The sequence below is a fragment of the Anabrus simplex genome, chromosome 1, assembly GCF_040414725.1.
Source record: "Anabrus simplex isolate iqAnaSimp1 chromosome 1, ASM4041472v1, whole genome shotgun sequence".
Classification (NCBI taxonomy): domain Eukaryota; kingdom Metazoa; phylum Arthropoda; class Insecta; order Orthoptera; family Tettigoniidae; genus Anabrus; species Anabrus simplex.
This window is the reverse complement of record NC_090265.1, coordinates 1,090,814,066-1,091,048,920: the sequence shown is the minus strand read 5'-3', so window position 1 is coordinate 1,091,048,920 and position 234,855 is coordinate 1,090,814,066. Positions and strand designations below refer to the sequence as shown.

The window sequence follows — 234,855 nt, the reverse complement described above, 5'->3', positions numbered from 1 at the left end:
AGACATAATTGTAAGCCATGTGTGAACCAGACCAGTCTTTGATTAAACATAAAAAAGGAAAACCACTAACGAGTAGCAAGAAAACGTGTGTTAAATGTTTTTTCCAAATTTCGTGAAGAGAATTCTGGAAGTACTCATGATGAAGTAACACGTGTAGTGGCTTATGTAACAGTCTAAGGCGAGCATTTACTGTGCTAGGAAATAACATAAAGTTGATAGGAAACTGGTTACACGTGAAGTGACAAAGCTGAGTGAAAAATACAACAGTTTTACAAAAGGCATTATCCATACAAAACTTAGACTTCTTTTTTAAGATATGAAATACCAACTCTGAATAAAATATTAGCTCCAGTTAATAGTGACGATTCATTACCTACCTTTTCTCGTGCATCTCTTCACAGACTTTATAAAAAAATTATGGATGAAGATATTAATTTTAGCATTAAGAAAGTGTGAGAACTATTGATTGAAGTCTTGATATGGTCACTGCTGACCACTGGAATTCATGTATTCAGTATGGTTATCAATCTGGAAGAAGATATAATGTGGAAGCTGGATGGCATGCAAAGGAAGTACTTGAACGCTTTATTATTGATAACACACATACCGATGAAAGCACCGCCATGGAAGAAATTGAACTACTGCAGGACAACGATTAAATTGCGAGTTTTATTGCTACCCATTAGTGCATGATCAATTTTTAAAAAATTTGATTTGTTGTTCTATTATGTTTCCGTTCAGACAGGCAGTTGTTATTCCAGTGAGTTTGTATATCTAATCAGGTGCACTGTGGCTGGAGTGATACTTGTATATGGCTAAACAATAGCTTGCGCCCTTGCCTTCAGTCCCTCTGCTACAAACCTCATAGCGGAAAATTGAATTGTTCTAACTCCTCGGTGATTAAAAAAAAAGTTATTGCTCAAGTGAAACAGTCTAATGCAGGGCCTCTCAAACGCCCAAAATCTCACACGTGCAGATCGAGGCGCAAGAGCTCCGTGCACTGTGCATCGGTGCCACTCGGCTTGGCTCGGACCAACGCTTCGTTTCTGGGCTACTCGGCTAAGCTCGGCTCTACTCGGCTATACTTGGCTCAACTCAGCTCGGATTTGGAGCGCTACGGAGCAAGTTGGGTAGAGGGAGACAGGGGGAGAGAGCGAGACAGGCGTGAGGAAAGAGAGAGTAAGCGCTGTTGCTCCAAATCGAGGAGTGGGGGTTCTGCACTCTGGTCAACCAAGCCAAGTCGTCTTTTGCACCGTGCACAGTGCATGTACCACGCGCATGCACTCTGAGAGGCCCTGGTACAATGAATGAAAGAGAAATGTTTTGGAGCAGGTAGTATTTCAGTGCTTGCGATTGCTTTCTTCGACTCTCAAACACGGTGAGACAGACTGTAGAACCATCCTTCAAATCCATGTAGAAAGGCCTGATCTGGCTGGGAACGAAACGCAGAACCTCTCTGGTTGAAAGGCAAGTGATCACGGGGCCAACTTCAAACATTAATTAAAGGAGTTAAAAATCTTGATACTTGACATTTGGTTTTACCGGGGAAACTTCGTCCCTTTCCCATGAAAGCTTCTTTTAGGTTAGCAACTTTAGCCAAGCTCATTGAAACATCTAATAAATAAAGCCAAGCCAAACAACAATCGCTCACAAGTAGTTTTTAATTTTGTAATCTCGTAAAATAAAGCACATCTGATACGAAAGCGCCCAACATAGACTTTTCAAGGTTATGTTGAACTCGAGAATATGGTTTAGAAACTAAGTATCGATTCTCAAAAGTTCTCAAATGCATTATATTCAATTCTGCCCGTCCCTAATCACAAGCAAGTTGGAAAGAGGAAGAAAATCATCAAAATTCCAGAAATTTCGGTATATTCGTGACCTTGAGTTCAGCTGGAAAGCACGTTGACACTCGCGGCTACAGTGACTATGTACTCGCAGCATAAGCCAGTACAAGTGGGAAATGATACAGACTTTTTAAATTTTATGCTGTGCACATAAAAAGTCCCAGTCTTACATTAGGACCAAAACAGTAATAGGCAATCCCATACTTCTAGTGACTTAAGTTTGGTATGTGACATGCAAGACCTGTTCTAATCGTATCCCATCATATTAGATACCTGCCAACCCTTCGGATTTACCCGGAAACTTTCCATTTTTGACTCGGTCTTCCGATTTTCCAATTTATTTTTAGTTCTTCCTATTTTTGACCAATATAACCTCTAGTACAGTCAATACTCTTCCCTTAGGGTAAAGGATAAGTTCTTATGTGCTTGTGTAATTTACCCAATCTCATTTTCAAGCATTTTTATTTGATGCTTTATTTCGCGAGTGTATCGTCCGTCACCTTCGTGTATCGTGTTTCCTGCTCGCTACAGCAGCATGTGCGCTTTACGGCTAGGGATTCGGGGCGGCAATCGTCATACAAGCGAGAGAGGGTAGTGAGTGCTAGCGACTCATTTAATCGGGACGATAAAATGAGTTTCTTATAGTGTGGTTTGTGCACTATTAACACCTTTTCCTGTGCATAATTTTGTTGGAGTTGTATGCCACGTGTTTTTTCTAGCGGTTCTGTGCTTTTCCCCGTCTCAAAGCCGTATGTTATAATGAATGAAACATACCCTACCGGTCTGTTTTGTATGTGGTAGTTTCACTGTATTTCAGTGCGTTTTTGTTTTTTCTTACTGCATAATGTAAATGAGTTGAATGTATTTCAGGGAGTTGTGTCGGTGACAGTTTCTGGTATTTTCTCTTCTTGTTATGGCCAAAAAACATAACAAACGTTATCTCCAAGTGTTCAGAGATACCTATAAAATTAAATTTCCGTTCATTTTACAGTCTAATGAAGGATAATGTTATGCGAATCAGCTCGGGAGATAAATTTTATTTTGAGTTATCGAAATTTGAGCATATATAGCACATAATTGAATCATATGTTTCTATGGGCTTTTACTGAATACATAATGTTTAATGGTACTGGTACTTAAAAATTTACAAAGAAACTCTATTTTATGGCATCACTTTAATTATAATACTTATTATAGAAACTTTTTAGAAGACAGGATGCAGTACATACAGTAGTGAAACAAGAAACATAGCTCCGTTAACACGTTGGGAAAAAAATCAGGTAGTCTCTTCTCTGTTTGTTGCGGTTAACCTTTCCTCCCTTCACGTTGAAACTTCTCGTCAATAACACGCAGCCGAGTTTCATAAATGGAGCTTGTCATCTGCGACTTCTGGTCTTGCTTTCGTATGAGACCGGTAACTGACACTAGAAGAATAGGACAAACGGCCAGAAAATCATCTAAGGTAGTTCGAGATACTGAAAATTTGAGTAATGGAGGTTTGAGTGTGCGTGCGCGCGCCCATATACTGGAGAAGAGAAAGGACTGTTGTCCGTACAGCAAAGACTAATTACTAAACTTTATGTGCATTTTCCTTGTTAATTAATAAGAAGGCATGGAAAATATGGTGCATCCAATATTTTGCTAAAGGCTGAAAATAGTACACCTATCAGAATATTCAAGATTTGGAGTTTACTTTCATGTTTTATTGCAGATGATTAATGGAACAATCAATAAATAAGACACTCGAATGACAGTGGCAATTCTGACTGCTACAAAACTATTTTTAATGACTAGTGATTCATTCAAGACTCTGAAATACTGTTTGAGTTCTTGAATGTGCAATCGCTCAATAAATGAATGAGTGCATATTATTATATAAGTTCCTCGCAGGTACACTTTCCTCAGAAGTAAATTAACCTATAGATATGTTTCTTGTGGGCATCTGCAGGTGAAGGGGATTTGGATAAGTTTGAACCAAAAATCCCTTAGGGTATAGAAAGGAAGATCCATCAGGTAAGAAATAATTAGTGGATAATAGGATGAAAAAGCTTAATGGATTGTTGGAACCACTGATATAACAAATTTTACAATTTATTAACCCTTTAACCGCCAATGTCCGATTGATCAGACATTCGAAGTTCAGTCTAAAAACTCCAACAATTATTTTCCAAGTTATTTATTCATTTTAATAATTCATAATACATGTTTTGGACTAGTATTGGATTAAATAAGACTGAATACAAGAAGCTTTTAAGTTGGTAGCACTGATAACCTTGTAGCAGCTGGTGTTTTGTTGTAGTTGGTGAGAGTGAGTCTGCTGCCAGGTGCTAGCACATGTTGAGCTTCAGGCTTCTCCTACTGCTTCCTGGCAAACCCTGCTGTCTTTCTCTCGGTTCACTATTTGTATTTTGTTGCTGTCAGTGCGTTATTCCTTTCCTGTGTGTGAAGCGAGTCATTCGCCGTCAAGTGAAAATACTATTCAACATCTCGTTGCAGGTGATGATTGTCATAATGATAGTGAGTTTGACAAATTGCAAAGCAGTTTGCCTTCAGAAGTTAGTGAAAATGGTGTGTTAACACCTGCTGGTAGTGTATGTCTGGCTGGAGAGCAAGTAGGTTTTCATCGCTCCAGTAAATTACAGTAAGAAGAACATATCGACACTCATTCCAGGGGCATGGCGGGATTGTTTGTTCTGCTCTGTTTATATATGGCCAAGCATCATCATTGGATGAGTCTGTACAACTAAATTACAGTTCAAGGGAAAACTTATTGTAAATAGATCATATGAGGTAGAAAGAAATTTGGTGGAGGATAAGATTGTCAGATGGATTTTTAACAGCAAGCAAGACCAAGATGTTTTATTTTGTGTTAACCCAGAGATCAAGAATGGTTTTTAATAGACATTTTCAAATCACTTCCTCATCAGTGAGGACAAATACAACTACTATTAATGCTGTTTAGATAAGCATTATTAAGGAAAAGTTTTAGAGGGAGAGTGTGTGTGTGTTCAAAAACATGTACAAGTAATAATTACATAAACTTACAGATTTTGATAGTAAATATTGACAGGGAGGGGCCAACAACTAACCGTGGCATTTTTCTATTACTATATTACTCTACAATAATGGAACAGATTAGTGAAACAATATTGAGAGAAATATTAGAACATCAGTTTGAAAAATGATTTAATTTCACAATCACCAGATGAACAATAGATTTTCTTCGGACACTGACAGATAACTGAAGAAAATAGGAAAATAAAGGGAAAGACTGGTGTAAGGGTTGTGGAATTGAAGAAAAGATATTTGATACTGCAGGCTAATAATACAGTATCTGGGAGTGCTTAGAAAAAGAAGTCCTCAACTCGGTATTTAAGAGTTCAGATGTATGTGAGAACAATAAGCAAGTGGAAGATAGGAAATCAGTAAGGTTTAGAACAAAGAGAGGTACAGCAATATAGTTCTCTTTTTCCATTTCTCTTCATTACACTCGTGGAGAGATCAGTGAAATAAAAACTGAAGATCATAGTGTCTTTCTTTCTAATGATACTGCTACCGGGTGAGTTGGCCATGCGCGTAGAGGCGCGCGGCTGTGAGCTTGCATCCGGGAGATAGTAGGTTTGAATCCCACTATCGGCAGCCCTGAAGATGGTTTTCCGTGGTTTCCCACTTTCACACCAGGCAAATGCTGCGGCTGTACCTTAATTAAGGCCACGGCCGCTTCCTTCCAACTCCTTGGCGTTTGCTATCCCATCGTCGCCATAAGACCTATCTGTGTCGATGCGACGTAGAGCCCCTAGCAAAAAAAAAAAAAAAAAAAAAAAACTGCTATCTGGAGATAAACTGAGATGGATGTTTTAATGGGACTATAATAATAGTGTGTGGCCTCCGAAGAAGAGGCCTGGTGCAGATCTTTTCAAGTCTGCGTCTGTGAGAAATTCTAATGCTGGAAACGGTGCGCACACACCCATCCTCCGAGCTGTTGGAATTATCCAATGAAAGTTAGTCTCTAACCCGGTCAGGAATCGAATCCAGGGTCCCCTGGACCAAAGGTCGGCACGCAAACCATTTAGCCATCAATCAATCAATACTGATCTGCATATAGGGCAGTTGCCCAGGTGGCAGATTCCCTATCTGTTGTTGTCCTAGCCTTTTCCTAATGATTTCAAAGAAATTGGAAATTTATTGAACGTCTCCCTTGGTAAGTTATTCCAATCCCTAACTCCAATTCCTATAAATTAATATTTGCCCCAATTTGTCCTCTTGATTTCCAACTTTATCTTCATATTGTGATCTTTCCTACTTTTATAAACACCACTCAAACTTATTCGTCTACTAATGTCATTCCACGCCATCTCGCCGCTGACAGTTCGGAACATACCACTTATAATACCAATATAAATTGTCCGTTATTGGACATTATAAATTTTCCAGCTAACTCATTCTTGGTTGCCAGCGTTTCGCCCCCGTGTGCTAGGCTGGGCTCATCAGTTGGTACCTAGCACACCTACGAAGACGCTGGACAGTGCATACCGTGGAGACTACTGTGTAGGCTAATTGTAGCCACTGGCAGTGCCAATGCACTATGAAAGACATTGTCTCATAATCAAAAATTGTTGGCTGCTTGGCCATCAGATGATGTAGATGTTGATTCCCATAGGGAATCAGAAATAATTGTTCTGAATGAGTAAATTTATAATACCAATATAAATGGTCCGTTATTGGACATTATAAATTTTCCAGCTAACTCATTCCTGGTTGCCAGCGTGTCACCCCCGTGTGCTAGGCTGGGCTCATCAGTTGGTACCTAGCACACCTACCAAGACGCTGGACAGTGCATACCGTGGAGCCCACCCAAAACAAATCGAGCTGCTTTTCTTTGGATTTTTTCCAGTTCTTGAATCAGGTAATCCTGGTGAGGGTCCCATACACTGGAACCATACTCTAGTTGCCTTCTCCTTTACATCCTTAGTACAACCCCTAAACACCCTCATAACCATGTGCAGAGATCTGTACCCTTTATTTACAATCCAATTTATGTGATTACCCCAATGAAGATCTTTCCTTATATTAACACCTAGATACTTACAATGATCCCCAAAAGGAACTTTCACCCCATCAACGCAGTAATTAAAACTGAGAGGACTTTTCCTATTTGTGAAACTCACAACCTGACTTTTAACCCTGTTTATCAACATACCATTGCCTGCTGTCCATCTCACAACATTTTCGAGGTCACGCTGCTGTTGCTCACAATCTTGTAACTTATTTATTACTCTATAGAGAATAACATCATCCGCAAGAAGCCTTACGTCCGATTCCACTCCTTTACTCACGTCATTTATATATGTAAGAAAACATAAAGGTCCGATAATACTGCCTTGAGGAATTCCCCTCTTAATTATTACAGGGTCAGATAAAGATTCACCTACTCTAATTCTCAGAGATCTATTTTCTAGAAATATAGCAGCCCATTCAGTCGCTCTTTTGTCTAGTCCAATTGCACTCATTTTTGCCAGTAGTCTCCCATGATCCATCCTATCAAATGCTTTAGACAGGTCAATCGCGATACAGTCCATGGAACTGGACCAGAGGGGGACTGGATCACTGGAACACCAAGTTTGAAGATTTGAAATTAATTGTGAGCAATGCAGTGCCAATGAAAATGAGCAGAACACTGACTGCTTGTAAACTCATGCTAGAGGGAAAGAAGATTAAGTGTTTGAATAGTTTTAAATATTGGGTTAATTGGATATCAAGTGATAAATTTGGATCCTAGTTTGGGACAAGTGATTTTCTCTAAGAGCTGAGCAACCCATCATTACATTTAGTCTGGAGAGCTACATTATGAAAAAAATATGCAGGTCAGCTTCACACTTGTAAAATGAGACATTCAGAAACGAATATACTGTATAAGGAGAGACCTTCAATTGAAATTCACCTTAGAGGAAGGGGTGATATTCAAATTTTACTGCTTGTTATTTTGCACAGCTCAAGAAATGCAAAATATTGCAGTCCTATTCTGCATGGTCACATGGTTTCGACGAATGTTGTTGAGGCTTTCCTATAATTCTGGTTCATTTTCATAGGACAGTGAAATATGAGCATACAGCAGAATTTCTTTGATTATGCTATATGCTTCAGAAAGTTCTACTGCAGCAGTAGTCAGTTCATAATGTTTATAGCCATGAATCATGAGTGTAGACAAGTAATACACTGGCTTGATTCAACATGATTTAGCAACAAATCCTGGCTGTAGAAAGATCATCTAAACACATTATATCCATAATTCTTGTGTACCTTCCTTAAATTTACAAGTATTTTATCATCACTGGATTCTGCTAGGAGCTATGTATCACTATCAAAGGGTAGAGAAGGGTCCACCTATTCAATACTATAAGCTTGTATATTGTGTTATAAAACTGGGACTAGTTTCGACCCTGGGATATATTGGGCCATCTTCAGCCACACCACAGTTGGAAGACGTATGCATACATATAACCAATAATAAATTAAACACTTTGGTATGCTACAATTTACAATCTTAATTTAGAACAGTGATGAAGTTTGAACAACACATCCAAACTTGAAGCTAAGTGACACATTAAAACTGCTGTGGTTGATGCTGAACTATGTCGTCGCTCCTACAGTAGTCATATGTTCCTGAGTTGATCTGGGAGTTGCCAGTCATGTCCGATAGATGGGGTTACTGCTGTATACCGAGTATGTTTTTTTTTATTTGCTTTACGTTGCACTGACACATAAGTATTATAAATACAAAGTATGTTACAAGTGTTATTATTTTTTATATCCACCTATTCAATACAAAGAGATCTTTTTAGAAATTAAATATTATTATAAAATGTTAAGAAGCACAAGTGTCAGGCATTCAACGCTACCATAGCAACTGCATAACAGTCAAAGAAATAAATGAACCTATACATAACGTTATTTTTCAACTAACCTTTCCATAACTAATTTACATATGTACAGACGAAAGGGTAAGTGTTTTATACATTTTCCATGTTTTATTTTTTAAACCCACATTCTCTTCAAAAATACCTTCCTAAGCATTCACTCTCTTGTTACAGACTCTATCAGCGTTGGAAAGCCTTCGACTTTCGCTCCTTCAAACAAGATAAATACATCTATAGACAACCGAATGCTTTTTCCTTACTCCTATCAATTACTTAAGGAAGACAGTTATCTTATCATAACGCATTCGACTTTCACTCCTTCAGCCAGTTAAATAGACTATAGGCAGCTGAACAGCCACTTAACAAGGCTGTTGTCTTTTCACAACATACGAAATTGGCATCTGTGACAGTTTATCAGCTTTGCTTTTTCTGATCCTCTAACAGGAGTATTCAAGGAGGCACATTTCTGTTTCATTATAAAGACTGAGCTGTTTATTACTCTACCCCAACAAGTTTTTCAATGCTCCAGAAAGTATAATTGTGTGAACTTTTGACATGCAGCTTGATACTTCAATTTTAGCCAAGGACATTCTAACAATTTGTATGTTTGGACAGACACCTACAATGATATCATCTTTTTATGACTTGTAAGAGCAATCAGGATCCTGATTTTTCACCATACAGGTTTGAGTTTGAGGCTGATGATGCCCTTAATATGGGCGAAACATGTCCCTTAACATTTTGTAATAATATTTAATTTCTAAAAAGATCTCTTTGTATTGAATAGGTGGATATAAAAAATAATAACACTTGTAACATACTTTGTATTTACGTTCAATTCAATACGGACCTAACATGAGAATTATAACGTGTAACATAAGTATTATGGCGACGATGGGATAGAAAAGGGCTGGGAGTGGAAAGGAAGCGGCCCTGGCATCAATTACGGTACAGCCCCAGCATTTGCCCGGTGTGTAAATGTGAGACCATGGAAAACCATCTTCAGGGCTTTCGACAGTGGGTTTCGAACCCACTACCTCCCGGATGCAAGCTCACAGCTGCGTGCTCCTAACCGCACGGCCAACTCGCCCTGTCGTACCGAGTATAACAGCCTGCCTGAATATTGGTGGGAAGTAGCTGGGGAGTTAAATAACTTTCTTCATTAGCATGCCATTCCTCTGGTTCATAAATTTTCTTATACTACTGGTACGTATCAAACTGCTTCATCATAGCATTCGAGCTATTCAGTCCCTGTACTCTGAGGCACTGATTGGAATGAGCAGTAGGTATATTTAACGGAGTAATGGCTGAGGAGTGTTTTACTGCTGTCTGTGGCCTGGTCATTTCAACAGTGGAAATTCGGACTGTCAGATTGGCATCGTAGTACTGTTTGTTAAAAGTGAGAAAATGTGCAGTTTTTCATTTGAGCGAGTACTTTTTATGATAACATTGCTTTTAATCGCTCTATTCCTACTATCATTTTTGTAATGGCCCAAGTTAACTGCAGTTAGGAAAACCACAAAGACAGTCTTTCCGAGAATCCCGTTGCGAAGCTAGTATGTGCGTATGTCTTTCAATTGTAGTGTGGTTGAAGATGACCCAATATATAGTCCTAGTTTTATAAGACAGTATAGAAGCTTATAGTATTGAATAGGTGGACGCTTCTCTACCCTTTGATAGTGATCAGTTGTCAATACAGACCAAAAATGAAACTCATAAAGTATGTATAAACGAAATACTATTTTTACTGATACACATTGTTACAATATTTAACGCATGTTAATTTTTAATTATTCTTTTAAGTTATACACTCCTTACATCCACAGTTAGTTTCAAGGCCTATGTCAGAGCATGTCTCCATTTAATTGGGCAAGATTGCTAACAGTCTGAATACTGGCATCCATGTAACAATTATTAAAAACCAGGTTGAATAGTAAACAGTGAATATAGGAATAAATACTGGTAAATAAATTTAAATATATTCATGGTGTAAAACTACATTCAGAATATATGGAAGGAAATGTATTGTTTCATATCAGTCCAGTTCTTAATTCATTCTCATTTATTACAAAGTTGCATATTATTCTTAGCACCATACAATTAAATACAGTACTGTATAAAACAAGTCTAGTAGGGATACATTGACCTCTGTTTTACCTTGTATTATTTCCATCATATCCTAAGAATATGCAGCCTTTCTCAAAATGTAGAGATATATTCACCACTTAAATAGTAATTATTCTAAAGAACTTGTGTCTAGAAAATTAAATACAAAGGTTAGAATAACCATGTGTGGAACTTCTTCTGCTGTCAATAACCACTGGTAAAGATTTGCAATTAATAGTGAAATCTCTCTTAAAATGCCTGTATAATCACTTCACATGTCATAATTTGCCAATCAGTCAATAGCTTTTATGTGTTTGAAAATGATCTGTTTTAAATACACTGAGATCTAAATGTAAAAGCACGATTTGTTTGGAGGAAAATCATTTCTGACATGTTCTCCTGGAAGGTAACTTCAAAATGTTGTTGGGCATCTCTGGAAGTTCATGTGAAATGCAAGTGTTTTGGAATGAGGGCAGTTTTTTGTATAAGCCTCTGCAATCTCTTTCAAACACATGTCGTAATACATTGTCATGCTGCACTGATATTTTGAATAGCAGAAATATACATTTCATCTTGCTTTTTAAAATAAATTCTTTATTACAGATGTACGATCTTGTTTCCATAAATCGTTTTAGAGTGTAATTGGGCTAAATGACTCATTACAACGGGTAGAAATTTGTCAAAATATTATGCTATTTTTTTGGTCTATTTTTATGGCATTGACCCTGCATTTATAAAAATATGTTAGCCATTCATCTTCAGTAATAAGAGATTCTTGTTTTCCTTCAAAATGGTGAAAAATTATCAACAAGTTCTCTATTTTCAAATATTAAGTTCCAGAAGAGAACCATAATCTTACTTCACTGATGGGAAATGTTTAGGCCTTTTTTTTTTCCAATTGAAATTGAAGTTGCTAGCTTTTGACTCCAGTGTGGCAGCGGGCTCATCAGTTGGATTGCCACACCTTTGCAAAGTGCTAGTGGCTAGTGCACTGTCAAGGCACCACTGCAAACCACCTTTTTAGGACATTGTAGTAACAGTGCACTAGCGGAGATATGAACCTCCACTTGTGTAGATGCCTGCCTCTGTCTTTTATATAAAAAATTGTCACGCTAGCCACCAGCATCATGGAAAGGTGTGGCAATCCAACTGACGAGCCTGTTGCCACAGTGGGACAAAACACTGGTCATTTCATAGTTGAAAAATTCACCTATTTCTTGTTGTTTAGAGTAGTAACAATGGAATGGTTGAAGAATAGTCCAACTTTTATGATATCTGTATAATTCAGCTCTTATCATGCTAAGGTAGTCACGAACCATTTTCACTGTAACATGCTACTGGATTTTATATACTCTTCAGCTGTGGTTTCAATGTGCAAAGAGCACAGTATTCACTGACTGTGATAATGATATCCATTGTTATGCTCTCCATGCAGTCAGATCTAGGCTGGGAATAGAGGAACATGGCATCAGTGGATTTCTGAAACAAACCATAGAATGTACATTGTATAGTTTTGTCTTTTATTAACAAACAGAGAATTTGTAGATGGGATTCCAAACAATGAGAGACATGTTGGTGTGTGATATTTTTCATCCTTGATCACTGACATTTCAATCCTGATTAACACATGAATTAGTGTAAACCATCAGGCAGTGGCGGCCAGTGGTTTTCTGGAAATGTAGTGGTGCATAATGGATCTCAAAGGGTGAAGAGTACTTCAAACAAGAAAACTTTGTACCCAAGGACTTACACAGATCTCACTGAAATACAGGGTGTGGCAGAAATAGCTGACGAATTTCAAATGTAAATAACTCGGCAACGCAACAAGCCATTCACAAATTTATTGTGCAGTTTAAAAGAGTAGTGTTAGCCATATATGTCACATGCATGCTAGATTTTGAAAATGATGTCATCCAAATGCCGACCGTCCTTTTCTATGCACCTCTGAAGCCTCTTCCTGAAGTTCCGCACAACTCTCTTCAACATGTCTTGTGGTATTGCCTCGATTTCTTCACGGATGGCAACTTTCAGGTCATGTAATGTTCGTGGCTTACGCCAGAAGACGTGATCATTCAGGTATCCCTAGAGAAGGAAATCACAAGGGGCGAGGTTAGGGAAACGGGCTGGCCACGGAATGTCACCCCCGTAAGGAGATCAAACATCCTGGAAACGTTTCTCTGAGGAAACCCATCGATGCCCTGGCTGTGTGTGCAGTGTAGTGATGGGCAACGCTCTCGCTCGAGACTCTCGAGACTGACGTCGCAGATCTCGAGACTCTCGCGAGAATCCCGAGACCGATCCTCCTGTAGCGCAAGCTGTGCGACGTACCAGTAACTACGACTGTAAACTTGATAGTATATCATTGGCAGTTATTGCGTGATATAACGTTCTGTTATGAATACGTGTGAGCCAATACATTTTGTCAAAAACCTGGAAAAGTACTGCATGTTCAACTATGAACCCCTTAATACCATTAACTAAAGTGGAAACAGAATGTCAGTATCTTAAACTGTTTGGGGTGGACATCTTAGGTGAATAACAATGCATAATTTGTGAATAACTGTAGATAGGATGCACACCTACTTCGATACTAGAGGCGTGCATTATTCGAACCTGAGACGGGGAAGATGTGCTTTGCTACATACTCAACCCCCATTACACATGAGTGGAACGTGTATCAGGGGTGACGGGCAACGCTCTCGAGACCGATTCTCGTGTGCTGCGAGCTGTGAGACGTCCCAGTAACTACGAATGTAAGCTTGATAGTTATCATCAGCAGTTCTCACATGGAAAGGTGTGCGACGATAAATTTTGTCAAAATCCTATGAAAGCACTGCATGTTGAACTATGAGCTCCTTGCCATTAACGATAGTGAATACAGAATGCCAGTATCTTAAACTGTTCACGAGTTATGTCAGGTGGACTTCTTAGCTGAATAACCCGTACAATTTATTAATAATTGTTATTAGGATGTAATCCTACCTGGATGCCTCACAATCGTCGGCAGGATAGTTTCTTGTGATTCAGATCGGGCCGGAGGTGTTCTGTGACGATTCCTCTTCATTGATATGCGTTTGTAAGTGCCGGATCATCCCAGAAGTATTTCTGCCGATGTATTTTACTTCTTTTGAATAAGCAACACAGTGGGTTGTGCTATGTGACATCTCTTAAAAATAACCGACATCCACGACTTACGTTGCGTTTCGGACATCATCTTCAAGTTGTCGGGTACAATTCGACACAGTTCACATTGCACTGTCATAATTATATGAAGTACGGTATCTACCTGATTATGACGTGAATACTCTCTAGCAATTTAGATTCCAGATTCCACTCATGCGTAATGGTGGTTGCATATGCAGCAAGGCACATTTTGCCTCGTCTCAAGTTCGAATAATGCACGCCACTGGTATCCAGTTACGGGTGCCTACAGTAGCCGTCGTGTTCTGTACTTAAACCACTCATTCGTGTACCTACCAGTGCATACAATGCCCATATGCGTATCCTTTATAATTATGTTATACTGCGTCAAAATAGACCTCGGTATAAATGAACTCCTTAGTCGCTTGTTGACACGTATTTACGAAAATGAGATGACCCGTGGTTGGCTATTCGCATATTCGGAACAAAGAACATTCAGCTCCGACTACCTTCAGGCCTACGACACGGTGCTCGCCGCACATTGTGGGGACAATGCTCTCGAGATTTCTCAAAATTTCTCGCGTGAAATAATGTCTGCGCTAGTCTCGAGAAATCTCGAGACCTCGTCTCAGACTGCCCATCACTAGTGCAGTGGCACCATCTTGTTGGAACCACACACCGGGATTCCCTAAGTCAGTGGTTCCCAACCCTTGCCAGCTGACGCCCCCCTTTTCGGATACGGGTGGACATCCCCCCTCCCCCCGTCGCTTCTATAACCTCTCCGATAAACTGACGTGAAGGATATAGACCTTACCTAATGACACTACATAATTAATTAATTCAATTATTTATGAAAAAAATATTATGAAGTATGCGCTTTATATCTATGACATACTGTGCCCTTTTCACTTGCATAATGGGTGCAATACTAACTTCATTTTAGCACAATACAAAGAACACACTTTTACAATAAATCCTTAAATTAGTCAACAAATGTCAGTGACACTGTTTTCTCTTGGTAGTTTTCGATATGTTTGGTTTGATATTTGACAGAGCACAGCGGTGATCACTTGCAACATCAAGCCGACATCGCTGCTTTGTTTTTATGACACTCAGCGTTGAAAATGCTGACTCGCATAAATATGTCGTTGAAAATGGGATAATGACACGCAATGCTACTTTGGCTATTTCAGGATATACTGCAAGACAGTTTATGCAAAAGTCGCCCAGTCCTAATATTTTGTTATCATCTTTTAGCTTTAAATCACACTTCAAACCTGTGGCTTCTTCTTGAAGTTGTGCTGGCAGTGCTTCAATGTAAATGGCAAACGGATTTCTTGTTAACATCCATGACCATTCATCTGACGAGATATCAGGAAAGTAGAAATTGAATTCTTATTCCAGAGAACCCAAATGCGAATGAATTTGCACGTTAAGTTTATTAGGATCACGTTCATTTTCCGAAAAAATTTCATTAAGGCGGTGAAAGGATGAGAAATTCATGTGAAGCCGGCGTTTCCATAACTCTGTTTTTTCCAGGAAAGCTCTGATGGCATCATAAGTAAGCATAATATTGGAGTTTTTGCCTTGGAGCTTTAAATTCAAACTGTTCAAATTTTCAAAATAATCGCAAAGATATGCCAATGAGACGATAAGATTGGCATCAGTAAACACTTCGTACAGAAGAAAAATTTCAACTTATGACTTTAATTCAAACAGCCGAGCCAGCATGTTCCCTTTTGATAGCCAGCGAACCTCTGTGTGGGAAAGGAGAGTTTTGTGATCGGCTTGAAGGTCAACACAAACGGCTTCAAACAATCTTGTCTGTAAAGAACTTGTCTTCACATAGTTCACAATTCTTATAGTGACTTTTAGAGTGTTATTAAAATCTTGGGGAAAGGGTTTGGCCACCAAAGCCTGCCTGTGAATTATACAGTGGGTTCCCATGATGTTTGGATTTTTATCTTTGGCCAATTTGAGAAACCCAGAACGTGACCCAATCATAGCAGGTGCACCATCTGTACATAGACCCACTACATTTTCCCAAGAAAGTCCATGTTCTTGGAAAAAACTCTTGATGGCAGAAAACACATCGCAAGCTTTCGAAGTTATTTTCAAACATTGGGAGAATAACATTTCTTCTCTTAAAATTCCACTGTCGACAAATCGACAATATACAATCAGTTGACAACAATGGGCCACATCGGTTGTTTCATCACACTGAATTGAAAACGCTGAAGATGCTTTCACCTTCTCCAAAGTTTGCATTTTAATGTCTTCTGAGAGTCCTTGAAGTCTGAACTTCACTGTGTTATCAGAAAGAGGAATTTTAGACAATTTCTGCCGACTCCCTTAACCCAAAACTATATTTTCGGCTAATAACATACATGGCTTTACTGATGTTTCCCCAATTGTGTGTGCTTTTTTGTCTTTGGCAATCAGAAGAGCTAGTTCATATGATGCTTCCACTGCGTTCTCATTTTCTTGCTTAAAAGTACCCGATAAATCTAATTTCATACGTTTTAGTGAGTTGAGTTTAGTTGCAAAAATTGTGTGGGTTTGTCTTTTAAGCCTGAATGATTCGTATTTAAATATCTCTCCAAACGCACAAGCCTCATCGTATCGTCACTGAGAACACAGTGGCAGATTACGCATTGAGGCTGTTGTATTCCGTTCCGTTCAACGATTGTGAAGCCATATTTAATGTAGTCATCATTCTACAGTCTCTTCTTGGATATCGTTATCAATTTTTTTAAAGTCACAATATTAAGTAACACAATTCAAACAGTCGCACTGTTACAGTGAAGCATACACAACACTCACAATAAACAACTTGACAGACAAGTCCACTGCGAAAGTATACGAGGCACAGAATCAACAGTCGAAGGGCCTGCCCACTGATGGTACATCGTGTTGTCATGGCCATTACTACGCATCTCTGATGGGACGGTTGTACTATGTAGCTCTCGCCAATATGACTGCAAGAGAAGAATAAGTATGTGTAGGGCTGGGAACAGAGCATTCAAGGACGAGCTACCCACAAAGCGAGTCTATATGCTGCAGAGTGAGAGGGAAGGAGGAACTTCCACTTCATTTGTTGCTTCTGAAACTCCAATATTCTTTGTTCTTCAGAGCTAATGTCGACTCCGGACTGTAGTAACTTACTGCCAGTTAAGATCTTTGGTGAGAAAATGTCACTGTTTCATTAATTGCTGTGGTTAAACATTAATTAGTTGTAGCCCAAAATACCAGTGGGCCTACATAGAATTTCACGCTAGCCGTGAAAGCCTAACATGTTATATGAAATAAATTATAATTTAGCCTACTATTATTGTCTTATCTCCTGTTCTCGCTACTAGATCAATTTTTTATAATACCGACATTTGTACGAGTACCTCCTTCATGTAATATATTTTGTTTATGAGAAAAACCTTGTACAGTATGTAACAATAATATTGGAAAATGAAAGCAACTATGACATCGTTGATGAGTTGAAACATGTCGCGTATGTTCATAGTTTACTTTCACGCAAGTAGGTCCGCAAAGTGTGCAATTAAACGTTCGTTGAGTGGTCTTGGTCCCGCACCTGCTGTCAGGCTTTATTTTGCTCCTCAGAACAAAGCAAATTCCTAATTTCACTTCCAAACTCGCGGCTCCGCAGAGGTTTGTGCCGACAGTTGGCAATTACCAGTGCTTTGGAACGATTGACTTGGCGCGACGATCACTTGGAGAGATTCGAAAAATGTTTATTAACAAAATTGTAATATTCGAGTTTTAAAAAATTAATTTGGAAATCACTTCACGCCCCCCCCCCCCCCTACAGGGGCGCGCTCCCCGGTTGGGAACTCCTGCCCTAAGTTGTCGAGTGTCTGCTACAGGAAGTTGCATATTGTACGTAACAATCAAATGTTACTGTCACAATTCTGTCCTCTTAAAAAAGTAATGGCCTACAATTTCGAATCAACAACAGCGCACCAAACAGTAACACATTCGCTGTGAGAGGTCGCTCATGGATCTGTCGAGGATTGTTTGCGGACCAGTACCAAACATTTTGTTCATTAACTTAGCTTGACAAATTACAGTGTTTCATCACTTGCCAGGACACTGGTGTCAGTAGCCACTGCTTCCAGGATAGTCTCTTAAGACACTCCGCAGTTGGCTCAACCACGTTCACTGAGTTTCTGAACACCCACCATTTTTTATGGATGGAACTTCATCTCTGCTTGTAAAATCCTCCTTTCGGTGTGATCCAAGAGTGCCTTAGCTCTTGCATGCCTACAGACTGAATGTTGAGGAGATTACATAATGGCATATCTCACTGCATGGACGGTCTCTGGTATTCAGACACTGAGGCCTACCGGGCGGCTTCGTTTTAACACTCTAACCACTTTTCCTCTAACTATTCACCCATAACAATGGTATTCCTGCTTGGAACTTTCCCATGTCGACCTAACCCAGAGTGTCTATGAAATAAACTCTTGTGTTATGCTAACAGAGTCTGCATTTTTAAAATAAGTCTCAATCATGAAACTTAGATGCTCACCACTCCACACCATGCTAGCAACTGACTGACTAGCCTGGACGAGACGCTGCATGTGTTCTCCAAGTTCAAGGCTGCACGCGCACCGTGACAATAACGCCTGCTGAAGAACTGTGGCCAATAGGGGTGTTAGTTTACTCCAATCTATTGTATGTGACATAAACGGCAAACACTGTTCTTTTATACTGCACAATACATTTGTGAATGGCTTGTTGCGTTGCTGAGTTATTTACAGTACGTTTGAAATTTGTCGGCTATTTCTGCCGCACCCTCTACAATTTAGTATATAAAACGGCTAAGTACAAGCATATCTATAGAAAGTCATCCATCTTTCAAATGAGAAACCAAATCATGCATATTCACTTTACAGCAAGAAAATGTTTGGAATCATTGTCGCAAGAGCTCAAACTGAAATGTAACATTGCTGATCTGTCAAGAGGCAAGGAAGATAGTAGCATAATGGGTGCTGCTATCATCTCTCGACAGTTTCAACGAAAGAGATGACTTCCAGCACGGCCGATTTCATACGTTGCTCTGACTAGCTCCTTACCGGCCTTGACAATCGTGTCCAAGCACTGTAATCGGAGTAGTTTCATAGCTCGACATGTGGTGCTGGTGGCCTAAGGTTTTGCGGTAGAAATGCATACTCCTGTGTGGAAAAGATACTGGCTTTGATTGCGATTTATCTTTTGTATCTTTTATATGGGGAATGTTACATAGGTTGATACTGCAGCCTTTTGTTTTCTTTTTCTTTCTCGTCGGATGTTCTTGAGCGAGTAGCCATTTCTGCTGAGGGTTCCTGTGAGGTGCTCCTTCTCTTCTTCGAAGTGTTCTGCGTCCGATATCGCTATGACCCTTTTAATCAGTGATGTTAGAACAGCCTGCTTTTGTGATGGGTGGTGATGAGAAGAGGTGTGAAGGTACCTGTCTGTGTGTGCGTGTGGGCTTTCTGTATACTGCGCGAACTCGGAGTCCCATTGATGTTGCGTCTTACTAGGACATCCAGGAACGGTAGTTTTCCGTTTACCTTGATTTCCATGGTGGACTGAATATTTACGTGAATAGAGTTGAGATGGTCGAGAAATAACTGCAGGTTATTGCTCTCGCGAGGCCAGATCACGAACGTGTCATCCACATAATGGAGATAACATTTCAGTTTCAGCGTAGGTGTGGCTAAGACTTTCTGTTACCGGGCGAGTTGGCCGTGCGCGTAGAGGCGCGCGGCTGTGAGCTTGCATCCGAGAGATAGTAGGTTCGAATCCCACTATCGGCAGCTCTGAAGATGGTTTTCCGTGGTTTTCCATTTTCACACCAGGCAAATGCTGGGGCTGTACCTTAATTAAGGCCACGGCCGTTTCCTTCCAACTCCTAGGCCTTTCCTATCCCATCGTCGCCATAAGACCTATCTGTGTCGGTGCGACGTAAAGCCCCTAGCAAAAAAAAAGACTTTCTGTCCGAAATGTTCCGTATACATGTTTGCTATTATTGGAGAGCGGAGATCCCATCGCGGCCCCTTCTGTCTGTTTGTAGAACTCCCCATTAAAGTAGAAGTATGTTGCATTAAGGCCAGTGGCGGCTCGTGAAAAAATCGTGCTACGTGCTACAAAAAACAAGCTAAATACGCTGTTTTAAATCTGCATATTGCCATGATGAACAACGCATACTTCAAACTTGGTAATAATAATAATAATAATAATAATAATAATAATAATAATAATAATAATAATACAACTTTTCTCACAATTTATAGCTCAGAACAAACAAAAACAACATTAATTTGGAAGCAGATGAATTCTTCGACAACTGTCTACGAGATAAATAAATCATTGGAGAAATATTGTTTTTACTAACCTAATGGCGCAACTTACATCAGTGCAAATAGAATCGTGGGAATATAGATCCCCACTAAGAACACTAATTTAATTTCACTTTATATACACTGCAGTGGATAAATAATTTGATAAATTTTCCTATAAACTTTAGCACTAACACAATGACAGAAAAAACACGCACCAGTAATATAACCGCGAGAAAACAGCTAATGACGGAACTGAATTAGAGTGAAAAAGGAAGCAAAAGAGAATTATATGAATGGCATGCTTCAAGAGGGTAATGACCACAAAGGGAAATGGAAAAAGCTGTATTCATATATCAGGAATCAAAACCGCACAAAGCAACTGAAAGAGCTACCAACTGATTCATTGAGACCTCCCCTATTACCAGAGTAAATGTCCGGCTCCATGGCTAAATGGTTAGCGCGCTGGCCTTTGGTCACAGGGATCCCGGGTTCGATTCCCGGCAGGGTCTGGAATTTTAACCATCATTGGGTGTACGTGTTGTCTTCATCATCATTTCATCCTCATCACGACTCGCAGGTCGCCTACGGGAATCAAATCAAAAGATCTGCATCTGGCGAGTCGAACATGTCCTCGGATACTTCCGACACTAAAAGCCATACGCTATTTCATTTCACCAGAGTAAATTACATTGTAATGCGGGATAACATTTAGGGTCAGTCAAAGATGCTTTGACTCACCTACGAATTCCTTATTTTTGACACGAAGATGGATATTTTAATAAGCATGTGTGAGATAGATTGCCTCCACTTACGCTTTACTTTCGAGCCCAGACGATGCTACTCTCTAGTGGCAGATTCGCTTACCACGTTCAACATAAGCACGGCCGACTGGATCCTTCGCTGCGCTCCAAGGAGCTAGCTAGAGCGACGCATCAAGTCGGCCGTGAACATAAGGGTAGCAGGAGACATCGAGTAACTCTACCCCCTTGCGGGAGAGGAAGTAACTATAAACGGGATCAGTGAAAGTTGATCCCGGTTTACGGTATACTCCGCCGGCTAGGGGGAGTGTTGCAAGCTTGGCTGCGCCTGCGTATTGCTTCCTTCAGGCTACAGGCCGGGGCTCACTTCACATGAGCACGAGCCTTGTTCCCCGGGAGAACGGCGTGAGGTGTTCGACAGATCTCGTCCTGATTTTCACAAAACACAAATTCATATCGTATTCAAAACAACGAAAAGGCACCAGGATAATTGTACTGTACATAAATAATATTCCTTACAGTTCCAAGCTACGTGCTGGAGCCCGGTAGCACGTACTGACCGGCCGCCACTGATTAAGGCATTCTTTAGCTAGTGTTGACAGGTCTTCTGAAAGTTTCTGGTCGTATAGCAGAAATACTTCTGTTAGCGGCACCCTGGCGAAAAGTGACGTGACGTCAAAACTTGCTAATAAGACCGTATTTTCGATTAATTGGTCCTTAAGGGTCTGGATGAAATATCGGAATCCTTCACATAGGTTTCAGTGTGTCCTGTATGTGGCTGAAGCAGTCCGGCTAGGTAGTGGGTGGTATCGTGCGTCGGAGATCCTAAAGCGCTCACGGTAGGTCGCAGAGGTATGCCTTCTTTATGGGTTTTTGGGAGGCCATACAATTTAGGAAGTATTGAGTCTGAGGAAATCAGTTTCTTCTGTATTTCGGCTGGAATACTGGAATTTTTTACTAGTTTGTGGAGTTTGTTCTTAATGCAGTTGGTAGGGTTTCTTATTTTCCTCTATGTAGAATCGGTGAGTAATTGTTCTATTTTCAGCGTGTAGTCGGTGTGTGTCATTAACACCGTAGCGTTGCTTTTATCTGCAGGTAGGATTATTGTTTCCGTATCTTGACGTAGTTTTTTGGGGGGATGAATTTCTTCTTTGGTGAAATTGGATGGCGGTGGCTTTGCGGTTCTCAGTAGACATGATATATCCTGTCTGATCTCTTCTGCAGATTTGGTAGGGAGGTGTCAGATTGCAGTTTCAACTTCGTTAATTATTTCTTCCACCGGTATCCTATTAGGAACTACTGCGTAGTTGAGTCCTTTTTTTCAAGGCCGAAATAGTAGGTTCACTGAGTGGCTTATCTGTGAGATTAACTATTACATTCTTCTGTAATGAATCAGATGGTTTCAGTTTCTGTTTGAGTAGGAGGCAGTGGAATTTCTTGTTTTGTTTGGCAGTTTCTAGTTCCAGTGTACACTGAGATTGTGTGTTGATAATGCTGTCTAACGTGGTCCAGTCATTCAGAGACAAAGTGCTGGCAAGTTCCAAGTGGAAGTGAAATAATTTACTGTTGAGGTGGTCCAGAGTCTGGCTGGTGTCGCTGATCCGTTCCCTGAGAAGTTTAATGCTGGTTTTTTGTGTGAAGAATACGGTCTGTCCTTCGATTCTTGGTGTGATATTTCAGTTTCACACATACTGGTATAATGCTGTTGTCCCTGCAGCAGTTCAGAAAGGCGAGTCGAGCCAGGTAGTTACTCATCTTCTTTCGAAGGTTGTCGAACTGCCTAGTAGCTTTGAGAATATCCTCCCCGCAAAGGTTTCGTATCTTAGAAGTGAAACTTCCACGGTGTGTAGAATTATTTAGTTCTTTTTCTGGGTTGAACCGTGTCGTTGTTTTCTGTACATTCCATAAAGTTTGCCAGCGTTTCAAATTCATTGCAGTATTCTTTGTGAACGTGCTATGTCGGTGAAACGAAATGTGTGATCTCGACCTCCTAAAAGAACGCATCTGTCACACCAAGAACCAAAACACAGATATTTCAGATGTAGCCAAGCATTCCTACGAAACAAAAGACAAAATATTGTTTGACAAGGCCAAGATCCTAGCAGCTATGCCTTGGAATCTGTAGAGGAAAATCCTGAGGCTATGGAAATCAAGAAACACCCAAACAATATGAATTTAGAAGGAGGATACAAAATCAGCAATTCTTGGATGCCTATCATACATAGATTAAGACATACAGACCTCAACATAAACACGCAGGACAAATCTCTAATTACATTAACAGCGCGGGCAAGTCCCATTATCTGGCTGTGACACATACTTTCCGGAATTCTCACGAGACACCCAAGGGGCTTACGTCAGCCAGTAAGGCTAGGATAAGACCAAGGTCAGGAACCAGTCTCGTAGTGGGAATGCTGCCTGGGAGACTGATTACCTCGGATCGGGTAAGGGTATTTCAGTCGCCTTGACAAAGAATACTGCAATGTATTTGAAACGTCTGTAAACTGTACGGAATGTACAGGAAACAACAACACAGTTCAACTCGGAAATAGAACTAAATAATTCTACACACCGTGGAAAAAAATTCTTAATCCTAAAAGCTTCTTTCATTGATATTTGCCAAAATAATGTCGTGAAATGAACCTGCAGAGAGATAAAGTAGTCCAGCTGACATTCCTTAACTGTGAGGAATAGTAGATAATCACTTTTATTAACCATAGCATTTAGATGCATAGTAGAACTTCCTACAAGAATACTGTTCAATAATCTTGTTTTCTGATTTTAATCTTTGGATTAAGTGTCAATTGTTCAATTAGAGTTTTAAAATGCTTCAAGTGCTGCTGTCAGGGATGGGATGTGGTCAAAACATAAAATACTTATATTTGTTTCTACTGAATTATTTGAGGAATGGATAACAGAAATATGTTGGCTCAAACATGTTTAAATTTTAATTTCATATATAGTTTCAGATTACGTATCATTCATACTTTGCAACAGCTTTTAACGAAAATTCACCGAGAGAAAAGTATTTAGAGTAAATATTTGGTAAACTGTTCATTGCACAAATAACACCTAGCTCAATACGTTGGCCATACTGTCATAACAGTAACGGTTCCTACTTGTCTGTGTTTAAATGTTGAATTTCAGGTTATCTTGGATAAAAATGTGTTGTGTTGCTGTCATGTTACTCTGCCTGAAGGATTAGTCAATAAAAGAAAGTTTAGGGATAATAAACACCCGAAAATAGAAACTGAAAACTAAGATGGAAGTGCAATTTTAAGGGTGGTGGTAGGGAGCTATGTCCGCCTCTGTGGCGTAATTGTTAGTGTATGAAATGGCGTATGGCTTTTTTAGTGCTGGGATGTGTCCGAGGACTTCGGCTCGCCAGGTGCAGGTCTTTTTATTTGACACCCGTAGGCGACCTGCGCGTCTAGATGAGGATGAAATAATGAAGACAACGACACATTCACCCAGTCCGTGTGCCAGGGAATTAACCAATTATGGTTAAAATTCCCGACCCTGCCGGTAATCGAACCCGGGACTCCTGTGACCAAAGGCCAGCACGCTAACCATTTAGCCATGGAGCCGGACATTGTTAGTGTGATTAGCTGCCACCCCCGGAGACTCGAGTTCGATTCCCAGCTCTGCCGCAAGACTTGAAACATGGTACAAGGACTGAAACGGGGTCCACTCAGACTCTGGAGGTCAACTGAGTAGAGGGCATTCGATTCCCAGCTCTGCCAGCCTCGAAGTGGTTTTCTTTGGTTCTCCACTTCTGCTCGAGGCAAATGCCGGGATGGTACTTAACATAAGTCCACGGCTGCTTCCTTCCCTCTTCCTTGGTATCCCTCCCAATTTTCCCATCCCCCACAAAGGCCGTGTTCAGCATAGCAGGCGAGGCCATCTGCGTGAGGTACTGGTCCTTCTCCCCAGTTTTATCCCTGACCCAATGTCTCATGCTTCAGGACAATGCCCTTGAGGTGGTAGAGGTGGGATCCCTTGCTTAGTCCGGGGGAAAAGCCATCTCTGGACAGTAAACGGATAAAGAAGGAAAGGAAGTAGGGAGCCATAATACGCACTTAAGAGTTCCAATTATCCTTGTGCTTTTAATGTAATTTCTGCTTCAGGCATATCTTCACCTGGTATAGTTGTTCTACAGTGAATGTGCCATTTGAAAATGAAATCGTAAGTAAATCTCAACAATATTGGAACTCATCAGATTATGTTTTCATAGATTTCAACTTAGTGTTCTCAGATTTTTGTCATCTTGTTATTTGTAATGGGAGGCAAGTAATAAAAATGATTTCTGAAAAATGCAGAAAATGGATTTCCTGAAAGATTACAAATATTACAACCTAATATCATTATTTCAGAAGTTAGTGACCACAGAAAAGAAGAAATTCAGAGCACATGTGAATAACACATCTACTTATCTCTCCTACAGTATTATTTTAGTAAGTTTTCTTCTGGGACTCTTGATGCTAGTCACCTTATAACTATAATAGTTAGGAAATGCTCATGGTACAGAACCTTTCTGTAATACTTTCCTACTTTTGCCTACAAATGAATAGTCATGTTCTTTGAAATGAAGCTACAGACAAGAGAAGCAGAATTAGTGTTCGGGACAAAGTTATTGTGAGAATTGCTTTGAGCCACTCCTGAGTTATGTCCTGATCTACAGGAAATTTGTGAAATGATAGTGTCCCTTTGCTCCTTTTCCTGTACAAAAAGACAAACAGCAGTATGATATATTTGGACATTTGCAAACACAGTTAAAGGAAAACAAATCAGTACACTACAACACATTTAAATAAAGTGAATTAGCGCATACAGGAGAATTCATATTTAGGACTAAGTTACGGTGAGAAATCACTTCGAGCCACTCATTACATTTGTTCTTGTTTGCAGGAAATTTCTGTTCAGAGTACAGAAAGGTACACAACAATATCACATATTCCAAGATTTGTAAACAATTTTAAAAATTCACTATACCACACAAAAAAGAACTACTGGTAATTCGTGCATAACTATCAACTCTCAATAACAAACAAACAAACAAACATTTCATTATGCACCTACTGTATTACCAACACTTACAACTGTAAAACAATACAAATGATACTGGAAATAATCATTTGTGGTACACAGCTTCCTGCCAGTGCCTTAGGAGACCAGCATTCCAGCGTCATTATGAAAAAAAGTTTCCAATTACAGCTTTATGCTGCGCTTCACAAGCGATTGTCAAGGCCGGTGCGAGGAGCTCAGAGAGAGATCCAGTGGGCCGTGCTTCCATAATGACAGCGCTTTGGTACTTATATGTGATCTTAATTAGTGTGTGAGTGTGTGTTTTTCCTTTTATGCAAAATATGTGACAATGTATACTGATAGAGATAGTTCAAGGGGATTTCAATGCCAAAATTGGTGACACCGTTAATGATAACCATCTCTGACAATTCATTGGTCGTCACGGATTAAGTACAAGAAATAATAGAGGTGACCATCCATTACAGTCTGAGTCGGCAATGATATATTTGTAGCCAACAGTCAGTTCCAAAATCATCCCAGATGTCTATACATGTGGATATTGCCTGGTGATTGCGTTTGGAACCAGAGAGACTATATTTTAATGAAAAGACGATGGAAATCCCCAACACTGAACTGCTAGACCTATCCTGGAGCTGATTGTGGATCTGACCATGTACTCCTCTTCATTCATATATGCCTTAAACTAAGAGTAATAAACATTCCATTAATAGCTTTGGTAAAGAAATCCACAAAAAATACAATATTTATTTCCACCAGTAATCGTGGGTCTGCAGAAGAAACCTGGAATATCTTGGAAACTAATATTACTAGCACAATTGATGTTTTCACCACACCTGCTACAAACAGAAAACCTTGGTTGACAAAGAAAACTCTGAAGTTGATTGAAAAAAAAAGAAAGAAACTGAAACCTAAAGCTACTCAGACTGAATAGAACAGATTGAAATACGGTTGATTAAATTATGAAATACAAAAGAAATGCAGACAAGATTGATTGCAGCAAATCCATCAAATATGCAATCAGAGTGAAAGTCACCAGTTCCAGAATGAACCCTGCGGGCTGTAAAAAGTGGCGATGGAGCTCTTCTGAGTGAAAAAGAACAAGTCACTGAAAGATTGAAGGAGTACTGTATGCATGTGTATTCTGATGACAGCCAAGATGATAACTGTCGTCCAGATGCTCCACTATTGATCATGCGCCACCAATCCTGGAAAGCGAGGTGGAACAGGCAGTTCAACATCTGAAGAATCATAAAACTGTTGGCAGTGATGATACAACTGGTGAGATGATTAAAAATATGGGTGAACAGGGTATTTCTGTGCTCCATTCAATCTGCAGTAAAGTGTGGAATACAGGATATGGCCTCAACTGGGTTTCTTCTATATTCATACCTTTACACCATACCCTTACTGCAGTAACTATCGAATTATTGCTTTGGTCTCACATGTCAGCAAAGTTCTGTTACATATTATACACTAGCACTTAAGGCCATTTCCTCAGAGAACGCTTCATCCAGAACAGGCAGGTTTTGTTCAAGCTCGAGGTACAAGGGAGCAGATATTTAAATGCGATAAGCTCATTGAAAAGATGTGTGAATTCAAGATACCAATGTGATTTACTTTTTAGATTAAGGAAAGCATTTGATTGTGTTCGTTGGTGCAAGCTTTGGGAAGTATTGTATGAAATCGGCATTCTTCCTCATGTTACTGCTTTGATAAAAGCTTACATGAAAATAATACCACCCAAGTGAAGCTGTACTGTGGCATGGTGGAGTGTCGGTTGGAGGAAGGATATTACAGAATCTGCATTTTGCTGATGATGATATTCTATTGGCAAGCAGTGAAGATAAACTTGCTGAATTATTGCAGTGGGTAGCAAATGAAAGTCTTCAGCTTGGATTGGAAGTGAATAGCAGAAAAACCAAGGTGATGGTTGTTGACAGAGGAAAGAAGCTACAATTTAATGGTCTTCTGGTAAGCCTAGATGTTGTTAATGAATTTGTTTATCTTGGCTCCTTGCTGAACAACATTGGCAGCTGCGATAAAGAAATCAGAAGAAGAATTTCTCTTGGTAAAGTTGCTGTGGATAAGCTCCCAACATTTTGGCTTGACCGAGCAATCAGTAAAAACACAAAGAAATGTCTTGTTTGTGTCTTAGTATTTTTAGTCTTCTTCTATGGCTATGAATCATGGACTATGAAGGCCAAGGACATAAAGCACATCAATGCATTTGAAATGTGGTGCTGGCAGAGGATGATACAAATACCTTCGACGGAGAAAATATCTAACTCATCCATAATCAAAGAGCTTAGTATCCTAAAATGACTTTCAACTCTTGTTAGACAAAGAGAGAACCATGCAGTTCTTTGGGCATGTATTAAGGAGATAAAATAGCCTTGAAAAACTAGGTGTGCAAGAGAAAGTAAATGGAGTCAGGCCACATTCAAGAGCTCCCAGGAAATGGATAGACTAGATCGAAGACTCAACTCACGCACCTCTTCGAGTGACAGTCCGGAAAGCAGATGACTGTAGACAAAGGTGACTACTAACGGACTCCGTTGAATAGTAAAGTAAGCATGAGTTATCAGACATGATTTACGCGACTGAGAAGAGAGATACGTTGATGAGCAATCAAATTAGATACAGTTAATGTTTCTGTAAAATAGTGCTGAGACCAAGTCAGTGAATATAACAGTACTGCTCGGCACATGCCTGTGAGTCATGTAACAGTTGAGCGAAGGATGAATAAGACACGAGATCTCGGTGCATTTGATCGCAGATATATTGTCAGTGCAAGGCATATGAGCCATTCCATCTCTGAAGTATTGTAAGCACCAGGCTTTCCACGGGCTACCAAGTGAAACTTCCATCACCAGGATCAACTGCTATGGTGGCAAAGGAACACCACCACTGGACTTTCGAAGCATGGGAAAAGGTTGCCTGGACAGATGAGTCATGGAACCAGCTGGTATACACCTCTGACTGGATAAGAGTGTATGTATCCCCAAGAAAGCGAGGCAATGGATACTTGTTGCCAGCAGGGTACAGTTCAGGTCTATGGGGGTGTTCATCATATATGGGGATTGTTCACATGAGATGAAATGGAACCTCTGGTACATATCCGATGTCCCCTTTTTTTTTTTGCTAGGGGCTTTACGTCGCACCGACACAGATAGGTCTTATGGCGACGACCGATGTCCCTTACTGGCGAATGATACAGAAACCTATTGTCAGATCATGTCTACCCATTTGTTACCCTCCAGAACTCTGCAGGGGTCCTGGAAGACAATGCACCAGTTTATCGCTCCTGAATTGTAGCCGATTGGTGCAATAAACTCTCCACTACCATGAGAATGCTTCCTGGCCAGAGTGTTATCTGACCTCACTCCTACTATGAGCATCTGGGATACTGTTGAGAGGGATGAGCCACCCTAAATTCTACTCTGACTCATCTCGTGCATTACGTGATACTGCGCAGTGGCCATGTATCATTATCCCCCAACGTTTCCTTGGTCATATGGAGTTTATGCACTGCCAGATCACTGCCGTCGTCAGGGCGGAAGGGTGCTGCATACAACTAGCTATCTTTAATTTGATTGCTCATCAACGTACTGTACAAGACACATAAAATCATATCACTTTGAACAAAAGCCTACTTGAAACAAACTTTCCTGATGTTCCTTTAGTTTCTTCTTCAAATTTGTCAGCACCCATGTCAGGAAGTTTGACGAACCTACAAGCGAAAGACGAACCAAGCAAACTACACATCTGGCTCCCCTGCCCTCACACATGCCGAAATCCTATATGAACTAAACCTTCATAGGTTTGGAACTTGCCCGCATATATACTGCAAATATGAAAACTCCTAGCCTTTTACAGGCATTCAGAAGATGATAATAAATAATGTTATTGGATTTACATCCCACTAACTACTTTTTTTATGGTTTTTGAAGATGCTGAGGCGCCGGAATTTACTCCTGCAGGAGTTTTATGTGCCAGTAAATATACTGACACGAGGCTGCCGTATTTGAGCACTTTCAAATTAGTGATGGGCAACGCTCTCGCTCGAGACTCTCGAGACTGACGTCACCGATCTCGAGACTCTTACGAGAATCTCGAGACCGATCCTCCTGTAGTGCAAGCTGTGCGACGTACCAGTAACTAAGACTGTAAACTTGATAGTACAGTATATCATTGGCAGTTATTGCGTGAAATGACGTTCTCATATGAAAACGTGTGAGCCAATACATTTTGTCAAAAGTCTGGAAAAGTACTGCATGTTGAACTATGAGCTCCTTAATACCATTAACGAAAGTGAAGACATAATGCCAGTATTTTAAACTGTTCACGACATATTTGGGGTAGACATCTTAGCTGAAAAACCCTCCATATTTGTGAATAACTGTAGGTAGAATGTACACGTACTTGGATACTAGAGGCGTGCATTATGCGAACTTGAGACAGGGAAGATGTGCTTTGCTACATATGCAACCCCCATTACATATGAGTGGAACGTGTAATCTAAAATGCTCGACTTTGCTCCAATTCTTTCAGAAGGGGTGATGGGCAACGCTCTCGAGACCAATTCTTGTGTGCTGCGAGCTGCGCGACGCATGACGTCCCAATAACTACGAGTGTAAGCTTGATATTTATCACCAGCAGTTCTCATATGGAAACGTATGTGACGATAAATTTTGTCAAAAGCCTAGGAAAGCACTACATGTTGAACTATGAGCTCCTTAATACCATTAACGAAAGTGAAGACATAATGCCAGTATCTTAAACAGTTCACGATTTATTTCAGGTGGACGTCTTAGCTGAATAACCCATATAATTGGTTAATAACTGTTATTAGAATGTAAACCTACCTGGATGCCTCACAGTCGTTGTCGGCAGGGTAGCTTCTTGTGATTCAGACCGGGCCGGAGGTGTTCTCGACTATTCCTCTTCATTTATATTATGTGTTTTTAAGTGTCGGATCATCCCAGTATTTCTGCCGACGTATTTTACTTCTTTTGAACAAACAGAACAGCGGTATGTGCTATGTGGCATCTCTTCAATAAAACCGACAACCACGACTTACGTTGCATTTGGGACATCGTCTTCAAGTTGTCGCGTACAACTAGACGCAATTACACATTACACTGTCATATACCGAAGTACCTAATTATGACGGGAATACTCTATAACATTGTAAGGAATTATTTCCTTCGTCACTAAAATATCGGCAAACACAAGCAGTGGTCATATGTTATTGAATGTGGGATCTGATAACGCTGTACACCTACCAGTCGAAATAATTGGAGCAAACTGAAGCATTTTAGATTACACATTCCACTCATGCGTAATGGTGGTTTCATATGCAGCAAGGCGCATCTTGCCTCGTCTCGAATTCGAATAATTTACGCCTCTAGTATCCAGGTACGTGTACCTACAGTAGTCGTCAGGTTTTGTACTTAAACCACTCATTCGTGTACCTACTGCCAGAATGCGCATCCTTTATACTTATGTTATACTGCGTCAAAATAGACCTCGGTAGAAATGAACGCCCTAGTCGCTTGTTGACACAAATTTACGAAATGGAGAAGGCCCGTGGTTGGCTATTCGCATACTCGGCACAGACAACATTCAGCTCCGACTACCTGTAGGCCTACGACGCTGCTCTCCGCACAATGAGCGGACAACGCTCTCGAGATCTCTCGAAATTTCTCGCGAGAAATAGTGCCTGCGCTAGTCTCGAGAAATCTCGAGACCTAGTCTCAGACTGCCCATCACTACTTCAAATACCGCTAGACTGGGCCAGGATGGTACCTGCCAAATTGGGGTTAGAAAGCCACGCCTCAACCGTCGGAGCCTCTCAGCCCGGCGACATACAGAAGACGACACCCGCTACAGACAGACGTGAATGAAGACTGTAAAATAATGGTCTAATAAGATACTTGGGAATTCAAGGAAATGACTATTGTTTGCACAAGCCTGCGTACAACACCTTTGAGAAACACCGCTGCTGTCAGGTTCCTTCTGTAGGCAGTAAGAAGTAACAGTTAAGCAGGGGCATTCCGTCTACGTTGCCGGTGGTGTTGCTGCCGGCAACATACATAGAAATTAGATATATTCCTTACTATATGATTTGTATTTTCTATCGACAATCTAAATCCACCAGATTCCCAGAAGACATGTCAGAAAAGATATGATTGCAATCCAGCACCAAAGAATAGCACTGATACAGAGTCTTCTTTTTCCACCGCTTTTCCCACACCTGTGGGGTCGCGGGTGTGAACTGTGTTTCACATGTGGATTTGGCCATGTTTTACGGCCGGATGACCTTCCTGACTCCAAACCTATATGGAGGAATGTCATCACTATTGCGTGTTTCTGTGGTGGTTGGTAGTGTGTTGTGTTGTATGAATATGAAGAGGAAAGTGTTCGGACAAACACAAACACCTAGTCCCCAAGCCAGAGTAATTAATCAGAGGCGATTAAAATCCCTGACCTGGCCGGTAATCTAACCCGGGACCCTCTGAACCGAAGGCCTCAATGCTGACCATTCAGCTAATGAGTCGGACAGCACTGATACAGAGTATGTACACAACACATCTTGAATGTTTTCGATTTATGCCACATGTTGCCTGTAGCACGTCAACAACAAACTCACCCAGGCTGGGTTTCGGTGACCTTCAGTGGCATGGTGAGAGATTATCCTGCTCGGTATTATTATTTGCTGGTTAAATACAAAAGCAAATTGTAATTTTTTTCTTCCTTCTCCTACACTCCCCAAGCATGGCTTCTAAATTGACTGGTAAACTAGTCTCCTATGATTGTGACTGTGTTATTTAAACCATTCTTTAGGATCACATACAGTGACTCACAATGAAAGTGGTACACCTAGTACAAACTGACATTTCACTGGAAATAAATATTCCCTGCAAATGAAAATTACTGGTAACCCTGGTTATTTACATGGCAGCTTTTAGGGACCATAAAAGTACATGTCGTTTCTATGCTTATATCTGTATAAAATGGAAAACACTAAAACAACTGCAAGTTGAACGCCGCCGTGTAAGTGGCACACTGCACCTTAAATGCCCCCCACTCGACTAGCAGGCATGCTATGTCTGGCTCCCACATTCTGAACCATGCGGACCTTGTGCATTCAAATAAGCCTTCGTAGATCAACATGGGAAGTGAAAGAATTCAGATGGCTGTAACACTGAGAAAACTGGTACCGTAATTTTGCATTTAAAAAAGTAGTATATCTTTGCCTGAGATTGGCAAAATTGTGAATCGCACTTATTCTACTGTGCAAAATATTGTTAGTAGCTTTCGTCAGTACAGTTCAATAGAGAAAAAAGACCAGCGCATTTCAAGAAAAACATTCACTGCATAAAACGAGCGATGGATTCCATGTTAAATAAAGAATAATCCCACGTTAAGTGCACAAAAACTTGCCAAGGAAGCAGAAGTCGTATTGAAGAAAACAGCCTACCCATAAACCGTGAGGGGTGGTCCTTCGTAGAGAGGATTTGAGTGATCGAGTAGCACGCAATAAATCATACATCAGCATGAACAACAAACGTCTCAAATTCCAGTTTGCCACAGATCACGCTGATAAATCTTTTGACTACTGGAAAACAGTAATATTTACGAATGAACTAAATTCAATGTGCTTGCATCAGGTGAGAAGGTCAGTATATGGTGAAAGTCAAACATGGAACTTACAGGGAAAAATCTTCAGCCGAAGGTGAAACACGGGTGTGGGTCCCTGATGGCGTTGTATGGCGACTTAAGGTGTGGGGAAACTCCATTTCATAGATAGTACTTCGGATCAAGATGTGTATTTGGATATATTAAAGAAAGAATTGACACAGAGTGCAAAGAAATTAGGTTTGCGGGATTGTTTCATGTTCTACTAGGACAACGACCCGAAACGTAAGACCCATAAGATACGCTTGTGGTTATTCTGTAATTGTCCTCATATACTCGATACCCCTCTACAGTCTCCAGAAATCAATGCCATTTAAAATTTGTGGAGTTTGTTAAAAGAAACCATCTGCAAACTTCCCATACATCATTAGAATGTCCTCAAGACGGAATGGGATAAGATTTAATCCTCTTATTGTGAAGGATTGGTTTGATCTATGTCAGATAGGCTTAAGGATATGAAAAAGGAAGTTGGACGTCACACTAGGTAATAACTGTTCACACTTGTCCTTCAACGATGGAAAATATACAAACACTACCATTTTCATTGTGGTGTAAAACTTGATCTAGGGATGTTTATCCTTTTGTTGTAAATCTAAATATGATTTTGTGAATATAATTTATTGCTTTATCTGTTGTAGTAAATAAATTTATTCATACATACATTCCAATTTCATATCCCAGACCCTTTGAGTGGATTTTACGAAAAAAAAGGAACTTGTTTCTTTATTTTTAAAGGAGATTCCAAGAACCAATTTTCACAGTTTTTGACCAATCAGTCACTACTGATCTGCATTTAGGGCAGTCGCCCTGGTGGCAGATTCCCTATCTGTTGTTTTCCTAACCTTTTCTTAAATGATTGCAAAGAGATCGGAAATTTATTGAACATCTCCCTTCGTAAGTTATTCCAATCCCGAACTCCCCTTCCTATAAACAAATATTTGCCCCAATTTGTCCTCTTGAATTCCAACTTTATCTTCATATTGTGATCTTTCGTACTTTTAAAGACACCACTGAAACTTATTCGTCTACTGATGTCCTCCCACGCCATCTCTCTACTGATAGCTCGGAACATACCACTTAGTCGAGCAACTCGTCTCCTTTCTCCCAAGTCTTCCCAGCCCAAACTTTGCAACATTTTTGTAACGCTACCCTTTCATCGGAAATTGCCCAGAACAAATCGAACTGCTTTTCTTTGGGTTTTTTCCAGTTCTTGAATCAAGTAATGCTGGTGAGGGTCCCATACACTGGAACCATACTCTGGTTGGGGTCTCACCAGAGACAAATATGCTCTCTCCTTTACATCCTTACTACAACCCCTAAATACCCTCATATCCATGTGCAGAGATCTGTACTCTTTATTCATAATCATATTTATGTGATTACCCCAATGAAGATCTTTTCTTATATTAATACCTAAGTATTTACAATGATCCCCAAAGGGAACTTTCACCCCATCAATTCAGTAATTAAAACTGAGAGGACTTTGCCTATTTGTGAAACTCATAACCTGACTTTCATCCCCGTTTATCATCATACCATTGCCTACTGTCCATCTCACAACATTATCGAGGTCATTTTGCGGTTGCTCACAATCTTGCAACTTATTTATTACTCTGTACAGAATAACATTATCTGCAAACAGCCTTATCTCTGATTCCATTTCTTTACACATATAACTGATATATATATATATACATATCATTGATATATATAAGAAAACAAAGGTCCAACAATACTGCCTTGAGGAATTCCACTCTTAATTAATACAGGGAGAGATAAAGCTTCACCTACTCTAATTCCCCGAGTTCTATTTTCATGTCTGTAACATATTAAGTTTTTGAGATATATTGTGGGTATACTCATTTTAAAAATTCACCCTTCTTTTTCATTCTTTACACCCCTTCTTAAGTGAATTTTCCAAAAACAAAACAGAAGTTTCTTTATTTTTAAAGGAGATTTCTTGTACCAATTTTAACACCTGTAACATCTTTAGTTTTTTTAGATAAATGTATCCTCATAAACCCCTTTTATCCCACTTCTTTTTATCACTGGGCTGAGTGGCTCAGACGGTTGAGGTACTGGCCTTCTGACCCCAACTTGGCAGTTTCGAACCTGGCTCAGTTTGGTGGTATTTGATGGTGCTCAAATATGTCAGCCTTGTGTCAGTAGATCTACTAGCACATGAAAGAACACTTGCGGGACTAAATTCTGGCACCTCAGCGTCTCGGAAAACCATAAAGAGTAGTTAGTTGACGTAAAGCAAATAACATTATTATTACTTCATTTTACCCCCCTTACGTTGATATTCCGAAGGAAAAAAGTACTTCTTTCTTTTTAAAGGAGACTCCAAATGCCAATTTTCACATGTGTAAATGGTTCAAAATTTTTGACATATAGATGTACTCATTTAATCAATTCACCACCTTTTCACCCTCTTAGTGACAGATTATCCAAGAATCATTCCTGAGTGAGGACCTACACTGTAATATAAATGTATCCCCAAAACTGAATTGCTTTATGTCCAGTAGTTTTGGCCCAGCGATAATAAATCCGTCAGGATATGTTATTTTATGGATAGATTTCTATTTTTCTGTATGTTGCCAGTGGCAACATGAATGAAAACTGTAAAATAATGATCTAATAAGAGAATTGATAATTTGGGAAAATAACTGGGGTTTGTGCAAACCTGCAACCCCTTTTGAGAAACCCATGTATACAAAATATTCACTATGGACTGTTTTGCCTTTCAGCATTCAATCTGCAAGCTTATATGAATTGACTAAACACCTCCATAATCCTCTATTTCAACCAGCTCTGTTGCCTCATTTATTTCCACACCTTTTAAATAATTAAAAACTGAGGCTAATCATTGTTGTTTTAATCTCCCTCTACTTCTTTTGCCCACCATGGTCGAGACCACTATTTTCCTAGGTTACCTGTCCTCCTCCATCCATCTTGCATGATCCTACCACTGAAGCCAGTTTATGCGTACAGCTTCATACACTGAGCTTATTCCTTACTTAGCCGTTATCTCCTCATTCTGAATATCCTCATCGTTAGTTTGTTTTCTAACTTATGAACAAGATATCCAGAATTAATTCAGCATTCACTCCCGAACAACAAAGTTGGTGTGAAAATAAACCGGTGTAAAGAGAATTTTATCCGGCAGCTTTGTTCAAGGATACCGTTGGTGCACTTGCGAGCTCACTGCATTAGCTTTCCTACATCTTTATTCAGTCTCGCTTAGTTAGTTACTTACTTACAAATCACTTCAGTTCCTAGATATTAGATTGCAGGCTTTCAGCACTGTCTACCAATAAGACCAAGTGGTCGGCATAGACCAAACTGTTTACTACATTTCCACCCAACTGAATTCTTCCCTGCTATTTTGTACTTTGCAGTAAATGATCCATGTAAACTTTGAACGAAAAAGGTGAAATATTACAGCTTTGTCTAATCCCTGTAACTGTGCTGTGCTAATAACTCATTGTTCCATCAATGCTTACTGCAGCACAATTGTGAACATACAGGTCTTGGATAGCCTGTAATAACCTACCCCTAATCTGATGATCCCTTGGTACTACGTCAAATGTCTTCTCTAGATCTACGATACATAACCATAACTGTATATTCCTCTTTTAGCATTTTTTAGTTACTTGGTGCATTCTGAATATCTGGTCCTGTAGTTTGAAACCACACTAGTTTTCAGCTAATTTACTTTCAACCATTGATTGCACCAGTTGCAGACCCTCAAGCGGCACCCTTCCGCTAAAGGAAATAAAGAAAATGAACTTCCAATGTGGAATTAAATATGAAAGCATTCCTTCATACTACCTTGTTCGACCCATAAGAAGTGAAATGTTTTTGCAACGCCTGACACACTTGTTGGAGGCTTATTTCCAGTTCAGGCTCTACTTCGGACTCTGGTCTCTTCATCCTAGATTTGAGCGGTTCCAGGTAAGATTCGGCTTAGTGAGTGAAAGGGGGGGGGGGGTGCATGGGTGTGTGTGCGAGTGTTAGAGTCGTATAGAAGTTATAACCAGTGGGCACCTATTCAATTAAATGGGGAGGGAGATGTTTGGGCAAAGTCCAAATCATCTTGACTCGTTTACTGACTAGGTCATTTAGATCTTGGGGGTTGTACGAAAGGTGAAGTTATAGCTAGCAGACTCATCACAGTGAGACAGCATCCCATTGGCTCAATCGTTGTGCCGAAAGAGGATTTTATGATATCTCAATTTTTGAGCTCTCTTGTGTGATGTTAGTGTAACGCTTAATTATGGTATGTATTGGATTTCACACTAGTACTTTTATTTATGTATGTATGTATGTATGTATGTATGTATGTATGTATTTATGTATGTATGTATTGTACCAGTAAAAGAGCCCGACTCTCAGATTAAATTTTAAAGTAGCATGAATATAGTTCTCAGGGCGAAAAACTGGATTAATTGTAGCTAGGGCTCGGTACAGGAGGTAGGGTCCTATCTACAGAAAAACTTTGACTCTGATTGCACAAGAGTTTATTCAAATAAGTCATGAATTTGCACATCACCTCTAAGTAGAAATGGATTGTCTTCCTCGTATTCCAATAGTATGGCTCGGGTTCTCCAGCTCACCAAGCCAAGCTGGTTGAAGCACATTCCAGAAGACTCCAGGGATTCCAGGGACTCCAGATACTCCAGACAGAGGCAGCTGGACTGTCTGGATTGACGGCAAGTAGAGATGTCTCGAACTCTGAGGCCCGGGTTGAACCCCGGTGATCCAGGCGATGTTGTAGATAGTCATGTACAACCTCAGCCCAATGAGACTGAGAGGATTGATGTTCCCAAGGTCACTAGTAGCACTGAGTCCATGAAAACCTTGGATGACCAACTTATAAGCAGAGTTCTTGATAATTGTACATCAAGACTTCCAACACTCCTAAAACTATATGAGTGGTATTAATAATTTTAGAGTTCATCACTAGGAAAATCCTCGTCCCTGAATAACTTTTGGCAACGAAAAATACAAGTCCCTTCTTGTGAAATTATAGTTAAACTCAAAGTTCATTACTGGCGAAGGTGCAAGTCTTTGCCTAAACTCGAATGAAAAACACAAGTCCATTCACTTGGAAGTTTGAATATATTTAAAGTTAATCACTGGTGAAATTCATAAAGTCTTTGAGTGACCACTGACGGAAACACAAGTCCTTCCACATAAGTAAATTCACTGACGAAATTTATAAGTCTTTTAAACCAACACTGGCAAATGTACAAGTCTTTGAGTAAATGTAAGTGAAATCCTAACTTCGTTTAAAGCCGTTGGAAAGTTAAAGTTCATCACTAGCAATGTTAATCAATCACTGGCTATTAGAAGGATGAGTTCCTCAACAGTCGCAAATATTCCACGTAAATAATACAAGTCCATTTCACGAACACTTAGAAAAATTCCAATCTCGAATACTCGTAAATAATACAAGTCCATTCAATGATCACGTAGAAAAGTTCTGGTCTCGAACACATGAAAATAATACAAGTCCATTTAGTGAACACTTAGAAGAATTCGGGTCTCGAACCCATGTAAATAATACAAGTCCATTTCACAAACACTTAGAAAAATTCCAGCTTCGAAGACACGTAAATAATACAAGTCCAAACACTTAGAAAAGTTTCAGTCTCGAAGGCACGTAAATAATACAAGTCCATTCAATTAACACTTGTAAATATTCTAAGTTCAATTACGAAGACTTAGAAAATTTTCTACAACACTCGTAGTCTTATGAGTCCACTTTATAGTACTTGGAAGAATCGTCTTCCCACACTTGTACAATGACAGAGTTCCACGATGATAGAGTGTCCCCGCTGACTACTCAGCTGAGACTGTGTGAATAGGCTACAGTAGGTCCTCCTTTTATTCAATCCGGGATGTCTACGTCATAATACGGTTTGATTGAATATCTCCCGAATCCCTCGATGGATTTGCTTGAAACTCGAGCATTATGACGTTTAGGTGATCCCAAACAAGATGACATATCGCTCGATTCGCTAGCATCATTATTATAGAAATTTCAAAATTTTCTCCATCGAACTCTCTAGAACAAGTGACGTGGAATCTAGAAAATACCAGTCAAGGCTGGTAACACGTGTTGAGACGAGCGGGCGGTCTAGCTAGCCCCTGTGGCTACGTCACAGCTCACAGTCGTCATACACTCGCTAGCTGGTCTTCGCTGCTGGTAAACAAACCAGGCGCTCTCGGAACATTACGCGTGGTAAATAAACGTAACTTATGCTCAAAAAATACTTATGTACAGGTCGTAACCGGTACAGTATGTATGTATGTATGTATGTATGTATGTATGTATTTATATATTTATTTATACTTCCTACAATGATAGGCTGCCTAAATCTGACAACATATACCATTGGATGCATGTTTAACCATGAAGAGTTTTCTGGAGTTAATCCTTCTTGTGTGCAGTACTATAGAGGTGATTTCTAACAATTTGATCAGTGTCTGTAATGGCAAAGTTGGATAAATAACAATATCAATTCTTAGGAATGAACACACTTTTGAAAAACAACTAAGAGTTTTGATATGGTTTCTCTTGCTCTAATACCTTTATACGGAAGGTATGGTGTGATTCTTCGAAGTAGCTGATAGTTGGTTCATAGACGTTTTCTTCTCCGCGTCTACCTTCAGAATATATGCAAAGTCCTTTTCTCTGTCGGTTGCGATTATATAAATTCTCCGGTTGTTTCTACCGTCAGCAACACATGCCACCTCTTCATGTACCTCGTAACCTTTCTGGGAGACTGCTGCTGCGATTCTATATCTTATTCAGTTGTGCCCAACATTCCTAACCAAGTCCGAGCCCCCTTCCCCCCCCCCCCGGCACCAAAGGATTAGAATCAAGAACATGAGCTACGGTTTCAGGCTCACTGCAGTGTCTGCAGTGGACTCTACCCCAGCTACGTCCAGGGAGGGCCTGTACAGGAATCATGTTTTATTACATTTTCAGTGCATCTTTCCACTTTGATCCGGAGAATCTATTTAGGGGGTCGATCCATCGGTTAGCTGGTATGAAATGAAATGTAATGTCGTATGGCTTTTAGTGCCGGGATATCCCAGACCGGGTTCGGCTCGCCAGGTGCAGGTCTTTCTATTTGACTCCCGTAGGCGACCTGCGCGCCATGATGAGGATGAAATGATGATGAAGACAACACACACACACCCAGCCCCCGTGCCATTGGAATTAACCAATTAAGGTTAAAATCCCCGACCCTGCCGGGAATCGAACCCGGGGCCCTCTGAACCGAAGGCCAGTACGCTGACCGTTCAGTCAACGAGTCGGATTCCTCGTATGGAATGAAATGTAATGTCGTATGGCTTTTAGTGCCGGGATATCCCAGACTGGGTATACATGTATACATTGAAGAAGTTACATAAATATATTTTGAAATTATTATTATAAAATATATGTAAATAGTTTTGGCATAACACACCTGGCCACTCCACGATGCCTTCATTTAGTGTATCCACTTTTTAGTGTAATTGCAATGTTGCAGTAGGTGTTGTGTAATTTGTGAAATTGGTACAATATGTATTCAGGGCGTTTCTATTAGATCTATCAATCACTACTGATCTTCAGTTAGGGCAGTTACCCAGATGACAGATTCCCTATCTGTTGTTTTCCTAGCCTTTTCTTAAATGATTGCAAAGAACTTGGACATTTATTGAACATCTTCATTGGTAAGTTACTCCAATCCCTAATCAGAAGGATTTACATTTATACTGAGAAGATTTCAAAATATTCCTTCCATCTGTTGAGTGATTAACTGGGATGTACAGTGAGTCCGTTTGATTTACTCCAGTTTTACTCCAGTTTTTCTCTCTTTCTTTATTGTTTTTACAGCCCAGAAAGATTTCTCTGCCGCATGATCAAACCTTCCAAATTTTTACCAAAACTTCCTACATTTTTCATAGACTCTAAAATGAATGCTCTACATCAGTTTATGTTTGGAGCCATTTTAGATACACCATCACTTTTACATTTACAAGTTGTCCTGACTTCATCATTCCACCAAGATGTTTGCTGTCTCCCATCTTTATACATAATTGTTTCTAAGCATTCCCTTGCCACTTCTACTACAGTATCCTTGTCTGTCACCCATTCCCTCCCTATAACATGTATATTGTCCGGCTCCATGGCTAAATGGTTAGCGTGCTGCCCTTTGGTCACAGGGGTCCCGGATTCGATTCCTGGCAGGGTCGGGAATTTTAACCATCATTGGCACGGGGGCTGGGTGTATGCGTTGTCTTCATCATCATTTCATCCTCATCACGACGCGCAGATCGCCTACGGCCGTCAAATCGAAAGACCTGCACCTGGCGAGCTAAACCCGCCCTGGGATCTCCCGGCACTAAAAGCCATACGCCATTTCATTTTCCTATGTATTACTATTGATAGTGTTACAAAAATGTTGCCAACTTTGGGCTGGGAATAACTGGTTGTAAGGAGACAAATAGCTCGACTAAGTGAAATATTTCAAGCTATCAGTGGAGAGGTGGTTTTGAAGGAAATTAGTAGATGGATAAGTTTGACTGTAGTTCTTAAATGTAGGAAAGATCTAACATAAAGTTTGAATTCAAGAGAAAATATCGCGGAAAATACTTGTTTATGTACCGAGGGAGATCTTTGATAAATTTCCAACTTTGATATCATATGAGGAAATACTAGGTAAACAAACGATAGGGAATCTGCTTAGTGGGCCACAAACCTAAATGCAGATCGGTGGTGAATGACTGAATTCTTATTTCTGTCACTAGTTTAATCTCGAAAAGAAGTTAATGGGTTCACTTGATGTCAGGGAATATACAGTAGCACTTACCTTTTGTCTGAAATCTTTTCGAATGCTCTGGGTTGCATTTTTGTTATGTTATTTCCATAGTGGCAAACAAGGCTCGAGAAAGTCACTTGACGGATACTGTTCAGTTGGGCTGTAAAAATATGAAATAACAAATGAACAGATGTTAATTGACACCAGCCAGTTTTATAAATGAAGGCAAGACAAACTACAATATCTGACATTGAAATTGGTCTGCATTAAAATATATATATTGTGGCATGAGACACAGACAATTATATCGGGTGATACAGCTACCCCTATTTTTTGCCAAACATATGCAACCAGCTAAGAATTAAATGTCGCTTAGTCATATCTTGCACAACATCTTACAGCAATTTTATGTGCAGTTAGTCCGATAAAGACTTCCTCACACAATGCAAAAACGGTACAAGGGGCAGTATGTGAGACCTATCTGACTATTTTATGTAGAACAGCGTTCAATACTACAGGCATTTTTTATGAAATGTTACTGTACAAACCATAGCCACTCCTTTAGCTGTCGGTAGAGAATTGCGCACCTGATTGTTTTTAAACTTTGTTGCCCTTTTTTAATCTAGAACTTTCTTTTAAATGTAATACTTGATATATGTTCTTGTACCATGTGTGTGTATATTGTCGTATTTATTTTGTCTTGCTCGCTTTATCAGATTGGCTGATGATGACATTAAGAAAGTGTCAAAATCGGTACCGTAATAAATATGTTGTGACATAATTTAGCGCAACAGAATTGTATTGTATTGAAATGTTGGAACCTTTAAACTTAGTATATTTCATTGTGATTCTCAGTTCAGTACGGAACAAACACGAAGTTTTTAACTTTGAACATGAGCACTGACGATGGACAAATTCATTGTGAATACCACCTGAAACATAATGCTGGACTAATTTAACCAAGTAATAGGTATATATCCTACTCAAAGGCACGCCCTGATTTCAAGTAGTTAGCGCCCTAGGCAAACAATATTTAGCCGCTCCCCCCCCCCTCCCCGTCGCTCGATTTTCTGTTTCTCTAAAACAATAATTACAGTTTTCAATATTATGAGTTTTAAAACAGCACGTTAAAGACATAAAGTTAATTCTCATAATTAAATTTATCAAGCCAAATAAAGGTAACAGCCAAATAAGAATGAGGCTGTTTTTATTTTTATTTAAAAAGCCGTTAGTCCAGTTTGATAGTTTGTGTGTAAGTAATTAATTTTAGAAATAAGACACATATAAATTATCATTTATTTATTGTAATTTATTTGGATCACATTTGAAAATACAAGTTTTGTTTATAGTCTACTAGCAAATGTACCCGTGCTTCGCTACGGCATTCTACAATGTATACGGATATCGAAGTAAATTGCTGTACATTAAGTGAAAAAAAGTTTTCTAATTGCATGTCTCTTGGCATTATCCGACAAAAAGCATAGGGAGGTCCGCAGACGTTGTTTCCAATGTGAAGTGCGAGTTGCAGAGTTGTGATGATAACGACAGGTCCACTTGTCTGCCCCAATTCACTATGCGTAACGTCAGTCACATTTTGATGGGTAAATTTGTTTATAATCGGGGGCACCTATACCTAATGATAAAGAGAATCAGGTAAAAGAGTTTAAAAAAATTCACGCTCCCTTGCCTTCTGCAAGTCAAATCAAGAAGGGAATTACGCATTACAATGGTACACAGGCGTTGGAGAACTACCCCATTCCTATTGCTAGTTAAAGTCGATGTGGGGAGTATTGATTACAACAGCAGACGCCCTCCTGCTGAGAGTCACTATTGATTTGTAAAGTATTAATTACAATGTAAGACACACCCCTTTCTAGATCGCAACAAATCGACTTAAATTAATAAATGTAGATCGACATACGGAAGTATATGCATGTTCACCTTCATTTACAGAATAACAGCTGCTAAATGGTGCATTCATATTGAAAAACGGATTGTATAAAAAGACGACTCTGGCCTCATTTAGGTATCTAAATGGCTGGCCCTATGATATTTCCTCGTATCTCATCTATTTAAAGGTAAGATTATTTTAGAAACGTTGAATAGGGTGAAATTTGTGTAAGGTTTTCACACAGTGAATTACTTTTCAGATACTTATGCGACAGCTTCAAACATAGAATTTGGCTGGGTGGGCCAATATTCGTGTAGAATTTGATGATCCCATCTTTCCTATAAGTGAATCAAACCATCAATTATACGTGTACAAAGTGGAAAATTTAGTTAAATCCAGAAAAAAGAGCCAAATTTAACATAAGGGATAGAAATACGACAAAAAGTCATAGGACCAAAGTTGTAGATCACTCCAAATTGAACGGAGATTGCGCCATCCGTTTTGTGATACGACTTACCGTTTAGCCAACAAATACCTCGAAAGGAAGGTCTGCACCGTCATTAAAATTGCCTCCATATTTCGATGTTTTGGGGGGGGAGGGGGTAAAAATACATTTTTTGAACATCTCGTATTCCATCGGTTACAGGCAAACAGCTATAATTTTGCCAAATTTCTATTTTCTAACTCGTCTGGGAGATTGTGCTGCCATCTTGATATGGGGAGGGGGTTAAAAATTAGGACTTTCAGGAAACGTTTAAGCCCATGAAACCTATAGGTTATCGTTCAGGATAAATATCACCGACTGTGTTCTTGTGCAGATTTGAAACTTCCAACGTGTTCCTCTCAGAGAATTTTGAGAATTTTAGTTTTTTCTAGGGATCCTGAAGTCATCAGGTTGTCTGGTACTATCAAAGCTTCAAGTTTCTAGGATGCCTATAATGGTCTCATTCATTCACGCCTGTTTTCATTTTTATGCCTTAATTTATATATGTATAGTACAGTATATATAGATCGCGCCAAACTGACTTCTATTTATTAATAATGATTATATATTTCACCCGCTTCCGAAGTGGTTCTAGGAGCGTCTTACTCCCACAGTATATTTTTGTCAGATAGTAAGTCATACTTGAAAGTCATACTGGAACATACACACGTCTACTACCTTGGGCATTCGTGACAATTTATTTTTTCACCCTTTCTCACCCTCTATGCCAAAGGGGGGCATTTTTGACAATTTATTATTTCACACTTTCTCACCCTCTATGCCAAAGGGGGCTGAAGCTGGACTTTAAAAATCCGGAATGTTACTATTCATCTCAGCGACCCTAAAAACTATGGATTAGGCAGTATATTCGATTATTATTATATCTCACTTCCCCTCCCCCCAAAGGGGGTTAAACTTTGAGTTTTAAAAATCGGGAGTGTTACTATTCATCTCAGCGACCCCGAAAACTATGGCTTCGACACTATTTTCGATTATTTTAAAATCTGAATTCCCCTCACCCCCCACCAGAAAGGGGGATGAACTTGAACTTGTAACTTAAAATATCCGGAGTCTCGCTATTCAACTCAGCGACCCCGACAACTATAGATTCGACATTCTTTTCGATTATTTTCATATATCATTCTCCCATCGCCCCCTACCACGAAGGGGGCTGAATTTGGACAAAAAATTTCGGAGTGTGACTATTAATCTCAGCGACCACGAAAGATATGGATTCAACACTACTTTTGATGATTTTTGTATCTGAGCCCCCTTGCCCCCTGCCCCTAAGGTTTTTTAGGGTGTATTACCCCCACGTGGTTTGTCTCCTGATACTAAAAATCCGGAGTGTCACTATTCAACCAGCGACCCCGAAAAGGGGGCTGAACTTGGACTTTAAAAAACCCGAAGTGTCACTATTCATCTCAGCGACCCCGAAAAGTATGGATTCGACACTATTTTCGTAAATCAGTATATCTGACCCCCTTGCTCCCCCTAAGGTTTCCTGGGCTGTCTTATCCCCACGTGGTTTGTCTCCTGATACTAAAAATCCGGAGTTAACAATTCACCTCGACGACCCCGAAAACTATGTATTCGACACTATTTTCGTTTAATTTTATATATCAGTCCCCCTCGCCCCCACCCGAAGAGGAGCACAAATTTGACTTTTAAAAAATCGGGAGTGTCACTATTCACCTCAGCGACCCCAAAAACTATGGATTCGACACTATTTTCGATTATTTTTTACCTGACCCCCCTAACCCCCACCCCTAAGGGGGGTAAAGGTGGCTTACCCCTACAGTGCTCGTTTCCAGATAGCAAAGAATAAGTTTCAAAATTTGACTGAAATTGCTCCAGTGGTTTAGGAGGACATGTGTCATTTACACACATACATCCATCATCAGTCTCCCCCTCGCCCCCCACCCAAATGGGAGCAGAAATTTGACTTTTAAAAAATCGGGAGTGCCACTACTCACCTCAGCGACCCCCAAAACTATGGATTCGACACTATTTTCGATTATGTTTTTACCTGAACACCCTAACCCCACCCCTAAGAGGGCTAGTGGTGGCTTACCCCCACAGTACTCGTCTTCAGATAGCAAATAATATGTGTTCAAAATTTGATTGAAATTGCAGTAGTGGTTTAGGAGGAGATGTGTCATTTACACACATACATCCATCATCAGTCCCACCTCGCCCCCCACCCAAATGGGAGCAGAAATTTGACTTTAAAAAATCGGAAGTGTCACTATTCACCTCAGCGACGCCAAAACTACGGATTCGACACTATTTTCGATTATTTTTTTACCTGAACCCCCTAACCCCCACTCCTAAGGGGGCTAGAGGTGGCTTACCCCCACAGTGCTCGTTTCCAGATAGCAAATAATAAGTGTTCAAAATTTGATTGAAATTGCTCCAGTGGTTTAGGAGGAGATGTGTCATTTACACACACACACATACATACATCCATTTCCGTTAATTTTTATATATCACTCCCCCTCATGAGGAAAGCAACGGGAAACTACCTCACTTCTCATTTCCCTAGTACGCCTTTTCAGTGATGCCTAAGCCATCTATGACAGCTGATGGCAGAGCTGTTGAGGATCCCACCAGCGGAATCGCTGACGGACTGAACATACATACATACTCCCCTCACACCCTCCCAAAGGAGGCTGAACTTGGACTTTAAAAAACCCGGAGTGTCACTATTCATCTCAGCGACCACGAATAGTATGGATTCGACACTATTTTCGTTAATTTGTATATCTGACCCCGTTCCCCCCCCCCTAAGGTTTCCTGGGCTGTCTTACCCCCACGTGGTTTTGTGTCCTGATACTAAAAATCCGGAGTGTACAATTCACCTCGACGACCCCGATAACTATGTACTCGACACTATTTTCGTTTAATTTTATATATCAGCCCCCTCGCCCCCCACCCAAATGGGAGCAGAAATTTGACTTTTAAAAATCGGGAGTGTCACTATTCACCTCAGCGAACCCCAAAACTACCGATTCGACACTATTTTCGGTTACTTTTCTACCTGACCCTCTAACCCCCACTCCTAAGGGGGCTAGAGGAGGCTTACCCCCACAGGGCTCGTCTCCGGATAAAAATAATAAGTGTTCAAAATTTGATTGAAATTGCTCCAGTGGTTTAGGAGGAGATGTGTCATTTACATACATACATACATACATCCATTTTCGTTTATTTTTATATATCACTCCCACCTCCCCCCCAAAGGGGGCTGAACTTGGACTTTAAAAAGCCCGGAGTGTCATTATTCATCTCAGCGACCCCAAAAAGTATGGATTCGAGACTATTTTCGTTAATTTGTATATCTGACCCCCTTGCCCCCCGCCCCTAAGGTTTACTGGGCTGTCTTACCCCCACGTGGTTTGTCTCCTGATACTAAAAATCCGAAGTATACAATTCACCTCGACCACCCCGAAAACTATGTACTCGACACCATTTTCGTTTAATTTTATATATCAGTCACCCCTGCCCCCACCCAAATGGGAGCAGAAATTTGACTTTTAAAAAATCGGGAGTGTCACTATTCACCTCAGCGACCCCAAAACTATGGATTCGACACTATTTTCGATTATTTTTTACCTGACCCCCGTAACCCCCACCCCTAAGGGGGCTAGAGATGGCTTACTCTCACAGTGCTCGTCTCCAGATAGCAAAGAATAAGTTTCAAAATTTGACTGAAATTGCTCCAGTGGTTTAGGAGATGTGTCATTTACACACATCCATCCATCAGCAGTCCCCCCTCGCCTCCCACCAAAATGGGAGCAGAAAATTGACTTTTAAAAAATCGGGAGTGCCACTATTCACCTCATCGACCCCAAAAAACCATGGATTCGACACTATTTTCGATTATGTTTTTACCTGAACCCCCTAACCCTCACCCTTAAGGGGGCTAGTGGTGGCTTAGCCCCACAATGCTCGTCTTCAGATAGCAAATAATATGTGTTCAAAATTTGATTGAAATTGCTCCAGTGGTTTAGGAGGAGATGTGTCAATTACAAACATACATCCATCATCAGTCCCCCCTCGCCCCCCACCCAAATGGGAGCAGAAATTTGACTTTAAAAAATCGGGAGTGTCACTATTCACCTCAACGACCCCAAAAACTACGGATTCGACACTATTTTCGATTATTTTTTTACCTGACCCCCTAACCCCCCACTCCTAAGGGGGATAGAGGTGGCTTACCCCCACAGTGCTCGTCTCCGGATAGCAAATAATAAGTGTTCAAAATTTGATTGAAATTGCTCCAGTGGTTTAGGAGATGTGTCATTTACATACATACATACATCCATTTTTATATATAGTAAGATATGATTTGTATATAATACTACTTTACATAAAAGATTATTTCCTTGTTTTTTTCCTAGAAAACTCTTGAACAGTTCCATCAAAGTTGGTTTTCAAAGTTTAATCTTTTTCAGTGCACATAAGGACTAATGAACTGAACTTTTCATTAAGAAAAGTTGCCCTCTCAGCATTTTTTACTCTGCTTAAAACTGAAAAATCCCTTTCTGCAGTACAGTTGGTTATTGGTAAGGTCAAAAACATCCTACTTGCAATTTAAAGGTTGGGAAAAGTACTTGACAAATTGTTTTGCTTACTGTAAGAATACACTTTAGGCAAGTTTTGGGTTCCCTCAAGTTCAAGTGTACACACTCATTTATAAACTTGGCTGATGTCTTCAGCGCACAGCGAACTAAGTTTCAAAGCAGCGTTCTTCACTTCTGATGATTCAGATGAGCACGTCAGTAGTAGAGGTAACACTTGAAATCTGGAAGCTACGACTTCATATGCTTGTTTCCTTCTTGCTAAGTTTCCTATAAGTGTGTCCGTTATTTTAAGGAACGCATTATATTTTAAATTTGTTCTTGCATCTAGGTCTCCTTCATCTGTGTTATCTGCAAATATTTTCCGTTTTCTTACTCTTAAGTAGCTTGGAACATCACATCCACCTATTTTCAAAGCAGATTGCTCATATCTGTCAAACTCATCCCTTTTCGCTTCTGAAGCTCCAGGATACTGCCCTTGAGGCGGTAGAGTCCTCGCTAAGTCCGAGGGAAAAACCGAACCTGGAGGGTAAACAGATGATGATGATGATGATGACTCTGTCGTATGCCTTCTTTAGATCTATGAAAAATGAGTATAATTGTACGGTATATTCATCTCATAGCACTTTTCAGTTCCCTGGCTCATACCGAATATCTGATACTAACAGGCTCTCCATGGTCTGTAACTACATTCGTTTTCATCCAACTTAACTCTCACCCATTGATCACAGCCTCCCATCCAAAATGCCTTGCCTGGTTTACTGATCGTTGGAGTACTTCGATACTTGTTGCGATTCTTCCTGTTCCCTAATAGATAGGTGCAATTACTGCTTTTGTCCAATCAGAAGCTACTTTAATAACATTCCATGCTAATCTTATTACTCTGTGAAGCCATTTTATTCCTGCCTTCCCACCATATTTCACCATTTCAGATCTAATTTCATCTATTCAGGCTGCTTTATGACAATGGAGTTTATTTAGCATCCTTTTCACTTCCTCAAGCATAATTTCACTCATGTCATTGTGCTCCACATGAACTTGGTTGTTTGCAACGTCACCAGACAGATTTCCTTTTACGTTGAGAAAATTTTCTAACAACTTCTTCCACTTGTCCAGTGATTCCCTAGGATCTATTATGAGTTAGTTTGATTTATCCAAAACACTATTCATTTCCCTTTTCCCTAGCTTTTTAAGATTCTTTATTACTCTCCAGAAAGGTTTCTCTGCCACTTGGCCTAGCCTTTCCAGATTATAACAACTTCTTCTTGGATACAACAAGTATTAATTATGCTATGTTTCCTTCACCTACGTATAATTATCTGTCCTCATCTGGAGCAATTTCTTTCGCGTTTACAAGTTCATTTCATTAAAACATATAGGTTATCGGCCCCTCGGTTAAATGATAATCGAACTGAGCTCAGAAGTCAACTTTCGTATATTGTAGGAGAGTACACTTCTCTATGCTCCTGCCGGGCTGAGTGGCTCAGACGGTTAAGGCGCTGGCCTTCTAACCTCAACTTGGCATGTTCGATCCTGGCTCAGTCCGGTGGTATTTGAAGGTGCTCAAATACAACAGCCCCGTGTCGGTAGATTTACTGGCACGTAAAAGAACTCCTGCGGGACTAAATTCCGGCACCTCGGCGTCTCCGAAGACCTTAAAAAGTAGTTAGTGGGACGTAAAGCAAATAACATTATTATTCTCTATGCTCCTTAATTTTCGCTGCATTAATACATGTATTAACACTAATAGTTCACATGAGATGAATATTTTTTGTTATTACATTTCTGGAAAGGATTTCTAACTGAAATCAATGGCCTGCGTGCGCATCTCACAAGCAATTGGTAAGGAAATGTGACCATCCCCTTTGCTTGATGGTTAGACTACAGTAATATTCTGCTGGTCCGCCTCTGTGGTGTAGTGGTTAGTGTTCAGGTTCAATTCTCGGCTCTGCCACGAAATTTGAAAAGTGCTACAAGGACTTGAACGGGATCCACTCAGCCTTGGGAGACCAGCTGAGTAGAGGAGTGTTCGACTCAGCCATCCTCGAATTGGTTTTCCGTAGTTTCCTACTTCTCCTCCAGGCAAATGCTGGGATGATTCTTAACTTAAGGCCACAGCTGCTTCCTTCCCTCTTCCTTGCCTATGCCTTTCAATCTTCCCATCCCCCACAAGGCCCCTGTTCAGCATGGCAGGTGAGGCGGCCTGGGTGAGGTACTACTCCCCGGTTGATCCCCGATCAAATGTCTCACGCCCCAGGACACTGCCCTTGAGGCGGTAGAGGTGGGATGCCCCATTAAGTCTAGGGGGGAAATCAAACCTGGATGGTAAACTTATTAAATAATAATAATAATAATAATAATAATAATAATAATAATAATAATAATAATAATCTGCTGACCGCACTGGTCCAATGTTGGTTTCTACAAAGAATTTAGGTCATACTTTAGTCTGTTACGAAGTTACTCAACTTGTAAACCCAATCCATATTGTATTCGAAATAAACTTCCAGCTTATTTGGTGGAAGGTATGAACAGAAGAAAAATGGCCAACCGTGCACTAGTAGGATCCGAACCCACAACCTTCCGATTTCACGTTGGATACTCTACCATTGAGCTATGGTGTTTTGTTGGAACTGTAGAGGGCGCGCTTGTTGCCCGTCGTGGACCGATTCAATGAATGTTTAATTGTCACTACCGCACTGTACTCAAAATAAACTTTCAACTTATTAATTAGGTCGTGTTCCCGCAGACACATACATATACAGTATATACACTGACTGACAGAGCAAATGCAACACCAAGAAGGAGTGGTCAGAACTTTATGCCAATTGCAGGGTAGACTGACGTCACTGAGGTATGCTCATGATGTGAAATGCGCCGCTGTGCTGCGCACGTAGCGAACGATAAATGGGACACGGCGTTGGCGAATGGCCCACTTCGTACCGTGATTTCTCAGCCGACAGTCATTGTAGAACGTGTTGTCGTGTGCCACAGGACACGTGTATAGCTAAGAATGCCAGGCCGCCGTCAACGGAGGCATTTCCAGCAGACAGACGACTTTACGAGGGGTATGGTGATCGGGCTGAGAAGGGCAGGTTGGTCGCTTCGTCAAATCGCAGCCGATACCCATAGGGATGTGTCCACGGTGCAGCGCCTGTGGCGAAGATGGTTGTCGCAGGGACATGTGGCACGTGCGAGGGGTCCAGGCGCAGCCCGAGTGACGTCAGCACGCGAGGATCGGCGCATCCGCCGCCAAGCAGTGGCAGCCCCGCACGCCACGTCAACCGCCATTCTTCAGCATGTGCAAGACACCCTGGCTGTTCCAATATCGACCAGAACAATTTCCCGTCGATTGGTTGAAGGAGGCCTGCACTCCCGGCGTCCGCTCAGAAGACTACCATTGACTCCACAGCATAGACGTGCACGCCTGGCATGGTGCCGGGCTAGAGCGACTTGGATGAGGGAATGGCGGAACGTCGTGTTCTCCGATGAGTTACGCTTCTGTTCTGTCAGTGATAGTCACCGCAGACGAGTGTGGCGTCGGCGTGGAGAAAGGTCAAATCCGGCAGTAACTGTGGAGCGCCCTACCGCTAGACAACGCGGCATCATGGTTTGGGGCGCTATTGCGTATGATTCCACGTCACCTCTAGTGCGTATTCAAGGCACGTTAAATGCCCACCGCTACGTGCAGCATGTGCTGCGGCCGGTGGCACTCCCGTACCTTCAGGGGCTGCCCAATGCTCTGTTTCAGCAGGATAATGCCCGCCCACACACTGCTCGCATCTCCCAACGGGCTCTACGAGGTGTACAGATGCTTCCGTGGCCAGCGTACTCTCCGGATCTCTCACCAATCGAACACGTGTGGGATCTCATTGGACGCCGTTTGCAAACTCTGCCCCAGCCTCGTACGGACGACCAACTGTGGCAAATGGTTGACAGAGAATGGAGAACCATCCCTCAGGACACCATCCGCACTCTTATTGACTCTGTACCTCGACGTGTTTCTGCGTGCATCGCCGCTCGCGGTGGTCCTACATCCTACTGAGTCGATGCCGTGTGCATTGTGCAACCTGCATATCGGTTTGAAATAAACATCAATTATTCGTCCGTGCCGTCTCTGATTTTTCCCCAACTTTCATCCCTTTCGAACCACTCCTTCTTGGTGTTGCATTTGCTCTGTCAGTCAGTGTATATATTATCAACAAGAAGATTATTGTGGCGAAGGATGAAGATAATTAATTTCTTAAAACCGAAGTTAGCAAGTTACATCATTCATACACAGACAGTAGCCTAATGTATCTTTCGAAAAGTTAACTTCCTATATTTTACTTCCATTTTATATGAATGATAGAGCAATGAACCGTTCCTGGTGCTATATGTTTTATAATTAAATCCCATGAACAGAAGTTAATTTATGGTTCAGTCTCTCAAAAAGAGAATGAGCGCACTCTTCATAACTGTTTTGGCTAAAGTCCCAATGGCGGGTTTACATGAGAGCCTTTATGACAGTGTAAGGGAATATAATTATACAAAATGGTCGAAAACAACATGAATCGGGTATATAAGCGTTAGAGGGTTGATCATGCTGATAAATAATTTGAAAGAAATAATTACCCACCAGGTGCTAAAGTGCTAAAGTTAGCGGGCAAATTCATATGGGCTTTGCGCGGGGCTGTTGCTATATGAATCTGCACGTGACTTTAAAAACGGCTTGAGAGCCATACCGAGAAATCACATACAAACACAAATAAACACACCGTTGGTTTAAGACAGTGTCACCATTGCGTAGTTGCTTTGGCGCGATCCTGTCAGCTCGGAGATCTGTATTCTTGTCTTGTCTTGTCTTGGTTATTTAATGGGCTTCGCTAGGGAGCGGTAAAGATCTGTATTCAACGCCCTCCCCTGGCGTAGTTTTGTTCTTCGACTGGTGCTCTCATGCCAGTCTTAAGTCACGTACAGATTTAGCAACAGTGCCGCGCAAAGCCCATTTGAGTACGCAGCGGTGTGGATAGGACGGACGGCTGCAATCGCCGCGACATCTTGCGGTAAACTTTCTTGGCTTCTGCTGAGTAATACCGGTAACAGAAATGGGCGTTTCTTTGAACAGCTGTTTTCAAGTCGTGTACCTATTAAACTGAGTTCGGAACACTCGATTGTAGAAGATATATTGTTTATACCTTCTTTTTAATTAGTGCACATATTTCGTGTGAGGGGAGATCAGGATAAATTGGATACAACTAATGTTGCTTTCTTTGTACACGCACGCACATTAATGGTGTCCCGACATAAACAATCAACACTGCCCCACTCCAGTACTGAAAAGGAGGGGAGAGAGTAAAGGGATAGTGTTGAAGGCCACTCCAGTACTGAAAAGGCGGGGAAGGGAGTGTGTGTATTCCGGCGTTATACTGTAACATTGTAATAAGATGGCTCCTATCCTATCACAGGTGAATCGAGGGCGTATTATTGGCATGTGGGAGGCTCACATGGTCCCCCAAGCAATAGCACAAGCAATACCACGCAATCTTACGACAGTTTGGAGATGGATAGAAATATGGCAAGAACGAGGTGAAGAAGGATTAGTATACCCGATATAACGCAGCTACAAAATATTCCTAACTAGTATAAAATACCTCCTTTACCTCTTAATATTGTAATTATCAGAGTAGGTTACTTTTTAATTTTTTTATGTTAACATGCTATTTGTTCGGGGCTTCGACCTATAGAGTTCTTTTGCCCCTACTTGCACAATATATGAACCTGCATGTAATTGGAATTGCGGAAGTGTTGAGTGTTGAATGTGAGAAACGTTAAGGACGACACAAATACGCAGTCCCCAGGCCAGGGATATAATCATTTACAATTAAAACCTCCTGACCCGGCCGGGAATCGAACCCGGGGCGGCCGGACGCGTTGCCCCGTACACCGCGGGGCCGGACGAGTAGGTACTTCAAGACATCCGCCACTGTACCCATTTCGATCACAACGAAGTCTTGTAGCGGGCTGTCTGCATGCAGTCCATGCAGCAATGCGTTAAGCGAGAAGGTGAGTCATTGTGCCTTCGGCACTACCCCTTCACTCCCTTCACCCATGTTTTGTACTGGATTGGCCTTCAACACTACCCCTTCACTCTCTCCCCTTCTTTTCAGTACTGGAGTGGGGCAGTGTTGATTGTTTATGTCGGGACACCATTAATGTGCACGTCTGTACCAATAAAGTATTTAATAACATTAATTGAAATCAGCGTACTGTACAGAAAAACGTCAATATAGGCTATATGCAGAGTACCGGTATTTAATAACATTAATTAATAACACTGTACAGAAACACGTCCATATAAGCTTGATGTACAGTATTTAATAATACCATTCATTTAAATAAATAAATAAATAAATAAATAAATAAATAAATAAATGGCATGTGGCCTCCGGAGAGGCCTGGTACATGCCTTTCGATTAAATGCCTGATAGCCGATGTGCGCGTCTGTGAGAATGGAGCGTTACCTATCCTGAATTCTAATGCTCGAGACACACACATCCGGATCCCGAACCATTGGAATAAACCAATGAAGGTTAAAATTCCCAACCCGACCGGGAATGAAACCCGGGACTCCTTGGACAAAAGATAAGCACGCTTACCATTTAGCCATGGAGCCAGACATTAAATGAAATCAGCACACTGTACAGAAACACGTCAATTTAAGCTAGATCTACAGTGTTTAATAACATTCATTGAAATAATCACACTGTGCAGAAAAATACCCCCTGTGGGTAGAGCGGTACAATAAAGATACGTCCACACCAAGATGGTTTTCGTTAACTTTGTTAATAAACACTGTTAATAAACAATGTTCATGAACATTTTTGGATGTTAAGGAGCAAAATAGCGTGTTCATTAACTTTTCGAGCATGTTGATAAACAAAATATCTTTAACTTTTGTGAATGAAACTTTTCATTAACGTTTCGTGTTTTCTTTAACATATCCGTTGGCACATGCGCAAGGACACAATTAGAGCGCGCAGTTTCGTAGCGCGGAATGCGATGCTTTTTGATTTCTTCTAAAAAATGACTATCACATTGTAAGCGAAGTTCTAATATACAGTACTTTTAATTCTGTATGATATTCTTTTAGCTGTGTTCTAATGTAGCTTCATTTCCAGCTTCGCTCCTCGCTGAATAACCTAACCTTCCATAATCCCTTGTTATCATCAAAATAAGATTATCCTAACTAGGTTAAGTGAAGATTTTCTTTATTTCGTACCTTTACTAATTCTTTGAGGTTGTTGTATAAAGCTTCAAACACATCAGACACATTAACTGAAATTGCTTGTTTTGATACTCTAGACAAATATATAAGTGAAATGTCCGAGTCACCAGTTGGTAGGAATCTTAAAGTTATACCTATAAAAAATAACCTGTCGTTAGTGGAGCCGACCTTCCGATAATCTGTATAATTTCTTGCAATTTCACGCCCAATTACTGTCAACAAGAACTGAAAATCATGTAGGGACATTGTCAAGAAAATTTTGCATCATAAATTAAAAGTTCTGACATAAACCATTGCAATATTTTTCTTTGCCACACTTTGTGCCTGCGCTTTCTCTAATTGTACTCGCTAAAATAATGGAAGCTGCAGCTGTAAGCATTTTCTTCTTCCTGACCCTATCCAATGTAACCTCACAAGCAGTTATTTTGTTGTGGACACAATGCTGAAGACGTTTGTTAACAAAAGTTTATTAACATGTTGATAGGCCTAAATATTTTCCTGAACATTGTTTGTTAACTTTTTTCATTAACATTGTTTATTAACTTTTGTGTGGACCAACCATAACACCCACTGTATTCCCCACCTGTCGTAAGAGGCCACTAAAAGGGGAGCCAGTGGCTCTTAACTTGGGAGCCTTAACTTTGCGACCACGGGCCCTTAGCCGAATCCTGGCATTGCTTCCACCCACTTGTTCCATGCTCCTCACTTTCATCTATCGTGTCTTTTTTACACTTTTTTACGTCTCACCGACACAGATAGGTCTTATGGCGACAATGGGATAGGAAAGGGCTAGGGGTGGGAAGCCATGGTATCATTAAATACTGTACATCTAGCTTACATGGACATGTTTCTGTACAGTGTTCTTATTTTAATGAATGTTATTAAATGCCAGTACTCTACATATAGGCCTAGACTATATTGCCGTTTTTCGGTACCGGTACAGTATGCCGATTTTAATTAATGTTATCGAATAGTCTATTGGTACAAAGGAAGTAACATTAGTTGTATCCCATTTATCCTGATCTTCTCCCCTCACACAAAATATGTTCACTAATTAAAAAGAAGGTATAAACAATATATTTTGTAAAATCAAGTGCTCCAAACGTGATTTTTATTTAAGAAAAGGCTAGGAAAACAACAGATAGGGAATCTGCCACCTGGGCGACTGCCCTAAATGCAGATCAGTAGTGATTGATTGATGGTACTAATGATTGATGGAAAACAGCTGTTCAAAGACACGCCCCTTTCCGCCATTACGCAGCAGAGGGCAAAAAGTTAACCGCAAGATGTCATGGTGATCGCAGCCGTCCTGTCTACACCGCTTCGTCTTGAATTCGCCCGCGAGGTCATCTTATTGGCTAACTTCAGCATCTGATAAAATGGCAACGGTGTGATATCGAATTATTTCTTTCATATTATTTACCAGCATGACCAACCCTTTAACGTTGATAATACTCACTTCACGTTGTTTCTGACTACCCTGTATATTACGAGGTTACTCTATTCATTCCTTTGAATTTTGGCCCTGGGTTCGAGAACGAAAATGGACAGAAAGTGAAAAATATGCCCTGAGACAACTCCAGTCTAAAACATAGAGGGGAATACATCAGAAAGAAACGAAGTGAGCCAGGAAGCCGCGTATTAATTGTGCGGATAGAATCATTGGGTCGAATTGACAGTGTGGCAATTAGGAATGGGATGTTCAAATACTCCTAGCAAGCTGTTCTCTTCCAATATCACGTCACTATACTGATTCCTCATTTCTAGGAAAGATGTGAACCTATTCATACACGAATAGTAACATATTTACACTGGGCGAAAAAAGTTTTGCATATTTCAAGATTCTGTATTTCTGGACCAAATATAATACAACGTTGTTTACCTATAATAGTGTACAGTACAAACAAACATAAAACCACTAGAGATAACACGTGAGCCAATGTGCAAAAAAGAATATTTCGTCATACAACAACGTAAACAAAAACTCACGTAATCCTTAAACCACAATTTCTGTGTAATCACCAATCAGTAATGTACGTGGCCTCCATGAGCCCTGCAACATTCTTGGAGGCAGTGTGGCGTGCTCAATACCAGGGTATCCAGTAGGCCTACATCTTGCGGAAGATTGTCCCATTCCTCTATGGCAGCAGGGATAATGTCTTGTAGGGCTCATGGTGGTTGGGGATGGTTGGAAATTGCTGTTTTCGGTAATTTCCACACATGCTCAACGCAACTGAAATCAGGAGACGATCCTTTGAATACCAAGAACCTATTCACTAACTGTGCGCAGTGGGCACGAGCATTGTGGTCCTTTAAGGTTAAATCTACCGGGCAGGTTGGCCGTGCGGTTAGGGGCACGAGGCTGTGAGCTTGCATCCGAGAGATAGTGGGTTCGAATCCCACTGTCGGCAGCCCTGAAGATGGTTTTCCGTGGATTCCCATTTTCACACCAAGCAAATGCTAGAGCTGTACCTTAATTAAGGCCACGGCCAGTCCGATCCAAATCCTAGGCCTTTCCTATCCCATCGTCGCCGTAAGACCTATCTGTGTCGGTGCGACGTAAAGCCACTAGCAAAAAAAAAAAAAGTGAAATCTGCTCCAATTTCAGCTCTAAATCTACGAACAATGGGTTCAAGGACATTGTCCTCATGTTTTTGTGACGTCACACGTCATATTGCCATGGATGTGGACTAGTGGTGAGCAGCTGCCCATCATTATTCATCCCCAGAACAATGCTGAACCACCATCTTGCTGGTAGTGTTCAACAATGAAAGCTTCATTTAAACGTTGACCATTTGCCCTCCAGACATGAATACTTTTGTTATCTGGATGCAACGAAATGCAAACCTCATCTGTAAATAACGTTTGGGACCATTGTTCCCGGATCCAATTTTCGTATTTTCTTACCCATTCTACAGGCTGACGTCTTTGGCGATATTCGAGAACGTAGTCCTACATTGTGGAGTTGATTTCGAACAGTTTGTGTAGACACATTGACTCCTGTATCCACCCGAAGCTTCCTCCGTAAGGTGGTTGCTGTGCTCATATGTTGTCTTCTGGCAGAAATACGGATATATCTCTCTTGAGCAGCAGTTGTTTTGCGTGGTCGACCTGTCCTAGGCTTATCAGCTATGGATTGTGTATGTTGGAATTTCCGCCACAGTCTGGAAAAGTCACTTTGATTGCATCGCACCACTTGAGCGGCTTGTGTCATTTGACCATGTTGCATTAGGGTACGTCCAAGATGCACGCTGGTTTTCTGAGTCAGACAGTCGGCGCTGAATGTCTGACTCCGAGTGGCAGGTGGGATGTGGCCATTATGAAAGCTGGTTGTCAGCGCAGACAGAGCTGCCACAAAAGAAAATATATGAAATACAACTGATCAGTGTAGCATGGAACTAACAAGAGAACAGGCTGCAGCTCTATTGCTGCTAAGTGACAATGTTACAAAACGAATGAGAAGTGATATACATCCAATTAATGAATTAAGATCTATTTACGGGGAGTACAAACACCTTTTTCCACAGTTACTTGTCGACGAAAACAGATTTTTGAATATTTGAGAATGAGTTCGGATACGTTTTGTTTTATTTTGTTAAAATTTGAACACAGGCTTACGAAGAACTGGGCGAATTACCACACTCAACACGAAAATCAATAGCCTGCGCGGCAGGTAGTCTGAAACCAGAATGAACGAATCATTCCGGTAAATATCTCAGTCAGACTACCAGTGCGCAGGCTTCCTGCGCGCAGGTGCATTATGGCCAGTCCCGCTTAAAAACACAGGACATACTTATGTCGACTCGGCGCCGACTGTCTGACTCAGAAAACCAGCGTGCATCTTGGACGTACCCTAAAAGTCACTATTCGAACTCTATCTGCTGCTGAAATCGTGTGCCGTGGCATTGCTGTTACTGTGGTGCAGTAAATTACACAGTAAAACTGTATTTATCAATTCCTTTTCAACTGCACTCCATCAGCTCAACTTCTCAACTGATCCGAATTTCTACCGAGTAGTTAATGTATGAGCACATTGTCAGAAAAGCAAATGGAACGCGTTTCAAAGATTCCACAAAACAAAGATATGCAACATAATTTACTAGACGTGTTCAGAAATACAAAATCTTGCAATATGCAATACTTTTTTGACCAGTGTGTTACGAGTACTTTTCATTCATTCCCTGAAGTTTTGTCCTTTCATTCGAGCACTAAATGGGAAATTAAAAATATGCCTTGAGACTTAACGTCAGTCTCTACAAATCAATCAATCAATCAATCAATCAATCAATCAATCAATCAATCAATCAATCAATCAATCAATCAATCAATCAATCAATCAATCAATCAATCAATCAATCAATCAATCAATCAATCAATCAATCAATCAATCAATCAATCAATCAATCAATCAATCAATCAATCAATCAATCAATCAATCAATCAATCAATCAATCAATCAATCAATCAATCAATCAATCAATCAATCAATCAATCAATCAATCAATCAATCAATCAATCAATCAATCAATCAATCAATCAATCAATCAATCAATCAATCAATCAATCAATCAATCAATCAATCAATCAATCAATCAATCAATCAAATGAATCGGCATATGCAAAAAGGTGATATGTGACATTTCTTCAAAACTGATAGTATTACTGCAATAAACATGCATAACCTGTGTACAAACCGGACATATAATGCGGTTCTTTATGTGCTGAATAGGAGGTACCTATAGTTAAATTTGGGGCCATGAGAGTTGAGTGGCGAAAGCAGTAACTATGAAGTACGTTGCGTCGTCATAGTTACCTCTATCTGCGGCAAATCATACTTTTATACAGACTAAATATTTAATAAAATATGTAGGCCTAACGCACTTCAACAAACTTTGACCCGTTTCTAAGCTCGTGCTAATAATTCCAACATTTATGACAGGACACGTCATTGCCGATAAATATGAGATTTCATAATCACTAAACTGACAATAACCTCAATAAATACACATATTAAATAGAAAATAGAACTGTAGAACTAGCCACTGACTAACTGAAAATAAACTAACAACAAAATAATATTCAGGAAACAAATACGTAAATAATTACATAAACCAGCAACAACTAATACGGCTAACACAGTGCCACTCCGAATAATATCACAAAAGCGACTGAGAGCAAGCCAACCCACGTGGCGGTAGCTTCATTAAATGTGGCATCTTTGTCATCGTTGCCATAGCAACAGACCATTTTCGAGCAGTGTTAGTCAACTTTTTCTCGCCGGTGGCACTAAGCGTCAGACTCCAACTCTTGTGGGCCCAACTATAGTATGAAAGATGCAAAAAGGTGATATGAGCAGTACATATCTCGTTCATGCACAGTTTAAGTTGGCTACCATGTGTTTCACATGGTCAAGATGGCTGGACTGTATTTATGTGGATTAGTTATCAACAATGTCTCCTTCAGGGCCTGAATCCATAGTGAGTGTTAAAAGACGTAAAGATAATAATACCGAAATATACAAAAGGAACATTATTAAGAAGTGAAAGGAGAAGAGCATGTGAATTGGAGTGGTAAGGTTATATACCTGCAAGAGCTACTGGTGATGATTGTAAATGCAAGTTCCTTTGTTTTCCTCAGTTTGAGGATGTTGATCTCACAGAAATAATCGAGCAGTTTAATAACTATGATGGCAAAGACATGCAAGATGTTTATTTACAGTCACTGATCGAGTCAAGAGGTACTGTCCCTAGGAGAAAGCAACAAGACGATAGCAGAGTAGAAGGCATTGCCACGAAAAGAAAGAATAATTTGTATGTCTATCATGTGAAGGTAAGAGGGCATTGCATGTAAGTATGCAAAAAAGCATCTGTAGCTATATTTGAGATAATCCGTAAAAGTGTACATAGAATTTATTCTCTTTTATCTGAAGATAAATCACCAAAAGACCTAAGAGGAAAACAGTCGAGTGTGAATGCTGTTGCCGTTTCAGTGTGTAAGAAAATACATGACTTTGTGGCTGGGCTGGGTGTGAAAGAATCTCACTACGCAGGGAAAGTAAAAAAAATAAATATTTGGATGCTAGATATGTTATAATACTATTTGGCACATTCAAGTCACAAAATCCTGATATTACGGTGTTATATTACTTTTTCGAAATTATTACAATGGCAACTTTGGATATGCTTTTGGAAGTACACAATTTGATGTGCGTGTGACTTATGAGGAACTAGACCAGAAATTACGTAACATCTGCTTAAGTGACGCCAGTAAGCGAGCAATTGCAGCAGACTTAGTGATCCATAGGCGTCGAGCAAACGCATTTTACAACGCAGTGAAAGATATCAAAGGAAAATTACGTGATAAAGAATCTGATTTTTCAAGGAAACATCTAGTTGTATCTTTTGATTACATGCAAAATATGCCTCTCCCAAATATACCGGTGCAGGACATTTTTTATTTGTGTCAGTTGTGGGTGTTCACATTTTGCATTCATAACTTCAACACTAATAAAGCAGAATTATTCGTGTATCCTGAAGGTATGGGACGAAGAACTCCCAATGAGGTATGCTCTTTCCTCCAAGACTATATTAGAAGACGTAGAACTGAAGATACTGAAAATCTCATCATCTTTAGTGACGGCCAGAATAAAAACCATGCAGTGTTGAGAATGCTATTGGCCCTTACTGAACTACAAATGTTCAAGAACATCACTCAGTATTTCCCTATCCGCGGATATTCCTTTTGATCGTGTGATAGAGACTAGCAATTGGTTGGACGAGTGGACAGAATCTACAGTGTAGAACAGTATTGTGAACTAATGCTCAAATCATCAAACACTGACCGATTTTCTGTCGTACCAGTTTCTAGGGCGAGTATAACAAATTTTGCATTATAGTGGCCCAAAAATTATAAGAGAAATTGTCTGTCAGTTGAATCTTATGGCAGACATATCCCAAGAAGTAAAAAAAAAAAATCATTCTAAATAAGTAAATTCAACCATATATTTTATGATACCAGTGTGAAGGAAAACGTTATTACACATATTTTCGTTGATGGCTTAATATCCCATACATTTACATTGACATCTAGTGTTGTACCCATCAGTCTACCAACAGAAGAAGCTTACAGTCAGAGAATTCCAACTGAAAAGAAGAAATTGGCAGACATTACATTACATTATACCTCTATAAGGAACTCTTATTGTGGCCTACACCATCAAACGAGGACAGTGATCAGGAGGTTGAAATAGATGTAAATGAGTAATGCACAAGATCCAAGATGTTTTCAAAGCAAACTGTGTTGTATGCAAGACTTATGTTATACATGTGTATCATTAGTGTTTTATTATGATGTAATGGTTATAATGTCACTATTGTTGTTTATTTTGATATTTTTGGTGTATCGCATATACATTTGATTTTTAAAATGTGATCTAATTATTTTAAAGGAAATACATAATACAGTTCTGCTCAGAAAAATGCAAAATTTGCATAAAGGTAACATATGAGACAAATTAAAATGTATTTTCGAGCCAGAATTACTGGTGAAATGACATTATAAAGAATGCATATGAGAATTAAATAAAGTTGTTTCCATTCTTTATTTGAACCATTAAAATAGATTTATTCAGTTTCTTGTATTTCCTGTAAAATTTTACTTTTGTCACATGCCACCTTTTTGCGTATACTGATTCAAATCAGTATCTGGTCTGCCAACCCTCATGCCCTATGACCGCTCGAAGTAGGTTTGCAGACAGAAACAGTGAGGTTATGAAGAAATCCCTTCTCAAGGGCCAGATTTTCTCAAAGGTTGAGATCCCCTGTCCACAGTTCTTCTTTGAGCTTGGGCGACGACAGCGTTCCTTCTGAGTACTTTTCATTATGCCCTAGGCATTATCAATGGAGTTCACGTCAGTACTATTCGGAAGCCAAGGTATCCCCTCGATCATTGTCTACGAAACATACCTTCGAGGTATGAGCTGGGTAATACTCCTGCTGGAAGCTAACACGCTGTCCTTCGGTATAAATAATGTCCAGTGTGGGAATGAACCAGACACAAAGGCTGTTCGTAAATCTCGGCACCGAGAGTCCCCGCAATTCTCAACAGCATTCTGGCCCCGTGCGAGTTTAACCAACCCCAGCAATGAACGCTAAAACGACCACTTCTGTGAGAGAGGGCAACGAACTTATCATCATCATACCTGGCGTTTGGTTCACGGTATACGCGGATTCGCCCCGCATCTCCAAAGGAAAACGTGATTTGCATCGCAGAAGACTACATCTTCCCAGCTAAATTCAACATTCCCGTCTCTAATATGAGATGATCAATTATTAGGTCCACGGTCAAAACGGACCTTCCTACCTGCGAAGTAATTTTGGATCCCGCATCGCTAATTCGGCCACATGCAGTCTGCACCACATCAGGAAAGGAAGACAAAGACCTCAGTGAAACATCTGAGAGGAAGGGGGCTCTCCTCAAGTGCTTCCAGGAGGCTCTCATTCTTGCTCTCCAGTAGAGATGTGTGGGTGGCGTGGAGAATGCCTCTTTGTTTCTTGAGTATGTCCCCGATAATGCTTGGCTTATCGCGTAGCTGTAGATGCGGGAACGCTTTCCCTACGACCGGCTTCTGTTATAGGAAAACTAGCCTTCACCAGCGCCAACACGACTGGCCTATGGTCCGCAAGTTCCTCTATTACAGAAATGTCGATTGTACTGTAAACGCATCGCAAGAATAAACAAAAAATCGGCTTATGATTCATAACAAACAAATGACTAAAATTATTTAACTTCAAACAAGTTAACTAGCAACGACATCTATGAGAATGGCGAAATGCGTCTTTAAAATCCACAAATGAATAAAAGATATGTCCTGGAAGGGAATCGAAATCGTGATGTTCGGATCTGTCTCTGTCTACCTATGCTTCAGCCGTCTACGTCATCTGACACAGATACGAAACGTCTTGCTGTGCAACTTGCTACTGAACTTTGGTAACGAATAAACCTAATTACAAGATACATGCGCATTTCTTAATTTATGGGATTAATGCTAGCTTATATGAACTTGTTTTCCTTACATTTCATCATTCCATAGTCCGACTCGTTGGCTGAATGATCAGCGTACTGGCCTTCGGTTCAGAGGGTCCCGGGTTCGATTCCCGGCTAGGTCGGGGATTTTAACCTTCATTGGTTAATTCCAATGGCCCGGGGGCTGGGTGTTTGTGCTGTCCCCAACATCCCTGCAACTCACACACCACACATAACACTATCCTCAGCCACAATAACACGCAGTTACCTACACATGGCAGGTGTCGCTCACCCTCATCGGTGGGTCTGCCTTACAAGGGCTGCACCCGGCTAGAAATAGCCACACGAAATTATTATTATCATTCCATAGTCAAGAATAATCGAATAACGTTAGCCATGCAGTCAAATTGTTTTCATGAACGCGTGAACCATAATAGATGGACTCCTCCATGCGGAGATGTTGAGAAACTTCTGCAGTACATGCACTCATTTTTTTAGTGATTGTATGTAGTTTTAAAATTCCTAACACATCGTGAGCCTCAAGTTATTTTATAACGTGGCAAATCATTGCACTAATAGAATTAGAGCGAAATCGACATTCTTTTGAATAAACACCAAATACAGTAGAGACAATACGCGACACTCAGCGAGATATCGAGGGACAGCTATTAGAGCTCTCTCTAGCGGATGGACCTGAGAACTACAGATTCTGTCACAAGAGAACGTGTATTTGTGTGTGAAGTTTTTGGTGTTAGTTATGCGTTTTCAGTGAGTTGGCATAATTAAATAGTAGCGTGTGTCATTCCTTGATATCTCCTCTCAACATGAGGGGAAAGGTATGTGCTGTGTTTGGCTGCAGTAACTATGAAGTAGAGAAGAATGCGCGGTCTTTCTTTCGTTTCCGTCGTGACAAGAAAATGTAAGTAATATTGTGTTTGCATATATATTCATCCAGTGACAAAGAGATTTTTATAGTACTTCATAATCTTCTGACCTGCTCGACCCATATTTTATCTGGCTTAAAATATAATACGCATATTTTATTGTATAGTGTAGCAGTTAACCTTCAATACGGTACCGATGTGTTATAGGTGTGGTCTGTGGGTTTTGAAATGTCACAGAAGTGATTTGGATAAGGTGTACAAGAAAGAAGGGACGTTACGCTTATATAAGAATTATAAGATCTGTTCAGATCATTTCCAGGCTAGCGACTTTAAAAATCCTGAACAAAATATGGGTGACTTAAGAAATGTACACATTTTGTTGAAGCAATATGGTGATGCAAATTTGCTTTACCCTAATGTAATAGCAAGTATTGCTTATAGGGAAGTTTTGAATGTTTTGAGGCTAATTTTATGGATTTTCTTTCCGTTAGTAGGTTTCATGTTAAGAGGAAAATTTTCCAGCTTTAAAATGTTAATTCATTGTATCATGTGTGTAAGGAATGTGCCGATATTTGTATTGACAAGTGTCTTAATGTGAAGATAAAATGTTTTTTAAATGAGGAAAAAGACAAATCTGACCGTAAAAGTTCAGACAGGAATGACAAAGCAAAAAAAGTAATGCATAAATGAAAGATCAAGCCATTTCACAGCAGTCCATTTCACATCTTGTTTATATGTCTAATTTCAGTCTTTGAATAATAACCTTTTAAATAATTCTTCATTCATTTGCTTTAGCAACTTCGAAGTTAATATCTCAATAACACTTATCCATTTTCGTATATGCATTTCCATTGATATTTGAATTTAGCGCTACTTTTCAAGTCAAGTCACTAGGAGCGCCACCGTCGAATTGTCTCCCATTTTAACAAGGCTAAATCCGTAAGTGTCGCGTATTGTCTCTACTGTATCTGTAAACACAAAAAGCAAGTTTCAAAAGATAAAACTCAAGTTAGAAAAGGTGAAATGATTGTAATGAAAAGACTATCTTACATTGAGTAAATCTGCTGGTTGGAAACTCGTAGAAAAAGCGGTCACCAAACTTAGTTCGGTAAAATTGTTCTTTTACGATGCAGTGAAATGTGGGGCCAAATATCGTATCAGGCAGAGGGGTTTCCAAAAAGCCTCCAACGTACAAATCCACGTCATCCACGTCCTTATACAAGCTGGCCATTGTCCTCACACTCTGAAAATAGAAATCAAAACAAATATCAGTGTTACTCTTCAATAATCCTTGGGTTAAATTCCATGGCCATTAATCAGTATTAACGGGACTAGTGGAAGAAAGAAAATGGAATTCGCTGAGTCAGCAAAGAGGATGCGTCTGGATTTGTTAGGAGTTAATGATATTAGGGTAAGGGGAGATAAACGAGGAAGAGAGAGGAGATTGTAAAGGGTTCGTAACAGGTGTTAAAAAGGGAAGGGCTGAGTATGGGACAGGATTGTTCATTAGGAATTTTATTGAACGCAAAGTAGTTTCTGTTAGGCACGTGAATGAGGGAATCATGTGCGTAGATTTAGCGGTTGGAGGAATTAGGACGAGAATTGTCTCAGACTATTCATCATGTTAAGGTGCAAGTTATATATATATATATATATATATATATATATATATATATATATATATATTTTTGCTAGTTGTTTTACGTCGCACCGACACAGATAGGTCTTACGGCGACGATGGGACAGGAAAGGGCTACGAGTGGGAAGGAAGCGGCCGTGGTGTGAAAATGGAAAACCACGGAAAACCATTTTCAGGGCTGCCGACAGTGGGGTTCGAACCTACTATCTCCCGAATACTGGATACTGGCCGCACTTAAGCGACTGCAGCTATCGAGCTCGGTGCAAGTTATATGAAGCATTGAATGACATCGTAATCAGGGTCAAGAGCAAGGATAGGATAGTGCTAACGGGCAATTTCCATGAGAGAGTTGGAAATAGAAGTGAGAGGTACGAGAATGCAATGGGTAAATGTGGAGAAGATATGGAAGCTAATAGGAATGGGAAGTGTTTTTCTAGACTTCTGTGCGAGTATGGCGTTAGCAGTCACGAACACATTCTTCAAGCAAAGGGTAATCACCGCTAAACTTGGGAGGGTAGGGGCACCAGATCCATAATAGACTATATCATAACTTTGAATTCAGGAAATCTACTAGCAATGTGCGGGTATTCTGGAATCGTTTGGTGATACAGACCACCATCTGGCCTGTAGTGAACTAAGTATATCTAGGCCTAGGATAGACAAATTGAAATCTGTATGCACACGAATAAGGGCAGAAAATCTCCAGGGCGAAGAAATTAGACAAAAGTACATGAATTTGATTAGTGAAAAGTTCCAATAATAGACAGATTCAGGATATACAAGGGCTGTAAATAAAGTAGTGGCAATATTGATAGAACGCAATATTTAATTAACTAACAAGTAAGATTGCATTATATTCTTTCAATGTAATCACCCGCAAAGTCTGTCATCTTTTGCCAAATGTCGGGAAGCCGTACGGGACCGCTGGCAAAGCGTTCTCTGTTGATGCCAGTGACGGAGCGTTCTACTGCGCTGAGAACAGATGCCACGTCAAGAAATGGGTGGCCTCGAAGAGGTTTCTTCAACTTCGGAAACAGGTCGAAGTGACAAGGACTCATGTCTGGTGAGTACGGAGGGTGTTCCAAGACCTCCCAATGTCAACGTTCAGAGAAGAGCTTGACATTGTTTGTGACATGACAACGTGCATAGTTATTCAACACGATAGGGCGATCGCCTCGCAATAAACGTGAGCGTTTGCGCCGAATAGCCGGACGTAGATGTCACTCCAGAAATCGGCAATAGTAATAACTGTTTATGGTTTGTCCCTCAGGCACAGCATGCATAAGAATAACACACTCGTAGTCGTATGCCACAATCAGCATATGCTTTATCCGACTGGGTTTCTGTCGAAATGTCTATGGACGTGACGAAGCTGGGTGGCGTCATTCATTCGATTGACGCTTTAATTCAGGCTCATAGGCTCGTGCCTACGTCTCATCACCAGCGACACTACGCTGCAGAAATGCGTCTCCTTCGTTGCGGTACCTGTTCTGGTGGATGCCAGCCAGTGCATACCGGTGCCATTTCTGTACGTCGGTGAGTTGATGTGGAACTCAATGGGACGTAATTTTCCTCATGTCAAGGCATTTCGTCAGTATGTACCACACCGTTTGATGACTGAGCCCAACTTCTACAGATAATTCCTGGACAGGCCATCGATGGTCTACGGAAACGAGACTACTCACGATGCCAATGTGATTTTGAGGAATGGACAGCTGACCTGTGCGGTGCAAATCCGCAGTTTCATTCCGGCCCGCACGAAACACCTTGACCCATCGTGCAACCGTCCTGTACGGTAAAGCATTCTCACCACAGACTTCATGTAATCGTCGATAACATTCTGATGCATTTTTGCCATGGGCAACCTCGATTTTAATCCACAAACGCTGATCACCTTTTGAAAACATGCTTTAGAGTGGTGAAATTGACACTCTTTACTTCAACACCACACAACAACACCCCCAACTGGATGCCTGCCAAATACATACTACACGTCGACAACAGCGCCACTTGACCGCTCCCATATCCTATTTACGCATGCCTGATCTCCGGAGAGTGTCTGAACTACGTTGCCACTACTTTATTTACAACCCTCGTAGAAAGAGAATTGGTGGCATACAGGGATGCTGTAGTAGAAACAGCAAGGGAATGCCCAGGAACAACTGTGTGTAAAGATGGGAAGAGAAACATTTGGGTGGAATGATGAAACGAGGCCAGCTTATAAACATGAAATAAATGGTCCCAAACAAGGACTGATGCAGACAGGGAATTACGCATAGATGAAAGGAACAGAACAAAACATTGTTCAGTCCAAGAAGAAATCAGTTATAACCTGGAAAGGCTAAGTCAAGCGGCAGGGAAACTTTTCTGGCTAGCCTTTCTTCTTTCTATCCAGGGTTGGTTTTTCCCTCGGACTCAGCGAGGGATCCTACCTCTACCGCCTCAAGGGCAATGTCGTGGAGCGTGAGACTTTGGGTCGGGGATATATAACTTGGGAGGAGGACCAGTACTTTGCCCAGGTGGCCTCATCTGCTATGCTGAACAGGGGCCTTGTAGGGGTGGGAAGGTTGGAAGTGATAGACAAGGAAGAGGGAAGTGGCCGTGGCCTTATGTTAGGTACCATCCCAGCATTTGCCTCGAGGACAAGTGGTAAACCACGGAAAACCACATTGAGAATGGCTGAAGTGCGAATCACACCAACCATTACACCACAGAGGCGGACTTTTCTGGTTAGTAAAATTAGAATATTAGAAAGGGAGGGAGAAAGGAAATTGATAGTGTTTTGGGCAAATCTGGTGAACTCATAATAGATCGCGGGGAATCACTGAATAGGTGGAAGGGATATTAAAAAATCTTGCCAACGTAAAAGGAAATGTTTCTGTTGACGTTGTGAACAACCAAGCTCATGGGAAGGACAATGATGTAAGTGAAATTACATATGCGGAAGTTGAAAGAGTAATAATCGATTATAATCCATATAATCCATTATCGTAAAACAGATGGAATTAGACCTGAAATGGTGAAATATAGTGGGACGGCAGGAATGAAATGGCTTCACAGAATAATGAGATTAGCATGATATGTTAGCAAGGTGCCTTCTGACTGGACGAAAGCAGTAATTAATTGTACATATCTATAAGGAAGGGAACCGGAAGGATTGCAGCAAGTATCGAAGTATTTCACGGGTCTTCATCATCATTTTCATCCTCATTACGACGCGCAGGTCGCCTACGGGAGTCAAATAGAAAGACCTGCACCTGGCGAGCCGAACCCGTCCTGGGATATCCCGGCACTAAAAGCCATACGACATTTCATTTCGTCGATCCAGGCAAGGTCTTCACTAGCAGTTTGGAAGGGAGGCTGCGGCCTGCGATCAATGGTTGGATGAAAACCAGTGTGGTTTCAGACCAAAGAGAGGCTGTTAGTATCGGATATTCAGTATGGGCCAGGTAATTGGAAAGTACTTCGAGAGGAATAGGCAGTTATGCCTGTGTTCCAGTGGCGGCGCGTGACCCTTATCAAAGTAATCGAAACCGACTTTCAACCTATTAGGTCGTGTTACGTACATTTAGTACGTGTTGAAGAGAAGTACAGAACAAAAATGGCCAAACGGTCACCAGTGGGATCCGAACCCACAACCTTCAGATTTCGCGTCGGTTGCTCTGCCAATTGAGCTATGGTGGCCTAGGCCATCTTTGTTCTGTTGGAAAGGATATAAGCTACAGGTCTGGCACTACTGCCATCACACTGTAGAGTGCGTTTGAGTCGACCGTTGAGGGCCAAGTCAATGAATATTGAATTTTCACGACCGCATTGTAATCGAAACCGACTTTCAACCTATTAGGTCGTGTTACGTACATTTAATACGTGTTGAAGAGATGTTAAGCACACTAGTTTGTAGACACATGGATAAAAACAATGTATGGGTATTAAAGCTCAAACAGAATCATGCATTTTTAAACATACACGAATCAATCTTCTCCGTACACCTACATATATTACATCTTATAACACAGCTCTATCCGGCGAATTTTGACAGCAAAAATGTCTATAACAGAATCATGGGACCCCGGATTCTTCCTACAGCTTTTGAAGAGGTTCTTATCAATTGAAATTAATGACAATTTTAATCATCTTTCTTGTGCTTGCGTACTTCTTAAATAAGTTTTTAACCCTTTCAGACCTGAAAGAAAACTGGAGGTGTGAATTTTTGTTTGTATGTCAAAAACTTACTAAAATGCTCCTCAATACACATATCGATAGTTTATTTTACAAAATAAAAACCAACATCCGAAAAGCAGGACCCACACAGTTGGGCGTATCAAAATTCAAAACCTCGTTGTATCACATACGATGAAGTATCTGCAAAATTTACGTTCACTAACCAATGTACACACTTCATTGAATATATTCCGGTATTCAGTAAAGCTTCTAGATTAATATACATGCAATAAATAAATACTTAATTTTGGCACTACTGCTTCCCGTCATCTCGCCGATCAACTGTGCTTTTTAAACTCTTCTTCCTTCACCCTGGCGGTCAAGCGCATACTAAAAGCAATTGAAATACACGCCACGAGTCCCGCACAATCACTGCAGTCCGGTCTAGCGCCGAAAAAACATCAACTACGGCCAGGGATAACTAAAATACGAACCCGCACAATTGTGCGTACTCGGTCTGAAAGGGTTATCCGCTTCATTGCCGAGAAAGTTCGTTCGACAGAGGCGCTAGTATCAGAAACAGCCCCTAGTCAAAATTAAAGAACAGAGTTTGGTTACTTCAGGTAATGCCACATTTAATCCTGAGTATTAACAAAGTCTACAGACATTTTGTTTCTTTAGTACATAATAGTGGTTAACATCACAAACTCCCTTTGTTGTCCAAACATTCGTGTCTCTTGAAAAATAAAAGGCAAGGCCAGCAATACAAGGAACATGACTTCTTACAGCCACACAGCCATGTATCATTTGCGAACCAGGAATCATTAAAATTCCTCTTCTTTCTGTTACCGTAGCTGATATACTAGGAGTGGGCCTCTCATTCTCTGTGATTTGTATCTAAGCAGCAAGAATCCGGCTAGAGAATGAACGTCTGCCTCTCGACACCGGCAAACACGTGAGCCTATTATCCAGCATGGTCAGCTTTTTGCAGTGTTTCCGGGTGCATCAAATGGCCAAGCGTGCGCCGTCTGAATTCAAGCTCCTCATGTTTGCCTCAGCAAAACGGCAAACAGAGCGCACAGTCGGCATATCTTTATCATGCGACATATGCGATCTAATTGGTATTTATACGGAAGAGGATTCGGTTTTATGGTTGTTATAATATAGCATACAGTATTAAATAACCACCTTATATGCCATAATATTATGTAGTCATATTCGTTGATCTTTCGTTTTAGATTGTTAGCCCGGCCAACATGGCAAGCATAGACCCGCCGCGCCTATTATGTTGCATATATCTTGAGAAGGCATATGACAGAGTACCGAGGGGAAATATGTTAGCTGTACTGGGGGACTAGGATATTAAGGGTAGGTTATTGAAAGCAATCAAAGAGGTTTATATTGGTAATTGGGATGCAGTGGTAGAATTAGTTCTTGGTTCAAGGAACTGATGGTTAAACAAGACTGTAGTATTTCAATTTTTTATTCATAATTTACGTAGATCATCATCTACTGGAAGGTATAAAGTGGCAGGGAGGGATTCAGATAGGTGGAAATGTAATAAGACGTTAAGCCTATGTTGACGAGTTAGTCTCAATGGCAGGCTGTGCTGAAAGCTTGCAATATATCTTGGAACATGAAAATAGGTGCAACGGGTATGATATGATAATTAGCATTTCTAAAAGTAAAGTGATGTCAGTAGGGAAGAAACCTAAGAGAACTGAATGTCAGGTTGGGAATACAAAATTGGAACAGGTAGATCATTTCAGGTATTTAGGATGTGTGTTCTCCCAGGATGGTAGTATAGTGAGACAATGAAGTTGCAGCAAATCTAATGCAGTGAACTCACAGTTGCGATCAACAGTATCCTGTAAGGGGGGAAAAAGTAGCTCCAGAACGAAACTCTTTACACCGATCTGTTTTCAGACAAACGTTGCTGTACGGGAGTTAAAAGTGGATGGACTCAGAGAGACAGAGATTTATTAAAGAAATAAATCATCCGTCCTCCAATGAGGGTGGCCATTTGGATCCGGAATACAGTTTCAATTTCAATGAATTTTAAAAATATCAAGAAATGAAAATTTAATCGTTAATGCTGTTATCTTCTTTTTTCCCAGGGTTAGTGGGGGAGGAATGCCAATCACGTTCTCAGGTACAGATGGAAATGAATGATTTGCAGAGAGTCCCTCAGTATCTGTATTACTACTTTTTCTAACTCGCAGAATGGAACTTTCAAGTTTAGTAGGAAGTTCGATGTCTGACTAGGGAGGGTGCCTCTTGCTCCGAATAGCAGGCCTCTGACAATCCACCGATCGATAGGTATTTTATACTTAGATGAAAGGTAAGGCAACCATGGAACATAAATAGCTTGCTTTTCTAGGTCCATATCCCGAGCCTGATTAAGGTCTCTTTCAAGCGAATGGTGGGATCTAAGTAACAGACATGAACGTGGCGAGAATGATCGCTGGCACACAGTGGCGTAGATACGACTTTTCCTTGCGGGGGGGAGCTTGATACAGGATTTTGTCATTTTATTTACATTGCAAAGACACAGATAGGACTTAAGGCGATGAGGGGATATGTAAGGGCTACGAATGGGAAGGAAGCGGCCTTAATTAAGTTACACCCCCAGCATTTACGTGGTGTGAAAATGGGAAACCACGGAAAATCGTCTTCAGGGCTGCCGACAGTGGGGTTCGAATCCACTATCTTCTGAATGCAAGCTCACAGCTGCGCGACCCTAAGCGCACGGCCACTCGATCCGTTTTTATTATTATTATTATTATTATTATTATTATTATCTGGCTCCATGACTAAATGGTTAGCGTGCTGGCGTTTGGTCACAGGGGTCCCGGGTTCGATTCCAGGCAGGGTCGGAAATTTTAACCATCATTGGTTAATTTCGCTGGCACGGGGGCTGGATGTATGTGTCGTCTTCATCATCATTTCATCCTCATCACGACGCGCAGGTCGTCTACGGGAGTCAAATCAAAAGACCTGCACCTGGCGAGCCGAACATGCCCTTGGACACTCCCAGCACTAAAATCCATACGCCATTTCCATTATTATTATTATTATTATTATTATTATTATTATTATTATTATTATTATTATTCATTGAATAGGAACAATTTCCACGATGGTACTGCATTGACTTATTATTATTGTAATTGTTATTACATTATTGATTATTTTATTATGGGTTATTTCAGCACATTGTTTATAAGTCAATTCCAATGGATAAGAATAATTTCTCCATGGTATCATATTATTTTATTCAAGGTTTTCTGTTCTGTTATTATTTTCATTCTCTGTAAGGGCCGTAATGCTGAATGTAGCCTATTTAATTTATTTTGTATTCGCTGGAAATATGTTGATTTTCCTTCTTAGTGTAAAATGAAATTACCAAATTGTCACTTTGTGACAAGGGGTACTACTTTGTGACACCTACGCCTTGCACCAACATTTTTAAACCGGGTGGTTCAGAGCAGTTCGGAGTGTAAGTTTGGAGGACCTGTGCACGCAATTAGTTCTGCCATCTGTTAGAAAAACTGGAACGACTAAGGCATTCTTTAAATAGTGGTACTTTGACATTTTGTTTGGTGCTCTTGAAAGCAGTTCAGAGCATTGTGCTGAAACTTTGCTCTGATGTCAAAGAAGCCTACAGAGAAGTATCCTGAAGGTAGGTGGAATTTAAAGTATTGTGTTTTGTGATTTTTCGTGAAAAAAGATAGATATGGAGCATTTACTTAGTTACTTTTTCGTGGAAATACTTCATCCGTGAAGAATCAAGGGACAACATCGTGACAGTAATGGCGCTGTCCTGTAGTGTTCCAGTTTACAATTTTTGTTGTTTTTATTTAAATTTCCAATTATTTTTATATTTTCGGGTTATAAAATGCCTGGTAAGTGCAGAAAGAAAGTTGGCTCACGTTTATACCGCAATTATACTAATGAAACGCTGGCAGAAGCTCTTAATGAAATAAAACGGACTAAATTATCCATACGGAAAGCTGCTGAAAAGTAAGATTCCACAAATTAATGACTTACCCTGAGCTACTACTATTACTAAAATGTATTTTTTCATTGTTTCTAGGTATTGTATTCACAGAAACAAACTATGGATGAAACTTAAGGGGAAACATCCTTCGACTCCAGGACAACCAACAGTTAGTTTTTCATTGTATAACAATGACTGATTATGGGTTACCTGTGATTGGATTCGACCTTAGGTGTATTGTTAAGCCATATATTGACCACGTGGGAAGGACAGTGACGTATTTTAGAAATAATTTCCCAGGAACTGGCTGGCAAAACTCGTTTGTGGTTCGCCATCCCATTCAGACTCAGAGGTTTGCACAGAATATGTCGATTGCTAGGGTAGGAGTTGATGAAAATGTGATCAATAAATATTTTGATCATCTCTGCACTGAACTTGAAGGGGTTCCAAGTTCCAACATTTGGAACTATGATGAGACATACGTTGTACGGTAGATGATCCTGGATCGTGCAAAGTTATTATGAAGAGGGTCACAAAATATCCTAAAAAAATTAGGAACTCCACCAAGGCTTGTACTTCAATTATGTTCTGCGGAAATGCAGATGGCGAACTTGCTCCTGTTTATGTTAACTATAAGTCTAAGCATTTGTGGAGCACATGGACAGAAGGTGGGCATGTAATCTTATGGAGGTTAATTTTGGGCTAAGTTACAAGAGATGAAAAACGCGTTGGTGAATGTGAGTTTCCCGCACTTCCAGAATTTGCACTCTCTGTTTTGTCTGGTTCGACCACAACACATTTGAAGATTTTTTTTATGAAGCTAATGCTTCCTATTCTGAGAAGCACGAAAGGCCAAAAGTACACTTGTTGCAGCCATTAGATGTGGCATTTTTTCGGCCAGTCAAGAGACAATAGAAGACGATCTTGATAGAGTGGAAGGAGTCTACTCTTGGCATCAGGAGTGTACCAATACCTAAATAGGAGTTCCCAGCATTTGTAGAGGAACTTGTTGATAAAGTTGAAGAAAATAACGGAAACAATCTGCGTGGTGAATTTAGGACATGTGGAATTTACCCTACAAACAGAGAAGAGGTCTTAAACAAGTTATGCAATCACATTAATACAGAAGAAAATGAATTGGTACGAAGAAATGTAAGTGACAGCTTCCTAGAACGTCATGTGCAAAAATGTACCGAAGTGACAGAGAGAAAGCAGATCAGAAAGAGGCGAATCAATGTCACATGTGGAAAAAGCATTTCCGCCCTAGATTTTCAGAGTTCCTCAGCCATGTCTGCTCCAGGACCTTCCTCAAGTGACGCAAAGGCACGGGAAATGAAGTCAGCTCGCCCCATCATTGAAAGTTCTGAAGAAAGTGACGAAGACAGTGTTGTGCAGCGTTGCCAACTGTACGATCTGGATCATACATGTACGAAACTTCGATGCTGTGTACTATTGTAAGATCCAACCCGCGGATCGTACGCCTATTGTACGATCCTATGTCGTATCGTAAATTCTGTCTTGTTTTCGCTTAAAATGCATAGATTTTTGTTCCTACTTTTATTCGTGCAAGTTATGTTCTATCATAGATGGCAAGTTGGAAAGAGGAGAGGTTTTTCGAATAATGAGATTCCCAAACGGATTTTACCAAGAATGGGCTCTTTCCTTTCTGAGTTACTTCACGTTCTGGCACCTGTACTGTAACCAGTCGACCAAAGCATTCGCCTTCAGCAAATTGACGATGACTGGAGGAATTTACCCTTCGTCAACATCAATGATGATATCAAACCCTGCTCTTATGGATGTTAATTTTGGGCTAAGTTACAGGAGGTGAAAAACACGTTGGTGAATGTGAGTTTCCCGCACTTCCAGAATTTGCACTCGCTGTTTTGTCACTCCCTCCCTCGAAAGCTGATTGTGAAGGAATATTCAGCAAAATTAATCTCATTAAAGACAAAAACAGGAATAGGCTAATTACTTCTACGGTGAATGGATGCTTTGTTGGCCGGTCAGTGGTACGGAAAAAGATTTCAAACCGTCGGAGAGCATGTTCAGAAGGATGACTAAAGCAGAATTGTATGATCAATCAGCAAGTTCAAGTGCCGTACTTCAGAACCTTCTGCTGTGAATGTGCCTAGACGTTCCATAAAAGAAGATGATCATGATGACTATTTCCAGCTATGATGCAAGTCACTTCAGTGACTTTATATCTCATGTTGACTACTTCTTTACAAATTACCCAATTCTTGACTATTCTAAATAAAAAGTATTTTTGTTTCCTTGATACTGTATCTCACATATTAGCATTATGACTTATATTTATTTTCCATCCTAACCTGTTTAAATGTGGAGTTGCGGCAGTGGGACACCTAGCTATGGTGTTATAGGTAATCCGCGGAACGTACAGTTTTATGTGCGGCCCGAACCAGAGGTACTCGACTTTTCGGAAATTTAATATTAGGCTATTAACCAAGAATCGAACCAGTCAGCTTCTTCAGAAGCAAGCAGCTACGTAAGTGAGCTATTGCGTCTGTAAAGAGACTTAAAAGAAGTGAATATTTATTGGTTATTTTAAGTCGTACGATCCTCTCTTGAAAAAATACGATCATTTTGGGGTTATTGTACGATCCTGAGCATCTCAGAGGTTGGCAACGCTGGTGTTGTGTATGCTGAGTCAGGTGATAGCTGGCTTGCAGGCTCAGACTCTGAATCTGAAGTCAGGGAGGAAATTAAGGTTTTCAAGAAGATAAGGTTGTGGGTATCTATGTAGTGGTAGTATATGAAGGGAAATATTATACATGCACAATAACAATAATTAATAAGGAAGGTGCGCTTGTTAATGTTACGGAGTCGGTGGGGAAACACTGGAGATGGCCTAAAACAAGAGATGAAATCTGGTACGAAGATCTGGACATAATTTGTAAAATAAATGCGCCAAGAAAGAGAGGGAAACGTGAACTTTTTGATGTCCCAGAAATGATTGAGATTTGAAGTCTACTGCTGCTCTATACTATGTTAAACATATCAGTAGGTAATTAAGCATTGTAAGCACTGTGTGTCAATAAAGTGCTGTTTTGCATTGTTTCGCTCCAACCACTGTTTAGTTACTTTATATGACCTTCAGCTGCCTTAAAGAAGCCTTTCACAGGTTCAACTTTGTGACAGATATTAAAAACATAAGCTGTATTAGCAGAACGATAGATGTCACACAGTTGTCTTACATTTAGGTACAACTTTGTGACACCTATTAAGTCAAATTCTGGCTGTCCCAATTAAAATTATTGCTTAAATAATATTAAATTTACTAGATAAGACATAATAGCACCCTAAACCATAAATATTTTTGTTTAAATATACGTCTACATCATTGCATTTTAAAGGAATAGTAAAAATGTGTCACAAAGTTGTTTCTGGTTTGCGGTATGTGTATCTTGTATTTTCAATGCTCTTGTAAAACACCATGCACTTTTGAGTAGAAAGTGTGTAATGTGTAATGATCGTTTCTCCAGCAGCTTATGTCCTTGTTTCGTCACCATGTTAAGTTGTTTTGGTCACTTAAAATATGGTGGATGCGGCAACAAATTTATTCAAATATGGCGGTTCAGTAGCCCCCTATAGACTTCTTTCTAGCTCGTTGAACTGAACAGGGGTGGCATGGAATATGTACACTTACAGAGTGCGCTCGATCTTCTGAGTGTTCCTCAGGTTCATTTAAAAGTTCATTTTTCAGTTTTTGCACTAGAGGCTGCCGATATTCTCCGCTACATTTGTAATATTCATTGGCATAGCATACAGAATAATGGCATTTTGTACTGAATTTTTCATAGTGAAGCACCTTGCTGCAAATCAAATAATTTGCTATTCTTCCATACCCCATAAATATAAATGAGTTTACCTACACAGATATGCTGTAAGTACAGTAGTTCAATATTCAGAGATCATTCTGAAATGCATACGGTACAACAAAAGAACGTGACCTGAAGATACCAAACAATATAATACAATTATTTACGTTGCACCGACACAGATAGGTCCCATGGCGACAATGGGAGAGGAAAGGGATTGGAGTGGGAAATTAATCGACCGTGGCTTTAATTAAGGTACAACTCCAACATTTGTTTGGTGTGAAAGTGGGAAAGCGCGGAAAACCATCTTCAGGGCTGCGGACAGTGGGGCTCCCCACACAGGTATAAACATTATGGGGGAAAAAAGTGAAATGGCGTATGGCTTTTAGTGCCGGGAGTGTCCGAGGACAAGTTCGGCTCGCCAGGTGCAGGTCTTCTGACTTGACTCCCGTAGGCGACCTGCGCGTCATGATGTGGATGAAATGATGATGAAGACGACACATACACCCAGCCCCCGTGCCAGCGAAATTAACCAATGATGGTTAAAATTCCCGACCCTGCCGGGAATCGAACCCGGGACCCCAGTGACCAAAGACCAGCACACTAACCATTTATTCAAAAATTATGGGAGATGATAGTCTTTCACTACTACATTTTCGTATCCCATTTTAATATACTGCCATGGCTCAACCTAACTAGGCCCCCTGTAGTGACGCACTAACCATCACTGCGCCCGTGCGTGTCTGCAGCAATACGACTTCACTGGTTGCACTGTCATGCTCTTTCCAACTGCCTACCTCTTACCTCACAACTGCAGCTTCTGCGGGCCGCTGACATATACGCCTTTACCTATCATCAAGTTCAATACGCTCTGCCACCCATAGACATGTAAGGATATTTATTTTGTAATGCAGCTGAAGTATTAATTAATGATATTTGATAAACGTCCTTCAATTATCGTATATTTTAATCAGAGCAGCAGGATTTTGCCCCACAAGAGTTCTTTAGACGCTCTAGAACCCAGTAACACAGAGTTGTCATATTCAACGTCCTCAATCGGTATCGAATCCTTTTCCTGAGAAGACCCATGGCGGCTAATCGACTACTTCACTGAGATTGGGAGGTCAAGTACATTTAAAGGTCTTAAGTTTCGAGTATTCAGTAGACTACTCTTAGTATTTAAATCTATGTACGATACTGTTGTCCATATTAGTTCCTATTAATTTACCGTACTGAGGTATATGAAGGCGAATTTTAGGGTATAGCATACTGCTTACACCCGAATGTTAACAACTTGTTCATTCCGGCTAATACAAGGCATCAATAACATGTCTTTACTTGCATTAGAGTAGCCAGTTCCTTTCATGATGTAGCAATAGCCAACTGCCGTGACAACCTGCCCAAATATTGCCTATGCCTAGATTTGCTTAACTCGATTACGCTATTAGTTTTCTGAAAATAAAACTTGAATTATGGAACAAAGTTAAAAGAGAAAGAATACGATAGAGAGTGCAATAAGTACAGTGGTTAAATATTCAAAGATCTTTCTGAAATGCATATAACAAAAAAGTCACCTTAAGATACAAAACAATATAGCGAGCTGGTAGGATGTTGCAGGTGGGACTATTGAACATAACTTACACTAATGTCTATGTAGTCAGTGAAGTCCTGGAAGGAGCGCGCTCTCCTTAGACCACACAGCTCTCTGTAGTCGTTGTAACATGGTATACCTCGTTCCCGACCCCGAGCGATGTCCAAGGTGCCGAGGTCCTGGCCCCAACCGTTCCTTTTGAACAAATTGTCCGTCAGCTGAAAAATATCAATACGTTCATATGCTTTCTAAAATGGAAACTATTTCTTTATGATCACTACTATTAAAATTACAAGAACCTTTGGATTTAGATCAGTTAACTTAGCATCGGGCATATTTATAGATATCAAAAAAACTTTTGATACAGTATATTGTGGTACTTTAATAAATAAATTGGAAACAACTGGCATAAGGAGTGTTGCGACAGACTGGTTTATAGACTATATTACAGATAGGGAACGATTTGTGAATTGTACGAATGCCAATAGTAATTACCGAACTGTCTCAGTCGGTGTCCCACAGGGCTCAGGGTTAGGACCGTTACGTTTTCTTAATTTTACTAACGATATTGGTAACTTACATCTTAGCGGTAGATTATCACCTTTGTCGATGACACCAATATATTCTATACAGGTGATAGCATTCAAGAACTTGAAAAAATATGCAGCATGATGCAAATTTAATTGAAATATGGGTCTGTAAAATCGATTTACAATTAATCTGACAAAAATCAATTATATTTTATTTCATAAACCTAAACATAATTATTATTTATATACACAACTGACATTTTTTGGACACCCAGTACATAGAAATAAAGACTGCTAAATTTTCTGAAATAATTATTGATAAATCACTAACGTGGAATAATCATGTCGAATCTATCTGTGACAAACTGGTCCCGGCTATAGGCATTCTAAACAGATTGAAATATTAAGTTTCTCATTACTTATTGAAAAGTGTTTTCCAAGCACGAATTGAGAGCCATATCACTTGTACGATCCATATATGGGCATATTGTACTAAAGAATTATTCAGTAAAGAAGAGCACTGCATAAAAGAGCCCTGAAAATACTTTTTAAATTGCGTCTGCCAACTCCTGCTGAACAATTGTACAGGCTATGGAACGTTCTTTCACTGGATAGTCTACGACAGAAATCTTTACTGGGTATGACGTATAAAATTATTCGTAATTAGACACTGTCATATAAATCATGTAAAACAAATTCAGTAATTCACAATTATAATACAAGGAATGATAATAATATCTACTGCACAGTTGTTGGAAACAATTCATTGTGGCATTATTCTGTTAGTCTCTATAATAAACTGCCAGAAGATATAAAGAACGCCTATTCAATACACATGTTCAAAACGAAGTTAGAGAACTATCTTAATTAAAGTAAAATTGTATAATGAATATATTATTGAAATTAATTCTTACATTTTCTTTCTTGTATATTTAGTTGTTTGTTTGCCTGCCTGGTTGCTATTACAGTGTATCACTATGAAATAAACCAATTATATAAAACAAAACATATACAAATGATTATATTTCTAGGATATCTTAATATTTTATGATACTAACGTATGTGTGATGGACTGATTTGATGTTACAAATATTACTGGCGTGTATTCATTTATCTTATAAATATTCTGTAGCCATGATAATATTAGAACGTATTGCACCACTGTGAGCTTTAGCTCAGGTGCCTTGACAAATAAATAAAAAACGGGTTTTTTCAGTCTCCTGATCATAATCACCCTTGTGTTTACAGTATATACTAACTTATTCACACAGCAACTCATTTACCAATTATTTTCCCCAATCACTCACTCACTCACTCACTCACTCACTCACTCACTCACTCACTCACTCACTCACTCACTCACTCACTCACTCACTCACTCACTCATTTACTCACTCATTATTTCACGATTTCTTTCTATATCTCACTCGCTTACGCAATTATCCCACTTACCCACTCATAACCTCCCATTATTCTACTCATACGCTGTGCCTCTCAACCACCCACTATCCTACTCGTCCACTCACCCACCCGTCGTCTAACTCACTCACTCACTCACTCGCTCACTCACTCACTCACTCACTCACTCACTCACTCATGAGGGAAAGCGAATAAGCACCAGTTCCTGCTCAACTGGACTCCATAGTAATCGCTACGCGTGATCTTGGTACCTTCATTCTTGTGTCTTTGACTGTAATAAGTAGGGGGCGGATGTTGAAATGTCATCTTTTTTCCCTTTGAATTAGAACGTTGCTCAGTAGTATAGAAATACATTCTGCGATATAACAAATGATAATAACATGTTTTTGTTGATTTGGGATTATCAGTCATTATTGCGACGTTCAAGAAGGTTTTAGGTCAATATATAGCATTTTGAAATTATTTAGATCATTTTAAACTATTTTTTAACGAATGCTTGTATTTTTTATTTCAGACTGATAAAAGTCCACAAGTGATAACATAAACAGTTGAAAATTTTTCTTACATATAGTTATAATTTCTAAATATCTTTCGTGATCAAGCAAACTGGCCAGCAGTTGGTGACTAAGAAAAGGATTTAAATAAAACATTTATTGCAGCAAAATAGCTATACATTAGTGAAAGGTGTTATACCAATTTAACACTTGCACCATTGGTCGCATAGTCTCTGATTGATCTAGTCCTCTTGTAGCAGAATTCTAAGTGATATCGTTCACTTAACTGTCCACATAATGTACACTTGCATGAGTTTGACGGTTCGTGGTATGTTGGGTTTTCGCAAATGACATGGTGGAATCCATGTACTGCAAGTCTTGTAAACACGTGCCTCGTCTCAAAATTTGCTGCTGTCCATGTACGATCAATCATGGCCCCAGTTCCATAGAATTCCGTGGGTACTTCTCTTTTCCTTATTAGTGTTCTTAGTAGGTTCTCCGATGCCGTTGTGTTAGGTAGGGGGTACATTGTCCTTAAATCCTCTATGAGGAAAGTTTCCCACGCGAGAAGGTAGACTAATCTGGATCTTGTTATTTTTGCCACTCCGATTGCTCTTTTGATGTATGTTGCTATAACATTTTCCAGTGTTGCTCTTTTCATTCAGGTGTGTCCATATAATTTCAGTCCCATATGTAAGTATTGGAACGATTTTCGATTTGCGGAGCGCCATTGTTGTGTCAAGATTTAGTGTTCTGATGAAGCTTATTTCGTTTATTGCTCTAATTGCTTGTGTCGCTATCTCTATTGTGTGCTTAGTGAAGCATTTTGCAGACGGCTGGAGTGTTATCTCTAGATATTTGTATTCTTTGGTGATATATATTATTTTCCCTTCTAAGGTGATTCTTGTCGATTTTGGTATTTGCCTTCCTGATCTGAACACCATCATTTCCACCTTCTCAGTGTTAATTACGAACTTGCGTTCAATGCACCATTTTCCCACTTCGTCTATAGTGTTCTGCAGTTTCTTTAAGCTTTTTGAGCCAATCACAATATCATCCGCATAGGCGTATGCTGCTACATCTTCACTTTGTGCAATTTCCACAATGTCCTTCGCTGCCAGATTGAACAGCAGAGGGCTTAGTGGGTCCCCTTGGAGTACACCAATTGTTTGAATTATTGGTTCTGAAAGGTCTAGGCTGTCCGAGATCCTTATCTTGTTCCATTCATTTATGGAGTTTCTGATTCTTGTCCAAACGCTGTCTCTTCCCAGAGTGTCCTCGAGTTTCCTTTGTACTAATGCTCGGTCCAGGAGATCAAAAGCTTTTGTGAAGTCTATAAAGATTGTATTCTATTTTTCCTTCCTTTCGATGGCTTCCCATATGTTATTTAGCAGTAGTTCCACCGCTGCGACAGTAGGTCTTCCACTCCTAAACCCGAAACGAGATTCTGGGAGGTGCTCTTCTACTGTGTACCTTATTATTTCTGTGATTAGTTTTGTGAATACCTTAAAAGGATTGTTTTCCAGGGCTATTCCTTTGTATTTATTTGTGTCCTTCGGGTCTCCTTTCCCTTTGAAAATTACCTTTACTATTGATTGTCTCCACTGATCTGGGATTTTGGCTGTTTCTATGCATTTATTATAAAGTTTCGTCCAAATTGCTGCTATTGTACCTGTGAATCTTTTGTTTCCAAGATATGTGCAGGAACACAATACAGAACTCTGATAATTAAGAGAAAGCATTTCCTAACGTGTCTCAAGCACAAGGAATGCACCAGCCTTCGCACCCGCCACTACAGCCAGCCATTTACCCCCGCGTACCTCAAGGCTAAGAATAAATGGAAACGAGAAGGGATTGGAAACAATAGTCTGTTATATTAACTTTCGACTTCAGTGCAGAATTATGCTCCCAAGTAGTCATACGCAACAAAAATGCCAAAACTGAAACCATCACAAAGTGTATTTTCAATTTAGTTAGTGAATGAATTTGGAAACGATGTGTTTTGAACAGATGGGTGTGTTTTATTTTGTAAATCGTGCAGCGTTAAAGTGAGTGTGGAAAGATGATCATAACAACATCACCTTAAACGTGGAAAACATCTGAAAACTGTAACAACTGCGAAAGAAGAAACAAAAAACAAATCAAGTGTTCCCAGGATCACCGGGGACACAATCCCAGCAAATCATTGTGCCCATATTTATATACACTTAGAAGTAAATTAGGATATAAATATTTGTATAAAAACAAGAGAACACGGATATATTATAACACCAATGTTCCACACCCACCAGAATTCAGTTTGGTCAAATATTTTAAAGTCTTTTTGTACTTATTTTATAGCATTTTCCCACAAATTTAAGGGAATTTTATTGATCCTTTTCTGTGATATTTTTTAGGTCATCAACCTCTGCCCCCTACTAATGAGTAACTTCTAAGAACTATAGTAGCTAATGTAAATAATGCACAGTAATTTAGCTCACCTGAGTGGTAGAATATTTGTCTGCTTTTTGGGATGGCTGAGTAACCAATCCCAGCAGCAAGTTGTCGAAGGAGGTGGTAGATTGTTCTATTATGCTCGGTCTAGTGTACCAGTTGCTAAGTGGGGTAGTGCTCAGAGGACACCGAGCTTCGTCTACAAACCTAGACAAACACAAAACATTTTTATGTCAACATAGTTTTTATAGATTGATATTTACGTGGTACACAGTTGGGTTTCTTGGCTGAATGGTCACCATAGTGAACTTCGGTTAAGAAGGCCCCCGGCTCGATTCTTGGCCGGGAATTTTAACCACGTCTAGTTATTTACTCTATCCCGGACGCTCGGTGTTTGTATTTGTGTTAATGTACCTTTTCATTCACACATTACAAACCACCACAGAAACACGCAATAGTAACTACATCACTCCACATACCATCAGGAAGGGCATCTGGCCGTAAATCTGGACTAAATTAATACGAAGTGCCGACCCAAGGTAATTGGGAAACAGCTGAGAATAATAATAATAACAATAATAATAATAATAATAATAATAATAATAATAATAATAATTTTCATAAGGCACACGTTAAATTAGGCAGTGCCTACCTGCATTTTTGATCGTTCAAGGTTTCCATGCCAGCAGTCATGCTACTGCTACAGTTTCTATGCATAACACAGTATTAAACACATCCATGGTTTAGAAATATATATAAGAACAAAAATAAAACTGAAGTAATGGTATGGAGCCAGAAAATTGAAGAAGAAACACTCTGCATTATATCAACCGAAGTTAAATGTAGCCGAATATACTTTCCGTATTTTACATCAAAACTGTTGTCCGACTCGGTGTCTGAATGGTCAGCGTACTGCCCTTCGGTTCAGATTCCCGGCCGGGTCAGGGATTTTAACATTCATTGGTTAGTTCCAATGGCCCGGGGGCTGGGTGTTTGTGCCGTCCCCAACATCCCTACAACTCACACACCACACATAACACTATCCTCCACCACAATAACACGCAGTTACCTACACATGGCAGATGCCGCCCACCCTCATCGGAGGGTCTGCCTTACAAGGGCTGCACTCGGCTAGAAATAGCCACACGAAATTAAATTAAAAATGGAAACTGTTCAATATTCTCTCACATAAATTAAAAGAATATAATGGACATTTCGGAAACCACAAGAAACATACCCAAGATTTTCTCTTTGAGCAGAAAGTAAACATCGATGAAATAATTAACTAATATCTGAAATATAGAGTATAAAGTATGGTAAGGGTGTATTCTGCCCTAAGGCAGGTCCGAACCTCCACAGAGGTGTGCCTGGGCCGGAGTTTACATACGGTAGGGTGGCCAGTTCTCTTCCGCTCCTCCATTCCCTTACCCCCACCAACAGCGCGTGGCAACCCATCCAGATCTTGACCACGCCCAATGCTGCTTAACTTCGGAGATCTCACGGGATCCGGTGTTTCAATAGGGCTACGGCCCTTGACTGTAGAGTATAAACCTTATGAAACATGTATTTCGATGTACTATAAAATCAATGGATAAATTATATTTTCCCTTGAAAATACTCTAAATACGTAATTTATTTTAGCACCCTTAATCAATCAATAGTTTCAATAATATGTTTTTGATTAGATTCTATGCTCATTCACCTTCTTCTTCTTCTTAATCTGCTTACCCTCCAGGATTGGTTTTTCCCTCGGACTCAGTGAGGGATCCCACCTCTACCGCTTCAAGGGCAGTGTCCTAGAGCGTGAGACATAAGGTCGAGGGATACAACTGTGGAGGATGACCAGTACCTCGCCCAGGTGGCCTCACCTGCTACGCTGAACAGGGGCCTTGGTGGGGGATGGGAAGATTGGAAGGGGTAGACATGGAAGAGGGAAGGAAGCGGCCGTGGCCTTAAGTTAGGTACCATACCGGCATTTGCCTGGAGGAGAAGTGGGAAACCACGAAAAACCACTTCTAGGATGGCTGAGGTGGGAATCGAACCCACCTCTACTCAGATGACCTCCCGAGGCTGAGTGGACCCCGTTCCAGCCCTCGTGCCACTTTTCAAATTTCGTGGCAGAGCCGGGAATCGAACCCGGGCCTCCGGGGGTGGCAGCTAATCACACTAACCACTACACCACAGAGGTGGACTGCTCATTCATACATTTCTGTAAATCTTTATATAAAATACGAGTTTTGTCTGTACATTACTCAGAATTAAAATAAGAATAGTATTTCTGCATCGGTTGTATCCGTAGTAGGAAGAAAATACAATGTTTAATTTTCCGTCATCTCTGTCTGTCTGTCTGTCTGTCTGTATGTATGTATGTATGTATGTATGTATGTATGTATGTATCTATGTACGCGCATCACGAGAAAACGATTGTACAGTATATAGTGAAAATCGGTATACACAGTCGGGTAATAAGGCACTACAATCTAGGATATAAATAATTTTAATAACATAGATTGAAATGGCAGCTTAGGGAAGGCCTAAAATTTAATCCTCAAATATCTATGTTATGTGTGGTCCTATCGATAACCACTACACAACAAAAGTTTTAGAAAATACAATTTTCGGTCATTTATGTCAAATGCAGTTTTGTCACCGGCTATGATAACAGAGGTATTCATGAATTTATCTGTTTGTTGCTTAGTCCACATCAACGCCAAGCCACGAGAAAATGGCCGAAAAAGTTAATGAAAAATCAATATATATAAAACTTGCAGTTACCCGCGGCTTCGCTTGCGTGGATTTCGTACTGTGAAAAAATTAATCGTACTTGGTACTGTACTAAGATATTATCTGAAAATCCATAAAGTATAAAAACTCACCGAAAAACTGAGCTCCATTTACCCCAGAAAGTTTTTGTAAACCACGTTTATGGTATTGCCCTCTAGGGCTAAGGTGACCATGCGACATAGAATATTGTACATGTGAGAAACAATACATGTTTATTTATTTTCAAAGGAGATCCCAAATACCTATTTCCACGTCTGTAAGATATTCAGTTATTCAGGTATATGTATCCCAATAAAAAGAATTCAACCCCTTTATCAGCACTTCCGCCACCCCCACCTAAGTGGATTTTTCGAAAAAAATACATGTTACTTTATTTTTAAAGGAGGTTCCAAATACCTATTTTCACGTTAGTAACTTCTTCAGTGTTTTTAGGTATAAGTGTCCTCATAAAAAATAATTCAACTTTTCTTTCACTTCTTTTCACCCACGTTAAGTGCCTTTCCCGAAAAAGTACATGTTCCTGTATTTTTAAAGAAGATTCAAAATACCAACTTTCACGTCTGTGACATCTTCAGTTTGTCTGCCTGTGGTGTAGTGGTTAGCGTGATTAGCTGCCACCTCCGGAGGCCCGGGTTCGATTCCCGGCTCTGCCACGAAATTTGAAAAGTGGTACGAGGGCTGGAACGGGGTTTACTCAGCCTCCGGAGGTCAACTGAGTAGAGGTGGATTCGGTTCCCACCTCAGCCATCCTCGAAGTGGTTTTCCGTGCTTTCCCACTTCTCCTCCAGGCAATTGCCGGGATGGTACCTAAGTTAAGGCCAAGGCCGCTTCCTTCCCTCTTCCTTGCCTGTCCCTTCCATTATTCCCATCCCTCCACAAGGCCCCTGTTCAGCATAGCAGGTGAGGCCGCCTGGGCGAGTTACTGGTCATTCTCCCGAGTTGTATCTCCCGACCCAGAGTCTGAAGCTCCAGGATACTGCCCTTGAGGCGGTAGAGGTGGGATCCTTCGTCGAATTCGAGGGAAAAACCGAACCCTGGAAGGTAAACAGATTAAGAAGAAGAAGAACATCTTCAATTTTTGAGATATAAGTATCCTCATAAACAGAATTTATTACTTATTTTCACCCCCGTTCCTTCCCTAAGTTGATTTTCCGAAAATAAAAAAATACGTGTTTAATTATTTTTAAAGGAGATTCCAAATACCAATTTTCGCGTCTGTAACATCTTTAGTTTTTTAAAATAAGTATCCTCATGCAAATAATTCAAGTAATTTTTCAATTCTTTCACACACCTTTAAGTGGATTTTCCGAAAACTAAAGAATACGTCTTGTTAAGGTAAAGAAATGAATGTGTAACTGGATTAAAGCCACTATATATATTTAATGAAGCCGAGCTTTCAGCCATATTGCATTGGCCTTTATCGGGGCATGTGAATTTCTTCCTCCGACAGTGAGCAAAGAAATTCGAAGAAACGCGGAAGTCATGACCTTACTATCCACGGCCTACCCCACTAATTACAGGCCTTTCCAACTCGAGCACTTAGGGCCAGGGCGCACCAGCGCTGCACTCAGCAGCACCGTTCCCCTCCTTCCCCACCTGTCCCACGCAGTGGTGCATGTGTGCGTAAGAGACAGTACATTCATTCTCATTCTCTCTGTGGGTGTCATTCTCAGTAGAATCTATTCGATACAATGGACAGTAGAGCAGTTGGCTTCACCTTCGTTAAAAATGTTGTTTAATCCTTCATGGGTGGATTCATATTTTGTTCTTAATACCGAAGGGAAAGCTCAGTGTTTGATTTGTCATGACATTTTAAGCGTAAGTCTTCAACCGTGCGACAACACTACCGCAATAAACACGTTTCCACCTATGATGACATTGTTGGCGCTGCAAGAACCGAACAAATTGCTAAGTTAAAATCGGAATTGCTAAGTTCTTCAGAGATACGTAATAACTTACTCATTAAGAACTGTTTTACATGCAATTTAGGAGATTTGTTTTCGTTTTTGGTTCTGTATTACTAAGAACTGTTTAGAATTAGACTTAGATGTGCTGCTAAGAGAACACACCGGGCGAGTTTGGGGTGCGCTTAGGGGCGCTCAGCTGAGCTTGCATCCGGGAGATAGTGAGTTCGAACCCCACTGTCGGCAGCGCTGAAGAGGGTTTTCCGTGGTTTCCCATTTTCAAACCAAGAAAATGCTGGGGCTGTTCCTTAATTAAGGCCACGGCCGCTTTCTTCCCATTCCTAGCCTTTTCCTATCCCATCATCGCCATAAGACTTATTGCAAAAAAGAACCCACAAAGATTATTTTAATTATTTTATCTCCCAGTCCCACAGATACTTGAACCCAACACTTTAGAAGGCGCAGTTCGAGCACGTTATGGGCTATTGTTGCTCTGAAAACTGCAAAAAACAGATGTTTTCAATTCTTAATTTAAATAAATGGAGAACTAGGACTACTCTGTCATGCGGACTTAGAGGCTGTATTTAGAATTTCTACTGCCAAATTGATTGTACCCATTATTAGTAAATCAGTTGTCGCAAAACGATGTCAGCAATCGACTTAAACGCTAAATGTACATTAAGGAAAACGCAAAGTATGTACAGAATAAATTGTGTGTTTATGTGTTCAGAGAACTGTCATAAATAATATTGTTTTTATAAGCTGCGCGCTGAATTGACGACCTGTGGTTCTGCCCCTGCCATTACCCTCCTTCCCCCACCACCTCAGCGGTGCTATAGCACAGCACCAGGGCTGCTGCCAGGGCCGGACGGGGCCGGACGGGGCCGTGGGAGCACCTCAATTGGAATCGCTTGCACTAATAGGTCTCAAGGATCGTCGTGCTGTAATTCACCGCCCTCTGTCGAAGGTTTCGTGAGTGCGTCCCGCTGTGCCATGGTGGTGTTATGCATGTATTTCTGCAGTACAGGTCTCCATGTATTTGATAACTTGAAGCCGTCTTCCCTGTTGATGTTATTTGGGCGCAGCTCTATATCTATAGCTTCCCTCACAAGACGAACATAGAAGTCTTTTACAGGCGCGATGACCTTCGCCTGGTCAAAGAGGATTTCTTGGTCTGTACTGTAGATACGTTCTGCTATGGCAGACTAGCTTATGGCATTCTCCGTGGAGCATGAAAGAGCGACATTCTTTACCAACCTGATGTGTTCTTTCACCCTGTGTTTATAAACCTTTTTGTCATACCAATTTAAGAGCAACCACAACCACATGGAACTTCATTACACGCCTGGTGTTTTAAGATGTAGTTTTTCTTTGAATGGTCGAAACAGGTATTTGAACTTCCGGTCTGTGGTGAAAACTGGAATTATATTGTACTTCCTAAAAATGCGCCCTATTGTGTCAGTTATACCTGCCACGTAAGGAAGGAATACTTTTTAGTGTAGTCCTGTTTGGTACTCTCCCTGTTAGGCTCGTTGATCTTCACACCTCGTGCTACTTCTCCTGGCATATAGCTGATTTTCTTCATGGATGTTGTCAGTTCTCTTAATGCACTTGAGCGGTTATCAGCGTCTGCAACGTTATTCACCCTAGTAAATAACGTTCGAAGTAGAGCTGCTTTTTGGCAGGAGTGGTGATGTGAGGACTTACGAAGGTATCTTTCAGAATATGTAGGTTTTTTGTACATTGCATGGCCTAATGTACCATCATGTACCATCATGTACCACCAAGAAAAGGCAATTTATCTTCATTTTCTACTTCCATTGTGAACTTGATCTTACTGTTAATGGAATTTAGGTGCTCCAAAAATTGATTTAATGTTTACCTTCCATATGGCGAGATCGAAATAAATAAATATATATAGTGGCTTTAATCCAGTTACACATTCATTTCTTTACGTTAATACAATGAGCCACGAAAACCTACGTTCATTACTTAGTAACTTCTGTGGAGGGGATATACACTTGAAGGTTAGAAAGTTCGGTGAACTGAGAAAGAAGATATCTAAATCAATCGCCAGACTAGCCTTCTTGAAGAGATGCTGTGAAAGTGATATGATACCTTCTTGGATCAAGATTAAACATCATCTGCGAACTACTGGGGCCAAGAAGTTTCTGGCGGAAGCCAGAAGACGTTTGCTAAGAAATCAAATTCAAGAGACTAGGAGGGATTTGGATAAGTACGATACAATAATTACACTCAGTCTTTTCATAGAGATTAGAATTAACTTGCATACTGAACATTTGGCCTTGATAGACGGGATAATATATGAGTAGGCCGAACGTGTAAAAGAGTATAGTAGAGCAAATCAAGAAAATAATGTTCAGGAAACGGTCCAACGCAAACCACCGTAATTATATTACAGCAAGGTCATAGGAAATATGCCTGATAAAGTACTAAACCAGAACTCAATATCATTGCTAAAGAAAGGTTTTAACTTCGCTGTGGCGCCGAGAAGAATCCCAGTAGGGAAGACTGTCTGTGGGGTAGAATGTGCCATCAGAGATTTACCGTTAAACAAGGTGGAAGAAATTCGTCAAGATGTATCTTACGTGCTGAAAACAGCGAAGCCACCAAGTCAAAACCTGACCAAAGGTGAACTTAAAGAAGCTAATGAATTTTGCAAAGAAGATAATATAATTGTAATTCCGGATGACAAGGGTAATGTTTCAGTCATGAATACATCTGATTACGAAACAAAAATGAACAACCGGCTAGAAGAAGAAACGTATAAGAAAGTAAGGAATCCCACTAGGAAAATTAATGCATAAGTCACTCGACTAGTGAAGAGCTCAACACTTCCAGAACACTTGCAGAAGACCTTACTAAATTCAGACCCGGTACCTCGAGTCATTTATGGACTCCCAAAAATACACAGTAATAACGTGCCAATCGTGAGTGCTATTGGTTCTGCGCCATATTTCATCACTGTTGCAGCCAGAAACAGGGAAGACAGAACATCACGTTAAAGATTCGAAACTCTTCTTGAAGAAGTTACGGAGCTACGGGTGGACGAAGGTGACATCCTGGTAAGCTTTGATGTTACGTCACTTTTTACTAATGTACCAGTAGAAGAAACGCTTGCTTACATCAGACAATACCTGTCTGAGGACTTGACCATTCTGGCAGCAGTTTGTTTCAAATCTTCTTACCTCTACTACAAAGGGGATTATTACGAACAAACAGAAGGACCAGAAATGGGTTCACCTCTGTCACCAGTGGCTGCTAATATTTTTATGAAACACTTTGAGTCAGCTGCATTAACTACAGCGCCATTGAAACCTAAGTGCTTCTATCGTTATGTGGATGAGACAGTTTAGCTCTGGCCACATGGAAGGGAAACATTAAATGAATTTTTGGAGCACCTAAATTCCATTAACCGTAAGATCAAGTTCACAATGGAAGTAGACAATGAAGATAAATTGCCTTTTCTTGATGTGTTAGTATACAAGAAAAATGATGGTACATTAGGCCATGCAATGTACAAAATACCTACATATTCTGAAAGATACCTTCGTAAGTCCTCACATCACCACTCCTGCCAAAAAGCAGCTCTACTTCGAACGTTATTTACTAGGGTGAATAACGTTGCAGACGCTGATAACCGCTCAAGTGCATTAAGAGAACTGACAACATCCATGAAGAAAACCAGCTATACGCCAGAAGAAGTAGCACGAGCTGTGAAGATCAACGAGCCTAACAGGGAGAGTACCAACCAGGACTACACTAAAAAAAAGTATTCCTTCCTTACGTGGCAGGTATAACTGACACAATAGGGCGCATTTTTAGGAAGTACAATATAATTCCAGTTTTCACCACAGACCGGAAGTTCAAATACCTGTTTCGACCATTCAAAGAAAAACTACATCTTGAAACACCAGGCGTGTATGAAGTTCCATGTGGTTGTGGTTGCTCATATATTGGTATGACAAAAAGGTTTATAAACACAGGGTGAAAGAACACATCAGGTCGGTAAAGAATGTCACTCTTTCATCCTCCACGGAGAATGCCATAAGCCAGTCTGCCATAGCAGAATATTTCTACAGTACAGACCAAGAAATCCTCTTTGACCAGGCGAAGGTCATCGCGCCTGTAAAAGACTTCTATGCTCGACTGGTAAGGGAAGCCATAGACATAGAGCTGCGCCCAAATAACATCAACAGGGAAGACGGCTTCAAGTTATCAAATACATGGAGACCTGTACTGCAGAAATACATGCATAACACCACCATGGCACAGCGGGACGCACTCAAGAAACTGTCGATAGAGGGCGGTGAATCAGTAACTTCCCTCCCAACCACCACAGCCACCACAGCACACTGCGACGATCTTTGAGTCCAATTAGTGTGTTAGGCCATGGATAGTACGGTCATGACTTCCACGTTTCTTCGAATTTCTTTACTCACTGTTGGAGGTAGAACTTCACATGCCCTGATAAAGGCCAATGCAATTTGGCTGAAAGCTCGGCTTCATTAAATATATATATAGTGGCTCTAATCCAGATACACATTCATTTCTTTACTTTAACACGACGTATTCTTTGCAAACATGTCTTATATAATCAGAAAGAATGCTTTCCCAAAGCTTACATACAATGCATGTCAAACTGACTGGCCTGTAATTTTCAGCTTTATGTCTATTACCCTTTCCTTTATATACAGGGGCTACTATAGCAACTCTCCATTCATTTGGTAAAGTTCCTTCATGCAAACAAAAATCAAACAAGTACTTCAGATATGGTACTATATCCCAACCCATTGTCTTTAGTATATCCCCCGAAACCTTATCAATTCCAGCCGCTTTTCCAGTTCTCAACTTTTGTATCTTACTGTAAATGTCATTGCTGTCATAGGTAAATTTTAATACTTCTTTATTATTAGTCACCTCCTCTATCTGGACATTATCCTTGTAACCAACAATCGTTATATTCTGCTGACTGAATACTTCTGCCTTTTGAAGATCCTCGCATACACACTCCCCTTGTTCATTAATTATTCCTGGAATGTCCTTCTTGGAACCTGCTTCTGCCTTAAAGTACCTATACATGCTCTTCCATTTTTTACTAAAATTAGTATGGCTACCAATTATGCTTGCCATCATGTTATCCTTAGCTGACTTCTTTGCTAGATTCAATTTCCTAGTACGTTCCTTTAATTTCTCCTTACTTCCACAGCCATTTCTAACTCTATTTCGTTCCAACCTGCACCTACTTCTTAATCTCTTTACTTCTCTGCTATAATATAGTGGATCTTTACCATTCCTTACCACCTTTAAAGGTACAAACCTATTTTCACATTCCTCAACAATTGCTTTAAACCCATCCCGGAGTCTGTTTACATTTTTATTTACCGTTTTCCACCGATCATAGTTACTTATTAAAAACTCCCTCATGCCTGTTTTATCAGCCATATGGTACTGCCTAATAGTCCTAATTTTAATCTCTTCCTTTCTTTCATATTTATTTTTAATTACCACAAAAACAGCTTCGTGATCACTAATACCATCTATTACTTCGGTTTCTCTATAGAGCTCATCTGGTTTTACCAGCACCACATCCAGAATATTCTTCCCTCTAGTTGGTTCCATCACTTTCTGAATCAGGTGCCCTTGCCATATTAACTTATTTGCCATTTGTTGGTCATGCTTCCTGTCGTTCGCATTACCTTCCCAATTGACATTTGGTAAATTGATTCCACCCGCTACGATCACTTTCCTTTCCTTATCGTTTCCCACATAGCTGATTATCTTATCAAATAATTCTGAATCGGCATCTGCGCTACCCTTTCCTGGTCTGTACATTCCAAAGACATTTAATTGCCTATTATCTTTAGAAATGAGCCTTACCCCTAGAATTTCGTGCTTGTCATCTGTTTTTTCGTAGCTTACAAATTCTTCTTTCACGAGAATGAATACTCCCCCTCCTACCTTTCCTATCCTATCTCTACGATACACCCTCCAGATTCGTGAGAAAATTCCTGCATCCATTATATCATTTCTCAGCCATGATTCAACTCCTATTACAATATCTGGTAAGTATATATCTATTAAAATTATATTTCTTTCTTTACAATACTTCTACAGTTGAGCACTAACAGTTTTATGTCATCCCTACTTGATTTCCAGTTCCCTATTCCCTTAACACCGCTCCCTAGGCCACCCTGTTTCCCTGAATGTACGTCCCTATAACCCTTCTAAACAAATTTCCTAACTTATATGTACCACTGCGGTTTATGTGAAGGCCATATGAGCGCAGATCCCTATCTCCTACCCACCCATTTGGATCTAGAAATTTCACTCCCAGTTTCTCATATACTCACTCCATAATCTCATTTAAATCCCCAATCACCTTCCAGTCAGTATCTCTCCTACACAGTATTCCACTGATAACAATCTCCGCTTCCTTAAACTTACCCGTGCCGCATTTGCCAGATCCCACACTTCCCAACTATGTTAGTACTTATACCTGCTTGTCATACGTTGTTAGTACCAACGTGAAACACTACCACCTTCTCCTTTCCCTCCTCCTTCTCTTCTACTTTCCTCAACATCTGCCTTAACCTAATTCCTGGATAACACTGTACCCTGGTACACTTTCCTCCACACACTTTCCCGACATGTCTAACGATAGAATCCCCCATGATCAGAGCCTCAATCCTACCCACCTCATTTGATCCCCTCCCCTCCTGGTCAGTCCTATCTTTCCTAACAGCTGCAGAAGCTACTTCCTCCGCCCTTTTCTCCATCCCATGACCCTGTTCCACTTGTTTTTTCCTATCCACTACTCCACATTTCCCTTTCCTACCTCTCCCCTTTCTCCTACTTCCAAACTTCTCGGCAATAGTTCCCTGTTCCTCATCTTCCCTCGGTTGTTCTACCTACAGTGACTCGTACCGATTTCTCACCGACACCTGTCCTGAATTTTTATCCTGAATGGAGCCCTTAGCCTGCAATCTCCTTCCCCTTAAAACATTAGATCACCTGTCTTCCCCAATTACCCCATTTCCTTCCAATCCCTCTATTACACCTACTGTATCCTGTACATTGTTTGGAGGCCTACTTTCCTTCCTGTCCTCTAAGAGTATCCTAATTATCTCCCTCAAGCTCTCCAACTCCTCCCTCATACTCCTTAATGCCTGGCCAGACCCACAGTTCCTACACTCGCACTGACTAGCCATTTTTTACTAAAGAATGAAAAGAAAAGGAAAAATAAGATAGCTTATTCTGTGCAAAATAAAAATGAAAGGAAATGAATATTGTCTAGGTTAGTTCACAAAGAACACACGACAGTGAGTTATTTAATATAGGCTACTACTACACTACAATACTACGGTACTTAATTGTACTATTTTTATTCCTACAACACGCTAACACGATGAAAATTGCTGTTAATTACTGGAAACAGAGAATAATACACAAGAATTACACAATTACAACAACAGAATTTTAGTAAGAGAGTTAGGGCCTACTACAGATACCACAGAAACGGTACTATACTATACAAATATTTCACAGTAATAGAATAAACACACTACTTTCTAATAAGATGCTATAATACACTACAATAATTTTAAATTACGTTCAGACTAAGTACAGATACTACAATACACTGCAATAATTTTAAACTACGTTCAGACGTATTCTAATTACAACAGGTTATTACCAAGCAAAACATGAAAGAAAATTACCATTAAAGTTCGAAATTCGCAAAACTACTCAAAATTATATAATAGGCACTCTAATTTCTAATAAGTTACTATATTACACTACAATAATGATAAAACTACGTTCAGTAATTTAGGCTCAGTCAGTAAAAAGGACTGAAAAGGAGGTTGAATTATTTTTATAAGCAAGCTAATATCTCATAAACTGAAGGAGTTTCAGACGTGAACACTGGTGTTTGGAATTTCCTTTTAAAATTAAAGAAACAGGTATTTTTGTTTTTGTTTTAAATTTGAGAGAAGACTGTTTCTCACATGTACAATATTCTATGTCGTGGGTCATCTTAGCTCTACAATTGGTATTTGGAGTCACCTTTAAAGAAATACGATTTTTGTTTTTGGAAAATACATTTAAGGGGGTGAAAGAATTGAAAAATATTCTTTGTATGAGGATACATATATCTCCAAAACTAAAGGTGTTGCAGACGTGAAAATTGGTATTTGGAATCTAAATATAAAGAAATACATAATCTTTTGTTTTCGGAAAATTCACTACAGGGGAGGTGAAAGAATTGAAAAATTATTTGATTTATTTGTATGAGGATTCTTATATCTAAAAAGTAAAGATGTTACAGATATGAAAATTGGTATTTTGAATATGCTTCAAAAATAAGGAAATACGCATTATAATAGAAACTTCCCATCTGATTCCTCATGTTGAATAATTGAGTCTACAGGAGACCTATTGTAAATGGCAGTAAGCAAGTGGACCTCCATTATAGTGAAAACTCCCCAACTCTATAGTGAATTGCAGTGGGCAAGGGGCCTGGCACTATAATCAGAACTCTCAAACTCGACTGTTACTGGCAGTAGGAAAGGGTGCCTTCCATTATGATCAAAACTCCTCAACCCTGACTTTACATGAGAACCATGATGATGATGTTGATGAAGACGAGAAACAACGTATGGGGACTTTCCGAGGTGTTTCTGGGGTACCACTAGGAGACATGCAGTTTAATAAAATCTTACAACGTGTACCGTAATTTACCTAGAAATTCATATACAATGTAGAATTCCGTAGCGAAATACGGGTACATTGGCTAGTATAATTTTAAAGATGGAACCAATTAGATAACTTTATGCGAATTCCGAAATAGTAGTCCATAATAAGTTATAATTATACAGCATAAATAAGGAACAAGTTTAAATAATTATTTAGCTCTTATTTCGGATTGAACCATGTTCCTTTTTTATGTACCTGCGTACCGCTGAGACCTATTGTCAGCGCTATACGGTCTCCGAAGCACGATATTGCCCGTTATCTATCCGTATTACTTCAGTCGCGTATAGAATACACTGAAACCTACGTTAAGTACTCCCGCTGTTTATTTCCGCTACTAGACCAGAAACTGCCAGAAGACCTGTCAAAACTAGCCAAAGAACGTCTTAACGCCAACTATTTCTATTTCTACGGGGAGTTCCACGAACAGACAGAAGGGGTCACGATGGGATCACCGCTCTCTCCAATAACTGCAAACTTTTATATGGAAGATTTCGAAAATATAGCCTTAGCTACATCAATCCTGAAACCGAAATGCCTTCTCCGCTACGTGGACGACACTTTCGTCATCTGGGCTCATGGGGGTAATAACCTTTAGTTATTTCTGGACAATTTGAACTCCATTCATGGGAATATTAAGTTCACCGTGGAAACCGAGATAAAGGGGAAACTACGGTTCCTAGAAACATGGAACACGAATGGGACTCTGAGCCACGTAGTATACAAGAAACTCACACACAGAGGTAGGCACCTGCACGCCTCTTCTCACCACTACCCATCACAAAAGCAAGCTGTTTGAAGATAAGAACACAGTACAGGGGAAGGCCACGGTAGAAGAGAATACAGGGGAGGAGGAACTGGCCCATCCGCAGACAGCGATACTTCCATACATCAAAAACACGACAGACAAGATTGGGAAGATACTGAACAAGTATGACATCAAGGTTATTTATAAACCACACTGGAAATTAACCCGTTATCTGCTACTAGTCAAAAACATAATAGAAATACAGGCCTCTGGAGTCTACCACGTTCAACGTCGCTGCGGTACAAGCTACGTAGAAAAACGAAACTTCTGTTTTCTACCCGACTTTAAGAACATATTCGTCACACCAAGAACCAAGACACAGATATTTCAGCTGTAACCAAGCATTTCTGCAAATATAGGCGCGAAATTTCATTTGAAAGAACCGATATTTTAGCAGGTATTTCCTGGAATCCTTAAATAAAAATCCGACAGGTTATTGAAATTAAGAAACACCGGAACGATGTGAATTGAACGGAAGGCTGTACAACCAGCAATTCTTTGATGCCTGTTATACACAGGTTACCATATGCAGCCCAGAGCATGAACATACAAAATTAATCCTCAAGTTACGTAATAACAACATCTAAATTCCAGCTACCTGCCGAGTGACACACACGTTCCTGTTGTTTCAGGAGGCTCCGCGTGACTTACGCTAGCCAGAGTGAGAGGAAGCAATTTAAAGGCGGGGTACAACAACCGTTCTCATAAGGGCCAGGAGAGGGCCATCCAGCCGAAACTCCTGACTACACCCAGCGAGGCAGTCGGAGGAGGGTGCAGCGAGGAGAGAACACCAGCACGTAGCTACAGTCAGACGAGATCAACAAGTTCCTCTCAACAGCTCTTGTAGCGTTCCCACTGGATGAGCTGAGGCTGCCGTCGGATTAGCTGTTGGCTCCCGGTACGCTGCAATCGCTGTTGTGGTGACCACAGCTTGCTCAGCATCTATGGAGGCGTCGGTATTTGCCAACTGCGCGGGGGCCCACCAGACCTCTCATCACAGTTCCGCAATGTACAGAGCCATGGCTTGGGCAGAGAGAAAGGAGACCCGTTGGCATATGCCAGCCCCCTCCAGTTGATACCCACCTACTTTGGCGTGGCCATATTCTGCAGGATTGGAGACCAGGTAGTAGAGACCGCAAGGAGACCAGGTTGTGTCGCAGGTCCTAGGATTTCTCGTGACATGCCTTGTAGTTGACAAGGAACACGCTAGCCACCGCAGTGCCTGGAAGGACTGATCCCCGAATAATTGGCCCGGCATGGAACGGGTTAGTGACTTGCGTATGATACTTGTTCCTAACTAACATTACCTGGACTTTTCCAGGCCACGTCCTTTGAATGTGCTATGTAGAACAAGCCAGGTTTTAGGAGTAGACATCTTTCTATTTTTGCCTATGGGTTTTTCCTGGCCCTTACTATCAACCTCCAGCACCACGCAACCCAGTACGTAATCTTCCTGGTAGCATGTTACAGGCACGATACTTCCTTTATTATTACAATTTCCCAACACTGTCTGCAGTCTCTTTCTCTTAGAATTAACAGCATGTCGGAGGCGATGTAGCCTTTGTTGATCGCAACGTAGCTGGAGGTGGAGGCGTGCGCGGGCTTCCCCCTCCCCGAATAAAAATTAACAAACCAGTCTCGTGAGGAGCAAGTTTACTGTGATAGCGGACGGACGTACGTGCCTTCCACTTAGTCTCTATCCTCGCCAGGAGTATTTATCTATGTATTCATCAGTACAAGAAGAGTCTGAACTTCTAATTACAACTAAGAGTTTTTGTCAAACATTCCTCAGTGCTGGTCCTCTTACAGAATTATTTCAGGAAAGTCTGCAGAGGTGACGACGACGGAGGGGTTACGACCTGAAGCTGAAGGCCAACAGGGACGGCCGTGACCGCTCTGAAGGCTTTATGTTCTCAGCGGGCTACGCCGGCCCACTGACCAAGCGCTGCTCATATACTACAGGTCTCAGTACCGCGCACAAAGTGAAAGGGACTTAGTCCTTGGCATGATGCGCCACCTACTTCTCAACAGAAACTGAATGTTGCTGAGAACGTCCGTCGATAGTTTCCTACCAGGAGGCCTTATTATTAGGCCTTGTGAACAGGGGCTTTTCGAAGTCATCGAGGCCTAACTTTCAAAACTGTTTCAGGTTTCGCGCCTGCCAGGGATAGATGGTGTACTAGGGATCAATGTCCGCGCCGTCAAAAGGCAACGATCAAAGCAGCTCCCGCGCAGACAGCCAAGAGGGACAACGGGCTGAAGAACAATTCTGTTGGTACTGACTTATGCACTTAGCTACAGCGGAGGCCGAGGATATGGCCACAGCGCTATATGGGGACGTATCCTGACGTCGGTCGCCATGGCGGGACTCAGGTTCTGCGGCCCTCTTTGAACGCACACCACGGCCATCTACCATTAACGTCCAAGCCACAGGAAGGGCCCCTTACCAAGACGCAATATAGGACGGCGCTCTGACAAATGGAACGCGGTATGAAAGTGGAAGGGAACGGCCGCTGCCGATCAGACGCTGCTACGCAATCTCACGACTCGCTAGTACCTCTTTCACGGCATGGACGTCACTCCCCGTTGAGCAGCGATAGTCGCCAGCAAGAAGACGCTGCCGCCGCAGCCGTAATGATGCTGGCTCACCAGAAGAGGGCTACTCCACCGCAACCCACGACTGCCCCAAGGGAGGCAGTCGAAGGAGGGGCCAGCCACGTAGCAGAAATCAGGTGAGATCAACAAGCTCCCCTCAAGAGTTCTTGCAGTGTTTCTGCTGTATGAGATGTGGCCACCATCAGGTTAGCTGTAGGCTTCCGGTACTCTGAAATCGCTGTTGTGGTGACCATCGCCACAAAGCATGCTCGGCACCTACGGAGGCGCGGGTGTGCGTCAACTACGCGGGGCCACCCGGCCTCTAATCATAGTTGCTGAGTGTTCAGAGCCATGGCTTGGGCAGAAAGGAAGGAGATCCGTCGCCATGTGCTACTCCTCACCAATAGATCCCCGCTTAGGCGAGCGTGGTGTGATCCTGTAGGATCGGAGACAAGGCACTAGGGACCCCAGGGGGACCAAGTTGTGTCGCAGGTCCTAAGACTTCTCGCAAAATGGCTTTGTAGCCGGCAAAGCACGCGCTAGCCACAGCAGTGCCTAGAAGGACTGATACCCTGAATAATTTGACCGGCTTGGAACGGGTTATAGATAGAGCCCTGCATGAATGCGGATATCCGCGGATTTCCGCGAAGTTAGTGTTTTGGCGGATACAAACCGTATGGAAGTGCGGATAATTCCGCTGATAATTTCTAAGTAATGACGTATATTGATTTTCACTTAGGTATGCTCTTGTTTTTGCTCGTGGTTAGGCGACCCTTGACATTGGTATGGGAGAATAGTGATATACAAAGAGCCTTGAGACCATACAGCCGTGAATCTGTCCGACTCGTTGGCTGAATGGTCAGCGACTGGCCTTCTATTCAGAGGGTCCCGGGTTCGATTCCCGGTCGGGTCGGGGATTTTAACCTTCAGTGGTTAATTCCATTGGCCCGGGGCCTGGGTGTTTGTGCTGTCCCCAACATCCCTGCAACTCACACACCACACATAACACTATCCTCCACCACAATAACACGCAGTTACGTACAAATAATGGCAGATGCCGCCTGGCGACCCTCATCGGAGGGTCTGCCTTACAAGGGCTGCACCCGGCTAGAAATAGTCACACGAATTAAAAAAAAAAAGCCTGAATCTGATCTAAGCCTAACTGGCTCCTGCTCGCAATTAATGGAAGGAAGGAACAAAGGTCAGTACGTCGGTAGATGTCACAATAGGAAATCTTTCATAAACCTGTGGCTGTAGGGATTCCGGTTTCAGGTACCAGGCCCATTGCATTATGTTAACAGATCTATCCGTTTCAATACATAGGCTTTAATATTCTTTCTTTCTTTATCTGTTTACCCTCCAGGGTCGGTTTTTCCCTCGGACTCAGCGAGGGATCCCACCTCTACCGCCTCAATGGCAGTGTCCTGGAGCTTCAGACTCTTGGTCGGGGGATACAACTGGGGAGGACGACCAGTACCTCGCCCAGGCGGCCTCACCTGCTATGCTGAACAGAGGCCTTGCGGGGGGATGGGAAGATTGGAAGGAAGCGGCCGTGGCCTTAAGTTAGGTACCATCCCGGCATTTGCCTGGAGGAGAAGTGGGAAACCACGGAAAACCATTTCCAAGATGGCTGAGGTGGGAATCGAACCCACCTCTACTCAGTTGACCTCCCGAGGCTGAGTGGACCCCGTTCCAGCCCTCGTATCACTTTTCAAATTTCATGGCAGAGCCGGGAATCGAACCCGGACCTCCGGGGGTGGCAGCTAATCAGGCCTCTGTTCAGCACAGCAGGTGAGGCTGCCTGGGCGAGGTATTGGTCATCCTCCCCAGTTATATCTCCCGACCCAGAGTCTGAAGTTCCATGACACTGCCCTTGAGGCGGTAGAGGTGGGATCCCTCGCTGAGTCCGAGGGAAAAGCCAACCGTGGAGGGTAAACAGATTAAGAAAGAAAGAAATTAATAGTTTAATAAAAACACTGGTTTTGTAAACCAATAATAAAATATCTCTTCTAAAACTCAGAGGAAAGACTATTCTTCTCATTAATCCCCAAAATTCAACACTTTATACTTCCGCCATTTATAAAATACACGCAGGTTCCTCACAAATGGTGCAAGTAGGGGCAAAAGATCTTTATAGGTCGACGCCCCGAACAAATAGCATTTTTAAAAAATCTAAACTTTCGCAAACTGTACGTAAGGTACATAACACAACACGCTTTAACCCGGAGGAAGGAATAAATAATTCAACAGACCGTGGAAACTTCACATCTAAGATAAGTTTCTAAGATAAAATTCTATCTTTTCTGAAACAATACTTAGCCCAGAATAAGCTGTATTACTGCAGTAATTTTTTGATGATGGGTAAATATAGATTTTTAAAATGTATTTAATATTGTCTCAATTTAGTAATTCTTTAAAGACGGGTCAATTGTTTTTACAAGTTGTTTTACATCCCACCGACACAGATAGGTCTTATGGCGACGTTGGGATAAGAATGGGAAGAAAGCAGCCGTGGCCTTAATTAAGGTACAGCCCTAGCATTTGGCTAGTGTGAAAACGGGAAACCACAGGAAACCATCTTCAGGGTTACCGACAGTGGTATTCGAATCCACAATGTCCCGAATGCAAGCTTACAGCTTCGCGCACCTAACCGCACGGCCAACTCCCCCAGTGAGACGGGTATATATATATATCTTATTTAAATGTACATAATATACGTATAACCCAGAAGGTTTTGCCTTTTGTGGTATTTTCTATTAATGGTTATTTTCGTCATTTTCATGTATTATTTTATAATGCAATGATTCATTAATATGCTGTACTTATTTTAATAACAAAAATAATGTTTACATACCTGTTGTGTTTGGGTGTTCCATAGAGTAGCCTACTGTGAGGTATTCTCCTATAGGTTTGATGAAACTTGAAACTTGCACTTATTGCCGAAAAACAATAATAAAATTTTGTTGACCTTACGAGAAAAATAATTTTATAATTTTTCAAGTTGAAAAAGACTAGTATTGTCGTTTTGGTCTTCAGCTGAAGTGACTCTCTACTTTCTGAAAACCTCTTCATTTCTACGTAACTATTGTATCTTATAACTTTTGCAATCTGCTAGTCTTTGTCTCTTCATACCATTTTTCCCCGTGTACTTTCCTCCAGAGCCAACTGAACACATTCTGGATGTCTCAAGATATATCTCCCTGTGGGTGGGGGTGGTAGAATAACACCCAACGTGTTCTCTGCCTGTCGTAAGAGGCGACTAAAAGGGGCCCCAGGGGCTCTCAACTTGGGAGCGTGGGTTGGCTACCATGTGACCCTGAGCTTAGTACTGGCATTGCTTCCACTCTTCACTTTAATCTGTAATATCCGACCTCCCTTGGCTAACTCTTGTTCTTTTCCGATCCCGACGGTATTAGGTTGCGAGGCCTGGGGGAGTTTTTCATTTTCACGCCTTTCGTGGCCCTTGTCATCCGTTGGCCGATACCTTTTTCATTTTTCGAAGTGTCGGATTCCTTCCATTTTTCTCTCTGATTAGTTTTATGTAGAGGATGGTTGCCTAGTTGTATTTCCTATTAAAACAATAATCACCATCACCACCACCTCTCAGGATATATCCGCTCAATCTTCCACTTTTCCTGGTCAAACTTCATCAAATCATTCTCCTAACACCATCTTGATTCAGTATCTGGTCCTTAGTGATTCGATCTACTCATTTTACTACAGCATTCTTCCGTACTTACAATATTCATCATCATCATCATCTGTTTACCCTCCAGGTTCGGTTTTTCCCTCGGACTCAGCGAGGGATTCCACCTCTACCGCCTCAAGGGCAGTGTCCTGGAGCCTGAGACTCTTGATCGTAGGATACAACTGGGGAAAATGACCAGTACCTCGCCCAGGCGGCCTCACCTGCTATGCTGAACAGGGGCCTTGTGGAGGGATGGGAAGATCGGATGGGATAGGCAAGGAAGAGGGAAAGAAGCGGCCGTGGCCTTAAGTTAGGTACCACCCCGGCATTCGCCTGGAGGAGAAGTGGGGAAACCACGGTAAACCACTTCGAGGATGGCTGAGGTGGGAATTGAACCCACCTCTACTCAGTTGACCTTCCGAGGCTGAGTGGACCCCGTTCCAGCCCTCGTACCACTTTTCAAATTTCGTGGCAGAGCCGGGAATCGAACCCGGGCCTCCGGGGATGGCAGCTAATCACGCTAACCACTACACCACAGAGGCGGATACTTACAATATTACTGAAATTAATTGCGAAAATAATCAAGGACGGAGTTGTGTACACGATTTCAAACACACCATAGACATACCGATGCAGGCTTTTGTGTCCAGCTACGTAATTACTCGAGCTTGTTTTAGAATTGATATGCTGTGTCCAGTTTATAATGTTCGCTGACGTTTGGTCAGCAAATATGACAGACATTTTCTTTGTGAATGATCGATCAGACAAACAGTAATTTGGTGATAAGAATTGGAAATTTCCCGACATCTTCCCGTCAGAGAATATCTCAAGGTGTGAATAAATCCAATTTTGCAAACTTCTAGTTGTCTGGGAAAGGGCTTCCTAAGATTAAAAGTGGGAAAAGTCTGCCATATTTTTCATCAACTACACAACTATAGCACTTTAGCAGTTGTTTGTCATTATTACAATATTCTATAATATTCAAGATTTTGGAGAGAAAATCAGTGCACCCCAAAGTCAGAGTCGGAGAGGAGAGAAGAGGACATCGACTTGTTTCCTCTGTTGCATAACTAAACAACCGATTCTGACTCATTAATTATCTACTTCGTGTGATGAACACGTGTATAGAGGAGTGTAATAATTAGAGTCCGGATTATTAGGTGCTGATAGGTTAGATGGCCAACTTACTTAAGTATACCCTACACTGTACAGCGATTATGCTATGAGATCTGCATAGATATTAGGGGTACAGCCTATATAACTCCTGAATTTATGCTACCCTTCCTACATTATGGTACAACGGGTTGCATGACACTTCCTACAAACCAAATTACTTTGCATTCTAACCTGTTACCACCTACAAATCCGAGGTATAGTAATAATCATGATGCTGTAGGTGTTATATCCGACTGACTGCTTGTACAGTTTTCAGAGACACCGAAGTGCTGGGATGTTTGTTCCACACAAGTTCTTATACATGCCGTTGAATCTACCGACACGAGGGTGGCGTATCTGAACCCCTCCAAATACCACTCGACTAAGCTGCGATCAAACATGCCACCCTGGGCTCAGAAAATCAGTGCTCATCCTATCGAGTTACTCGACCTGGCTATAAGTGCGCATGTAAAATAAAGAACGCAAGCTTGTAGTTTTACGTGACTGTCGACGTCGAGATCATAGTCACGGGATCTCCAGAACAACAGGGACATGACTTTTCGTTTCAAAATATCAGTTGAATTGGCCGGGATTCGAACCATAGCCATCGTGGTGAGAAGCTAGTGACGATCCCACTTGGCTATCCCGCCCCGTGTTATCTGTGTATGTATGTATGTATGTATGTATGTATGTATGTATGTATGTACAGTATGTATGTATGTATGTATGTATGTACAGTATGTATGTATGTATGTATGTATGTATGTATGTATGTATGTATGTATGTATGTATGTATGTATGTATGTATGTATGTATGCATCATTGTATGTATGTAAAATGGATGGACGAATTAACGATCATCTTGATGATCAGAGGGCAGCTATGTCCTGTATGTTTTAATATGACATTAAGATGAAGTAGCTGCCTCTGTGGTGTAGTGGTTAGCGTGATTAGCTGCCACCCCCGGAGGTCCGGGTTCGATTCCCGGCTCTGCCACGAAATTTGAAAAGTGGTACGAGGGCTGGAACGGGGTCCACTCAGCCTCGGGAGGTCAAGTGAGTAGAGGTGGGAATCGAACCCATCCTGGAAGTGGTTTTCCGTGGTTTCCCACTTCTCCTCCAGGCGAATGCCGGGATGGTACCTAACTTAAGGCCACGGCCGCTTCCTTCCCTCTTCCTTGCCTATCCCTTCCGATCTTCCCATCCCTCCACAAGGCCCCTGTTCAGCATAGCAGGTGAGGCCGCCTGGGCGAGGTACTGGTCATACTCCCCAGTTGTATCCCCCGACCAAGAGTCTGAAGCTCCAGGACACTGCCCTTGAGGCGGTAGAGGTGGGATCCCTCGCTGAGTCCGAGGGAAAACCGAACCTGGAGGGTAAACAGATGATGATGATGATGATTAAGATGAAGTAAAGAAGAAATAGACGTGAAGAGGACAAGAAATCATCAGCTCAACTGATAACAAGAGAAAACAATACTTTCAAATTATTTTAGGGAGCAAATCAGTGCACTCCAAAGCCAGAGTCGGAGAGGAGAGGACATCGGCATTCTCCTAACATCATCTTGATTCAGTATCTAGTCCTTAGTGATCCGATGTACTCATTTTACCTACGGCATTCTTCCGTACTTACCATTCTTCTTCTTATTATTTATCTGTTTACCCTCCAGGGTCGGTTTTTCCCTCGGGCTCAGCGAGGGATCCCACCTCTACCGCTTCAAAGGCAGTGTCCTAGAGCGTGAGACATAAGGTCGAGGGATACAACTGTGGAGGATGACCAGTACTTCGCCCAGGCGGCCTCACCTGCTATGCTGAACAGGGACCTTGCGGGGGGATGGGAATATTGGAAGGGATAGACAAGGAAGAGGGAAGGGAGCGGCCGTGGTCTTAAGTTAGGTACCACCCCAGCATTTGGCTGGAGGAGAATTGGGAAAGCACGGAAAACCATTTCGAGGATGGCTGGGGTGGGAATCGAACCCACTTCTACTCAGTTGACCTCCCGAGGCTGAGTGGACCCCGTTCCCGCCCTCGTACCACTTTTCAAATTTCGTGGCAGAGCCGGGAATCGAACCCGGGCCTCCCGGGGGTGGCAGCTAATCACACTAACCATTACACCACAGAAGGGGCTCCCAATTACATTCTTGATAATATTGGACCAGCGACTTGGAACTCGTCCATGGTCTCTGATGAGCTGTTTAATAATGGAGTCGTTGGTGAAAAATGTTGTTCAATGCATGCCTAACATTCTTCGCCAACACAACATTGCATTCTGTAACAGTGACCATTAATGTTATATTCTGTTACTTGTGTTCTGAACGTGTTATTCATCTCACAATGCTGCGCTGTGCAGTTGATTCAAAGACAACGTAGTTGGAAGTTACCCTCTTCGGGGTTCGGGACTCGGACGTGAATCCTTCGCGCTCTGGACGACTGCGTTAACTGATTCCGCTAGGATGGTGAATACACCAGAGATATTTTTAACGTGAATATGTCTTATACATTGGGATGCAAACTTGAAAAGGTGAGCGAGATGAATATAAGGGATATTTTAAAAAGTTTATGACATATAAACCACGCATAGTACAGTCGAGCTGCGTATACATACTTAGGGCATGCTTGAATTACTTCTTATATCATCATCCAGTGTTGAACAGAGTGGTGTGATGACTGCCGGAGCTGCCGGCCAGGATACCGCTACGGAAAAAAAAAACGAAGAATGCTCACAGCTATATGACCCGAACCGCGCAACCAACTTGCTCGGTATAGAAGAGAGGACACTCATCTCTATGATGAAAAAATAGTTGTGTTTGGAGACTTGTGCCACGCAGGTCCAGATGGCTGCCACATTTTCAGTTCTTCTCAAAAATCGTTTCTAAAATTCTCTAGCTGAAATAAATTCGTTACATGAGATTTATAAATTAAACTAAATCATCTCCACTTACAGAGCAACAGGTCTATATGGGGCTAGGAAGAGCTAACCAACGATCACCTTTCCTTAGATGCTTCTGTATGGTATGGTGAGCCGTACCCTATCACTGTCCGTCACTGTCACTATCGACACTTGAAATTTGGTCAAGAAGACTGGTGGAACGATCGGACAGGATAGGATGGGAAGTATGATTCGCGATTGATACGAAGGGATGGCTTAACAGCATATCGTGGGTTTACAAGCAAAACACATCAAATCAAAAATCTAACTTCTGAAAGAAAAAAAACAAACATATATGAATGCTTTTAGTCTTTCAGTGTCAATATCTGCTCTCAGAATAAGAAAACAATTATGCATTGGGTTTGTTAGAGTATCTCTGGAATATCGCTGTGTAGCTGAAATTGTTTGATATATTTTACCTGAAATAATTTCCTATCGAGACTTAGCAAGATACTGGAAATTAGATAATTCAGTAAACAAAATGAACTTGTACGACTTTGTATGTAACAAGCGAATTGACCGAAAAAGAACCACATAGGGCAGTGTGAAAATGATAAAAACTCCAAAACCCAAAAAACTGGCTTGGTATATTTTGTTTTTAAACCCCCGAATTATAGCATACCGAGAGATCTTTATGCTTCTCTCGGACTGCATGTAGAAGTGGTTAATGTGACAGGAGGATACAGAAGGAGTATTTTCCGTTTCAGAAAATGGAAAAAATAATCTTATTGTAATAAGTACAATGGAACGCTGATTCTGAGGTTGTTACGTAATTCGGCCAAGATTTGATATTCTGATTTTAAGAGGATAAAGGGCCAATACTTACGCGAGTTCTCCTTGAGCTATTCCATGGACTCCCCGATATGCGGCACCAGTGTGGCTGTTTATTATTTGGGCGTTGACGTTCGGGTTGTACCCCATATTGTACCCTCTGGCAAGTGGAAGTAAGTCGTGAATCAGTGATTCCTTCCGGCCTGAAGCAAAACACATCGCAAATTATTATCTGATAACAGATGTATTTTAACTGATGTAAGTGAAGTTATTGCTATTGTATGTAAACGTCATGAATAACAGCCCCATGAACTTAATGTCAAGTTTGTAAAATAAATTATATGGGTATGGCATCCGTAATAATAATAATAATAATAATAATAATAATAATAATAATAATCATCATCATCATCATCATCATCATCATTCGGGGTTAGAACTCCACTGTCGGCTGCCCTGAAGATGGTTTTCCATGTTTTCCCATGTTCACACCAGGCAAATGCTGACGTAAGGTACCATGTGCTAGCATTTAATTTGCCGCCATTTAAGATGCCTGCGTGTCCATTTCCACGTTCGGTTTTCCACCAATAGATGGCAGGAAAACCAGAATTATTTTTGAGTGACCTATGACTGTTTTAATTAATTTTGTGAGATAATCTCCAAATGTGTCACCAGATATACTTTGCATGCCGACGTCGTACAACATGGACCATCGAATGGACTTTTCCCGACCTTCAAAAATCTGACTACCTTTACCTGATATGAACTCGCAATCTTGAGATCCGTAAGCCGACATTGGAGCACCGATCGACAAAGGGATCGATGGTATCTGTGATAGTATAACTATGAGTGCTTTGACGGTATGTTATGTACTACCTGTGTCTTAAACTTGGAGTTGAAGAGGGATTACATGGAAATCCACCTCTTCATTGGCCAAGAGTCCGATTTTCCCCCTCTTCTAGATTGTGTTTCCGCAGATGAGAGCGCCACTTTCCAGATCAAAAAACCTGTATTAACTTCCTGGCTAGGTCGGGAGTCAAACCCAGGTCATCTATAGTAGATGGAAAGTTAGTATGAGCCTGGCGTAGACATAATGTAGACGCTCACATTTTCAACCTCCCATTTGGAATTCCCAGCGAATCGGCCACCTCGAGACTCGAAGAATATAATCGTGGCATTTACCTTGAATACGTGTTTAGACCTCCCCTACGAACCATGTGACCTTGCTGCGGTGAGGAGTCTTGTGCGTCCTATTGAAACTAATAGTCGAGCCGTAGATACAACCATATCGGATTGGTATCTGTCGAGAGACCAGGCTAAGGAATCGTTTATCAAAAGGGGGGTAACAGCTGTTCAAAAGTTGCGAGGGCGGCAGTCTAGATGATTGACTGATATGGTTTTGTAATAATACTTAATATGGCTTAGCTGTGTTGATACTGTTACATGGCTGAAACCAATGGGAAACTACAACCCTAACTAACTCCCGACGACCTGCAGCTCTCTATGTATGAATGATGTACTGATGATGGCTTCCTCCCGCGTAAAATATTCCCCCATTCGGATCTTCGAATCTCCATCAGGATGATGGATACTGACATTCTGCGAGTCGGAGCATGGAAAGTTAGTTTGAATAGTTGTGGTAGGTTAGAGAAGCTGAAAAGGGAACTGGATAGACTAAAGTTAGATGTAGTTGGTTAAGTGAAGTAGTTTGGCAGGAAGAGGAGGATTTTCAGTCAGGAGACTACAGAAGCATCAATACAAAATCAAAGAGTGGAAATACATGAGTTGTTTTAATAGTGAATAAGAAAATAGGGCAGCGGGTAAGCTACTACGACCGGCATAGTGGAAGGATTATTGTCAAGATAGACACCAAGCCAATGATAGCACAATAGTGCACTTCTATATGCCTATTAGTTCAACAGATGATGATGAAATTGAAAGAATGTATGAAGAGATAGAAGATTTAATACAATCTGTGGAGGGTGACGAGATTCTAATTGTGATGGGAGACTGGAATGCAGTGGTAGGCCAAGAAAGAGAAGGTAATGCAGTAGGATAATTCATATTGGGACAAAGGAATGAAGGAAGTAGGCTGGTTGAATTCTGCATCAATCATAATTTAGTCCTTGATAATATTTGTTTCAAACATCGCAAACCACGGCTGTATACATGGACGAGACCTGGAAACTCTGGAAGGTATAAGATAGACTTTATGATCATTTGGCAGAGATTCAGAAACCAGGTGTTGTATTGCAAGTCTTTCCCAGGAGCTGACGTGGACTCTGACCACAACTTGTTGATCATGAAATGCTATCTGAAGTTAAAGAAATCGGAGAAAGGAATGCTTGTGGTTGGGATCTAGACAAATTGAAAGAAAAGAGTGGAAGGGATTGTTTCAAGAAACATGTTGCACAAGGACTAAATGAAAAGGCTGAAGGGAATCCAATAGAGGAAGAATGGGCAGTCATGAAGAATAAGATCAATAGGGCTGCTGAAGAAAGGCTAGGGGGAAAGGAAAGATCAACTAAGAAACAATGGATAACTCAGAAGATACTACACCTGATTGACGATTGACGAAAGTACAAGAATGCTAAAAACTGAGGAGGGCAGAAAAGAGTACAGGTGATTAAAGAATGAAGTAGTTAGAAAATGCGGGCCAGCTAAGGAAGAATGGCTGAAAGGGAAGTGAAAGAATGTTGAAGGTGGTATGGTCCTAGGAAAGGTAAAGTAGTTGTTGCATACAGGAAAATCAAGGAAACATTTGAGGAAAGGAAAGCTAGGTGCATAAATATTAAGGGCTCAGATTGAAAACTACTTTTAGCGAAAGAAAACAAGGCAGAAAGATGACAGGAACAATTCCAACTGTTGCATCAGTATAAAGAATTAGATGATATGGTTCTGGAAAGGGAAGAGGCTGTTGATGCTGTTGCAATGGGAGAACCAATTCCGAGGTCAGAATTCAACAGAGCTTTCAGAGACCTAATTAGGGAAAAGGCACATAGAATTGATGCAATACCCTCAGAATTACTGACTACCTAGGAGAAACCAGCATGGTGTATTTATTCCATTTAGTGTGTAATACATAGGATACAGAAGAAGTGCCATCCGATTTTCGGCAGAATGTTATAGTTATTTCCTAGGAAGCCGGTGGTAACAAGTGTGAAAACTATCGCACCATTAGTTTAGTATCTCACGCTTGTAAAATTTTAATGAAATGTGAAATGTCATATGGCTTTTAGTGCCGAGATATCCCAGGACGGGTTCGGCTCGCCAGGTGCAGGTCTTTCTATTTGACTCCCGTAGGCGACCTGCGCGTCGTGATGAGGATGAAATGATGATGAAGACAACACGTACACCCAGCTCCCGTGTCATTGGAATTAACCAATTAAGGTTAAAATCCCCGACACAGCCGAGAATCGAACCCGGGACCCTCTGAACCGAAGGCCAGTACGCTGACCGTTCAGCCAACGAGTCGGACTAAAATGTTAATGCATATTATTTACAGAAGAATGGAAAGACAAGTTGAAACTGAGTTGGGAGAAGATCAATCTGGCTTCAGAAGAAATGTAGGAACACGTAAAGCAATCCTGACTTTATGTCTGATCTTATGGTAATAAATTAAAAAGGACAAGCTCACGTAAATGGCGTTCGTAGATTTAGAAAAGCCATCCGATAATGTTGATTGGACCAAGCTATTTGAGACTCTGAAGGCGATCGGGATCAGATGCTGAGAAATAAGTATTATATACAATCTATATACCAGGTGGCTCCCGGACGCCGTATTTTCTACTTATAAATGTCCCGCATGCATAAGTGATGTGTCTACCACCTAATTTTAACAGGGGAACGACTGCCAGCGGGCAGGTTACGTCAGAATATGAAGAGATAAGAAACAGAGTCACACTCGCAGCATGTTACTCAGCGTTCCCGGTCGAATGCACCCCTTGCATTAGTAAACATCGTTTACGACCGCATACTTCTCGGCTGGTGTATGGTACAGCTGCACTATATTTACTGTCTGCTTATCGACAATGGCTAGTGTGTTCAGCAGCGATGAATACACATACATTACTTTTAACTGGACTGCCAGGTAGGAATGCAACCGAAGCTCCAAACAGACATATGCCGTCTACACAAGTATTTCACCGAACAGTACCGTGTTTGTTTCATACAAGCAACTCTTTTATCGCGTGGAATGTCTACACGTGTATAAATTAACACGTTATTAAATTTTCTTTTCTGCATTTTTGGCGTGTTACCAAACAGTTGCGGCGATTAGGGGGTGGGGCGAGAAGGGAACGTCGCCCCCGCCCCTCGCCACTTTGTGGAGTAAACATTACATATTCACTTTAGCCACCTGGAACTAGGAATTGGTTTTTTTTTTTTTTTTTTTTTGCTAATTGCTTTACGTCGCTCCGACACAGATAGGACTTATGGCGACGATGGGATAGGAAAGGCCTAGGAGTTGGAAGGAAGCGGCCGTGGCCTTAATTAAGGTACAGCACCAGCATTTGCGTGGCGTGAAAATCGGAAACCACGGAAAACCATCTTCAGGGCTGCCCACAGTGGGATTCGAACCCACGATCTCCCGGATGCAAGCTCACAGCCAATTAGTTTTAAAAGAAACGTTATCTGTACAAGCCTTTGTGTCTCATATGCTAATTCTTTCCTTTATTTTCTTTAATTTTATTAACATAATGTTTGGCGGAAATAAGCACCAAATGCCGTTCGTCGCGGCTAACCGATTTGTATAGCGCTACGGCAAGTAGTGGAGACTTTGCATGTGCTGTGGGGAAGGGTAGTAGGGGTATAATGTTTTTGCCAAGGTCGTGGACACTGAGTTATAATTCACTCGTATGACGCACGCATTCGTCAGTCTGGCAGCCTCTTCAGTGTCTGTTAGTTCCTTAGTGTGTATTAAAATACTAAATAACTTTTAACTGCATGATCATGCCGTACTTCTATTTAATTGTACCGGCTGAGCTAGCCGTGGAGTTAGGGCCGCGCAGCTGCGAGCTCGCACCCGGAAGATAGTCGTATCGAATCCCACTGCCGGCAGCCCTGAAGACGGTTTTCCGTGGTTTCCCATTTTCACACCAGGCAAATGCTGGGGGTGCACCTTAATTAAGGCCACGGCCGCTTCCATCTCATTCCTAGACCATTCCCGTCCCATCGTCGCCATAAGACCTATCTGTGTCGGTGCGACGTAAAGCAAAATAGAATATTTTTTTACAATTGGTTTTACGTCGCAACGACACAGATAGGAATTATGGCTACGATGAGACAGGGAAGGGCTACGCGTGGAAAGGAAACGGCCATGGCCTTAAATAAGGTACAGCCCCAGCATTTGCCTGGTGTGAAAATGGGGAACCACGGAAAACCATCTTCAGGGCTGCCGGCAGTGGGATTCGAAACCACTATCATCCGGGTGCGAGCTCGCAGCTGTGCGGCCCTAACTCCACGGCTAGCTCAGCCGGTACAATTAAATAGAAGTACGGCATGATCATGCAATTAAAAGTTATTTAGTATTTTAATACAAACTAAGGAACTAACAGGCACTGGAAAGGCTGCCAGACTAACGAATGCGTGCGTCATACGGGTGAATTATAACTCAGTGTCCACGACATTGGCAAAAACATTATACCCCTACTACCCTTCCCCACAGCACATGCAAAGTCTCCACTACTTGCCGTAGCGCTATACAAATCGGTTAGCCGCGACGAACGGCATTTGGTGCTTATTTCCTCCAAACATTATGTTAATAAAATTAAAGAAAATAAAGGAAAGAATTAGCAGATAAGACACAAAGGCTTATACAGATAACGTTTCTTTTAAAACTAATTGGCTGTGAGCTTGCATCCGGGAGATCGTGGGTTCGAATCCCACTGTGGGCAGCCCTGAAGATGGTTTTCCGTGGTTTCCCATTTTCACACCACGCAAATGCTGGTGCTGTACCTTAATTAAGGCCACGGCCGCTTCCTTCCAACTCCTAGGCCTTTCCTATCCCATCGTCGCCATAAGTCCTATCTGTGTCGGAGCGACGTAAAGCAATTAGCAAAAAAAAAAAAAAAAAAACAATTCCTAGTTCCAGGTGGCTAAAGTGAATATGTAATGTTTACTCCACAAAGTGGCGAGGGGCGGGGGCGACGTTCCCTTCTCGCCCCACCCCCTAATCGCCGCAACTGTTTGGTAACACGCCAAAGATGCAGAAAAGAAAATTTAATAACGTGTTAATTTATACACGTGTAGACATTCCACGCGATAAAAGAGTTGCTTGTATGAAACAAACACGGTACTGTTCGGTGAAATACTTGTGTAGACGGCATATGTCTGTTTGGAGCTTCGGATGCATTCCGACCTGGCAGTCCAGTTAAAAGTAATGTATGTGTATTCATCGCTGCTGAACACACTAGCCATTGTCGATAAGCAGACAGTAAATATAGTGCAGCTGTACCATACACCAGCCGAGAAGTATGCGGTCGTAAACGATGTTTACTAATGCAAGGGGTGCATTCGACCGGGAACGCTGAGTAACATGCTGCGAGTGTGACTCTGTTTCTTATCTTTTCATATTCTGACGTAACCTGCCCGCTGGCAGTCGTTCCCCTGTTAAAATTAGGTGGTAGACACATCACTTATGCATGCGGGACATTTATAAGTAGAAAGTACGGCGTCCGGGAGCCACCTGGTATATAAAATAAGGGTTTTGTCTGTACATTGCTCAGAATTTGATAAGAATGATATTTCTGTATCGGTCATGTGCACAGTAACCAGGTAATGCACTTTTTACTTTTCCGTAATTTCTGTCTGTCTGTCTGTCTGTCTGTCTGTCTGTCTGTCTGTATGTATGTATGTATGTATGTACACGCATCACTAGAAAACGGACAAACATAATTTAATGAAAATCGGTATGCAAAGTCGGGGAATAAGTCTCTACAATCTAGGCCATAAATAATTTTAGGGGAAGGCCTAACATTTAATTTTCAAATATTTATGTTTTTAGTAGTCCTATCGTCATAAAAATTGGTATGCAAAGTCGGAAAATACATCGCTACAATATAACCTATGAATAATTTTATTCACGCTGAGTGAAATGGTAGTTTAGGGGACGGCCTAAAATTAATTTTTAAATATTTACGTTATTAGTGGTCCTATTTCATTGAAAATTGGTATGCAAATTCGGAGAATGAGCCACTACAATTTAAGCTATAAGTAATTTTATTTACGCTGAGTGAAATGGTAGTTTACGGGAAGGCCTAAATGTAATTCTCAAATATGTATATTATTAGTTGTCGTATCTAGAAATACTACACAACCAAAGTTATAGAGAATTAAATTTCCGACCATTTATGTCTTACATTTTTGTTGTACTGGCTATGATAATACAGATATTCATGACTTTGTATTTTTGTTGCTAAGTCCATATCAACACCGAGCCACGAGAAAATGTGTTAACAGAATTTAATGAAAATCAGTATATAGAGTCGGGGAATAAGAAAATACAGTCTAAGCTATAAACAATTTTACTCATCCTGGATGAAATTGTAGTTTAGGGGAAGGTGCCTAAAATGTAATTTTTAAATACCAATATTATTGGTCCTATCGAAAAGTAATGGAGTCAGTAGCGTAGGCAGGATTGGCCGATGGCGGGGGCTATAGTTACAAAATGATGACAGAATACAACGAAGGTGCTTGTGAGTGTGTGGTGCGCGCATGCAAGACTTGTCATTATAAGGACACTGCTACAAGTGAATTAATGATATTCAGTCTGCAGTACGCTACTAAATATTACATTAAAATACAGAACAAGGACAATACTATCCAGCTCAACAGTTTTACAGTGAATGGTATGTTCAGTTTATAATCTAAAATCCAAATTTCGAGGCTTCTTACAAAATACAGTATGTTCAACAGATCTGTTGGTTCTACAGTTATGTCTCTGAATGTTTATTTAGTTTATTGTCAGTCCCTGTTTATTTTATATTTGTAAAATTTCCATCGGGGGAGGGATTCTAACCCCCTATAACAGGCCCCCTCCCTTAGTCCAGCTCCTCAATCGAGTGCAGTCGAACGAAGTCTGGTGATGCAGGAAATATTAGATTAGGAAATGAAGTCTTAAAGGAAATAAGCTGGGCTGAGTGGCTCAGACGGTTGAGGCGTTGGCCTTCTGACCCCAACTTGGCAGGTTCGATCCTGGCTCAGTCTGGTTGTATTTGAAGGTGCTGAAATACATCAGCCTCGCTTCGGTAGATTGGCCTTCTGACCCCAACTTGGCAGGTTCGATCCTGGCTCAGTCTGGTTGTATTTGAAGGTGCTTAAATACATCAGCCTCGCTTCGGTAGATTTACTGGCACGTAAAAGAATTCCTGCGGGACTGAATTCCGGCGCCTCAACGTCTCCATGAACCGTTAAAATAGTTAGTGGTAAGGTACGGGTGTATTCTGCCCAAAGACAGGTCCGAACCTGTTTACGTACGGTAGGGTGGCTAGTTCCTTTCCGCTCATCCATTCCCTGGGACGTAAAAAATATAAAAACCAACGTGAAATTATTTTTTAAAGGAAATAGACGACTATTGTTACTTGGGTTAAAATAACTGACGATGGCAGAAGTAAGGACATAAAATGCATACTAGCACAAACAAGTGATGCCTTATATAGAAGAGGCGAAAGGAAATTAAGGAGAATTTGGAAAGGGAATCACAATCCAAGGAGAGAAAATCAAAACCCTGAGATTTGTCAGTTATATTGTTATTTTATCTGAAACTGCAGAAAATTTGGAGAAATTGCTGAACGGTATGGATGGAGTCTTGGGTAAGGAGTACAATATGGAAATAACTAAGTCCAAAATAAAAGTAATGAAGTGCAGTCAATAAAGTCAGGAGATGCAGATAATATTAGAATAGGAAATGAAGTCTTAAAGAAGTAAGTTAGATGAATATTATTACTTGTGCAGTAAAATAACTAACGATGGCAGAAGCATAGAGTTAGTAAATGAAACACTAGAGGTAGCATTGGCGCTGCAGTCGCGTGCGAAGTTGAAGGAGCACGCTGTTTGGCAAAAGCTGGATTGTTTGGCACTGTCACTACTGGAGCTTCCCGATAAATTGAAGTATATACTTCTTTGAAGAAAAATGTCAGTCTCCTGTGCAGCTTATGGCTGCGTAGAGAGGTTCACAAAGGGCCATAGCATATAATTTCACAAGTATTTTCCTTGAAATTCATTTCCGTACGTATAAAATAATACATTGCATGACACTCCTTGTCATGTGAATTGGCCTATTTGGGCTAACTTCGCGACTGATTCCCCTGTGGGCGTGAATGAGATTCTTTGGATCTTCCCTTGAAGACTAAAATTAATGTTTTACGAAATATAAGGGATGATATTTTCCTTTCTCTGAATGACTATGTGCTTGATACCGAGCGAGTGGCTACAGGCTTTAGGTCACGTAGCTGTCAGTTTACATTCAGGACATAGTGGGTTTGAACCCCACTGTCGGCAGCCCTGAAGATGGTTTCCATTTCTCACACCAGGCAAATGCTGGAGCTGTACCTTAATCAAGACCACATTCGTTTTCTTCCCACTCCTAGCCCTTTCCTGTCCTATAGTCATCGTAGGAAGTATGTGTGTCGGTGCGACGTAAAGCAAATTGGTACAAAAAAATAAATAAGGAAAGATGTGCATGATAGCCTGGAATTGTGGTCCGCTTTTCACTTTTTGTGTGTATTTATAGTAGGCCTATTAAAAGCTATTGAATATATTTTCTGTATACAGTTTGTTGCTTTCCCTTCATACAATTTGTGTAGCAGTCCCCATTCATAGCTTACCACATTTTACAGTTTAGAGACTAGATGTGCCTCACCGTGTGAACATCTGATTCCTTTACTTTCGTCAATATTATTATTCCTTTAAATGTCACATAGGACTATATACAAGCATAATGTATTATTGACTGAACGAGTTGGCGGTGCGGTTTGGGCCACGCAGCTGTAAGCTTGCTTTCGTGAAACAGTGGGTTCAAACCCCACTGTCGGCAGCCCCGAAGATGGTTTTCCGTGGTTTCCCATTTTCACACCAGGCAAATGCTGGGGCTGTACCTTAATTAAGCCCACGGGCGCTTCCTTCCCTTTCCCAACCCATCATCGCCGTAAGGCCTATCTGTGTCGGTGCGATGTAAATCAAATTGTAAAAAATATTGTAAGTATTTTTTCAATTCTCTTCAATCGTATAATTTACCACTCACCCTTTCCTCTAACGGAAATCATTTTACGAGTTAAATCTTAAAGCAAATCATACATTTCAGGAAAAGCTAAATAAAAACTCCATAATAGGCCGAAACCACAACCGAGCGACATAGTTTCACTTTTAATCACGTTTAGAACACATCAACAACAACAACAACAACAACAACAACAACAACAACAACAACAACAACAACAATAATAATAATAATAATAATAATAATAATAATGGTGGTGGTGATGGTGGTGATAAAAATAATAAAAATGGCTTTACGTCCCACTACATACGTGCACGGTTTTCGGAGACGCTGGGGTGTCATAATTTTTTCCTACGGGAGTTCCTTCATGTGCCGCTAAATCTATCTATTTGCAAGAGGCTGACTTATTTGAGCACCGGACTGAGCCAGGCTCGAACCTGCCAATTTGGGCTCAGAAAGCTAGGGTCTAAACCGGCGATGATAATATTTTGTCTACTTTACCCCAAAATCGCGCTAACTTTTTAGGCCTAAAATCTCGCTCATGCGCTTCGTACAAGAGAGGACATTTTCGGTCGTTGGGCAGAATTATACCAAATTTCTGGTCATTTACACAAAAAATAGCGAAATATACGAGCCCTCCTTCTAAACGTATGTTGTTAACAAGACTTAATATGAACAGTAAATTGATTTTGTGTTAATTAACTGCACCTCTTAAATTACGCATTTAATCCTGTATTCATGCTTTTTGGGCTTTGTTTTTTACTGGAGAGAAGCATCACAAGTATACTGTAGTATCCGAGAATATTTACATGTAAGAATTTTAAACGTTATGCATATCCACACAGTTTTAAAAGGCCCAGATTTACATTGATGAGTACGGTGGAATGAGCTTTTTACCAAACAGCTGCGATATCAACATGTTCCGCTCGCTACACTGTTTCTCTCGTAGACGGTGGCGCCAATGCTACCTCTAGTGTTTCATTTACTAACTCTATGGGCAGAAGTAAGGAGGACATAAAATGGAGACTAGCATGAGCAAGGAAGAGCTTTCTTAAGAAAATAAATTTTCTCATTTCGAACATTGAGAAAGGAATTAGAACGATGTTTCTGAAGACTTTCCTCTGGAGCGTGGCATTGTATGGAAGTGAAACATGGACGATAACTAGTTCAGAAAGAGAATAAAAGCTTTTGAAATGTAGTGTTACAGAAGAATGCTGAAGGTGAGATGGATAGATCGAATCACGAATGAAGAGGTACTGCATCGAATAGGTGAGAGGAGATTGATTTGGCTAAGTTTGACGAGAAGGTGAGATAGAATGATAGGACACATCTTAAGACACCCAGGACTTGATCAGTTGATTTCTGAGGAAAGTGTAGGTGGTAAGAACAGTTAGACCAAGGTGTGAATATGACAAGCAGATTAGAGCAGATGTAGAATGCAGAGTAATTGCGTAGAAAGGAAAAGGTTAGCACAGATAGGCTGACATGGAGTGCTGCATCAAACCAGTCTATGGACTCGTAATTCAAACAACAACAACAACAACAACAACAACAACAACAACAACAACAACAACGAAATAAACAGCGACATCTTTAGAAACAGGAGAAGGTCAATCCTAGGATATGTGTTGTTATAGTATTGATCGGAACATCAAATCTGTTAACTACGCATTTTAATTATATCTTGGGCCATAGTTTAACAATATCAACAGTGAAAAATCGTATGGTAATGAGTAGGTAGGTCTAGCTTGAGGGATTCGACTCCATGTTTTAACCTCACAGGGGTGCCTACCTTAGAGACCCAAGTTCGATGACCAGAAGTATGCAAGCTTTACCTTACAGGTTTTGATTCGACTCCAGGCTTAACCTTACAGGGGTGCTAACCTTATTGTCCAGGCTTAACCTTACAGGGCTGTTAACATTACTGACTAGGCAATTATTATTATTATTATTATTATTATTATTATTATTATTATTATTATTTAATAATTATTATTACTATTATTTATTTCAGGGGCTGCCTGGCCGAAGCGGTAAAAGCGAGCTCGGTTTGCTTGGAAGGATGTGGGTTCGAATCCCCGTCAGGAAGTCGTAAAATTTAAGAAACTAGATTTCCACTTCCGGAGGTGCATATGGCCCTGAGGTTCACTCAGCCTACACCAAAAATGAGTACCAGGTTAATTCCTGGGGGCAAAGGCGGCCGGGCGTAGAGCTAACCATTCTACCCCATCACGTGCCGAGGTTAACAACGGTGGAAGTCTTTACCTTCCACTCCTCCAAGGGCCTTCATGGCCTGTACGGAGGTGACTTTGCTTTTTTTATTATTTATTTCATGCTTGGTGTGTCCTACCAAGTATAGAGTAATTAGACTAATTTTATTGACTATTTGCTTCATGCTCTCTCATTAAAAACAGTTCATTTAATTTGTTGCTGATTTACCAAGAGCTTGGTAACATCGAGGTCATCAGCGTGTGTATTTGTATGTATATAGAATTTATTTGATAACCTATGTTATTGTAGTAACTATAGTAGTGTGTTAGAGTGTACTAGTGTCAGGGAGGGGTGAAAACGTGCCTTAACTTAAAATTTATTATCTCCCAAACCGATAGTCCTAGAAAACTGTTTTTTTAGGTTAAAATTGATCAAAATACTCTTTTAAGAGTTGATATATATATGTATTAACTCTTCCTAACTATATCTTCAAAATTTTTGGAAAAATAACCTTCAACTCTAAATACAGTCTACGATTATACTTTAATTACTTTTAAAGTAAAAAATACCTACGTTGGAGATGAAAACATCCCTTATCGTAAAAATTCATTATCTCTTAAACCGATATTCCTAGAAAACTGCGTTTTGGCGTTGTTTTTCAACTTGATTTTACTGCAATTAGACATAGAATCTAGACCGCTATAAAGTCCAGGATATTTATTTTCCCAACGCCTGGAATCGGAATTCTTGACTTCCATAACTCTGCTATTGGATATAGCAGGTCCACCTAGCAGCGGAATTCGAACATATTTTGAAACGCATAATATTTCCTCACAAGTATTAAATTTATGCTTGATGTTAACGGTAACCATCCCAATCAGTGGCAGTTGAGATCCCTCCGGACCAGAGTTTTTTGTTGCTTTACTGAATTTTCTTATTTAGCTTTATATCAGCTGGTAATATCTACGCATCTGTTCCTGTGTCTATTTTGAAGCTGTCATTTAATAATAAAGTTGCTGACCAAGGAGCCGAGGCCATTTCGTTGACACTACCTACAACCCATCTTTTGAATTATTATCTTAATTCGTGCATTCACGTACTTTTATGTTTACGTGCGAGGGAGACAAAACGACCCTTTTTTTTTTTTTTTGCAAGGTGTACACTGCTCATTTCTGGCTGGGCATTCGCCACGACGATGAGAAGGAGCATTGTCGCACCAAATACACTGCCTATTATTTTTGTTGTCAAACCTAGATGCCGCTGGCTGCCGAATGTTGGGAGGGTCCCTGATACATGATTGGGGTTTCTTTACATAGTTAATATTTGCAATTTCAAATCCTTAGTATCGTCGATACAATTCTTCTGAATTTCGTAAGATCGTAACAGCGGATTCAAGTGTTAATTTTGTCTCCAACTGCAACCCCTATCACTCAACAACTGGTCCCACATGCCTATAATTATGCCCATTAGGATCATCTCACCTTCTAGAGTTACCCCTATCACAATTTTTCGCAAGGGTACTTAAGTCTGTAAAATTTTCCGCCGTTTCTGACACTCCTTGCTTCCGACGCAAGAATTTTATTCTATCAAAAATTAGGTTTTCTCAAAATAGTCTTAAAATGATTTCAGAACCTGATCAGAATCGTGTACTTTGTCATCGGGAACCGCTAGGGAAACTAGACTGTCCTCCCCTTTTGCCCCATGCAATAGATCAGCATATCGGTATGTTATTTTCCTGGCATCTCATCTAGTTTACGGACTGAACAGTATTCTTGGAATCGTCGTTTCCAATCAGGTCAGTCATGCGGTTTAAATGAGAATGCATCAGGGGTACGTATGTTTAGCTTAACATTGAAATCTCGTACGGTAGTTTGTGTTGTTTGAGATATGATTGCATCGAGAAATGTTAAATAATGTTATATAATGTATGTGTGACACAGTTGTTGGCTGAAGATACAATGAAGGTTTAGAAAATTCATATCGATCGATCATACTATCGATTCAATTCATATTTCATTTCCATTCAGTTGGCAGTATTACCGGAACCGGGAGAGCTCCTTCCTCACTCCTCAACCCCGTAACACCGGCTATCACTGAAAGTTGCGCGTACAATATGTATGGCATCAATGGGATAATATTACAATAATAATAATAAAACATATAATAGAGTTACAACACGTATATTCACAACAAGAATAACTGATAACCCAAATAACACTAATAATCCAGCTAACGGTCTAACCGCCATAGAATATCTATAACACTGCAAAAGGTTAGAAACATAAACGCCAATTGAGCATCGAAATGATGCCAGTCTCACAATAAATATTACAGGAGGTAGGTAGTCTATGGTGCTGACTAACCTATTGTCGAGAATTTACAACGTTACAGGGGCTAGAAAACCCACGATGTTGACTAACCTTTCGTTGAGGGTGCATAATATTATGGAAGCTAGAAAACCTATGATGTTGACTAATCTATTGAAGAGAATGTATAATATTACAGGGGCTAGACAACCTACGGTGTTGCCTTGTGTATTAATGAGAATGTATAAAATTACAGGGGGCTAGACAGTCTATAGTTCCGTTTTTATGAGTTTCGACTTGACAGTTAGCCGGAAGTCAGACGGTGGTGCCAAATTGCTACGAATACAAACAGCTGATTTACGATACACAACACGAACAGAAATGTAAATACTGGAATATAAGTCCATAATCAGTTATCCTTTGTAGCAACATACATGATTCACATTTAGGATAAGGATACAAGATAAAAATATGCCAATGCTCGAACAGATACGTGAGAAAATTAAATTAAATTTCTACTCACCATATAGAAGATCTCGCGTTGCTGTTAGATTCATTTTCCCGCAACAAAGGAAATAACCCTACAAAGCGAATATACCACTCATTTCTGAGTCGCTATCGGCATTGTCATCGTCTGTTAAGGTTTCACTCTCGCTTGACCCTAAAGAGATAATAAAGTCTTCACCATAATCGTCTGTGAGACTTTCTTTCTCCCAAGCTTTAATCATCTCGGATTTCGTGTGTCTCACATCGTTGCACCAGACCTCCACACTTATACGGCTTCGAAAATAAGTCTTTCAGTTTCCGAAACTGTGAAGCGTCGGTTATTCTTAGCTACATAATCCTTCACTTGGGCCCAAATCAGTCCTATGGCGTTAAAATGGCAATGGTATAGTAGAATGTGAACTACTTTATGCCCGTTCCTTCTGGCTATTTCATCCACCACATAAACTGGGCACTGGGGCTTGTTTTGTTTCAAGAGATGCATAAGATCCCCCTTCCCCATGTCATCGCGAGCCGAATTATTGTGCTCCTTCAACCACTTAATCAACTCATTCTTTCTAGCCGCCATTGTTGGTGCTTTGTCAAGAATGACTCCCTAACATTACAAACAATTTTCCGGGCCTGGCTCCTTAGTGGAGTACCGCGTCCGAAGGGCTTTCTTCTCTCGGGAGCTTTATCCTTAGACGTCGGCGTCGACATGACAGAATATCAAATTCACACACGGGCCTAAAATTAACCTACTATATAACTACCGAACGAAATATTAAACTAAGCTACTATATAAACTAGATCACCTGTTACACACTATTCATTTCAATATAACGCGCTATACTATTAAAAATATTAAACAATACATTTATACAATCCATACTACGAAATATAAACGAACAACAACCTAGCACAAAGACCGCGAAAAGAACTGAGCACAATACAACACTGCTAACCGGAACTCGAATCTAGAATGTAACGCACTCTATCGGAGTGATCGGCTGCCTATGATTGGCTGTTGATTAATTCACTTACCCTCCGCCAAAAGGCGGAGTGATCGGCTGCCTATGATTGGCTGTTGATTAATTTACTTACCTTCCGCCAAAAGGCAGCGCTCAAACGTCAAGTCGAAACTCATAATAACTGAACTATAGTATGCTGATTGTCGAGAATGTACAACATTACAGGTGCTAGACAACCTACGATGCTAACTGACCTATTGTCGAGAATATATACAGAATAGAAGGGAACTGATTCACCAAATTAACACAAGTAATAGATCTTGGGGAGAGGATCTCAATGTCACACGTTTCAGATCCGTAGTTTGCACCATTCTAGAGGGAAGTCGTGCTTTGTGAATTGCAAGAAATGCAACGCAGTGGTTAGCGGTAGCTACTGTAGAGGCTTCCGGGTACGTGCGCAAATGTTTAAACCAGTTTCTGCCTGCTGTTGTATATCTTCAAGGTGGAGCGTCCACAGCCAACAAAAACAATAATATGTTTCCCTTCTTTCTAGAGGAACGACTAGCACCAATGCATTGACCGAGTTTTGTGACAGTACAGTACTTCACGCTTTAAACTTAACAAACGTAATGGACATTCGGTAACTATTCGACAATATGACATTAAGTGTCACTTGGCCTATTCCAATAATGATAAATTCTGCCCTTTATTTGTACCCTGAAGGTGGAAATGGGAAACTACTGAAATCTTCAAGACGGCCGGCAGCGGGGTTCAAACATTCACCATCCGATTGCAGCAAACTCGCCGGAATAGCATGCCGCTGACCACTGCGCATTGCTGCTCGGATTGGCCAACCACTTAATAAATAATATCATCATTAGAACACCACTGACCGTCTGTATAGCAGAATAGCTTGCGTACTACCCTTCCGTCTTTGAGACCCCGGGTTCGATTTCCGTCCGGACCAGTGATTATTACATTAATAAGTGTATTCCTATGGCTGGGGGACTGGGTATTTCTGTCGTCTTCAACACGTGTATGCAGCACAAAACAAGATATGACAATCACCACTACCAACGCATTAACATGCAGCATTTATCCTCTTAACGGTTGGCGTCAAGAAGGGCACCCGGCCGTAAAACTATACCATATGTTCCCCAGCCCCTGACCCCGCGGAAAAACTGGTTGCAGGGGGGTGTAATAGAAACAATCTCTGTGGCGTTGCTGTTCACTTCTCCCGAAGGCAGTTCGGGTTTGACTTCCGGCCAATGTATGTGGGATTTACGAAAGAAAATGGTACATCCTAGGGTCGAATTAAGAAAATGGCTTATGATCACAGAATTGAATGTCAAGTAAAACTCTAAGCGTAGTTTACCTTTTGAACAGAAAAAATGAGAACACAACGGCAAAGCGTTTGTGTACCTACTAGAGTGTGATACACTCGATCAAGTTAGTCGTGGGAAATGGTTCACATTGTTATAGCAGATGTCTGAAATGTCAACCAATGACGGTAACACACGCTTGGTACCTTCGGAGAAAATTCTCTTGAACCCACCACAGTATCTTGTGGTTTTGACTGATGTCATGAACAGCTTCCAAGACCCGTTCTGGGAGCTTTTGCACGGTTTCCACTTCTATTTGATATAACTTAGATTCCATGTACCCTCATAAGATATAATCTAAATGGTTTAGATCGGGGTTTCTTGCCGGCCAGCAGAGAGGGCACAAACGCCCAATCGATCGCTGCAGATAAGTGGCGTCCAGGTGGCGGAGCACTGCACTGGCAATGTGTGGGGTTGATCCAACATGTTGGAACCACATGTGCTGTCAGATATGGAGCAGAACATCCTCTGATAGTAGTGGTAGAGTGCTTTACAAAAACTGCAGATAAGCTACGCCAGTCAGTCTATGAGGCAATATCACATATCCCATGGTAATACCTCCCCAACATTAACGCGAAACGGAACCTGGTGGTAGGAACGTCTCATAGCATTGGAATTTTTCTCCAACCTCACATGCGTGTTGTGAAAATTGAATGTGTCACTTGCGTAAACGAGGCCTCGTCTGTGAACAAAATACGTGGGTTGGAACTTTAATAGTGGACGCGAAACGAAGTGGGATTAATTATTGTCACTTCTATCACAAGTTACTGTATGGCTAAGCTACCTCACTGTAAATCGAATCGCCCACCCACTGAAAAGCGACTATACTATGGCGAAAAGAAGCCAGTCTTCTGTTGTGAGAGTTACCGCTCTAAACCGTTGCGTATTGTGTATTGACCATGTTATAATAATAATCGTATGGCCTCAGCTACCGTGTGCAGACATTTCAATTTGACGCCATCTGGCTGTCTGCTCGTCAATTTCGACGTTCCGTTTTACTCTAGGCCCCCACTAGATGGCAGACCGAGTAAACCGAAACTCTCTTGGGCGTCTATGGCTGAGATTTAATGAATTTTGTCGGGTAAACACCAAATGTGTCACCAGAGATCTTTTACATGCCGACATTGTACGACATGGAGTGTCGAATGGACTTTTTTCCGCCCTTCAAAAATCCGACTACCTCTGCCGGGTTTGAACCCGCTATCTTGGGATCCGGAGGCCGACACTCTACCGCTGATCCACAGAGGCAGCTATTGACCATGTTTAGGACACAGGAACAGCAATGTCGGCTGTCAATGTTCCTATGGCAGCACAGCAACACAATGTCATGAAGGTCTTCGTGAAGTATGTGGTAACGCGCGATGGACATAGCGCGGCCGGATCACTCTAGTGTCAGTAAAGAGGAGTCCGACTCGTTGGCTGAATGGTCAGCGTACTGGCCTTCGGTTCAGAGGGTCCCGGGTTCGATTCCCGGCCGGGTCGGGGATTTTAACCTTCATTGGTTAATTCCTATGGCCCGGGGGCTGGGTGTTTGTGCTGTCCCCAACATCCCTGCAACTCACACACCACACATAACACTATCCTCCACCACAATAACACGCAATTACCTTCACATGGCAGATGCCGCCCACCCTCATCGGAGGGTCTGCCGTACAAGGGCTGCACTCGGCTAGAAATAGCCACACGAAATTATTATTAGTAAAGAGGAAGTGCAGGCTCTTGCCACGCTAGTAGACACAGATCGACGTCAGACGATTCGTGAATTAAGTCACGCATAGCTGTGCTATGCATGTTCTGAAGAAGATCCTTACAATACGGAAAACAACTGCAAATCGGTAGGTTCCCCATGAGTTAACGAAAGCACAGTAAAAAATGAAATGTCGTATGGCTTTTAGTGCCGGGATATCCCAGGACGGGTTCGGCTCGCCAGTTGCAGGTCTTTCTATTTGACTCCCGTAGGCGACCTGCGCGTCGTGATGAGGATGAAATGATGATGAAGACAACACAGACACCCAGCCCCCGTGCCATTGGAATTAACCAATTAAGGTTAAAATTCCCGACCCGGCTGGGAATCGAACCCGGGATCCTCTGAACCGAAGGCCAGGACGCTGACCGTTCAGCCAACGAGTCGGACGAAAGCACAGTGATGGTTACTGTCTTGCAGCGCTATGGTTGTGAAGAAGATGATTTTTTACGCCACATTATTGCGCTTTATGAAAAATGAACTAGATCGTACGAGCCGAACTTAAGCATCAATCCAACGACTGGCGTCATTACGCCTCAACGGGCAAAACAAAAATTCGTCAGACTCTTACGAACTTGATGTTATGGTGATAATTTTCTACGACTGCGATCGTGTGTGTCATCCTCACACATGGCGTGCCGCAAGGACAGACTGTTAAGGCACAATATTTCTGCCAGCGTTGGGAAGAAAGCAGCAACGCTTCCTGTAGAACGCTACTATTGTGTTCAGGATAATGCGCGGGCACATGTGGCACACCCTGTAGTCGATTTGTATGGTCCCTGGGGTCGGGGAGTACTTTTCCATCTATCATATTCATTGGATTTAAGCACCTGTGATTATGACTTCATCCCAAAGATGAAGACACCTCTTCATGACATTCGTTGCCGGACTGTTCCCGAGGTTCTGCAGGCAGTAGATCACTCCAACAGAGACATCGATAGAACAGGCGCTGCTATTATCGTCTGGCGTTGCGAGCAATCATTTACTTTGCTGCTTTCATTGTGATATTATTGCGTAACAGTGCAAGCTAAAGACCTGAAACTTGGGACATCGTGATCCTTTTCCCAAGCTCTATTACTTGTGTTCATTTCGTGCACCAGTTACCTCTCATCCTGTAGAATTACAGGGTCTAGAAAACCTATGATATTGACTGACCTAAGTAGATGGGCACCATCTCGTTGTAAGTGATGTGTTGTATTATCGCTATTACAATACGACGAGCTTCTTGATACAGTCGCTCATCATCCCATCTCGGGTTCAGCTGCTGCAGTTTTCTTGCTATATCGTTGTGTAATCGAAGCAACACTGTCTGGAGAATTGTAAGTTGTGGATTCTGATTCACTCTACCATCACCTAAATAAATAAATAAATAAATAAATAAATAAATAAATAAATAAATAAATAAATAAATAAATAAATAAATAAATAAATCATAATTTTATAACTGAGACCTAGTTTAAAACAAAACCCTAATTTTAGAGGAAAGCAAACTGTCCTATAGTTGAAATTAAAAACAAATTTCTGTTAATTTCAAATTTTATAATAATCATATTGATTTGGCAAAAAATAATTGAATTATTTTAAAACTTTTATTTTACACTTAAAATAATGTACATATAGACAATTCTATATGTGACCTCTACAAAATGATCCAGAGACTTTGTCAATCAATCAATCAATCAATCAATCAATCAATCAATCAATCAATCAATCAATCAATCAATCAATCAATCAATCAATCAATCAATCAATCAATCAATCAATCAATCAATCAATCAATCAATCAATCAATCAATCAATCAATCAATCAATCTCATTTTTCAACAGGACTGAATTCTCTACTCTGCTACAACTTTGTTGTACAGAGGGTTTCGGTCTTTGCACTCACCTGCTATATAACAAGCCTCGTTGTTGGGCACGTCGCAGTCTTCGTACGAGTCGTTAGATCGCGGCAGCATTTCCCTATTCCTACTCCTACTGACAGTGAGTCTGCCACCTCTTAACTCCCGCAGGCTGCGCGCCTGTGATTCGGACAGTCCGTACACCAGCGACCCGTCCAGGTATGCAGAAGGATTATTAATCTGAAACATGCGCACATAATAATAACCTGTTACAGAAAAGTATTTACACAAATTGCGGAATAAACCTTTTTTTTTGCTACTTATTTAACGTCGCAATAACACGTGGAAGGTTTTCAGCGACGGAGGGATGGGAAAGGGTTAGGATTAGGAAGGTGGTGGCCGTGGCCTAAATTAAGGTTTACCTGGTGTGAACACGGGAAACCATGGAAAAGCATCTTCAGGACTACCGACGGTGGGATTCGAACGCACTATATCCCGAATGTAGGCTCACAGCTGTGCGACCGTAACTGCACGGTGAACTCGCTCGGTGAAATAAACCTAATATACAATTCCGTACGTAATACAAAACTGAACTTGTTCGGCTAGTCCAAGGACTTTGAGAAGCGGCTCATTCTTCAGATCATTCCAGGACATAGGTGAAAATGCAATTAATTATTCCTTTAACTTTCATGTTTCTGTGATAACCATTAAAAAGGATTTCCATGGTGCAAGCCGTAAGTGAAAAATCTTAGTTTCAATATCAATTCAAACATATTATTTTGTAAGAACTCAAGTAGTGGGTTGTATGCACTGAGTCAAAACTTCTAATTTTCTATTCAGCCGTTGGGTGGAGGCCTTGAGACGTTCGAGTAGGAGGGAAAATCACGCGATCACCTGATGGTTGGTATGTTCGAAACAGATTGGGTAGATTTCAAGGCCAGACTTTTGCAGGAAAAGTCGATGTCTGTCTACGCTCGCTTTCACTCATGGGTACATTAAGGGGTGTAGACCATATCCTGGTCAGCGAGATTGAAACTAGAAGTTCCACAGTACTACCAACACAAATGCAGTAAAAATACTATCAGGAAATAGCACTCAAGGCCTCAATAGGTCGGCGGGCTAAAATCCCCCATTGGTAGCGGGCCCTCCCAGCACCGTTGAAAATTCTGGCTGACTACTCATGGGCAATATGGATTAGATTCCCTTAGGGAAACTGAATTATTTGTCCCGAATGAGTAAGTTTATAATACCAATATAATTGGTCCGTTATTGGACATTAGAAATTTTTAGCTAGCGTTTCGCCCCAATGTGCTAATTTGGGCTCTTCAATTGGTAAATAGCACACCTACCTGGACGAATGGCTAGTGCAGAGGTGCTCAGCTGGGCGCCCGTTGAGGCTAGCCCAGTGCGACCGGGCTGGCGTGACGTAAATGCGGGTAGCTTACGTAACAAGCATACGTCACAGTGAAGCGAGAGAGCGAACACACTTTGCAGGAAAGGGAGGGAGCATTGACGTTCGATTGTGATTACGAAGGTCTCCTCCGTTACTCAACGAAGTGCTGACTGGGATACATTATTTAAAATAAAACTCTATAATCGCAACAAACAAAAAAGAACTGACCTTTGCAAGATATTCCAGTTTGATTTACGCTGCGCTCGATATAAACAGTCAGTTTTATTTTATTTATTCGAAGAAAACTGACACGTTATAATTTTCGATTTGTAATCTGCAAAGGTACAAGGTTTAAGCGTACAAGCTTCGATTTACAATTCCTTGGATTGGAATGACAGTATTTTTATTTTAAAATGGCTTTTATTTATAAAAGGTAATATAATTACATAATGAACAATGATTTTGCACAGTGAATGAGACTTTCAGCTCGGGTAAGTTTCTGGGCAGAATTATAGAGACGATATCGGAACGAGTGACAACGCTTGTCGTAAAGCAACTGGAGAAATCTCTCCAGTTCAACAACGCTGAACTTGTAGCGAATCTAAAGAATAAACCTGAGTGTCGGGATAAGGAAATCCAGGCACTTAGGAAAGAATTCGAAGCTAGAAGTGACTCTCTCGAACAATATAGTAGAAGTAATATTAGAATTTTTGGAGTGCAGGAGAGCTCACAAGAAAATACTGACGAACTTGCCGCAAACGACTTCAGAGATATAGGCGTGAATATAAATATCAATGATATTTGTAGAAGTCACCATGTTGCGCCTAAGTCAGTAGGGTAAACCCGGCCTATCATTGTCAAGTTTACTTCCTATCGTATACGACAGGAAGTATTCCTTAACAAAAGGAGACTAAAGTGCACTCAGGTTACTATCCGCGAAGATCTTACATCCACTGGACTCTCCATAACGAGGGCCGCCGTTTACCGTTTCCGTGTAAGCAACTGTTGGACTGCAGACGGTGATATCAACATTAAGGAACCCGATGGGGGCAAAATGCGCATTAACCACCTGTGTGACTTACCGAAGGATAGAGATAGCAACTACACTGTTCTGATCTTATTTACAACATTTCATTTTATTTGAATACCACTTTAGTATAGTTTAATTAGATTAGACCACTGTAGTTAGATTATTCATTCACTTAATTATTAATTTTTCATAAGGTGGCTGCAAGAACTAATGGGTTACTCTCTTCTGACAGTAACGGACATTCCTTCCCAGCCACAAGCCCTTTCAAGGCCTCACTCACCCTTCCACTCTCCACAAACAGAGGACCTTGTGACAACTGTCCACTGACCTCTCCTGGAATTAACCCCCCTTCCTTCTCTCTCAACTAGAGACCTGCTCCTAGCTGAAATTTCCTCTTTCCTTAAAGGTCTCCATATAGCTCATCTAAATGTACATTCATTGTCTGATCATTTCCACGAACTTGAAGAACTTTTCCCGGACGTATTTGAAGTTTGCCTTCTCACTGAAACCTGGCTTCATGACCTGGGCCCTGTTTCATAAAACATCTTTCACTAATATTATTAGTAAAAAACCCAATAATATTAACTAATAATATTAGTATTATGTTTCATAGGGTTATTAGCTAATAATATTAGTAATTAGTTTATGAGTCAAAATTATTAGTAGATATTCCTAATAATAATATTATTAATATATATTAGTATAATATAATATTAGTAAATTGTTTCATGGACAGGGTCAGAAAATAACAAGAGTTGAACAAGGGAGGTCGGAAGGGTAGATGAAAATGAGCCTGGCACAAGCAATGGCAGGACTCATCTCAGTGTCCCGTGTTCGCCAACCCACGCTCCCAAGTTGAGAGTCCTGGGACCCCTTTTAGTCGCCTCTTACGACAGGCAGGGGATACCGAGGCTGTTATTCTACCGCCCCCACCAACAGGGGGTAGTAAACAAAGATTTTTGTAGTCCATTTGAACAGAGATTTTTAAGAGTATATGAAATAAAAAAGTAAAAGGAACAAGGAGGGTTATAGTGTGCAAAAGGCTGCGAATAGTTGATGCTTTAACTCAATCATTTTCCACAAAAAAAATTCTTCTCTCACATTATTTTTACTTCTTTTATCCATTTTCATATGTATCAAAGTCACAACAGTGAAAATATCAAGTGAGCCTTTTGAACATGTGGATTAATAGTCGGTTGTAGTCAAGCATTAGCCTACTGCTAGGAACAAACCCAAACCAAGAATATATGCAACAGACTGATTTTAACCTCCATTTGTATCAGTTGACTAATGAACTAATATTAGACTATTAGTGAAGATATTTTATTAGTCATGTGTAAGTGTTTATGAAACAGAATTTGGTTAACTAATAATTATTTTTATGAGTTCTAATATTATTAGGTAATATTATTAGTTAGTTTTATGAAACAAGGCCCTGATGACATCGAAGAATTTCAACACACCCGGCTACTGTTTACTCCGGAACGACAGAGCAGGAAAGAGGGGAGGAGGTGTGGCAGCGATAGTCAAAACCATTTTAAAGCCGAGGATAATTGCATGTTCAGATAGAGAGTGCAATAGACGGCCCGAGTTCCTGCTTTTGGAAGTAATCGTAGCCCATCAGAAATTTGCCGTCTATGTGGTATACAAGCCACCTGCCTTTGGACACTTGGAGGACGTAGAGAACGCATTGTTACGCGTGCTTCTGCAATGCGAACATGTCATTGTCATTTGTGACTTTAACACAGACATCGGAAGCAACAATGCCGAATGTCGGCAGCTTATAAACATGTCTACGTTTTGCGATATGAGCATTTTACACACTCCCCACTCCCCACACACCACACCCCCACGTCACACACGACAATTGACTTAATGATTGTCAAGAATACGGACAATAATAATAATAATAATAATAATAATAATAATAATAATAATAATAATAATAATAATAATAATAATAATGTTATTTGTTTTAGGTCCCACTAACTACTCTTTTACGGTTTTCGGAGACGCCGAGGTGCCGGAATTTAGTCCCGCAGGAGTTCTTTTACGTGCCAGTAAATCTACCGACACGAGGTTGACGTATTTGAGCAGCTTCAAATACCACCGGACTGAGCCAGGATCGAACCTGCCAAGTTGGGGCCAGAAGGCCAGCGCCTTAACCGTCTGAGCCACTCAGCCCGGCAGAATACGGACAGAGTACTACAACACGGACAGACATCTGCACCAGGAATTTCAGCTCATGACCTAATATACATGTCTTACTCCTTAAAGACTCGAAAGACAAAACCAAGGACTATTACATTCAGAGGTCTCTCTAAAATTGACTAGAGTATGTTTACTAAAGACGCACTAGATGTTCCATGGCACCATATACTGACAGTTGACCACACTGACATTAAAGTAAACATATTTAAGAAATATCTGACAGCGCTCTATGATCGACACGCCCCGCTGAAAACAGTACGGGTGAAACGAACCCCAGCACCGTGGTTAAACGCATTGTTTAAACAGTTTGGAAAGTAGAATGTCTATGTCAACTGAGTCAAAAGCTATAGAGAAGTCAAGAAGAACTGGGATGGTAACTTGCCTTTTGTTCAAGAATCGAGGAGTTAATGGCAAGACGAGATGCCGCACACAGAAAGTTTAAGCGACAACCGACACAATACAATTTTGACTCATTTAAACGGCTACAAAATAAAACATCGCAGGCAGTACGCAACGCTAGAATCAGACATGCACATGCCCTATTTAAACAAAAAATACTAGACCTGCTACGGCTTGGAAAGAACTAAGACACGTGGGAATAGGTAAACGAAGAGACGATCATCCTACTGACATGCCCTTGGACACCCTCAATACATATTTTACCACTTCCGAACATACCATTGACAGGGAAAGGGAACATAGAACACCATACAGCAATTACAACTCTCCTGCACCTGACAGAGAAAATTTCTACTTTTCACATGTGACACCCTCGCAAGTTAAACAAGCCATATTTCGAATAAAATCAAAGTCCAAAGGGGTAGACAACATAGAAACAGAACTTATTAAGACGATAACTGACATAATTTTACCTACTAAAACTCATATATTTAATCATTCTCTAATGACTGGCGCGTATCCTTCCTTATGGAAAGCTGCCGTTGTCGTCCCGCTCGCTAAAAAATCACCGCCTGAAGACGTAACCGACTATAGACATGTAAGCATATTATCGGTCCTTTCAAAAGCCCTAGAATACATTGTACACCAACAAGTCTCCAACTACTTGCAAACACACGATATTCTTGACGAACGCCAGTCTGGTTTTCGACATAAACACAGCACTAGTACTGCACTACTTAAGGTTACAGACGACATTCGCAATGCGATGGACAAAAGACAAGTTACCATCCTAGCTCTTCTTGACTTCTCTAAAGCTTTTGACTCAGTTGACAGACATACTACTTTCCTAACTATTTAAATCCTGGATAAGCAGTCTTCAGTGGAAGAATTCATACCTCCGCGGTCGTCTGCAGTGTGTAAAAAATAACAATAATGATTATTCATCCTGGCGATCCGTTGAGGTTGGTGTTCCACAGGGGTCCATCTTAGGACAGCTTCTATTTTCTGTCTATATCAACGATATTACGTCGTCTGTAAACAGCTGCAGACACCACATGTACGCTGACGATGTACAATTAGACTTGCACTGTGAACCGGAAAGACTAACCGAAGAAATTAAACATTTCAATAGAGACTTACAAGAAATCTGTAACTGGACTGATACCTATGGACTTTGATAAAATAACGTAAAATCTCAAACTATAATAATTTCACATCCTCGGCTTTGGTCAAAAACCATAAGCAACTTCACTTTACCAAAACTCTACCTACAAAATTCATTCAAGTTTAAAAACTTCATGTTTATTCCGTATTGAACTGAGAATCTAATGGAAACAAGAGAGGTCCACCTATTCAATACCATACAATGTTATAAGAAAAATTATAACATTCTATTATACTCGGTACCGGTTTCGATGCTGGTGTGCATCATCATCAGCCAAAAATAAGAAAAATATACATAGACAAAGTTACAATAAACAATGCATAAAGTACATACAAATTTTACAAAACTGGCAAGACCTAATTAAAAACGGGATCCATAAACATTAACCTATGACCTAAACTTAAAAATAGCACCAACTGTCTTAAAAGTCCTCTGAATCTAAAAACATTCACCCATTGATTGAAGTGAATCTGTCGAAGATATCGGTGTTATGACAGACGGACATCTTTCTTGGAAGCGGCAGGTTACCTGTATCTCCAGAAGGGTATTTGCAATACTTAACTCACTTAGAAGATTCCGCAACATATTTTTTCCAGTATTAAAAGAACGTCTCATTTGCACTCTGGTATTACCTCATTTCGACTACTGTGACGCCGTGTACAACGACCTGACTGTTGCTCTTAACGACAAACTACAACGCGTGCAAAACGCCTGTGTTCGCTATAAATGTGACTTACGCCTGTGTTCGCTATAAATGTGACTTACGTTACTATGACCATGTTACACCTGCCTACGATGAAGTCGGTTGGCTGAAACTCAAACAGCGCCGTAATCTTCATGCTTTATGCCTTCTTCATCGAATACTCTCCTCATGCTCACCTCCCTACTTCTACAGTCAATTTCACCACCTCTCATCCAATCTCAATTTCGTAACACTGTCAAAATTTGATACACTCGTATCTATTCCACCTCACCGCACCACACGATACACAAACTCATTTGTTATTTCTTCGGCACGACAGTGGAAGACACTACCCGTCTCTGTCAGAGGAGCCTCACCTGCTAGTTTTAGGCAACTTTGTCACCGGTACCTAGTAAGTAATAGATGAAGTCCTAAACTATTATTCGAATGCTATGGGAATATTGTAGATTTAGCCTTCCTCAAACTATAGAATTTATATAATCACACTGTTATTATTAAGGTTAATAGAAATTAGCTAATCATGTCATAATTGTGTAAACAATCTTCATCATCATCATTTTCCTATTTCCCCCCTATTTTTATTATTTCTCTTTATCATAATATGTATTGTTTAGTAACTGCAAGATGTTTCAATTGTAGGTTTATTTATTTTAATTTTGCACCTGTAAATACTGTATTTTCTGGTTAGATGGAAGAAAGGGCCTAATGGCGTTAATATTGCCAGACAAAACAAACCCATTGTATTGTATTGCATTGTATTGTATTCTAGACTATTTGAAGCTACCGGCCACTGCCTGGCAGTATGTAGGTTATTTGAAGCTCCCGGAAGTGCTATTGCACTATGAGAGACTTCGTCTCTTTTGCAAAAGTTGAAGCTTGCCAGGCAATCGGATGATATGGATATAGATTCCCTTAGGGACCTGCATTGTTTGTCCTGAATTAATGTTCAGGATCATGGAGGTGAAGGGGAAGAAGAAGAAGAAGTTATTATTATTATTATTATTATTATTATTATTATTATTATTATTATTATTATTATTATTATTATTATTATTATTTTCTCAATTCATACCTGGGAGTATAAATAGAGCTTAGAGTTAGAAGAGTGACAAAATTAGAATTGTATAAAACAGTGACAGTTCTGTTCCTATTCTATTGCTGTGAAACCTAGGTCCTCACAAAAAGACAGAAACATCTAAGAATGAAGGTTTACAGCAGACTAGATGGGCTTAGAAGGTATTAGGGCCGAGTTAAACATAGAATATCTTAACATCAGATTAGAGAATTACGTAACGAAATTGAAAGAACATGCGTATAGAACGCCCGAACAAAGAATACCACACCAAGTAACAACATTTAAAACAAACTGTAGTCTAGAAGAAATTTAGGGAATTGCAGGAAGTGATGGGCAGAACAATGGCTCAAAAACCTTTTGAAGACGGAAGAGGCAAGTTTCGCCAGAGCCGTGGAATTGAAGGAGAGGAATAAGGAAACAACAAATGCCACCACCTCTTTTTCCACCTAATATGTAAAAGATACAATGACAAGGTAAGATGCACTGAAACTTCAACAAGGTAGCATTAGGGTTCTTGGTTTGACTTAATAAATAAACAGTGACTTACGTTCTCTGAAGCACTGAGTCTACAGTTGAGCGCGAACGTAGAGTTGCCTCGTCCGAAGCCCATACAACGCTTGTTGTATGGACCATATTTGTAGTCATCAGGCGGGACATCCACTACATAGCAAGCTCTGCTAACATCTTCTGGGGCGAGGTACTGCCCATTCTGCTGACAGCACATACAGCCAAAACCACCTGCACCAAGGAAACCCAACAAAACATGCTTACACATCAGCCATGATCTTTCAGGTTTAGATAATACGGAGTAACTATTTTTCCTAGCTTTCCTCTACAGTGAACTCTGGGAGCTACCGTACCTCACTGAGCAACCTTCCCTACCTCACTGTATCGTGAGTGGATATTAAGAGTGCATATAAATTAATATTGCGAGTGGAATTATACACTGGTTTGTTAAAGCATTCTGAGATGTGACAGCATTTACTATTAATTAAACTGAATCTTGCTTTTATACACGAGGACTCTCAGACTTCAGCAAACGAAATCATGACCCATTTTATACTTCTCTAAATTACAGAGCAAAATTTATCCTGGAGGATAGATTATGTGCTTTGAATTTGTTCTCGGCAGAATTAAGGTCAGTCCCATTCAAAACATACACGCAATACGGCAGGTATACTAGAGGGACGGCAAGGAAGCGGTGAAGTTGTGGAAGACAGGTCGGCTAATGTTTTAGGGAAAAGGACATTGAGAGCCAAGAGGTCTAGTCAGGGGGTGGTTCAGAAGAGGTATCGGTGAGGAATCTGTGTGAGTTACTGCAGATAGAACAACAGAGGGAACGGGGGAGAGTTACAGAAGATAGGGAGGTAAGAGCAAAAGGAATTGTAGGAAAGGGAAACGTATAATAGGTGACAGGAAGAGGAAGGTGGAACGGAGTCATGAGACGGAGAAAAGGGGGAAAGAAGGTAGGTTCTTCAGCCGTCAGGGAAGATGAGGTAGATCAAGAGGGGAGACGATCTAATGAGATGGGAGGGGTTGAGGCTATGGAGAACTCCACTGTTAGACACCTGGAGAAAGTGTACGGAGGAAATAGGATCAGATTAGAGTGTTATCCAGGAATAATATTAAGATAGATGTCGAGGAAAGTAGAAGTGCAGGTGGAGGGTACGGAAATGGTGGTAGTTTTTCATATTGGTACCAACAACGTAAGGCAAACAAAATAGGTACCAAATTTCGAATTCCAGAGAACAAACTGGAGAAATATTCCTTTATAGCAAGAGGAATTGGGGATTGGAATAATTTGCCAAGGGAGATGGTCGATACATTTCTAACTTTGAAATAATTTCTAGGTAAAGAACTGAAAGGGAATCTGTCATATGTGTGACAGCCCTAAATGCAGATTAGTGGTGTTTGATTAAATGCGCAGCACATTGTAACATAACTCGTTTACCTTGTGCCACCGGCTGTTCCATTTGTGTCTATTTGATAAATCGTCAACTCCACCCTCTAGTTCCGTAAACATTCTACGGAAACTTACGCTGGACCTTGCCTGTTCTACGTCTGCTTGCTTCGCTACCTTCACTGCACATCGCTCACAATCAATTGTGTACGGTCTGCCTGCTGTCGCAGCAATTGTGACGTCACTTCGTCAAATGTCTGACTCTACTTACCCCGCCTAGTTCTCGAACCATCTTGTCTTCTCTATGCCCTGCCTTGGCTTGTATAAATACGGAGCTAGTTGGACTGTAAACCATACATACGAGGTGCTACCCAGTGGTAATATGTGCTACGTGATGGCATGCCCTCTAACGTGTCCGACGTAATCCACACACCAAAAGCTGACACGACTTATTATGGAAGTTCGACAACGTGGACAGGCAGGTGGACCGAGGATTCTGGACGGAGTCTCACCCCAGGACTTTCTACTGCTATTGGTGCAGCAAGTGCTTCGAGGCCAGGTTCGGCGATTCCCAGGATCTCGGGGGACGCCCGAAGGCCTCTCAAGCCTCATATCCGTAAAGACACTCGTAAGTGCTCTACGGCTTTCTGGGTGTATAAGCCCGACAAGAATAATTTCAGGGACTTCTTCATCCTTCGTCGACTGCAGTGACTCTAACGACGGTTTATGCCACTGCATAAATCTTCAAGTCCTTCGATATCCACACACCAAACTCTAAGATGGCGATTTATAGTCGTTTGAAAACGTGTCTAGACAGGTGGATTGAGTGGTGATCGAATTGAGGTTTCACCTCAGGACTCGTCCTACAAGCTCAGCATCGTACTACTGTATCTTCTTCTCGCAGCTCGCCGAGAGGATTGTCGAAGTTTCTGCCTTTTCCACCAGAGGTCTCCATCGGATAGTGTAAAGCAGCTAATTAATCTATGTGGATCGTCATGTATAACTACGCAGTAAACACCACCAGCGACACCCGCACCACCCCTACATCAACAACTTCTATTGCATCTGCCACTCTCGACTCCGCCACTGTAGCATACCATGTTGCCATCATGTCCTCCTTCGCAGATCCCAGGCGAGATATCTACCACGAGTTTCTTCTCCTACGTGGAACTCCAACAGCCTTCAGTATAAACGGTCCGCCCCGACCGCCCCTCCTGAAAATCCACAACAAATCTGGCGCGTAGCGCTCACTCCATTAGACAGGTTAATCTTAATCAATCTCCAACCCTCTGCATGGAAACTGCACCTGAAGACCTCTTCCTCCTCCCAGTGAATCATTTCCAGTCTCAGGAGCCCGCCGTCCTCTCAACAAATCACGCTCTCTTCAGACCCCACCAGCTGGTACCCACGTCTATCTCCTTGATAATCCAGCTCAGCAATTCCGCTCCCCTCGCAACATCCTTTCCACCCTCCTCCTGTTCAATATGCGTCGAGAAGAAATAGCAGACATACGGCCAAACACATACGGTGTTGTCATCAAGTTGAAGGGAGACCTCGCCGCCCCAAAACTCACTTTGTCCATCCGAGCAGCCCGACTGGGTTCCGCCGCTCCATTCAAGCTTCTCTCGCAACCAATGCTCAAGACTCCTTCGCCGCCTCCTAGACATAGCCTTTTCAGCTGTGTGGTACGTGGTATAGATCCAGGCATCACCGAGGAGGAAGTCATCACTGAATTACACTCCGAAGGTATCCCAGCTCGTAAAGCCTTCCGAATACGGAACGCAGCCGACCCAACTCACATGGTGCGAATTCTACTGCCTGCCACCGCAGATCTCGACAGAGCACTAGCTTCGGATGTGTCCATTTACCGCCGCTATTACAAAGTTGAATCTTCCCGTGCATCCCAGCCGCAACCTACTCGCTACGAAAGATATTTGACATACAACTCTCACAGCACCAACCAATTGTCGAGCTCCGAATAGAAAGTGCGGGCACTGTCTACAAGAACATTCAACCTACAAGTGCCCTAACACTGCCCAACACCCTGTAATTAACTCCTGTGGAGAAGCACACCCGATGGGGAAGAAAGCCACATCACATCGTCGGCAATCTGCAATCACACTTCACTCTTCGGAAGGATCATCCATCATCTTCTACCATGTTATGTATTTTTTACACCATAATATATGCATACTTTATGTAAAAGCGCTCACCCTTCAGACTCACCAAAAAAGAAACAAAATATAATAAACAAAATAAATAAATTCCCTAATAAAGCAACCTTAGCCAAGATACCGCCCCCTCCCATATCCATCTCAAATTCTTCAATTCCATTTTATCCACCTTCTTCCTCCCGTGCAACTCCCTTAACACCCCAGAGAGAGGGCGTTACTCTTCAGGGAGGGGAATGAAAACGTTAATAGATAGATAATTTCCGGTTCATCCTTCCCCTCTCATGACGTATTCTTTCCCTTCCCTCCCTTCTCTGATCTTTTTTTCCCGCTATTTGCTTTACGTTGCACAGGTACAGATAGGTCCACGGCGACGATGGGATGGGAAAGGCCTAGGAATGGGAAGAGAGCGCCCGTGGCCTCAATTAAGGTACAGCCCCAGAATTTTCCTGGTGTGAAAATGGGAAACCACGCAAAACCATCCTCAGGGCTGCCGACAGTAGGGTTCGAACCCACTATCTCCCGATTACTGGATACTGGCCGCACTTAAGCGACTGCAGCTATTGAGCTCGGTCCTCCTCTGATCTAACACTCTCCCAGAACACATCGCTTCAGTCGCCTGCGGAGGGAAATTCTTCGCCTGGAAATATGGCATATCCATCATTGGTACCACAGCCTTCTGCCAGCACCAACATCTATAGCTGCGTCGTTTGCGGTGTGGAGTCCAGCATACCATCATCATTCATCGTCCAGGAAATCCGCTAGGCAGGAATACCCGTGCGCGAAGCCCTTCGTATTTACAACGCCGATGGTCCCACATATCTCGTCCGACTCCACCTTCCAACTGCTGAAGACGCCGCACGACTCGTCCCACCGGAATACACCTCAACGGCCGCCACCATCGAATCGAACCATCTCATTCACCTCCCCCAACTTCACCTCGTCACCCAACACCTCGTTGCAGTCCCCGGCCTGCCCTACCTCCCCAACCATCTAGTCCATCACTTCGCCCTTATCCACCCCCACCCAAAACTAGTTACTTTTCATCACCACCCTCCTTTGACATCCTTTGCCTTCTCCTCACTTCCCTCGTTAACTTCTCTTCCTTCTATCATACCCTTGCACTTCAACTATTTCCCTTTCACCTTGTTTACCCTTCCCCTTCTTAGCATCGCTGTCATATCTACTCATGTATTGTGAATCGCCATAATTTCTTCACTGTATTATTCTTAGCTCAAAATAAAGCGCATTATAGTCTTCACCTACCTTAGCCAAGAGACCGATTCTTCATATCTCCCATTTTCATCTCCTTTACCCAACTCCTTCGTCTAACAATTCTCCCCAACCCCGTCACCTCTCCTGGCCAGAGAGAGGGCGCAACCCTCTAGGTTTCCCACCCTACCCCTTCGGGGTGGGGTATGAAAACTTTGGAAAAAAATTCCGTTCATCGTTTTTCCATCTTTCTCCTTCATCACACCTCACTCTCACTACACAACTCCCGACCCGAGAGAGCGCGTCACGCTTTGAGGGACCCGCCCTGTCCTTTGGGCGGGGAATGAAAAGAAGTAAACAACATTTTCCGTTGTTGAATATTGAATTTTCACTACCGCATTGTAATCGAAACCGACTTTCAACCTATTAAGTCGTGTTACATACATTTAATACGTGTTGAAGAGATGTTAAGTACAGAACAAAAATGGCCAACCAGACACCAGTGGGATCCGAACTCACAACCTCCCGATTTCGCGTCGGTTGCACTACCAATTGAGCTATGGTGGCATAGGCCATTTTTGTTCTGTTGGAAAGGATCTAATAGGTTGAAAGTCGGTTTCAATTTCCGTTGTGTTCTATAAGACGCACGATATGTCATTCGCCACTACCATCACCAGCACCACCACAACCACCACCACTACAGCATCTCATTCACTACCCAGCTCCACGCTTACTATTCCAGCTCACTCTCGGGGTGTCTCTCTCCCAAGCACGGATTTTCAGATACCTACTATAACAGTCTTACCACTTCCAGCACCTCAGCCTACCTCTTCATCCAGGATTTCACTTAAACGATTGAATTCCAACCTCTTCCGAAGAAGATATCGTAAGGAAAAGGGTAGCTGACGTCACCGTCGCAGCTGAAACCAACGTCCAAGAATCATCAGCCATGGATACCAACCTTCCATCTCCGAACACCAATTCCCCCAACGAATTTCCACCCATCTCCCACGCCCGTCGCACAATCACCAACTTCCGTACCCTACAAAACCCTCCGACCGGCACCCATAGCTACCTCCTGCTAAACCCCACCTCGGAATTCCGCATCCCCCGTAATATTTTCAATACCCTCATCAGGTTTAATTTACACTGACACGAAATAGCTGATATTCGCCCCACTGGTAATGAGGTAACAATCAAGATAAACGGGCAAGACGCCGCACCCCTCAAACTTCTTTCTTCCCCCACCATCAAAACACCAGCCGTCCCCCTCGTCACAGCCTTTTTAGCTGTGTTATTCACGGCGTGGACCCCGATATCGCTGAGGAGGCTATTCTCGAGGAACTGAACGCGGAGGGCGTTCCGGTTCAAAAAGCCTTTCGCATTAAGAACGCCAGTGGGTCCACCCTCGTTGTGGGGATCCTCTTTCCTACAACTGAGGATGTGGACAGGGTCCTGAACAGTGGAGTCTCCATCTTCCGCCACCATCATACGAGGGTTGGAACAAAAGTCATGGCAACTATTCTTTTCTTGAAGATATCAGTCCGGTTGGAAAATATGGCATATAAAGACGAAAGGACAAGGTGTTAACTACATGTGTGGACAATGAATAACACTGAAATATCGTAACACACTAATTTATTACGGTAGTATACAGGGCAATATGACCTTCTCGGTGCAAAAGAATGACAACACAGTACACATAAAGTTGACATGACGAACCTGGGCCTAAAGACCCTCAAAGTAGTGCCCTGCTACTGACACCACACGCTGCCAACGACGTGGGAGGCGCTGAATACCATCTGCCTCAGCATTTGCCGCACGATGTATAAATCGGGTCACCTGCTGGCGCACAACATTAGCAATGTCCTCTCGTGCTGCTAACCGCCTACCACGTACTGGTTCCTTAATCTTTCGAATGGGATCAAAGTCACAGGGCGAAATGTCGGGAGAGTACGGTGGGTGCTCCAATTCTTCTCAGCCCCAACATCTCAGGAGCTGCCCTACACACTCTGTTTTATGTGGTTTTGCATTGCAGCGCAGGATTATTGCACTGTCCACAAGATCCGGACGTTTCTCCCGAACGCCACGTCGTACCTGTCGCACCAGGAAGTCCCTGTAGTACTGTGCGGTCACTCTTCTGCCATGTGGAACAAAGTGGCAAACAGTGACACCCCTGACGTCATACGCGACGATCACCATCAATTTGACTGGGGAAGGGTATTGACGGACCTTGTGCCTCCTTGGTGATCCAGCATGTCGCCGCTCCGCGGACTGACGTTTCACTTCTGGTTCGTATGCCCTGGCCGAAAATTCATCGATGGCGATTATTCGTGACAAGAATTGATCGCCGTCCTGTTGCCACCGTGCAAGGTGGGCGGAGCATATTGCATAGCGCACCCACCTTTGAAATTCCGTCAGTGCATGTGGTACCCACCGCGATGCGATTTTGCGCAGTTGCAGCTCATTACGCAATATCCTGTGGACGGTGCGTTTCTCGATGCCTCTTGTCCTCTCTACTCCAGTAGCGTTCATCGTCTGTCTTCATCCAGGAGCTGCTCGATGATGGCACGTGCCACGTCGTTCCGCACACTGACAGGTCGTCCCGAACGTTGCTCATCACTGGTTGACACACGTCCTTGCTGAAACTTTCCTACCCACCGTGCTACTGTAAGGTATGGTAGGGCATTATTCCCAAGGGCTTCCACTAATTCACTGTGACATTCCATTGCATTTCTACCTCAGAGAACGGCTATTTTGATGTAAGATCGCTGCTCAACACGGGTTACTACCATCTCGCACGACACTCACCAACTGACTGATTTCACAGCCCTCGCTGCGCTACTACCAGCTAGCACAGAGCCATCTTTTGTTCTGCATACACACTATGCCTGCAGAACTTCCACACGACACATATACGTTTGTGATCCATTCACATATCTACAAGAAAGAAAGTAGTTGCCATGTTTTTTGCCCCAATCCTCGTAGAATGGACCCTTCCCAACCCCCAGCTCCCCAACCCATAAGATGTGAAAGCTGCCTGGTCTATAACCAACATACCACAGAGCACTTCACCGCCGGCCATCCGATGTGCGGTCACTGCTCGGAGGCACATCCCACATCCTGCCATCCTAATGCCTAAAGCCCTCCCAAATGTAACACCTGCGGGGAATCGCATCCCACTTATTTCCACCGATGTACGTTCCGCCCCGAACCACCTGAGAACCGTCCTGAAATGGTCACACCTATCCGCACCGTTTCACCCCCACCGAATCAACCTGTTCCCTCTGCCCACCACCAAACCTTGAAGACATTATCCGATTCATTACCATCTCCCTTCTTAACATACAGCCCTATCTCCGCCCCTTTTTCCTTGCACACCTTCAAGCCATCGCTAACCAAACCCTCAACATGAACTTCCAGATATCCCACTACAGCCTCAACACCCATTTCAACGTCACCCCGTTGAGACATTTGTTTTATAATGCCCTAGTCCCTACCAGGAACCGGTCTCAAACGGGTTACTTCCATCTCGCACGGCACTCACCAACTGACTGATTTCACAGCCCTCGTTGCGCTACTACCAGCTATTACAGAGCCCTCTGTTGTTCTGCATACACACTATGCCTGCAGAACTTCCACACGACACATATATGTTTGTTATTCGTTCACATATCTACAAGAAAGAAAATAGTTGCCATGACTTTTGCCTATCTCTCTCATCTTCCTAAACGTCCAATCCTTTCGCACTCTTCTCTGTCCCACCTCCTCCATGGCCGATCCCATACCTCCCCGCACTTTAGCTAGGCCCCCTTCACCTGTTCCGCTCCTTTCCACCACCCTAGTGTGGTGGCTTCTCTGAGTTTGGGACGGGACTCCTCCAACTAACTACCCTCTCACCCACACTAGCAGCAACTTACAGCACACTTCGCGGAGTGTGTGGGTGGATGTTGCCGTCCTGTCCGCCTATAGCACATTCCACCACCAACATATCTTACACATCTTGTAATCAGTTTTATTATTCACATATTATTATGCAAGTTAACTGTTGAAAGGAGCAGACGTGTTTGTGCAGCGTTGGTTATTTCCTTATCAGCTTGGCGAGCAGCAATCGGGACATGGGCAAGCAGGTAGAGGGCTGCGGAGTACGTGCTGGAATGCGGACCGCAGCAGGCAGTTACCCGGGAAGTGTTGTATCGTTGGCACTCATTACCACACTACTTGTTATAGGAGACTTGGAGTTAAACCCAGACCCTGTTCAACCAGCTTCAGAAGAGGTAGTGAAAGTGAACATGAAGTGTGTGGGGTGTAAGAGGAACTTAGGATCTGGTACTAAGTGTGATACGTGTGGAATATGGTTTCATTTGCATTTTGGTAAGGTACAGGGCCTAGACAGTGATAACGAAAAGACGGCATGAAGCAAGTGTTTCATGAATGGGAAGTCGACTAGCGACAAAGCAAAAATTGACGGACTACAACGGGAATTAATTGAAGCAAATCTCATGATTGCGGAGCTACCAAATAAATTACAGGAAGTTTATATGAGAAATGTAGGCACTCATTCATCTGTGGATAATATAAAGCCTGTAAATTGTGTGGTGATAGCCGATTATATCGTGCGGCATATAGGACAGGAAAATAGGTCATTGAAAATGGTGTGCATGCCGGGAATTCGAGCGGAACAGTTGAACAGGAAAATAGAGGACGAATACGGCGGGAACGAGGAAGTAGCAATTCTCCACGTAGGAACTAATGATTTAAAAAGGCAACGGACTGAATACATAATGAGGGACATTTATGATCTAGTGAACTCGACCAAGGAAAGTTTCCGAAGGCAAATATTGTAATTAGTGGTATACTAAGAAGAGCAGATGTATCATGTAAGAAGATTGGCCGATTGAACGAAGAGCTTCAGTAGGTGGCCGAAAGTTCCGGATCACTCTTTGTAGACGGCAACAGTTGGATCGACGACAGGGACTTCAGCAGAGATAGACTTCATCTGAACCAGCGAGGAGTGACGACACTAGGTGAACTCTTTTCGAGGGTTACCGAGTCAATTTCCACCTAAACGGATGACGGTGCGGAACGGGCAGCCGAAAGACGATCAATGACGGGAGCAGATCCGATGCAGCAACAACGACAATGGGGCCACCAACAGGATATTGTGAGAGGCAGTGATACAGGATCAGGTAAGTTTCTTAGATGGTTGTATGTAAACTGCGGAAGTACTGGTAATAAAATCGCTAAATTCGAAAACATAGTTGATGCCAGTGACCCTGATATAATTGTGGGAACGGAAAGTTGGTTATAGGATAATGTATATAATTCAGAAATATTCAGGTCAAAATTTCTAACGTTTAGACGAGATAGGAGGGGGAATTTTAATTTGTGTTAGATCAGAGCTAAGGAGTGCGTTGAGATATGTTCTCGATGATTGCGAATTAATAGGGGTGGAGGTAAATAATGCACTCAATAAACAAAATATAGTCATTATTGGAGCTTATCGCTGGCCAAAATCAGGGTTAAACACGGTCACTCGTCTTTTAGAGTTGACATGAGCAAATATAAGTTACGAGAAAAGAAATATAATTACAGGGGATCTAAACCTACCGTCAGTAAACTGGGCTGGGTCAACCACCGGTGGGGGGGGGGTCTGTCCCAGGAATCAGTTAACTTATTAATGTGGAATAATGGCTTTTCCCAATTCATTATAAAGAACACACATAAACGAGCACTTTTAGATGTTTTTCTAGTCAGACCGGACGACATAGTTATATCTTCTGACGTAATACAGCGGATTAGTGACCACAGTGCAGTGATGCTCGATCTCTCATGGGAAACTTGTAATACGAGGCATGTGGGAATTTCTAAGACTATTTGGTGTTATGCGCTGGGAGACTCCATAGGTTTTCAAAACTATTTGAGGTTGTGCTATAATAATTGGTTAAAGGAGTGCAAGGGGATGGACGACATTTGGGAGAACTTCAAAACCATTTAAAATCTGGACTGAATAAATTCGTTCCCAAAGGATAATTAGGGAAAATCATATCCGCCGTTCCACACCGCGACTATTAGGAAGCTTAAACGTAAGACTAGGAGAGCGTTTAACGTGCAAAGCGGAGTATAGGAGTTTGGTAAAGCTCTTGCTAGCAGAAAAGAAAGTGGCTGAAGAGAAAATCTCGACAATAACCTAAAGGAAAATCGAAATTTCTGGAACCCTTTAAAAATATATGCGAAGATTGAATGGAGAGAACAAGTCAGTTCGTTCTCTTTGTATAGGAGGGGGATTTATTGGCGACAACAGATATAGATAAAGCTGAAGCATTAAATAAGCACTACGGGGAGGTTTTTAATCCAGCGGCACAGTTATTCAGGGACAATTTTCGAAAACTAATAACGATTTCCAAATTAAAGCTTCATTTTTGCATAAAGGTCTTTCTAAACTCTTGTGGGCCAGATTCTATTTACGGAGTGGCACTTAAACTGGGGGGTGAAGCCATCCAACCATATTTAATAAGAATTTTTAATATATCACTGAACAGTATGAAGGTTCCAGAAGATTGGAAATCAGCCATTGTAGTTCCTGTTCGCAAGAAGGATATTCCAGGAATCATCAATGAACAAGGAGAGTGTGTATGCGAGGATCTTCATAAGGCAGAAGTATTCAGTCAGCAGTATGTGTTGGTTACAAGGATAATGTCCAGATAGAGGAGGTGACTAATACTAAAGAAGTATTAAAACTTACCTATGACAAGAATGGCATTTACAGTAAGATACAAAATTTGAAAACTAGAACAGCAGCTGAAATTGATAAGGTTTCGGGGGATATACTAATGACATTGGGTAGGGATATAGGTAGTACCATATCTGAAGTACTTATTTGATTATTGTTTTCATGAAGTAGCTATACCAAATGAATGGAGAGTTGCTATAGTAGCTCCTTTGTATAAAGGAAAGGGCGATAGACATGAAGCTGAAAATTACAGGCCAGTCAGTTTGACATGCATTGCATGTAAGCTTTGGGAGAGCATTCTTTCTGATTATATTACACATTACTTTTCATGAATGATAAGCCTGATTCGATAAAATCGGAAGTGTGCTTCTTTGCCGATGATTGCTTAATATACCGGGAGATAAAGACAGAGGAGGACGAACTATTGCTTCAGCAGGATTGAGATACGATTGAAAAATAGGCGCGTGAAAATCGAATGAAAATCCACAACGGGAAAAGCAAGAAATTGTGTTACAGTAAAAGGAAAATGACAGGAAAAAGGAATTACTAAATTGGAGGGGAAAATGTTGTTGAAGTTGATAGTTGTAAGTACTTAGGTGTTACTACTAGAAAAGACTTAAACTGTTCAGAGCATGTGGAAAATATAGTTAAGAAATCCTGGAGATCGTTACATTTTATTATGCGGAATCTCAAGAAAGCTAATTCTGGTGCCCAAAGTATAGCTTATAAATGTGTGGTAAGACCGATTCTGGAATATGGATCTGCGTCCTGGGATACGTACAGGGTGGGTTTAATAAATTTCCTAGAAAAAGTTCAAAAAAGAGCGATACGTTTCGTAACCGGTAATAGGAGGAATACCATTAATTAGGAAAATCTTGAATCTAGAAGAACTGTGGTATTTGTAAGAGCTATACGGGAAGGGATGCCTGGAGTAATTAGGGATAGGTTGGTATCTCCCTCATACTTATCGAGAAAAGGTCATAAGCATAAAATTATGGCCAGCAACTAGCATACGGACGTGGGCGAGTTTTCCTTCGTAAACAAGACCACAAGAGTTTGGAAGAAATTACCCGCAGCAGTCTTTGATAGATTCCCTTCCGGTATCAAGTCATTTAAGAAGACCATTAGTGCCAGTGTAAAGTGAAAGTTGTAAATTACGGACACTGAATTTATGATTTTATGCTTGGTTTAGATTGTGAAAATAGTTTTTCTTGTGGTATTCTCTTTCCAGGGAATTGCTTGTTGTACTCATGTTGTTGTAGTTCTTGTTGTTGTTGGATAATTACCTATGTTTTTAACTTTAATTTATTATCACTTGTAATGTTAAGCTAGTAGTAAGCTCAACCTATAGTATTGTAAGCCGTAGCGTTAAGCACTGGAAATACGTAAGTTGTGCGTGAATTTGTATGTAACGTAATGACGATGGGTTTAGAAAGTTAAACTAGTAGTATTTCTTGTAATATTTCCTTTCCATGGAATTACTTGTCCTTTTCTTGTTGTTTGTTTGTTTTTTGTTGTTGTTGGTTAATTATGTAAACTTTACTTTGTTATTACTTTGCCATTTGCGATGCATTTGTTAATAATGATAATAAAAAAATTGCACTAGACTCCATACCAATGTCCATATATTAGCATAGGGATATTGTATAATATAATGTATATTCGCTTAGTTACTTTGTCTGTAAAATGTAGTCTATAAAGTGCTCTTTCGAAACGCTGTATATTAGGCGATCAAAAGTTATGTCCGGCTACATGGCTAAATGGTTAGCGTGCTGGCCTTTGGTCCAGAGGGTCCCTGGTTCGATTCCCGGCCATGTCGGGGATTGTAACCTTCATTGTTAACTTCGATGGTTCGGGGGCTGGGTGTGTGTGACGTCTTCAGCATTAGAATTCATCATAGGTAAGGGGCCCATCCTCATAGACGCACAGGTCGCCTATACGGCTTCTGCTCAAAAGACCTGCGCCAGGCCTCTTCGGAGGCCACACACCATTATATTATCCAACGTTATACTAAGAATCAATGTATTAACATTAGGTATTCATTTAGATTTTTAGAATCCAATATCAACATATTATTATCCATAGTTTCTTAACCAGATAATTTATAAAGTAAGTACATAACATTACATGTGTAAATGTAGGTCATCGAGTTTTGTTCGGAATCATTGTATTACCATTATGCCCTTGATTACATTTGAAAGTGTTTTTTAAAGAGTTATACTTAGAATCAATGTATTAAAATATTTAAGGGTCCTGTAATAATACGTTACCTCTAGGTTCCTAACCAGGTAATTTATGCACATAAATTTATGTGTAAAAATGTAGGTCATAGAGTTTTGTTCAAAAACAATGTGTTATGTTCTTGTATACATTAGAAAAAAGTCGTGCATCATCACAAATAAATAATAAGACACCTTTCCACTTCTCCAATTCATTAAATTCACTTTTATCCCCATTCTAACTTCATCGCTCCTCCCCAACTCGCTGAATCTCCTGCCCAGAGAGTAGGCGTAACGTACTAGGTGGCTTGCCCCTCCCTTTCAGGGAGGGGAATGAAAATGTTTGATGATGGTGATGACTGTAAACTTAGTTGAGATGTGACATCGCCCTGACTACGAGCGGAGTTCTCCTCAGGTGGAGCTGAAATTCTCCTTGGCTAGTCTCTCTACGACATCTATGCTTTAACATCTGGGCATCATGTCAAGGCAGGGTGAGGAATGAGATAACTGAACTTTAACTAGCTTCTTCAAGCGAAAATACTATTTTTACAAGAATTTGTCACTAACCTCTGTGTTATGTTACTGGCAATTCATTATCTTATTTGGTGCAAGTTGAACTTGGACTTGCTTTTCTTATATTGCCCTTGAAGGCTATTTACACTTCTTCTCTTGCTAGCCGGTTTTTTAAATGGGGACCAATTGAGTATCTCTGAAACTTAATTTTTTTTACCTAAGGTTTCTAATTTTACTAGCCCATTACAGTACAGTATCTCTCAACATAGCTAGGAAAACTTCCCTGTCATAGGAAGTTCAGTACTTTGGATAATTCATTGTACTATATATTTAATGAAACTTTATAATTAATGAATTGAATTTAATTGACCAGTTTGGTAATTATCTGCGGATTTCCATATTTTATTGCCCGTCGCATTTTCTTTGAGCCAAGTAAACTACTTCTATGGAGTCCATGAAAGGACTGTGAGCATAAACGAACATTCCATTTCTGTATTTTAACAGTTTATATTATATGTTCTTTTCTAGGCTCTACGTGCCCTTTGCATTAATGTATTCGTATTTCTCCCCCATTTTTTGTAATTATTTGCATATGGACCTCCTAGAGTTATCAAATGGTCTATAGGGACCAGAAAATGTTGGCATTATTCATTACATATTGTGACAACGTTCTAGTGTTTCCTGATATCTTCCATGTTTTTGGCATTATAATTCTTATCTCATTTTAAATGGCATCATTAAGTGTGTTCCCTTTCATGACTGAGCTTAAATCATTACATTTATTCTCTCTAAAACATATCTAAGTTTTCACACATGAACAACATCTTTCTTAGGAACATACAGAATACACATATTCTTCAGAGAAATGAATGGATGAGAATTTTCTTTTTTTACAGCTGCTTCCTTACAAGTATCACATCGTAAAGAATTGACTAACATCTTTACCACAAATCTTAAGAAATATTCAATGTTATTTTGTGACAATAAACCGAACACCTATCGATTTATATAAGATTAATAATTCTTTACATCTAATTTTAACAGTAATTTTGACATCCTTACAACATATCCTTGGCCTTGCGGTTGGAAGCTCTCCATTAGGGGGACATTTATTTAGGCATCACAGGCACAAGAACAGCTGGAACAACTACTTTCATTTTCTGATTGTGCCTCGAAGGGTAGCACAGAGCCCCATTCCTTAGCACATAAGGGACAACATGTTCCCCAGAAGAAAGGGTTTCCATTATAGGAGCCAGCACCGGTTCTTTTCTTTGATATTTCTCGATATCATGGAACAACATAGTGACATCAGTCAATATAGCGGTAACAAAAGAAGGTATGGAAATGGAAGGAGAAGACCTTTCCTGTGATTGGCATTGGACCGGGCGAGTTGGCCATGCGCGTAGAGGCGCACGGCTGTGAGCTTGCATCCGGGAGGTAGTGGGTTCGAATCCCACTGTTCGCAGCCCTGAAGATGGTTGTTCAGTGGTTTCCCATTTTCACACCAGGAAAATGCTGGGGCTGTACCTTAATTAAGGCCACGGCCGCTTCCTTCCAACTCCTAGGCCTTTCCCATGCCACTAGCAAGAAACAACAACAACAACAACAATATATCCTTAAATAGAAGAGACCAAGACCACTATTATTTAATTACTAATGTACCGGAGATACACCCGCACCGTACGTTCAAATTAAGCCCCTTGGATAAGGCCCTCTATGAAGTAAACTGTGAAACAACTGGCACAAGAAGTTTGGACATTTCTCAACAGATGTCGCTACCATAAAGCTTATGTCGTGCCCTCCGGTGCGAAGATGAACTATTCAAATTCTAGGTAAATTTTGTTTGTAAAGATTTTCTAAACTGGAATGTGTCGTTTTTGTTTTTTGATGTTCAAAATTTATCAACACTTCTATCTCTTCCCGCCAACTTATGATGTTGGCCAATGAAAATGTTTGCATATTTATTTTTTGCCTATAGGAACCTTCTCTGAGAAGTAAAAACTTAAGCAGGAAATTAAAACTTACTCTCTACAAAATAATAATTAAACCAGTGTTTATGTATGGGAGTGAGGCATGGGTATTGACTGAGGCCACAGAGAGGAGATTAAATGTGTGGGAAAGGAAAGTACTGAGGAAGATATTTGGACCGGTGAAGGAGAGAGATTTATGGAGAATCAGAACAAATGAAGAAATAAGATTACTGTATAAGGAGCCGGACTTGGTGACATCAATAAAAATGAGACGAATTGGATGGCTGGGGCATGTACAACGGATGGAGGAGGGAAGACTTCCAAGGAAAGCACTGACAGGACACCCTGGGGACAGGAGAAGGAGAGGTCGGCCCCGGATGAGATGGGTGGAGGATGTGGAGACTGATCTGAGGACCGTTGGAGTCAGGAGGTGGCGTAGGCGTACTGAAGACCGGGACGACTGGAGAGCTGTGGTCAAGGAGGCCAAGGTCCTTAAAGGACCGTAGAGCCATGGAGTAAGTAAGTAAATAAATAGGAACCTTCTGGTATTTACTGTATTTGATTATCCAATAAGAATTGGGGGTGTGTCAGGGCCTTACCCCAGAGTTTTCTGGAACTTTCCCCTCGGCTATAAAAGCTGGCACATTTTCGGACCAGTTTGTCTTAGTGATCGCTCCAGTCGAAGCGTGTGTTCGTAACGGAGGCGGGGGGTGCGCCTCATCCATTTCGGGAGGTCCACCAGCTCGAGTTAATGGCAGCTTCAGCTTAAAATTTGATTGTCTTTCAAAGCTAGCTTGAGGAGAAGGTTTCAATCGTTTTGTAATGTAACGTTTCTTTCTCAAATGTAAATTTTAAAACTTTCAATGTAAATTTCAACCAAGCCGTACGAACTTCATCGAAATCAGGGAATAGAAAGTGGGTTACCCTCTCGTATTCCCTCTCAACTTGATTTTGAGGTGACTATGATTTTGTAACCTTTTCTGTCTGGTAATTTCTGTAACTTAAATATTTTTCTCCATCTAGTCACCTCCGTAGTATAGGCTTATCCTCTGTAATGTCGGGCCATAAGCTCAAATAGGGTTTTGAGCATTTCGTTTAAATTTTCAAGAAGCGCAAGCGTCCGCCTCCTCACCATTTTAATTTTTGGGCCAGTAACTTTAACCTTTTGTTTTTGCTAAAGGCCTTATAGAATGGATACTCGCTACCCCTGTTAAACTCCATATCATTCTTTTCATGGTAAAGATATCAGACTGTTCAGTAGTTAAGACAGTGAATACTGTTTGATTTTGTAAAATGTAGGTTATGCCTTTGATAGGCTTGGAAATATTTGAAAATTGATTCCTAAGTGTAAATTGATAGAGCAATAACGCTCTTCCTGTTTATGTAAAAGAAATTGGGAGACCCGTCTGCTTGACTGTTTGTTAATGGCAGCAGTTGTGCTCATGTAAAATTAGTAATTAGGGAGCTGCAAGTTCAAGCTTGCTAATTAGTTATTAGTTGATTATTGTGATTTTCTAAAGGCTATTACCTAGCTTGTGAGCTAAATTTTGGTACCTGAATTTGTAAAGGCTAACATTTGAAAAGAAAAAAAGAGAAAGCTTTAATTTTAAAGTTTTAAATTAATCTTCTAACTGTCTTATATCCACCCATTCATGCCCGCGCCTTATTTCACCTCTGTGTTCCATATAATCCCCTGAACAAGTGGTAGCAGAAGGTGGTTGAATGGGTCTGGATAAAGCCCCTTTTGACGCCTACTCATAGAAATCGATACCGAACCCTGAAACATTTTCTTGGTTGCTGGAGTTTTTCAAATTTTGTTAGATTTTCTATCATTATGTCTGGTTCTCGCGAAGTCCTTGCACCTTGGTACTTGCGCAAGGAGGAATTAATTTATGAACTATTTAGGACGGTCCAGTCTGGTGGCACGGTTGCAGCAGACATTGCCAAGAATCTTTAGATTTTCCCAGTTGTGTCCCCGTATTTGGGGAGAAGGATATTGATGAGGCTCTGTCCACTATCACTGACAATACCACTGAGCTAACGTCTGTTGTTAGTTTATTTGAAGTAAGCGATCCTTCTACAATCAACTGAAGAGAGTTCAGACTAGACTGTTTCATTTTTAAAATAGGGCTAGGAACCTATTGTCTCTAAAATTGAAGGATGATCATGCTAAGGAAGCCAGTAATTTGGTCGAACACCTGTCTGACATGTCTAATAGATAAAAATGTCATGATGTTCCGTATTGAACTGTATCACAGTTAAATTGAAATAACAAATAACGTAGTTCAACCTTCAACCTTCCCGTTCAACTTCTGGTGCTGCCTGAACCAACTTAGGTGATAGGAAGTGACTAGCGTCATCGGGTGAGTCACAATGTTAAACTTCCCGAGGCTCAGCCCCCGTTAAATCAGGGACCGAACTATTCTAGGAGGATACCTTCTCTAATTTATCATTTGAAGGCCCTAGGGAATGCCTTAGAATTGCTTCTGAGACCCCAGGATTTGTGCAACATCTTAAAATTGACGTAAATAACGGACCCGTTACGGTGCTATTAGATTCAGGGAGCATCAGCTCTATTATTTCAGAAGAGTGATACTCTAAGCTGAAAGCCCGTTATTAATTGTTTGGCTTCTATTAAATGTGTTTCGGCAAATTCTTCACCGTTAGAAATTTTGGGTTTCATTTTTGCTAAATTTCGTATCACAAAATGTACATGGAAAATTAAGTTGTTTGTGGCTAAACAGTTGTCTTGCCCTGTAATATTGGAGGCCAATTTCATATCTCATTCTGGTCTTGTGCTCGACCTTCAGGTTGTGCACCTTAAAATTTGATAGTAACGTAAATATCCCTCTTTTGAAATGTAATGCTGTGTCATTTTCATCCATTTCGCCTACCTAGAGTGAGATGTCGTTAGATCTTAGGCATCTAGGCATCTACCTGGGGACGAGGCTGAAAGTATTCGAAGGTTGTGTCAGTCTTTTCCTGACGTATTTTCTGAAACGTTAGGTGTCACTGACCTAATTGAGTATAAGATTGAGCTAACAGATTCGATTCCCGTAAGAGTTCCTCTATATAGGCTATCTTCACCTAAAATGACGTCTCTTAAGGGGAACATTGCCCAATTAAAGGATGGCATTATTCGACCTTCAAAGTCGGCTTATTCATCGCCCATTTTTCTTGTACCAAAATCCTACAGTGGTTTCAGGCCTGTCATTGATTACAGGGCTTTAAACCGTAAGGTCATATTACAATCAGTGCTCCTTCCTGACATTCATTCATGCTTTTAATGGTTTCGTAAGGCTGATTTCTTTACCATCTTAGATCTTAATCAAGCGTATAATCAGATTCCGCTGGCGGAAGAATCCAAACATTTGACGGCTTTCGCCACTGATTGGAATTTGTATGAATACAACCGCGTGCCTTTGTGACTCCTCACGGGCGGGACTATCCTTACTAGATTGCTGGATAGGGTCTTCTCCGACATCAAATTTGAATATCTGTATATCTTGACGATGTAGTTGTGTTTTCGGAAACCTTTGAAGAACACTTAGATCATATTAAGGAACTTCTAAATCGCCTTTGTAAATCTGGATTAACCGTTAAGTAATCTCAGGTGGATTGCTAAGCCTTCTATGTCTTTCTTAGGGCATATTGTGTCGCCCGATGGAGTTTCTATCGACCATTCTAGAACGCAGGCTATTCGTGACTTCAAGCTGCCTAGCGACGTCAAAGGAATGCCTAGGTTCATAGGCATGGTGAATTACTTCAGGAAATTTATTCCCAACTTCGCTAATAGAGCGGCGCCTCTAAACCTACTTCTTTGGAAAGGTGTCAAGTTCGAATGGGGGCCATCGCTGCAAGCTGCGTTTAAAGATCTTAGTTAGCTCTCTGTAATGCCCCAGTATTAACCATGCCAGATTTCTCTAAGAAATTCGTTGTTCAAACCGATGCCTCTTCATTTGTTGTTGCTGCTGCCCTTCTTCAAGAAACCGAACTTGGAAGGCGGCCTATTGCCTATGCGTCTAGGACCTTATCGGCTCAAGAAGCCAAGTACCTACTCCATCTATGAATTAGAAGGACTTGCAGTTCTGTTTGCCTTGGAGAAGTTCCGCCTTTATCTGGAGCATGTCAAATTTTAATTCGAAACTGACAATCAGGCTTTAGGTTGGGTCTTAGCTAGGCCTCGTCGTAGTGGGCGTATCGCCCGTTGGGCTATCAGAATTTCCACTTTTCTGTTCGACGTGCGACACATTAGAGGATCAGAAAATGTTGTCGTAGATGGAATAAGCCGCATGTTTTCTAGTGATGTTGAGACCAGCGAAAAGGAGGAAAGGTCTTTCTTTTTGCTAGGGGCTTTTCGTCGCACCGACACAGATAGGTCTTATGGCGACGATGGGATAGGAAAGGCCCAGGAGTTGGAAGGAAGCGGCCGTGGTCTTAATTAAGGCACAGTCCCATCATTTACCTGGTGTGAAAATGGGAAACCACTGAACAACCATCTTCAGGGCTGCTGACAGTGGAATTCGAACCCACTATCTCCCGGATGAGAGCTCACAGCCGCGCGCCTCTACGCGCACAGCCAAATCGCCCGGTCCAATGCCTATCAGAGGAAAGGTCTTCTCCTTCCATTTCCACACCTTCTTTTGTTACCGCTATATTTACTGATGTCCCTATGTTGTTTCATGATATCGAAAAATATCAAAGAAAAGAACCGGTGCTGGCTCCTATAATGGAAACCCTTTCTTCTGGGGAACATGTTGTCCCTTATGTGCTGAAGAATGGGGTTCTGTGCTACCCTTCGAGGCACAATCAGAAAATGAAAGTAGTTGTTCCAGCTGTTCTTGTGCCCATGATGCCTGAATGTCCCCCTAAGGGGAGAAAATGAGAGAAATGTTTGTCTGGAAGAGTATGGACGTCGAAATCAGAGAAAGGCTTAAAGCATGTAAACCTTACTTGCTTAGTAAGCGCACATTGACTACTAAGCTAGGCCTGTTGTCATCGCATCTAGCATCTCGCACCATGAAACGTTTATACATAATGCGGACCCTTCCCTCAATCTAAGGGGAACGGGAATAAATTCATCCTTGTATGTGTAGATGGCTTCACCAGATTTTCATGGTTATTTCCGACTAAGTTGGATACCGCTCAGTTTACGATTTCTTGCCTTAATACTATCTTTGCATCTTTTGGTCCTTGTCAATATATAGTTTCCGAAAACTAAGACATTTACGTCTAAATTATTCCGAAAATTCTGTTTTGATTTAGCCATATCACATGTCACTACTTCTGCTTACTACCCTCAACCATCTCTGGGTGAGCGCGTTAATCGTCGTTAGTCCCCCATCACAAATATTGGTATCCACTAAAGAGATATCCAAATTTCCTTAATGAAAAGCCCCAATTTGATCAGTCTGTAACAACTGTTCACCACGCAGTTTACAACACACGACCTCCTTTGCATGCACGAGCAAGACGTTTACCAAGTGACAAATTAGCTCAAGCTGAACTAGTATTTCAAGAGAGGATCAATTTAGATATACGCAGAAGTTGCTGGTCCGGCTTTCTTCACCTTGTTTCGAAAAAATCTTGGCGACCGTGCAGAGATGATCGTAGTTTAAATGCAATTTACGGTACCATATCGTTATCCTGCTCTACATCTCCGGGATTTCAATAGCCAACTCTGAGTAAAAGAACATTTATATTGCACCCATGAGTCAACATCGAAGGGGTACAATATATATAAAATCAGAGTTTTGTCTGAACATCGCTCAGAATTTAAAAAAGAATGGTATATCTGCATCAGTCATGTCCACAGTAATAAGAAAATTCAACTTTTAATTTTCCATCATTTCTGCCTGTCTGTATGTATGTACGCGCATCACGAGACGATGGCTGAAGATAATTTAATGAAAATCGGTATGTAACGTCGTGGAATGAGCCAATATAATCTAGGCTATAAATAATTTTATTCACGCTGACTGAAATAGTAGTTCAGAGGAGGGCTTAAAATATAATTCCCAAATATATTTATCATTAGTGGTGCTATCGATAAATACTGAATAACAAAAGTTATATATAATTAAATTTCCTATCATTTATGTCTTATACATTTTTACCGTACCGGCGATGTTAACAGTGATATAAATGAATTTGAATTTTTGTTGCCAAGTCCTCATCAACGCCGAACCACGAGAAAATGGGTAGACAAAATTTAATGAAAATCGATATGTAAAGTCAAAGAATAAGGAACTACAGTCTAAGCTATAAATAATTTTATTCACCCTGTATGATATGGTAGTTTAGGGGAAGGCGCCTAAAATTTAATTTATAAATACCCATACCATTGGTTCTATTGGGAAGTACTGTACAACAAAAGTGACAGGGAATGCAGTTTCCGATTATTTATGTCTTATTCAGTTTTATCGTACTGACTATGATAAGAGTTGTGGTGGTGATTTTTGTTTAAATAGGAAGTGCAACTAAGCAACCATCTTCTATACTACACTAATCAGAGAGAGAAAATGGAAGGGATCTGACACTTCAAAAAATGAAGGTATCGGCCTAAGAAAGACAAGGGCCACGAAGGGCGTGAAAATGAAAGACTTCCTAGGCTTCAATACGTTATACTGTCGGGGTAAGAAAAGAGCAAGAATTGACCAAGGGAGGTTGGATACGATTGAACAGATAGGATAGGATAGGTGAAAGAGGATCTTGGCACAAGTAAGTGGAAGCAATGCCAGGATACAGCTAAGTGCCCCGTAGTCGCCAACCCAGGCTCCGAAGTTCGGGGCTCTCTTTAATCGCTTCCTACGACAGGCAGGGGATACTCACTCACAGCGTGATGACTATAATAAGGCAATTAATTAATTTAGATAAATTTAGACATGTGTTGCTTATTTCTTGTCAACGCCGAGATGGAAATATTGTTCTGCCGATGGTTTTTGTCATGATTGTCTTAAGGTGTAAAACGCATCGTCATCGGTCCATATCGACAAGGAAAATTGTGGAGATGATTATAAAAATGAAAAAAAATTGCGAAGGAACGATCGCTTGAAGAATAAGACAAAAGGGATTCATGAACGAAAGGAGGACTCCCTCCACATTAGGTGTCCTAATATCACAGAGTCGGAAGAAAACTAAATGTGAAGGCCTACAATATCAAGAGCTCATAAAGTTGATCAACAATAACATTGCACTGACCATTGTTTTTTGTGATGTGATTTCTCTCTTCTGATACAACTCACCTCCTATATATGGGATTACTGCTGCGCACCGAGAATAATAGCCTGCCTGAACATTGGCGGGAAGTAGCTAGGGAATTAGATAACTTTCTACTTTAGCATGCCATTCTCCTGGTTCATAAATTTTCTGATACTACTAGTACGTAGCACACTGGTTCATCATAGTATTCCAGCTATTCTATACCTGCCCTGAGGCGTTGATTGGAATGAGCAGTGTGCACACATAACGGAATAATGGCTGAGGAGTGTTCACGGTTAATGGCAGACACACTCCACCTACCTTTTCTACTTCGATCAACTGAAATCAGCATAGGTCATTACAGTCACGTCAGTAGGAATGTCGCGATTAAAATCATTGTTATCATTGTAACCCCCTTCAACTGCTCCTCGTTGAGTGACATTTATGTGAGTGTGCATATGGCATATAGTAAAGAAAATAAATAAGAACTGTGGCTCGCCCGCAAATTGCCACACTATAGGAATCTTAATTACCACTCTACTATGGTTTCCCACTTCTCTATGTAATAATTGGGCGCCAGCCTTACAGTTTAAAAGGAACTATTATGCAACATTTATTTTTAATAACATAGAGACACAGATTAAAAATCACAGGGCGGGATATGAAATATTAACCATTAAGTATCGCTACATGAAAGGAGATTAATACAATCTCAATTTTAACTGAATTTATTAAAACCAAAAAGCTCCTTTTCAGTCTGAAACAGTTAATCTGAAGTTAATGGAATTTAGCGTCGCTTGCATTATCTAACGTCGGCTCATCAATTTGCTTCAGATGATGCCCTCTAGTTTCCATGGTTAATCGTTCTCCTTTACGCCGTAGTAGATCTGATCCATGGACATTCTTCTTTCCTTCGAGTAATCCAATTAGGTTTATTGGGCCTGACACTCCCTATTGGCCTTGTCTGTAAGCTAGACATCGGCCGTACTTCTATGAAATACAATAACAAATGATCTCGGTTGAAGAAAATCCAACATCATGAATTTGTCCATCTTAATTTGACTAGCCACACCAACCAAACTGTTTCGCTGTAATAATACAAAGTCGATACTGCCTATAGTAGACTCTAACTAAACAAAGTTCTTTGTCCACACAATCGTAGAATATATCACGAACCGTGAATAATATAGTATGACAGTGTTTCGGCAGGATCACAGTATCGCTGTACTGTATACCACTATAAAGATTGAAGTTCCGAGAAATACTGCCGATACATAGTGAAATACATAAATCAGTTCCACAATGATAATACACTTAAGAAAATGGAAATTGCAACACCATGAAGGCATTGGTCGTTTGTGTTGATTTTCAAGATATGGAACGATGCCATGTAGGTATGTAAACAATCAAAGTTTCAGACCCATTGGATTGTTGCTACAGGTCTCCCCAGCTCTTTAGTGATGAATCACGCGTCTGTCTTGCCCGCAGTGATCGCCGGAATCGTGTGCGCCGACGTACCGGGGAGAGGGGCCACCCATATCTTATTGTCGAGAGGCACTCAGGCCCAACACCAAGCATTATGGTCTGGGGAGCTATTGGCTTTAATGTGAAATCACAATTAGTGCCTGTTGAGGGCACTATGATTGCTCGACAGTACGTCGTTAGGGTACTCAATCCAGTGGTTGTCCCTATGATGGCGAACATTGCTAATGGGATGTTTCAGCAGGACAATGCCCGGGTTCACACTGCAGGCATCTCCAGAGAAGCTCTCCACGACAACACAACCTTAGAATGGCCCGCCAGATCCCCGGACCTCAGTCCTATTGAGTATGTGTGGGACATGATGGGTCGACAACTGGCCAACCGTCCTCAGCCACCCACAACTCTGGAACAAGTGACCCGTGCAGTGCAGCAAGCATGGGCCACAATTCCTCAGGAAGAGATCCAGGGCCTTATCGACTCCATGCCTCGACGAATTCATCAATGTATTGAAGCTCGTGAAGGGTACATCCTGTATTGATTGTTGTCCAAACTTGCGGTCAGAGGGACATGAAAGTATAATCATCGAAGCACATCCGAACACTCGTCCTGCATGTTCAATTACAGCAATGTAGCACCACTCCTTCTGGGTGTTGCAATTTCCATTTTCTTCAGTGTAAGATCCGTTCCGACAACATAATAACTCCGTTGTTGTTCTAGTTCTAGTTCTCCTTCCAGTTTTTGTTAATCGATGTTTTATAGGCTTATTCCCCTTCCGCCGGGTCTCTGCTTCCTATCCAATCTCCTTTCTTCGCTGCTTCCGAGCCAATCTCTTTTTTTCCATCCTTTCTCTTCTCCAGTGCTGTAGGCGTGTCCACAAGGTGTACGTCTCCACGTCACAAGCCTTGCACAGGGTGTCCATCTAATTCAAACAAGCTCGTGGTAAACCCACTGACTCATACTAATTTCCCAGGCTTCCAAGAATAACACTTCCTTTTACAAAGTATGGGGTGAAATTACACAATTGTAGATTTGTAGTATAGACCAAAATATAGGACACAATGAAAACTTCTTCCAACATTATATAAATAATAAAATATGCTGTAATAATGTAAATAAAAATGATTTGAATATATTATATAGATTTACAATTGCCTGTAATAAAATTTACAGATGTCAATTAAATATTCCCGATGTCAAATACTCTTTGATATCGTGTATCATGTAATTTGGGCTATATAAATAATTTATATATGGGTGTCCAAACCTGGAAGGTAACATCATATGAAATACTCGATCAAATGAAAAACCGCGCATTTCCTCACTTTTAACAAACAGTACTACGCTGCCGATATAACGCTCCAAAATTCTGGGAGTAACGTTAAGAGTTATGCAATTTAATACAATCTTACCAACATCGTGTACACTACCTAACCTAGAATTCTGTATACAATGTAGAATTCCGTAGCGAAGCACGGGTACATCAGTTAGTGTTCTCTAAAATCAATCGGCATCTAACAACTAGCACTTTTAATTTGGAAAGTCAAAGAGTTTTAAAGCAAATACATCTTCATGCTGACTTTTACGTAGTTCATATGCTTCCGAATATCCAAGTGGGATTACTAATTACCGCCACAATGTTATCATGTTATCTGCAACCTTCAGTAGGGCAGTGGTTGTGTTGTGGCTCTTATAATATTTAATATTTATTTATTTTAAAATTGTAATTAAATAGTGCATTTTATAAGGCAATCATTATCACTGACATGTTATTAAAAGGTTTCCACGCACAGTTTTTCAAAATGATAACTTCGAATACCGTTAAATTGACACTATGTTTTTAAATCAGTGACTGTGTATCTCCTCCAGAGTTCATCGACTTATCTCAAACAAACGATGTGATGATGTCCATCAGTTCTTTCCTAGGATCAACATTTGTGAAAGTTCACTATTCCATTGCTCTTTGCACATTGTTCGTAGAATATCTTTCCAAGTCTTTGAGTTCATTAAATATTCAATTTATAGTCGATTGTATTATGCAAGACTGATATTTTATTATTATACCAAAAATAAAAATAAAGCATGTTTTTAACAATTCTTTAAAACCTAACCTCACAAATGCTGATTTCATAGATCAGTAATTAACTATCCTTAATTCTTAAGAATCAAGTTTCCTTACTGACCTCTAGGATTCACTTATAATGCCAAAATGGGTTGTGGCCCAGGGCGCCAAGTACCCTGAATCTGGGACTGATATCTAGTGTAACATATATGAATCCCACGTCTATAAACCTTTAGAGAAATGGAAGTCACATTTTAATTTTCAGCTTCTTTGTAGGGAACTGAACCTCTGTTCAACCGATCAAGCCTTAACCATCTCGGCTAGACATCCCCAAACGATGTCTGTTCTAGTAAAATAACATCGTTCTTGTTTATAAAATCAAAATGAATAGGGTTTCATTTTTGCAGCTCATTCTATTTTAGAAAAATAATAATTCAACGAGTAGGCTTCCCGGTTGGGGTCATATAGCTATGACCTTATATTCGAGAGATAGTGGGTTTGAATCCCATCTTACCGTGAAGATGATTTTTCCGTGATTTCTCATTTTCACACCAGTCAAGTGCTGGGATTGTACCCTAATTAAGGCCACGGCCATTACCCTCCCAATCCTAACTCTTTCCAAACCTTACGCCACCGATAATCTTCTATGGGTTAGTACGACTTTAAACCTCTAGGAAAAAGAAATCATTGAGAAGAAACAGGAAATAAAGTAAAATAATACTCACCGTAACACGCACTGTCAATTGACGCCAGGGTGTCATGTGCAACAATTTGCCCCCACTGCATTACAACAAGGAGATTGATGTAGTCCGGAACATCCCTGTCTAATATCAGGCTTGTTCTCAGTTTCCGTTCACTTGGAAGAGGAGACCCGTCCACGACTGACGTCCGGATGGAATAGATTCCTGAAGTGCAGAAAACAATCATTAACATGCGTAAGAATAATAATATGAGGAAAAGCAATAGCATTATGATGTCACAGAAGAAAACATTTCCTACAGTTCGTATTGAAATACTCTCTCGTGTTTTGAACGTTTTAGTAGAATCGATTACCGAGCTCGATAGCTGCAGTCACTTAAGTGCGGCCAGTATCCAGTATTCGGGAGATCGTGGGTTCGAACCCCACTGTCGGCAGCCCTGAAGATGGTTTTCCGTGGTTTCCCATTTTCACACCAGGTAAATGCTGGGGCTGTACCTTCATTAAGGCCACGGCCATTTCCTTCCCGCTCCTAGCCCCTTCCTGCCTCATTGTCGCCATAAGACCTACAGTATCTGTGTCGGTGCGACGTAAAGCAAATAAAAAAACAAAAAAACGTAGAATCGATTAACGGAACCGCATAGTGCGGACTAGCCTACAATTCAACTACTTAAGGGGACATATGAACGAGATCCTTCAAAATTATGATTTATTTTGTGCTGAAATTGCTAGCTTATTGTGTAGAGAAGCTAGTCCCAAAATGATTTACTTGAATTCGGTACCTACAGTAAGTGCAGTAAATTCCTAACACATGGGCGTCAAGTGCCACGCCTTCTATTTCGTGCTTTTATTCATCTTCGCTGAACTCTTTACGTCTGTTTTGTCAAGCAGTTGAAGGTTTCACACTCAGGCCTCTATTATAATAGAAAACTGGTGGCGGCACCAGAAATCATGTCGTTTTTTCTTCGACTTGCTTCACTTAAATCGTTCCTGTAACATATGAACACTTATAGTGGGCCATGTGTTTAAGATACATATATGCTGTCGCGGAATTTTTCGTAGAACGTTTTATGCTGAATAATTCTTACCCTCATAGTACAGATGCATCTTTAACGGTTCAGCCATTGTAAGCTAAAAAGTTGCACGAACGGCCGTTTTTCTTCCATTTTCTTCACTGAAATCATTACTGCTCAGCTTCCTTTGGTCATAGATGAATGTTCCCATACATAAATCTTTCTCAAGAAATGCTTAATAGAATGGTGAAAACCGCATCAAAATCCATCCAGTGGTTCTTGAGATTAGTCTTCAGAGACAGACAGACAGACAGACAGACAGACAGACAGACAGACAGACAGACAGACAGACAGACAGACAGACAGACAGACAGACAGACAGACAGACAGACAGACAGACAGACAGACAGACATGATCGGGGAATTTATTTTATACTAAGTAGAGATACTGTGATATGTTAGCTTACCGTCGTCGAATACAGATGGCAGTAGCCGAGTAAAGGGCTCGTCAGACATCCCCCACTTGGGGTTCTGTAGGTTGTTGCACGAGCCGTCGTACGTGCGGTAGATAGCTGCCGAGTTGCAGGTGGGAGTGGGCGAGCATGAGTCCGGCTCAGCCGGAATCTTGACGAGCGTGAGGACATCCCCCGCAGCCCATTTCGGTAGGTCGTACCTGCAAATATACACCAACATAATTTCCGGCCGTTCTTTGAGGCAGGTTATTCCTCAAGGAGGTGTACAGGGACTGGAAATATTTTTAGGTAATACTTTAAAGAGTAAGGAAAGGAAACACGACTAAGAAAACAGGCTTGTAAAAAAAACTCAAAGTGGGCTGATGAGTATATTTCTATATTCTAAGCCGATGGATCTTTTGTGTATGCAATTAAGGAGTGCAATTTGAAAATACATTATGAAAGTAAACATAAAGCTTTCGAACAAGGAATCAGTGGAATCAGTAAGAAGCTCTTATCACCGAGGAAGTGCTATTTCTCATACGTGCGTTATCACAACGAAACGAAGCGTCGTATGTCTTAGTTATTAGGAAAAATAAAGAATCTGTTTACCGACTTTGAAATGATAACACGCTGTATGACAGTTGTTACTTAGGGAAACAGCTGACCGAGTGTGATTTTATTCGTTGAACTTCACTGTCTGATTATACAACAACTCATATAGTCGGAATTTTAGGATCAGAAATATTCAACATGGTTCACACAAACTTGAAAGCGAAGTCTACAGCTATAGATGAGTCCACAGACGTGCTACTGTATGTTCAGTCTTCAGTCCTAAGGCTGGGTGGATCCTCAACAAATCTGCCATCAGCTGTCATAGATCGCCTAGGCATCACTAAAGAGGCGTACTAGGGAAATGAAGAGTGAGGTAGTTTCCCGTTGCTTTCCTCACCGAGTCAGAAGTTGCTATTACATATCAGTCTGCCAAGCCCACTGAAATGCATGCACCAACCGACCCTATGAGGAACATTTTCACACCATTCCTAGCAGGGACTGGCTGCAGAAGGAATGTCATTACTAGCATCGCTCATACCTCAGTAACTTTCATATTGTCAAAACCAAGGATAAGACAGAGACAGATCAATGAAAGTTACAAAATTGCTCTAGCCTATACCAGAAGACATAGTGCACTGTAAACACTAGGTCCTGCCAGCAAAGGCATAGACGTGCTACTGGTATCGCCTAATTACGCATATTCGTTCTCAGTATGATATGGGCTATTTTCACGAAGAATTGCCAACAAGCCCTACTTCTGCTGGAAGATAGTGCAGGAGAAGTTATGTTTGAAAGGATCAAATTATTTTTTAAATGAAAACAATCTAGATTTGGACCCTCCCTCCCAACCCTCAAGGACTGGTTTAGTTGCAAGACTGACTGCTTTGTCCCCTCGTATACAATCCTTGTGTTGCGTTATTTGCAGACGCGTGTTGTGCGCTGAGCTTTCTGGTGAGGGTTTGAGGCTAGCGAGCACTGACGCTGCACCACGTCTGCCCAGGGCCACGGAACACAGAACACGAACACTTGACGCCAAGCGTTCGTGGTGTTAACAACACGAGGTGAATGTGGACGAAGCAGACACCGAGAACCTCAGGGCCCTCGCGGCCATACCAGCAGGGCTAGCAGTCAAGAGAGCTAGCCCCCCCCCCTGCTAAGACTCAAAACAAGATGGCCGCCAAGTGCGGGAGCTGCTTGCTCCCGCGGCCACCGCGGCCGGCCCAGCAGCCAAGTACGCTGGCCCCGGCACACCACGTCAACCAATCAGAGCTCACCTCACCGGCCAACGACAAATCAACATTTACCGGCTACCAGCAACAAGAATCCAGTCAAGAAGCTCACACCAAGGCTCTGTACTGCTACCACGTCCTTCCAAGCCAAGAAATAGCAGTATGGGGACAACTAAATCTGAGCCTATCGACATCTCAACTGGTAGACATCCATCAAGGTGCCAGCGCTCCCAGTGCTGGAAAGCAGTTTGTCAGGGCGGCACGGTGTCCTGTGTTCGTGACTTGTCAATGGCTTTAACCACTCAACCCCTGTCACGACTCAGGAAACGTGTTGCCACTTAGGTCCGTCCGCCAAGTGCGTTTGACCCATTATGGTGTTTCAAACGCACCCCTCCGTTCCCTACTTCCTCCCAGGTACCCACCTAGCGGCTTGTGCGTGAACGTGGATCCTCCCTTCCAAGGTCAAGGGGAAATGCCAAGGTACCTGCGACCTCCCCCAACTCGGTTCCCCGATGGTGGGTGGTATCCCGTGCGGGCGTGCTCTTGCCCTGCCCCATCGCTGCGGCCGATGCGTCGCGTTCCGTAGCATGTGGTGGGTTGGGGCGTTCCCAATCGGAGCCCCCCCCTCTGAAGGGTTACCAGATGGTACCCGGTAGGGTAGGTTCCCCCCATCGTCGCGGCAGATGCGTCGCGTTCCGTGACACGTGGTGCGGCGCCTCCCGTCGAATGGCCATTCCCACCCCATCCCGACCCCGAAATCCTCTAATTTCAACAACTCCTCACTAAATTTCAACTTTTCACTAAATTTCAACTTTCTCCCGCGGGGCCCCCTCGGTGGATTGAGTAGCCGAGACCCTGCACATTAAAAAACTATCTTCACCCCACCAAGAATCACATTCCTCTATCAAGCTCAAGTTAACCCACTTCCTAGCCAAATACACCTTCTTAGCCAATAAACTACCTCTTCTCATAACACCAGAAACCGGACCCCGTGGCGGGTGCACTTCGATAAATGCTGCAATTACTAATGCTGTTTTTCAAAATTAACACCGCACACTCACATTAAATGTATAGCGCAACAGTTTACTGAATGTGTAGTCACTGCACAATTAACAGATAATTGGATGGGTGACCAATGACCGTAAATTCATTCACTAAAAATTACTCTTCTCTAATAACTATCAAATACTTACTAAGACAATCACTCAATTATATATTTCCCTAATAATATATTTCACTAAATGGCTGGGTGAGGTGCGTTCACTCGCACCGGTACCAGCAAAAATTAACCAAACTCCTCCCGGCGGGAGGAGGGGGCTTAAATTCAGATGATGGATCTTCCCGCCCCCCCATCCCCACTAGGCCGGCCGCAAAATGTGACGCAGGTCCGTGAGGTGACGCAGTTTCTGCGAACCACAGAACTGGACTCGCGCATGTTACGGCGCAGGTTGACGTGACGCAGTTGCTGCCCGTAGTGACCCTGCGGACCGCAGTCTCTCTTTTTCAGTTTCCTGCAACATTCACGGTGATTTTGGTTGTTCATATTGTGTTTTGTAGTTCGAAATGGAAGAAAAACTGATTGAAGCCGTGCGTGTTCGCGAAGTTCTGTATGATACAAGCCATGAAGCAATTGTTGCAGGTGCTTATGCGAAGGCGATCTGGCAGAAACTGAGACATTCGCTGACAGATTCTCTCAGAAGACAGCCAAAAAACATGAAAAGTGGAGCACCGGCTGAATATGTAACATACCGTTTCGAACACAAACTCGGTATCGGAATCCAATTTTGAACTCAAATCTGTTAACATAGCAGCAGTATTCGCCATCTCTGCCAGAACTGAAGTTCCGTGGTAAACTACGTACTGAAACTCCGATCCAACTTGCGACGATTGTCGCCGTGACTCACTCTGCCGTGAAGAATTCGACGTGGGTCACCCTGCGGACCTGCGTCTCATTTTGCGGCCGGCCTAATCTCTGTCGCTGTGGACGCGCTTGTGTGAGAACGCACGCACTGGGTTGCTGATTGACTTTTCAGCGAACATTACAAACCATTTGAATGATGTAAATATGCCTTTGCCAGGCTCGGTGCTGTGTGGGAGAGAATTCGTGTTTCTAAGATGCTTTAAGGGGAATCTTGTCTGAAAAGTTGCGGGTTTTGACTAAAAATTTGAATTTTCAATGTTAACATTAAAAAGTTCGCCTTTGTGGTTTAGTGGTTAGTGTGATTAGCTGCACCCCCGGAGGCCCGGGTTCGAATCCCGGCTCTGCCACGAAATTTGAAAAATGGTACGAGGGCTGGAACGGGGTTCACTCAGCCTCGAGAGGTCAACTGAGTACTGTAGAGGGGGATCCCCGAAGTGGTTTTCCGTGGTTTCCCGCTTCTTTTCCGGGCAAATGCCGTGTTGGTACCTAACTTAAGGCCACGACCGCTTCCTTCCCTCTTCCTTGTCTATCCCTTCCAATCTTCCCATCCCCCGACAAGGTCCCTGTTCAGCATAGCAGGTGAGGCCGCCTGGGCGAAGTACTGGTCATCCTCCCCCCAGTTGTATCCACGACCCCTTGAGGCGGTAAAAGTGGGATCCCTCGCTGAGTTTGAGGGAAAACCGACCTTGTAGGGTAAGCAGATTAAAAAATAAAGAACATTAAAAATCACCCAATTCTTCCTCTTTCAAATCCCGTTATCAGTTTTTCCCTAACGCCATTTTCAAAGCTCTAAATGTCGGATTTGAAGGGTAGCAGTTCGGCATATATAGAGCAATCCCCACGCCCCTTTCTCTCACGCTGTCGGACAAAAGTAGCTTCAAATTTCTTTTAGACTACCATTTCAACAATACCGGTAGGATATACGAAGGTCGAGTCATAAGTCATGGCAACTATTTTTTTTCTCGCGAACAGGAGATAACAAGAAAAATATAAAATATGCATTTGGAAATATAGGGCATGCACTTATGCATAGCGCCTGAAGACACATTCTGACTTCAGGAGATTCTCGTAGGAAAGTGACAGAACACAGGCCATTGGTAAACATTGTTTTATTTTGGTATAGACAGCAAAAACACAAGACTACGCACAAAGGACAGGTCCCCACTGGTTACAGACCTTCGAAATAATCACCCAAGGTTTCCACTGTGCGTTGCCAGCGGTGGGGAAGGCACTGAATACCATTCGCTGCATGTGTATCGCTAACGTGTTACACCTCTCTCCGAAATGCTGTTACGATATCCTCTTTGTTAGCAAACCGTTGTTCACATAATGGATTCTTGACTTTGGGGGTTAGATCATAGTCACATGGGCTCAGATCAGGCGAATCATGAATGTGCATATTTTTTTTTCAGGTAAAGTACAATACAACTGACTATTACTTACGTTATTATCACCTAAAGTAAAGAAACTGACTCGGGATGTAAATACATAAGCAATGTTGTGGTAAACAATAAGTGAGGGAAGAGATGAGAATTATAGGCACTAAAAATAGTTAAAATAGGCACGTATATAGGCTCTTTAAATAGCCAAGATAGGCATGTAATTAGGCACTAACGTGTAAAATAGGCAACAATATAGGCATGAAAAAATTACTTATACTCAGTTACTACAAAAGGAATTTACAACAAGCAACTTATCAATGTTTTCCAGTAATCTTGTTCTCCTCTCATGCAGAATTACTTTGTAGTGAAAGATCTCTCGACATTACATGAAGTGGTCGGACGGACAAAACTTCAAAGAAGCCACTTCGTCTGATCGTAGTTATTAGGAAGTAAACTTGCCTTCCTTCCAAAGAAGAATAGTTTGTCCACATGCCCTGGGCTTTCCGAGTTCTTTGAATTCTACGATTTAGTTTGGTGTCCGAAGTCATCAGACTTGAACGTCACAGACAACACATGAGTGACGGTAAAACTAAGGAGGCTTCTCATCAATGCAAACGAACCTCAGGTGAATGCAGACCAGTTATGGGTCCAAGTTCTCAGGGTCTGAGAAAATCCAGTCCTGGACGAGGACTATTTCCGCAATTTAGTGTATTCCATGCCATTATTTCATCTACCTCACCTCGTAGGACCCTGGATACTTTTACCATCCCATTTCATCCTGGATTCTGCTGCAGGACCCTATCGCACTTTTCGCTGACAGCGGCTATCTTCTCAGAGGTTCGGCCAAAACTTCCCGTGTGTTTTCTTAGAAATTATTTGAATGTTGGATGCTGCAGTTTATGCAGGGGAATATTAGCTCCTACCATTTCAGTGCATAGCTCTGAAGACAATTATTGTTTTGGTCACTGTTCACAGTGGACTGGTAGAAAGGCTGCGTTGAAACTGCTTTCTGTACTCGTGTCAGAGGCATTGCAGTTTTTCTATATTGCCATATATGGTATTTTTTTCACCTGATCTGAAAAATAATAAAAATGACATAAAACAATACCTGAGTAGTGTGGAGGAGAGATCGTTCCTTCATGCTTGCCAGGGATCCTTCAAGCTGCCCCTAGCAGTGTTCTTACTAACAACGAAGAATTAAAATGGAGGCACTATAAATCTCAGATTTGAGAACATTTTATTTGTTGCTGTTCGCCGGCTTTGGTCAGGTGGGTCAGCTGTCATGAAGACTATTTTCTGTTGCCTACAATAGATCCTACATCGTGTGTGCCCACAAGCCTGCCACCCTCATTGAAACTGAGAAAACCGCGTAATTTGAACTTGTTGTGGCATGCACCTGTAGCATTACTTTTTGTCACAGTTTAGCAAGACTCGGCCCTAACCTGGGCAGAGACAGAGATATTAGAAATATTCAAGAAGCAATAATTTTCTGCCAACGGGGAATGTCGGTATCCCTTAAAAATCTTCCTATTATGTCCATTAGTAGTTATGTGTATTCGTTTTTCTTCACTTCTTTAGTTAGCCAGGCTGAGTGGATCAGATGGCTGAGGTAAAATTGTTCCTTGTTTCTCCTGATGGAGATGTCCCAAGCACTATTTCTGGTGACTTCCGAGAATTCCCGTTTTTGACCGTGGGGTAAACATTTATTGAGAACTGAGAAGATAATTCTGTCGAGCACACCAGCTAATGCATTGGAAAAAAACCGGCTTCTTTAAAATACAGTCAAAAGGCATCAAATAGGCAATTATACTCTAAACAGGCACAAACCCCTGAGATAGGCATTTATAGGCACAATGAAACCGACGAAATCTAGGTAAAAAGACCCTAAAACGGATTTATATCTCAAAAGCCTACGTTTCTGAACACAGGAATAAAATAGGCAAATTCCCATCTGTAGTTATAACATTATATAAGTGACCCGATGGGATATGGAATGGAATAACCCTGCTGTACTGAGCATTCCACGTGAAATCGAACAGCAAAAATAGTGTGTAATTTTTAACTTTTAGAGAAATATCAGCTTCCTATATTCAACTGTCTTCATTATATTAAAAATGTAGAACATAGCATATTTTTGCGATACTTAACTTTTTACAGAAATATTATGAAGGAACTAAGAAGATAGGACCTTCGGTTCTTTATAGTTATAAAGATGTAGAATGCAATAATAAGGAATTTACTATGTAATAACATGTTCTGAAAACATATTTATTAAATCTGCCTGACTTCCTCACATTAAAAGAAAATTGGCCATCTCATCAAAGCCGGAGAGGAATTACATCCTTAATTCTTTGGGGATCTTCCTGAATTGTATGTGTGAATTTACCTGTTCAGTTTTCGGAACTCGCACCAGAACTTATATAACTCTACTTACAGTCTGCGCATTTCAGTTAAATACGCTTCATTGCTACCCGCTTGTTGAGCAGTTACATGCCTCTTGTGTGAGCTCAACCTCAGCTCAACATTACTTTAATCGCATAACATTAACAGCCCCTTAGATCGGACAGCCCGACACAGATAGGTTTTATGGCGACCATGGGTTAGGAAGGGGCGAGGATTGCGAAGGAAGCGGCCGTGGCCTTAACTAAGGTACGGCCCCAGCATTTGCCATGTGACAAAGTGGGAAACCACGGAAAACCAACTGTCGAAACTAAAAGCCTTGATGTAATCAAATATTTGTCCATTGTGGAATAAAAATAAAATTAACATTTAAATGATTATCTCGATAATATCATGAACAACACACACGATTTTAGTATAATTAAAAAGGCTATATTACATGTGTAAAAATATAAAACACATTCAATTTTCTGTCTGTAAGGATGACTGAATTATGGTCATCGGAATTCACGAAAAATATTATTATACGATAAGTTTAACGACTTTTGCTGTTAGCGCTATTGCCGTTCTTCATTTTTATTTGTACGTTATTTTGATTTTTAAGATTTTCTACACCTATTTTGGAATTTTCTTGATTTTAAATGGCTCATTTTCTATATCATATTTTGTCCGATGTGACGTGAAATGTTCTGTACACGGTCTCTATTGCCGTTTACCGTCATGGATTGTCACCCCATGCTTACCAGCACAGTTACACTAATTCTGTATCCAGCTCCATGACTAAATGGTTAGCATGCTGGATTTGATCCCGGGTTCGATTCCCGGCCAGGTCGGGGATTTCAACTTTCATTGTTCATTCTAATGACTCGGGAGCTGGGTGTGTGTGCTGTCCTCATCATTAGAATTCATCACTATTAGGGCCTCATCTTCTCAGATGCGCAGGTTGCCTATAAGCGTCACCGAGCTCAATAACTGCAGTCGCTTAAGTGCGGCCAGTTAAGTTAAGTGTTCGGGAGATAGTAGGTTCGAACCCCACTGTCGGCAGCCCTGAAGATGGTTTTCCGTGGTTTTCCATTCTTACACCAGGCAAATGCTGGGGCTGTACCTTAATTAAGGCCACGGCCGCTTCCTTCCCAGTGCTTTCCTGCCCCATCGTCGCCATAAGACATATCTGTGTCGGTGCGACGAAAAGCCAATAGCAGAAAGAGCAGCCTATAAGCGTCGAATCGAAATTATTATTTTATACTAATTCTGTATTAAATTTCTCACATTATGCTGGTACTAACATTTTGTTCTACAAGTTGCTTTGCGTCGCTCCGACACAGATATGTCTAATAATGTTATTTGCTTTACGTCCCACTAACTACTATTTAAGGTCTTCGGAGACGCCGAGGTGCCGGAATTTAGTCCCGCAGGAGTTCTTTTACGTGCCAGTAAATCTACCGACACGGGGCTGTCGTATTTGAGCACCTTCAAATACCACCGGACTGAGCCAGGATCGAACCTGCCAAGTTGGGGTTAGAAGGCCAGCGCCTTAACCGTCTGAGCCACTCAGCCCGGCACAGATATGTCTTATTGCGACCATGGGATGGGAAAGACCTAGGAGTGGGAAGGAAGTGGCCGTGGCCTTAACTAAGGTACAGCCCCAGCATTTGCTGGTGTGAAAATGGGAAACCACAGAAAACCATCTTCAGGGTTGCCGACCATGGGGTTCGAACCCACTATCTCGCGAATGCAAGCTCACAGCTGCGCGCCCCTAACCGCACGGCCAACTCGCTCGGTCGTTACTAACTCTCCTAAAAAAGCAAATACATTTGAAAGAGGGAATAGTAATGCATTGATTTCAGTAATGAATTAGCATTCCTACTTGTAGGGCAGGTTAACAGAGCACAGAGGGCAACCTCACTCCACTACTCACCAACACAGACAACTGAGATAATGAACCCACGGAAGCGCCGAACACACCTTCAGCGAATTATAAGGAACTTCAAATCCTGCTTGACCAGATCACACAAGACCAGAACATTTCCATTATCATAAATAAGTTTATATGCAGTAGTAGTACATACGCACGAACGAGCGCCTTGCTTGTCTCACGCGCCAAGTTCAGGTCCCGTGTACTCTTGTTGAAGTACTCAGAAAATCCCGGAAGAGGTGCTGTGAAGAGGTAGTGATGGTATTCAGGTGTGGAATGCTGTACTATGATCCTCTTTCTCTCAACAATATTCCTCTCTCGTGCCATCTCCCGTTGGTTCGCCCGCAATCCTTCGCTTCGTCCTTGCTGGATCACATTTCTTACTGAGGGTCCAGATAAGTCTCTGAGTGACAAATCTGAAAATAAATGTTAACAATCTTTACTCTTGCTGAAAATTTAATAATAATAATAATAATAATAATAATAATAATAATAATAATAATAATAATAATAATAATAATAATAATAATAATAATAATAATAATAATAATAATAATAATAATAATGGATTAAGTAGCTAGGGTGCTTGAAGCATGTGGATTGAACATCAATGCAAAAAGTGTAAAAGTAATAGTAATTACAGTGGCGGCGCGTGACATTCGTCATTGGGGGTTCAACAGAAGGAAGAATTCGTGCCCCCCCTTCCACACACACATACACACACTACCACTCCGTGTGGCGTTGAAGTGAAGAGTGTCTATTTCACCACTCAAAAGCATGTTTTCGAAAGATGGTCAGCGTTCGTGGATGAAAATCGAGGTTTCCCCTGCCCAAAAGTGCATTAGAATGTTATCGAGGATTACGTGAAGGCTGTGGTGACAATGCATTGCCGTGCAGGACGGTTGTCAAGGCGTTTCGTGTGGGTCAGAATGTTATCGAGGATTACGTGAAGGCTGTGGTGACAATGCATTGCCGTGCAGGACGGTTGTCAAGGCGTTTCGTGTGGGTCAGAATGAGACTGCGGGTTTGAACCGTACAAGTCGGCCGTCCATTCTTCAAGAATATATTGATACTTTGAGTAGTCTCGTTTCCGTAGACCATCGATGGATTATCCGGGAATTATCCGTAGAGATTGGTCTCAGTCATCAAACTCACCGACGCACAGAAAATGCCACAGTATGCACTGGCTGGCATCCACCAGGAAAGATACCGCAATGAAGGAGACGCATTCCTACAGCGTATTTTCGCCATTCAAGACGTGGGCACGAGCCTAAGAGCCTGAATTAAAGCGTCAATCGAATGAATGGTGTCACTCAGGTTTGCCACGTCCACAGAAGTTTTGACAGGAACCCAGTAGGTGATGCTGAAGCTGATTGTGGCATACGACTACGAGGGTGTTATTCTTACGCATACTTTGCCTGAGGGACAAACCGGCAACAGTTATTACTATTGCCGATTTATGTGGCGACGACATCTACGTCCGGCTATTCGGCGCAAACGTCCACATTTTTTTGCGAGACGATCGCCCTATTGTGTTGCATGACAACGCACGTTGTCATGTCACAAACAATGCCAAGCTCTCCTTGCAACGGTGGCATTGGGAGGTCTTGGAACACCCTCCGTACTCACCTGACATGAGTCCTTGTGACTTCAACCTGTTTCTAAAGTTGAAGGAACTCCTCCGAGGTCGCCGATTGCCTGACGTGGCATCTACACTTCGTCGCTGTCGTCAACAGAGAAACGCCTTGGGAATTATAGTCCCGTACGGCTTCTCGAAATTTGACAAAAGGTAATAGACTTTGCGGGTGAGTACACTGAAAGAATGTAATGCAATTCCACTTGTTAGTGAAATATTGCGTTCTATCAATATTGCCACGACATTATGTACAGCCCTCGTAGAATGACATTAGTGGACGAATAAGGTTGAGTGGAGTTTTTAAAAGCAAGAAAGATCATAATATCACTCGAAGGTTGGAATAGTGGCAATCTATATATACATATGTATAAAATAAGAGTTCTGTCTGTACATTTCTCAGAATTTAAAAAGAATGGTATTTCTCTATCGGTCATGTTCACAGTAACAAGGAAACGCACTTTTTTCTTTTCCGTAATTTCTGCCTGTCTGTATATATGCACGCGCATTACGAGAAAACGGCTGAAGAGAATGTAATGAAAATGGGCATGTAAAGTCAGGGAGTAAACCACTACAATCTAGGCTATAAAATTTTTTATTCACGCCGAGTGAAATGGTAGATTAGGGGAAGGCTTAAAATTTAATTTTCAAATGTTTATGTTATTAGCGGTCCTATCGATAAATACTACGTAACTAAAGTTATATAGAATTAAACTTCCAATCATTTATGTCTTATACATTTTCACCGCACCAGCTATGGTAACAGAGATATTCATGAATTCGTATTTTTGTTGCCAAGTCCATATCAACGTCAAGTCACGAGACAATGGGTAAACAGAATTTAATGAAAATAGGTATGCAGGCTAAACAAAAAATGCCGCACTTGGAGGTCGGCATACGATTCCTCATCCCATTGCAAGACAGAAGTTTCTATAGCCAAATCGGATCTGGTGCTGTTTGAAAACAAGTCGAAAACGAGAAGCTGGCAACACTGTCACATCCTGCAGCGCATCTGAATGTAATACAGAAACGTGCATCATCCCGCTCTACCGTACCCGCCGTCGCAGCTCACTGAGTAGACGGCTGGGTTATTAAACCCATATGCACCATGGAACTACGGCTGGAATCTACGTCAGGTAGGTTTTTTTTCTTTTTGTGTGGGTGACATCAGATCCCTAGTTCCCGTCGTGTAACTGCGTTTGTAAGCATGACATCCTGTTGTCACATGACAATAGTCGAACACATGACAGTGTGATCCATTCAACTGCATGCATGAGTCGACTAACCACGCAGTGCACAACCATAATTGGTCCTGTCAAGTGCACGTAGGGCGGCTTCCTGCTGGATTACACAATCGGCGAATATGCTTTTAGTGTTGGCTGCATCCGATAACCAAGCTTCTACTACTGCTCGTGAGTATGCAGCACGGTACCCTGAAAGGCGTCATCCCGATAAGAATGTTTTTCGTCGCCTTGAGTAACGCCTGCGGGAAACCAGTAGTCTTCGTCCACAAGTAGTGGAGAGAGGTCGTCCAAGGACTAGACGTACTCCACAAACAGAGGACGACAATCTTGAAGCCCTTCGCCAATCACCTCGGCGAAGTACCCGTGATATTGCTAGGCAGTACCAGGTATCTCAAGCATTGGTTGTTGACGTGTTGCACGACGAAGAACTGCTCCCATATCATTACACGTTAACTCAACACCAGCAGCCAGAAGACCGCATTCAACGAGTGCAGTTCTCTGAATGGATTTTGCAACAAGTTGAAGATAACGAACATTTAATAAAGAATGTGATATGGAGTGACGAATGTAGGTTCACTCGGGAAGGTATATTTAACCATCACAACAGCCATTATTGGTCTGACCACAACCCACGTGTCACTCGTGAATGTAGCTTTCAGGCACGCTTTGGCATAAATCTGTGGACTGGAACCGTCGGAGGAGTGCTTTTAGGTCCTTACCTATTGCCGGACAAGTTGAATGCGCCCCACTATCGTACGTTTCTGGGCAATACTTTGCCTGACGCTTTAGAAAACGTTCCACTTGGTTTTCGGCGATAGCTAATGTTAAATGAAGCGTTTCCAGGGAAATGGATTGGTCGTGGAGGTCCAATGTTCTGGCCTCCACGTTCCCCGGACCTTAATCCACTAGATTTTTATTTGAGGGGACACTAACAGGAACTTGTTTATAGTACTCCACCCATGGATGTACAAGACCTAATAGCTCGCGTGCATGCTGCATCGGCAATGGTGGATGCAGGTGTGTTGCGTAGGGTCGGGCAAAGTATGCTCCAGCGAGTGGCGAAGTGTTTGCAACTGCAAGGTGGTCGCTTAGAACATCTGCTGTGAAGTGAAAGTGTACGTACCGGCTCTGTGAAGATAAGACTGGACGTCACACGTACACTGTGGCATTATTGTGCGTAGCAAAATGGGCAATCCAATGTAGCCTACGTACTGTACTGTATTGTGTTTCATTGTATCGCATTGGATAGAGACGATGTTACTGTATCCACTATTATGTTCTACGTATTGGCTTTATTTGTGCCATGGACGACACGAAGTGGTCATTTACGTCTGTAAGAAATTCATATTATGTTTGAATATTAAATAAAGGTAACTGTAACGGTAAGACAGAACATAGTGTATTGCATAGTGGAGGTGTACATTGGATACAATTTGATACATGAATTGAAAAAATTGGCGCGAACGCGACTCGAAGATCGGCGTGTCCGCACAACGGGCATTTGTGGCGTTAACTCGTCTCACTGAGCTAATGAGACAGCTCCGGCAGTGCACCGAGTTCATGCGACCTGTGCTTGGCCACGCAGCACGCCGTTACAGTGTTGCCAGAGCCTCTTTTCTTAACTCGCATTTCTATTGAACCTTTTGGTGGGAATAAGTTTTGCAAGATAAACTTTTGTCGGGAATTTTGACGAGGAACTGCATGCCGACCTCCACGTGCGGCATTTTTTGTTCACTCTGTATAGAATTGGGAAATACGAAACTACAGTCTAAGCCAGGGCCTCTCAGGGTGCATGCGCGTGGTGCATGCACTGTGCACGGTGCAAAAGACGACTTGGCTTGGTTGACCAGAGTGCAGACGCCCCACTCCTCAATTTGGAGCAATAGCGCTTACTCTCTCTTTCCTCACGCCTGTCTCGCTCGCTCCGCCTGTCTCCCTCTGCCCCACTTGCGCCGTAGCGCCCCAAATCCGAGCTGACTTGAGCCGAGTATAGGCGAGTTGAGCCGAGCTTAGCCGAGTAGCCCAGAGACGAAGCGTTGATCCGAGCCATGCCGAGCGGCAGCGATGCACAGTGCACGGAGTTCTTGCGCCTCTATCTGCACACGTGAGATTTTGGGCGTTTGAGAGGCCCTGGTCTAAGCTATAAACAATTTTATTCACCCTGGATTAAATGGTAGTTTAGGGGAAGACGCCTAAAATTTAACTTTTAAATACCTGCAGTATGTTATTGGTCCTATCGAAAAGTACTACATTACAAAAGTTATAGAGAACACAATTTCCGTTCATTTATGTGTTATTCAGTTTTACCGTACAGACTATGATAAGAGTGGTATTTCAGAGTCGGAAGGAATGTGAAGGCCTACAATATCGAAAGCTCATAAAATTGATCAACCATTGTTTGTCGTGAGTTCTTAGTCTCCTATGCTGCCATTCATCTCCGAAAGATGGGATTACTGCGGCGTACCGAGTATAACAGCCTACATATTGGCAGGAGATAGTTGGGGTGTTAGATAACTTTCTTCTTTAGCATGCCATTCCTCTGGTTCATACATTTTCTGATACTGCTGGTACGTAACACACTGGTTCATCATAGTATTCCATCTATTGAGAGAGGCTCACTTATGACCTGGTCTAGAATTACAATTTCGGCCTATTCCAAATTATAGCATCGCAGTTCACTAAATAACTCAAAATTCAACCCTGAAAAGAGTCGATTATTAAGGAAAGCTTCTTCCTATTCACTTTTATTAAATTGTACATTCATTTTATTCCAAACTAGCTGATCTACCCGTGCTTCGCTACGTAATTCTACATTGTATACAGAAATGTAGGTTAGGTAGAGTACGCGTGGTGTGCAAGACTGTATTAAATTGCATAGCTCTTAACGTTACCCTGGAAACGCGACGAAGAAATCACTAAACGTCTTTTCTCGTATGATGACTGCGTTAGGGAATTTTCATTGTGATGGTAGACACGCTTGCCTACCATCAGTCGCAGTCAGGTTGGGGAAGTGCATTATAATGGCAGACGATGACTTTCCACCTGCCTGTTTACATCCTCAGAAAGACTATCTTAATAATTTTCCCAACTGAAATGAACATATGTCATTACAATGACGTCAGTAGGAATAGCGCGAGTGAAAGCAGTGATTTCACATGAAATACTCGATCAAATGAAAAACCACACATTTTCTCAATTTGAACGAACAGTACTGCGCTGCCGATCTAACAGTCCAAAGTTCCAGAGCTGGAATGACCAGGCCGCAGACAGCCACGATCTGTAAACACTCTTAATCTTTTTTCGGAGGAGGGGGGGGGGTTCGAATAGTGGAGAGTCCCAGGGCAAAAGCTATGCCCTTTTACTAATCTGTTTCCTAGGAGTACCCGATGAGTCGGAAAATCTCAGTTCACTATACTAGCGGCGGAAAAATCTATCTGACTTGGAGGCAATTTTTTCCTCCAATCCAGAGGAGAAACCCACTCTTCACTGGAAATTTTGAATAAAATGAATATAGAATTTAATAAAAGTGAAGTGGAAGAAGCTGTTTTTAAGAACCGGCTCTTTTCAGGGTTGAATTTTGAGTTATTTTGTGAATTGTGGTGCTATAATTTGGAATATGCCTAAACTATAATTCTAGACCAGATTATACTACTACTACTACTACTACTACTACTACTACTACTACTAAGTGAGCCTCTGCCTTAAGAGTGAACCCTGCTCTTTCAAAACATTGCGTCAAGAGTAGGGATCGAATAGCTGGAATACTATGATGAACCAGTGAGTTACGTACCAGCAGTACGGTATCAGAAAATCTGTGGACCAGAGGAATGGCATGCTAAAGAAGAAAGTTTTCTAACTCCCCAGCTACTTCCCGCCAATATTCAGTACGCAGCAGTAATCCCATCTATCGGAGTTGAGCGGCAGCATAAGAGACAAAGAACATCACCACAAGCAATGGTCAATGTAATGTTATTGCTGATCAATGTTATGCGCTTTCAACATTGTAGGCCTTCACATTTAGTTTTCTTCCAACTCTGAAATACCACTCTTATCATAGTCGGTACGGTAAAATTGAATCAAACATAAATAGCCCGAAAAGGTACTTTCTATAACCTTTGTTATGAAGTACTTTTCGAGAGGACCAGTAACATAGGTATTTAAAAAATAAATTTTAGGCGCCTTCCCCTAAACTATAATTTCATACAGAGCGAGTAAATTGTTTATAACTTAGACTGTAGTTTCTTATTTCCCGACTCTAGATACCGATTTTCATTAAATTCTGTTAACCCATTTTCTCGTAGCTCGGCGTTGATATGGACTTCGCAACAAAAATACAAATTCATTAATACCTGCGTTATCAAAGCAGGTATGGTAACAACGTCTGACATAAATTACGGCAATTTAATTCTATATAACTTTAGTTATATGGTATTTACCGGTAGGACCACTAATAGTGTACATGTTTGAGAATTACATTTTAGGCCTTGCCCTAAACTACCATTTCACTCAGCGTGAGTAAAATGATTTATAGCCTAGATTGTAGAGGCACACCCCCCGACTTCCATTACCGATTTTCATTAAATTCTCTTCAGCCGTTTTCTCGTGATGCGTGTACAGACAGACAGACAGACAGACAGACAGACAGACAGACAGACAGACAGACAGACAGACAGACAGACAGACAGACAGACAGACAGACAGACAGACAGACAGACAGACAGACAGACAGACAGACAGACAGACAGACAGACAGACAGACAGACAGACATTACGGAAAAGTAAAAACTGCATTTCCTGGTTACTATGCACATGACCGATACAGAAATACCTTTTTTTTTCAAATTCTGAGCAATCTACAGGCAAAACTCTTATTTTATATTAGCAGCGAAGAGAGGGTTTCTCTCTTTCTGAGGATGTAAAAAGGGCAGGTGGAGAGAGGGTTTCTCCTCTGGCTTGGAGGAAAAATTTGCCTCAAAGTCAGATAGTTTTTTCTACCCCCACCAGTGTAGTGAATTGAGATTTTCCGACTCATCGGGTACTCCTATTAAACATATGTGTAAAAGGGCATAGCTTTTGCTCTGGGACTCTACACTTTTTACCCCCACCCCATAAGTTAAAGTGTGTTTACGGTTGACGGCTGTCTGCAGCCTGGTCATTCCAGATCTGCAACTTTGAACTATTAAATCGGCAGTGTAGTATATTTGTTAAAAGTGAGAAATAGTGTGGTTTTTCATTTGATCGAGTTTTTCATATGATAGCATTGCTTTTAATCGCGACGTTCCTACTGGCGTCCTTGTAATGACCTATGTCGATTTCAGTTGGGAAAACCACGAAGACAGTCTTTCTGAGGATGTAAAAAGGGCAGGTGGAGACTGAGTGCCTGCCATTATAATGACAACTCCCCAACTTGATTGTGCTGATGGTAGGCAAGAGGGCCTAACCCAGTCTTCACATAAAAAAAACTGTTCGGCGACTTCCCCGTTGCGTTTCAAGGTTACGTAAAGAGTAATGCAATTTAATACTATCTTACAACGTCTACACTGTCTGACATAGAATTCTGTATACAATGTAGAATTCCGTAGCGAAGCGCGGGTACATATAAGAAAAAAGATAAGATAAAGGTAAGATAAAACTGGAATTCAAAAGGAAAAATTGGGGCAATTATTAATTTGTAGGAAGAGAAAATAGGGAATGGAATCATTTATGAAGGGAAAATTCTTTGAAATAGGTAAAGACTGGGTAGACAGTGAATAGGGAATAGGTAATCTGGGAGACAGTCCTCAGTGCAGATCAATGACGATTGATTGATGGTGAAAGGGAGGAAAGTCTAAGGAATAAAGGAAGGAAGGAGAAAGAATGGAAAGAGTAAGAAAGGAACGGAAGAAGGTAGAAAGAAGGAGTAATGAAAGAGAGGAATGATGGAAAGAGAAAGGAAGGAATAGCGGGAAATGAAATGAAATGGTGTATGGCATTTAGTGCCGGGAGTGTCCGAGGACATGTTCGGCTCGCCAGATGCAGGTCTTTTGATTTGACTCCCGTAGGCGACCTGCGCGTCATGATGAGGATGAAATGATGATGAAGACGACACATACACCCAGCCCCCGTGCCGGCGAAATTAACCAATGATGGTTAAAATTCCCGACCCTACCGGGAATCAAACACGGGACCCCTCTGATCAAAGGCCAGCACGCTAACCATTTAGCCATGCATGAATGAATGAAGAAAGGAGCGAAGGGATTGTGGAAGGGATAGTGGGAATAAATAAATAAATAAATAAATAAATAAATAAATAAATAAATAAATAAATAAATAAATAAATAAATAAATAAATTCTCTTTGTTATAACAGGAGTATGAGAACTTAGTGACACAGGCACTAACGTTTCAGGAAGGTAGTAATGATTTGAATTCTGATGATTACTTATGGGATTTGTAAAGGGAACGCTACGTTTCTTGGTTCGGAATCCAAATAAGTACCGTCTTCGAGGACGGCAGCTGTTAATGTTGGTTATGATTACAAGAAAAATAATCATGTAAAACTGAAAGCTTGTTTGTTAATATTGTATGAAATACTATTTGGAGATCAGACCTGCTTAGCGTATTAATACTGGCCGTATGTAATAAACACATCGTTACCTGGTTCTATTCGAGATCCACACCAAGGAGCTTGTCGGCGCGTGAACATCTGCACGATATTCTCCGCGCAGTTCCGGGCTCGAATTCCGGTGAGAGCGCAGCAAACGACGCAGAAAATGAAGAATTTCTTCATTATCTGAAAGAAGAGAGAAAATAAAAGGCGTTAGGAAATAAAGAAACAACAAGTAAAGAAGCTAAGTGAAGTGTGCATTTCATAATACAGTTTGGAACAATGTTGTGTTGTAGTAAACTACAATTCCGAGTGAATTATTAGTACGAAAATTCACTGCTGCTCTGAAAAATCCGCCGGGCTGAGTGGCTCAGACGGTTAAGGCACTGGCCTTCTGACCCCTACATGGCAGGTTCGATCCTGGCTCAGTCCGGTGGTATTTGAAGGTGCTCAAATACGTCAGCCTCGTGTCGGTAGATTTACTGGCACGTTAAAAGAACTCCTGCGGGACTAAATTCCGGCACCTCGGCGTCTCCGAAAACCGTAAAAGAGTAGTTAGTGGGACGTAAAACAAATAACATTATTATCTGAAAAATCCGACCACCATGCCACTGTGCAGTCGGGATAGTCATCTTAATTTCATAGGATTGTTGTTGTTTGAGTCATCAGTCCATAGACTAGTTTGATGCAGCTCTCTATGCCACTCTCTTCTGTGTTCTTTTCATTTCTACGTCATGTTTATCATTGAGTAGAGAAAAGAGAAAAATATTTTACAGTCAAATATAAGAGATATTCAACGATGTGTCCTCTCCTGCAACATGCAATATGGTGTTCACTTCTGCGTGTCGGCTAGTGTATACAGAAGTATCCATTCAGTCTTCCTTTAGCTGTGCCCGAAACTCATGAGCATTTACTGGTAATCAAATGTAATGCTGTCCTCGACTTTTTATCATGATTCATAACGTTTTACATGACGTAACTAGTGTTCTAACGAGGCACAGGATTGAAACTTTATCCACCTACAAGCAAGATCCTGACCCGGAAAATCGCGTTACGGCCAAATTGCCAACCTCACTTAGAACATCGAGGATGGTTTCGATCGAAGGGAAGTCTTTGGAGTTGCTTTTATTGATCTCACTGTTGCATCCGATATCGCGAACCACAAGGAGCTACTGAAAAAATGTATGACTTGACTAATGATCACCAAATGACCTTTATTTTACAGTTTTGCTTTACGTCGCACCGACAGACATAGGTCTTATGGCGACGATGGGATAGGAAAGGCTTAGGAATGGGAAGGAAGCGGTCGTAGCCTTAATTGAGGTACAGACCCATCATTTGCCTTGTGTGAAAATGGGAAACTACGGGAAACCATCTTCAGGGCTGCCGACAGTGGGGTCCGAACCTACTATCTCCCGGATGCAAGCTCACAGCTGCGCGCCCCTAACTGCACGGCCAACTCGCCCGGTACATACTTTATTGTCACCTTCGTGGAGAACGGAATGTTCTTCAGTAAATGGTGGGTCCAGAAGAATGGTCTTCCCCAAGAATCCTAGCTCCATACTTATACAACATCCACACCAATGACCAGCCCACGTCAAATAGTTCACCTATACTGCCGACACAGTGGTTGTCGCACAAGGCTGTAGTTTTGCGAAGGCAGAAAATGAACTGCCCAAGACTTAGGACGAGCTCTGCCTATACTACGATACCAACCATCTCAAGCCAGACTCGAGCAAGACACAAGTCTATCTCTTCCACTCGGCGAGGTAACCAACTCTTACTCTGCCCGATGCCGAAATACCTGGACGTTATTCTAAATCGTACTCTGCCAGTACCAAGGATAAAGTCTGCGCTCGAAAAATCATCATCAGGAAGCTGACAATCAAAATCTGGGGAGCATACCCACGGACTCTTAGAACTTCAGCCTTGGCGCTACGCATATCTGCCCTTGAGTATGCTGAACCAGTATGAAACGCCCCTGCTCATCTGAAGCAGGTAGATGTTGCTGTTAATGCAACTGCAGGATCGTGGCCACAGAAACTCATCGGCATAGCTTTACTTCACATCCGAAGGCACTTTGCTGCAAATATGGAGAAGACGAAGTAGGAAATAATTTGTCATCCTCTGGTATACACTGGAGGTGATTTACTGTCACATCTTACAATGCTCCACATCACATAGTCTTCCTTTGTTGCGATATGAGGTACGCCTTCGACGATGCAGTCCTGATAGGGGCGCTCATCTGACAAGGATGAGCTTATCGTGTTCACTTAAAAACAGAAACAATGCTCTGCCATTCCTACCTCAGGTTCCCCTGTGGATCTGGACAGTAGAGTACCTCCTTGGTATCTCCTGCCTACCGTAATAGGTAAATGAAAGGGGAGTCCCCAGGGGAGTTGCTATTTACCAACTGATGTGCCCAACTTAGCACTCTGGGGCGAAACGCTAGCAACCAGGAATGTGTTAGCTGGAAAATTTATAATGTCCAATAACGGACCAACTATATTGGTATTATAAATTTACTCATTCGGAACAAGTATTTCAGGTTCCCTATGGGAATCAGCATCTTTATCAACTAAGTTATAATACTGATTCATTGAACTAATAAGTAGAAAAACCTTAGTATGCCTATTTACTAGCTGAGTTCTTTGGAATTATCTTTTGATTACCTTTTCAACACTGCAAATAAATCCGTCTATTATTTAAACCTCCCTGTAAGAAGAGGGCAGTGAATGAATGTGGGGATTATTTTCAAATGAGCTGAGAGCGGGAGGCCGTTATAAGGTAAAATTATATCCATGGGGTTCATTCCTGAGTCCCGCACATTTCTTCCCGCGTAACGTCGCTTCATGCTGATGTCACGTGAAGGCTCCTGTCGGCACCTGTTGCGGCGAACTCTCAGTACAGGTCTATATGCAGAGTCTTATAACATTTTCTTTATTTTGTCGATTGTTGTGTTAAACATGAAGGATTATAAGTATGGATTGTGAGAATGGCTGGGCAGACGCACAACTCTGGTATACTTTAAACAAGGACGTTGAAAGTAACTTCATCAAGCTACCCAATGACGCGTTCGAGGTGTTGAACTCCAGGGCGCCTAAATATGGAAAAGACTCGCGTTATAAATGGATATGGCTTAAACTTAAGGAGCCAGGAAAATACTCTGAAGCTCTTTCTGGAGGTTATTACACAAGTGAGAGTTGGTAAATGGAAAACTTTACTTCGTTTCAGAAGAGTTCCGTAATTTCTATTAACTCTCTTCTTGGGACGTTTTGAAGACACGAAACATGCAAGTGTGTCTTATATTTTAATTGCCAAATTAAACCAAGTATGCTTGGACAATTTTTTCAGTGTCTGTTGCTTAGGAGCTTGTTATAGCAATCCTTCCCCTTTTGAAGGCTGTAACAGAATTCGACGACTATTACTTACAGACAGTAATGAAATCCCTCTCTCCAGTAGTATGTCAGTGGAAGCTCAAAATAGTCCATCTCCGAGTGGTAAGGCTAGTTTTCATCCTCAAGCTGATAATGAATGAATCAATGAATTATGCATAGACGTTGTTAACAACTGGATTTGTTTATCTCGCCCGTCAAGATGGCAGTACTGAGGTTGGCGATGCGTTGTTGTCTGTCAAAAAGCACGTGGCTGTCATAAAACACGTGGATTTGTTTACCAATTCAAATCTCGCGCTAGTTAGGTTAAGTTGGTACCACTGAGGTTTAGGCCCGTCAAGATGGCAGCAGTGAGGTTAGCGATGCGTTGTTGTCGATGACAGCTGTCAAAAAGCACGTGGCTTTGTTTACAAATTCAAATTTCCCGCGGGAGGCGGAGGAGGCCTCTGGGAAGGCCCCTCGGGAGGCGGAGGCGGAGGAGGCCTCTGGGAGGGCCCCCCGTGAGGCGGAGGCGGAGGGGTCCCTGGGACCCCTGAGGCGGAGGCGGCGCCCGAACTGTCCTATTATACTACTGTTGTTAACAACTGGACCTATAGATGAAACGGAAGGAACGTTGGAGTTGTTAAGGATGGAAGATTTGAGTCAGGACTTCGAAGTTGAAGACGTAAACCAGGATCCAATTAAATATCTTGTAGGCTACCTGGCATTCAAATATCGCTCTGCAGATGGAAGCTTGGGTAATTATTGGCGTGTGGCTTCCGAAGAGGCCTGGTGCAGGTCTTTCAAGTTGACACCGTATAGGCGACCTGCGCGTTTGTTAGGATGGGGCCCAACCTATGATGAAAGTTAAAATTCCCGACCCTGTCTGGAATCGACCCGGGTCCTCCTGGCATGCTAACAGTTTAGCCTTGGAGTCGGACACAGCTTGAGTGATAAAGGCGAAATGTTTGCGTTGCTACAAGGAAGTACCTCAGTTATTTCAAAGGGAGGCCTTACTCGTCAACCGGAAAATGGTGTCAAAACGTTATGCAGTTTCAGGTACCGTTTGGCAGTTTTCACGGGCTTTTTCCCGAACTTGACGAGAATTATCTCTCTGTACGTCAAAACTAAAACTTTCATTAGAATACGTCACCTCAACAAAAACGTCAAATAGATGTTATGAAGAAGTATTCCACGAAGAAGAGTCGACTGTGGACATGTTCAGCTTCTTCAACAAATTTCTATGTCATCGAAATGTGAATTCTAAATACAATTAAACTAACAACTATTCCAGTATTTCTGTGTATGAATTGAACTTGCAGTTGGCTTTTAGGATGTAATTACTCAGAGTTTCTTCTATTATTTATCTACAGTATCATATGAATGATTACAGGAGGTATGTAAAGTACTATTTTAATATGCCCAGGCCAACCTTTTAATTATTTATTAAAATTGAACTTATTTTTCTTAATTATAGACGTTTATGCTGCTTCAAAGCAAATGCAGGCGCGCACTCCTAGCCCTCCAGGCTACGTCACGCACGCACGATGAATGAGAGCGCTGTGAGTGGGAATGACCTACCTAATATACTCTACCTACCTTGGATTCTTTCAGTGTGCTATGGCTCTGTATGTCTCGCTGCAGCGGAAGTTTGGCTCCCAGCCAATGTCCAGTGTGCCGATAATGAACTGTGTGTGTGTGTGTTGTGTCTCACTGATCCGTCATTACGCCTCTCAGCACTGTCTGCTGCGAGTCAGCTGAATCTTGTGCCGTGAGGTCGCCGTTTCTGTGAATCGATTCACTCGGACACTTGAATGAATCGATACACTGCTTCGTATCATACACTCAGTAGCCAACACTCCACCTTAGCTGAATAACCCTTATAATTTGTTAACAACTGTAGATAGGATGTACATATACCTGGATACCTCGCAATTGTTATCAACAGAGTAGCATTTTTGCGATGCAGATGGGGCTGTGTTCTGTGATAATTCCCCTTCATTGATATTATGTGTTTATAAGTGCCGGATCATTTCAGAAGTATTTCTGCCTGCGTAGTTTACTTCTTTTGTACAAACAACACAGCGGCCTGTGCTATGTGGCATCTTTTCAAAATAAATTACCTTGCGTTTCGGACATCGTATTAAAGTTATCGCGTACAATTAGACACAATTACACATTGCATCGTCATACACCAAAGTACCTAATTATGACGCGAGTACTTTACAACATTGAATGGAATTATTCGTCACCAAAATATCGGTACACAGAATCAGTGCTCATATGATATTGAATGCGGGGTCTGATTACCTGTCCAAAGAACTGGAGCAAACTCAGGCATTTTAGATTACACGTTCCACTCATGCGTAATGGTGGTTGCATATGCAGCGAGGCGCATCTTGCTCCGTCTCGAGTTTGAATAATGCATGCCTCTAGTATCCAGTTAGGTGAACCTACAGTAGCCTTCAGTTTCTGTACTTAGCCTACTCATTCGTGTACTTGCCGCTGCATACAATGCCAGAATGGGTATCCTTTATAATTATGTTATACTGCGTCAAAATGCACCTCGGTAGAAATGAAGGAAATGATAGCCCTTATGGCTTGTTGACACGTATTTACGGAATAGAGAAGGCCGTGGTTGGCTATTCGCATACTTGGCACAAACAATATTCATCTCCGTCTACCTGTAGGCCTACGACACGCTACTCGCCACACAATGCAGGCACAACGCTCTAGAGATATCTGGAAATTTGTCGCAAGAAAAATGCCAGCGCTAATTTCGAGAAATCTTGAGAAATTTCGGGACCTCATCTCTGAATGCCCATAACTAGGCTAACGCAGTGGCGTTTGTGCATTCCGGCGGAGAGAGCAGTTCACAATGGTGGTTTGGTTGGTAGAGCAATTAGAGTGTGTTACTGGGACAACAGCTATATTATAGTTATGTCTAATGGTGGTATATTCATTTTTATTAGTATTATAACGTGACAGTTTATCCAACTTCTGACGCCAGTTGCAACGTGATGGCGGGTAGATAAATAAACATACGGCTGGTAGCGTTTAATCTGGGATTGATTAACTAACACTAGTTGCTTACACACTATACGGACACACCGGGACCACAACTTACACTATACAGTACACACAGTTACACAAGTTTGCGCTCTCTCTGCTCAGTCACACTAGTTCTTCACACTATTGCCTACAAACTAAGAAAAGTACACTACACGCTCTTCCACAACTGTCACTCAACAGTGCTTACGGTGAGTTGAGAGACACTAGCGAAAATGAAATTAAAATAAAATACAGTACATTCCGATAAAAAAAATAATGAACTATATTACAAAATATTTTCGACGTACAATGATTATTTTTACAATCGATAGACCCACCTCGGGCTTTCCTGCACATTTCCATCCGATGCGACATAGAGTCAATTAAATTTTGACACTGTTCCTTAGACATTTATTCTTGAACCGAGTAACACACAACTTCAATTCAGTCAGGCTTCTTGGTTGCAACTACATCACTGCAAAACTTTCTCTGTCTTTGTGCGTCGAACTAGTATTTTTCTCTTAGAAAATAACTCGAAGCGAGATTCTTCGGAGAAAACAACACGTCTCCACGATTCATTTTCCGATGCTGCCTACAAAACTACAAGCGTATTCTTGTCCACTCTAGACAAAATACGTTTCAGCAGTGCATACCTTCATTCTTAATACCATTTATATAACGCCTAGACGAAACCGTGCTAAAAGTAACGTCCACCCCACTCCAAGGAGCGTCAACAATCGTGCTGCACTTGTGATATTTAGTCACAATGTTCTGCACCCAAGTTTTCGACTCGTCTAGGCTAATGTATCGCACATCACTCGATATGATCTGCTACTCTTAAATGTACCCACAGTTTGCCAATTAACATCAACACCTACAGTCCCACGTCTCATGACTCAATCACAACTTATCCACCAAACAATGAAAAAAACTCACAAGTAAGAAGCTGTCCATAAAAAAGAGGAAGTGGGCAGTCATCTGTACATCCACAACGGTACGGTACTAGCACAGATAGCGCAGGGGGTGCGCTGTCGTAATTGTTCTGAGCGAGTATTCTTAACCATGTTTTCGTTTCTTTTCACGAAATAAAAAACAATTGAACACCCTCTCACTCCGGTTGAGAATTTTTATTTTTTTCATTCTGTGGTATAAGTAGCTATCTACCGAGCAAGTTGGAAGTACGGTTAGAGTCGTGCAGCTATGAGCTTGTGTTCGGGAGATAGTGGGTTCCAATCCCTCCGTCGGAAGCCCAGAAGATGGTTTCCCGTGATTTCCGATTTTCACAACAAGCACATGCTGGGGCTGCCCCTTAATTAAGACCATGGTCGCTACCTTCCATATCCTAGCTCTTTTCCATCCTTTCGTCGCTGAAAATCTTCGATATGTTAGTCCGACGTTAAACAAGTAGTGTAACGGACTCTTCACTTCACCGACAACTACTGTTATGAACCTCGCCACGCACATAACCTTTTTCTACTATTAATATGGACTTACCCTCATTATGATATAAACCGCATTTTCTCTCCTACTGGAACTTACATACTTATGTGAATTTGCACACGTCATACCTTCCATGAACTCTGCTCTATCCACCTTTACGATCTACGATAAACTAACTTCCTTTTCGCCGCCTGACGTCATGTGACATCGCCTGCTTTGTCACGCATGCTCCACTAACCTCTGGAATCTTCCAGACATATTTCTCATTATTCCACACTATAAATACCCGGCCTTCCTCTGAATGTGTTGAGATGGACTTTGGCCTGTGTGGAGGGAGGAACCTTTAACGTCATCTCCGTCCTTAGCGACATGTGCCCTGAACTCTCCATTTTCGGGCAGAACTACTTGGTTCAAGATGAGGTATGACAAACTGATAATGTCCTTATTGTAAATACTTCTATGTTGCATTTGGAGCTATTTTCTTTGCATATTCTAACTGGGAGCAGTGCATTTCCAGGCCGAGATTTCACTTGTATTTTCAATATCTAAGCTTCTATTGACTAACTAGTGACAATTTTCTTTCCAAATGTGCGTGTGGTATATCGGCAACTCTGCGACTCCTATACACACTTGTGCTTAATCAGTGTTTCGCCATTTATGTTTTTGCATACTTCGAAACTGTTTCATTGTAGTATACAGTGACTTACGCCTGCATGACAACGTTAATTTGTGCCTATTCGGGTGATAATTGAAGAGGTGGCGACTTTCATGTTACATTTGGACCTCTGCTTAGAAGACTTCATGCTGGTATACTCCAATCTTGTAACTGTGTACATCCTTTTCTTATTCTCGTTGTTCTACATTTCTCTTTGTACCGTATTCATCCTTTTCTTGTCTATCCCTTTCCTCTCCTGGCCTATTCTCTTATTTGCTTTCATTCTCTTGGATATCTTATTCTTGGTGTAACAAATTTGTATTATATGTGGTTGGGAAAATTCCGTATTTGTACAGACTTCTATTCATGTAATATTGTAAGAGCTTGATTTAATTCTTCTAATATATCTATTTCCAAATTTTATCTTGGTTTCTCATCTATTTTCACCCGTCATGTCCCTTATTTCTCCTCCCATTCTCTTTTAATTTTCTAATATTATCTAGCATACTTTCCACTGCGCTATCTTAGGTTATTCTGGAATGCTTATTGGAGACCTTTTTTTTACGACGGCCTCCATTCTCAATTTGGCGTTTTACTCGCTGCATAATTTACTACCTACCGTTTGAGAGTACTCGGTGTCACCGATACTTTGATTCCCTCGGCAGTATTATTATAAATATATATATGCATATACCCCCATAAAGGGTTACACATGGTAGCAGAGTACAAAGTCGCAGTTTACTACCACTCTAAATCTTCACCCTGTTACTGCCTTAGTTCTTTTATTTCTTTCTTCTGAGGTTTCGTGTTTCTCCTCGCTAGACTTTGCCTTTCTTTTTGTCATCTCTTTCAACATGGTTTATTTTTCTGATAATTTTTCTCCTTATACTTCGGACACTTCTGACATTTCGTTTGATCCCCATTTCAATTTTTCTGATCCAAATCCTTTTACTAATGTGTCTTATAATCCTTTTCTTACTTGTAATTCTGATCTTACTTCCACGTCTAGTACTCTTACTACTACTGTTTCTTCCAGTTCATCCTCTGAACCTTTACCAACCCCGCCTCAACCTAACACCTCTCTCTATCCTGATCTTTCTCTTTTTACTGCTGAATCCAAACTTCCACTTAATCAGGCACCTCCGCCTTCTCCCAATAAAACTCAATCAGCACAGCATTATTCTCCCAATTTGCGAAATCCACCACCATCCCCTTCTCAGCAATATTTTTATGAATCTCCATATCATCACACCCCTTCTTCACATCAACCACTTAATTTCCATATTTTGACTAAATGTCTTGACCAGGTACTCCTCAGTCAGTCTACTGACCCTGATACTTTGACACAATGGCTTTTTTTAGTTCGCAAATTTCTACAGACTGACTTGGCTCCATTTTCCCAATTGCTTTCGTTGCTTTACCCAAAAACCTCTCTTCATTAGTAATTTTTGGCTCCAGTATATGAAGTCTTCTCATGATTGGGCTCATTTTCGCTCGGTTTTACATACTTATTTTCTGCCTTATGAAATTCGACAACAGCTGAGTAACAAATATATCAGGCGTCATCAACGTCCAGATGAATCGGCTTATGATTATCTTGACTCTATTATCGGCTATTCTGATGTGTTAGCTATTGCTCAACATCCCCAGGAAATTATTTCTCTTAGTCGGTTTTATGCCTCTCCAGCTTTCCGTCAAATCATCAATTCCTTTACGCCACCCACTACTATTCCTCAGCTTTACCACATTGCTCAACTAGATATTCTAAATACCCGTAGTAATTTTTCTTATTATTCTTCTACTCCACCTCCCCAGTTTAACACTTCAACAACTCGCATGCTTTCTACCACTCGTCCACCTTCTCAGAGTGATATCTCTCGTCTTCGCTGTTATCGGTGTCAGGCTATGGGGCACTTAGCACGAAATTGTACCAATTCTACCTTGGGAAACTTCAATTCCCGTCGTCAGTAGGCAGCTCACGACCTCTTGGGCAAAATCTGCCTTATGTTTCCTCACCTTTCTCGCCTGCTACTAAATCACAGTCGTATACTCTTGTACAGTTACATAACACTCCCTCCTTAGCTTTATTAGATTCAGGTTCTGCAATTTCCCTAATCAGTTTCTCCTTTTTTCAGCAACTTTTACAAACGCATCCGCATCTTCAATTGCGCCCTTCTACCCTCAGATGTCTTTCTATATCTCAACACACTCTTGAAATCATGGGTCAACTAAAACGTAATGTTAAAATTTCCCAATTTCCTTGGCCGTTTGAATTTCAAGTGGTTAATAATTGCTCACTTCCTGTTATTGTGGGGTATGATTTTTTTGCTCATACTGGCCTTATTTATAATACTGCCATGGCCTATATCTCCTTTTTTTTTCAATCCGCACGTTCAAATTCCTTTGGTAGACCCCCTCGATTTCCCTATGAACCACGTATTCAGTCATCAGCATATTTATGCCACTGCTCCCCAACTAGATGCAATTGAGGCCTTGAAATCAGAATTTGCCGATGTTATCACAGATACTTCAGGCTCTGTTGTTAATTATCAGGCTCACATTGATTTACTTGATGAAACACCTGTTCGTTCGCCCCCTTACCATCTTAGCCCTCCTCGGATGGCCAAAATGGATGACATTATTGAAAAAATGCTTCTGGATGGTACCATTGTCCCATCTTCTTCCAATTACGCATCTCCGGCAGTTTTAGTCGATAAGCCTGATGGTTCTTCGCGCCTGGTCTTTGATTATAGAAAATTGAACTCCAAAATACTCTATGATTCTTACCCCATTCCTAAAATGCAAAACGCCTTTCACTTTTTTCTAAAGCTAAATATTTTTCTCTCTTGGATCTTAATTCTGCTTACTACCAAATCCCCTTGGACTCTCGTAGTAGCAGGCTTACTGCATTTATCACCCCAAATGGCCTTTTTCAGTTTACAAAAGTTCCTTTTGGATTAAACTTGGGTTCGCAAATTATGCAGAGATTAGTTGATTCTCTATTTTCAGATTTTAAGTATAAATTTCTCTATCCTTATATCGATGATCTTTTAATATTTAGCCCAGATTTTGAGTCCCACATGTCTCATCTCCACCAAGTTCTTTGGAGATTACGTTCTATTGGGCTCACAGTTAACCCCTCTAAAATTTCCCTAGCTCAAACTTCTATAAAATTCTTAGGTCACATTGTGTCATCTCAGGGAGTAGCTGTCGATCCCGAACGTACTTCTGCTATTTCTAACATCCCACCTCCCAAAAATCTCAAGCAAACGCGTACCTTTTTAGGCATGGTTTCTTTCTACCACCGGTTCATTCCTAACTTTTCTCACATTGCTGAGCCTCTCAATTATCTGAAACGTAAAAACGTTCCTTTCATTTGGACTCAATCTCAACAGGACGTCTTTCTTCAGCTTAAGTCTCTTTTGATGCATGCTCCCATTCTTCAATTTCCTGATTTCTCCCTACCTTTTGAAATACATACTGATGCTTCCAATCTTGCTGTTGCTGGTGTTCTAACTCAGGTTATTAATGATGTTACTCTACCTATCGCCTATTTCAGTCGACTTCTTCCTCCTACTGAGAGGAAATATTCTATCTTTGAGCGTGAAGCCCTGGCTTTATTAAATTCCATTGAACACTTTGCTGAATATTTGGAGCATAAAGAATTCCTTGTCAAGACAGATAATCAGGCTCTCTCATGGTTGTTACATAATGCACCTAAGATTGGTAGAACTGGCCGATGGCTCGTGCGATTGTCCAGATTCAAGTTTTCCCTTAAGTTCATTTCTAGCACTGAGAATTCTGTAGCTGACGCTCTTAGTCGCTTATTTGACACTTCCACTCCTCAGTCAAGTACAACTGACAATTTACCCCCGGATGTCTCTATGATGCATTCATCTTCCTCCATTAATGCTGTTTTTACGTTAACAGACTTTCCTCTTTCATTTCAATCCTGTCAGTCGCATCAGCTCACCGATCAGTTATGCATCCAACTCACACAATCCATCTCTGATCCCCCTTATCAGGGTCCCTTTACCATTTTTAAAGATCTCTTGGTTTACAAACCCACTAAGAAAGCTTCTCCTAAAGTGGTGCTTCCACAGGCTCTTCAACCCATGATCTTGCAATATTATCATTCCTCCCCTGTGGGCGGGCATCTAGGCATCACTAAAACGTACAACCGTATAGCCTCTCTTTTCTTTTGGCCTCAAATGCGCAAGTATATTCGCAACTTTGTTCAAACTTGTGAATTGTGTCAAAAATCTAAACCTTTAAACATAAAGTCTGCTGGTCTTCATTCTGCCCTTCCACCCACTCATCCTGCCCAAACCTTTTTCATTGATCTAGTTGGACCCATAGTTCGTTCTTCTCGTGGCCACTTGTATATTTTACCTTGTTGGATGCCTTCTCAAAATTTCTAGTCCTTCGACCCTTACGGAAAATTTATACTAAGATCATCATTAATTTACTCACTGAACAAATCTTTCCTATTACCGGTTTGCCTGCTAATATTGTTTCTGATAATGCTTCTATTTTTCGTCAAGTGTTTTTTTTTAATATGTGCTTTCAACTGGGTATCAAACGTATTTTGACTTCTCCCTCAGTCCAACACCGTGGAAAGGTATCACCGTAATCTCAAAGTTGCTTTATCTATATTTCATAGTTCTTTCCAGAAAGACTGGGATTCTCATGTTTCTTCTTTGGCGTTAGCCTTTAATTCCAGTATCAATAGTTCTACGGCTCAAACTCCGGCTAAGCTCTTTCTTGGTCGTGATCTTCAAACTCCTCTTTCCCTAACCTGGGATCTGCACAACCTCCTTGAATCTTCTGATCAGCCATCCTCTTCATCACTCTGGAAAGACGCCTTTGATCAATTGCTAAAAGCTCAACAGGTCCACAAAAAAGCTTATAATGCTCGTCATAGGTCATCCAACTTTAAAATTGGTGATTTAGTCCTCGTTTCTAATCATCCACACAGCTCGGCAATTAATGCCACCTCTGCCAAACTTGCTCCTCGATGGCTTGGACCATACCGTATTTTGTCTTTCCCTTTTCCTGTCACTGTATATTTGCAATCCACTACTGATTTGTTTGACACTAGAAAACTTCATCTGAATCAGCTCATGCGATATCATCCTTAAAAACTTTCACATCTTGATCTTTTTTCTTTTGCCCTGTGTTTTCCTTTTCTTGTTATTACCTCCTCTTCCTTCTGATTTTTTAAATCTCTATTCTCCATCTGGTCTGGAAATGTCTATTGCTCCCAGTGTAATTTACTTTTTTGTTCTTTTCCTTTTCTTTGTTGTTTGTCTACCTCATCCCCCCTTTTTTCACTCCCTTTATGGAATTTCTTTTTTTTCCATTTTCTCCCTCCACACAGGTTTCTCCAGTCTCCCTCCCAGCCCAATTGGCACAGGTTGTAATGGGAGTGTACATACATCTTCCCAACCATTTTCTTTTTCTCTTTTGTAATTGTTCTTAATTTTTATTGTTGTTTGTGATATATATGTATATATATACTTCTATGTTAATTTATAACTACCCTTCTCTCCTTACCCTTTCCCTTTGCTAACGCGTTAGCCCTTTTCTTTTTTCCCTTCCTCCTCTACCTTTTTGTATTTTCTATTTCTCTATTTAGGCATGTTTATTGTGTTTGGACATTTTTCTGCCGCCTTTTGTTTTGTTTTGCAGTATTTTTGCTCTTTGATATACCGTTGCGGCTGCTATCGACCCCCGCTCCAGCTCATGGAAGGGCCCTCCATTGCTGTTCCTGGGGCCGCCTCGCCGTCGCCACTCAACTGTATCTTCCGTTTTTCGTCTCCCACCAGCAGTCTTCATTTAACTCCAACTGCTTCAACAACAACAACAACAATAATAACAACGACAACAACTACAAAAAATCCTTCGGATTTTTTTTGGTGCCCGGCGGATAATGTAACGGACTCTTCACTTCACCGGCAACTACTGTTATGAACCTCGCCACGCACATAACCTTTTTCTACTATTAATATGGACTTACCCTCATCATGATATAAACCGCATTTTCTCTCCTACTGGAACTTACATACTTATGTGAATTTGAACACGTCATGCCTTGCATGAACTCTGCTATATCCACCTTTACGATCTACGATAAACTAACTTCCTTTTCGCCGCCTGACGTCATGTGATATCGCCTGCTTTGTCACGCATGCTCCACTAACCTCTGGAATCTTCCAGACATATTTTTCATTATTCCACACTATAAATACCCGGCCTTCCTCTGAATGTGTTGAGATGGACTTTGGCCTGTGTGGAGGGAGGAACCTTTAACGTCATCTCCGTCCTTAGCGACATGTGCCCTGAACTCTCCATTTTCGGGCAGAACTACTTGGTTCAAGATGAGGTATGACAAACTGATAATGTCCTTATTGTAAATACTTCTATGTTGCATTTGGAGCTATTTTCTTTGCATATTCTAACTGGGAGCAGTGCATTTCCAGGCCGAGATTTCACTTGTATTTTCAATATCTAAGCTTCTATTGACTAACTAGTGACAATTTTCTTTCCAAATGTGCGTGTGGTATATCGGCAACTCTGCGACTCCTATACACACTTGTGCTTAATCAGTGTTTCGCCATTTATGTTTTTGCATACTTCGAAACTGTTTCATTGTAGTATACAGTGACTTACGCCTGCATGACAACGTTAATTTGTGCCTATTCGGGTGATAATTGAAGAGGTGGCGACTTTCATGTTACATTTGGACCTCTGCTTAGAAGACTTCATGCTGGTATACTCCAATCTTGTAACTGTGTACATCCTTTTCTTATTCTCGTTGTTCTACATTTCTCTTTGTACCGTATTCATCCTTTTCTTGTCTATCCCTTTCCTCTCCTGGCCTATTCTCTTATTTGCTTTCATTCTCTTGGATATCTTATTCTTTATGTAACAAATTTGTATTATATGTGGTTGGGAAAATTCCGTATTTGTACAGACTTCTGTTCATGTAATATAGTAAGAGCTTGATTTAATTCTTCTAATATATCTATTTCCAAATTTTATCTTGGTTTCTCATCTAGTTTCACCCGTCATGTCCCTTATTTCTCCTCCCATTCTCTTTTAATTTTCTAATATTATCTAGCATACTTTCCACTGCGCTATCTGAGGTTATTCTGGAATGGTTATTGGAGATCTTTTTTTTTTTTACCATGGCCTCCATTCTCAATTTGGCGTTTTACTCGCTGCATAATTTACTACTTACCGTTTGAGAGTACTCGGTGTCACCGATACTTTGATTCCCTCGCCAGTATTATTATAAATAAATAAATAAATAAATAAATAAATAAATAAATAAATAAATAAATAAATAAATAAATAAACAAATAAATAAATATGCATATACCCCCATAAAGGGTTACAGTAGCAAAAGAAAATAGTAGCAACCTTGTAGCTTCGTTTGTACATCAGATTGTATTAACCTATATATGTACACTGTCGGAAAATAAAATTAGTACACCCTCTTAGAGTTTTCCAATTTACTCAAGATTTATTGTTGAAATAGCGCATATGGAATACATGATTACATTTACGGATCAGTAGCTCAAGCGATACTGAGGCACCAGGTGTCGATCCATGCTGAAACACCGATATTAGTACGTGGTGTATCCTCTACGGGCGGCAATGCAGGCGCTGATTCTGGCGTCTATTTGATCATACAGACGGTGAATACTGTCCTGGCATACATTATTCCACGCCTGATCGACCTGTTCACGTAGTTCTTCAAAAGTTGTGGGTTGACGTATCAGTTGTCGTTCCATCATATACCATACCTGCTCGATGGGAGGTATTTCCGCAGATCATGCTGGCCAGGAAATTTGCTGCATGTCTTGCAGAGCTCGTTGAGTTTCACGCGCAGTATGTGGGCGATCATTATCCTGTTGGAACAACCCATCACCTTCCTGTTGCAAGAATGGCAAAGGAACGGGTCTTACAACATTCTTCACGTACCGAGCGCTGGTCAGCGTTCCCTCCACAAGCACCAAAGGTGAACGAAAGTTGTAGCTTATCGCACCCCAGACCATAAGGCCTGGGTTGGGGCCAGTGTGTCTGGGACGAATGCACGCTACGAGACGGCGCTCGCCAGGTCTACGTCGTACGCGCAAACGATTATCACTTGCGTGCAGGCAGAATTTGCTTTCATTGCTGAACACCACGGCCCGCCATTCTGTCTTCTAAGTGACCCTCTGACGGCACCAGTCGAGCCGTGCACGTCGATGCTGTGGCGTGAGTGGAAGACAGGCTAAAGGTGTGCGTGCCCGTTGTCCCACTGCTACTAACCGGTTCGTGTTGACGCTTCTGGGCTCACAAACCCTCTTATCTGTGCTGTGATAGCTTTACGATCTGTCACTGCTGCCCTTGCAATACGACGATCTTGGCGGACGTCTGTGCTGCGTGGACGCCCAGACCCTCGTCTACGGGCGCGAGAATGTTCACATAACCATTGCAACCAGCGTAGTTACACAACTGACGCAGCACGTCCAACTTGTGTGGCAATTCTCCGAAAGGACCATCCCTCCATTCGGAAGGCCACAGTTTGACCCCTGTCAAAATGGCTCAGTTGGCTGTAGAAAGCACGAGTGCGTCTCTGTGGCATGGCGCCTGTTTGCTTCATACGTTTACATCACACTGAGCCTTATGGCTGTAAACATTCGCTGTTAAGGGATACACACAGATGGCGCTCTGGCAGCCATGTCACATCCCTATCTATTGGCGGATGACGTTGAAACCATTAGCAGTACATCTACTATCTCTCAGGTGGCACGTGCCGTTGTCGGATCAAAATCAATGTCATCTTTCCAGGCGTACTATTTTTTTTCTCCGGCAGTGTATATATGTAAAGTGCTCAGTCCGGAGGGTGGTATAATCCTCAACAGTTCAACAATTAGCTGTCATAGGTGTCCTAGGTGTCACTGAAGGGGAATACTAGGGAAATAAAGAGTGGGATAGTTTCCCGTTCCTTCCCTAACTGAGCCATAAGTTGCTATTACATGTCAGTCCGCCAAGACCACTCAAATGAATGCACCAACTGACCCTATCTACAGTATATAAATAAAATTGTAGGGGTCCGCTGTCTGTAATTTTTTTTTGCTTTGCCAATTTTTCAGATATTTATCCGTTTTAGGTCAACTCAAGACCGAATCGGTGGTTTTTACTTTTCGTGTCTGTCTGTCTGTCTATCTGTCTGTCTATCTGTCTGTCTGTCTGTCTGTTCCAAAATCACGTCGAAACGGCTGGATAGATCTCAACCAAACTTCATATTTAGAGTATACTCATCCCGGGGAAGGTTTCGATGTGCATATCATTTTAAAATCCTTGAACAGACGGGGAATTTATAGGAAAACCAGAATGGTTTTCCTCCATTTTCTCTTATACTATTGATTTTATGTAAACTCCGTTTACCGTACGTGAAACGTCTCTTCATTATAAATAACTTTCGTTATGTTCATAATTTACCTTACTCTTCACATGACGGAGAAGTTTACAATTTTCTGCTGGTGTCATGCTCTGCATTGAGTGACCGACAGGCCGACAACGAACCTACAGGTTACCATGGCAACGTCTCTGACTGCATGCCAGCAAGGAAGTAACGTATTGCCATTTTCCTCATCATGTTTTTAAATTCGTGGTTGTTCCTTGGGTAGAAGGCAAGAGAGGCGTCAATCGACCTATCTGCGGGATATTGGCGGAATATCGTTGGAGGTTATAACCGCCCTCTAATAGATTAAGAAATAACACCATTAGTCATCTTATTATTATTTGTTTACCTAAGAATCACTGCACCTAAATTTCTCCTCTGTTACCGCTTTATTATATCCATAACTCACACCAGCATGATTTATTGAGGGGCATTTGATTTTCCAATACATTCACTTGGCATTTACATCTTTGTCGTTATCCGGCTGTCCTCAGTTATAATCCATTTTCTATTAATTTTCAACTTTCTTAACTGTATTATTTTCTTCCTTAATTACGCCGTATGTACGCGAGTGCTAGAAACTACTGGATGTATTTCCAGCATGATTCATATTTAGAATCCACCTGTCCTTGGGCAGGTTTTAGGGCAAATATTGTTTCTAAATCCCTGAAATGACTGGGGGTTTATACGAAACCGAAACAGTGATTTTGCACTTCCCCAAAATATACTCAACCAAACTTAATGGAAATCTACCTACCTTGATGGAAATTAATTTCTAAACCTTTTTTCTCATGTGCATCATTTCGATACGAGGATTAATAAGGGAGATATCATTAACGGACCGTTTTTCGGTACAAGTCCCATCGGACTTAACTCACGAGCGGGTGCGTGTAAAGCGTATTCCTTACAACTTGAAAACTACTGAAGATATTCGAACCAAACTTTATATTTAGCATCCACCTGTCTAAAGGTAGGTTTTAAAGGTCAATAACATTTCATGTTCCGGAATGGACGGGCGGTTTATAGGGAACCGAAATGGTGATTTTACTCTTCCACAATATATACAGAACAAGACCAACCTGACTGGAAATCGACCAAAGGTGATGGAATTCCACCTCTAAAACGTTTTTCATGTGCATTTTTTCGTCAGGAGGATTAATAAGGGAGATACCATGAATGGTCAGTTTTGCAGGTTAAGTCCAGCGGACATAGCCCAAAAGGTGCTTTCCATAGAGCAGATTCCTTATCTATATAAATCAAATAGTAACGACTGTGTGCCTCTACATCGACTATTTTGGCGAAATTTTCGTACACCTTTCCGTTTAAGAGCTGCATAATTTTTGGTTTAGTTTCCTGAAAGTCCTAATTTTTACCCGCCTCGCCCAAAATCCAGATTTCGGCATAATCTACCAGAAGAAAAGAGATAATTGAAATTTGACAAAATTATACGTTTTAGCATGTAACGGACGGAAAACATCCAAGATCATTAAATTTTTCAATTTTTATCCCCGAAGATTATCGAAATATGCAGGCAATTTTAATGATGGTGCAGATCTTCGGAAAGTCCTATCACATAACGGATTGCACAATCTCCGTTCAATTTGGAATGATCTACAACCTTGGTCTTATGACTTTTTTCCGTATCTGTAACCCTTTTACGTTTGATTTTTCTCTATTGATCGATGTTAAGTAAATTTGGACTTTTCACATGCATAATTCATACTTTCAATTATATGAAATACAGAATCATTAAACTCTTCACGAAAATTGGCCCACCCAGTAGCCATATGTGAACCAAATGCTATGTATGTAGCTGTCACATAATTATCCGAAAAGTAATGCAATGCGAGATAATCTTACAAAAACTTTACCATGTTCCACGTTTCTAACTCAATCTGACGCAAGAATAGATGAGATATCATAGGACCAGCCACTAGGCCACTAAATCCGGCGTCTTATTGTATAATCCTTTGTCGATATGACGTACGTTTAGCATCAGTCAATCTGTAAATGAAGGTCTCCAATATTGTAAACACGCATATACTTTCGTATGTCGATCTATATATATTCACTGATGTCGATTTGTAGCGATCGAGAAAGGGTGTGTCTGCTATTGCAATCAGTACTCCCCACACCGACTTTGACTGGCAGTAGGAAAGGGGGTCCTTCTCCAACTCCTGTGTAACTGTCATTCGTAAGGGAGGCCTACCATTGTAATGAATAGTTCACTTCTCGAATTGACTTGCAGAAGGCAAGGGAGCATGCAGTTTTGTTTAAAACTCCCCTACCCGATTGTGTTTGGCAGTAGGCAAGGGTGCCCGCCATTATAAACAAATGTCCTCATCTAAAATTTGACTGGCATTAGGCATAGTGGCCTGCTATTTTGATGGAAACTCACCAACTTGTTGTGACTGGCAGTAAGCTGGCTGGCAGTAGGAAAATGGGCCTGACATTATAATGATAACGGCACAACTCAATTTTGACTGGTGGTAGGGAAGTTGCCTGCCATTATAATAAAATCTCCTCGACTGTAATCTGTTTGGAAGTAGGAAATGGAGCCTGCCATTGTAACGAACACTCCGAAATTGATTGTGACCGCGCAGTAGGCAATGGGGCCTGCAATTATAATGTAAACTTCCCAACTCGATTGTGAATGGCAGTAGGCAAGTGAGCCTGCCGTTATATCACAAATCCGTAAGAAACACTTTACATTGGAAACAACGTATGGGGACATCCTCGTGCTCTTTCTCGGATAACGCTAAGAGACATGCAATTTTAAAACAATCTTATTTACTGCATGTACACTATTTACTTCGATATTCGAATACAATGTTGAATACCATAGCGAAGCACGGGTACATTTGGTAGTGAGCAATAATTTCACACCATTGATAACAGGGACTGGCTGCATAAGGAATGGCATTACTAGCACCATCCATACCTCTGTCACTTTCATGTTGTCAAAACCAAGGTTGAGATTGAGACAGGTCAATGAAAGCAACAGACTTGTTCTAGTCCATACCAGGAGACATAATGCATTATTAACCTAAAGTGAACCAATAAATTGTTATTAATAATTTCCTTGAAAGAAGCAAGGTTTTTAGGCTATGTGTCAAAAGTTATAAATGCGCATAAATAACGAACGGGCAAACATAAGATTTTTAGTCTTCGCTGAAAAAGGCCATTACCATGTACTGTTGGAGAAATACGTAAGATGTGTATGATTACTGAAAACGTTTGGTCTAGGAGCTGATTTACTACTTTGAACCGAGCAAGTGGCTGCGCGGTTTGGGTCACGTAGCAATCAGCTTGCATTCTTGAGATAGTGGGTTTGAACCCCACTGTCGGTAGATCTAAGTAACCTTTCCTGTCCCATCGTTGCCATAAGACGTACCTGTGCCGGTGCGACGTAAATCAAATTGTACTACTTTGAAGTGATATCCCTAATCATACTGTAAGAGCGTGTAGTCTAAATCATTTCCACAGTTATTCTTACAGTACGCTATCACAGTCACTTAGTTTACAGCTTGCTCACAACACAGTCTCACAACCCTGTATGTTGTACACTGTCCGTACACTGTCCCTTGCCGATAAAAAGTCGAATTTTCTCAAGGTGCTCCAGTGACACGGTGTTCATTCAAAGCAGCTGTATAGGAGAGACCACTCCCCGACGATAGATACAGCAGAACGAACACTAACTTTACGAACAGAACTGTACTTGTTGCACTGCCCTGCTCAGCGGCACCGAACTGCTGATTGTAAATTCCACGGGAGTACTGACAGCACTCAGCACTATTGTTGTCTACGCTTTAATTTTATCATTTAGTTTGCTGTTAGTTGTCTTCTATCCCTAACGCATTACATGAAGTTATTCCCGTTATCGATGTTGTTATATAGGTATCAAGGCGAAGAATGAATTTTGCTTTGCATAGTTCCGGGTTCAAAATATACCATCAATGTTTTAATTGTTTATGGGCACGTACAAGACTCAAGAATATTACCCAAACGTACTTTTAGCATCGATTTTTTAAAATATGCCACAGAAATGAGTATTTTTTTCACAAATACTTTGAAATAAAAACAAATATTTCGATCTAAAGTATTTTAATAAAAAGTTTATGATCCATGTTCGAAAATGAAAAATTATTTGTTATATTCTTTAAAATAAAACTTACTTGATTTAATTTTAGGTCCATCTATCAGCATACAATACTGATTCAGTGGTTGACCGCAAGTAGGACGCCATTGGTATCACCTGATCCATTCCTCGCTGCCCCTGCACATAGGCTACGTTGCGTCGCATGAAGGACAGACCCGTGCTGGTGAGTAACTCCAGCCTCAGGATTGTGGACTGTGTTGTTGGCTCCTGATCTATAGCAACTATCTCGCCTTTAGGTCTCATAATAATAATAATAATAATAATAATAATAATAATAATAATAATAATAATAATAATAATAATAATAATAATAATAATAATAATAATACCCTTTGGCACACACAGCTTTTTTATGACCTTGGTCTGTCAATAAATTTCTGCTCAGCCGTATGGCCTCTCTAGATATGGAGTATTACGTGATCTGAATGAGACTTGCTGAGACGTATTTTTAGTTTTCTTGACTAGATACATAGCATCTCATATCAGACAACTACTCAGTTGGCCGACCGAATACCACTTCAGCCTTTACTCAAGACTAAGACGGGCTAGGAATGAACTGGTGTCCTCCGATTAAGAGGTAAACTCACAAAATTCTATATTACGGAATGACTTAATTATAATGAAAAAGCGAGTGGGTGCCTGGTTTGGTTCACACAGCTGTCAACTTGTATTCGGGAGATAATGGGCTCGAACCCTACTGTCGGCAGCCCTGAAGATGGTTCTTCATCGTTTCCCATTTTCACACCAGTCAAATGCTGGGGATGTACATTAATTACGGCCACGGTCGCTTCCTTCCTGCTCCTAGCTCTTTCCCATCCCATCGACGCCAAAAAAACCTACCCGTGTTGGGGTGATGTAAAGCAATTTGTCGTTCGAGTGGCAAGTCAGAAGGTAATCATACCCAAACGACGATTACTACTACTAGGACGTAATAGTGGAGTGATATCGATACTGACTCCTCACCAGAAGAGCCGAGGTTTGAATCTCCGCTACTGCAAGTGGGATTTTTGAGGAAAGAAACGTCTCATTTCTATAGTTCATGTATGTATGTATGTTCAGTCTTCAGCCCTAAGGCTGGTTGGATTCTCAACAGCTCTGCCATCAGCTGTCATAGATGGCGTAGGCATCACTGAAGAGGCGTACTAGGGAAATGAGGAGTGAGGTAGTTTCCCGTTGCTTTCCTCACCGAGCCAGAAGTTGCTATTACATATCAGTCTGCCAAGCCCACTGAAATGCACGAATCAACCGACCCTATGAGCAACGTTTTCACACCATTCATTGCAGGGACTGGCTGCACAAGGAATGGCATTACTAGCATCGCTCATACCTCAGTCACTTTCATATTGTCAAAGTCAAGGATAAGACAGAGACAGATCAATGAAAGTAACAAAATTGCTCTAGCCATACCGGAAGACATAGTGCACTGTAAACACTAGGTCCTGCCAGCAATAGCCTCTATATTTCATATTCCATGTAAACTTGAAGATCCTGTGGTAATAAACATGAGATCAACAGTAAGTAAAATTGCAAGCTTGCTTTCAATAATAATAATAATAATAATAATAATAATAATAATAATAATAATAATAATAATAATAATAATAATAATAATAATAATAATAATAATAATAATAATAAAATGGCGTATGGCTTTTAGTGCCGGGAGTGTCCGAGGACAAGTTCGGCTTGCCAGTTGTAGGTCTTTTTGATTTGACTCCCGTAGGCGACCTGCGCGTCGTGATGAAGATGAAATGATTATGAAGACGATATATATACCCAATCCCCGTGCCAGAGGAATTAACCGATTATGGTTAAAATTCCCGACCCTGCCGGGAATCTAACCCGGGACCCGTGTGACCAGAGGCCAGCATGCTAACCATTTAACCATGGAGCCGGACAATAATAATAATAATAATAATAATAATAATAATAATAATAATAATAATAATAATAATAATAATAATAATAATAATAATAATAATAATAAATCATCTTGTTCCAATTATTTCTGGGTTCTTCGAATCACGCTGACTTATTTTGGTCGGATGCCTTTTCTGACCTACATGATTTTCCAGATAAAGATTCCATCCTGCAGTCACTGAGCATCAAACGTCGTTTGCCAGTGTGCAGAGCCATGAACTATGTCATTGTGTTATTACTCCTCCGTATTATATCACACGTACTGTACAGTATATTCTCTGGAATATTCCCATTATCCTCTTTTCATTCCCAACAATAGACGTTGATGTGCACATGTTAAAATAATTACTACACACTCGTTGCACATGTGATGCAGTATTTTCGTACTTCGAGCTTCAAATGTCAATTAATTGTCTCAAGGTCATGCGTGACAACACAGCTTGTAGTCACACGTGAACACAGGTGTTAATGCAGAAGCTAACAGCTAGTTCCAATCACGCAGGTAAAGTGTGAGGCACATTTGATTACAATGGCAAGATGTTTCGTGACGATGATCCCTTGTCTTTTAATAATTGGTTGAAGCTACAAACGGAGAATAGTGTATGTATGTATGTATGTATGTATGTATGTATGTATGTATTTATGTAGGGTATTCAGCCCGAAGGCTGGTTTGATCCTCTGCAGCTCTGCCAACAGCTGTCATAAATAGCCTAGGCGTCACTGAAGAGGCGTACTAGGGAAATGAGGAGTGAGGTAGTTTCCCGTTGCTTTCCTCACCGAGCCAGCCGCTGCTATTACATATCAGTCTTTCAAGTCCACTGAAATGCGTGCACCAACCGACCCTATGAGCGATATTTTCATACCATTCATAACAGGGACTGGCTGCATAAGCAATGGTATTACTAGCATCACTCATAACTCAGTTACTTTCATATTGTCAAAGCCAAGGATGAGACTGAGACAGGTCAATGAAAGTAACAAATTTAATATAGCCCATACCAGAAGACATAGTGCACTGTAAACACTACATCTCGCCAGCAAAGGCATGAGAATAGTGTATCAGCACCAAATGAAACATCAAAATGAGGGAACTACTAGATGATGTTGTAATGGAGTACTACTGGCAAAGCGATTTATCAAGAAATGATGGCATGTTGTGCCAGAAAGTGGATGAATCGACAAAATGATATAATGTTGTAACAATATAACACTATTAGATTTCTGTAAAGTAAGTCAAAATATGACCATAAGGACCGAAATGTTACGCGAAACAAGATAAATGAGAGTGATAATATGGTGGTTAATGAAAATATATAAAACCATAATAAATTAAAATAAGGAACAATACATTTTATGCAGTGAAGATATGGAAGTGGCACATTTAAGAAAAACTGCAAAGAAACAAGACAAATAAAAAACAATAAATGAATTAAAACGTTGTATCGTGTCATTGCATCATGTTCAGTGATGAATTTCGATTCAGCATATCTACGAATGGCCGTCCGACTACGGTTCACAGGGTTTCGCGTTCGATTTTTGGCCGGATGGGAGATTTCAATCACATCTGACTAATTCTTCTAGCTCGGGGACTGGGTGTTTATCCCAACACACTCTTATTCATATTCAGAAAACACACCAAACTACCAACAACCACAAATACGCAATAGTGATTACATTCCTCCAGATAGGATTGTCGTCAGCAAGGGCATCCGGCCTAAAACAAGGCCAACTCTACATGTGCTACACAGTTGCACCCACGACCCCACGGATGTAGAAGATATCTAAGAATGACCTTCGTGTGGAAGCACCGTAGCACCGCGGGGAGGGGGAACTTCATGGAGGGATCCATTATTATTATTATTATTATTATTATTATTATTATTATTATTATTATTATTATTATTATTATTATTTCACTTTTTTAATTGTTGCTACAATTTGTGGATGGCAGATGGAGAAAGAGCAAGCCTCACATACACAGAAAAGTTCCCATCTTCATTAATTAAATATACATTTTTTGTCAGTTGCTTTACGTCGCACCGACGCAGATAGGTCTTATGGCGACGATGGGATAGGAAAGGGCTAGGAGTGGGAAGGAAGCGGCCGTGGCCTTAATTAAGGTACATCCCCAGCATTTGCCTGACGTGCACATGGATTACCACAGAAAACCATGTTCAGAACTGCCGACAGTGAGGTTCGAACCCACTATCTCCCGGATGCAAACTCACAGCTGTGCGCCCTTAATCGCACTGCCAACTCTCCCAGTTAAATATATAAACACACACACACTCACACACACACACACACACACACACACACACACACACACACACACACACACACACACACACACACACACACACACACACACACACACACACACACACACACACACACACACACACACACACACTCTTTTTCAATATACACAGATTTAAGGTCTTGTAGAGCCTTCACTTTGCCAAAAAATTGTTACAGAAAGTCCGGGTCCATGTTTAAATGGTTAGCTTGCTGGCCTTTGGTCAAAGGGATCCAGGGTTCAATTCCCGGCAGGATCGGGAATTTTAACAATAAGTTAATTGGTTAATTTCGTTGGCACGGAGGCTGGATGTATATATCGTCTTCATCATCATTTCATTCTCATCATGACGCGCAGGTCACCTACGGGCTTCAAATCAAAAGACCTGCATTTGGCGAGCCGAACTTTTCCTCGGACACTCCCGGCACTAAAAGCCATACGCCATTTCATTTCATTGTTGTAGGAAAAAGTCCTTTATTACACGAGAAATGCTACTCTGTAGTCGAGCAGAGCGATTGTAAAACCCGGTTTGGTATGCCGTTGTTCTGGTGAAATTGAAAAAAATAAAAGAGGCACTTTATGCTCTACGGACTGAGTGATATGATAGCTGGAAGCGGTTAAAGGGACACAGGTCAACAGTGACAGCCAGAGATTTTCGAAGAAAGATTAGATCTATTTGGTTACACACGCCATCAATATTGATGTTGAAGGTTTAGTTGCGCCTTTGCTACCTTGTCTGGCATCATGGTGTGGCGGGCGGGTAGTGATTCGGGGGACCTGAACGGCACAGAGGTACATCGGTGACATCCTGCAGTTTCGTGTATTATTCTTCATCGGTCAGTCTACTAACCAAGAAACGCTCGTCCATACGTTTTACAATGTCTATAAATCTATGGACTACCTGTGCCATGTTGTCTATTTGATCTGATATTGTAATTATTGTAGTTCAGTCATATGAACTTTCAACATGTGCCAGCTCATTTATTCCCTTCATTTTCCGAGGAATTCACATTTTATCAGTTATTGTTGTAACCATACATTTAATCTAATGTAGCATAATTAATCACGAAAATAGTCCATCCAAAACATTTATTTATTTTATTGTTTCAAAGATCCCATGAGCTAATGCGCGTACTGGGACAATACATTAAAAAGCTGGCATATTATAATACTAAAGACAAATTAAATTATTGATAATACAGAAATGATACAAATTTAAATCTAAAATGGAACATTTTTCAAGGATGCAATTGTGTGTTTAAAAGTTTATATAAACAGAACCATATAGCTCGGAATGAAAACTGATAATATGTTCATTTAAACAGGCTAAATCCAAGAGTATTACATTTTGTCCATAAATGTTTCTTAATATTTCTTTTGAATTTATTGAAATTGTGACAAGCATTTATCGAGTTTGGAATGGAATTAAATGCTATTATAGCCCTGTACAATACACCATTTTTTTTTGCTAGGGGTTTTACGTCGCACCGACGCAGATAGGTCTTATGGCGACGATGGGATAGGAAAGGCCTAGGAGTTGGAAGGAAGTGGCCGTGGCCTTAATTAAGGCACAGCCCCAGCATTTGCCTGGTGTGAAAATGGGGAACCACGGAAAACCATCTTCAGGGCTGCCGATAGTGGGATTCGAACCTACTATCTCCCGGATGCAAGCTCACAGCCGCGCGCCTCTACGCTCACGGCCAACTCGCCCGGTCAATACACCATTAGTTCCATACTTCACTGCATTCATTCTAGGGACATGTAAGTTTTCAGATTGCCGTGTTGCATGATCATGAATAGATGAATTACTGAAGAATTTGAGTTTTATTTTTACCAGAGCCAAACTATGTTTGATTTTGAAGGCGAGTGTTACCGAAGAGCATGCAACAGATAGCCTAACCCGAGGAATGATCGTTGATGAGTATATTATTTGTCTGGACATTAAGAATGGAAAACTATAAAGGGATCTGAGTGCTTTATTTCGAAGAACTTTTCCAGAAATGTTCTCACCATTTTTGCTCTTTGCTCATCCAAGTAGTAAACTTGATGGATCATATCAGTGTTGAGAACTTAGTAGGCCTAGTTGGCGCGTATCACGTGTAAACATAATTGTGTGAAAACATTTCAATTGTAGGATCTTATAGGATTTTGAAGCTATTTATCTGACTTCTGTAAAATTTTTTACTTTTACAAGGGAGGTCTGAGAGTTATGAGTGCTCATTTAGATGGAAATGAAACATGTTTCATACGTTTAACAAAAATTTTTCTTTCATAAGAGTATCTTCCATTGTTCAATGACTGTCGTCCATTCTTCTTGAAATTTTTAAATATTATTCAATAAGTATTGTGTTATATTTTTGAAATGTAAATGTGTGTTATTTTTAACAGCATTAGTATTACTAATGATTTTCTATGAAGAAATTACTGAGACAGGAGGAAGTTTTAAGGCGCACTCTTTGAAGAAAAAGGTAGATATGATAATACATTATAGTCATTCACATGCAGCTTTCTCCAGATGATCAAAAACTAGAATTCACCCGCAAAACCTTTGTAATCGCAATCGAATGTAGAAGTGTAATCTCTCAACTAGAAATCTACCATACATGGAGTATAACCATCTTAACATCGATATTTCGCGAACCGCGTCCGCTCAGCAAGTCATTTATACACCTTCCCTTGATGTGATATATCCATTTTCCTGTGCCCAGTAGCATTCAATCTAACTTAAGACAATATTTTAATCATTTTATAAGGGAATTTTTTTATTTGTTGTTAAAATTGTCGTGACTAATATATTTCGAGAATGAGGACAGTATCTAGCACAGGAGCGGATTCTTCATTACTCGTCACATATTATTCGGAGTAGGTTTTCTGTTATACCAAACGAAGTTTTATCTGATATAACATAAAAGTAGGTTATTGAGAAGGAATCCTATTGTACGAATGTACTGAGGATGTTCATAATGAAAAGGCTTTCATCATAGGTATATGTTTAAAATCGATTTAATTGCATGTAAATCTTTAATTGAGTTTTCTATCCTAACTTTTACAGATTTCCATACTCTTCTTGCGACAATAATAAAATTACAAGTATTTTAAAAAATAAAAGTAATTTAAAAAGTATACTTTTATTACAATACTCACGGTAAAATATCCATGTTCGAAGTACTAACACTGAAAAACTGTCACTGCCTCTAATTTTAAGAGATGGTGTTGATTGTTTTTTAAGAAGCCGGATATCTTGATTATCGGCCCCTGAAACTTCAAATTTTAATATGAACAAAATGGGAGATCTTTGAAAGTCATTCGACTTATATGACCCATCCCCGAAGCTGCTTTATATGCTCAGCATCAATCATGTTAATGTCTAACTTAACCTTTATCTCCTAATTTCGAGTACCCTCCTGCCATTGCTCCCACCTGTTCGCACCAGTTATCATTTTCGCTACTTTCACACTTATTACATCCAACTTACCGATAAGATATCCTGAGTCTACACATCGTTTACCCTCGTTTATCGAAGTCGCTCTGAAAACAGACTGATATAAAGATAATTTCATCCCAGAACTCACAACTTCCTTAAATAATACTGTTGATCGCAGCTGGGAGCTCACTGCATTGACTTTACTACACCTTCATTCGACTTCACTTAGTAAGTTATATCAGTGCTTAATTTCGGGACTGTTTTCGCACAGTGTTTCTAAGGGGATTGCTCAATAAAAAGTTACTCCTATAACATGAGCTCATTTTAAATACAGCATGTTTTAAAAATGTACTCTTTAATAATAAATATAGAATAAAATGTAGCCTTGCAGTGGTTAAATAGTAAAAAGTTAAAAAATCATGGCTATTTTTTATTTCTTTGGTTACATTTAGGAGTTTACTCATTTATTGCCAGTACAGATTACACTTGCGATTTCTTTTCCACTCATCATTATGAGAGATACGACAAAATCAGACTGAAGAATATTACATACCATCCGTTGTTTATATTAAATCTAGTGGTTTTATTGTTTTGATTCTAAGAAATTATGTTTTAAAAACCTTAATTAATATTTTTGTTTGTAAAAAATGATCCCTCATTGTAAGTTTATCACAAGTTTTCAAACATCGAAAGTTGTAACTTTTAGGGGGGAGAGGGAGGGGCGTGTAGTTGAAAGGGGGGAAAATATGTGTATATGCGTTCCCATACCTAAAACTTTTGGAATTAAACACTGGGCTATTCCACCACCCTGGGGAAGAAGCACATCCTAGGTATTTCACCCCCCCCCCCGTACTAGTTTATTATTCTTCACCTAACGTTTAGTCCTCTTAAGTTTATTCCCTACTATCTTCACTTAGTCTAGGCAATATTTTCATATCGTACTCGCTATATTTATTTGAAAGCTTCAAGATATTAGACTGCAGGCTTTTTTTCAAGCTGCGTTTTGTCGCACCGACACAGATGGGTCATATGGCGACGATGGGATAGGGAATGGCTTGGAGTGGGAAGGAAGCGGCCGTGGTCCCAGCATTTACCTGGTGTAAAAGTGGGAAGCTACAGAAATATTTCGTTTTCGTGCAATTTTTTTAATTGTGCCTTTTTTCTTTTGTCACTATGCAATTTATTTTCTCATTTAGTTTCCATTGTATACTTTTATCTTAAATTTGCCACCGGAATATCTTCCGACTGCAATCCATTGGTAAACAATAATAATAATAATAATAATAATAATAATAATAATAATAATAATAATAATAATAATAATAATAATAATATAATATTTATTATTATTAATATAATTAATATAATTAATATAATTAATATAATTAATATAATATTTATTATTATTATTATTATTATTATTATTATTATTATTATTATTATTATTATTATTATTATTATTATTATAAAACAGAATACTAGGTTATGTTACACTTACCGGTTATGAGATACTGTCAGGGAGACTTCCAAACAGTTACACTCTTTCCAGTCGTACGGTGTTCTCTTATATGGCGCTGCCACAAGGAACGTCACAGCACTCGGCTGTCGCCCGCCAATTAGGACGCCACTGAAGGTTGAAGGTTGTTCGTTGATAATCTACTTGAGGCATGCAAACCCTATCAGAGACATCTGTCTTTTCTTAATTTCATCGTTGTCGCCATCGGCATAATCATTTTCATCATTATCATCATACAACCGCCTCTGTGGTGTAGTGGTTAGCGTGATTAGCTGCCACCCCCGGAGGTCCGGGTTCGATTCCCGGCTCTGCCACAAAATTTGAAAAGTGGTACGAGGGCTGGAACGGGGTCCACTCAGCCTCGGGAGGTTAACTGAGTATAGGTGGGTTCGATTCCCACCGCAGCCATCCTGGAAGTGGTTTTCCGTGGTTTCCCACTTCTCCTCCAGGCGAATGCCGGGATGGTACCTAACTTAAGGCCACGGCCGCTTCCTTCCCTCTTCCTTGCCTATCCCTTCCAATCTTCCCATCCCTCCACAAGGCCCCTGTTCAGCATAGCAGGTGAGGCCGCCTGGGCGAGGTACTGGTCATACTCCCCAGTTGTATCCCCGACCAAGAGTATGAAGCTCCAGGACACTGCCCTTGAGGCGGTAGAGGTGGGATCCCTCGCTAAGTCCGAGGGAAAAACCGACCCTAGAGGGTAAACAGATGATAATGTTGATGATGATGATCATCATACAAACATCACAATCATTATATATTCATTATTATGTTTATCATATAGTTATTTATTTATTTATTTATATTTCTTGATACTTCCTTGAAGGAATCGTAGTTCAATCCATTGATTGGTCGGCTTGGTATGCAGACGCCTCGGAATGTCTGCGTCATTGTTGAGAATGTGTCTCAGGTTGCTTCAAGGCTTCGGACTCCCCTATCATATAGTTATCATACATTGTTTGCTATTGCTTTACGTCGCACTGACGGCGACGATTGGAAAAGAAGGGCTAGGACTGGGAAGGAAGCGACAATAAGCTGCTTTCACAACCCCAAGCGTGCCTTTCTCTACACCCTAGTTCACGCGTCGGTAAACATTTCTTATAAAGGGCCAAATATTAAATATTTTCTACTCTGCGGGTCAGTAGACAAACTTGAGAATTTTTTAGGTAGGTCTACTTAAAGTAACAAGAACAAATAAGTTTTCTCAAATTTACTGATAAAAATGGAACGTAATAAAAATACGAAGTAGGCTACAATTACTGTTTGAAACACTATTGAGATGAATGAAATTGCTTTCTTTGAGATAACATTTCACCAAACTGGGGGTCAAAATTAGTACTGCCTATCATCAAAATTGATTGTAAATGTCCATCTGTTAATGCCGATCTGTACTGAGATTTTGCGTAGTCGTATTTCCATCTTTGAAAATGTCATTTAGTCCGCCTCTGTGGTGTAGTGGTTAGCGTGATTAGCTGCCACCCCCGGAGGCCCGGGTTCGATTCCCGGCTCTGCCACGAAATTTGAAAAGTGGTACGAGGGCTGGAACGGGGTCCACTCAGCCTCGGGAGGTCAACTGCGTAGAGGTGGGTTCGATTCCCACCTCAGCCATCCTGGAAGTGGTTTTCCGTGGTTTCCCACTTCTCCTCCAGGCGAATGCCGGGATGGTACCTATCTTAAGGCCACGGCCGCTTCCTTCCCTCTTTCTTGCCTATCCCTTCCAATCTTCCCATCCCTCCACAAGGCCCCTGTTCAGCATAGCAGGTGAGGCCGCCTGGGTGAGGTACTGGTCATACTCCCCAGTTGTATCCCCCGACCAAGAGTCTGAAGCTCCAGGACACTGCCCTTGAGGCGGTAGAGGTGGGATCCCTCGCAAAGCCCGGGGGAAAAACCGAACCTGGAGGGTAAACAGATGGTGATGATGATGATGAAAATGTCATTTAACACTACCAAATGCAAAGATAAAGACCCGATCAAATGACCTTATTTCCCCTTATCCATTACTTGGAAGACGCGTATAGAAATCTGTTAGATTCTTCTCTTGGATGTTGGATCTCATACCAGATAAATCAGCTCCAATTGAAGGTTAGGTGGAAGTCCCTTAGTTATACTGTCAAATGGATTTTGAAATATGGAAATGCACTCTGTACTTGCATCAAGATCCAAACAACGTTCTTGGAACTAATGTTTGAGCTCAGAAAATATACCGCTCGCAAATTTATATGGGAATGGATTCTTCACTTCTTCTTGGAGTTTTTGACAGCATGGGAAATGCCCGAAGCAGCTTGACATGCTTTGTGACTCACTCAAAGCCGTTTGTCTTCGAAATGACTTTACTGAAGCACGTGTTACATATTACCACTGTTTTGTCTTGTAGTTTCAAGTTGAATCCATGAAGAAATCCTATGATATCAGCAGCCAAGGGTAATTTCCACAGCCATTCAGTGTTTTAGGGCGGTTTTTCTGGTTGAAAAAAAACCTAAGTTCAGAAAATCTTAATAAAACTTTACCTCTTCTGAGCCATCGAACATATCTACGGTAGGGCAAGTCAGGATAGTCAGCTTGCACTTCTGACAGAAAATCACGGAATTGACGATGGTTCAGTCCACAAGAACGAGTGAATTTCACCTTTGATACAAATGGCTCAAAAACACACTATAGGTTCAGATATTTCTCACAAAGTACCTGTTAGTGAATAATACAGTGAATAAATATAGGCTTTGAACACCTAACTTGAAAATGTTTCCAACTAAGCCTTTGTCTGTTTCATACATATTTTTGCCACCATCAGTTATAGCACATTTCAGCTGAATCCACTTTAGGTTTTACTTCGTTGACGCTTTCTCAACTTCCTTGGAAATATGTTTGCTTGTAGTTGTTCCACGCAGAGTATTCATAGAACCGAGTTATTCAGTCACTTCAAAGTTAGCATTGACTCCTCGAATAAACTGCGGCAACTGAACAGTATCTGGAATATCTGTCGACTGATCAAGAGCCAAGGAATCTCACTCGACAGCATTTGCCTTGTTAATTGATTTCTGATTTTCCTTCCAATTCATCGACTCTTCGAGTAATTGTTCTCGTGGAAAGGCTGATAGTATTAAATACATTAAATTTCTCTGGACACATTTCTTCTGCTGCACCGTTATTAAGCCTCTACTGCAGTCAGAAGTACGGGACCTGAAAGGAAGACAGAAATCTCGAAAGGAAGATTTAGGCGAGTTTTTGGACCTATGTCGTGAGAAAATTGACAGTAGTGCGAAGTGTATGGCCTATTAGGAAAATTAATGAAAGGGACTCACTACGAAAGCAGAAAACGAACAAAAGACAAAAAGGCTGTGAGCTCCCTTTCGAAAGAGTAAGATGGTGCATGGCATAGGTTCGTAATGCTGTTATTCGATTAAGAAAGAGCGAGGGTTCTCAAATTTATGTAATATGTAATAGTGATGATTTGAGAAAGTTGTCATAATTCGCGATTGTTTCACAGATTTTATTCGTAGCCCTTTGGAAAGTCAGATTTTTGATGGGCGGAAAAAAGTCCATTCGACTCTCCATGTCGTACGATGTCGGCATGTAAAAGATCACTGGTGACACATTTGGTGTTTACTCGACAACATTAATTAAATCTCAGCCATAGACGCCCAAGAGAGTTTCGGTTTACTCGGTTTGCCATCTAGTGGGCCTAAAGTAAAACAGAACGTCGAAATTGACGAGAAGACAGCTAGATGGCGTCAAATAGAAATGTCTGCACACGGTAGCTGAGGCCATACGATTATTATTATTATTATTATTATTATTATTATTATTATTATTATTATTATTGGCAGTAACGAAGGGTCATGTGTGTTTTAGGAATGTTGTTAATACCTCTCCCCTCACTTCGGTGGGTCATGGTCGTGCAAGAATGTCCGGATTAGGCCGACTATCTCAGTAGTATTATTTCCTTGTTTGTTAATCTCAATATGCCTTCGCCATGTTAGTCATTTATGTATCAGAACTGTAGAGGTTTGAGAACGAAGAGTGATGAATTCTGCGTGAACTTACACGCAGAACACTTTGACCTGGCTGTACTATGTAAGACATGACTGCAGAACTCAGTTCATGGTTCAGAGATTTTTGATGAAACAAGACCGTTACTGGCAAGGGTCTAGGTGGGGTTGGAGGTGTCCTGCTTGCAGTTCACAGTACATCAAAAGCCACAGATATTGACAGAAAAATAATTTGAATAAAAGTTCAATTGTTACTGCGTTAATATGTATTGCATACTCTCCAATGGGCACGAAAGCGGACGAATGTGATGATGTATATATGTAGGTAAGGGTTATTCTGCCCGAAGGCAGGTCCGAACCTCCGCAGAGGTATTCCTGAGCCGGAGTTTACGTGCGGTAGGGTGGCCAGTTCATTTCCGCTCCTCCATTCCCTTACCCTCCACCAACAGCGCGTTGCAACCCATCCAACTCCTGACCACGCCCAATGTTGCTTAACTTCGGAGATCTCACGGGATCCGGTGTTTCAACGCGCCTACGGCCGTTGGCATGTATATATGTGTGTACAAGCTAATGTGGAATTCACTAACCCGCCATTAATAATTCTGGGAGATTTGCAATTCCAGAAATAAATCCTACCAGTACACTACCTGAGTTACCGGGAAAGTTGGCCGTGCGGTTAGGAGCGCGCAGCTGTGAGCTCCCATCCGGGAGATAAAGGGTTCGAATCCCACTGTTGGCAGCCCTGAAGATGTTTCTCCGTGGTTTTCCATTTTCACACCAGGCAAATGCTGGGGCTGTACCGTAATTAAGGCTACGGCCGCTTCCTTCCCATTCCTAGGCCTTTCCCGTCCCATCGTCGCCATAAGACCCATCTGTATCGGTGCGACGTAAAGCAAAATAGTAAAAAAAAAAAAAAACAAAAAAAAAAAACCTACCTGAGTCTCGATTGCTCATGATGTTCAGTTTTATGAGCTTCATGAACCTCAACAATGTACTGGAAATAGGGTTCTGAACAAGAATGGCCGAACACTTGATCTGGTACTGTCGAGAATGAATGAATGAATGAATGAATGAATGAATGAATGAATGAATGAATGAATGAATCAATCAATCAATCAATCAATCAATCAATCAATCAATCAATCAATCAATCATTAATCAATCAATCAATCAATCAATCAATCAATCAATCAATCAATCAATCAATCAATCAATCAATCAATCAATCAATCAATCAATCAATCAATCAATCAATCAATCAATCAATCACTTATTATTATTATTATTATTATTATTATTATTATTATTATTATTATTATTATTATTAAAGCGTCTTTATTGTGGCGAAGTTAGGGCTCCCGGCCCTTTCTTACACTTAACCACTTCATTTATATACAATGTATATCAATATCAATATCAATCAATCAATCAATCAATCAATCAATCAATCAATCAATCAATCAATCAATCAATCAATCAATCAATCAATCAATCAATCAATCAATCAATCAATCAATCAATCAATCAATCAATCAATCAATCAATCTCCGGGCATTGGTTAAAAGTAAAAGCAGATAGTCAGATCGAACGACAACGAAACACGGTGGATAGTAACAAGTCGATAGCTGAGGGTTTTGTGAGTTATTTTTCCTCTGTCTATTCTCGGAACCGTGCAAATTATGACGCTTTAGCGAATGAGAAACAGGATGTATTTCCAAAACTTTATGATTTTGATGTTCAAGAGTGTACCGTATCAGACCTAAAAAATCCGTATCTAAAACGAAGTCCGAAAGTTCTCTATATCCTGGCTTTATTCCCCTATACATAATACATGGATGTGGTGATGGATTATCTTACCAGTTATCAATTATTACATTCAATATTCGCCTTAGCATCGGATGTTTCCACTCAGATAGAAAATTACGAAAGTAAGTCCAATTTACATATTTAGAGACCGGTGAGTTCTAAATACCTAATTATAGGCCGGTTACCGGACGAGCTGACCGTGCGGTTAGGGGCGCGCAGCTGTGAGCTTTCATCCGGGAGACAGTAGGTTCGAACCACACTGCCGACATCCCTGAAGACAGTGGTTTCCCATTTTAACACCAGGCAAATGCTGGGGCTGTACCTTAATTAAGACCACTGCCACTTCCTTCCCTTTCCTAGCAATTCCATATCCCATCGTCGCCATCAGACCTCTGTGTGTCGGTGCGACGTAAAGCAAATTCTTCTTATAGGCCTGTTGCAATTGCCGCTGTTATTGCGAAGGAATTTTAGCAATCTTACAGCAGCGCAAGTTTCAGCAAGTTCAGTTCACCATGAATAGCTTGGTCCCATGCTCAGGCGATCGGCCGTAACCAATTTAATGGAATTCACACATAGACTGCTATGAAAGACGGAGCTCAAGTGGACGTGATTTATATTGATTATAGTAAGGGTTCGATAACGTGGATCACGACATACTTTTATGGAAATTAGCCTACTTCATACCCTTACAAGCGCGAGCAATATGTTTCCTAATTGAGATATGATATGTCCGCCTATTACTCTCGATCTAGTGTTCTCCAAGGTTTGAACCATGCCTTTTTGTTGTTTTTGTTGCTGATCAATGACCTCCCATTGTGTATAACTCATTCTAATATTTTAATATTTGCCGACGATGTGAATACTTTTTAGGTAATTCAATCAGTACATGATTGTAGAAAATTACAGGAGTATCTGGGTAGTGTTTTACAATGGAGTAGAGTAATTCGTCTCTATTGTTAGGCTTAGGTTAGCTGCGAACATCATTCAAACTTATATCACCGTGTAGTGAATTCTATCAGGGACTTAGGAGTAAAAACCAAACCCCTTGGCTCAAAAACCCCATGGCCTACCAAGCGACCGCGGCTCAACCCGAAGGTCTGCAAATTACGAAGTGTCGTGTGGTCAGCACGACGAATCCTTTCGGCCGTTATTCTTGGCTTTCTATACCAGGGCCGCCATCTCACCGTCAGATAGTTCCTCAATTGTTATCACGTAGGCTGAGTAGACCTCGAACCAGCCCTCAGGTACAGGTAAAAATCTCTGACCTGTCCTGGAATCGAACCCTAGGCCTCCGGGTAGGAAGCAGGCACGCTACCCCTACACCGCTTTTGATTCTAAATTAACTTCCTGTTCTCACATAAATGATTTGGTCGATGTTGCATATCCCTCCAAGTGTTGTAAGTCACTATTAACGACTCATATCACTTGGCGGGATGTCCAGCTCCATGACTAAATGGTTAGCGTGCTAGCCTTTTGTCACAGGGGTCCCGGGTTCGATTCCCGGCAGGGTCGGGAATTTTAACCATCATTGGTTAATTTCGCTAGCACGTGGACTGGGTGTACGTGTCGTATTCATCATCATTTCATCCTCATCACGACGCGCAGGTCGCCGACGGGCGTCAAATCGAAAGACCACCTGGCGAGCCGAACATGTCCTCGGAAGCTCCCGGCACTAAAAGCCATACGCCATTACATTATTACTTTGAGGGATATAAAATGTTATGTTTTATTAGAAGATGTTCCCAGGACTTCACTAACCCGAGCAGTATTATGCTTCTGTTGAACTCATTTGTAAGAAGCATGCTGGAATATGCTACCGTCATTTGGAATTTGTTGGCGCTCGAAATACAATGTAGCTGTTTCTGAGATTTCTTCAGCACAAATTCACTGCCCGAATAACGACAACTATCTCGTTATGTTCGCATCACTTGTTTGTAAGATGAAAGCCGATAGACGAAAGTTTGACTATATATTAATTGTTTAATAGCCTTGTTGATAGTCCATACTTAATTTCATAATGTAAATTGTAAGTTCTTCTGTCTCATCTGCGTCCTAAATTTACATCATTCTAGTTACCGCGAATACGTTCACCCGTGCTAAATTACTTAAGAATATAGTGACTGTTGTGTTGTATGACATCGACATATTTTATAGTTCATTAATCTTTTAAAGCTCATACTGATATCTTATAAATTAAATTACAGATATAGGTTCAATGAGACTGTTTTAAAAATCTTTTATGTTGTAGGTTTTGTGAGTTTTGTGTTTTCTAAAATCACCTGTAGCACTGATATGTGGAGATTATCATTACGCTTAAGCAAGACTTAATAATGTATATTACAATTATTTTACGTCACAACCACGATCATGAGATCTGAGCCGGGCTGAGTGGCTCAGACGGTTGAGGCGCTGGCCTTCTGACCCCAACTTGGCAGGTTCGATTCTGACTCAGTCCGGTGGTATTTGAAGGTACTTAAATACGTCAGCCTCGTGTCGGTAGATTTACTGGCACGTAAAAGAACTCCTGCGGTAATAAATTCCGGCACCTCGGCGTCTCCGAAAACCGTAAAAGTAGTTAGTAGGACGTTAAGCAAATAACATTATTATTAAAAGATCTGAAACGTGTAAGTAATGGATTTGCCACAGAAAACAAAAAGACAGACAGGCATTAATGTTTTATATAGATTATTTAAACAATGGCTGTACTTGTCATGCGCCCCTCAACCAGAATGTTTGTGAGTGAGAACAGGGCATTGGCGGTCTCGAACTATTTCCTTGGTGAAGGAGAAAGTCAAGTTACTTAAGTTAAACTGGACGTACAGAAGAGTATGCCTTTATTCCAGGCGTTACATAAATATCATGTTTGTACCTAAACGATTCCTGCTCAGGAAACGTCACTGAGTCATGTTCAGAATTTAAAGTTAAAAACTTCATGATTGTTCCGTATTGAATAGAGAAATAAGATGTACAATATTATTATTATTATTATTATTATTATTATTAATATTAATATTATTATTTGACTGTGATTATTGTGTTTTGAACATTAACTGAATTGCTACGATATGATACAATGTTAATTTTTTGCCTGTGTTCAATATATTAGTTGTTTTAAGATCTTCGCTAATTGGCTGATGATGACACTTGAAATGTGTTGAAACCGGTCCCAATAAACAGGTTGTAACTACTTTTTAGTTCAACTTACTACGGAGTATTGAAAGGTGGATCCTTCCCTATAATATTGTACATCTTCATGTTCAGAATTTACATGAACCAATGAACTGATTCAAATCGGCCAATTAAGTTCAAACAAAAGAAATCAAACTAAACAATTCTTGATCCCTTATTGATTCACCCTGAAACTTTAAGAATAGCTTCTTCCAGATACATTGACGCCCACCTAGCAACTCTGGACAAAACAGCTAGTTTATCGTAAACTATGGCGTCAATAATGCTCGTTGTTTTATTTGGCGCTCGTAGTAGGTATGTGAACACACGGAACTTAACGTCATGATGCTCGCAATGTTGGAGCAGAACACATCCCTATTGCAGAGGACACGTTCATCGCATAATTCCTCACACTTTTTGTTCGGCCGGGGTGCCATACCATCTTTACCTCAGGCATAGGCTGGCCGCAAGTTGGTGGACGGCCGTTCCCAGTCATGTACTCCTGCGTTGTTTGTCACGTTGATCTCACTCCCTCGGAAGAGGACATTTATGCTGACCTCAGCTCGACTGGTGTCTTCTTTGTTCAACGCCTCTTTCACAGCTCCGACCTTGCACCGGATGTCCTCCTCTACTTCAACTCAGCTACTACCTGCCTCTCAGTTCAAGAACAGGGAGCGCTCATCAATCGCCGCCCCCATCAAGTGATACCTACACCACCTCACCTTCAAGACGACTCCGACGCCGATGAAGAACCTGTAGCTCATGCTGTCCAACCGCCTCCTCTGTCTTCCTCATCGCCATTATCTACGTCTTCTCGCCCTACCACTCTTCCCATGCCCACTCCCGTATCAGTTCCCATCTCTGTTACTCTTTCATCCATCCTACATGTCCCTACTATCACCACTACCACCACCACTTTTGTGTTCATCTCTCCTCTCCATTCTCTTACTACCACGACTTCGTCCCATCCTTCCTCCCTATTGATCACTTCTCTCCGCACCCTTCCCACCACTGATCTACCACCTCACCCTTCATCGACCCAGCCACCTGCCGAGGGATCTTCCACCGCTCCTCCAGCGACCGTGGTATGGCCGCCCTCGACGCCACCGCCATCTCCCTCCACTTGCAGCTGTGTCATCAGAGGCGTGGATCCCAGCATTGCGTCTGCCATCATCGCTCAGGACCTTCGCCAGGCAGGCCTTCCAGTACGACGGGCATTCCGTATAAACAACGCTGACGGACCTACCTTCTTGGCACGCATACAACTGCCAACTTCTACCGACGTCCAGCGCCTTTTCGCTCGCGGCATACACATCTATGGTCGCCATCATCGCGTCGAACCCTCCCATTCTCCCCCACAAATCCTCCACCGTCTTTCTACATTTCGCAGTCGCCCCCGGCCTAACCCTCCTCCTCCACTGCCCCGTCCTCATCTTCATTCATCTTCAGTCCCACCTCCACCACCTTACGTACCTCCACCTCCTCCTGACATCCTTCGGCTTCTCCTTACTCCCCTTGTTCACTTTTCCTCATTCTACCACATCCTAGCCTCGCATCTTCTCCCTAGCACACCTACATAACTCATTATATCTATGCTTTGTACTGTTAATATCTCTGTCATATGCACATGTCTTGTACTAAAATCTCAATAAAGTCTTATATACAAAAGCACTTAGGCAAGGCGCAAATCCTCTCCCATCTCCTACTTCTTCACATCCTTATCCACCTACTTCTTCCCTCACATCTCCCCAACCCGCCCGCATCTCTTGGCCAGAGAGAGGGCGTAACCCTCTAGGTGGCCCGCCCCACCCCTTCAGGGTGGGGAATGCAAGCATTTATAGATAGATAGAATGTTGGAGTTCAAGCTAAAGGAATGAAGCAATGTCAGAGATAAACAGTGATATGTACACGTGTTTTGCGAAACAAGTCGAGTAGAAATGACCTTAACTATTGTCAAAAATGTTAAAGTGTTAGCCAAGATAGCCTTGTGAAAATTAGCTTACGAGTAACGTGAAACTATCTAAATTGTGGAATATCAAACTATACACTATCGTTCATAAATATCCACACGCCATGAAGGAGCTGTGATGAACATCCGAGTTTCGTACGACAAGCGTGCTATGCAGAAAGGATGAGATAATTTACCGGTCAGCATTTGTTACCATGGATGAAAATAGGTGTTTAATATTGTACGCATGCAATGTTCCGAACTCTTGTAGTTCTTTGATCCTTACATAATTATTAATAAGGAGAACAGGAATCAAAAGAACGGAGTTTATCTTAAAGGTCGTATTCTTATACGCAATGGTAATGGAAAGCCTTCGGCTTGCCCTAGAGAATCCTATAATAATAATAATAATAATAATAATAATAATAATAATAATAATAATAATAATAATAATAATAATAATAATAATAAGAAGAATAATAATAATAAGAATAAGAATTGTTCCGGGGTTACCCGTGGAAAGCAGAGGTGAAAGAAGGTACCGGGGTGAATGGGTCTAACTACAATGTCAAGAATTGAATGTAAAACTTAAACTGAAGGTTATATTTTCAAAAAACTTCAAACTTAACAATTTTTACAGCTACAAGTAGCAAACATTAAACAAGTCTAGGAAGGACAAGATTAGTGGTATTAACAGATCGTGGGCTTCAAGCCCTCACTTTACTTTTCCTGAGCTCCTGGCTCAAATTTACAAAACAGCACAAATTAATACAAAGGCAGAAATCCCCTAATTCAAAGAGGACTTACTCCCAAAATTACAACAGCTAGCCTTCAAGAGGCATACAGTAATCTCACTTTGAAAAAGAGCTAACAGACTCTCAGTTTTCCAAACCTACTCAAGGCAACATTGCATGAAAATCTGATAAACACTGGCCTTACAAGGCACTATTTACAAATAGAAATCTTATTACACAGAGGTATCTAGTACCCAACCTACAGGGCCTTAGTGAAAAAGAACAGGTTAAATAATCGGCCCGAGTACAATTTGAATGGAGGCGACGACTGAGCTCCAAAAATTTAAAACCTATAAGGCGCTTGGCCGACGAAACAGGGGCTATTCCCAAACTACTGAGGTAGCACGCATGGAAATCACTTTAATACATTGCAGAAACGAAAGGTTACAAAAACGTGGCACCTCAAAACCAAAATGAAGGGGAGCTCGAGAGGGTACTTCACTCTCTATCCCCGATTTACAGTTAAAGATTTTATGTTTTTACATTAGCCAGCAGAAAGTTACATTTTTAGAAAAGTAGGTTACATAGTTAATGCTTCGGACCTTTCCCTCAGGTTAAACTGCGGAGTTAGCAAGAAAGAAAGATGTTATGTGGCCATTACCTTGTAGAAGTTCTAGCAGCTGACGAAATAAGCCGCCCGTATCCCGCTTTGAAACACACACTTAGTAAGATGACGCTCAATTGGGCAAGAAACGTGCCAAGCCGCAGATTATAAACCCTCAGGGAAGGTTCGAGACCATTCAAGATTAAACTAGCCACACCCTCTCACGTTTATTGGTCAGTTTAAAAGTTACACTCAAAATCGAAGAAGAAGAAGAAGAAGAAGAAGACTGTGATAGGTTGAAAATTAATTACAGAAATTTGGGATTGGCTAGATTCAAAACTGGCGGAAAGAAAAAGTAAATATTGCCAACCCAAAAATAAATGAACATCAATTATTAAAAAATCTTATGAATACAAAACTTCTTTAAATCAAAACACCAGGGTGCATGAACATAGTTTTTAGTGGTGCCTCTGTGGAAGAATGTGAAAACTTCTTGATGAACGTCAAACAAAACAAGTAGAAATTCGCTTAACTTAGGCAACTGCACAATAACAAAATCACATCATTATTTCTGTGGTGACATCTTCTGAGTAAATTTCTTAAGTTAGTGTAGTTTCAGTTTCACTGTTTCACCAATAGAGGAGTTCTTTTAGGCGCTAATTTTGAATGAGCGGCGTAGAGGTGTACTTCTCGGTATAATAATAACAATAATAATAATAATAATAATAATAATAATAATAATAATAATAATAATAATAATAATAATAATTGTACCTCTGGTGTGAAAATGGGAACCACGGGAAACCATCTTCAGGGCTGCCGGCAGTATGATTCGAACCCACTATCTCCCGAATACTGGATACTGGCGAATTGAGCTATCGGGCTTTGTCTGATGAAGATTGAAAATGGTGTGATTTGGTAACATTCGCAAAAGTAGAACTCAGGCAAAAAGTTAAAAACATTCTTGATATAAATATTGCGTATTCACAAGTTGGAACTTTAATCGGAAGATGTCACCACTGAAATATTAAGTAATTTTGTTATTGTGAAGTTTCCTAAACTGACTGAATTTTTCCTTTTTTTTGTTTGCTATACATCAAGAAGTTTGAACATTTTTTCACAGATATCACTACCAAAAACTCTGATCACAGACTGGTGCAAGGTGGAAGAACTTATAACTTACAGAAGTTTCGTATTTCTAGGTTGTCCACAACTGACTCTATGTTCATTTATTTTTGGGTTGGCAACACTTCTTTCTTTCCGCCAGTTTTGAATCTAGATAATCAGGAATTTTTAAAATTCATTTTCAACCAATCCCGCATTTCTTGTTCACTTTGTGTTAACCAATAAACATTGAGAGGGTGTGGCCGGTCTCTCGAAC

The 234,855-nt window shown here is 41.2% G+C and overlaps 1 protein-coding gene across 2 annotated transcripts; it reads right to left on the bottom strand.

The window, feature by feature from the left end:
- Window positions 1-10,485: 10,485 nt before the first annotated feature.
- On the bottom strand, window positions 10,486-221,320 carry LOC136858028 (peroxidase). Of its 2 annotated transcripts, none has more exons than XM_067137234.2 (14): window positions 221,211-221,320; window positions 189,984-190,119; window positions 180,626-180,887; window positions 171,085-171,290; window positions 169,633-169,812; window positions 141,996-142,186; window positions 133,520-133,712; window positions 132,787-132,984; window positions 112,374-112,521; window positions 86,960-87,119; window positions 82,087-82,254; window positions 67,854-68,046; window positions 42,725-42,833; window positions 10,486-12,349 (listed from the first exon to the last, which is right to left on the bottom strand). In XM_067137234.2, the coding sequence occupies exons 2-14, from the start codon at window positions 190,114-190,116 to the stop codon at window positions 12,289-12,291; spliced, it is 2,202 nt and encodes a 733-aa protein (XP_066993335.2). In that variant the 5' UTR covers window positions 190,117-190,119; window positions 221,211-221,320; the 3' UTR covers window positions 10,486-12,288. The 2 variants fall into 2 exon arrangements, with proteins under 2 accessions (XP_066993335.2, XP_066993336.2); XM_067137235.2 differs by lacking the exon at window positions 221,211-221,320 and adding an exon at window positions 219,433-219,549.
- Window positions 221,321-234,855: the final 13,535 nt, after the last annotated feature.

Excerpts from the sequence above, each read along its gene's own strand:
- LOC136858028 (XM_067137234.2), bottom strand. The coding sequence starts at position 190,116 with ATGAAGAAATTCTTCATTTTCTGCGTCGTTTGCTGCGCTCTCACCGGA. Across the intron at positions 180,888-189,983 it reads TGGATCTCGAATAGAACCAG|ATTTGTCACTCAGAGACTTA; the intron begins GTAACGATGTGT and ends ATTTATTTTCAG. Across the intron at positions 169,813-171,084 it reads GCCATCTGTATTCGACGACG|GAATCTATTCCATCCGGACG; the intron begins GTAAGCTAACAT and ends TCTGCACTTCAG.